Source organism: Siniperca chuatsi, linkage group LG19 (assembly GCF_020085105.1).
Source record: "Siniperca chuatsi isolate FFG_IHB_CAS linkage group LG19, ASM2008510v1, whole genome shotgun sequence".
Taxonomy (NCBI): domain Eukaryota; kingdom Metazoa; phylum Chordata; class Actinopteri; order Centrarchiformes; family Sinipercidae; genus Siniperca; species Siniperca chuatsi.
In genome coordinates, this window is record NC_058060.1 from 8775924 (window position 1) to 9019716 (window position 243793).

At 39.7% G+C, this 243793-nt stretch overlaps 7 protein-coding genes and 4 long non-coding RNA genes across 21 annotated transcripts in view; 5 read left to right on the forward strand and 6 right to left on the reverse strand.

The window, feature by feature from the left end:
• The window catches only part of LOC122866800 (NEDD4-like E3 ubiquitin-protein ligase WWP1), a 32936-nt gene extending 1911 nt beyond the window's left edge, over positions 1–31025 (reverse strand). The window contains exons 1-25 of one of the 2 annotated variants that reach the window (XM_044176936.1): positions 30832–31025; positions 23471–23527; positions 23068–23159; positions 22687–22825; positions 20107–20231; positions 19533–19685; positions 19204–19276; positions 16173–16354; positions 14432–14855; positions 13961–14056; positions 11501–11675; positions 9127–9181; positions 8577–8661; positions 5758–5886; positions 5521–5593; positions 5355–5426; positions 5053–5141; positions 4718–4877; positions 4133–4266; positions 2799–2939; positions 2561–2681; positions 2135–2239; positions 1737–1833; positions 1520–1592; positions 1–1219 (exon numbers count right to left, since the gene is read on the reverse strand). The exon at positions 1–1219 is cut by the window's left edge and continues 1911 nt beyond it. In XM_044176936.1, coding sequence (XP_044032871.1) covers positions 1120–1219; positions 1520–1592; positions 1737–1833; positions 2135–2239; positions 2561–2681; positions 2799–2939; positions 4133–4266; positions 4718–4877; positions 5053–5141; positions 5355–5426; positions 5521–5593; positions 5758–5886; positions 8577–8661; positions 9127–9181; positions 11501–11675; positions 13961–14056; positions 14432–14855; positions 16173–16354; positions 19204–19276; positions 19533–19685; positions 20107–20231; positions 22687–22825; positions 23068–23137 — 2871 coding nt within the window. In that variant the 5' untranslated portion in view covers positions 23138–23159; positions 23471–23527; positions 30832–31025 and the 3' untranslated portion in view covers positions 1–1119. Of the gene's footprint in view, positions 1220–1519; positions 1593–1736; positions 1834–2134; positions 2240–2560; positions 2682–2798; positions 2940–4132; positions 4267–4717; positions 4878–5052; positions 5142–5354; positions 5427–5520; positions 5594–5757; positions 5887–8576; positions 8662–9126; positions 9182–11500; positions 11676–13960; positions 14057–14431; positions 14856–16172; positions 16355–19203; positions 19277–19532; positions 19686–20106; positions 20232–22686; positions 22826–23067; positions 23160–23470; positions 23528–30831 lie in introns of those variants that run through there. The other variant, XM_044176937.1, reaches the window with a different exon arrangement.
• A 3161-nt stretch (positions 31026–34186) lies between these two features.
• Positions 34187–37566, reverse strand: LOC122866804. The gene is made up of 3 exons (XR_006375812.1): positions 37357–37566; positions 34440–34497; positions 34187–34311 (listed from the first exon to the last, which is right to left on the reverse strand). It is a non-coding gene; the product is annotated as an uncharacterized LOC122866804 (long non-coding RNA).
• A 5709-nt stretch (positions 37567–43275) lies between these two features.
• On the reverse strand, positions 43276–49500 carry LOC122866805 (agouti-related protein-like). The gene is made up of 3 exons (XM_044176946.1): positions 49166–49500; positions 45694–45770; positions 43276–45338 (listed from the first exon to the last, which is right to left on the reverse strand). The coding sequence occupies exons 1-3, from the start codon at positions 49296–49298 to the stop codon at positions 45129–45131; spliced, it is 420 nt and encodes a 139-aa protein (XP_044032881.1). The 5' UTR covers positions 49299–49500; the 3' UTR covers positions 43276–45128.
• Positions 49501–50958: 1458 nt separating this feature from the next.
• On the forward strand, positions 50959–54739 carry LOC122866806. Its single transcript, XR_006375813.1, has 2 exons — positions 50959–51115; positions 54119–54739. It is a non-coding gene; the product is annotated as an uncharacterized LOC122866806 (long non-coding RNA).
• A 28416-nt stretch (positions 54740–83155) lies between these two features.
• On the reverse strand, positions 83156–83650 carry LOC122867014. The gene is made up of 3 exons (XR_006375845.1): positions 83583–83650; positions 83323–83428; positions 83156–83232 (listed from the first exon to the last, which is right to left on the reverse strand). It is a non-coding gene; the product is annotated as an uncharacterized LOC122867014 (long non-coding RNA).
• A 15219-nt stretch (positions 83651–98869) lies between these two features.
• snx16 (sorting nexin 16) lies at positions 98870–113535 on the reverse strand. 6 transcript variants are annotated; one of them, XM_044177364.1, is made up of 9 exons: positions 113397–113533; positions 112027–112079; positions 111365–111903; positions 111035–111121; positions 107445–107593; positions 107024–107093; positions 105837–105973; positions 105458–105580; positions 98870–100840 (listed from the first exon to the last, which is right to left on the reverse strand). In XM_044177364.1, exons 3-9 carry the CDS (start codon positions 111773–111775, stop codon positions 100723–100725), a joined length of 1095 nt encoding a protein of 364 aa, XP_044033299.1. In that variant the 5' UTR covers positions 111776–111903; positions 112027–112079; positions 113397–113533; the 3' UTR covers positions 98870–100722. The 6 variants fall into 6 exon arrangements, with proteins under 6 accessions (XP_044033299.1, XP_044033298.1, XP_044033303.1 ...); XM_044177368.1 differs by lacking the exon at positions 112027–112079 and adding an exon at positions 103239–103273 and having other exon boundaries at positions 100702–100840; positions 113397–113535; XM_044177366.1 differs by lacking the exon at positions 112027–112079 and adding an exon at positions 103239–103276 and having other exon boundaries at positions 100702–100840; positions 113397–113535.
• LOC122867036 (leukocyte elastase inhibitor-like) lies at positions 112235–122368 on the forward strand. Of its 4 annotated transcripts, none has more exons than XM_044177359.1 (11): positions 112235–113408; positions 113558–113590; positions 115015–115194; positions 116711–116872; positions 117613–117753; positions 118849–118966; positions 119415–119557; positions 120370–120447; positions 120770–120859; positions 120945–121125; positions 121562–122368. In XM_044177359.1, the coding sequence occupies exons 1-11, from the start codon at positions 113373–113375 to the stop codon at positions 121783–121785; spliced, it is 1386 nt and encodes a 461-aa protein (XP_044033294.1). In that variant the 5' UTR covers positions 112235–113372; the 3' UTR covers positions 121786–122368. The 4 variants fall into 4 exon arrangements, with proteins under 4 accessions (XP_044033294.1, XP_044033297.1, XP_044033296.1 ...); XM_044177362.1 differs by having other exon boundaries at positions 112486–112937; positions 113538–113590; positions 115013–115194; XM_044177361.1 differs by having other exon boundaries at positions 113397–113590; positions 115013–115194.
• A 9198-nt stretch (positions 122369–131566) lies between these two features.
• On the forward strand, positions 131567–153725 carry LOC122867077. The gene is given in 20 exon segments (XM_044177444.1): positions 131567–131759; positions 133258–133439; positions 134405–134545; positions 134805–134922; positions 135323–135465; positions 138488–138565; positions 140293–140382; positions 140531–140711; positions 141372–141598; positions 143674–143842; positions 144619–144800; positions 148308–148373; positions 148376–148429; positions 149657–149797; positions 150053–150170; positions 150544–150686; positions 151792–151869; positions 152201–152290; positions 152389–152569; positions 152691–153725. Coding segments are annotated over 20 exon segments (2652 nt in total). The 5' UTR covers positions 131567–131716; the 3' UTR covers positions 152918–153725.
• A 1420-nt stretch (positions 153726–155145) lies between these two features.
• On the forward strand, positions 155146–160138 carry pigm (phosphatidylinositol glycan anchor biosynthesis, class M). Its single transcript, XM_044177370.1, has 8 exons — positions 155146–155561; positions 156239–156412; positions 156578–156698; positions 156844–157093; positions 158174–158277; positions 158557–158711; positions 159222–159323; positions 159899–160138. The coding sequence occupies exons 1-8, from the start codon at positions 155391–155393 to the stop codon at positions 160064–160066; spliced, it is 1245 nt and encodes a 414-aa protein (XP_044033305.1). The 5' UTR covers positions 155146–155390; the 3' UTR covers positions 160067–160138.
• A 9279-nt stretch (positions 160139–169417) lies between these two features.
• Positions 169418–240199, reverse strand: ahrra (aryl-hydrocarbon receptor repressor a). Of its 2 annotated transcripts, XM_044177371.1 has the most exons (9): positions 239870–240199; positions 239337–239429; positions 236829–237010; positions 186405–186523; positions 180947–181036; positions 177255–177399; positions 176508–176641; positions 175402–175610; positions 169418–172946 (listed from the first exon to the last, which is right to left on the reverse strand). In XM_044177371.1, exons 2-9 carry the CDS (start codon positions 239396–239398, stop codon positions 171800–171802), a joined length of 2088 nt encoding a protein of 695 aa, XP_044033306.1. In that variant the 5' UTR covers positions 239399–239429; positions 239870–240199; the 3' UTR covers positions 169418–171799. The 2 variants fall into 2 exon arrangements, with proteins under 2 accessions (XP_044033306.1, XP_044033307.1); XM_044177372.1 differs by lacking the exons at positions 239337–239429; positions 239870–240199 and adding an exon at positions 208481–208546 and having other exon boundaries at positions 236829–236939.
• On the forward strand, positions 190219–196097 carry LOC122867040. Its single transcript, XR_006375855.1, has 2 exons — positions 190219–190744; positions 190928–196097. It is a non-coding gene; the product is annotated as an uncharacterized LOC122867040 (long non-coding RNA).
• Positions 240200–243793: the final 3594 nt, after the last annotated feature.

The window sequence follows — 243793 nt, forward strand, 5'->3', positions numbered from 1 at the left end:
GCTTCGGTTGTAATTAGTTAATGGTTGGTAACAAGTGAGAAGCTGACAACAGCTTCTTTTAGTACATGGAGGAATGTACTGAAAAGAGTACATTCATATGAATGAGATGTCCTTTGGACCTTATTACAACAAAAGATGACCAAATATCATATGCTATCTTGTTACAGTGATTATATTCATGGCTAGATGCACTGTAGGGGTATTTGTCTATTGTGATACGTATAAACGAGGGGTAAATGTGAATAAAGTAAATGTGATCTTCATGTTAGCAAATAAGCATAATCATGTCTGATGCTCACCGACACTCACACAATTCACTCTTTTACTTCAATTTAGAGGATTTTCCTTCAGTCGCCATATTCCTTTTGATTTTTGATATAGTTCTTTCTTTCTCCTTTCTTTGCGAACATCTTTTTTCCTAAATCATGTCTTTATCCAAACAGGAGGATCCAATGATGCTTCTTACTCTGGGCTGGTATCCAGAATCTCAGCTTCAGACCAGTCCATCCTGAACACTTTGCCTTTTTGAAGATAATGGTAAAAAAAATAAAATAAAACCCTCATTAAGAGACAGATCGTCCATGCTAAAAAGGTCTTTGTGTGTGTATGTATGGTGGTAGATGGTGCTCACAGCAGTCTTCCCATCTTCAGAGGCAGCCATGCAAGCACACAAAAATTGCAACAATTATCGGGGAGGGTGGGGTGTTCAGGCACCAGACCCCAAAACTACTCTTACTTTAGAAGCTCTATAGAACTAGAGCTTTAAAAGAACATTGCGCTTCAACTATAAAATTCCTCTCAAAAAGACCTTTAGTCTCTTTTAAAAAGCCAGTCCGCAGTGGGGAGGAAATAAAAAAAAAATCCATGATTTCTGTTTTTAAACAGAGGAGCAAAGAATTGCTGAAATGCTTGCATATTTCATGATGGGGTATCATATAATATATAAGGGCTGGGGAACAGGATTGCGGCAAAAATGATGCTGCAAATTAAGATTTGGTTTAAAATGACAAAATAGCTTATATACATTGGTGGTTTTCTTGTGCAATTTTTTTTGTTTGTTTTACTTGGCTGAATAAACAGCGATGGGGGAGGGGGAAAAATACAAGAGGACTCCTCCCTCTATTCTTGGCCAAAGCCTTCTGTTTCCTCAATGGCAAAGAGCAGCTTTTCTTTCAGCTGTTCGAAGCTCTTGTAAGGAGGCAAGTCCAGACGGTTAAAACTGAAAAGACAAAGAGAGAGGACCAAAGGTGTAACAGTGTTCCCATACACTGATTACATGTAATCCCAGGGATATTAACAGTTTTCTAAGTAAATAGTGGCTGCTGCGATGCACTTTTCTGGCAAACTCACTGTACCTGTGTCATACTATTAAGTCAATTTGTTATTATTTATTTATATCATAATTAACTACACATTTTTGTAAATCCCTGTGAATCGTAATATACTGGAACAACATCTGGGCAAAACTATGTGAGAGAGGAATGAACCCTATAAATAAGAAGTAGAGCACTCCACTCACCATGTGTGGCTCCGAGGAAGCCATGTGTCCTTTCCCACCTTCTCAATGCAGAACTTCTGGGGCCCATTACTTCCTGCAAAGCAAAGATGAAGGGTGAGAAGATTGTAAAAAAAAAAAAAAAAAATTACAAATGTGTATAGTATGTATCTGTAGCTCTTGGTGTCTGAATGGTTATGTAGTAAATGTGTTACTCTTTGTGTGTCAGTCTATCACTGACCCATGAGTTCAGCGAAACCGCCCAGAGGAAGCCTGCAGGTTCCAGTGACAAACTGCATGAGCCGCAGTCGCACTTCGTTGTCCACTTCTTTCACCAGCTGCAGGGGAGTTAGTGACAACACACACACACACACACACACACTCAGTGACCACAAACTACTGAGTAGACAGACTATTCATCAACCATCAGATGATATGACACATTTCAAATGCACATTGAAAAGGAGTAACATGAACTCAAAAGAAATGTCATCTGTAAGCTTTGCATTTCTGTCAGTAACTATTATTGTGCAGCACCTTGTGGAACACATGGAATATTCTGCTCCTTTCCATTATAAAACAATAGAGGTTAAGGAATATAGAAACAAGGTGTGGGTTTGTGTGTGTATGTGACTGTACCTGCCAGAACCAGATGATCTGTTTGCTGTTCCTTGTGTAGTGACGATACACCGTGTTCCTCTGCCAGTCCTGCAGGTCGACCTCCTGCATGCCACACAGCATCACCTGGATCAAACACACACATACAAGTACATAAATGACACGCAGAACACAGAGCACATTAACCGAAGAAGTAGAGGGATAGCAGCATTGGGGAATTCTCACACAAGAAGAGAGTAAAGAGAAAAGAATGATTTTCTACACACATCCATATTATTTCATCTTATTTAAGCAATGATTAATTAATCAGATTGGTTAATGGGCGAAAGGCTCTGTGGAGTGAGGTAGGTTATTAGGATTAAAATAAACACACATTAGAACATGACAACAGAGGCCATTAACAGCACTAAATAGGACAGTGCACTACCAGCAGTAGGTGCTGCTCACCTCAAGCTCCTTTTCATCGAAGTACTGGAGCCACTGAAGTGGAACCACCTCGTTGAAGCCGTCTAGGAAAGCTTTGGTCTGACCTTCTACCCCGCGGGAGAACCTCCACTCTGCCATTAGACTGCAAGCCAGACAGCAAAAATGTACTTTATGAGTTTTAAAAAAACATATTTACCCAAAATGATATTCAGAGGTCAGATATTGTTGCTGTTATGATAAAACAGTGGTTATACTGAACCTGATATACTCCTCCTTGTTCTCCTCAGTGACTAGAACATTGGTGCCGTCAGGTTTCAGGTCATGAGAAGTGATCTTTCCCAGGATCTCCATGTCCACTGAGAAGTACATCTCCAGACCACACTCTTCAATGTTGTTGTCCCTGTGGAAAGATGAGATTGTGCCGCTGTCACAGCATAATCGAGGGCGAACAGCTCATTGTTGCAAGAGGGAAATATAATTCAATTAAAGATATCTATGTTTCCATCCATAAGCATAAAATCTGACTGCCTTGTTAAGGTACGCAATCACTGGCTGAGTCTGATATTTCACAATAGCATTATATTTTTCCACATATGTATGTGTTATTTGAGTAAAAATTCAAATAAAAATGCAATAATTCAATTTACATTTTAATTTTCACATACTCATATGGGCGTTCTATGTTCTATATTAAAATGAAAATGGAAATGCTGTTTGACATTTAATTTTCAAAGTCATACCCGCTTTACAGTGGACAATATTCAAATGTTAATTCAAATTTGAAAATTTAAATCCAATATAAACAATGTAACCTGATTTTCCATTTATGCAAGCAATATTTAAGTCACCATTAAAATGCAATTTTCTAACAATTTGAAAATGATAACGGCACTTAACATTTCTTTTTCAAAGATGACGTACAGTGCAGAATATTCAAATGCAATAAGCGAAACAGTGCCCCCAGTCTATTTTCATGTCACCATGATCTTTTGGTGTCAAAATGAAAATGCAATCTGTCAGCCCTCTAATCAAGGTGGGTCTTGAAAACAATACTTTGGGTTTGTTATTGTGCTTTACCAGTGCTAAGCGGACCCAAAAAGGAAAAATCAAAAAGTTAATTTCTGTGACTGTCATACTGCGCTTCACTGTCCCCTTTTATCTTCTCAAGTGATCACACATAGCTCAGGAAGAAATACTGTAGTTGGTAATAATAAATAATATTAGTTGAAACTGCAAGTGGAGCAGAGCGAGACCAACCTTTTTAGGTGATCTCTGTGCACTTGTTTGGCAACCACCAGAGTTCAAAAGCATTTACATCTAAATATCTAAAAGCATCTAAATACACCGAACCAATAGTGCGGACACACAAGAGTGGGGTCAAGGGACCTAGGGAGATTATCCAAGCAAAGAAGAACAGGGGAAGTCAATAGATAATCTATTTAAGAATGCCCATAATGGCTCTTTAATCAAAGGCACCACTCAGAGTAAAGTGCTGTGATATTAAGAGCTATCTAATACAAAAAACGGGCTTTTCACTCTCAAATGCTCTCTACTGTCACAAGAATACACATGTAGACCGAAAACACAAATTACCTGATCCATATAAGTGAGTTGTAGAATTCTGGGTCGATGGACTCCAGGTCTTTCAGTATTAGCTTCTTGTTCAGCATGCGTTTGTAGAAAGGCAGAGAGAAGCCTGTGTCGATGAACTTGCCGTGGAAAAGTGCCTGCAGCAAGAGATAAATTAAAAAAGTGATTTTTTTTTTTTACTGTGCTGATCAATCTGAAAATATGGTATCTATGGTGGTATATCGATCACATGACAGATCAACGTATTGTATATAAGGAAACCGGAAACAGCCTCAGACACCGCCCTGATGAAGGCAAGATAGCTGAAAACGTTTAGTGAATACAGCGTGGTGTACTGGAGAAGAGTTGTGCGACATTCTGAAAATATGAACACATACAGATTGTGCAGAGTCTCAAAGTGCATTTGTGTTTGTAACAAAATAAAATACCAACTTTTTTGTTTTGACACGACACATTTATTAATTAATGTTTGGACATTTTAGTCTACATATTTGCGTAAAAATGTCAGCCTGTTTCACGTCTTGTGTTTGCGTAGGTGTTAGTGTTATCAAGATTGTTTGCATGTGTGTGGGCAGCATGTGAACTTGCCATTGCAATGAAGCGGCCAATGAAGCAGAAGTAAGAGAGGTGGTCTGGGTTGATAGCCGAGGCCGGGTTGATCTGCAGACAGTAGTTGCTCTTGCCGGCGTACTCAAACAGACAGTACATGGGGTTCAGCACTTCATGGGACAACAAGAAGAACCACTCTCTGCAAAGTGACGTGTGGGACAAAAAGACATAGGAAAGACAGAGGACAGGAGAGAGAGGACAAAGATAAATGAGTATATGTGGTTGGATAAATTAGAATAGAAATGGGGAAGGAAATGAAAGGAGGAAAAGCTAGTTTGCACTAAAAAAATATTTATATGTATTGTCTATATTACCGGGCTAAGCCACCATAGTCTAGACCCTCCTCGCCTCTGAAGATGACATAGAGTCTCCTCCTCAAATCGTAAGGCTTCAGGGCCATAATCTAATAAACAGAGAAAACACACACAAGTTCAGCTAAAACACAACATCAGCAAGTGACAGAGGCACAACTGGCATTCATTTTTTTTAATGTATAGTAGAGGAAAACTCGGCTGTGTAGGCTGTGATGCATCCCTGCACTTGAAATTCATTACTGTATGTGCTGTATAACATTAGTTTAAACTGAAACCGGACAGTGGTAGGGAGACCCTCTTACTTGCTGGAAAGAGTCTTCAAACAACGTCTGTCTGGATACGGTGATCTTCACATGGCTAGGGAGAGCATTGGACTGAGGAAAGACAGGGCAAAACATTAATGTATTTGGGAATGGGGTGCTGAGAACACAAAATAGAGTGATGGAGTAAGAGAAAGAGAACACGTACCTGGCACAAGTAGCGAAAATGGGCAAGCTTCCAACGGAAACTGCGCTCATAAGCAATCTGAGGGCCTTTGGTACTGAGAGGAACAAAAAGATTTAAAGGTTAAAACATCACAAGTTATAAGCTGATGGCTGCAGTTCTTCAGACTGCTGACAAAACAGCTTCTGGGATGGCCTCCGGTAATATGTAATTTAATGTAGTACATGTGAACAAGTAAATTATTTAAAAATGTGTTCTTACACAGAGGACTTTCCAGTACGGGGGTCGCTGAAAGTGGTGGTTCGGGTGTTGTGATCCACAAAGTAGCGAACACCTTCCCTTGTGTACCGGATTTCCCAGCCTTCAGGCAGAGGATCCTCATTCTGTAGCCTGCACACACGGACCAATTATATACATGGACTGATAAAGGTGGAAAATGTAAGCTATGTACAAGGACAAGACCTAAATCCAAAACACTTAAACAATATTTGATTGCAACACAACGCTGGGAAAACTCAACTCCACATTGACCTTTGAAACATTGCAACAGATTTACCCCATACTTGTTTTTTGTCTAACTATAGCTGCTCCAAAATCTCGACAGGGCAGGGACACTTCCAGCAACATCAAACATTAGTGAAAAATTTTACATGTTAACAATACCCTCAGGGTAATATGTGAAAATAACATAATGTTAATATTTCCTTAAAAGTGAATGTTGGCAAACCCTAAACAATTTAATGGATTGCTGAACAAGCTTTATCTTATGGTATTTCAGTGTATGATGTATTGCCTTAAAGAGAAGGTGATATATTTTTGAAAATTCTGCTTGAAAAATGGGGGTCATATCATATTTGACAATTTCCATGGTGGACCAACTTTTATAGGCTGTACAACATGCAAGGTCTGAACTGCAATATTGGTTACAACCAAGGTTAAATATTCTTATAATCGCATTGTACAACAAGCTGTTTTCTAAAACAAATTCAACAACAGGTTAACTGTGCTATGACGGCTAAAAGATGGTGGGATCATTTCTGGTACTGATGGATCTATTTGAACTGATGAATTAGTTCAAATTGCTTTGATGATTATAGCTTGTTCTTTCCCTGTAGATTTGTCATATTATGTTCATTTTGCAATGAATTCTAAGCAACAGTGAATAGTGAACACTCACATACTGCACATGCCCCCTCTACGTGGTAAAAACAATAGGAAACTGGAATAGAGGTTAAAGGAAAAAAACAACCTTAAGTTTTTGCCACTACAAGAATTTTTCTAAATGTGCAGACAGTCTGGAGTCCAAAAAGTTATTCTGTTGCAGTGATCAGCATATCTTGTTCTTGTAGATGAAATGTTACCATACATCATGGTGTGTTCAATTAACTCACTTTACAAAGGGACTTGTGTGTCGCAGTTGTGTTATTTACATGTAATCTACCATTTCTAACGATGTTCAAATGTATTCTTAATAAGCGTGGTGGAAGATAAACAGGCCTCCCGGGGCACGGCTGAGGATGATAAAACTCTCAAACTCAAGCAACAAACAGATTTATCTATATGCCGGCAAGACACAAGTACAGATAGATCATACTGCAAGTTTTGTGTGTGTGTTGTGTGTGTTAAGTGTTTCTTACATTAGGGCACAGACCAGCCCAATGACAGTAACTTTTTAAACTTTTAACCGGTGCCGCTGATAACGGGAATACACGCACTCAAAAGCCGCCTCGGGGGGGGGGGGCCCCGGTAGCTCACCTAGTAGAGCGCGTACCACAAGGCTGAGTCCTTATCGTCCTTGTTCGAATCCGACCTGGGCACATAGCTGCATATCATCCTCCCTCTCTCTCCCCTGCCTTTCCTGTCTTCCTCTAGTGTCTCTATCACAAATAATGAATTGGAAACGGCAACAAAAACCTAAAAAAAATAAAAAATAAAATAAAAATCGCCTTGCGTAACTGAATACCTGCCGCTAGCATCCAGGCGACATCACCTGTGACAGTAGCCGCGTCGCGTGCATGTTTACAGGTAGGTGATATGCAGACTCTGCATGCACAGCGATCAGTTCGCTATGTGGTGAAGCGGTGCACTTGATCAGTTTATCCAATAACCAAAACAGGCAGTGCTCATTTTCAGGTTGTGGTAGGCGACTAGTGGGGCCTGCTTTGGTTGTTTGATAAATTGATAAAGTGCACCCCTTCACCAGAGCACACTGGGAACTGATCAAACTCTGTGTATCCAAGAACCCTTAATTCAGACTAAAGTATGTGATATCAGACGGACTTTTCTTGTAGATTAGTCATGGAAAATGAGAACCTTGTGAGTTTTCCTCTTATATCAAGCAGCCAAAAAGTTGTAGCATGAGGTGTTTGAGTTAATTTGCCTTCATTGAGATCACGCGTCCTGCAATGTGACTACAGCACATGCACACATCGCGATGTCGATGCTAAAATCAGACATCATGCAGCACTACTTTGAGGTTTATTTGCCTAGTGCAAAGGCTTGTATATCCCCAAGTGAAGAGCAGTGATATTTTATGCATCAGTGATTTCTGTTGCGTAAACACTTTTCAAGAAAGTAGACTGAGATTTCAGCCAATACACCGTACATACAGAATATAATTTGTGCACCTTCTAAGGAAGCCCAGCTATTATGGTATAAGTAAGAACATCCTAGAACTGGTTAACACTGGTCTAAGCGGGAACAAATATTCTATTCTGGCACACTATTTTGAGTGACTGCAAACAAGGCCAATAAAATCACTGGTAAACCACAGAGAGAGCTATGCAATATCAATGTGGTGCAGGACAGGAAAATGCCCATTAACTCCTAGATGACCTTTCACATTAAAAATTATGATCTTTAAAATATCCTTAATTATAAATTCTATCTTCCTGTTAAATTTCATTAGATTAACAATAGCTTAGCCACCTTACAGCACTCACACAGGCTTCTGTGAGTTATGGTGTACAATATATCTTGTGCATTTCATATGTACTTTCTAAGTTGAACATAGTGAGGCCATATGTGAAAAATACAGTTTCCATTTTTTTCTATTGTGGTTTTTCTGGCACTGAGCTCACCCTTGGGTTCGGGGGTCTTCCCACTGCGTTGTCTTGGTGTTATGGTTGACAAAGTACACTCTGTCATTGGAGTCCACACGCCTCTCTAAAGTTGATAAAAACAGACAGGAATCTGTAGCTTAATAGACAGAATGGACAGTTGGCCCCACAATGTGGCAAGACGTCAGATTATCACCAGTGTTCATGCTATAAACATAGACTTATTCGACTAGCTGTCATCAGTGATCTTTGTGAACAGCGAGTAGTGATAGAAGGAAGAATTTCATGGGGAGGAGGTTGAGAGGAGAGTCAAGATAGTGGAGGCAACAAAACAATTTGGATACATACAGAATAATCTTAATATAACTTAAAAAGCATCACAAAGTATTTGTACTTTCGTATTAACACCCATTTTTGCACGAAAATAGGTACAATGTATATTGAAACATTTCTGTGTTTTTCCTATCAGCAAGAGCTGCCGATGTACATCCATTTTCCATTTAAAGTACAGTACATACTGATACCAAGTGGAAAATATGTACAGCATTTAGAATAAAGAATGTGAACTCACCCCAACCAGGAGGTAGCGGGCCAAGAGGATCATTCTCAGCAGACATCATGGATGCCTGAAAACGAGGGATGCACACATAGACATCCATTTAGAAAAACACAAGGAAGACACTAATATGGTCAAAAATATTCCAAATATGCAGGATATTAAAAAAAACATTCAAAAAGAAATTAAGCAAAAAATATATAACAGGGATCAGGAAAGATTCCAAATGAAAACAAAATGAGAAACACTCAAAAGACGGAGTTTTGCTATGTTGCTGGCAAGAGGGCCTCTATGACTGTTTACTGCTCAGTACTTCCTGACTGTCTGTCTTTTGATTTGTGTTGTAAGCTAATCACAATCAATGAAGATGAAATCAATGCTGAGATCAAAGACCCTCAACAAAGATAACCAGATTAGGGCAGAGGCCGGGGCGTGCATATTTTAAATTCTGACAAGGTAAAGTTCTCACCTTTAGGCTAAATGAGTTGAGCTGTGTACTGAGTGAGTGGGGTTGCAAGACAAATGCACCCAGAGAAAGAAATGAGATTCATTAGGCGAAGGATGGAAAGGACATAAGTTTTGGGTGACATAATTTATAACTACCTTTAGAAGCTGGGCTATGATGTCTAAGCGCATCATGATGACAAGATTGACAATGACTTGTTTACCATATGCCAATAGGGGTGAGAAAATAATACTGTTCATTTTTCTTTGATATACTCTGTACTTAAAATTAAGGCTAATCATTTTCAAAGCATGCTGTAGTGTTTTGGAGTTCTGACTTTTTACCACCTTCAGTGCAGTCACTGGATTCCATTCATTTCACTATGGTATGAAAATCAACTTGCAATGACTTGTAACTTGCTTGAGAGTTAAGTATCACAGTAAGTGTCATTTCTGCTTTCACTGTTGTCAAAGTCGCATTGATGTAGTTGCATTGTGCACGGTGGTAATACAGCTTTAAGTGCAGTGTTTCCCCATACATTCATTTATCTGTGTGCACAAATGCGGTCCTGCGCTCATTCGAGCCTCCCTACGCAGTTGCAAATGCTCAACACTTGCTCGCTCGTAAAGCTGATTTTTGAGGTGGGGGATGAAATAGACCAGCATTTCCCAAACCTCTTATCCTGCATGTTTTAGATCTCCCCCTGCTCCAACACAGCTGATTTAAATGATCAACTCGTTATGAACTCCTGAAGCTGCTTGATAACAAGCCGATCATTGGTACCAACTGTGCTAGCTTGTCAGGAAGGGGGCTACATTTATGCGAGGGAAAAGGGGACCTTTGACCTCTCACCTCAAGACATCCTATTGAAAATGGGTTCTATGGGTACCCACAAGTCTCCCCTTTACAGACATGCCCACTTTATGTTACGTTATTTTTGCCTATTCTAAAAATGGTGTACTTGAATATTTCTGCACACTGGGGTCCCTATATTGTAAGTACTCGCCATCCAATTGCCAAATGCAATTCTTATAGCAATCTCCAAATGTCAAACATTTTTGATAACAAATAACCAATATATAGCATGCATTTTTCTGTGGTGTTCCTCAAGGTCTTGGTGTCTTAATGTGGTATTTTGGATGGATTCTGACCATTTTTATCAGTTTGAGTGGTCAGAAACAGCCCTCATACACTCTAAAATTTAAATAGGCACCTAATCAAAACACATTGTATATTACAGATAGACTAGAAAAACTTGACACACAGTGCTGAGCTCAAATTAATCTTCAGGTTCCCAGCTTTCAGAGGATGTATACCACTTCTATGTGGCATATACTGTTGCCCTGCTACCTCCCCCTAAAGATCCCCTGCCCCACACTAAAAAAGACAATGGGTCTATGGTAGGGAGGGGTGGAGTGGAAGAGGTTAAAGGGCTGAATATGCAAATAATGGGTTTCTTTAAATTCTCTAAAAAGACAATGGAGCCATTTCAGACCTCTAGATAATGGTAGAAGGGTTCTGGACTGCTACAATACCTGCAATATCTGAGCCATTACAGACTGCAAAGAAAAGGCAAAGGGATCACTGACATTACTAAGGCTGTACCGAATGTCTTTTTTTTTTGTGTGCTATTAAAGTCTTTGAATGAAGCTTCAAATGTCTCTCGTCATATTTTATGACGTCAACACCCCAGAATTTTCACCAACCAGGGAATGACCATGTTACCTGATTATTAGTATGTGGAATGTTAGTATGTACAGCATCATGTGAGTGGTATTCCACAGTAAAACTTAAATTAAAAAGTAAGAATGTTGACAAACTGAATTATTAGGCAGGAAAACTGAATCCGCATCACATGCATTTCACAGGTGTAAAAAAAATTGTTTTTAAGGGGGTTATGGGGACAAGAGGATGGAGGAAGGGTGGGAGTGGGAATTGTCTTACAGAGTAGAGGTATCTCTGGTTAAACTGGTGCATAGCTCCCTGCAGCTGGCTGCGTTGGCTCTGCCACTGCTCAAAATTGCGGACTGATTCCATAGTGGGACGCTGCCACGTGGTGGTGCGGGTGTTGTGGTCCACATAATAGATCCTGCCCCGGTCATCCACTCGGCGCTCCCAACTGGCAGAGTGAAGGAGATGGACAGTACAATAAGCAAACAAGAAACGTCCAAGATACACTTCACAGGTTCTCAGAATGAGATTTAAATAAAAGATCATTTTATTAATTCAATGGGGCTTTACTGGCATGGGAAACAGACGTTTACATCGCCAAAGCAAGTGTGAAATAAAACGTGTACATAAACAGAATATATATATATATATATATATATATATATAAAATATATATATATAAATATATATATATATATATATATATATATATATATATATATATATATATATATATATATATATATATATATATATATATATATATATATATATATATATATATATATATATATATATATATATATATATATATATATATATATATATATATATATATATATATATATATATATATATATATATATATATATATACACACACACACACACACACACACACACACACACAGTTAAGTAAAAGTACATATTGGGCAGCAATATATGCCCTGTCTCCTTCTCCTAGGAGTATTTTTAATTTTGAGAGCTCATTTAGCTCTTTGAAATCTGAGATTACAGAGCTGAACTTGTTAAAGTAAATGTTCCTTATTTCATTGAATGTTTTACATTTTAGGAGGAAGTGCATCTCTGTCTCAACCTCACCTATCAAACAGTGACCACATATTCTATTTTCTTTTAGTTGCCATGATTTTTGTGTCTTCCTTTTTCAATTGCCAGTTTGTGGTCACTGAGTCTGTACTTGGTTAGGATCTGTCTCTGCTTTCCATCTGACAGTAGAGAGATATTCTGCCAATTCATAATCTCTTTTTAGGGCCAGATAACATTCTGATCTACTTTGGCTTTTAGTTTCTTCTTTCCGATGTTCCAAATAGGTTTCTTTACATTGCGTTATAATTTGGTTTACTCTGGTGTTTGGAAAGCAGTGTTATTGTGAGACAGAACATTGTCCAGTCTGCAACTGTTAATATCCCCCAAGATAAACACCGGAGCTCTGGAATACTTAGGCAATATAGCGTTAGCATCCTTGGCTACCAGCTCTGCTGCCCATTTGATTTTTACTCAAGGTGGAGTGTTCGTCAAAGAAATCTAGTATTCTTTTATTTAGAATACTACAGAATCATTTATCTACTGCTGACACAGATGCAACGGTAGTTACTAAGGTCTGATTTGTCCCCCATATTTATGAAAGTGGGAAATGAGCCCTTTGCACCAGATGTCAGGAAAACATCCTGAATACGATATTGAACAACTTCAACAGTCCACCCTGCATCTGCATTTGAGCATTTCGTTTTTAATGCTGTCTGGACCACAAGCTTTCCTTGGAGAGATTTTGTCTGTGTGGTCAATTCTTCCCAAGTCATTGGGAAATGAAGGGGGTTATGGTTGTCTATAATTGTTTCTTCTAATGTTTAGCATTTTTCTTTTATAATGCATTGATCTGAATTAATTAGATTTATTGGTATGTCTTTGTACAGATTTTCAAAATGTGGTCTCCAGATGTCACCATTTTGGATGGGCAGTGCTTGGGATTGCTTTGTGTTGCAGTTGTTCCACATATCCCAGAATTGATTTTGATTAATGGCGTTCTCAATATCTTCAAGTTTCATGTTGGTATAATTTTGTTTTTTCCCCCTAATTTTACATCTATATTTGTTCAAAATTTCATTATACCTAATGTGTATGGCTGGGTTGTTTGGTTGGCGATGTTTTTCATTTGCATTTTATTGATACCTGAAACTGACGTAAAGGCAATAGGCAGCCTGAAGAAACTTCTTACAACTGAACACCATTCATTCTTGTTCTATAAGTGTAAATGATCAACGAATCCGTTTGATCATGCGTTTCCAGACATTAGCTCTCACTGAAACTGACCTAATCACAAGTTAAACTTACCTCAAACAAACTTTGAACATAACCTACACCTTTGTTTTTTGTCGGGAGACTTGGCATGAGTGGAATAATATACCATGAGGTGTCTTGATGTAGAATAGAAAATAACCAACTTAGTAGAGAAAACACCAAGCTGCTTTTCTTTTTGTTATATTCACATACACATAAATACAAGCAAGAAATTAATCTAACAACACCATTGGTCTACAATGTTATGTTCAGTTGCAGACACAGTTGAAAGCCATCAGGTGTAAACAGGATGCTATGGAGACTTATGTATGAAAGCCAAAAAGCCACTGCTACTGGACAGATGAAACTGGTAAAATGAATATTCCATGTCTGAAAGAGGTTGAAAACAGGAAGTGAGCAAAAGAGAGACTCTCACCCTGGTGGCAGTGGCTGTGGTCTTTCCCATGTAGTAGTCCTGGTGTTGTGGTCTACATAGTACGTTCTCCCATGTGGGTCTTTTCTCTGCTCCCACCTTAAAGAAACACCAATTTACAACAATTTGAAAATAATAATAAAAAAATAAATCAGGCTGAAAACAAAAAACTTCATAAGGTTGTGCAAGAGGACAGAGATGGATAGAAATAAAATGCAGAAAATGTAGTTAATTAATTAGCTAATAATTTAGTTACATGATTTTGAAATATGAGGTGTGTGAGATTCAAGGAGACAGATTTTGGCTGGAGTATTACTTTAAGGTTGCACCCTCTTATTTACTGGCATACTTCACAATATTTTTTAAAATAAATTATATATATATTTATTTTATTTTTTTCAAAATACAGTAAATACCTCATAATATAATAATAGCTGCAGAAAATTTGCAGAAAAAGTTGGTGGTGGGTTTTACCCTGGTGGTAGAGGATCTGAGGCTCCAGCATTGGGGACCTGCTGCCTGGGCTTGGCCCCATCTGTTGTTACAGTTGCACTGTTACTACTGCTACCACCATCACCTCCTGAAGCATTTGCTTCTCCCAGTGCTGGGGTGGAAGAGGACGATGATGAGGAGGTTGTGATGGTGGTGGCCCCAAGTGCTGGGGAGGTGAATGTGGAGGAAGCAGCAGCAGCAGCGCCATCAGTAGGCTTAGCAGCAGAAGAGGAGGCTGGAGCCTGCATGGATGTTGGCAGGGGTTGAGATGTGCTATTTGGTGCTGTGTCAGGGTCTGGCAGGGTGGCATCTTGATTGCAGTCCTCACGGTTATCTGCAGGGGGCAGCACATCATCTGTTGGAGCAGATGATGGCCCGAGAGGAGCATCACAGGACTCCCCATTGACTACAGGCAAGTCAGAGAAAGACAATGGTGCTGTTAACATGCATGGTCTCAACACTTCCTCCATTGATGACTTGATGTCAGTGATGTCTCAGGAAAAGAATTGCCTTTTAAATGACTGATGGTATAACAAGTGCCCATTAGTCTAGTAATCTAGGAATCTACATACATATATAGTATATGCATCAATTTATAGCAACTGGCTGATCACCAAGTGTCTCTGTTAATGTAAACAACTTAAATCAAAACACTGACTAACAACTATGGCTCGGTCTCCCCTGCACCAAGAGTCAGAACTCTACACTTCTTTGTTGCTGCTTTTTCTGCCCGAGTGGGTGCTTAGTAGGGCTGTTGCTTTTTATTTGGAATTCAAACTATATATAAGGAAATGGGAAAAACTTAAATATTCCTAAATATATCATGGAACCAAACCATCTGAGAAGTTATGTGTGGAAGTGTTTTGGACTTGACATCATAGATGGATAAAGATAAGGCTGTTTGCTGCCTTTTAAAAATGCAACAGTAACATTCATACAACAATTCTGAAGTCACCTGTGAGCTTGTCACAGGCAGTGGAGGCACAACAAATAAGGGAAACCATTCTTATGATAAGGGTACATGGGCAGGATTTTAATTAATTCGAACAAATAGCGTTAGTTCTAATTCGTTTTAACTGAATTTTTTTTAAGTGACTAACTAAAGTGTACTAGTAAAGAATTAATCTTCTCACATCAACCTCAGCTCAGTGTAGTCAATGTGCTATTGGTGCCCTGCCTACCCTCCACAGTATAATGCATTCCTTTTCTTTCCTTTTATCTCTCCAGGGAGTTTTCGACAGAGGTGCTGACAGCAGCAGAGATTACAGGCCTCACTTAATGAAAATGAACCTACTGATCTTCTCTATTGTTCACTAGGACCAAGTGAACCATGAAGACCTTACACTTAAAGTGGCCTGACCCCAGCCCAGGCTACACAATGAACACCTGCTGGAAAGATGCACATTTATAATTGAGGTGGTCGGGTAATAATTTGCATTATTCTATCTTTTACATAAGCCTATAGTTTATCTAATATATTAAGTTAATATGTTGTCCAACTCTCAAGTGAATTATATCCAACGACATTGCAACTCATAGGGTTACGGCCATAAATGAGAAAAACACATCCGAATAACACACATCTTGGGAGACTGCAGGGTTTTGTAGCACTGAAAAGGCTGGAAACATCATGACAAACCTGGGAAGCTAGGGATTCTATTTTAAACCTTTCAAGGTACCGTAATTCACACATTGTGAAATGCAAACTAAGGATCAAGCTCACCGGTCCTACTCTCTGTGTCACTGTCTGAGGGTTGGTGAACTGGGGTAGAGTCGGGTGTGGTGTCTCCATTGACGACATGACTAAGGGCAGGGCTGCAGGAGCTGGAAGGCACCTGGCCATCCACACCGTTGGAGGCTGAACAGAAACCTGACCTCGGGCCGAAGTCTGTACCATTCACTGAGCTTTAGGAGAAAACACACAAGGAGTTAAAATATGAATCTGGGAAGGGGACACAACAATTCCCTCACTAATCCTGACAAATTATATACTTATATAATACATAAAATAAAATAAAAAAGACAAGATATCATTCATACGTATACATTTATACTAAAACTAAAAGAAGTAAATTCTAAGAACAAATAACTACTGACCAAAAACAGCCTTATAATAAATTCTATTTACACGGCTTAGTGAGGGTGAGCTAAATGTGTGCTACTTCCACTGTGTGTGCGGGAGTCAGATAAAAGACTCTGACTTGTGACATTGAGACTATTGTCTTGTAGGGGCAAGGACAGGACATAATAGGATGACACTGTGACGTAAAGGGCAGAGCTGAAGAGGCCCTTTTGTGAGCCGGCAGAGTTCAGTCGTGCCACAGAAGTGCCCACACTAAGACCAATGCAAAATCTGCCATACGACTCAAGTCTAGGCTTTGTCTAGGCAAGAGGTGGGTTGCCAACCAGCAATAAGAAAAACATCAGAACAACAAGCCAGCAACCAAGAAGAAGAAAAAGACAGAAAAGGTTCAACTCCAATGAATGTTTATTTTACTAATCAGCTTACTTACTATAATGTGATGCCAGCTAATTTCCCACCATATATTTCCCAGTATAAATTTTAATGTATAGCCCAGCAGAGGCTGGCAATAATTTCAGTGATGGTTATTTGTTAATTTGTGTCTATTATAATACTTTATTTTTATCATTATACTGATGTTTCAATATTTATAGGTTAACTACAAATACTAAGCCACAAATACTAAGGTAACTGGACTTCCTGTTTTAGAAAGAGAGAAAATGAATTAAAGAGACAAAATAGACAAGCAATTACTGAAATTATGTATAAGTAGGAACACACACAGTTTGAACCAAATACAACATCATACTCCTGTGGCCAGCATGGAGGCCAGTATCAAGTGTTTTGACTGGCTGTGAAAACTGGCACCTCTGGCTCCACAGAAAGGGTCTCCCTACTTGGCAGAAGGAAATGCCACAAAGCAAAGCAGAGTAAAAAGAAAAATATAAGAGAAATCAAGGCACAGGCAAGGTGAGTAAGGCTCAGGAAAAAAAAGATTTCAGAAGAGAAAAATAAATAAAAGGGAGGTAGGTTAAAAGAGGTGAATAGAAAAGAGAAGAGCGGCAATGGAGTGGAGACTGCCAGAAAACACCCAAGCATAACAGTGATGTAAGACCACGAAGGACAACAAGTTAAGAGAAAGAGAGACACAAATGGAAAGACGTAGGGAAGAGGGTTCCCCAAACATTGGGTCCAAGCTAAATAGCCGACTACTCACCTGTTTGGTCGGCTTTTATATGCTGCAAGTGAAGTCACATTTTGGGGAAGGACCAAGGAGGCCAAAGCAGAGTTCAGACCAAAACTAGCACTGCATTAAAAATGCAGAGGGGATAAACACATCCACAATTGTACCTACAATTTTCAAGGCTAATCAGAGCCAACACCTGCACAGCAGTTTATACCCTTGCAAGGCAGGATTTAACAACTCTGGAAAGTTATCACGCCATCAATAATTTTCTCCTCTGCCTCCAGAATTGTAACATTAGAATTAGCACAGTACATGCTCCAAATCCCTGGTTTGAAGCAAGCCCCCAGGAAGTGCGTCAGGCTTTGAAGCCAATTTGATGAAGTCGAACTTTTTTGGCTTCATGCGCCACTGAGCAACTTTCATAGGAATGAACGTGGCCCCGCCTTCGACGATGTATCCAGTTCTCTTTATATAGCCATGGTTTTAAGTGGGCAGTGCACCAATCACAATATAGCAACCTTTGACTAAAAAAGTGATGATAGTTGTGGGGTTGTTTGCTTATGCTGCCAGCACTGTCAGTCTAATCTGACCAAACCACACAGTCCTGGTCGAGCAGATTAGCTGAGTTTCTTAGTGTTAAAGGTCCCGTGTGTAGGATTTAGTGGCATCTAATGGTGAAATTGCAGATTGCAACTATTTGAATACCCCTCGCATCACCCTCCCCGTGTAGAAGAAACTATGGTGGCTGCGAAACATGCGAAAAACGCGAACAGCTCTATCTAGAGACATATGTTATTTTAAATGTCTTGTTTTCATAAAACACATGTTTAACATTTCATTCTTTAGATAACAACGATACCAGCACCACAAATATTCCTCAGCTGGCTTCCTTTCCTATCTGGCTGAGTATTCAAACATTTTGGGAACACCCAGGAAGGGGGAACTCTACTAAGTTTTACATATACCCCTGTTTGTGTCTTGCAGTCCTCTCAGAAACTGCAATGCAGAGAGGAGCCAGGCAGCCCCAACCCCCACCAACCTCCCATCTGTAGCGATGAGCAGACGTGCTTCCTTTGTGGCTTTCCAATAAAAACCTGTTAGCCTCACTGAAGGGCACTTCAGTGTGACAGATAATAGAAATTGGTACCAGAACTTAAATCAGGATAGCCAAGGGGATAGCCAGGACTGAGAAAAAGCAAGACACAAAACAGACAAGACACAGACCTCTCTGAGGTAAAAATAAATAAATAAATAATATATAAAAAGTATTTTTCACATGAGCTAGCGCAAGAGTATAGAATATGAGTATCAAAAGTAATGTAAAATATTCCTTCATGTGTTCTTACAGGGCACATTGGGGAGGGGGGAAACCATGCTAACATGACTCTTTGCGGCCCGTTAGCATTCCTTTACTTGAGGATAAGCATGCTTGGCCAACAACCATTTTAGGAAAAGTGAAGTAGACATAATCTTCTTCCTCATGAAATATGTGGAACAACATAAAATGCCCCATAATTGCTGGTTCATTTAGTTAGTTTAATTTACCTGTTGGCAGCCCTTGAGGAAGAGGAAGATGAGTCTCCATTTTCATGGATGGCATCGCCATTCTGTTGGAATTCTGGAAAGGATTGGAGAAAACAATGTTACCCTTCAGATATTACGCACAAGTGTCTATTTAGTAAATTAATTCAAACAAGATGAATTGGTAAGTGTTTGATTGTACAAGGATTAGGAGATGGTGTACCAGTGTTTCCTGAGTACATGTATTTGTATGCATGTTTTTGTGGCATTGATTGTTATTCACCAGTACACATGGTAATTAAAATTGGCAAGCCCACTATCACCCACCCCTAACATATATATACTCAGCTCACTGGTGCCATTTGCTGTGTTGCCATTGGTAAGCGGGGCTAGTTCCTCCTGGTCAGTGACAGTCAGTCCATCTAGGTAGACAGTCAGCTCCCCTGTGGGTACCAGAGCTCCCTTCTGCTCCACGTTCAGTTTCAGCACCTCCTTCACATTCTCCACTGTAGAGCCAAAGCAGATGGTGTGGGAAGAGGCATTACAATAGAGCAACATAAAAAAAGAAGAAGCTTAATTTATAATGTTCACATTAGAGAAAAATACATGTTAATCTGCAGTGTGGGATATCAGGCAACCTCAGCAACAAGCTTGTTGTCTTGGTGATTCTGATTAACACAAACTTTAATGATCCCTATTATAAATCAAGAGATGATCAGAGATAATGGTATGTATGTAGCAAAAAGACAGGAAAAGTTCAGAATACATGATACTGATGTTGGCTATAGTATAGTACCTTCATGATCTGCTGTTTTCTGGTACTGTAGTAACTGTGCCACAACTGTATTTGTTAAATAATGAACACATGCTACTCTACATCTTGTATTTTAATATGGTTGTGTATGTGTGATGTAGCTTAAATCATACATTTTCTGTCATGCTGCTCCAAGGCTTGAATTAGGTCTAGCGTAGCTTTGCCCAACAGAGCGTCTGCCTTCAGGGTGTGGTGACTCCATACTTTGAAATCCACCTGTGTGTGCGGTGTTACATTCCTAGAAGGTCAGGAACACACACACAAAATTGCTTACTTCTTACTCTAGAAAGAAAGGGGAACTTCAAACTATGTGAGCTGGTTTAGAAGCCAGTTTCACTGCATATAACATGTAATTCTTTAAAACAACTTTTAACACAAATCACACAAATTTACAACGTCATGAGAAGAAAGTCAACAGACACAGTCAAATAATAGCATTGCTAAAGCATAGACTGGCTCATCATGTTCCTTTTTCTGCTGTAGTAATATACAAAGAAAAACAAAATCACATATCTGTGTTACAAACAGTTTAGCAGTATTTAGCACCAGTGTACTCGATCAGTAGTAATTTTTTTTACCCTTTTTTTAATAAATCCAGGATGGATTCACTAAACACAAAGGCTCTTTTTTTTTTGCAACACTCTGCTTTAAACTAGTATATGGCTGGACCAACTGTCAATGTGCTGTATTGTGACCAAATTGTTGGATAGTCAGATAGTTTGTTCTTAATGTGTACTGATGTACAATATTAAAACAATTTTTTAAAATGTTATAAATGCAGTTGCACGAACAATACTTCCACTCATATCTTAAGATGTTTGATTTGAAGAGAACTTATTCTAATTATAACTATTCTAATTATCTATTAACTCCCCCTGCTCTTTCATTAATTTCTATCTGCAGGATGTCTCTTGTTTTTAATATGACTCACTCTGTATTGAGTGTTTTGTCAGAGTGATTGTTATTTGGGGTGCTTTAACTGGGTGCTTTCCCTCATGGGAGAGCTGTTTTCTCTCCTACTCTGCTCTATGCTGGACTGTCACAGTGCATAACTGCCGTCTCTTTTTCTCATAGCATTAGGTTTTATGTTGTTTTACAGTTTCATTGTACGGTCTCTGTGTCATCTGTGTGCATATGATACTGTGATGTGCCATTGTGCTGTGACGCATTGGCGAGTTATGGACTGGTTATTGACTTCTTGTGAAGTGGCCGTGTTTGAGTTTGTGGACAGACCCAGTGGCATGGACCATCCTGCTTCGCCATTATCCCACTTTCTATAGCCTTAGAGGGTGAAGCTTCTACAAACTGGACGTTATTTATGTACCGTAACTCCAGATTCTCTGAGTATAGGCACAGCCCTCTAAGCTGTGGCCCCCACTGGTTGCTTTAACTAAATGAAGAAAACGCTGTTTTTGGGAACCAATTGTCTGGTCTGCACTAACAAGGGATGAACCCACTAGCGATAGCCTCAGAGGGCTGCGAATATACTTATAGCATCTGGAGTTACGGTAGGTAAAATCACATTTGCGCCTATTTATTTTGAAAGTGCAACGGCCAATGGGGGAAACTCCAACACTTGACCAACCAATGGTGTAACTTCATCACTCACTCAGTCAGTCAGTGACAGACTTTAGTGGCCTCGCTTTGCTGCAGTCCAGCCAAAAATGTTGTGGAAAGCAAAGAGCAAGACATGAGGTGACATGTACATTTAACAAAACACACCATTCACCACCACCCCCTTTCAGCATCTGCTCCCCCTTAGAAAAAAAAGCAACAAAGAAAATTATTATTTAGATGCTTCTAATTCTTCAAGTTTCTCTATTTTTCAACATCTGCTTGCCCTCAAAACATCTCACAAGAGTAACTTGTCCTCGCTGCTTCCTTGTGTTTTCTGTCCTTACACAAAATGAACACTACACAGCACAGTCATTGTATTCACGGTTGAGCACATCGGCCTAAAGAGAAATATCTAGGATTATAGCCCAAACACCATGTGTAGGACTCTACACATGGTGATGATACAAATTATACAAAGAGCTCTTTGTGTTGTCGTACAGCATTTTCCCTTGTTCAAATAATTATCAGATGAGCCACCTGAGGGTTTTTTGTCATTATATTTTGAATTTCCGTGGAATAAGGTTTTTTATTTTTTTTTAATACATGCTTCATGAACCTTATGTTTCCTACATAAGGTATAAACTGTCAGACAGAGATAGACCCCCAATTCCTGCACCAGCCAGCGTACTAAAAGGCCTCCTACAAAGGAGGACGGAACTGTTGCTCTATCTTTGTCTCTCAACAGCTTTTTCTATAAGCTTGGGCCATTTGGAGATCAACATAGGCTCTCTCTAGGAACATTCTGTTTAGGGGGAGTATGAGAAGACAGATATTTGTGGTAGTCTCAATTCAGAAATCTTCAGCCTCTGTCTCTCATTTTATCTTTTCCAAATAATAAAGTGACTGGGGATTCATGAGTTGTCCTTCAACACTCATTTATGAAGCACACTGTGAACATGAATTTGTGTGGTGTACAGAGCTTCACTTAATACACATATCATGCACACAGATGTTAAAGAAGGAAAAAGGGAGAGAGAAGACCAAAAAAAACTGGCATTAAGGTAAAGAAATAACATGCTATGACACACATAGACAAAGACTGTTAGATACACAGGAGGCAAATTGTTGCTCCTTACAGAGTGAGCCTCTCATCCCATTTAGGACTGGAGGAGCTGTGCGACTTCACTGTGCGGCGCGACTCCCCCTCCGCTGTCACCTCCACATAAATGGCAGTCCCAAACAGACTCTTCTTCCTCTTGATTTTGGCACAGGAAACTGGCAGTGGGTACATATAGGAAGGGAAATTTTTTACTTTCACATTTGACATTTTCAGCATAAAGTTGACACTCTTATTCAGATATTCAGATTGTAATATTGTGATATATTATTGATCCTTAAGGGAAAAACCTCTTTTCACACAGTGCTTCATTGTGAGCTCTCTCAGGGAGTGACAGGGTCTAGACCCTGAGGCCACCCTGCCACTCCCAAATATTATAGTCTACTGTTTATGGACTCACCAATGGCATGGAGCTGTGATGTTCCTCTTTGGTTATGGCTAGACTCTGCTCTAGATAAGGCCGTGGCCATGTCATACACCACAGTGGGAAACCTTACAAAACCATACACACACACAGACAAACAAAGCAAACATCAAACACACAAGACATACAGTATACCCAGTAAAGTCACAAATAAGAAACAGGTGAACTCAGCAGGGTTACAATAAAAATACAGCTGAGCTAAGTCATAGAAGCTGCTTCAGCATATTCTGAACATTTTGCTGAGGTTTGTGGTCAAGGTCCTTCCAGCTCTTAGCTGTTAATATTTAGTGTAAAATTACTTTATTTACTTAATGTTGTAACTGTTTCCCATATTATAATTCTACATAGACATAATGCTTGAAAAACAATCAATACTCACAAATGGTGTGTGCTGCTAGACCCTCAGGTTCAGCCCACTCCGTGTCCCATGGTTTCTCTGAAACAGAAAAGAGCAAATTTTTAGGACAAGGCTGCAAACAATGCTGCAAACTGCAGCAGTTCCAAGTCTAACATAGAGCGAAAATTGTTTCACACATACTAAATGTTGTGTTCTCTAATAATAAATAGGACATTCTGTGAAAATCCCCTGTTGCTTTGCTTTTTTCATTGTCACACAATAACATTAGATCTAGTGGTATGTTCTATAGTTGCACAATTGGCTAAAGCCTCACTCCAACTGATCACTAATCACACCTACAAATGTTTGATTGTTGTTTTAGCAGTGGGCTAACTTCTCCTTTCACAGCAAAAACCGACTTTTTCCTTTCAGTGAAATTATTATTGTGCAGTGATTACATTTTATTGTGTCTCTACTGTATTTGTAAAGGCCAACTACACTTGTGAGCACTAGCTTCAGTCTACCATACTGTGAATAATATACAACAAATTCCTACTTCTTGGTTCCAATTCAGAACTGGTTTGTGATACCTATCACTATTCCTCCGATATGTCCCTTTGGTATTTATAAAGCAACCACATAACATGTTGTTTGCTACATCCTGGTTCTACTTTGACTTATTATGGACACAGAATTTTTGCAATGTGAAGCATAATTACGTATAATAAACAGTTCAAGGATTGTTAGCTTTGTTATCACTTTTCAGCTAGTGATTTAGATAACTGGGTTAAACTGAACCTGTTAAAAAAAAACCTGTCACCTGATCACTCATACTGCAGTGTGCCATGTTCTGTTGTAAGGCTGTAAAGCTCTGTCTTGGAGTTTACCATCATCTATACAGTGCAGTTTCTGAGCAGAATGTTACAATGGGGTCTGGCTTCTTTTCACCACCTTAGTGCCACCTAACCTTAGTTCTTCTGATATTAATACCACAATTCTGGCATGCTTAGGCCCTTTCAGACATGCACTTTAATCCGTAAATGTGCTGGCAATTTTACGTGTCGACTTGAGGTTTACTTTTCTGTAAAAGACACGGTGGCAATCTGACTAGGTAAGACGAAGTAACATTTCCATTAGATGACCTACATAGATCAAGCATGAATTGAATGCAGTCACGTTAATGTAAACACTACAGCAAGCACAAATTTAAATACACAGGTAGAATTTTTTTTAAATTTATTACATTTTCTAAATGTAATTTTATATTATTAGTATTTAATAATATGCAATAGTGTGCCAATTTTATATTGTAGAAGATATTTTCTTTTCTCATCACGAGGCTAAAAACTTCACATCAAATTGACCGAAACAAATGCTGTGTGCTGTCAGATGATTTTTTTTCCCTTGTAGTACTTGGTGGAGTACTAAATGTTGACTTTCATTCAGGCTCAGTGTTAACAGTATGAATAGAATTATTATACTACATTATCATACTATACTGTACTATTATTATCATTATTATGATATACACAATCATCTCGGAACCCATCGGCTATCGTCTGCAGGCGATTTAGCCTCTTGGGGCAACAGCCAATGTTTCGGGGCTTCAGGTGTAGCCAGCGGATATCCGGATAACGGATATCCAGAAGTAACTACACCCACTGCTTCCTGAGCCTATACCAAGGTTCCAATTAGGATCATGCGTTTTTTGATATGATTAAATGATCATAGCACAAGGTTGACACATAGGTTGGTTGATCACCCAACACAGACCTCAAGTTGGAGCAGGCAGCTTTTAAGCAGCTTAGGCAGAACCCAATTAAGAAGATAGGGACAGTCCGTGCAAGAATTAACTGATCAGTGTGCAAGGTACAGGGCAGATGCAGACACTTTATTGCCTGTTATCTTGCCACTCTCAAAGTTTCATACCAAGTGAGTGCACTAGTAATCTGCTAGGTTAATTAGCCATTTAAAACCTCTGAGCCCAAGTTATAGTTCCCCTCCAGACAAGTATGTACTCTGCTATGATTAATATTTTGTTTAACATGGCTATCCCACATAAAAAGTACAAAAAAAAAAAAGATCTGAAAAGGGGAAAACTCTTTCTCCCTCACTGAGAAATTCTGGATCTCTGAATGCCTCGCCCACCACCGTTGCGGGTTAGGTTGACCGGTGCGAGCATGGATGTGGGTGAGAGACATACATCCATGGTGAGAGAGCGGTGTGCGTCGAGATGGCTAGAGTTACAGGAAACATAATTCAGCCATACATGTTTGAGCCTCAGTCAGACTCAGATGAGTCAATTGTGCACCAAAATCTATTATCTGTTTATGTTGTTCGTTAGCTTGTTAGCTAGTAACTGGCAGTGGCTGACACAGCGTTAGGGGTTGTGAAAGATACAATAAATATAAATATCTCTTACTCTTATAGTGTGTTCACATTGTTATTACGTAATGTTAGTAGATAGTGGAAGGAAGCTCCAGGGTCCAGTTTACATCCAAGAACTGCACACTCTACCCTGATTGCTGTCAAAACTTTCACTAAGCTAACTTAGTGCAAACTCTCACTCTCTGTACTGAGAAGTCTGCTCTGTGCTGGAGGTTTCAGGTTTCTTTGTTGGTAGCATTGCGATTGACTTTCAAATTTGTGATGTACCAAATCTCTCTTGCCCAGAGTATGTTTGAATCTCAGATTTTAGTAAAGCTAAAAAGGAATATGAAAATACCTCTCTAGTGACAAACTTTGCACAGAAACAAGTCAGTTAAGTGAAGGTCTGACATTTTAGGGGAAATAAACATAAGAGTACTTTAAAGTTTACCTTATTTTTTTGAATGTAACAATTATACTAAAGGTCAAAACCTCTTTCAAAGTCTCCCAGACCCGTACATAACATAAAACATGTCAATTTTATCTAAATGTTTCAAAAGTAAATCATTTCCAGTTTTGGAGTTTATTTAAAAACAAAACTGTCACGTTCAATAAGCTGAAATCGAATACATACTATAATTATCAAAGAACATAATATAATAAATATAAGCAAAGGGCTATTCATAGTGTTAAAAAAGACAAAACAAAAAACATCCCATATCCTTTTTGAAAAATAGCTACATACAAAAAAATATAAAGCTTAACCTGTAACAAACACTGAAACTTTGTTGACTTGACATGCCAACTATGCTACCATAAAATTTTGATTTCTAATATACAGTAGCTATGGGGAGACAAAATGAGGGACCCACAGAGCAATAAAATCAATCACTGAGCAAAACAACCGATCCTGAGAATAAGGAATAGGTTGACACTGCTTAACAGCCTTCAATACAGAGTAGGCAGGTGACAGCCAGAACAGAAAAAAATGGGATAAATGATGGGAATGAGAGTCCAGCAGTCATCTGCCATCAATCTCAAGGGTCTTACCAAATGAATAATGAAAACAATTATTAGCCAGGCAATAGACTTGCCTCAAATCCCCCTGGTACAGCTTATATGGACTGACTGACACATGGATCACATCACACATGGTTTTATATGCTATAGGAAATATTCTACACCATACTGTGCTGTAAAATGACAATAAATTAACCTTGAACCCTTGATATAAAGGCATATTAGATTTTTTAGCTGTTGAAAATACCTAATTTAAATGGATGACACTAATCCTGTAACTGGGATGAACAAATACCAGTCAGTAGCATTTAAATGAAAAATGCATCCCACCTGGGAACTGCCCAGAACTAGTTATTGGTGTGTTTTTTTTTACCGTCAGTCATAACTCAAACAGATCTGTATGAGTTGTAGATAAGATAGATAGATGATAATAGTCAAGTTTAAAAATGGCTGACGGCTTGCAGACAATGAACAGTAGTCAAATTCTCCTAGTTAAATTTCTCTTAGCAGAGATTTGCCAATTTTGTTAATTAATACAAAGAATCAGGTTCAGAATGAAACATTACTGAGTAAAAGTTGGTACACCTTAACTTTTATTTACACCATAAGTTTATTTTGAATACCTACTGCATGTTATTAGTTTTTCTGTTACACAAATGGGAATCTTTTAATGAGGTAAAAAAAATTCAAAACTTAAATGGATGGGGATATATTCAAATCATAGACTGTATGAAATATGGACATAGTCTCTGTGACGTCACCCATAGGTTTCTAAGCTCAGTGTGGTGCCTCCAGCCGACACGATCTTGGCAGTGCCTGACTGCTCCGGCTACCGACTAATCCAAAAATGGCTGTGGAGCGTCGATGGAGCTGAGGCGGGCCGAATGAAGCCTGGTTGCTGAAACCAGCCACCTGTGATGGCAGCCACCCGTCATGTCCTTAATTCTACATAACTTTAAGCCCTAATATAATTTAAACAGGTGAGTTACATAAATAACTTGTTTTACTTACTTATTAAATGTAACAGTATTTCTATTAAGCCTGGAGGTCTGAGTTAAAGATTCACTTTTGAAGGGGATGCCTCATGAAGAATGCAGTAGCACTGAAAAACACAGTGGCTCAGTGATTAGCAGCGTGTTTTCCAACAAGAAGGGTCCAATCAATTCCTGGCCCTCGCACTTTCCAACTCAGGTTTTTATGCTCAGCCTGTGTCAGTCTGGATTTCCTTTGGGTGCTCCAAAGTATTCTGACAATCAACATACAAGTCAGGTGCACTGCAGACTAGGAACGTCCTATTCAAGTTTTTTTCCCCTTTGATGCCAATATAATATTCACATTTTCTTTCACACTTAAAGAGCTAAAACCTCCACACTTTAAGCACATTAAAACCAATCTAAGTAAAATATACTTGACAATTGAGTAGCTCTGATTCAAGAAAAACAGACTGCAGCACAGCTCTCCCTTGGCTTTCTAAAGTGTCTTACAACGATTTGTGAATATAGTTCATTTTGTAAATATCTATCTGGCAGATTAGCTTGGGGCATCCCTATTGAAGTCATTAAAATTGCCTTAAGCATGAATGTGGATTCCAAATGACTAGCAGACTCTGAGGCATAATTTAATGAAGAGAGTTATGATTGAAAATATATGTATTGAAACAAGAAAAGTTTGGCTAAGCAAGTGTAAACTTGGTCTCCTCTTCTCAAATGCCTTGTGAAGACAACCGGCAGTGTACAGAAATGGGATGTGACAAATTGATGTATGAAAGACTTCGGGACACTTAACCACTGTCAGCACATTAGTCACACACAACAACTCACTGCAAAAGGTAGTATCCATTAAGCAATATAGAGAATACACTTTAAAATGCACTGCCTCATACAGCCTCAGTCAGCTGGGGGAAAAACAACAACAACAACTAAGTAACTAGTAAGTAGTTTGTTTTTAACTTTGTTCCACTCAACTCTTAAAACCCTGGCAAAACCAGGATGTTGGAATGGCTACGCATCAGTGTCGACTTAAAATTATGTTAGATTCAGGCCGATACGTTGGTCTCTAGTGATTGGGAAAATCAAATCCCCCTCCCCCACAAAAATCGGTTAGAGTGGAGGCAATGTTAGACTGAAGATGGAAATGGAGTGTAACGAGTTGACAATTCTGTCTGAAATCAAGCTACTAGAACCCTGCTTACTGCTAGACAATACACTTTATATTTTGTGGTGCATATGCGTTTGTATGTCTGCATAAATGCCAAAGCTTCTTTAGGGAAGGTTGTTGACAGACCTTGGAAACTGGGCTCATACGAGGAGAAGTTCTCTAATTTCACATACATAACAATTTACACACCAACATGGATGCTCAAGCCCACATACACAGTATCAGAGTTGCCTGCACTGAAGTACACTGGGCAGACCATTATGTCAGGGTAAAGGTTAAGTGAATAACAAACTTTAACCTGTCTCTCCTTTATCTGAACAAGAATTGGGAGCTGTTAAATTCTCACAACTTTTTTTTCTGTTGGCATGACACACTAATTTCACACAGTGGCGACAGGCTACAAATCCTACTTTCCCCACAGCTGCTTTCTTGCTTTTCAAAGGTCAACGTGTGAGAGAGAGATAGAGAGAAAGATTGAGCGACAACGCAAACAAGTATATTTCAGAGCCAGACTGCAAAAGCTGCTGCTCAAGTGACAGCTTCCTTTAAGTAATTCCCTCCCATTGTGGCACTAATATATATATGTGACAGGCAGAGATGCCAAACCACTGTTCATAGCTGAGATAGAGCAGGATGCACACTAATGGTCCTGAAATACAACAGCCAATTGTAGGGAAAACCTTCATTAGCCACTGAAACAAATAAAGTCATGTTAGACCATTTCCACAGAAGGGGAATGGAAGACAACTGGGGCCTAACCGTTATTGATAGGGATTCCCATCAGGTAGTAGCTGAGCCCAAATTGAACGTTAGCTAGTTTTTAGTAAAGGGGCGCTACTGAAATGTTGTAGCAATGCTGTATTAAATAGCAGTGTGCCTCATGTCAGGCCTGTGTTTACCTGTCTTAAGTCAGGTACTGTGCATGACCAAAGAAACACCGTATAGACAACAACTGTCCGCACCTTTAAAAATTAGAGGTAACCAATGTTTTGTTTGTTTTTTTACAGATTACAAAGTTCAGGAAACAAAACCATGAATTATTGGATAATGAAGGAGCAGATTGCTAACACTTTAAAACCTTCCGTAAACCATACGCTAACAACACCTTAGTGATAGTTCAAACGCAAACACTTATAACACAAAAACTCTGTTATGGTTAATGAACATTGGCTAACTTTGGATAATCTACTGTCATGCTAACGTTAGCTCACAAAGTAATAGTAACTTAAGAGGCAACCATTGGCCTTAGGCAATTAATCTCCTTAATCTGAGCCAATGTTTGGTAATCATATATTTGCACCAGACATATCACATAGGTACAGTATCAGTCAAAAAAGGCTTGCTAACGACATGTAGCCATGTATCGTACTGGCACTAGTCTGCAACGGAAAGCTAAAGTCAGCTAGCTAGCTAGCAATAAACTAGCCAGCTAGCCACAGACAAAATATCCCAATTTTAGTCTTATTTGTCGGAGTAACTATCTTAACGCTAGCTGACTATCCTTCTAACTACCGTTATGATATCTAACTGGCTAGCCAGATGGTAATGTCGTCACGCAATTTAAACACTCAATGTGTTCAATCTTTAGCTGTACAACTTGCAGTAGTGCAGACACGGCTAGTTCAGCGAGCTAACGTTACAAACTTAGCCAAGTTAGCTATTAACGTTCTCCATTTGCTGCCAGCTAGCCGGCTGGCTAACTAATTTACTTAGCAGCTTTGCTAGTTGTCCGCCATCACAGTGCTAATCAAACTATTTGGTTAGATGTGGAAGACAGATCTGTCAAGAATGGATTACAAGATATTAACGTTACGAGAAAGTCGTTCGTGGTTTAAGTTACATAAGCAGCTGTGTTTTACCTTCTCCGTCAATCCACTCCTTTCCTACTCTCTGTGTCTCTGCGGTTCTCTAACGTTACGGTTGTTGGTAAAATGCCCAACCGTACAGGCCCCACAGTCTGCTACGGTTCTCTTGCCATCTCTTTGCAAAAGCCTCCAACCAGCAAAACACACGGGCGACAGGCGCGCCACCCCAAATATTGCTGTGTAATAACACGGGACACGAGTTAACCCTTTGAGTCAATACCTTAGATATATGTGATAACGTTAATGTTGTTGTTGCACAACCTCGATACCCAGACGATTTGATGGATGGTTAGACCAGACCATATGTACTTTTCCTGTGCATATGATCTATAAGTATAATTTAAATATGCATAATGTATATAGTTTTTTTTAAGTGCACAAACCAAGACACCCTAGTCTTGTCTACTTGTCGAAGTGAACGCGAGCACATAATTCCTGTATTTTATGTGAATTCTAACTTTGTTTATATAAATATTTCTCAAATGTCTCTTATTTTTATTTATTTATTATTTTATTCTCATATTGGACCAATTTCCGTTTTTTGATTACTACTGCAGCAATGTTGCTCATCTTAGTCATCCTGAAAGGTCTGTTTCATTTTACTTCACAAATGGTGAGGGTTTATGTTTGTACAGTATGCTACAGTGGTTCTTAACCTGGGGGTCAGGACCCAGAGGGCTTCCAAGATAAATCTGACGGGTCACAAGACGATAAAAGAAAGAAAACAAACATAAGTGTGTTTATTTTTTCAGACTTTTTTCTAATTTTTGTATTTTTAATTGTGAAATACTGCATATTTTTTACCTCTTCTGGAACTGCTCACAACACAAAGGCGAAGATCACCTGGGGTGAGGGGTCACAAGTAGATATTGATTTATTTTAAGGGGTCACAAGCCAATAATATAAACAGTAAGCCACAAGTTGCTCTATACCCATTTGTTTTGTACATTTCCCTGTTTGTTTCTGCAAAGACCCAATTTGGCCACATGGATTAATAAAGGTTTATCTTCAAATGCATTTATCTAGTAAATATTGCAGAATGACATGTATTTACATTGCTATTCTTACACCACATTTTTTAAAGGTGCACTCCACACATAAACATTTTTGCACTTCTGGCCCCAGCTGGTGTAATTTGTTTTCACTTGTGGGCACTAGCTGCTCTTTTTGGCTGTTTTAGAGGCTGCTGTTGTGATCTGGCATATGTCAGTTCATGATTCTCACACCATGTGTGAGCTTGGCATATTGAAACTAATTCCCTGAGTAAACAAGTTTGACATTTATCAGGTTTGAGGTTTGAAATCCAGACTTTACAGTGAAGTTCATACATTAGTCTGGCAAGTACTGGACCACAACACCAGATCAGGTCATAACTGATGGGTCTTAACTCACTGACATCTTGTGTCTATAAAGATTCTGTCTATTGAATAAATAATCCATCTGTAAATCTTGACTGAGAATTTTGACTGTGGTTGAGAGCACACTTGTAGAGACCAAAGAATGAAACCAGACTGGAAGAAAGGGGAGGGAAGGCCCAATTATACACTATACTCCATTTTCTTTCATTCTTCCCCTTTTAGTAACAGTGTAGTGTGACAGCTCAGATATAATTTGATATTCCAGCTCTTTAGTAACACATATTTCTTACTATAATCACATTCCATTGAGTGTAAATGCATCCAGATATTTCTTCAGCCATTTATATAGAAATAGAGTCACTGTCTGTGAATCAAAGGACATACGCGCTAATTAGCAGGGGTGACAAATTTAAATTAAAAGTATTAGCAAACCCAATACAATAGTCACTTTATACCATTGGTTTTTAATTCACTTTCAAGACAACAAACAGCAGATGATTTCATAAGTCCCTGCTTTCTTTGTATGGAGTATTGATATATTATGGGACAATATGTACATTTCATTTTCTCCATATCTACCCCACCTCTCATCTAACCTCTACAACTGAACTACTGATGTCTACTCTCACCATATATCTTTTAACTTCATATATACTGGCCCAAATCCATGTGAAATTAATTATTAAGCAGTGTCTTACAACATCAGAACAGCGTTTGTACAGGCTGTGCAGCCAGGAAAGTGTGTTTTAAAAGCCAATAATAATTGTTAACTCAATAATATTGATCAGCAATTATATTAAACCTGAGTACACATAGTATTATTGATTATTGTTTTGTGCAGTAGGGCAGTAAAAATCTTAATTATTGCTGGTGCAAAACCAAGGTGATCAAATCTGTAATTCATGTCATATTCGCATTTGTTTGGGGGATTTTTTTTTATACTTGAATATCTATATTCTAATATTCTTAACTTAAAAACTTTGATACAAGTAGGCAGACATTTTGACATGTAATTGCAGGAAAAGCACAGGTCTAATTGATACCATTGTTGATGGCTGCATTTCATGTAGGAGTGATAGTTTTCAGGGCCCCGGTATTGTGCATGCTGGCTCACTGGCATGGCAATTAAATTGAATTGAGCTATTGTTATTGTTATTAGACAGGCTACACTTATTGGTGCCTATTATTGTACACATATAGTAATTATGGAGGGGCTAGTGTTCAGTGACTTTCTGATAAACAATATGTTGAAGAGAGGCTGAAAAGAAGTCAGACAGGCCATTTTTTATTTGTCATCTTGAGTTTTTTTGTCCACATCACACTTCACATTACAATTGATCACATTTGAGGCTTAAGTCATATGGGTCCTAAAGAAGGCAACCCTCTTGCAAATCTTTCATATTTCAAATTGTATGACTGCTGTTACTGCTGCTAGTGTGTGTGTGTGTGTGTGTGTGTGTGTGTGTGTGTGTGTGTGTGTGTGTGTGCGCAGACCAGCAGAGGACACCAAAGCACACTTACATTTAAGGACTACATAATAATACAAAATCCAGAGAAATAATTTAGTTGGGCATCATGCTAAATTCTGCCAGAATAGAATTAAATATGCATAAGAAACAGCTTTTTTAGTTTCTGTTTTGTTTATCCCATACCTTTACTGTTAAGTTCACATGTGGAGTTATTAAATTATGGATATATATATATATATATATATATATATATATATATACAGTGGTGTGAAAAAGTGTTTGCCCCCTTCCTGATTTTTTATTTTTTTGCCACATTTAAATGTTTCAGATCATCGAACAAATTTAAATATTAATCAAAGATAACACAAGTAAACACAAAATGCAGTTTTTAAATGAAGGTTGTTATTATTAAGGGAAAACAAAATCCAAACCTACATGGCCCTGTGAGAAAAAGTGATTGCCGCCTAAACCTAATAACTAGTTGGGCCACCCTTAGCAGCAACAACTGCAATCAAGCGTTTGCGATAGCTTGCAATGAGTCTTTTACAGCGCTGTGGAGGAATTTTGGCCCACTCATCATTGCGGAATTGTTGTAATTCAGCCACATTGGAGGGTTTTTGATTGCCATGAAGATCTTGTCTTTCTCACTTCAAATCAAAAGTAGAAAAGTTATTTTTACCTTTTGAAAAACAAATCAAAATATCTTCATAGATCGATCAACTGGTTCATTTACTCTTCAAATTCTTCTTTCAACAAAAATTTGTTGTTCTCTCACCTTTCCTCTAACTGGCCAATGTTTTTTTCCTGACGTCTGCCAAGACCTTTACTGTGGCCTGTTAGAAGTACCATAATTCAGCCATTAGTGTACTTGTTCTTCATTTGATCTATATATGAAGACATTTTGGCACCTGAACTTGCACCTGCCTGCAGACATGATCCTCATTACTTCATTATCCTTTTTACTGTTTATACTGTAGACCTGCACAGTAGCCTAGTCATTTACCACACTGTGTATCCTGTCTCCTAGTCGTAGCGTTGCAGCCCTTTTGTTCTGCCTGAATCTGCCTGCCTGCAATTGTTATTTTGAACTATGCTAGTTTTTTTGCTTTTTCCTGCCTGCCTTAACCTTTTACCTGTTTAACCTGTTGGTGTCCTATGTTATGTCTGCTGACAACGCAGCATTTTTCAGTTTCCCGCTTTTGTCTCAATTCCCTTCCTTCTTACTGTCTGTCCCTCTTACATTCTGTACATTTCTGTCTATCTTACTTTCCTTACTTCTTTCCTTGTTTTTTCCATTCTTCTTTCTAGCTTCCACCCTCTCCTCTTTGTTCTTTATCTCTATTTTTACTTTTCCCTTTCTACTTCCCTTTTCCTTCTAATTTATTTTATTCCCCCCCAGTTCTCTGTGCTTTTCCCCTTGTCTTTTGCCGTTGTTTCTCCCTACCTTTCCTTCACTCTTCATGTCCTTCCCTCCTCTCTCCCTTTTTTCTTCTGCCCCTCCTTTCCATCTACCTCTTACCATTTTTTCATTTTATATCCTTTCTGCTCCCTATAGAAAACTCACTGACAATACAGATTTAGTGCATCAAATTTGTTTACAATGTATGCCATGTACCAGGCAGGACCAATCTGACCTGAAACCAAGTTTTTCTCAAAGCAAACTGACAATTCAGTTCTTGCGATGGGTAAGTAGTTCCAGAGGATACAATCTCTCTTTTCTACCTTTAAGTAGTGGTGTAAAAGTGAGGAAAAAAAGTTATGACAAGTTGGTGTAAATATTGATATCAAGATATCTAATATAGTTGTTATTGTTTATATTGAGTATTTTTTCTGTTTTAGTTACAAAGATACTATTTTTAAATGTTCTTAAAATGTACAAATATGTAAACTAGGCTAGACAATATACATATCTACCAGGTTTAATATGAACCACCAATAATGTATTTCTTTGCTATACTCAAGAAATAGTAAAAAAAAAAGTATTTTCATGGATATAAGTTGAAACTGCTGTTGACCTCTCACAGAATCACATTTGGGATGTATTTCTATCCTGTCAGAAGACTATTTCACAATCCTGTCCAGCTGGGTGCCATCATCAAAGATGACTGGGACCCACCGTTCCTTAAAAGTAACGTGGGGTTGCTCCTCACCTGAGACAATCTCCTGAAAAGTATGAATTAAATAAACTAAAATCTTAAGAATTATTCAGTTGTGCCTCCTTTTCTGGAATAACAAGGCCACAGTGGTGGGCCCAACCTTGTCTCTAAAACACCTATCTCCTACTCAGCCTACTCCATCAGTTCCAGTGACAGCAAGAGAACAGAATTCCCCCAACGGTGGCTTGCTCTCCACAGTGGACAAGTGTGGCCATTATACAGTACTTTGGTATCAAAGGCTATGTAAAGGCTAGGTAAAGGGTTATGGCAGGCAGGCAAAAAGCTAAAAAAAAAAAAACAATCATAGTTCAAAATCACAATGGCAGGCAGGCAGGCAGATTCAGGAAAAACAAAAGGGCTGCTACGACTAGGAGACATAATACACAATGTGGCAAATGACTAGGTCCAATGTGAAATCCCCCTTTTTTCATTTTTACAAATACAATAAATGTTTCACAAATCTGAAAGTAAATAATCTTCAGCCTCTGTGGGATAATGTAGACCAGATTTGACAAGTGTACCTATAGAGGTTTTTGTTCTGGACCTGGTCCAATGTGATCTAGATGTGAAAAAAATAGTGAAATCGCCCTTTTTTGCATTTTCACAAATAGGCTACAATAAAGGTTATACAAATTTGAAAGTGGGTTTCACACAGCATTAAGGCTTTACCTAAAACAGTCTAACACGCGTTTACAACAGTAAGAGGTGCAAAAAACGGAGGATCGGTCGCTCAGCAATGTTAACTTGAATTTCCCTTAACTTTCCCCTTAACTGCCGAATGGAAGCTGCGAATGGGAAGCTAACTTCAGCGTATTCGAAATCGACTCTTGTTGATTTCGCCAAAGACCTAAATTCACAGGCATTTTGCGCTTGGAGTTAATTTTAGACCATGCCTACAGCATTCAATAAATCAATATGTAATACCTTCCCAAACAGAATTTAAGACTATTTAATACTTTTTAAGGCATTTTATTAGTAAATGTGAATGTAAGATATTCGCGGCCACCCTGAGAACAATGCTGATGGGAAAGCCGCGGCCATATTGAAATCATGTTGATTGTATTATTATTAGTGTACTTTATTTTTAATTCAACCTTCACTTTTTATCATGTTCACTCATTCCTCTCATTATCAACACACCAAAATCACCTAACCCTTTATACAGCACATACTGTATAACCTGCCTTGCCCTCCCTGTCTTCCATAGACACCTCCACCTAATCTGAGCTCTGGTGTGAAAGCAGAGTCTAGTTATCCACCCGCGGTGTGTGAGTCTAACGTTTAAGTAAACTAGCAGCTTTTCATACATTGTTGACGAACACTTGCTTCTGTTTAAGGTGGACTCGTTTTAAAGTTACATAAGTTAATAGAAAAATCATGCTGTTTTACAACCACCTTAAATATTTTTCTCTTTTGGAAATATGTGACGGGCTGGTGCATATTTCGCTCGTCAACGTTAGCCTAACATAAACAGGTCTATACAAAAAAATTGATTATCCTGGGCTAAATTATTGAATATTCTAATCAACAACTCACATTTCCGTTCTTTTTTTTCATCTCCCCAACACAGAAAGACATTCAATTTAACTGCTGCTGTAGGTATTTCATTTTTATGAACTGCCGCTTGCTCAGTCAGTGAGCAATTTTTCAAGTGCGCATGCGTGGGATACCTTCGCTTCCACAGCTGGTCCACAGATGCCAAAATGTACTGTAGAACCGCGCAGGCAGACTGTCTGCGTCCTCTACTCATCCGTGGACATTTATATCGTTATAATATTGTTTTATTATATATAGGGTAAATCAGAGCCAAATCAGCAGCTCAATTCACATTCTCAGCTAGAATCTGACGGCTGGCCAAACAGTAGCGCATTAAGCACGATTTTTGTGGTTAAAAAAAAAAATTTAAAGTAGGGGGGACACGTGACTCCTTAACTCTGCTCACATTCAGGTTCCCAACAGGAAAAGAAGGTGCCACCATCAGTCCAAACTTTGCCTACCATTATGGAACTCTTATGTTATGTTCATGGGACAACACTGACTCTGAGGATCTGAGATTATGAGTCCTTATTAAATCAAGTATGTCATGTCAACACTGCCCTCATCACTGACTTGTCAGAGACACCAGGTAGATAAAAAAAAATCCCTGTCATAATATAAGGTGGACATACACCATGCAGTGCCATGCCATATTGAGAATGTTTAATGCTGTACGCATGCAATCCACGGTGCAAAAACGCTCAACATTTTTACAAACAGTGCAAGCCCCCAAAATGTATTAACTTAGCTCCAATGTAATAAGGATCATGCCAGACATTAATGAAATACAGACATAAAATAAATAAAGACATAAAAAGGGTACATCCAATGAGAAAAAAATAATTAATAAGCCATTTGGAGAGGTTTTACTAGGCCAGGCTCTTATGATGAGGTGTTTTTCAAGCATTGGATCCCAGACAGGAACATCAGAATCATCTGTAGCCAACATATGGTGGACAGAATGACAAAACCACCCATACAATGTAATGCAATCCAACAGCCATGCAGTAAAAACTTTGTGAAAGTTATAATGTTTTAGTTGAGGATTGCATTATAGAAGGTATGCATTGACGTCACTTGTTTTTACGACATCAGCCCCATCACCAACACTGAGTGGCAAAACAAACTCATGTACGCTGCTATAAATGGAGTGACAGCTGCCACACTTTAAGGAAAACAAATGGGTATCTTGAAAAAGGAAAGACCATTGAAATTTACATTGATTCAAGAGATTTACTTGACAGTCAGTGGCCTTTTGAGTTGTGTGACGCACAGTATATGTAGCTTTACACCAGGGAAGTAACATTACACTAAACAAAGCCAGAAAGCACATAGGCAGCCTGGTCCTTTTTTAAAGCAGGATTTGTCAGAGTGATCAAAATCACATGGACATCAAATGATATTTGGCTAGCTGGTTAAGGATAAACGTACATACAGTAAGACTGTTATTCACGTCGGCGGTAACGACTCCCCATTACGCCAATCGGAGGTCACTAAAGTTAATGTTGAGTCGGTGTATACATATGCAAAGACAATGTCGGACTCCATAGATTTCTCTGAGCCCCTGCCAAACCTGACCAGTGATGACATGTTAAGCCGCATGTCTTCGTTCCGCCGCTGGCTGTCGAGGTGGTGTCCAGCAAACGATGTGGGCTTTGTAGATAACTGGCGGACTTTCTGGGGAAGACCTGGTCTGATTAGGAGAGACGGAGTTATACATAAAAACCTAAACTACAACGCTGAAATAGCACAAAAAATAGGATAATTAAATGTGGATTCTTAAACATCAGATCTCAGATTTAATATCAGAGTATCATATTGACTTATTTTGTCTTACTGAAACCTGGCTGGGTCATGAAGAATATATTAGCCTAAATGAATCCACTCCGCCCAGTCATATTAATAGCCTACTCATATTCCTCAACGCACTGGCCGAGGAGGTGGAGCTGCAGCTATCTTCGACTCAAGCCTATTAATCAACCCTAAACCTAAACTAAGTTATAACTCATTCGAAAGCCTTATTCTTACTCTTTCACACCCAACCTGGAAAACAGGACAGCCAGTTCTATTTGTTATAGTGTACCGCGCTCCTGGTCCTTATTCTGAATTTTTATCTGAATTCTCAGAGTTTTTATCAAGTTTAGTCCTTAAAACAGATAAAGTAATTATTGTAGGTGATTTTAATATTCTTGTGGACGTTGATAATGATAGTTTATCTCATTATTAGATTCGATTGGCTTTTGTCAGAGTGTACATGAAGCCACTCACTGTTTTAACCACACCCTCGACCTTGTTTTGGTATATGGCATTGAAATTGAACATTTAATAGTCTTTCCACAGAATCCTTCTTTATTGGACCATAACTTAATAACTCACTGCTAACTACACTCGATTCTATTGATCCTCTAAAAAAGAAGATAATAAAACAAAGAATGTTAGCTCCATGGTATAACCCCCAAACCCGCAAATTAAAGCAAACATCATGAAAACTTGAAAGGAAATGGCGTTCCAACAACCTGGAAGAATCTCGTTTAATCTGGAAAGATAGTCTTAAAACATACAGGAAGGCGCCTGTAATTCCAGAGCAGCTTACTACTCATCATTAATAGAGGAAAATAAAAACAACACCAGGTTTCTTTTCAGCACTGTAGCCAGGCTGACAGAGAGTCATAGCTCTATTGAACCATGTATTCCTATAGCGTTCAGTATGAACGACTTCATGAGTTTCTTCAGTAATAAAATTTTAACTATTAGAGAAAAAATTCATCAAGTCCTGCCTTCAACCGGTACTGACTTCAAACACAGGAATCTTAGAAACAACTGTAAAACCTGATATATATTTTGACTGCTTTGCTCCTATCAACCTTCTTCAACATTTACTAATAAAATGCCTTCAACTAACTAGCACCTCTTTACTGGATATGATCAATCTGTCTTTATTAACAGGCTATGTACCACAATCCTTTAAAGTAGCTGTAATTAAACCACTTCTTAAAAAGCCCACTCTTGATTCAGGGGTTTTAGGGGTTTTCTAACCTTCCCTTGCTCTAAGATCAGATCAGTTCTGTGTCTTTCTAAATAACAATAGTTTATTTGAGGATTTTCAGTCAGGATTTAGAGTGCATCATAGCACAGAGACAGCACTGGTGAAAATTACAAATGACCTTTTAATTGCATCAGACAATGGACTTGTCTCTGTACTTGTCTTGTTAGATCTTAGTGCTGCGTTCGACACCATTGACCATCACATCCTATTACAGAGACAGGAACATGTAATTGGCATTAAAGGAGCCGCACTAAGCTGGTTTAAATCCTATCTATCAGATCAATCTCATTTTGTACATGTTAACGGTGAGTCCTCCGTGCACGCCAAAGTTAGTCACGGAGTTCCACAAGGTTCTGTGTTTGGACCGATTCTATTCACCTTATATATGCTTCCTCTAGGCAATATTATTAGGAAACACTCCATAAACTTTCATTGTTATGCAGATGATACCCAATTATATCTATCGATCAAGCCAGATGAAACTAACCAGTTAGCTAAACTTCAAGCATGCCTTAAGGACATAAAGACCTGGATGACCTGCAATTTTCTGATGTTAAACTCAGACAAAACTGAAGTTATTGTACTTGGCCCCAAACACCTCTGAGACACATTATCTAAAGATAGAGTTACTCTAGATGGAATTGCCCTGGCCTCCAGCGCCACCATAAGGAACCTTAGAGTTATCTTTGATCAGGATTTATCCTTTAACTCCCACATGAAACAAACTTCAAGGACTGCCTTTTTTCACCTATGTAACATTGCAAAAATCAGGCACATCCTGTCTCAAAATGATGATGCCGAAACATTTGTGCATGCATTTGTTACTTCTAGGTTGGACTATTGTAATTCCTTATTATCAGGCTGCCCGAATAAGTCCCTTAAGACTCTCCAGTTGATCTCCTTCTCTCCCTCTCCATCTGTATGCATTTTTATCCCATTATTGCATGTTACTAACTCAACATCTTCTCTCTTCCGTAGTTTTGTGCTTTCTCGTTTCTCTCCTCTCTCCTTCTGTCGATTTCAGCAGGTATTTCTGCCTCCGGAGCTGCAGAGTCTGGATCTGTGGTTGTGGGCCACTTGATGCCCCTGTGTTCCTGCGCGACAACTGCTACTACTGACATTATTTTTCTTGTAGCTGTCATTCCTATTGTTATTCATTTATTAATATTAACACTACAATTACATTTCTACTATTTAAAAAAAATGTAGGTGGTATTTGTATTGTGCCTCCTTCTTGTTGGGTCTGTAAATAATGTTATAAAGAGTACGGTCTAGACCTGCTCTATAGGAAGTTCAATGAAATAACCTCTGTTATTAATTGGCACTATATAAATAAAATTGAATTGAATATTCTGATTGTCTGTGGACAGGGTTGTTAAGATATTTTGATTTCATTATATGTTTCATTCAAGAAATCATGTGTCTGATCAGTTAATGTTACACAGACCCATATCGCTTCATATTGCACCTCTAGCCCTTGGCACATTATGCCATACATATTTGCACATCCATTTTAGCAGTGTTTTCTTAATGTATTTTTAAATGTGAATGGATGGTAGATGTTGTGCCTGTTTGCCAGTAGTTTGTTTGCAGAGCCTTGGCAACCTTGCATACATCACACAGATCATGTGTATACCCCTTACTGTTACGGACAGACAGGCAGGAGACACCGATATGGAAACAGATGGGTATTAATTGTGTTTCAGCCAGAGCAGACAGGTAAGCAGGTAAGCTCACAACTTAGTCGATGAGGTACAGAGATGGGGAAACCCGCTGAAGTAGACTGGAGTGGATACCACGCTGGAGTAGGATGGAGTGGGAAACACGCTGGAGCAGGATGGAGTGGAAAACACGCTGGAGTAGGAACACGCTGGAGTGGCATGTAAGAATCGTGAAGAATCCCGTGTGGAGTCCTTAGTACAATGAGGTCGGACAACTGGCTGAGGTGAGTAATGAGCTTTTAACCTGGCTGTGATTAGGTGGTGATGGGGAGCAGGAGTGTTATAGGGAGCTGGTGTGTGTGATTAACTGATGGTGGAGCCTGGCGTATCTGTGACATTACCCCCCCTCCACGGCCGAGGACCCCGCTGACGTGGTGGTCGTCTTCTTCCATGGGGAGCAGGTTGATCCGGGCGGACGGCCGGGGGTTGGGCATGTGTGGAGCTGGGGACCTTGGGTGGATGACCTGGGGCCTGGACAGGTATGGAGCTGGGAGCCTCGGACGGACACCCCGGGGGCTGGACATGTGTGGATCTGGGAGCCTCGGGCGGTCGTCCTGGGGGCTGGACATGTGTGGAGCTCACATCATGAGGTCCGTGACAAAGATCAAAACCATCTGGAGGCCTGGCGGAATGCTGGCGGCGAAGACTGAGGGTCCCTGGAGACCGTCGGCGAAGACGGAGACCCTTTCTGTATTTGAAACTCAGCTAACCTACACTTAATAGGTAAAGGAATTAAATATGAGGCTTGTGGAATGTGTGGATGAAGCATGTCATCTTGGTATTTGGCGAATCTGCAAACATCACGTGTGGAGCATGTGAAATCTGTGGTGACAGTGATTCTTCAAAAAGAAATGGAAAAGAAAGGAAAATGAATGAGCCTAAAAGGGAAGTTATCTGCAGTAAGCATATGATACAAAAACAACGTCTGGCTGCATTTGGTTCCACACATCGCCTTCCCATGATGTCTTCCCTTCAGTAAGCCCCCTAGTGATGACATTTGTGACATACAAGACGTTAGCCCACCAGTTCATCAGCCAGCTGAGGAGGAAGGGCAGGGGATCAGCTGAAGATGAAACTGAATCACTGACAACCATGTGTTGCCTTCACAAATTGTCCTCAGTTTGAGCAGATAATGTGATGACTTGAGTGGCATTCAATTAAATTTATTTCAATTTATTTATTTATATAGTGCCAATTCATAACAGAAGTTATCTCATTGCATGTGCTCTAAATGTTACAGGTTATAAGTTAATACACCACCAATGCCGTATATCACAATGTAATGGCAGCAGAAAATTCACAAGCTTTAACTTTTAACTCAGGGGATCTATTTGGTAATTAAAAACAACATTTATGCAGTGTTACTAACATTGTGCACAGGACAACAAAAAAACAAACAATACTGGTGCTTGACTCATGATTCAAGAACAGTGATGTTTAAGATATCATGTCTATCATGTTAACATACACATAAACTACTATACCTAGTGGATGACAGCATACAGTATAACAGTAAAAGGAGAATGTATGAAATTAGCCCAGATAGACAGTGTTATCGTACGTGAAGCAGCATGTGTGTGTAACGTGTGTTTATCTGTAGTAGACTGTAGACTGAAAAGTCAAAAACATATTCACAAACATACATGCTGAAGCTCAAGAAAATGCTACAATTACTGGAAATCTTTTTAAATTGTAACATTAAAAGCTCTCCCACAGACCTCTCTTTGGGAAATGGAGAGGACATGCAGACATGTATGGTAGGAACTAATACATTCATGTAGGCACCAATCCAGACCTTGCCTTATTAGGAGGACTAAAAAAATAAATAAAATAATTGTTTATACATTTTATTTGGCTAGTGATTTGGCTTTAATTCTAAAAATTTAAATCTCCCTAATTCCTAAAATCTTTGTTTGGATATACAGTGTGAAAGATGAGAAACTGCATGTTTATCTGTTGCAATGATTTTTGCCTTCCACTGACTCCAACTTTCATTTCTGACACAAGAGTTAGTGATCCCTCCTGCCTTAAAACAGGGTACGTGGTATTTTCATAAATTAATAGTTTGATATTTATGGTTGAATATAGTATGAATATATTTATCTATGGGGTACAAACGACACATTGTGGAGGGCTGCACTTTCTTGGCACCTGTTTGATTGTGTCCGGCGCCTCCTTTACCACTATCAAAATCTGTAAATATATTTTGTTTAATATTTAATGTTATCTGTTCTGTCATTCTTTTATTTTCCTTTGAAGTTACTCGTAAATCGTTATGTTTGCCTCAGCAATAAGGAGGAAACTGGTAAAGTTGTTTCAGTAGATCAACAAGGTGCCGATAATAGCACTGTATGCTGGCAAGTGGTTTAATGCTTTTTGGTGTCTAAATACTTTGGCATATGATTACTGTAAGCCCCACAGCTAAGCAAGTGGGTGTTTGTGCTGTGAAATAGTGAAATGAGTATGGCTGGCTAAATTAGGGCGTGCTGTGTAGGTGCGGCGCTGTCCATAGTACTGAAACGGAGCGGAGGAGATCGACATACAGACAGACAGACAGAACACGTCACTTAGTTCAGTTTCTTATTAGCCTGCTTGCTTTTCGTGGTTGTAAATAGAACTTTCGACCCTAATTCTATTTTCTCCCCATTGTAGCAATCCACAGGCAGACGGGAGAGAGAGAGAGTTGCAAACCCTAAACAGCTGTTTCTACACGCCTCCCCCTGCTGATTTTGAGTGATTATTGTGAATGCTCTGATTAATAAATGGAAATAAATGATGCTTTCTTTGTAATGACAATTTTGTTTACTTTTAACAGGTAACACCTTTTTTGATGCTTGTTCTGTGACTTTTTCTCTCCCCCAGACCCGCTGGAACAGCACCCTCTACAAATTAACCACTGGCTATAACATAATTCAGGCAGCTTGGGTGATGGCATCTCTGTTCGTGGGCCTGTAGTGTGTGTTTGAGTTTATTTTCGTGTCTCAGTTTCTGTGTGTTGGTGTTCTTTATGTTTTCTTCTTGTGTAATGAGTTTGTCCTCCAGCAGAAGCAGATTGCATTGAAGAAGCGGCAGTGGCATGAGGCAGATGGGTCACAGCAGCCAGACTGGGGAAAACAGCTTTGTGTAAGCTGAGAGCAGTTGGGCTTCACAGGTTTGGGTGCCACTTTAGAAGGAGGGTGAAGGTCATTTGGAGGAACAGGGACCTCTTTGGGCTTCTGGAAGATGGAGAGAACGGAAAGAGGGAGACAGAGTAGGTGAATGTGGGAGCATCAAAATCAAATTATGTTACAGTAATATTCCCTCACCTTCTTTTGATGTCTAAAAAGGCTCAGAGCTGAAACACCAACACATTTATTGAAGGGCGAACTACTTATTGTGAAGCCGTTTTTTGCTTTGTGCAAATGAACAACTATGTCCCAAAGCTGTGAAGCCATGAATGAAGACTTTTATTTTAAGTTGTGATGTATCAGATGTGTGGCTTTGTGCCCTAATACAAACCAAAGGGCAGAAATCACAAAAGAGAAAAGTCTATGCTCATTGTGACTGGAATATAAATCACACACATCTTACCGGCACATGAATCCTTTGTCGTTCATACTGTCCTCTCCTCGCAAACAGTGGTCTCTGTCTGCCTTGGTTCAAAGACCCTGTTGAAACAACGTCGACACTATTTGTTATCATCCGTTTTTATGAAAAGAAAAAAAACTGGAAATCTTGTTGTTTAACAACACTTAAAACTGTTCTGTAGTAGTTTTTCCAGAATTCCCAAAGAGTCGTCTAACTCTAATATAAAATAATACAATGTAAACACAATTATATATTATTGAATTATTATTACTAATGCAATTACATATAAGCAGCATTTTAATGTTGCAGCTGGTCGAGATGGAGCAAACGCTAACTACTTCTTATAGTGTTTGGTATTTTAATCAGTGGTAATGCATCATATTTTATAAAGATATATCATTTGTATGTAAAATCTTAAAGGCCCTGCTTGCCCATAGTCCACCCGCACAGGTGTTTTCACTTATGTTGCCTTATTAGCGCTGTGCTTGATTGACGTCTTCCTCACCATTCTGTTGATGTTGTTGTACCTGTTGGGGCGGGGCAACTTACCCAGTTATCATTCTTAATGCATATAGTTTGGTGAAATCACATAATTCGCAGCATAGCTCCACCCATCTTACACCTGACTAGAGGTCTAGTCAGGCAGAGTGATTGAAAACACCTGTGTGGGTGAGCAGAGCCTATAATTTCCAAAGTAACTAGTAACTATAGCTGTCAAGTAAATGTAGTGAAGTATAAGTATAAAGTAGCATCAACTGGAAATACTCAGGTACAGTACAAGTACCTCAAAATTGTACTTAAGTACAGTAGTTGAGAAAATATACTTAGTTTCCACCACTGCTTGAATGTAATGGTAATACATGAGATGCACAACCTGGAGCTAGGTCACCATATGCAGCTGTTGACTACTAATTAGTCTGTATAGCATCATCATAATATATTGTAAATATCTACTAATCACTAGAAAACAAAGCTTGTGATGTCACGATCATAATATTTTTTTCTGTAATGAAAAGACAACAAAACAAATAATTTCAACGTAAGCCTCCTCAGCTTTCTGTCACTTCCTTCTCTGTCCACCAGATGTCCTCAGTGAAATCCCCTAAGGAGCCTATTCATTCCTGCTACAGCCAACAGCTGCAATCTCATCTTCTAATTAGTCCCTAAGTTTATACTGTATATAGGCTACTGTGCTGTATATATGGTTTTACTGTAAGTGTATAGTAAACAGTACTTTTGGCATGTAATGCATATATACTTTGTCTTTCCTGAAACTCAAATAATCCTCATCTTTATACCAAATTGATGTTTGTCACATGAGATAGTGCAGATGTAAACTATCTTTGATTGTTCAAAAGATTGGCATGTTCTTTCCTGTTAAATGATTGGCATAATTAAAAAAACGTGTAGAAACCCAAGCCCCATGACACATAGTTCAGATTTTACTGAAAAAATGAATTAAAGCAGCTTAATTCATAATACACAATTATGAACTATGAAATTATACTTAATACAGAGCAAACTATTTCAGCCTGTAACAACCTATAGTACTTCTTTTGAAGAGGTTAACCCAAACACCAACAACAAATGGCAACCATATGGAGACTGAGAAGATAATGAATGTGGCCATAGGTGGCCAACTCTAGAAAGGTAAGGCGCCTGGAGGCCTCTTGTCTGGCTTCACCATTAAATCCAAATTTACTGCATAGTCACATTGATGTTTGATGGATTAATGCCAGTAAAATGGTTTAACCACCACATTAAGACATTAAACCTGGATTTAAAAATTGTTCAGCTAGCAGGAAAGGTTGGATTTAAGTAGGATTATGAAGCAGTTTTGCGCAAAGATTTTTTTTAATGGCCAAGTGTGTCCTCATGTTGATATATGCTGCGCTATGTGATGCCAGCTGTGCTGCGCTATGTGGAGCAGAGGGCCTCCCGCTACCAGATCATGTTGTGCCAATCAAACAGGTTTCCCTTTAAATGGAAAATTATTGGAGCCGCTTTAATTACTGTCACTGTAATCCTATAAGCGCATACTTCAGCAGTTAAAAGTAAGAGTTAGAACTTAGCTAAAATTATGCAAACATAAATCTGGACGTGTATACAACTGTCTTGGCAATTAAAGTTATATCACTTGAATACTAAAAACCAATAAACTATAAACACTTAGTAAACCTGACAAGTGATACAACAGAGAGTCAGACTCCCATGCTACAGCCTGAGTATTCCAGTCATGCTGTTTTCTATCCAAACTCAGTATATCACATGTATTATCTCATAACTTTTTGTATAGATGAGTTGATTTTTTTATGTACCAATCAGCCCCTGCAGCGTTAAAGTATGTGGAAATGAAGTGTAGAATAAGTATATAGGGTAGTGGCCTAAATTGAAACATTTATTGCATTGAGTGTGTAGAATAATGTATCCAGTGCCACTTTGTATAGGGGTATGGGCATCTGTGACAGCCAACGTTTTGCCTATGGAAGCTCCAGTTGAAGAATTATGACTTGTCAAAGATTAGCAACAGATCACCTTACAGTCAGCAAGGTGCCACTTGTCTATGCGCACACATAGACATGCAAAATATAGACTGCACTGGGTGACAATTCAATATTATTATCACATCACATTGTGCCAAATCACACATTGTGTCTCTCATAAAGGCCTATCTAATTTCTCTTAAGTCTCATACAATTATCATATCTGTCACAGTGTGAGATCCTAAAAATGAGGCTAACTACTGCCCTGCAACTCCACCCCAAGTTCAACCTCAGGATACAGAGACCTACATTCACATTTATTATGTTTTATGTTTTGGCAAGACAACAAGATCAATTCAGCTTCAATTTTGACGACAGAGTACATTTGAAAGTATCCTAATTTAATGTTCAGCCTGATATCCATCCGTTTGAATTCCTCTAGTCATATTCTGAGAGATTGTAGTCCCTTTAAACTCTTTAAATTGCAGCCACTTTAATTTGCACTCCCGTTTTGCAAGAAATTGACTTTGGACAACTCACCTACAGTACAGCTGCATCACATAAACAGGTAAACAACACAGAAAATAACGTATATTATGTATAATTAACAGAGACCTATTATAACCTTATTTTGGCACATTAAAGTCCATAGTAATATCGTATTTAATAGTTTGTTGTGCAGTGCTTTTATTCCTATTTTTTTCTATAGAAATATGTATTGTCCCATTTTATATCACTTTAATGTTTTGATGTAAGCTGTAGGATTGTCTAACTATTATTTTTTAACGACAATTATTGTATGTGGCTACTGCGTTGTAAGTTCATAGTGACTTTTATTAGGCGCCATTATCATTATTACAGTTTAGTGTACGTTACTTTTCATTATTGATTGTAAAAACGTTTGCTTTTATTATCTGACAATAACAACAGTGACTCAACAAACTGTAGAAACGGCGGGGCCATTCAAACAACAGAGCAGCCCACGCACTCACCTGTGCTCTGAGGCCCTTGGGCCGTGCTGTCTGACAAATTGCAGTGGGCGGCTTGAGGACCGTTGCGGGTTAGTAGTCCAGCACTGATAAAGGCCAAATGCAGAATGCACAACCACAAGACTGCCAACTTCATCCTGACTGTGACCAGCTGCCCCTCTTCCGATGCCACAGTGAAGTCCAGAGGGGGAAAACTGCGCGTTGAGTTGCCAGCTGTAGTTAATCCAACTTGTTATTTTGACTTCTTGTCCTTTGTCTCTGTTTCTCACTCCTCTCCGACTTAAGCTGCGTTTCATTGGCAGTTCCACCTCCCCTCATTCACTTACCCTCAGCCCTTGGTATTAGGCCTACGTAACAGCATACGTCGCACGGAGGCCGCTTGGAGAGCAGAGGGAAAATGGGCGGGGGAGCAGCGGGGGATTTAAATGGAATGCACTTGCTCTTGTAGTCAGTAGTGACGATGGATCGTCGGCCAGATATGTGTGCAGTGCTGTATTGTGTCTTGCAGAAAGGCCTACTGCACAGTAACCACCGATGCGTTTCAATGAGGCGACGGCATTTCGTTCGGATGATTGCTTTACGTCAGCATTAAAGTAGGCTTGCAAATTTCAGAAAGGTCTTAGAAGAGCAGCATAAATTCCGTAGCCTACATTACAATATTGGGAATAGTTCTATTGGGAAAAACTAACTCGTTGACGACATAGTGGGAATGAGGAGAAACTGCAGTGGTTGATCTGCAGCGCTGAGGAAATAAACTGGGGAAAAACTTGGCTTTTACTACATTTTGTATTCCTAACAAAATCAAAGATTCATTTCAAAATTGTACATCCAGTAAATTCTATAATCTTCAGATATTTGGATAGTTTGTGGACATGCTGATGAAACATCTATCCATATATTCTTTCAGTGTAAAACAACGAAATTTGGGTCGGATTTAAATGTTCATGTTTTCAATACCACTAATGTTACTCACTGTGTTACTCTTAAATATGTCATTTGTTATGACCATATGAGTAGGCTACAACAACTATGTTCATTTTATTTTGTTATGAAAATTCTTTATTCAGAAACAGACGTTTCTCTACAGGATTGATGCTGCTTTTATAAGCTCACAAGAGAGATGTCGGACATTTAGGCCTAATACCAAGGGCTGAGGGTAAGGGAATGAGAAACTCCAAATGAAACGCAGCATCATACTGAGTGGTTACTGAGTACTGAATCATTACTTATTACCTGTCCATTAGTAAAACCTTTCAGCAGTAAGCAAGGTTGTTGATGGAAGTCTTTATGTTGGACTCACAGAAGACAATCCACAAATATGTTGCGTAATACAAATATTTCACTAGCCACAAACTTATATTTAAAAAAATGTGTGTTGTTTAAAAGTCATATCCACGAAAATATGGAGCGATTTGAAAATACATGCAACTTACTCTGTAAAAACGTATTTTAATTTCACATAAAAATGTTAACGTTCACAATTGTAAATAGTTCACCACAAAAACACACGTAACGAGATATATACGCATTTGTGGATCTATTTGTACACGTGACACGGGTTTTTGCACGTTTGTAGATTGCTTCCTGTCAGCTTGCGGGCCACGTGACATTTGTGACCTCTACCAAAACCAGTTTGAGCATTAAAGGTTACTTTACTTTGTTTTGTGCAAAGAACAGAGGACCCTGTGCAAAAACGCAAAAAAAAAAAAAAAAAAAAAAAGCTTTCCAACTTGTGTTGGTTTGCATTCCTGATGTATCTCTGCAAGTGATTCAATGCTGTTTCTGTGACAGAACCGCAGACTCTGTTTGCAGCATTTCAGTCACCTTCTTGTTTCTTGTTTGTGTCAAGCCAGGAACCAGGGAGAGGACCGAAACAGAGCAGATTCAGTTAAACAGTTTTAATGAAAAGAACAAGGCTAACTCGGGTTACAGGCAGACAGTGGTCACAACCAGGTAAGCAGTCAAAAAAAAAAAAAAAAAAAAGGCAAGAAGTCCAACAGGGAGCCGGCAAAAACCAAAATCCAAAAGTCCTTAAACGAAGGTACACCAGAAACAGAGAATGAATCCAAGAAACACAGAACACACAGTGTCAGTTTCACATGGGTTGAATGTTAAGCTGAAATCGACAAACAGCAGTCTGTTGCAGGTGTTGTTTTTGTCAAGGTGACACTGAGGTGATTATCAAAATGATCAAAAACACTAAGAACGGCAAATACTATCAACAACTATCTGTGAAAGGTGAAGCAACTCATTTAAGGACGGAAAAAGCACTGTAAGGTGATCGCTAAGGTTGGAGGCGCAGGTAACGTTGACAGGAAGTAAACAGACGTGCAGTTCGTGTCACACTCCACTGTGCAAGTAGGACATCACCGTAAACACCACACCTGTCTTCTCTGTGCGGCAGCAGCAGCGGAAGACTCCGCTCCTGCGCTGTCGGAAGCCACGGAAACGGACGGTCAATCGGCTCCACATGATGCTTGTCAAAGGCTCTAACACTAACAGATGTCATGCTATTGTTACCCTAGCCAAAAGCTAACATTAGCTACATGCTGATGCTAACCGCTAATGGTGTAGAATCGTGGTGTTCGTAAGGCTAAATCGATCGTACGAAATGATAACGTGTTAATGTCGCCGCAGTGAGACAAAACCTAATGTTTGTTTATTTAATTTTTTTTCCAATGTGTTTTTCAGATGGAATAAATAAATAGTTGTGAAACTAAATGTGTGTATAGTGGCGGTTTTTGTATCTGAAAACAATGAAAAAAACCTCCACACACTGTTTTGCTTACTGCTGAAATGTTTAACTAATGGACGGGTGACAATTAAGTAATGATTCAGTACTCAGTAACCACTCAGTATGATGCGTCACTTTACCTGAAGGGACACAGAAAGACTAAGTAATGTAAGGTAATTATGACGCAATGAGGGACTAGTTAGTAACCACTCAGTATGATGCACCGACAGTAATTAGTAATAAATGAGTCGTGAGAACCGGATGGTTCAGAGTTAATCTGACTCATGAAAAAAATGGTCAGTATGTCGATTTACAGATATGTATGAAGTAGTTACCCGATGATTCATTAATAAAGTATCTCCTAGTCAGTAAATCATCATTATCTATAAATTAACTATATAGCCTTCCATTCTGTGTTATTCACTACTTATTAACAATTCATTAATTATCAGTTCGTTCCTGATTCATTCACTCGTTCCTAAGTAACTACTCACAATTTTGTGTACCTTATTGTAAAGTGTTACCGGTTTTTCAATCAATACGTATTGCAATGCCAACATGTCGTCTATATAGTTTTATAATTATTGCTCCTTCCATGTTTTTTTTTTTTTTTTTTTTTTTAATGCCGCCGGGTTTCCCCTGGTAATCCCGTTTTTAACGTCACAATGCTATGAACTGTGGGTTATTCCCTCCCAGGCTGCCAGGGGAAGCTTAGCGGCACTGCATGCCTCTCAGCAGTAGAAACAACAGTGACCGTCATAGTTTTAGTCTGGATTTCACACTTGACACAGACAGATGACATATTTTTATTTATTTTCAACATTTTATTCCATTTTATTTTTTTTTCCAAGCAGGTTATCTATAGATAGACAATACTGATTGCATACTTTATATTGCAACTACAATATTATAAAACAATATATTAATTAACCAATAGCTGTATTTGTATTCATGCTGCATTCATGGGAATATATATATAATATAATATATATAAGTGTACCTTTTGACAAGAAAATATGAAAGTTTATAAAAACGAAAGATTATAATTCAAATTTCACGGCTTTATTCCAAGTTTCAGTAATAATATTATAGTGACACCATGCATACAATAAAATATGAGTAGTATATAAGGGGGACCTTTTTCGTGCACGCGCATGGGACTAATGACCTTCACATGCACACACATGACATGGTATAACTACATAGCGTCATTGTGGGGGCAGATCATATACTAAACAGCGACTGTGGTACGACGGCTGCTACATTTGACCGAGATTTTTGTATTGATTCTGGATGACAGCTGTATCTCTATTGAGTGACTGATTTGCCGTGCTCCTTTTCCATTTTGCACTGATTGTGTCAACATCACGGCCATGGAGAATACAGGTAATCATTCAGGGGTCTTGACTCCAAAACGACGTATAACTCTTGCTGATGCTGAAAGAATCAAAAATCAGAAAGAAAAAGTCCTCTCCTACAAACCTGACTGGTTTTCTGGATCAAAAGGCGTGGGCTTTTTGGAAGATTTTAGGGTATCGGGATACTTGTTTGACCAAGGAACAGTCTATCTTTACACAAGATGATGAAATGTTCCTTTGTGGAACTACACCACACATTTGTTTTTTTGCCAGGGACTAAGATCATTTCAGAAACAAAATTTGTAAAGAGCTAAGTAAATCAAAATGGGTGTACATAGCACAATGGGATGGATCTGTGTCTGGAGAGACTTATTGTGTAGAAACAGACCTTGAGGTCTACATCTTTTTCAGACCATGCGTGGATAACTCTGTTATTCAGAAGGCTCAGAGGGGCACCCCTGATGCAGATAAACTCTACCCCATTACATCTAAAGAATTGACGTGGTTTATCACTGGTTTTGTAGTCCACTGGAGTGATTGGGGGAGAACGCTTGATGTTTTCTCATGTATTGATACATTATTTAGATGGTATAAGACTTACAAGCGCTATGAAGGTCTCAAAAGAAAACTTTTTGACACTCTGATAAATGAGCAGACTCCAGAGGCTAAGGACAACAAACCGGAGCGGGCAGACCCCGGCATATGCGTACCTTTGCCCAGACCAGCACGGCCTGATGAGCTCAAATATTTCAAACCTCTCTTGTTTACAGGGCTGTTCTAAACATTTGTGCAGAAGGATATGCAAAAAAAAAAGTAAATGTTGAATATTTTGATTATTCTAAATTTAGCATATGTTTTGTACAGGTGTGAGGCCTTATGTCTGGTGTGATGTGCCACCAACTCACTACATGCCTGGATGATGGCAGCGATAACTCCTGGGTGGATGACATATGTACTGGATTGTCTTGGGATCGTATTGCTGTCTACGTACAACATTTGAGACATTGCTGCAGATGCTTTGCAGAAATGGTTGATGAACCCGTTTCTCATTGCAACACTAAAGCAGATAACTACAGTGGATAATAGGCTGAATACTGTAGTTAAGGATTCTCTCAACATTTGCACGTATATCTACTGCCATGTATAAGATGCTTTGGGATGCTGTTAATAATGCAGTATGTGACACTGATAGATTACTATGGTGTCCTAGATTTAAAAAGCAGACTGAATGTCTTAGACAAGTGATAGAGGATTGGCATGCTATGGTATAACTGATTGCAGATAAATATGCAGATGTGAAATCTACTCTAGTCAAGTATTTTCCTTTGAATGATAATGAATTCCACATGGGTCATGTGTTTTCTTTTTGTACTTTTAGAACTGATCTGTGTGTGTTGATGTTAAACAGAAAGCAGCATGTGGATGTTGATAATATAATGCAATGTTTAGTAGAATCTTTGCTCAGTAAAAATACAAATGCCTGTATTGATTTTTTTGAAAAGTGTATACTTGTAAATATCATTGTCTGGTAAGACAAGGCTGTTGATGTTGTAAACATGCCTTGGAAATAAGTGTGTTTATTTTTATGACAACAGCCATGGATAACATTATGAAAAATATATACTATGCGCCAGAAAATGCAGGGAGATATGGGGGTAAACAAAAACTTAAATAGTCTTCACAGAACGGCTCCTGTACATTTTAAGATAAATAAAGTGTTAGTGAATATAGATTGGCAGTTCCAGCTAGATCTAGTGGACATGTCAGCTTATTCTTCAGAAAATGATGGGGTACTTTTTTTTTATAACATGTATAGACGTGTTTTCAAAATACACATGGGCTCAGTGCTTGAAAAATAAAAGTGGTAGATGTGTCTCAGCAGCCTTTAAAGATGTTTTAGATGAAGGTAGAATACCCCATAAAATACAAACAGACAAAAGAAAGACATTCTTAAACAAAGAGTTTGAAACATTAATCAAAAATAATTAAATGAATAGAATTATTCACTTTAACACATCAAATGAGACTAAGGCCTCTATTGTTGAATGTTTCAATAGGACTCTGAAATCTAAAATGTGGCGTTATTTAACAGCCATTCATTTTAAACGTTATGTAGACATTTTGCAAGACGTAGTCAGCTCATACATGTGAGTTATCATCGTAGTATTAAAATCAAACCATGTGAGGTAACAAAAGACAACAAGCACGTTGTTTTTAACAACACATATATAAAACATAAGACAAAGGAGTAATTCATTTTAAATATAAAGTCGGTGATACGGTGAGAACTTCAAAATTAAGAGGACCTTTTTAACAAGGGTTATGAGCAAAATTTTGCTGATGAATATTAAACTGTAATGGAATGTGTACTGCTGAGTCCCCATTTATAGGTTAAAAGATTATGATGATGAGGTATTACAGGGGACCTTCTATGAACCAGAATTGCTAAAAGTTATTGTGGATAAAGCCAAAACATTTAAAATAGAAAAGATCTTATCTAGAAAGAGAAGACATGGTCGGAAAATGGTACTAGTCAAATGGGTGGGATGGCCAGATACATTTAACTCTTGGATTTCAGAAAAACAGATCATTCAGTTACCGTAGGGTTTTTCAAGTGTACTACGTACTGAGACTACTGTCTGACATGGATGGGGAGGGTTTTCTTGTTACATTACCTAGCAATTCTTCTACATTATTTTACCCCAACAACACAATAACAAATTTCAGAACAAAGCTACCCAAACCTTTTCAGTTTAAAGTACCTTATGAAGTGGGATTAACAGAAATTCAATATCCAAAAACTTGGACAAACTTTTCACCAAAAGATGCAGATTTTGTTGTGCGTGACAAAAAAATCAAACAAGCGGGCCTTTTTCATCTTTTCCGATATTACAGACTATAGGACACAGTCATGTACCTCTTTTAAGAATCGTACATATCGAAGGACCAAACAATCATATGATCACAAGGATGTACGACAGACCTCACTATCTTAGGCTCTGTAAAACACACACTCATAGCATCGAAATATCTCTCAAGACAGATCAGAATCAACATATTCCTCTTACATATGGAAAAGTAATAATAAAACTACACTTCCGACCCGCAAAACATCACTTTTAGACAAGAAGTGACCATGTATCAACCGCATATGCACAATACGGACAAATACATTGTGTACTATACAGCGCAAGTGGGTGGTGATTTACCAGGACACGGTGGCCTTGGTTCTCAATATGGGGCTGGTCTTGGGGGTGTTTTTCATGGCTTGTTTGGACTTGCATTTCCCCTGCTCAAGAAAGGATTTACCATCGCAGCACTGCATTTAAAGACAGCAGCTAAAAACATTGTTTCTGATGTTTTTAACCAACGTCATGAGTCACAGCAACAAACAGCAAGAGGGGTCAGGAATAATGGCAATATCACATCGACCAATAAAACGTCTGCCTGGACAAAGGGGGGAGTTCCCAACCAAAGAGGCGTCGCCGAATATTAAATAAGAAGAGCGATACTGAGACAAGAAAAAATACACAAGCAAGGAGAAGCGAGTAGGCAAAACATTGTAAGACGAGATATATTCTAGCAGGAATGGCTTTGGTACATAATATGTCAAAAGAATGTGTTAAATCGGAATTAGATCTGTTTATGGTGCCTTTGACACAAACAAGTATCGAAAAATGTGCCTACATCGAAATCCCCCCTCTAGCAGCCATTTCGGACTCTGCGCTGATAGAACTTTTTGTCCCGGCAAACATCGAGGACTATCTGGATGTGAACAATACGTTTCTATATACCATATTTTCTATATATTTGGTGTTAAGATCACCAAAGCTAACGGGGGAAATCGGAAGTGGGATTTATCAACTACCCGGGTTGTACAATATTTTCACAAGTGGACATTTTGCCGAGGGAATAGGCTCATAACACAGTTGTCAAACACCTATCCTTATCGATGTATTATAGAATGTCTTTCAAATTATGAAAAGGATACTCTGCAGACGCAGTTTGGATCTGGACTATTCTGCATGGATACTGAAGGACATATGGAGGATGTGACAGCTGGAGGAGCTAACGAAGGACTTGTCGAGAGAATGGAGTACACAGAAGGAGGCCGCGTGTTAGAGTTAATTGCTCCTTTACATTCTGATTTGTTTTGTCAAGACAAGTTAATGAGAAACGGTGTTGATATTAAGATCAAATTTATAAGAGCTAAAAATGAATTTTGTTTAATGCGCAACACTGTAGATGACTATCGAGTCAATATTCTGTAAGCCTGTTTGTTAAGAATGTCACAGTATCTCCTGCTGTTAAATTAGCTCATGGCAAGGCTCTAATGGACAGCAATGTGAAATACCCTATTGACAGAGTATGTCTCAAAAATCTTTGCATTTCTACGGGAACTCGAGTTTGTAATCAAGAAAATTTATTCATGGGACAGATACCTAAATTTATTGTCGTAGAATTTGTAGATCATGAAGCGTTTACAGGTAATTATGCCCGTAACCCGTACACATTTAATCATTATGATATTGAGTTTTTATGTTTATATGTTGATGGACAGCAATACCCCTCAAAGCCTTTTCAACCTAATTTTGCTAGGAGTAATGCCATTAGGGAATATCATCAATTATATTCAACAACTGGAAAGTATCTTAAAAACAACGCTGTATCCATTACCCGTGATGAATTTTGTAGAGGATATAGTTTGTTTTGCTTTAACTTGTCTTGTGACGAAGGCTGCGGTGATCACATCATAAAAAATGGTCATGTCAGATTAGAGGTTCATTTTAGAAATCCTCTTCAGTGAACAATAAATGCAGTTATCTTTGCTACATTTGATTCTATAATTGACATATCGTCAAGACGTCAAGTTCTCATTGACTTTTTCCAATTTTAAATAACTGTTGTGGGAGAAAAAACCTTCAGCTGGGTCAGATGTCTTCAGGTCCTCTCACATGCTGTTTAACTCTTCTTCAATAAAACACTTGAGTCGAAAAGAGTCCAGTGCAATATAGATTTTACTGTAATATCAAAACAAAGTACACGTAAAACCGAGTTGGTTCATGAAGCAACTGAACAGGCTCAGTTGTACATTCACTTATATTTTCAAAACATGCTCCTGGGTGGGTTGTTAGGATGTTCCCTATTGGTCCATAATCAAAACAGGGAAATCACTGATTAGTCATGAATTATTGTTCCATTACGCTTTTACCCGCATGATGGTTCCATTACACAAGGAAACTTCTGATTAAAGACATGAAACATGATTACCTCAACTGTCCTTGAATAAATTGGAAAGAAAAGGATAAGGTTGTTTTTGAGAAACTAAAGCCGGAGAGATATGACTCCTGGGAAGAGCGTCTTTTCTGTCTTGTAATTAGAAAAATTAGAAAGAGTTTATCACAAAACTTCCCAGGCTCTGTTCAACGAAATACAAACTTTCATGTGTTGTTTCTGGATCATAAATTCAATGTTTCTTTCATTAAAACGGAGCACATCATAATTCTGCAATAAACGAGCACCCTCCGACCTTTGGTAAAACACATCAAAGCCCACAGCAGCTGGTACTACGTGTGTACAGAGAGCATGCACATTTTCTTTTCTCAGCTCTCATGTATGTCCATCAACTGTAGACACTTATTATAATCTATAGAACGTTCACAAATATATAAAAATAAAGGCTTTGTTACAACACTATATGTGTTAATTAGGAAACATATTACTTAAGGTTACTTAAGAGTGAGCTAATTCATGCACTAGGAACACAGGGAAGGGGAAGGTCACTCTGCCCTGTGAGCTTCAGAGTGTATACACAATTAGGAGTGCCATCGCACGGGAGAGGCAGAGAGCTTCTTCATACAATGGGCACCCTTCCACGGGAATGTAGGTGCAGTACAAGCAGGCCGGTGCTTTCACCTAGCAACACAACCTGAATGATTATTAAACTTGATTGTCTATACATGCCTGTATTAAGGAAAATATTTTCCACGCTGTAATACGAATACAATAGAATTGTCAGAAATTGGTGGAACAAAGTATTTTTTTAGGGGTATTTGCCAGCAAATTATTAAAAAGAGACTCTGTCATGCTAGTGATAAATATGGATCCTTCTTACTTGAGTGGCTAGCATTGGGTCGCTATTTACATCAATAAGCAGGGTATGGGACTATTCTTTGACAGTTTTTGGAACCCGCCTACATACTCACATTTTCCAGAATCATTTTCTGGCTTCCTTAATATAAATTGTGAGTCTATGCAACATTCTGTAAAACAGGTACAAGATGTGTTTTCTGCCAGGTCAACATTGTATGTTTTTTCTTTATCATATGGATAAAGGGTTATCTTATGATGATCTAATGATGAAATATAGTAATAATTTGTATGAAAATGATTTTATGGTTTGTAAATTTGTGAAAAAAATACACCCCTCAATTGCATTAAAAATACATTTAAAAAAATATTTTTAGATGTGTTCAATCAGAGGATTCTTTTAAACATGTGTAAAGTAACATTATATGTAGTGTGTATCATAGCGTATACCGCATAATTATCGAAAACATGTTAAATAAAATATAAATATATACATGTACAATAAGTTTTGCTACTGCCTTGTAGATCTAAATAAACGGCTCTACAATGATTAGATTTTTCTCTTGACTTGATGATTTGGTACAGCTGATAAAGGTACGTTCAGCATAGCCAATGATTGTAAGTATTCGTTCCATCCTGTAGGCCGGTGACTGTCGGGCACATTGTGAGCAGCAGTCACATTTCTTATCATACACGTGCAAGCCTTTCATAATATTTACATTAAATAGAAATTCTCCTTATTTAGTCCATGAAGTAATGTTCTTTGAGGCTAACATTTTGTCCATATATATTGTGCCTTATTCTTGCTGTTTTTTGGAATGGTTTTTTTTTAATTTCCTCAATCATAGTCTTTTCTTTCTTGACCATCCATGTTAGCCTGTTCTGAACCATGAACATCCTCATCGATTGGGATAAACAAAGTTAGGGTATTCTGAGCCCATTCTCCCTGCTTTACCATTGTGAGAAATCTCTGCAAGGGGATGGAATATTTCATAAGCTTTTTCATGAATATCTTCAGTTTTCTGCTCCAAAATGCCTTTAATAGCATGATCCAATTCATTTTACACGGTCTCTCGAATAGACTCGTGCAGGTTGTCTTCTTGAAAGATCAAGTTGTTGTTCATTTTTTTGAGCATACCCCATAGGCTTCTAATTCTGTCTTGAAGCAATAAGAGTCAATATAAATCAGAATCTGAATCAGAATCAGAAATACTTTATTGATCCCCGAGGGGATGCTCTTTTGTTACAGCTGCTCCCTATCATGTCAGTGCACAGAGGGATAGAAGTTCTGAGCAAATCAGTATATAATACACTATAATACAGGCAAGATAAATTAAGTACCAAGTGGGTATAAGTATAAAGTGGATTTACTGGTTGATGAAAAGTATGTACGGTATAATAATACAATGTAAAAATATAGGTAATAAGTAATAGTGCATGAACTGTCAAGTTAAGTGTAGCTTATTAAGATGATTATGAGATGGTAGATATTGCACAGCAGTAATAGAAGTATAAATAAATATCAATAAATAGGGAATTTTAAACTGAAAACAGAGTATATTGCACAGCAGTATTAAACACAGAATATTGCACAATTATTGTGTTAATGATCAATGTCCAGTTTAATGACTTATGGTCATATAGACTAACACTTAGAGGGAGGAGTTAAAGAGTTTGAAGGCCACAGGCAGGAATGACATCCTGTGGCGCTCTGTGGTGCTTCTTGGGGGGGATGAGTCTTCCGCTGAAGGTACTCTTTTGTTTGACCAGCACGTCATGGAGTACAGCAATACTCAGGAGAGGCAAGCGAAATCCTCCCGACTGGTTAATCAACTTATTTTTTTTCTTTGATACACACACTTGGAGATGCTCCATGCAAAATCTTCAATAAAGACAAGTTTCTTCTGATACGTTCTGACATGATTTTATTTCTTCTTAGACATATACACACCAGGCAGGTCAAAAAGCAGATCAGTTCTGAGCCGGAGATGATCGGGTGTCTTGGCTTTATAAGTCAAGACACCCGATCATTATTATCAGTCAATAGAAACCCGAAAGGAACACTTGTAGCATCATCAAAACACTCCAGAAAAATGCACATTGCTCAGGAAACATATGCCTTGCCATTAGCATGACTTGGTATTTGTCTCAGGGTTTTTGATTCAAAACAAGATAATTTGTGTTTAGATGAATTGTCCTGCTGGCTTTACCTTGTAAAAACAAATTTTGTACCAAATATAAACTCAAGTTTCTATGATGCACATACTTTGTAAATACATTTTGCACCTCAACATTATCATTACTAGCTGCAGTCATTTAATCATCAATAATCAACAAATTGTTTTTATTTATAGGTAACAATGCATCATCACATAAAGGCAAACCTTGAATAAAATTCACATTTCTAATTTTTAACAAATCGTCATACAATGGCTGTCAGCATGAATAAATATATACAATGATTTAAATACATTTTTGATCAGTTTACAGCATTTTCAATCAACATCTTTACAAAATAAGTCTTTCCACTATTTGACACCCCTGATAAAATTAGACTAAATGGATGCTGTAGTTTAAAATCAAAATCAACATGCTCTCTACCACCCATTTTAATAGCCGTAGGGTAAGGTTGTCAGATCAGAGAAGACATGACATTTGGTGTACACCACTTGAAACCTTGAAACAGTTTTTTTTTTAGCTCAAATGCCTTTTTATTCCTCACTATTGTGTCTGATATCGTCACTATATTTTGCGTCAAAATTCGCAAACTCATTCACAAGATTCACTAGGGTATCGCGTGTGACCATGGCCGCATTGCGTGCATTCAGAGTGATTCCTTTTCATTTTAACTGTCTTGTTGTTCAGAGTATGATAAGCATAACATTTTGGACCACCAGACACAAATTCTACAATGTAATCATCACCTCTGGTGTCTCCATTAATTTCATCAGTTTGGTCCCAAAAAAGGGGCCTGTCTCTGGGACCCAATCGCCATCCATTGCCATAAAAACAACACTGTTTGTGTCAGAATAGATGCATCTCTCCCCTAGCTTGTCCATCAAATCATAAAGCATAAGTCTTGCATGAGCTGTCATAAAGGCTCCAACAAATATGTCTATGTTTTTAATTTGCAGCGGCGGGTGGCTGCCCACCCTGAGTCTTGTTCTGCCCGAGGTTTCTGCCTCTTAAAGGAAGTTTTTCCTTGCCACTGTCGCCAAGTGCTTGCTCATGGTGGGATTTGTTGGGTCTCTGTAAATAATAGAGTTCGGTCTAGACCGGCTCTTTATGAAAAGTGCAATGAGATAACTTCTGTTATGAATTGGCGCTATATAAATAAAATTTAATTGAATTTTAGCAGCCTGTGCCATTCTGTATCTCCACTGAACAAGAGCAACATCAGATACAAATGCAAACTGACATCATACTGATTGCTAAACATGTAGCGGGCAAATTGCTCAGGGTCTGTCACTAGTTAGTATGTAGCCTGGTTTTCATGCATCGAAAAACGACCCCACAAAGAGTTTGTTGCACAGAGAGCAACAGTTTGTTGACAGCTATTTTTTCTGGATTTAGCCGAATGCCCTCTTTATCATAATAGTCCTGTATGTATTTTGCTTTGGATTCTTCATCTTTTGCAAAACTAGGATAACCTGAAGCCTCCTGTTTTCACGGTGGGAAGTTATTTTTTTAATTAAAAAAATTATTATTATTTTTTTTATATACATACTCTTTGAACAGATCATCGCGCTTCTCTGCAAAATGCCAAACCTCATCAATCTTGGTTACACCATAACCGTTCTCAACAGCCTTTTGCAGTTCTAAGCTGACCCAAGTTCCCGAGAGGGCTCTCTCAGGAGCTGTGTGGTCTTGTTTTGAACAAGACCAGTGCAGAGGCACATGATTTACACAAAGGAAACATTTTCAAAGTTGCAGAAGATTACTTTAGGATGTCCATACGCTTGAAACTCAGCCTGGAAATCAATCACCCTGTGACGCACTGTATTGTACCACCGCATGAAAGTTGCCCCGTCTTTGTCAGTCATATCCATAAAAATATGGATCTGGATACGGACCCACATAGTTAGCATTCTCAGCTGTGTTGAATAGGTGTGGGTAATAACCTTTTTTGGCATCTTCAAACCCTAGCGCTTCAGAAGCTCTCGACAAATGCATTGGAAGGAAACTGAAAGAATGGAACCACTTGTTTTTATATGTCGTCGCGCAATAACATGACTTTGCTACAGTGCATAATTAGTCTTGGGGTGATCCCCTGGTCGGCGAAGTATTCCAGGATGATGTAATTATCAAATCCTGACACATTGTGCGCCATGAACGTGTAGTTTTTGTACTTTTGCTCCACGAAGACATCGACGCAATTTTCATCAGAGGCACACCAGACTTGGTTTTCAAAATCAATCACGCAGACAAAAATGGCTTTGTGTTTTTTGTTATGTGTTCACGTTTCAAAGTCATAAAAGACATTTAGTCTGGAGCGGTGACGATTTTTCTGGTTGAATGAGACACTGATGTTCTACGTCTGATTTTAACAGATCTCCGCAATGACCACGTTTACCTTTTTGGCATTTATGTCCCACTGCATTTTCGTTGTAACTGATTGCATACAGAAGACCACAATATTTCATATTATATGTTTGGTTTCTGTCACGTTTTTGTGTCTGTTAAAACAAGACACTGATCTGCAAATGCGCCGACAATCTGGGCACCTTATGTTTTTCAAATCCTGCTGCTTATGACACTCTTCAGAGAGACATACATTGCAAAAATATTTGCATTTGTGGTAAGCAGGGCTTTTATAACCCTCGTAACGGGATTTACACACATCCACATCACTTCCAAAAAAATCCTGTTTTGTATCATGTAATAATGGTCCTCGTACAGATAAAGCCATACAGTGTTGTGGAAAATATTTTCCTTGATATAGACAATCAAGTTCAATAATCATTCAGGTTGTGTTGCTAAGTGAAAGCACCGGCCTGCTTGTTCGGCACCTACACTCCTGAGGAAGGGTCCAAAAATCCAGGCGGGGTCCAAGCAAATGCAGAAATAAATCCAGGAGAAACTCAGGATACAAGGCTGGGACACCTGACATTTAAACCATATGCCACTGCTGATGCAAATAATAATGACAATGAACTGACATTGAACAAAGGAAAAGGCGGGGCCAACAATCTAAACTGGAGAGAAAGCAAAAAAAGACAGGAAGTAAAACTACAAGACACACGAGGAGAGGAGAACACTACAAAATAAAACAGGAGACAGGACAAAACCCCAAAACTATGACATTCCCATGCTCCTAATTGTGTATACACTCTGAAGCTCACAGGGCAGAGTGACCTTCCCCTTCCCTGTGTTCCTAGTGCATGAATTAGCTCACTCTTTGGTCGCAAGTAATATGTTACCTGATTAACACATATAGTGTTGTAACAAAGCCTTTATTTTGATATATTTTAGAACATACTATAGATTATAATAAGTGTCTACAGATGATGGACATACATGAGAGTTGTGAGAAGAAAATGTGCATGCTCTCTGTACACACGTAGTACCAACTGCTGTGGGCTTTGATGTGTTTTACCAAAGGTCGGAGAGTGCTCGTTTATTGCAGAATTATGATGTGCTCCATTTTCGGATCCTCCTGCTTTAGTTTCTCAAAAACAACCGTATCCTTATCTTTATCCAATTTCTTCAAGGTCAATTAAACAGTGTGTGAGACGACCTGAAGACATCTGGCCCAGTTGAAGGTTTTTTCTCCCACAGTGTCTTCCTGGGGTTGCTCTCGGGTCTGGTACAGTATCAATTTTTTAGTTCCGTGATTGTGATGAAAAACAAGAATCTTAACATGCCGTTCAAATTTTGACTCATCTGCTAGCGAGACTTTGTGGGTCGAACTAAATGCTGCATCTGCTTGGATGTTTTGCACGTGTTCTTGAATTTCATTTTCAGGCATGTCGGGGTTTTGTAGCGTGCTAAACACATGGTGAAATTATTGTCTGTGTTTGGAGGGGCATAGAGACAACGTGCAACATGCTCTTTACTTTTGAATTATCTGATCATAAGCTATGCTCCCTAATTTGCATCTCACACCTCTTTGTGGGTATCACCAGCATTTAACATCGCGCACACGTCGCTGGACATTGATGGACCTCTCATTTAAAACGTCGTCTGGCGCAGCCGGTTTTGATGAAAAATCGACAATTTCTGTTAAATGATGTTTTAGTACATCCAAATCTGTTTTCATATTATTCATCTTGATACTAGACAAGTTTAAAGGACGACTAATATCGACACCGTTAAACTTTCTTCTCTCTGTGATGTTAAAATTGCACATCCCGACCTCCTGTCTTATGCGTTCAGTTAGTTCAGCACTATACTGCTTGCATTGTTTTTGCTGTATGTTATTACATTCCATTTGAGCTGTTTTGGATTTGGGGTCTGGCTGTTTGTATTGTCTTTGTGGTTCTGTGCTACCCTCCGTTTGATCTGTTTGTGAGCCATTGTCTGGTTCGATAAATTCTGAGGCATCTCTTTTTAGTATACCCATTTTTTGCAATAGCTCAAGACTCTGAGCAGGTGTCATTTCTACATCCACATCTAATGTGTCAAATATCAGTTTCCAATGTGGCTGATGCTTCATATTCTTCAAGCCATTTCTCTTCACTGTCTGAATCTGTATCACTAATATAGCAATCGATTTCATTCTCTATATCTTAAAGCCTCTCGAACTGCGATGATTCGTGATCATAATCACAACCAATCTCATCATCACTGATTACAGTAGCGCAATTGATTTGCGTAAGCATTTACGACTCTTGATCGAACATTACAAATAAAATAAGCGATATCAGACACAACTTTTACACTGTTTTTAGATCTAACTTTTCAAGAATTAGACCAATTTTTGTGTTCATCAGGCCTATATCCCTTCTAAGATAAGAAATCTCTTTTCTAATTTTATTGCATGTTCTTGCCTTTTTTAAAGCTAACAACGCTTTTGTTATTCTACACACCTGTAGCTGTGCCTTGCTACACCTTACCAACCCTTGGTGTTCTTTTTGTGAATATGTGTAAATCTTATTTTGAAGCGGCTGTTTGCGGCTTGAACTTTGTACCAATGGTGTGATGCTTTGTTTCTTACTATGTGATGATGTCTGTGGCTCATCCAGTGGAAAACTGCTTTCGTCCCAACGCTGGATCTGGGCGTCCGTCCAGTCCAGTAACTCTGAAGGCTCTTCAGATGCAGAGGTAGAAGACTTGGGGCTAGTATTAATGCGCCCTCTCTCAGGTTCGGGGTGTCCGGAATTCCAATAGGTTGTTCAGAAGGTCCTGGTACTGCTGTATCAGTGATCCACATGGTCTGGGATGATGGACCTGGAATTGCTTGCAGGGTTTTTGTCTGTTGAAATTCCTGTGTGCCTCTGTTTAAACATATAGAAAACAATCAGATACCTACACAAGTTTAATATCTTGAACAGTATATTATTTGAACAAACAATTTACATTGTACATATTTGAATACAGAATACTGACCCAAGTCCTGAGTATCATATATCACAATCAGTGTCTCGACTTCCTCTGACGCCTGTTGTTCAATAGGCCTTGTCATTGGAGTATCTGGGACACAATTAGGGCCTGTTTTGACCATATAAAACACATACATACATACACAAGTTAAATCAAGAACAATATGTTATTTGAACAGTCAATTTACATTATACATATTTGAATACAGAATACTCACCCAAATCTTGGGAATCATATATCACAATGGGCTACACATCTTCTGGTTTCTGATATTCAATAGGCCTTGCCACTGGTCTATCTGAGGCACCAATAGTAACTGTTCTGATCATATAAAAACACACACACACACACACACACACACACAGACATTTACACGAGTTAAATTGTGAAAAACAATGATATTTAAAATCATTTCAAGTATACCATTTTGGATCCAGACTACTGACCTCTACTCTGGGGGTTTTCAGTCGGATATTTCTTCTTTGTCTCTACCAACCAATGAGTATATGCCGCCACTTCTTTGGGGCATCAAATAAATGGTGTTCCTCTAGAGATCTCAACATATATCAAGTTATTTAAAAATCAATATATCAGGTCAGTTTAAAAGAATCATGAATAGCGTAGCGCAGCGTGGACAGGGCCAACGAACTTAATCTGTTCTTTAACAGATTCGACACACCGGCTCCTGCTCATCCCCCCTCTAACTCAGCTGCTGTCTGCCCTCAAGCTCCTCTGAGTACTCTGCTCCCCCCTCCCCATCAGGCTAACGGCCCTCTCCAGACCGACGACTCCCCCCCTCCCTCACCTGTAACTTCTGCTGTGTGCCTGACTGCTGACCAGGTGAGAGGACAGCTGATGAGGCTCCACTCAAACAAGGCTGCAGGCCTCGATGGCGTTAGCCCCGGGGTGCTAAAAGCCTGTGCCCCCCAGCTTTGTGGAGTCCTTCAGCATGTCTTCAACCTGAGCCTGAGTCTTCAAAGGGTCCCCATTCTGTGGAAGACATCTTGCCTCGTTCCTGTGCCGAAGACGCCACGCCCCAGTGGTTCCAAGGACTACAGACCGGTGGCACTGACCTCCCACATAATGAAGACCCTGGAGAGACTAGTGCTGGAACAGCTGCGGCCCATGGTCAGACCCCTCCTGGACCCCCTTCAGTTCGCCTACCAGCCCCGGCTGGGAGTTGAGGACGCCATCATCTACCTGCTTAACCGCATCCACACCCACCTGGACAGGCCGGCAAGCACGGTGAGGATCATGTTTTTTGACTTCTCCAGTGCTTTCAACACCATCCGGCCTGCCCTGCTGGGGGAGAAGCTGGCAGCGATGCAGGTGGATGCCCCCCTTGGGTCCTGGATTGTGGACTACCTGACTGGCAGACCACAGCACGTACGCCTGCAGCACTGTGTGTCAGACAGTGTGGTCAGCAATAATGGGGCCCCTCAGGGGACCGTCCTCTCTCCCTTCCTCTTCACCATCTACACCACAGACTTCAGCTACCACACAGAGTCCTGCCACCTTCAGAAGTTTTCTGATGACTCTGCTGTGGTGGGATGTATCAGCGGTGGTGATGAGACGGAGTACAGGGCTGTGGTGGGTAACTTTGTTTCATGGTGCGAGCAGAACCATCTGCAGCTCAATGCGACAAAGTCAAAGGAGCTGGTTGTAGATCTACGGAGGGCCAAGACACCAGTGACCCCGGTTTCCATCCAGGGGGTCAGTGTGGACATTGTGGAGGACTACAAGTACCTGGGAGTACACATGGACAATAAACTGGACTGGACCAAGAACACTCAGGATGTTTATAGGAAGGGCCTGAGCCGCCTCTATTTTCTGAGGAGGCTGACGTCCTTCAACATCTGCCGGACGATGCTGAAGATGTTCTATGAGTCTGTGGTGGCCAGTGCTATCCTGTATGCTGTTGCATGCTGGGGCAGCAAGCTGAAGGTAGCGGACGCCAACAGACTCAATAAACTGATCCGTAAGGCCAGTGACATTGTGGGGGTCGAGCTGGACTCTCTGGCGGTGGTGTCAGAGGGGAGGATGCTGGCCAAACTACATGCCATCTTGGACAGTGTCTCCCACCCACTCCATGACGTGCTGATCAAACAAATGAGTACCTTCAGCGGAAGACTCATCCCACCAAAAAGCACCACAGAGCGCCACAGGAAGTCATTCCTGCCTGTGGCCATCAAACTATTTAACTCCTCCCTCTAAGGGTTAGTCTGTTTGACCCTAGGTCACTAAACTGGACATTGAGCATTACATCTCCGCCATTATTAATAATAATTGTGCAATATTCTGTGTACTACTTCCGTGCAATATTAGTTTTCCCTTGTTAGTTTTTTCTTATTTATTGCTACTGATACTATATACCTCAATTACTCTTCGACAGTACATGCACCTCCGCTTATTAATATTATTTATTACATAAGGAGTTACATTGTATTTTAGACTGTACTTTCATCATCAACCAGTAAACCCACTTGGTACTCGACACTTAGTTTATCTTATACTTATACCGACATGATACTTAATTTATTTCTGACCTGTTTTATAGTGTTTATAGTGTATCATATCGTTTTCTAGTACTTTCTCCTGTGTGCACTGACGTAAAGACGAGCTACTGTAACAAAGAGTTTCCCTACGGGGATCAATAAAGTATTTCTGATTCTGATTCTGATTCTGATATTCGTGGCAGACAAATGCAGTATCATGTGTGCGTGTAAAACATATCACATCCCCTACCTGAGAAATATGTCCTCTTTCTTGATCCATTGCTTGAATTTCGCCGTCCCTGGGACTCTGCCGTGCAATCCAGTGCTGTTTGCAAAATACTTGTATATTTTAAGAATAAAAAAATATATCAGATAAAAAGAAACTATAAAATTTTGACAACAGCGCCAATTCACAACAGAAGTTAACTCATTGCACATGCGTCACGTGCTCTTCCGAAAAATGTCCCCCTGATATACTAATAATATGTTTAATCAAACATTCTTCAACAAACACAGACAAACACAGATGTTTGTTTGGTGTGCCATGGCTGTCTGTTCTTGTTTGGAATTGTTTGGAGATGTTTGGTCACACATAGTATGCGTATCCAGTATTAGCTGTAAACTCACTGGACCAGCTGTGTATTTGTTGTCGTTGTTGTAATCCATTTTGCCACACCCATGCGCAAGACCCACATTAAACGTAAATTTTCACCACTTCTGAATTTTGTGCAAAGATTGGTGAGTTTTTGAGCACCTTTAGCCCCTCAAAAAATGCGATTAATTTAGAGGAATAATAATAATAATAATTCCTTGCATTTCAATAGGGTCTTCACAGTGGTCGCTGCTCCGGCCCTAAGAATGCCTTGAATTTCAATAGAGCCTTTGCCGCCTGTTGGCGCCCTAATAATATTCACTTTCCATGCTGATAAAGCAAATCAATTTTCGAAGGCAGCAGCTTGGCTTTAATTTAAGCTTTACAGTGAACTCTTACATAACTGTAATTGATGGTGGGAGGGATGCTTAGCCAATAGTTCATCAAAACATGTATACTGCTTTACTTCAGGGCTTTCTCACTTGCTTCCTGTGTTACCCCTGTTGATGCAAAGAGGAAGGAAGCCAGTTGTAACTGCTCACCCAGGGCCAATGAAACTACTAGTTGATTTGATTAATAAATTGTTTTAGATTTTGATTACACACTTTAGAATATGCCATTAAGAGTAAGGGCTTCTTACTCACAACATATTTCACCAGCTGATTAGGAACAGATGACATTGACAGATGGTGTGTTAAACCCATATAGATGCATTGTCTGAGACTACATCTGTAAGAACTGCAATTTCAGTCTCATGTTTGATTTGGGATGTGATAAGAGATACTAGAGTGGCATCTAATTTCCATATGTTTCTTACAACCACACCAAAATCTTTGACTTGTTAAGCAGTCTTTTAAAAATTTCCCTCTTTTTTTTTTTTACTTTTTTTCACACTGAATACTAAAAATAAATAAGGAGATTTCGTGGGTTCGACGGACCGACCAACATCACACAATCTCTCTGGGTGGAGTCTGCATGTCCTCCCGTGCGTGGGTTCTCTCCGGGTTCTCCGGCTTCCTCCCACCGTCCAAAGACATGCATGTGTAGGTTAATTGATAACTCTAAATTGCCCGTATTGAATGAATGTGTGAGTGAATGGTTGTCTGTCCTTGTCTGTGTCTGTGTTCGCCCTGCGACGAGTTGGCCACTGTCCAGGGTGTGCCCTGCCTAAGGCCCGAAGTCACTGGGATAGGCTCCAGTCACCCGCGATTTCTAACGGGGACCAAGCGGTAGAAAATGGATGGATGGATGGATGGATGGAATACTAACCCTTTCTTACAGTAGTCATTTTTACAAAAAATGATTAGTGATTTAAGAATGATGGCTTTGTTCACTTTTGCTGTGCCAATACTCAATGCCTGTGAGCCAGCATGTACAATACAGGGACCTTGGTACCAGAACATGTGAATGAAGTATAGACATTTTTAATGTTTCAGTCAGATCTGTGTTTGATAAGTCAATATATATTAACTGAAAAAGGTCTATATGCTATGAGAAAGGTTATGCAACAGACTTGCTCCTAGCAGGTCATGGTCTAAAAGTGATAAAGTATTCAAACTACAGTACATGGGCTAATGAGTTAAAAATGGAAAGGACTATAATGGAAGCAACACTTGTCGGGGCTAGGTGGTAAAATCATTCATGAATCTAACAAAAACCCCAGTCAGCATGATTTAGTACAACAGAAAAATGCAGGTAAGGATTTTCAGCCAAGGGTTTCAAACAAACATGAAGGAGGTACCATGGGGACCTGTAACATAGCAAAGAATAAAAAACAGCACCACTCTTACTTTTATGTGCCCAGTTCCATTACATTTGATGTATCATAGCTCTCAGCAGAAACTGTAAAAAAAGCCACCTGTGGGAGAATTTAGGGGTGACTACAGGGTTCATGGGTGTAATAGAATTATGACACTTTGACTAAAGTATGGTTTCACAAAGGAGGCCTCAGGCCCTGTGATTGTGTTGTTTTGGGTTATGGGGCACTAGGTGTTCCTAACATAAGACAGAAGTGTCCCAGATGTCTTTGTTCTTCTTACACTGATAACTTGGGTCGGAGACAGTCTCTTTGTCTCATCTTTAGATGATGTAACCTATAAACCACCACCCACCTTTCTGCTATAAAAGTGTACTGTACCTTTTGGATGTAAACTAAGTATTGTGTTGGCTGTGCCCATGTGTTCATGCTGCTCCAATACTTCTCTGTTGACAGATCTGTTTGCAATAAATCCATATATTCATGTAACGACAACTGGGGCTCCTAGAGTTATTCTTTTATTCAATTGAGAACATCTCTTCAGTACCAGTTTTTCTTCAGGACCACCTTACTTGACTCTGTCAAGCCAAATTTGACCACAATGAGTAGGCCTATCCTAAAAATGTCCTAAATGTGCCAGTATGAGAGCTACTTGCCCCAACTTTGGGCAACATCATTGGGTCATAGTGGGAAAAGCACAGGTGTTACTAATAACATGAACAATGGCTCACTGTCCCAGCAAGCCATGACAGTGACAGTAAGCCAACATGCAGCTAGTAGTCAAAATGTCTGTAACACTTTATAATACGGCTTGCAACGTACAGCGTAATTCTTCCCAGTTTGCAGTGTAATTTTTTGTACTAATGTTCTACCAGTACAGTACATACCGATAAATACATGTAGGAACAATGGAACAAGATGTGAGGATGTAACAATCTGGGAACTTAAAAAGAATTTATACTGTAGGTATTTTTTAAACTAACAGGGACCTGTTCGAATATCATGGGGTTCAGTATGACTTACTGAACAACAATATGGCATTTGGAAAGATTGGTTCAGTTTGATTGCATGAGTTTGCATGTTCTTCCTGTGCCTGCGTGGGTTTTCTCCGGGTGCTCCGGCTTCCTCCCATAATCCAAAAACATGCATGTTGGGTTAAAAAAAGCATGAATGGTTGTCTATCTCTATGTGTCAGCCCTCTGATTGACTGGTGACCTGTCCAGGGTGTAGCCCGCCTCCTGCCCAGTGTCAGCTAGGATCCGCTCCTGTCCCATGTGACTCCCAAAAGGAAGTGTGTACAGTATGTGGACTGACACTGTTGTTACACAGGGTGCTGTTAATTTTTTTGTTATGGAGTACAGTAAGTACATGATGAGGTAAATACAGCTGAACTGAAAACCAGGCAGTTGTAGACCTGTGTGTGGCTCTCAAGGTTGGTCATGCTCTACTGCAATGAGTCATCCCTCACTTACTTTTGTGCTTAGCTCTTTGACAACTGATGACTAATATTTTCTACACTGCCCACTGATGGGCTCTATAGGCATGCATCCACACCCTTTTTAGCCATGCTAGCTACATGGCTCTATGAATGGCAGTGTCAGTTTGTCCACTTTGGTCCTAACTCAAATATCTAAAACAGTATTAAGTGGATTGCCATGAAATTTTGTACAGACATTTATGGTCACCAGAGGATGAATCCTACTGCCATTGGTGATCCCCTGACTTTACCTCTAGTTCCACCATGGATACATGGGTACAGACATTCATGTTCTCCTCAAGATGTAATTACTTGTGATTCCCTGACATTTCATCTAGCGCCATCATCAGGTCAAAATTTTAATTTGTCCAATACTTTGATTTATGACCAAATACCTGCAAAAACTATTGAAATTCCCATTAACCTAAGCTGTACTTTGTGTTTAGTGCTAATTAGCAAATGTTAGCATGCTAAGAACGTAGTATGTTTCCAGTTTTTATGCTAAGCTAAGCTATCCAGACAGACGTGAGAGTGGTGTGGATTTTATCATCTAACTCTCTGCAAGAAAACTGAATATATGTATTACCCAAAATGTTGAACTATTACTTTAATGTTATACCAATGTTTTAGGATAAGACGGTACAGTCCCTCATTCGTCCAGGAGTGTTCTATCGTAGAAAAGGTTTCAGTCGTAGTCATCTGGACACTGTTTTCAGAATCAAGACGTTTCGGCTCCCGGATGTTTTAGGATGTAATAATTGGCCTGGCCTTAGCAACACTGCAACACTGGCTGTAGTAGCGGCATTGAAGCCAAGACAGGAATGACAGTTTCATTCAAAATAAGTTGCTTTGATCTTCATGAGATTTGGGTGGCTCATTGCTCTCATCATAAAGAACACATTTCAGTTTCCTTTGAGAGAGTTTTCCCAACAGGATTTCCTGCACCAATTTAAATTTTTCAAACACGCTTGAGGCCTTTAGGATGCTGAAAAAGTCTCGAAACTTTGCACTCAGACTCGAACTGGTAAATACTTCACTTTGAGTTCACTTTTGGGCTTGGGGGTGGCACATCGGCTCTATAGCGCCCCCTAATGATAGTGAAAGACATACGAAACTTGGCACATGCATCAGAAGGGGTATGTTTAGTTTTCTGGTAGAGTCTTGGGCTTGGGTGTGGCAAAATGGCTCAATAGCACCCCCTACAGAATTTCAACGAAGCATCCCTCACGGTACATTTCACCTAGATGTGAGAAATGTGGGAAACAGATGTATCATCTCTAGACTTTAAAAAAAGCCTCTTGGAGCAGGACAGGAAGTCAGCCATTTTGAATTTAACATACCATTTTTCACGATTTACAGACTCTGTTCTTAAGTCTTCCTGGAGAATTAATTGGATTAACTTCAAATTAGGGCAGTGCTATCTAAAGACCTTTGCGATGCTAAATTGTGAAGCTTTTTAGGTTTCCTCAAACAGCATTGCTGTGGCAATGCGGTGAAGTTTGGCGAATTTTAGCAATTTTTTGATATTGAACTGCTCCTAGAGAATTAATCCGATTGACTTCAGATTTGGGCAGTGTAATCTAAAGACCGTTGTGATGCTATGATGCAAAGCTTTTTATGTTTTCTCAAGAGCTGGTGCTGTGGTGATGTGGCGAATTCTGGGTTCCAAAATTAGTAACAGTGCTACTTTGTTCCAAAATTAGCAACGGTGCTTCTTTGTTTCAAAATTAGTGACTGTGACTATCTCAGCTCCACATCATCAGATCTTTTCCAAATTTCAGATGCTTGATAAGAGTCCTGGGCTGAGGACATTTAAAGGCTAATTTGGACTTTTATTGTGTAATCTACACTTGATATATGGCAACACTGTGTGTGATTAGTGCATGTCCTCTAGCGCCACATAGTGGACGCAGAAAGTGATATTTCACGCAGTGCCAGAGCGGTGTCAGCTGGCCTCCGGTCAAAAGACCGCGGCTGTCAGTCCCCCCCGAGGCGAGCGTGGAGGCGAGGGCCTGTTCAACGCTGCTTGCAGCTTTAATTATTGTTGTTGGTGTATTTTCACTTTGACCTTTTCTGGCGGAATACAGACCAAGAATTATTTACTTCCCAAGTTCCCACTTATGTGATGTCTCTTGCAAATTACAGAATTCCTTTATCATCGTCACCAATGACCTGTTTCTGATAGCAACATATGCGATCCATCTACTTGAAAGATTAACAAACATAACATTTTATTAGTTTGTTCCACCACCTGGCCTTATCTAATCCTCCCTTTTTACTGCATGAGTCACATGCATACATTTGGACATTTGAGGAACTCTCATTTATTGTTGTTTGCAAATAAAAAAACAAAAAAGAACTTTAATACCCTTAGGGAAATTGAGTAAAAACTGTTAGCAGAGAGGGATTTCAATCCATATTTGGGGTTTCAGACCCTGTGTGCTTCTGTTGCATTCCTCAGGGCTCAAAGGGACACACTGAAGAGAAACACAAGAATTAAGGAAAAAAATAGCTGCCTTTTTTGATTCTTGCTTTGTAAAGATTATGTTATATTTCATGGTACTTCCCTTTTTATCACAAATAAAGTTTGACGTGAAAATTATGTTCCGTTAATCAGTAGATTAATATACAGTAATCATATGTTGTTGTATAGTTATTGTATACACTAATGGTGTACTAGCACATAATGTAATATATATACTAGTAGTGTACTTTAATCAAACTGATCCAAATCAGACTTCAATGTCACAAAATCTTATAAAAATAATAACTTTATTTATATAGCACTTTTCAAAAGACAGTTACAAAGTGCTTCATAAAAGACATAAAATCAACTCATGCAAAGTGTAATAAAACACAAATAATCAAAAAGGAGCAATTTAACAAATGAAATTTAAAAAAACAAATGCAGTGAAAGCACAGAATAAAATGATTTAAGGAAATGCAATTCTAAAATAATGTGCTTAAAAGCTAACTTGCCTGATCTCCTCTGGCAGGTTGTTCCAGAGTCGATCGCCCTGACTGCAAAAGAAGTCTCCTCTGGTTTTCAGCATCGATTTGGGAATTGCTAATAGAGACCCACTAGGATCTTAGGCCGCACTTATATGAGGTTAGCAAGTCAAATATATAGTCAGTAGCCAGTCCCATATATACCTTTATAGGTGATCATTCAAATTTTAAAATCTACTCAGGCAACGTACAGGCAACCAGTGTAGAGATGCCAAAATTAGAGTTATAAGCAATTTTCTATTGGATATTGTGAGTAGTCTTGCTGCGGCATTCTGAACCAGCTGAATTTTGGATAGTTTATCTTGACTCAGGAGTATAGAGAGTTACAGTAATCTAATCAGAATGTAATACAAGCATGGATTATAGTTTCCAAGTGCTCTAAAGATAAGAAAGATCAAATTTTATCAAAGATGCAGGAAGCAGGATTGGACAACCAGGTTCACTTGGCGATCTAAGTGTGAAGAAATTTGACTAACTGAGGAGTCTGAACCTATGATAATAACTTCTGATTTATTGGAGTTTAACTAAAGGAAGTTTTGACCAGTTTTTAAGTTCTGTAAAACAGACCTGTAGTTTGCTTAGTTCTGAGAATCATTTTGGATAAAAATGGAAACTGACATGATGCTTTTGAAGTATCTGACCTGATGGTAACATTTAGATGGAGAATAGTAAAGAGCAGAGGAATGATCCCTGTGGTACTCCATGCGTGAAATGGTTAGGGGAGGATTTACTGCCCCCTAGTCACACAACTGTTTTCACAATCAAACTTAAAAGACTTCTCTCTAAGAGAAACCGCCAGCAGGAAAGATAATTCTGGATTGTCGATTCTGACAAGTAACATTGCTAATACTGAGTGACACAAGTGATATTGGTATCAGTGACATTCCACTGTATCTTAATGATGTATTGCATATGGTGATGATAAACCGGTGTGCATCAGGTATGTAATTGCAGGGTTGAGTAACAGCCATCTGGTCACCACATGGTACAATATTTCACAGAGCGCAACACTACTGAGGACACAAAACTTCTAAAGTGAATCTCGCTTTTTTGGCAGAAGTGGAAAAGACACCACACATCTTACAGACAGTATCGCCACATCGACTGAGAGCTGATCAATTCTGATCGGAAGTAAGATCACCCATCCTTGGTTTGCTTGCTGTATGAGTGTTCAGGACATCAGCAACTCCACCTGCAGAAAATCAGACATCCTCTTGGCCTTACACACACACACACACCCTCCTACTGTATGTCACATAATAGAGATTCTATACACACATACTTATAGTACATGTTTAGCCAGTACACATACAACACTTTCATTCATATTCATTGACTGACATGAGTTTCTCATAAACATGTTAAAGCAATCCTCCCAACACTTCAAGGCTTATATTACATAATGTTTCATATTCCTGTGTAATGTATTTATGCTGACTTGTAAGGCAAGGCAAGTTTATTTATATAGCACATTTCATACACAAAGGCAGTTCAAAGTGCTTTACATAAAGCATAAAAAACACATGATAAATAAGACAATTTATATTTTTAAGAGAATAAATAATAGTAGAAATACGGTAGATTTAAAAGATTTAAGAAGTGTAAAAGTATAAAAATGTAACATCTTTAAATGACCCTGTGAAAGGCAGTGGCAAACAGAAAAGTTTTAAGCCTCAATTTAAAAGAACACAGGTTTGGGTTAGACCTTACGAAGACCTCAAGTATTCTGTGGTGTAAACTGAAAGCTGCTTCTTCTTATGTTTGGTTGTGACCCTGGGGACAGTGAGAAAACCTGTCCCAGATTATTTAAGCGCTCTGGATGGCTCATAGCAGAGCAGCAAAACTAATATGTATTTTGATCCCAAACCATTCAGTACTTTGTAGGTCAAGTCAAGTCAATTATATTTACATAGCCCAAAATCACAAATCACAAATTTGCCTCAAGAGGCTTTACAATCTGTACAGCATACGGCACCCTCTGTCCTTAGACCCTTGATTCGGATAAAGAAAAACTCCCCCCAAAATGATGACAAAGTTATGAATAGATGGTAACATATATGAAAAATGGAACCGGGAAGACGTCGAGCAACTTCAGGTGTCATCAAACGTAAGTCAACAATAGTATTTTGAAATATTTTGATTCTTTGCAGAGACCAATAAAGACACTCTTCCAATAATCAAGTCTACCAAAAACAAGAGCATGAACTTGAAGTTTCTCTAAGTCTTGTTGAGACATGAGTCCTTTAAGTCTTTGTGGTGATAGTAGGCTGATTTTGTAATTCTGTTGATGTGATTATTGAAATTCAGATCTGAGTCCAGAACTACACCAAGATTTCTGACTTGGTTTGAAGTCTTAAACATTAGGGCTTTCAGATGACCACTGACATTCGATCGTTCTTTTTTGGCACCAAAAATAATTGTTTCAGTTTTATCCTTATTTAATTGGAGAAAATTCTGGCACATCCAATCACTGATTTGTTCAATGCACTTATTAAGTGACTGTATCGGTCCCTAATCATCTGGATTTATTGTCGATCCAGCAGTACTAATACAGAGACTTTACTATTCTCTGTATTTAAATAGATGTCGTTTAAGACTTTCATGAGAGCAGTCTCAGTGCTGTGGTGTGGTCGAAATCCAGATTGAAGAACATCAAAACAATTGTTTAGTGCCAAGAAGGTGTTGAGCCGAATAAACCATTTTTCAATGAAAAGGGAGGTTTGATTTGGGCCTTAAATACTGCATTATTGAGGTGTTTAAATTGTTCTTTTTTAAAAGAGGCTTGCTCACTGCTGTTTTCAGTGTTTTGGAGAAATAGCCCGAGAGAAGAGAGGTATTGACTATTACCATCGATCTTCTCATTGATCTTCTCAAAAAAAAAAGATGTTTTATGAGTCTGTGGTGGCCAGTGCTATCCTGCATGCTGTTGCATGCTGGGGCAGCAGGTTGAGGGTAGCGGACGCTAACAGACTCAACAAACTGATCCGTAAGGCCAGTGACATTGTGGGGGTGGAGCTGGACTCTCTGGCGGTGGTGTCAGAGAGGAGGATGCTGGCCAAACTACATGCCATCTTGGACAGTGTCTCCCACCCGCTCCATGACGTGCTGGTCAAACAAAGGAGTACCTTCAGTGGAAGACTCATTAGCATTTATTTTAAGATGATTTTATGCTAAAAAGGGAGGAATTGTAATGGCAAGAACAAACAGACTCTCTGATATAATAACATACAGATGTTATTATAATTGTTTGGCGTCAATACTTCATTTGTGTATGATTGTTTGGTGTGCGAGATGAGAACAGTACACTGATAATGATGACATGGAACTACAAACATCCTAGCGACTGTTATGTCCAGACTTCAGGGACACTCTTCTCCCCGGGTTGAGGAGCCTGACCCTAAAGACTGGATAAATAACTGATGCTCTTTTTCCTCTGTACTCATTCAGAGCAGATTATACTGATGTATGTTTTGCTGCTGTGAGTCCATCTGCAGATGCTTGAAGTAAACCTACAGAAAGATAAGTGATTGCCTTGAGTGTTTCTTTATTCCGAAGAAATTGCCACTACACCCCCCAAACGCACCACAGAGTGCCACAGGAAGTCATTCCTGCCTGTGGAATTCACACTCTTTAACTCCTCCCTCTAAGTGTTAGTCTGTATGACCCTAAGTCATTAAACTGGACATTGATCATTACATCTCTGCAATACTTGAGACAATTGTGCAATATTCTGTGTTAATACTCCTGTGCAATATACTCTTTTCAGTTTAAAATTCCCTATTTATTGATATTGATATTTATTCATACCTCTATTACTGCTGTGCAATATCCTCCGTCTCATTATAATCTTAATAAGCTACACTTAACTTGGCAGTTCATGCACTATTACTGTATACCATATTATTATCATCAACTGGTAAACCCACTTTGTACTTCACACTTATTTTATTTTATACTTATACCCACTTGGTACTTAATTTATTTTCTGACCTGTATTATATATATATATATATATATAGATATACTTTTTTTTGCTTAGTACTTCTACTCCTGTGTGCACTGTCGTGATAGTGAGCTGCTATAGCAAAAGAGTTTCCCCTCGGGGATCAATAAAGTATTTCTGATTCTGATTCTGATTCTGATTTAACTCTAAGTGAATAAGCATATTTCCCAGATGTATAACTATTCTTTTAATAAAATGAAAAATAAAACCCAAATCACAGGTCTGCCTGTCTGTTGGCCTGCGTAATATCTCTTTACCTGACTTTTTTTGTCTTCCTTTACAGCTCCAATTCCCAGTTGTGTCCCTGGAAGTCCCAAGACTCTGTGGTAAGTTTGTTTTATTACTTACCAAGCACTATGTCTATGTTGAACAATTCAAAATTAGGTTTGGGCCAAGCTGCATAGAGAGAGTGGGCCCTTTCTCAAATATGTCTTGTGCAAGTTTCTCTTGTTATGTTTCAGACTGAAGATGGCTTAGAGAGGCAAGCCTTACAGTTGCTAATCTAAAAGCATTAGGCTAGTGTGTATGAGAAATATGGAATGGTATGCAAAATCCACACTTACCCTCAACAACTGATTGATTGCTGACTAGCTTTTTAAAGCTTCTTCTGAGCCCTCGGCCCTCAAAGCCAAAACTTGTCGCCATACAATCTTTTGTAGGGACATTCTCAGAAACAAAGGTGAGAGACAATAATTAACAGATGCTTTTAATTGTTATACTAAAATACTAAAAGGTTTGTTGTTGTTGTACATAGTGGCCCTCTTTACATTAGGCTTTCACAAGGGACGTGAAACACATTTTCAGGATAGTATTTGGCAAGTACTTCACACACTGAAGTTGCATTCATCAGTGTAAGACTGCTGTGTCTGTTGAAAAGAATCAGGTCATTTACTTTACATGTTATGTTGTTTTTACTGAGTTGTTACAGAGAAAGTGCGAACAAGTGTGTTGGACTGTGTCTGTATGAATGTAGTTTAAAAAAAGAGATGCAGACTCTAAAGTGTTAAGTTTTTTTGTGCATCTTTGTTTTTTCTTAGGCACAATGAGCGATATTTAGGGCAGGTGGTCCATATTAGGGGAAGAACAGATACAGAAATACTTTCAAGAGGCAGCAGCAATGAGAGCACAAGGGCAGGCAGAGGACCTTAGCCCTGAGACGAGGGAGCTCAGAATTAAAAAGTATCAGAAGCAGCTGAAGTTAGAGGTTTGGAAAGAAGCTACATTAGTGGTATCATTATAGTATTAAATGTAAGAATGATTGACATTAAAGTGATGTGAGCAGAACATTGTGACAGACAACTGGAGTGTTTATATTTAGATTCTTTCATCATTTCAAATGAATTAATCCCAAATAAATATTCCAGCTGATTTTTTTTTTTACACGTAGGGTATGCTACATTAAGTCATCAGATGATTTGCATACTCAAAGCATGTAATCCGAATGTATGTAATGAGCAATTATTAAACATGAGAAGGCAAGCATAAGAGGTGCTTAATCGCAACATCTACTCTACATGAAAGAATATGCTCAGTTTGAGCACATGTAGTCTGTAAAAAAATAAAAAATAATAAAAAGTAGTTGGGTCAAATGTTTAAAGGGCTATCAGCATCAAATATTCTCACACTGAAGAGAGTGTCAAAGGCTTATACCACCCCTCTCAAACTAAATTCCTACTGGTTGGGCTAGTCTATTCAGATCAAGGTGGTCAATTAATGCATTAGTAGTCAGATATGGCTATAACTCCCAATTATTAGTGGAATATTAACCTGCACGTAAACACAACTAATGCATAGGTAATGTAATCTCCCTCAGCACTTACTTCTCAACATATTTTCACCTGTGACAACACTGTTTTCACAGATATTGCCTAGCCCTGTTCTGAGTTGTTTCTTCAGTGTATCTTGGATTTTTAAATGTAGGTTTTGTCTATTTTTTGTATAATCCATTATTATTTTTGTTGTCGTCTTGTGTAGCTAAATATTTGTGAAGTTGTCCAAGCTTGAGGCTTTGGTTGTGGAAACGACCATTTTGTTATCTGACCGCCAAAAGTCCAGCTTAGAGGTGTATGTGTAGGATCTGTTTAGCCAAAAATATAGCAGCATATTTTCTGACACTTTTTTAGCCCAATGTAAAGAAATTGCTTAGACTTGTATCTTGATAACCTGATATGCCTCCATGAATCAGTGGCATTATTATCGAATAAATAAATTATTCATCTAATGTGCCCACCAACCATAAGATTATGACACCTTAACAAAATGACATGTTTGTAGCCTGTACACTGGCTATCAACAGGAGGGGAAATTCAGAATTGTCAAACTGTGTAAAGTTGTGTAATGTGTGCATGCATGTGTGTGCCCGTGTCTTTACTGGTACTGGAGGCCCTGGTGAATCAAAGCATGACCAGAAAAGTTGCTGGTTATGCTGCTGGATGTAACTGGTCATTCGACCTCATTAAACAGCACATTTGACCACAATACACATTATTGTATGATGCAAATATTTTGACCAAATCATCACCTTTGTGTCATTTTTATTTTTTAAAGATATATTTCTTTGGCATTTCTGCTTTATTTGGATAGAGACAGGTGGAGAGAGATAGGAAAGGCAGGGGAGAGAGGGGATGACATGCAGCAAAGGGCCCTGGCCTGGAATCGAACCCCGGCTGCTGCGGTAAGGACTCAGCCTTTACACGTGGTACGCGCTCCACCAGGTTTCTTCTTGCAATCGTAATACATTTTGAGTGCCTACAACTCGCTACAACTGGCATTGCTTAAAAACCAGTTGAAGTAAAACTTCTGTTCTGAGAAGTCTGCCATTGACATTTGACACAGAGAGAGAAGCTCGTTTGTTTAATGTTTTTACTCCAATATAAAGGTGACCATGAATATATGGTCACCTTTATTTTGGAGTGAAACCTTTTATTTGAAAGCTTAGCATGTATAATTTAAGAAAGAAAAGTGTGCCAAAGTTGTGTTAGAAGTTATATATTAATTCACTCATTTTGTTCCAGCTGTGAAGACAAAAAACAAAAAACACTGATTACAGTCACAGCCATGACCTTCTGCTGTGATTAAATTTATACTTAAAAATATATACTTACATCATTCTTCAGTTTGTTTCTCCAATTTCTTAATTTTTAGCTTTTTGTCCAGTTTCTGGCTTTTAGTGTCAATGAACAGATGCCGCTTGTATATTGAATGGACATCCTGTGAAAGAGAAAATGTGTCAAATAGTAGTTGATTATGTAGTTGATAACAGCAATATGAAGAGTTACTCACTTCAGTCACTACAGCAAGGTGAATGGTTATACATCATTTGTAGAATGCAGACACATCCAAAACATTTCACATATGGTCTTACTCTTCATCTGTGACTGTAGACAGTCTCCTCATCAAGAGCCCGAGGCTGATGCCATCTCCCTGCAAATAGAACACTGCAGTTGATAAAGCAAAAGAAGAAATAATTGCTTATGATGCAGTGTTTTAACAAAAGACCTACTCACACATGGGTCAGGTAAGCCTTGGGCATCTTGAGTTGGGGGATCTAGCAGACATATAGTGTCTGCCACTCACTGAAAGATATAGGCCTACCGTCATTACCATTGAGAGAGAAGACTTTGGAGTGGCCTAATCAAAGTCTTGACCTAAATCCTATTGAGATGCTGTGGCATGACCTTAAAAAGGCAGTTCATGCTCGAAAACCACCCAATGTGGCTGAATTACAACAATTCTGCAATGATGAGTGGGCCAAAATTCCTCCACAGCGCTGTAAAAGACTCATTGCAAGCTATCGCAATCGCTTGATTGGAGTTATTGATGCTAAGGGTGGCCCAACCAGTTATTAGGTTTAGGGGGCAATCACCTTTTCACACAGGGCCATGTAGGTTTGGATTTTGATTTCCCTTAATAATAACAACCTTCATTTAAAAACTGCATTTTGTGTTTACTTGTATTATCTTTGACTAATATTTAAATTTGTTTGATGATCTGAAACATTTAAGTGTGACAAACATGCAAAAAAATAAGAAATCAGGAAGGGGGCAAACACTTTTCACACCACTGTAGGTCAGAGAGGCTTCACACACCACACAGAATTAGGCTAATTAACAGTAAATGCATTATAGTTACTGTATGTCAGTTGTCCTGAGTTAGCCTACACCATATTTTTAAACATCTGATACTATCTAGCCTGCTGATAATATAGCCACAGTTGTACTGTAGGCTAGTGATCTGAGTGTTCAATTATTAACAAATGTAAATAAAACAATAAGTAGGCTTGTAAAACTTTTAGTCTGTCTGCAATTTTTTTGCCAAGCCATTTCCCTCACCTTGGTAATTGCCGCAGTATTGTCCTTTCCTCGTATGGTTCCATCAGCAGGGTTTTTTCCGCTGCTGAAAGGAACACCGCTCTCATCTTTCCCTTTCCATGTGCACGCTCAATGCCATATTATTCAAGTCTGGCTTGAATTAAAGTTGACTAGACAGGGCTGAATTGTGTTAGTGGAACGGCTTGAGCCTTAAGTCAAAGTCAACGTTAATTCAAACCGGGCTTTTTCAGTTAAGCTCAAATTTTATTAGCTGCGTTGATGGAATACCCCCCTGGGCAAGATTGGCAGCAGCACAGATAAAAACAAAGTAGTTAGAACATATACGGGAATAGAAGCATAGACTAACAAAGGATAAAAATCCACTAGACAGCTGAGAAAGTTTTTAATAAAAAACAGGGACATTCCAACAAATCAGCCTCCAATTTTTTTGTTTTGGATTTAAAACCATTTAAGGAGATGAACTTGCTAAATTTGAAGTCTTTCAGGAGCAGATTCCAGACAGAAGGTGTCGAAAACATAAACACCCTTTTTCCAAGCTCTGTACATTTGGGAACAAAAACATAAAAACATCTTGAGAGCGCAAAGAGAATTATACACTAGTTTTCTTTGAAATACAAACACAGATATAGGAGGGGAGTGTGCCAAGAATTGCTTTATAAATGAATATGTACCAGTGTACAAGCCCAAGAGTGGCTACAGCAGGCCAACCTACCTGACTGTATACATCACAGTGGTGAGTTAAGGCTTTACAGTTAGTAATAAATAATACACTTGAATCTGTTTGAGAAGTTCAGCTCTGTACATCTTGACAGATAGTGAAGTTATATTTGCTACTGTCCTATGAAATATTCAAACTGTGGGGCTCAGTGGGGCGTTTAGCTGTTTGGATTGGACCTTGTGCCTTAATCATTACTTCTGCCAAAGATCAGAGTCTTAGTCTGATAATTATTTATAGTAAAATTAATATCAGAAATCAAAATGACTGACCTTAACTCAGATTAATTCAATAATGTAATATTAAAGATAACTAATCTAAAAACTATGCATTAAAAGGCTTCTGTTAATTTGTTTTTCATGAAGGGATATGACATTTTAAAACATTTTAAACATTTAAGCACACACCATATTACGTTTACATACAATAAACATTTTTTACCACAAACAATATGTCAGGAACCCTTCTTTGACCTGCCTGTGTCTTCTGATGCAGCGTCAGCTCTGGTAAATTGACGTGCAATACCCCAATTTTAAATTTGCAACAGTTATAATAATAACAATAACAATAACAATAACAATAATAATAATAATAACCAACTTTGTTTGTATAGCACCTTTCATACAAGAAATGCAGCGCAAAGTGCTTTACAACAAAGAAAATTACATGCACCAAGTGCTTCACATGAACAAAAAACAGGGATAGAATGCCATCATTAATGGAAAATAAGATGGAAAATAAAACCTCTTGATAATAACAGTAAAAATAAAATAAAAATAAAGTTAAGCATATCTCATGCAAAGATGCAGGCCAAAGTGCTTCACAAGACATATCAATAATAAACAACAAATTGAAAGAAGAAAGAAAAACAGTTTGATAAATGATACTAGCAACATCAACCCATATTAAAAGCAAAGTTAAACAGATCTTTTTAATACCAAGGGAGTTTGCTGTCCTGAGATCCAAGGGGAGGATGTTCCATAGTTTAGGGCCATAAAAACAGAAAGCAGCCTCACCAGATTTCTTGTGGGACACTTTAGGACCTTCTAAAAGAAAAGCAGTGGAAGATATGAGGGTTCTTGTTGGAACATAATATGAGAGGCAGTTGCTAATGTATGAGGACGCTAGATTATGTAATGCTTTGTAGATAAGTAGAAGGACTTTAAAATCAGTTCAGTGCAGTGATGCGAGCAGAGGGGTGATCTCTTTTTTGTATTGGTCAAAATTGTATATAAAGGCAGTTTATGCAGCTGTAACTGAATAAGCTGCCTTTGAGAAATTGCTTTGAATATGTTGATTTCACCTAACTGGCTTCACCTCCAAAATATGGTATGATATATAATATTCCTTCGGTAGATGAAGGCAATTTGTGCTGCGTTTGCCACATCCATTTTGATGACAAGAAGAACGCTACAAAGAAGTTGCTTTCATACCAATCATAGAAACACGCTGCATGTAGGTTTAAAAGCAACATATGCCTTCACTACCAGTGTCCAAACATCCATCAATGTTAGGAAACATGTAGTTTATATTTTGAGCTGTCTGTTTTTACTGCCAACTTTAAGACGAAAACTGAAATTTCAGTTCACCGTAATTAAGAAGCCTGTCTGATTTACCATGAATTGGGAGTTATTCAACTTTATGTAATAAGAACCTGGACCAGTGTTAAGTTTGTTTTTTGAAAATCAGATGGGCCACTTGATGAGAATGGACTGAGACATCTCCACATGGGGCATCTGCTTTTGCCTACAGAGGGATTCAGCTTTGTCACAACAACAAACTACATCTGTTGTCTGATTTTGCTAAGCGCTGACTAAGCCATAAGTGACATGTTCAATTTTGATTTGCTTGAATGTAGAGTTACAGTCTCACGATATGATAAGATACACAATGAGATTCATGATTCAATAATGTAACATAACTCCCCTCCACAGTTCAGATTGGAAAAAGTTCCTTGTTGGATTGTCACTGGTAGGTCTTTAGCTAAATGAATATTGAAAATATGGTTTATGTCAGAGCAGTAGTTAAACTTTAGCATACAGTTGAAGACAAATCATATTGTTAAGCCTAAGGTCATGGTAAAGAAACAGGAAAGCTTACTTTTGGGATAATGTAGATACTATGATATACCTGGAGGATGCATGCGCCACAAATTCACTGCAGGGCTACATATTAAAACTTCAATATTTTCAGCAAAGTGCTTTTGCTGCCCATAAAACAGTATAATCCAACATCCAAAACGCAAATCGTGTAGGAGGGCAGGTACCGTACCACATCAGAAGTCCCTGTGTTACTATGTAGTTTAATGTTATGGCCATCACTTTGATTTCTCATTCAATTCTGAGAGTTTTGTCGTCCTTTTCTGTTGGCCTGTGTCACGTCACGTGACTCAAGGCAGACAAATATATACAGACACATACATATAAAGGTGTAATATGTGGACCCAAATGCAGACGACCAGGAAGCGTATGAGGATGAAGTAGCCAGATGGCTACATTGTTTATTGGGGTGAAGTGGCTTACAGACATGTACAGGCGGACAGACCGGTAGGCAGACAGGCAACAAACAGGTAACAGGCAAATAGGCAGATACAGTTCCAGGGAAAATGAGTTACCGGCTGTAGTGGTGGAACCAAGGAAATGAGTCCAATGAGGCTAAACAAATCCAATAGGGAGCAGGCAAAGTACAAAGTCCAGAATCCAGACACAGTCCAAGAGAGACAAAGAATCAAAACAGAACTCACAGTACGAATGCCGAGGAACTGGGCATAGGAACAAGGTACAACGAAAAGCGCACCAAACGGCAACACACACACACAAGACAGGAACAACAATGATCTGACACTGAACAAAGAAAGAGACCCGGACTAAATACCCTAGGGGAGATGAGACAACGAGACACAGGTGCAAACAATCAAGGAGAGGCCAACACTCAAAACTGGAGGGAAAGTAAACAAAGATGGGAAGTAAAACCACAAGACACACAAGGGAAGGAGAATACTACAAAATAAAACAAATGAAAAACCCTCAAACTATAACATAAACGGGATGAAGACGAGGTTATTAAACTGGACTTTACATTTCACGTCCCTCATTTAATCCCTGCACCTGTCATGTTCATATATATCATCAAACTTTATATTGTGCATTGCATTCAACCTCCACTGTTACATAATGTAATTATTTATGCACATTTAGTCACATTTCATTTTTGCTCTTGTCACCTTCATATATTTCATACACTTAATTTCTTTGTCCATAGCACAGTCCATATTTCCTTTGTCAAGTCAATATATCATTTCAAGTTTTGTGTCCCATTTCAAAACTATTACTGTTACATTCTGTAAATAGATTTCAAATTTCAATTGAATTTTAATATTACTTTGTTTATTTTATTATTATTATTGCTTTTGTCCTTTTATTTAATTCTTCTTTGTTGCATTTTTTGATGCAAATGCCAAAACACATTCTTTGTGTGCTTGCATTGGCTAATAAAACAGATTCTGATTGAATGGGCTGTGTCATGCTGAAATTAAATCACAAAACCAAGAATAATAAAGATACAAAAAATCTCCAGGGTTGTGTAAATAGTGAATGCATCAGTATTTGATGACTTGTGAATGAGAACGGGTTGATCTTTTCAGCCATAATCCAAACACTTCTGGCCTGCCTCCAAATGCGCCTAGATTGTCAACAGTATTGTACAATAATCTCTGCAGGTCACTCATTTTGGTCACTATTTTCACTAAAAAAGAAAAAACAAACAAAAAGCTTCATTTTATATATTGGGGCTTCAAAATCCTCTCTGAAACTAAACCTGGGATGGTTTGTGTCGATGAAATGAGAAAATTAAAGATTTGTCGTAAAGCTTAAACAAAAACATTGTTGGAAAGGGCTCGCCCGGTAGATTAACATATATCAGTATGAAGATCCTTTGAGGCTCCTGCTTTGAAATACTGACCTTTGACCCTTTACCTCGGTGCATGTCTGAAGGCTTGACTTCAGCTATCATATAGTCAACAACTGGGGGTAGGGTTGCCAACTTTCTGAAATAAATACTACAGTTTAATTTTCTGTTGAAGGCACTCACGTAGTGAACCCACTTATTTTAGATGTTTTATAAATCAAGTGTGTCTTAAGATAAGTTAGGCATGGATGATTGCCAACAAAAGAACGACAGCTGTTTCTACGCGACTCCCCCTGCAACTGTGTTTGTGTAGTGGAACATAACATGACAGACAGGCTGAGGGATAACATAGCAGGAGGGTTTCCTAACATCTCATATAAATCGCCCTGTCTAACCTGAAATATTTTTCTCCCATAGCCTCGCACTAAACTGATTCTCAAAAATACGGAACAAAGTGCGTCCCTTATCAGTTCAATACAGAACCCGATTCTGCATTTTACGGGATTTAAAATATTTGTATATAATGTAATATGGGTAAATTATTGTTAAAATTAATTTTCACTCATTTAGCAATTAGATATTTAAAATCAGATTACATAAATGTGTTTACAATCCCCTTAAACTCTCCAGTGTACTCTCAAATTCAGTATTTACAACTTCCATTTCTAGGAAAAACACTAATATTTTCTATAAACTACAATTCCCTTGAACCGCTGATATATATCAGCACCACAGTTCTCCTAAAAAAGATATATCTACTAAATATAATAAATATCTAGCGCAGCTAAACTAGTATTTACACTGCACCTAGATGATCTATGTTAAGAAAAAGTAAAAATGTTGGTTTATTTCAGATATTTTAGCCAAAACAGGAGTTGAACATCCCATGGTTTACAGCCAATGGGATAGAGAAAAAAGTTGTTCATCTACACAGACCTGGACAAGGGAGAATTTCATGCCAAAAACGTCTATATAAAAACCTATGTAGCACACTATGTCTGGCCAATTATGACTGTAAAATCATAAGTACTTTAAGTAATTTCTCAAGTGTGCTGTGAATAAGTGTGAATAACTGCCGTGACAATGGCAGAAAATGGCTGTAAGTCATTGTAGGAAAGCGGTATTGTAGAGTCAATGCACCAGTAATTTCATTTTCATTTTTATAAACTGAAATAGAGTAGCAGTAACCTTCATTTACAATAGAAAACCTATTGAGGGCAAGCCCTCTTTTTCAAATGTGTCCTTTTTTTTTTTTTTTTTTTTACAAACAGATACAAGAATATGGTTAGTGTTAATTGTAAGGTTATTCATAACACCAAAGCTAGCTATACCTTGAGTACTACAAGGCTTTAGAAAGTCACTGAGACAACAACTTCTACAAAAACAGTGTTTAAAAAACCAACCAAGTTTTTTGGTTTAGATTGACAGGACTTTGTTGCTGCTAGACTAATCAACTGATCAGCAACACAGCATCAATTAGATCCTGACCAGTTACAAAGAAAACACACACACACAGAGAACATAAACTGTCTGAGTTTGCTGAATTTTTGTTAGCACTGAATTAAGGATTCATTTTGAATGACAAACAGCAAAAACATAAAAACTTGCTCAAATTAACCATTAAAAATCAGGAAGCAGCAAAGCAGCCCTGCTCATGAGTGCTTACAGTCTTAGTTGCTATTGTCATCCTCATCCTACTCATCATCACCGTATATCAGTGTCTGTATGCTTGACATGGGGAGGGCCTGAGACAGGCAGGGGTTATCTGGGGTGACATAACCATGCGTTACAGTCTGGTAGATGTTGAAACATCATCAGTGGCATGACGTTGCATGTTTCCAGCTGTTTGAGCCTTTGAACCGGGCTGCTCTGTGTCACTGAGGGCAGAGCACAGACAGAAAGGCATCCTTTTGATGGAGGTGGTCAGTTACAGTTCTCATTTTCTGGTAAAGCATGAGCTAGTCAAATTACATGTCACAACCTTTCGCTGCATGGGGCCCATGTCACATGTAACTCAGTTGCCCGAGTTTTCATATGTAAGGCATCAATCCCTCGTCTTTTCAGACTCCTCAAAACTCCATCATCTTCAATCTGGAGAGTGCTATGTCATGTTACCAGGTGGTTTCTAAAATGATTGGCAGGTAGTTGCCAGGTGGTTAGTAAGTGGTTGGCAGGTGGTTATTGCGTGATAACAGACAGATACTGCTTACTTACTCTGTTTCATCCTCCATTTATGACTTATAAGTAAAGCACAAGAATTCAGTAGTTACAAACCTGAAAGCATCACTGTGGTACACCTGACTGAACACTGCATATGTTATAAGGGAGGACTTGGTGGTAACTGATTATTAATCACATCATATTCAATTACTGCAGCATTATAGCAACTCTTCATTTATAGCAACATCATTGTGACAGTTTCCTTGTACTTCATTACTGTACATGGAGCTGTAAGTGTAACATATTTGCAAAATTCTTTGTTAATAATATTTGTGACCTTATTACAATATTCAAGACATTCACGCATTCACTTTGGCTGCTTACTTATTGGTTTTGGTTTCTGTTGGGCTCCATCTCCCTTTTCTTCCATATCTTCATATGTCGCTCAGAAACCAACACTAAACAACAAAAATAACTGGAAACACGACAAAAAGGGGGAGGCACGTTAAATAATTTTTCAAGCACTGGGAAGGGACTTATGTTTTTTATGTTGGCAATAGGGGAGGGACATACAACTATAAATATGTTTTCTTTTTAAAATATGTGTTTTACCGCTATATGGTGATGGGACTCGCTAAACTTGGTTTTCTACCATAACCACCCATTGGACACGATGCAAGCATGTCAATAGTTAGTCCCATATCTGTGATATTAGATTTGCAACTTGCCCCTGTGTTTGTAACTGAAGGTTTTGGGGCAGTAGGTGGCAGCATAAGACACAACACATCCAGGTTAATTTTAAGTTACTTTCTTGTAATATAAAGTTTATATGAAACATGGATATACATTTACAGCATGGTTCAGACTCTCCTGAATGGTGGACTATCTTGCTCGGGTCATTTCTTGGGGTGGGTCAAGATAAAAAAAAAACAAAAAGGAGATGTGTGATTTCTGATTGAACACAGTATGATATAACTTTGAGTTAATGCGTCAAAGTCTTTTATCAAAAGAATAATTCAGTTTTACACAGGAGTTTAAAAATTTACTCACATGCAAATGTGAGGCAACAACACAGGGAATGTCATAGACAACTCGCAGGCGTATGTCCTTGTCCTCACATCTTCAGAGAAGCTCATCAATGGCATACAGGGGATAGGCTAATCTATTTCAACATGTGAATGATGAAACACTTTGAGGAAAAGTGAACAATAATTATCCAGACAATATCCAGCATCAAATTCAATTTTCATTCTATACCTAAATACTCAATAAGAGCACTCATTTTAGTAATATTTTGGAATCGCACATACACATACCATGAGGTTCATATCTGGAGATTGAAAATTTATGGCTTATGTTAGGGTCATGCTTCAAAGCATTTTATGAATAGGGACAATCAAATAGGGGAATTATCATTGGAAAACTGGGCCAAAAGTCATAGATGTCACTACTGTGTCATAGACTTGCCATTCTCTTAGGCTCATGATGACAAACATCAGGGGCATTTCATGACAACAAGAGGCTCCAAACACTCCTGTAACAAGCTTCTTTTCTCGCTTTTGTGACCTCAGCAGTTACTATGTTCCTTAAGATTTAAGAAAAATGTAGATAATTCTGGGAGGAATTATGGTCTTTTTCTATGAGTTAAATAAACACAAGTTAAAGTATTCTGCAACTATGATTAACCTTGTGAGCCATCATGATGTGATAGGTATTACTGTACATCCTTTTCAGCAACAAACATGCAGGTCCCATGAAACAGCTCAAACACACTTGTCCCTGAGCTTTGCTTCCTCACAAGGCCAAAGTTGGCATCCAGTGTCATTATTATATGTCCAGCTGCCTGGGAAACTAACATTTAGCGTAACCCTGGTTTTGTATCTGGTGCTACAAAAGGGTTTAGGTTAGCAAAAACCAGGGAATAAATTATGTACTTACAAATTCTCAAAACAAAGATACACAATGTCCCGCATTCATACAGCCTTCATAAATGCAGAGCAGGTGGATACACTTATACTATTTTATTATAATACTTTATACAATAATGAACTGATTTTGCAGATATCAATTCAGTTCCATCATTTCATGGAAACTGCAATTATGAGCAAACAAGAAACCATGCTGGAACTAGAACCAACTTTTGGACATGCTGGGTAAACATCTACCATACTTCTTTATCTGAAGTGGTGATGCCTAAACTGGGATATGGATTATCCCACCAGGGCTTGGTAGAGTGTGTTAATGTCGTAATGCACGATCCGAGAAGCCAAAAATGCAGAACACAATGAGATTGTTAGTGGTAAGTCAGTATATATTTTAACAGTAGGAGATGACTGGAGATAGCACTTCTCCAGAGTGGTAGAACCGGCGCCGTCTTACCCAGAGGAAGTAGTAAGTCCGGTCCCAGGCTGACGGTGAAGATCCAGGAACGGAGTCTGGGGAGGTGCGTTCCGGCCTGGCTTGTGTAGGGCAATGTGTAGGCCTGGCAGCGGATCCACAGAGTGGAGTAGACCATATCCGAGTGGTAGTGGCTCGTGAGGTGTAGCTGGCAGAGCCGAGGAGACAGCTGGCAGGGATAGCGTGGCAGGTGAGACAGGCAAACAGGTTGGCAGAGATCCGTGAAGAGACCATGACTGCGATCACCGCCGAGGGGTAGTTCTGTGGCAGAAGCGAACCAAAGTCACAAAATGATACAACTACAATAGTACTTTGCTTGGTCAAGAGGAGAGCTGTTACGTAGATACAAGTGTATGTTGATCTGGTGTTGGTAGAGCCAGGTATTTATGCTGTGGAGACTAATGAGTAATTTGCGTCAGGTGTGCTGTGATCAGCAGCAGGTGGGAGACCAGAGAGCCAGACCAGAAGACACACACACACACCTCAAGATAAACAGAGGACACACAAGGAGAGAAAAGTACATCAGAGCATGCAGGGGTTGTACAGGCATGGTGGCTGACTATGACAGCACCCCCCCCCCCTTAACAGGAGTATCCTGGTGACCCTCCGGGCTTATCCAGATGGGATTGTTGGAACTCCCTCACCAGCCATGGATTGAGGATGCGGAAGCGTGGGACCCAGGAACGCTCCTCCGGGCCATATCCCTCTCAGTCCACCAGATACTGGAAGCCCCTTCCCCGTCAGTGCACGTCCATCAGCCGCCTGACGGAGTAGGCAGGATGGTTATCAATGACCCGGGTTGGTGGAGGGGAGTCGAAAGGAGGGCACAGAGTGCTGGAGGAGACTGGTTTCAATTGTGAAACATGAAAAGTGGGGTGAACTCTCATAGAGCTGGGTAGTTTGAGCCTAACAGCAGAGGGATTGATGATATGTTCAATGATGAAGGGACCAATGTAGCGGGGAGAGAATTTTAGAGTTGGTTGGTCGGGGGATGTTTTTGAAAGATAACCAAACTTTCTGACCTGGTTTGTATAGTGGTGCAGGAATCCTGTTCTTGTCTGCTGACCGGAGAAGTGCTGCTCGGGTCTCCCTCCAAATCTTATGGCAGTGGCGGAGGTGGTGTTGCACTGAGGGAACTGCAAGCTCACTCTCTTAGGATGGAAAAAGAGGAGGCTGGTACCCTAACGAGGACTCAAAGGGAGAGAGAGAAGCAGCACAGGTAAGTGAATTGTGTGCATACTCAACCCAGGGAAGTTGAGAGCTCCAGGAGGAAGGGTTGGTGGCAGCCACACAGCGAAGGGCTGCTTCGAGGTCCTGGTTGGCCCTCTCAGTCTGGCCGTTGGACTGGGGATGGAATCCGGATGGAGAGGCTGACGGTTGCTCCCAGGGCTAGGCAGAATGCTTTTCAGACCTGAGAGATGAATAGGGGACCCCGGTCAGAGACTATGTCGAGCGGAAAAACCTGTTGGACCAGGATTTCCGCCGTTTCTAGGGCTGAGGGAAGTTTGGGGAGCACTACAAAATGAACTGCTTTGGAGAACCGATCTACACTGGTGAGGATGGTGGTGTTACCTTGAGAGGGAGGTAATCCGGTAACAAAGTCCAGTGCTATGTGGGACCATGGGCGACTGGCGATGAGGAGTGGTCGTAGCAACCCAGCTGGTGGCCAATGAGAGGTTTTACCTCAAGCATAGATTGCACATGCGGCCACAAAGGCCCGGGTATCCAACTCCATGGTAGCCCACCAAAAATGTCGTCTAAGCAGGAGAGTGTCCGAGTCATGCCTGGGTGTCAGGCGAAACTGAATAAAGGACAAACGGGTGATTAGGGGGACCGTTTCCGGGATCGGGTTGGCCTCCCTAACTACGGACTCGACCTCCCATGTCAAAGCGGCTACCACACAGGTGGAAGGGATGATGTCGGGTCCGGGGTTGTTTTCCAGGGAGTGGTCCGTCCACACAATAAAAGGTTGCTCTGCTCCTTCCAGCCAGTGCCGCCACTCCTCAATGCCAATTTCAGAGCCAGGAGTTCCCTGTTCCCGATGTCGTAGTTCCGCTCAGCGGGGGTGAGGCGTCGGGAGAAGAAGGCACAAGGATGGAGTCTCTGGTCGGTGCTGGAATAATGCGAGAGCACGGCCCTGACTCCGATGTCCGAGGCATCCACCTCCACCGTGAACTGTCATGTGGGATCAGGTTGAATCAGGATGGGGGCTGAGGTAAAGAGGGCTTTTTGTTTTGCCAGGGCAGTGTCTGCTTCGGCGTTCCAGGAGTAGGGGATCTTGGAAGAGGTGAGTTTAGTAAGCGGAGCTTCCACACGGCTGTAATCCCTGATGAACTTCCAATACAAACTGGCAAACCCTAGGAAACGCTGTAGCTGCTTGCGAGTAGCAGGCGTCAGCCATTTCAAGACAGCTTTAATCTTGGCCGGATCCATCCTTACTTGTCCGCTCTCAAGGATGTACCTGAGGAAGCTCACTGAACTGGTGTGGAACTCGCACTTTTCGGCCTTAAGAGTTTGTTCTCCAGGAGTTGTTGAAGAACCTGACGGACATGGGCAATGTGGCTGGCTCGGTCTTGTGAGAAGATGAGGCTATCGTCTAAGTAGACGAAAACAAATAGGTTCAGAAAGTCTCTCAGTAAGTCATTGACCAGTGCCTGAAAAACAGCTGGGGCGTTCGTTAGTCCGAAAGGCATGACTAGATATTCAAAGTGGCCCAGAGGGGTGTTAAAGGCAGTTTTCCATTCGTCTCCTTCCCGTAGCCGGACCAAGTGATAGGCGTTCCGGAGCTTAGTGAAGATAGTGGCACCGTGAAGAGTGGGTCCATGTTGGCCAGATCGTTCTATCGTAATGCACGATCTGAGAAGCCAAAAATGCAGAACACACAAAAAAAAATGGAGTGGAGTAGACCAGATCTGAGTGGAAGTGGCTCGTGAGGTGTAGCTGGCAGGGATAGCGTGGCAGGTGAGACAGGCAAACAGGTTGGCAGAGATCCGTGAAGAGACCGTGACTGTGTTCACCGCTGAGGGGTAGTTCTGTGGCAGAAGCAAACCAACGTCACAAATGAGACAACTACAATAGTACTTTGCTTGGTCAAGAAGAGAGCCATTTCGTAGATGTCATACAAGTGTACAGAGATGCTCTGACACTGGTACTGTGGTAGAGCCAGGTATTTATGCTGTGGAGACTGATGAGTAATTGGTGTCAGGTGTGCCGGTGATCAGCAGCAGGTGGGAGACCAGGGAGCCAGACCAGAAGACACACACACACACACACACACACACACACACACACACACATCTCGAGACAAACAGAGGACACACAAGACACACAAGGAGAGGAAAGCATACCAGAGCATGCAGGGGTTGTACAGGCATGGTGGCTGACTATGACAGTTAACCTATGGTATAAGCAGCAGTCACTGAAAACATTACTGTTTCATATACTTAGATCTCCCACATGCAGGGCTTTCCTCAAGGATATGGAGTAGCCAGCCAATGGGGTTGTTAGTTTTGGCCATAAAAGCCCAAATTTTGTGGCCTCTGGCACATTTTCATGCCACTACAGCAGATGGGGGGAAAGAGAAAGTGCGGCAGCAGCATGACTGAGGCCGGGTCAGAAAGTAACAGAGCTTGGACCAAAAGTGCCTTTGAATGCTCTTAATTATTTTTTTTTTTGCTGTTCTCACTTATTTTTTCTAATAAAACAAATCTGTGTGCCACAAATTGATAGGCCTAATAACTATACATTATTTCAGTGTTTAGTAATTGCCCTAAAAATCAGTTCAATTGGCAAAAATAGGCTACCTTCTAAAAAATAATAAAAATTAAGGCACAAGGGAGCCCTCACCCTCCCCTCAGTCAGCAAACTCACTATTATCCCCGCTGTCACTATCCAGGGCTGTCAAATCGGGACATCAGCTGGTCTCATCTATCCAATAGCACAGTGACAGAACTTCATTGCCAACCTATCATTCTACTACCATCGGTTTAAATCATGATTCTCTCTCTGCTTTCAGCACGTTCATGAAATGTTACGCGCCCCTCCACCTCCCCATTTCCGCTCAGTCATTCGCAGATCCTCCAGCTTATCACCTCATCAACCTCTCAGCCTTCATTCAGCCTCAGCAGAGTCTTCAGCCACCACCACCAGTGTCTGGACTCCACGGGGGAGGGGGGGGCCTTTCCTGGCTTTTTAGTATGTGGTTGTGCCGCATGTCAGTGTGTCAGTGAAAATAACTGAGAAACAGCTCTCAGGTTTTCCATTTGTAATTTTATTGCCATGAGAAAAATGAAAAAAGATGAGAAGCTGAAGTATTAATACACTAATGTAAGTAATGCAAAGGTAACAGTTTGTTTCTCTTTTTCCCTTAACAGCATATCTGCAAACTATCCATACTGCAGTGTGAATGTGACTGGTCTAATGTGTCCTCTGGATCGTTTTGGGAAACTCAACAGTGGACATGCCATCTGTGTCACATTACTCAGAGTTGACTACATTTATACGAGAAGTTGTAAACCAGAATGGGATATACACATACCTCCCTTCAAAGACTAATAAATAGCTGTCACGGTTACAAAGTAAACACGTGGCAATATCTCATGTCTCCTAAACAGCTAGCTATAAAGCACTCTGAGGGCACGCAATGTTGCACAAGCATCTAAATGTGTTATGTTGATAATGTCAAAAAAAATTTTAATGTCTTCTTTTCAATACATCTGGTCCTGGATCTGTATTATAATACACAGTGATAAGCATTAATACTGATTGGCTGTTAAATAATAATACAAAAATAGCAAGGATGAAATGAATGAGCCTACTAAGTTATAGCAATAGCTATATTTATCATAATACTGTAGTGCCACATTTTGAAGCATTACTTTATGTGGATGTGTTCATTCAAAATGGCAGAAAATCTGTTTTGGAAGGATTGGCGTAACCTACAGTATATTTGCTTCTTTTTTAAACAAGGAATCCAGAAAATAAGAATTTTGCATTTACACCTCAAGGTTCAAGTTATCTGACGAAACAAAAGTGCTGTAAATGACAGTTTAGTGGTGCTACTACTGTGAATCTGCACTAAAAGCTAGAGATGTTAAGTTGTATTTTTGGGGAAAAGAAAAGATACTATTATGGTAAAGAAAGGATTTTTCCGTGGTAAGAATTTATTACATTTTGAAAGCATCACACTTTTAAAATGGGCCATACTGTAACTAGCCCACATCATCTCAACAGACTTATCAGATCTGATATATTTATTTCAGCCAAGCACAAACTACTGATACCATCTGATTTCATGAAAGCAGAGACTATAAATGTGAGGAAACAGGAAACATACATGTGTATTCAATATATCATTCCACATTTAATTGTGTGAATTAAATATTTCTTTCTGATAAACAGCTCTGTTATAGTATGTGTAACAGTATCTACATTATGCATTTCAGACCAGATTTCGCAGTGAATTATCCCTTTAAATCCAGGACATTAATAGTGATAAATGTTATTTATATACATCTTTTATAGTGCAACTATAGATGTATATGTGAACTAAGACTTTGTATTAATTCATGTAATATTACAAAAACATCATCATTTCAGTCTATTCCAAGCAACGACATATACATGAGTGTCATTTAAAACATTATTTCCATCAGAGGAACATAGTGGAATTGTTTCATGTCCTACACAAATCTGTAAAGCTTTTTAAACACATCAAAAGAAAAGTTACGTGAAAGATGTTCAAGGCACTTAGAATTATGCATGTAGGGAACAGAAGAACATTAACAAAACTCCATATACATTAATCACATATTAACACATCAGATCCAGGTGGGAATCAAAACAGATTCAGTGATTGAAAAGGCACGTTTCTGTCTCAAACAAATGAAGTAATAAAAACCATATCCTAGCAAACATTATGTGTTGCCATTCATCCATAAAGTGCATCACATGACATTTCCAAATTCTCATTTTCCCCCCCTGCTTTCAGAACTGAGTCTCTCAGGTCATAACGACTGGGTTTCTTTCAGGTAAATTAGCACCACTGTGATATTATGGGGGGCTTCTTTCTGCATTCTTTGACTGTAGCTGAGGTTCAACTTGGTTTACCACAAATGACATATGGCACTAAAAACACAAGGGAATGTAGGCTTTTAGATGCTAAGTTTAACTGAAAGTGAAAACACAATTTCTCAAGTAAGGTCTGTAGCCTCAATGACAGTCAATGGCAGTACAAAGCAATGACATGGAAGTACCTGCAAACAGAAAGTTTTCAATCCTCTGTGATACCCACCTGGTTACCAATGCTTATCCTGAGACATTTCATTTGTCCAGACTTTTTTCTTATTTCTATAGCCACATGGGAGCATTGTTTCTCTAGTTTGAGAACAGGGCCTCTTGTCACAAGTAAGGAGCCATAAGGCAATGCACATCTGAAGAGAATATTGAGATGATAATTCAGGTTTTCTGTAGATTGTCACAGTTGTGAAAGTCATCAAACCACCCAGTGGTGCGAGTCTTCAAGTTGTCTTATTTTTTTGGTCAAGAAGCCAAACTTTGGCCTTGTGACCGCAGGATCAAATTGATCCAATCTGACGGCCAGGGTAGGAGGTTCAACAGTGAACAGTGAAGACTGCACAAGGTCTTCAGAAAGAAGTCTTCTGTAGGTGCCAGATAAAATATCCAATGAACCATTGTATAGGGGGAAATATAAGTGAAACAGGCTGTTGCAGTATAAAACTGATCCCTATAAAACCTATACACAGATCTTGAGATATAGGCTGCGTCAGATCCAACTCCAAGACTGGAAGGTGAAACAGCGGCTACAATCTGGAAGGTGAAATGGGGAATTGTGATGGGAGGAGGTAAAGGAAGGGACAAAATGAGGGCAGAATAAACAAAGGGTATGGAATAGCACTCAAACATAAGGAACGTGGAGTGGTCTAGTAGGGGAGGAGGAGGGAGCAAAAGGTGAAGAGGAGGACCAGTGTTCGTTGTTAGTGTTCCAGCTTCTGTTGGTAAAGCTGAGTGAGCTGGATGACCGGAGGAGAGGCGCTGAGTGACGGTCCACACCAACAGGCAGAGGTTCGCACCGGTTGGACCTCACACCTGCCGCTAGAGAGGGGGAGGTGACAGCAGAGGAAATACCTTCAGCATTTGACTCATTCAACTAAATGCAATGTGAGAAGTGTACACCTCAGACAACATAAAGCCAGACAGACTGAGGGGATCCAAGAAGTACAGTAGAGGAGAGATGCTAATATAGCCCAATGTGTGAGCCTCCTTGTGGGAGGAGACAGATACTGCACGACATGTTGTTAATGCCACAACACCAAGTTACAGTTATAGGGCCACTGAAAACACAGCAGGAAAACAGGTTTTACCTCTGACTCTCTCCCATCTCGCACTGCATGACAGATAATGGAGAAAGGTATCAGGGCCTTTTACTGCTGGTCTAAACCCTCAACTATAACATACACACACAATATATTGTACACAGCACCAGGAATCCACACAATTTGTGACTAGTTGAGATACAAATCTAGGTATTCATTACTATAAGCTAGAAGACAAGAAGTTCTGAGCTCTTGCTATAAAACATCAGAAAAATCAAATGTCCATTTGTTGAATAAATTACTACCTGAAATTCTTTTTTTTTTTAGATTTAGTACTATGGATGATTTTGCCAGAGTAGTTTTCAGTCTTTCAAACAGTTTATATATCTATTGCTGTGACCCAAACCTGTTTTACACAGGCTTATTTAACAACAGGACTTTCCCTGTGTGTCAACACACCAGATGGAGAGAGGAAGGAGGAAGACCTGAAATGCAGAACAACCTACAATGCCCACATAGTGAGCACACATCACCATGTGAAAGAGAGGCACTAACAGCATGTGTTAGTCACATATGATGCAGGGGAGCAGTGTGGCACAGCCAAAAGAGTCACAGAGCACAGAACATTTGCAGTACAATGAATACACACCACGGTTGGGGACAAATCATTTTCAGGTTAATCAATTCAAAAAGGGTTAGTAATACTCAATACTTAATTTCACTTGAGTGTCTATTATTTGGCCAGGTGTTGTGACACCTTGCTATCAAAATTCATTTTGGGGACCTGCAACCCTGTTCTTATAAATAACAATTACTCTCAAGCCTCTGGAGTTGAAACAGCTAAACAGCTGGGTTTGTGTCCATTAGGCCACCCTAGTTTAAGGATGGGTGGGACTTTGTGTAAGAGAAGTTACAATCTCAGCAATTTTCCAGAATTAGGTACACTGAAAGTGAACTGACCCCAACCTTGATAAACATCCTGACTGCAAGCACTTAAAAGATTTTTTTTTTTTTTTTAAGTAAATCTTAATACAATACTCACATGTTATACATATGGCCAAGTATGGACAGGAGGAACAATTACAGCAACAATTTACTGTACATATAGCATGTGAGTATTGTTTTAAGATGGACTTGGAAATAATATGAACTAATTCTTTAACACCCTGATACCACAAAACAGGAAACCTCCAGTTTAGTACAGTAGGTAACAGTGAGATACATGTAACTGAGAAGAAGAATCTGAAAAGACAGTATGCCACAGGGTTACGCCGGGGACACACAGGAGGGCCTGGCTGTTCAGACCAGAAGCGCATTTCACCGCGCCGGTCAACAAGCGATTCTGCTCCTCTGCTCTTTTCTAATCACAATAAAAAGCTGATTTTTATAATAACCTCATGAATTTATAACTGAAAGCTTTGTGTTTCTGCGGGGCGTCGCGTCTTCTGCAACAATGTCGTTAAAAGGATTGCCTTGTGTGATGATCTACGGGGAGGGGCACACACACACACACGGAAATGACAGCTAATTTTTTTTTAAAACTTACAACTAAGACAATTCTATACATGTCAGTGTCTCAGTGTCAGTGTATTCAGATTAAACTAGGTACTTCCACTGCATGCATGCCAGGTCAACGGTATAAACATAGTAACACATTTCTGACCTGCTAAGAGTACCTCTGCTGCTTCAACAGAATTTGCCTGGTGTTTCCTTTGTCTTAGTTGTAAATTTAAAAAAATTTATTCTGTCATTTCCATGTGTGTGTGTGTGTGTGTGTGTGTGTGTGTGTAAGCAGCCTAGGAAGTAACTGATACAATTGCACACACAAACTGCTCGTCTCTCCCACTCTCTGTTTAGAGACAACTGACAAATATGTGGAATAAGTAAGTCATTTAAAATACACAATCACAAACAGCAGTGACACTATTTCTAATAAATATAGTGGATGGGCAGATCTTGACATTTTATCGTTTGGGGGGGGCATGGGATATTATTTGTCAGAATCAGATCATTGCTGCTGAGCATGAGGAGATTGCGGCACACTCTGTCTGAACAGCCCAACTGGTTAACATGGGCGTTGAAAGGAAGCGGGCAGCGCTTTGGGGCGCTTCAAGCTGCTTCTGCCTCCTGTGTCCCCCCGGCGTTAGCCTGTTGAGCTGGTATGTGAAGTACCTCACATGTTATGGGGCTCTTTTTTCAGATTGGGGCAGCACTGCTGGGAAATATAAGGGCAAAAAAACACAAGAAGGGAAGGGAAAACATTTTAAAAAGCAAACTAAACAGGTGTGACTAAAAATAATAACAGTAATCATCCTTCACAATTCAGAGACTGATTTGTTTATCCAGACATGTGCTCAAGTCCAAAAGTCTGGCTCTCAGTTCAGCCTGGAATTCATTAAAGGAAACTTTGGATTAAACAAACTAAACTTTGACATTAGGAAGCCGGTAACATAATCCCACCCAATATCCAGCAAATAGGATCAATTGCTGGAAAAGAACACTTATATCTGGGCATCATGTGGAGATAGAGATGCTATGCTATTGAATATGCTGTCAATGGGTAATAAAAGACATATACACAATACAGTAACTTTTAGAATGTCTCAGTACTGTCTGTAGTAATTGGGGGTATTTTACTAATAAGTACTTTTGCCGTAGAGTGGCAGAATCATCTATGTGACATTGGATCTACATAATCCATGTTCTTATTAGGGTAAATAGTAAAAGTAGCCTATGAGGGATACATCTGAACGCCTAAAGGAGCAGTGTGTAGGATTCAGTGGCATCTAGTGGTGAAATTGCACTTTGCAACCATTTGAATACTGCTCGCCTCACACTCCCCTTCCAAGTGTGTAGGAGAAACTATGGTGGCTGCGAAAATCACTAAAGGCCCTATCTACTGTAGAAACATGGCGGAGCGACATGGCAGCCTCCATGGAAGGGGACCCCCTATCACTGTAGATATAAACGGCTCATTCTAAGATAATGAAAACACAACAATTCTTATTTTCAGGTGATAATATGCTAATGAAAACACACACATATACATATATATATATATATATATATATATATATATATATATATATATATATATATATATATATATATATATATATATATATATATATATATAACTATCTTGCATTTGCATGTTTGTCTAAGGTGGTTAGTATTTATAACATGTCAGATTTTTGCATTAGTCTTGTGCCTGTTTGACATCAATAATTACCTCCTATGTCATTTGATTAGGTAGTAGAGGCTGAGGCAGGAAAAGCCCACACTGCACAGGTCCTATCAAACCAAGTTCACTGCGGTAGAGTCATTGAGCCATGGTCTTATTTACCTCAACTGAAGAGAGATCCAGGCCTTCATTTCCCCTTGCTTTACATTTGTATAGGTGATCGTAAGAAGCCTCCAGGTTTTTCAATCTGCTCCCATTTGCCATGTTAATCTTCCGTTGATGCAAAGTCAACACATCCTCCATCTATTTCACATTAAGAGCTTCCAGCCCTTTACCCTTTACTTCAGTGAAAGGTTTACTTGGGAAATAACTAAAGGGATTGTGGAGTTTTATTAGAAGCAGCTGGCCACAAGGAAGACCAAGAAAAACAAGTGCAAGACACTCATCAGAATTTAATTTGCTCTGAGAACCTCAGAGAGTGCTGAACATGGGATGACTATGTTAATGTACTGATGATGTTGATGATGATGATGATATTAATACCGTGGAATACTGCATAGTGCTGAATTTACCACGTGAGATGGCTACTGTTTGAGACCAGGCACGGTATCATCATAATCACTGTAGTTAGTGTTTGTGTGTAAAATGGAAGAAAATAGTCTTGAAACCTAAGAAGACGCTTCAGGCCGCGGTTAGTGAAATGTGAGCCATTATGCGGCCTTTGAAGACAGCTGCATTGATCAAAATAGAAGTGTATCTGTTTCGTCAGATGCATGTGAGACGGATGACTAAAAAAAAGGGTAAAAATGCCTCTAATTAGACAGCCTTTTAAGCTGACAGGAGGAAGCAAAGCTCTCAGCGCATGAATGCTCCTCAAGATGATCCATGTGCAGCATTCCATGTTCACCACTTAACCTTGTCCTTGACCCCTGAGCCACTTCCTAAAAGCATTAGAAATGTAATTTTGGGTTCTAGTTTCGTGGCAGCAAAAACACCAAATGGGACATTTTTTTGGTCTCATTTGCACTGTGTAAAATAGAGCCAATTGTAAGAGTGGGAAGGGTGTAGTGAGATTTAAGGAGATTAAATACTTACTAATTAAACATGTGGCTGTGCGAGTTGTGTTTGTTCTCTGCATTTGTGGTGTTTGTTGGTGCATGTGCTCCTTCATCTTATTCACTACCGTGTCTGGTGTTTGTGTGTGTTTTTTACCCAGTGTCGTCAGGCATGTCCTGATCAGCCTCTGCAGCAGACGACTCCACATCTGCGTCTGCACTGCTTTCACTACCCTGAGCTGACAGACCACACGGAGACTCTGGGCTCACACACTCACCACTGGTACAGATAGACACAGACAAACACACACAACCAGGCAGTTCTTATTGAGTTATTGACTACATTTAATGCTATTTTAGCACTGAGAACTTGTGTGTGGACCTCAGTTACTACAGTCATTTCTGTCCTGCCTAAGACGAAGGACATGGTGTGAACCAGATGTGACTTGCATGTATATAATTTGTATGTTACATGTGTGTCTAACCCTTATTTTCATACGTTGTATTTATGTGTGTGTTTGTGCCTGTCTACTGACTTGATATGCTTCTCCAGTAGCAGGATGGCCTGCTCCCTCTCCTCCAGTCTCCTCTTCAGGGAGGCGATCTCCTTCTGCTTTTCAAGCAGCTCCTTCTGGAGACGATAGTTGCTCTCCTCCAGAGTCTCACAGAACGCCTGGAAAACAGAAGAAAACAGGGTGAACATTTCTGAATGCAGGAACCTTGAACAAGTACGCCTACATACAGTTATGGGCTGTGTTAAATCTATAATTAAACTGTTTACAGGTTTGGCGTGTCTGCCTGAAAAAACATGTCCAGGTCAAGTTAAGTAAGCGCTATAGGGGTAAGTGAAACTTGTGACATGTTTATTGCCTGCTGTAATGAGAGTGAGTTCCTGCCCCTCACACCAAATGCCATCAAGCTACTTCATATCCCTGTAAAATGCAGGACTGGGTATCATTTTAAATGTTTAAATACAGTGCCCATATGATACCTGAGATTGGTAGTGACTTGAAAATGATACCTTCTTCTACCATATTTTATTTTGCTAAGTATAAACACTTCTTAAAAGCAAAACAGAACTACAAAAACACAAGACCAGTAACAGCGTATTATTTTTCACACAATTTTACCTTTCTTTTTCACCAAGCTTCCAACTTATATGTATTTTTCCTGTTTTATGAACTAGGGCTGGCTTTTTTAAATATCTGTAATATCAGCTAAATTGATGTATTTAGCTGGCTAAATACCTGTATGTTGCTGTTAAGCCTTTAAGCCCTCTGTTGACACATCCTTGATTACAATGGTTCCGCTAAAAACTGGTAGCACCAGTGCTAGATAGCACCAAGGTTTCAAGAATCTTGAACGGAACCGGTTCAAGAACCGGAGCTAATTTGGTGGAAAAACACTGTGTGTGTATATATGTATGCTTCTGTGTTGTACTGGCTGTGAAAACTCCCTCTGGGACAATAAATCTAATCAAAATTTTAAAATTGTGGTGACGTAAAATTTTGTGGCCCTGATGCAGCAGCGGCAGACTTAGTAAATATGTGAATTTTACTTGACAAAGTTTTCTATACTTCCTGCTATGGACAAAATTTGGTTGGTTCTCAAAGCTACTGTATTAATGTTCAATACCCAGCCCTACTAAAATGACAAGAATCCTCTGCACAAACAAATGTACAGTACATGAGCACACATACTTCACATGTACATGCACACTTACTCTGCTCTCCTCCAGACTATCAAAAGGCCCAGGTGGGTCATCCAGACACAGAAACTCTCTCACTGCCAGGCTGTCAAGAAGAACAAATGGTGTGACATGAATGTTTGTGTGTGTGTGCATGTTTGTTGTTTTTGCACCGACCAGTATGCTCAGTAACACATTCAAAAAATACTTGCGTAAAAGCCTGACAGTGGTATCTGTTATCTATTTGTATATGTATCTGTAGCACTGACATGGCCAACACACATCACTGCATTACACAAAACCGTTTGGCATTTTTGTTAAGTATTTTGCTGATAGTTGTGACATTTAAGTTTGAATGCTTCATAATTAAAAGCAGGAATTATCAGGTGACCACTTTAGAAAAAGGCTAAATAACTCCATTTAAACATAAAAAACAGTGCAAAATCATGTCACATACCAGTTGGCAATGTCCTTGTGTGCAACCAGGTTTTGCAAAAAGGCCTGTAGTCCCAACTGTCTGTCTTCCAGGAAGTCACTGTCATAGTTGTCTTTGAACCACCGCTTAGGAGGCAGCGAGAGGCGGAAGCCTGGGAACATCTCCTTCAGCTTGAACACACAAACACACACACAAACACAGACACAGAGTGAGGGATGAGTATCACATGATTTCTCCTACATACGGTTACAGCAGTTACAGTACGAGGTTATTGACTTGCATGGACATAACGCAGAGACAAAAGTGGCAAAGTTAGTGACACTAGAGACAGACTAGAGAAATAGTACATGCTGCTGCTCCCTGAAGCACTCACACTCTGCTTCTGCATTACATGCTCTGATTAAATAAGTAATGAAGCAAGTCAGGACATAAGTCTGCTGTCCTCCAATCTATATCCCTTACTAAATAACCACCTTGTAAGGCTGTCACTAATAAACACAGATTTGATACAAATTTTAATTTTAAGGTCACATTCTTTTATTTTTTCTGCATTAAAAATATGATCATATATTTAAAATTACACATTAGCTCAGTTTGGCTAGAAAAAAATTCTATTGTGCGAAAATGAGCTTCAAAACATTATGTTAACAGGAAACATGGGGTGAGACGGTCTGCTTTTATCATTAAGTTGAATTCCTTTATTAAGTCTGCATATGTTCATAGTGTTGTGTATGACAAACTGCACTGTGCCGATGCTGGACTGATGTGTTTTTGCCGCCAATACCAATAACAATATTTGAAAGTTAAAAAAAAATCTGAAAACAATAAATTGGCCGTTATACATTTTTTACATAAATAAATAAACATTTTGATAGGGATGCCTTAAATTGATGTAACTAACAGTTGTAACCAAAATATATACAGAGCAGCACATTTACATTTGAAAAATGCACTTCAGTTCTCTCTGGTGGACAAAACTATAATGGCAACACTGTTTCCATTACCTCAAGCTTGCAGATATTTTGCTGGTTCTTTAACCATTTAACATTGCAAAAAATCCGATCTATTTTAAATCTTACTGATGCAGAAACAGTTTTACATGCTTTTATCTCCTCACTCCTCGATTATTGTAACAGCCTGTTCACTTGTTTTAATCAAAAAACTTTGACACGACTGCAGACTGTACAGACCCCAGCTGCTTGGCTGTTAACCAGGACCAAGAGGTACGATCACATCACACCTGTTTCAGCCTGTTTACATTGGTTCCCTGTTTGTTTTAGGATTGATTTTAAGATCTTGATTAGTTTTAAGGCTCTCCATGTCCTGGCTCCAGACTATATTTTAGACCTTGTAATCCCTTATGAACCTTCACGTACTTTGAGATCTTCGGACAGGGGTCTTCTGTCTGTTCCTGAGTCCAGGATGAAAACTAAGGGGGACAGAGCTTTTGCCATCAGGGCCCCAAGGCTCTGGAACAACTTGCCCGAAGAAATTAGGTTGTCTGAGTCAGTGTTTTCCTTTAAGTCTCTTCTCAAAACACATTTTTATCGAAAAGCATATCCTGATCTTACCTGAACTGGCTGTTTATTTTATTGCTTTTGTGTATTTTATTTTATATTTCATCATTCACTGTGGTATTTTATTTCTCTTGTTGTGAAGCACTTTGTACTTTGTTTTGACAAGTGCTCTATAAATAAAGTTTTATTAATATTATTATTAACCCTGAGCCCCAGGCTGCCATTCTGGGTTTGCTTTGTTTCACTTGGTGCGTGTCTCTGCCACTTCTGTCTTTTTCCCATCGAATAGATGAGTGCAGACAGTACTCAACAGCAATTAAGAAGTATAGAAAGCTGCGTTTCAGTATCTAACACAGCAGGAGGAGTAATCGCATTCTTACACCAAAATATTAAGAAAATAATTGCGTAGCAACAAGCGTCATGGCTCTGGAGAATCCTGAAGTAAATTGCATTATTATGGTATTCTCTCCTGACAAACTGTTCCCACCCTCACAGGAGCTGAGAAACAAAACGTACCTCTATTGATAAGCCTTGTATCACCCCCAGTCTCATTCTGAGATATGACTGACAGGAGGACCTGCGCTTACATGCGAAACAAGACATCTTCTTAAGTTGCACTCTGGTCGCCACCATAGCTGCTCAGTGGGGAGGTGGAAGTGTTTGAGATGACAACTCAGGTGCTTGAAGTTTACAATATCTAGAATACAGTAGGTATTTGGCCAGATTTTTGGCATAACTATGACAGTTTGGAACACACTGAGCATATGAACAGACAGCAGAGAAGTGGATTATGTTGCAGGAGTGGTTGGAGATGTTTCTATAGATGTTCTGACATGAAAACTTGTCACTATACCATTATAAATTAACTCAATCCAAAATGACCAGTCGCTGATAATATCAAGAACTACTGTAGGTAGTCACTTTTAGTTTATATCATTGTGTGCATTTCAAGAGGTATTAGAAAATATTGCCAAATACCTTTGTTGCATAAACTTACTGACCTGCTGTTTGCCTCATTTGTGACTGAAGTCTACTGTTCATTGTCCTGTGCTGACTGCCTCTACTGGAGCCTGGAGTTTGCTCAGCAGGAGGTGGGTTGGTGTGTGTGCATGTATGCACACCTCCTTGTTATGACACTTGATAGCCTGAGCTACGTGCATAAACATAGGGTGGGACAATGCTCCGGGGTATTTTTATTTATTTTTTAACTCTGTGTTGAAAACCTGATCATCTATTGACTGTGCTAGGTATTTATGCTGCCGTTTACTACAATTACATGTGCATGTTTGGCTTGTCTGTAAGGTTCATACGCAGCAGGCAAGTCCTCTTAAATAACTGTAACTTCATTGCTTTTTGCAAATACTTCTTGATAGTTACACATAGGAATATCATCCAAATGTTTGTGCTTATGTGCCACAGTGGTTAAAAATGCACCTGATGTTGAAACATTTCCAACCTGTTAAATGTATGACCAAAGAGGCCTTTATAATTACAGTACACGCATGGCAAAAGAATATCCAGCATTCCGTGAAGATTACAGCTGCCTCTGTGGAAAAGCCACGGGAATGGAGGAAAGGATGTCCACACCCCTCCTCTGTCCTCCCTCTCCTTGTTGAATGTAGGGTGTTCCCATCTCCTGTGTCGCCATTCTCCTTGCCTGGGGTTACTGTGTCTGAATTAGTAAATTGTTCATCGTAGTAATAGATTTAATCAATATTTTGCAGGCCTACAGTGATTGCTGCAGCTTTCTAACCATCATCTTTTTTCTTGTAGGTTATTTGTTCTCATACAGTGTCATCACATGGCTTAATATTTTTCCCTTCTGAATTCTGTGACCAGACTGTCTTTTCCAGAAACCACGAGAGACCTGTTCCCCTAGTTGGCCCAGGCCTGTTGGCTATTTGGGAACAGAAGACTTCTTTGTGTAGCGCTAATCCCTTCCACAGTGCACTCAAAAACAAAAGAAAGCATGCTGAAAGCACTACATTGATAGCCAAAAACAGTGGCTGCAAACATGGAGGATGATCACAAAATAAAGCTTCAGATAGGATGCACAAACACAAACATATGTACAGACAACACACATAAACACACCTTGTCGTTGAGTCTTGAGAAGTCTGTGTACCTTCTAAAAACAACCCAGCTCTCATCTGGAGTCTTCCTGACCAGGACCTTAAATACCTGCAGCAGATGATAAGACAACATACACACACACGCAATCTTAGAGCCCTGTTTACGACTGCAAAAGTGTGGAGTTGTTGCTTTTTGCCAGGTGGACTCTACCGACTTAACTTGTGTCAAACATGATGCTTACAACCAAGTATCACATGAAACAACATACTAAAGCTTAAGAGTTGTGCCACAGATACTACACAAGTTCCAAAAGGTCATGATGTCATATAAGCCGACTTTCTGGTTTCATACCGTGAACTTGGCCCTTTCCTCCATGACCTCATACCCTAGCAAAGTGGGAGTAATAGGCCTCTCCTCATCTTGCTGGCTCCCAGCAGGATCTGATATGGAGCGGGGGCAGCTGGAGTACTCTATGGAGGGCTCCAGAGTCCCGTTCACCCTGGCCTGTATCACAGTGCTCTGGAGGGGTGGTGGTGGTGGTGGTGTCCTGCTCCGGCTACCTCTGTCCGCGCAGCGGGATTGGCGTTGGGAACCTAATCCTCCACATCCTCTTCCGTGGTCCTCCCTGGTGATAGAGGGCGAGGACAAGCTGTTGGAGACGCTGCCTAGTGATGAAGCTCGCTGTGGCCGTCTGAGCTTGCTGCTACCCCCTGACCAGGCTCTGTCCAGGGGCACAGGGACAGGCACAAAGGGCGATGCCATCTTCCTGCCCTGCCACTGCAGCAGTCAACAAGGTTCCTAACACTGACGCTGACCTTGCCTTGCTTCAGTCCTGCTGTGTGATGAAGTGAGTAACGCTCACCCTGAGGGGCTGACGAAGACTGAGCACTCTGTACAAAAAAAAAAGACAAGAATAATTTGTTATGTACATTGTACTTATGATCAAAACTGACAATAAGCTTCCCTAAATACAGACTGCAAAAATGGGATCCTCAGAATTCCCTTAAACTTACACCAATGAAGCAGAATCTGTCAGCGAACATTATCCTGAAATAGGGGTACCAGACTGTGAGGGCAGATGAATTATTTACATGAGCCACATGTCATTCATGATTTATGGATTTGTGCATTATGTGTAAAATTCACGATGGAAAAAGCCTACAAACACCATCTTGTCAATTGGTTAGCTTTCCCTATTCCAACTGAAGTCTGACCTGTCCCAGTGAATGCTGCAAAAAGGAATGAGGCATGATGCTTTGATTTGAGATAAAGAAAGAGAAACCTGCATGTTGGTTTTCATGGCAGAAACCAATTTCTGTTCAAACTGAAGGACTGGCAGCTGTGTAGCTGGCAGTACGTGTTCACATTAATTCAGCATCAGTGGAGCTTATAGAAGCCAGTTCTGCGCTTCTGTATGACTAGAAACGTAAAACCCTAACAACAGGCTAATAATACACATTTTATTGTGTGTATAGAAAGTTACACATTTCAATGTCATATCAAGGCCAGGACAAGAGAAAAATAACAATAACAACAACAATAACACCACCACCACCACCACAAGTACGAAGAGGGTGTAAAGGAAAGAGTTAACAAATGACAGACTTCGTTTATTGCTCATGCTGCCCACTGACTCGTACAGCTATTTTGGTGCGCTTGAGAAACATGACGAAAAGAGCTGTGACTACGTTAGAGCCAACATGACAACAAAACACTAGCTTCCTAATATTCTGCTTCATCCTTTTAAGTCACGTTTTTTTTTTTAAGTCAAGTGGTTAACGATGTAGCTTGCGTTTTACTGAACAGTACGAACTCTATTAACAAAATTGGGCAGTGTAGTTAACCTAGCTAGTGTAACGTTACCCTGCTTCTTGATTCAGGCAGAAATGGTAGCTACAATGGCTATCACTTTATAGTAAAACAGGTAATATTGTAAATTACTGTTATAGGAAGTAACCACCAGGTAACGCAGTTAAAAAAATCATCATTTTAGAGTCACTGCTACAGCTAACGTTAGCTAGGTTAGTTAACGTTACGGTTGCTTAACGTTACTATTCACAACAGTCCAACTAAAGCATGCAAACTGCAACTCTTATTGAAATAAGAGCTGCATATAATATTAGATTCATGCCGAATCGGGTCGCAGCTATAGTTCGTCAAAGTTAGTTTATTTTCTTTCAGGTAACTTATTTTGCCAATAATAAATAAGGCAACGCTTAACCGACACGTTTCTGAACGGCGTTTAGCGTATCCTCTTATCTATCTGAAAGACCCTGGGATACAAGGCTATATCACCTTACCTTCACGTTAGCTAGTAAGCTAGGACGGGCAGCCTATGTGGACAAAGCTAAGATGACGCATGATGAAGAGGACTTTTGCTTACCGTAGAAGACCAGTATCCTTCCCCTTCAAAAAACAATTTTGTTATAACGCTAACGTTACACATAAAGCCCGATGTCTGATTGTACTGTTGCTGTTTATCCACTGCACTATCTCCTCTCCTCCCCTGTCCTGTTCATGTTAGCTCACTTGAATTCAATTCAGACCACGACCGCTGCAGTGCTTCAAGATAACCAGGTGAGGGCGCTGTAACACATAATATTGTACAACAGTAGTTGTAACTTCTAGGCAAAAGGATTGGTGGTGGCTGTCAGTGCATCCCATGGCTGGTCAGCACATGCTCAGGCTGCACAACATGCAGTGTCAGTTCTTGGTCATCTTCATTCTTTATAGCCTACTGGCAGTTATTAAAAAACTTGTAGAGAAATTATGCGAGTATCTGTATATAGTGTAGAATAGCTCCTGTTATGTGAAGTAGCCCTGCATTGATTACATAACTTATATGCTCTGTTAAAACGATTGTCTTTAAAAGGTGTATAAACTAAATCTGGTTTGAATTGCTTGATATATTTCTTGATTCACAGTGCCCTCATAAATGTGAAAATCCCATTTGTACACTGATGTTTATGAAGATTACTGCTTAAGCAACTGTAGCCTGCACTTTGTCTTTATTTCAGCATCCATCCATTCATCAATACCTTTTCTGTATCAGTTTATTCTAAATGTATTGTTATGTGGGGTGTCTGTAGTTAGCAGACTCTTACAAAGCGCACCCATTGGTACAAGACATGTATCCAAACCATAATATGGGTGGGTGTGTCTTTCACTGATGGGTGTGATTTCTAGATACTTTCTCAAGCTGTGGCAAAGACCTGCTTAAGCTTGGGTGTGTCAGAGTGTAAAATAACACAGCGAAGTCTCCCTTTAACTGAATCTTTCTGGAACACTTGCTGACTTGAAGAAGAGTGTATGTCAGTAAGTACAGGATGTGCCTTATTGTCACTTGATTTTGATGATAAGAGTGAGCGTCAGCCAGGCTTTGCGCATCTGACAGTTCTTGATTTATGTTCTCTTTTATGCTCAACAGTCATTGCGTAGTGATGAGCAATATCTATGTGATTTTACTGAGTTTGGTGACATTTAACTTTTGTTTAAGAAGATTTAGACTTATCAGCAAGTGTAAAAATTATGGCGAAGGGAAAATGGGGATTTGTCTACACACGTCGGGGAAGGGATAGTGTTACTGGAGGACACTGCTAAGTTGTAAAAGAGAACACCAATGTAGAGGAGTATTCTAAAGGTTTGCACAAGCTGCTTGAATTTTAAAACTTAAAAATGTTTAATAGTTGGCAAATTAAACCAAGAGGCCAAAGACTTGGACTTCATAAAAACAATAATATACATTTAGTAGTTTCTCTGAAACACTTATATGGTCCTTGAGCATCCTCATAAAAGGTGCAAGAATGCAGACAAAGAAACATTCTCACCTCCACTTGAGAATGGAAAAGAGACTGATTCCTACCAATTGTAACTTTTTTAAAGCTATTTACGTATCACATTATCAGGGAAACCTACAGTATCTTGTCCAAACAGGAGAGTGCAACTTATCAGATACACGGATGTGCTACAGTTTATAAAGCAATGTTTTCTTTGTATTAGAGAAAATGGCGACATCAACCCCTCTATCCAAGGCCAACAGCACCTTCTCTCTGGCTTTGTTCAAAAAGCTGAGTGATGACGACAAGACCGCAAATATCTTCTACTCTCCTTTTAGCATCTCTTCAGCCCTGGCTATGGTGATGCTGGGGGCCAGGGGCAACACAGCCACACAGATGTCAGAGGTACAATACACACACACACACACACACACATACATATACACACACACACACACACTTAAACACACACTGTGAAAATTAACAGTACAAAGGTTACAGTTCTCATGTTAACACACTCATTTGGACCAAGTGTTTATACATGCATGCATTCATCATGCTATCACATTTCGCCACCATATTGATTGCATCACAAGAAAAAGAAAAAGGCGTGGGTTCAGGTTTCAAGTTCTGTCATGTGCACAGTTTTTCTTATGTATTCCTAACACAGAATGGTACTGGAGATGACAGGAGGGGTTTAGTCAGAATTTTCACTTGAAAAACCTAACTGTCTGGCAGAATGAGGTGTGGCAGGAGAAAGTGTCTGCACAGGCATTAATTACTCATTCTGCCTCCCAGCATCAGCAAAAACAGGCAGAGGAGGAGTTAAATTCCTCTGTAAGCAGTAGACCACAAAAATGATCCACACTGTAAAGCGGCGAAGCCAAAATGGGAGTGATACGGTCCTGTCTTAAGTGAATTTCAGTGGTGGAAAGTCTATAAGTACATTTAATCAAGTACTGTACTTAAGCACTCATTTTCGAGGTACTTGTACTTTATTAGAGAATTTCAATTTTCTGCTATTTTATACCTCTACTCCACTCCATTTCAGAGGCAAATATTGTACTTTTTACTACATTTAGTTGTAGCTGTAGTTGCCAGTTTACTTTGATGCACAGGTTAACCACAGGTTAGCTCCACCTTGACCCTCTACAATATTGCTTACATGTTAATGCATCAGTAATAACAATCAAATGGTATAATATACATTATAACACTGGACCATTTTTTTGCATGATGAGTACTTTGAACCTTTGAGTTCATTTTGCTGTTAATTGTTCTGTTCTTCTACTTTAGTAACATTTTTAATGCGTGAATTTAACTTAATTTTTACCGAATGGAATTGCTACTTTTACTTACGTAAAGGATTTGAATACTTCTTTCACCACTGAGTGAGTTTGACAACTTGCAGCTACTGCCCAGACTGGAATGACCCCAGAGTGAAACTGTGCTGTTACAGCAATGTACTATGCAAATCACAAAACCAATCTAATGTCGATGGAGCAACAGTTGCCTTTCAGCCAGAAATTGCGCAGAGCCAAAGCGAGGGGAAGCTTCACAGTTTCAATAGGAGTGTTAGTAGATGTTTTAAAGTAGGCATTGACAGTCTCTGATGAACTTTCATTGGAATTTTACTTGAAAGTCATTCTGACATTGTAGGTTAACAAAAGAGTTGTGGTGAGGAAAACATGAATGTACATGCATGGCTTGGTGTCTATGTGTGATTTAACATGAGGCTTCCGTTCACTGGCCAGTTACCAGAGAGTGCAGTTGCAATGCTTAAGTTTTGGTTAACCTGTGCATCAATCTGCCCTGCACACACACACACACACACACACACACACACACACACACACACACTATCAATGTTGAACTTAACAATGATCCTAATGATAAAAGAAACTACTATTTGCACCCCCAGGTCCTCTGCTTCACTGAGGCAGAGCAACCGAAGGTGGCAGGAACACAGCAGATGCAAACCCAGTCGCCAGTGCAGTCGCAGATGCAGTCGCAGATGCAGACGCGGAAGCAGATGCGGGCGCAGATACAGCAGTCCAGCAGACTGCCACAGTATCTGCTCAAGGTGGTAACAAAGCCAAAATTAAAGGAATGATTAATGATTAGGCTGGGTGAGGATTTCACATTTAACTTCCCACTGCTTTGCTTGCTAATTTCCAATATCTTGCAGCATCTTTTCAAACTGAATTTGGAAATATGAAGTGTAACGCAAAGCTTAAAACAGCAGAACAAGCAGATTTATGCAGCAGATGAAAAATGTCTTACAAAAACCCACCATCCTAATGAAAATGACAACATAATGGTGGACAAGTGGTGGGTAATGGTTTGTGTAGATGCTTTTGAAAAAGCTTTCCCATGGGTTATTTTATATTAATGTTAATAATTTGACGAAAACTATGACACCAAAATCATCCATATTATGTCACTATCACAGGGCAACATTTTATGCTAATACATTAGCACTGACACATTGAGTAGCCTTAATAGAAGGCCAATACAGTAGCATTATCCAAAAAGAAAAGATGTATTAATTAACTCACTGTAACCAATGTAAGCTTTAAAGCTGCTAAAACTTTTTAATTTTCTCCCTTGATAATGGTTACCTCAACACAATGTATGCAAAACTGTAGCATGGAACACTGGGGTTAATGATGATTTTGGTGTCTATTCTCATAATTTAACAGGTAAGCCGATCACAAGGCCAATGATCCATATTAACATAATACAAAGTTGTCTTTAATCTGTCTTTTATCTGTCGCGGCAGTATGTCTTTGTAACACGCAGGTCTTCTCTGGCTGTTTGCAGTGCCTGAAACCGCAGAATGGTCAAGATGATGTCCACACAAGCTTTGCCAAACTGCTGAGCGAGCTCAACAAGGCAGACGCTCTGTATTCCCTCAGCCTTGCCAACAGGCTGTATGGGGAGCAGTCCTACCAGTTTGTTGAGGTGTGTGTATGTGAGCCTGTTGTGCTCAGCATGACTGAATTAATTGGTGAGGGAGTGAACTGCAGCCCTGAAATATAGTTATGTGGATAAATGCCTTGCAATTTGGCCTTAAGCTCAAACCTGTAAATGTGCAGACTTATTCCCAGTTAGCTGAACCCTGGCCTTCTCAAGGTTCTACACATCCATTTGTATACTAAGAGACAACATGTACACTGTTGAAAAAGTCTATTGGTGTAAATTTCAAGTAAAATAATAGTTCAAAAATAATAATAACAGTAATTTTATTTGTCTAGCATTTTTCAAGCGAGGAGCACAAAGTGTTTTCCAGCGCAGGGTAAAATGAAACGCAACAAAAATAAGATTCAGGTTACTATAAGAACAACAGCATAAAAAGAGTTAAAAAAAAGAAAAAACAGCTAGTGAATAGTTAATACATGACAATACAAATACAATACGATACAATACAATACAAATTACTTTACCTAAAAAAGAACCAGTAAGGTTTAGGCTACCAACAGATGAATTCAACCAAAAAGCTTTGGAACCAGAAAACTTGCATTAATTAGGACATCTAGACATTTGGATTTAAGAAATTAATACAATGTTGATCAATTTGATAAATGACAGGTAAACTATCTAAATCTAAATAAATATATTACTTGACTGAGTTTATTTGAACTATTAGAACTATTCATACAATGCCATAGTTATAGTGGTGAATCTGTTGGATTTCTGTTGGCTTTAGAGTTTCATTTCAGTATTAAAGTGCGTACAGTTTGTTTTAGTTATGTGATGTTCCTCATTAAATCAAATCCTGCTATGCAGTTGCAGTAAAAAAAGAAGTGCTGCCTGTATTGCTGAACCAGCTAACTGTAGGAGGCAGTTAGATGATTCATCATACTGAACGACTGCTTTCAGCTCTCATGTTGCCTTTATTTCAATTTGAATATTTTATTTCAAACTGAAAACTGTCAACAACAAATGGAACTTGTGCAAATGAAACAGTATTCCTTGAAGTCTCTCTTGCTTGTGAATTGGTTAATGTGAGTATTTAATTGTGGTGTGAGTATTCAAATGTGCTGTTTCTGATTCCAGGATTTCTTAGCAGAAACCAGAAAACACTACAACGCTGAGCTGGAGTCTGTGGACTTCAAAACCAACGCAGAGGCGGCCAGGGTCGACATCAATAGCTGGGTGGAGAAGCAGACGCAAGGTAAATCACATTTACATACACACAGTCATCAGTGCATTACAGAGATGAGACTTGCCATTAGATCTACAGGGCTCTGGTGCAACCTGCTCAAGGAAATTAAACAGGCAAGCTCTTAATCACAATTTTATTAGACATTATTTTAAACCAACCTTTACTTTATGTTTTGTATCCTTTTATACGTTTTTTTATAATTGTTTTTTCCCCTCTTTTTTAATTTCAACTTGATTTTTTCCATTTTCTCTCCCTTTGGACTTCTTTTCTGATTTTATATTTGAGCGCTCTGTAACTTGTTTTTTGTGCATCTCGAGTTCTTCCTCTTCTAGTAATGTTAGTACTTCTAGTAGAATAAGAAATCTACTTTTCCTGAGTTTTGTATGAAAATATTGCTAGAGCCTGTGTCCGTGTCTCTGTCTTAATGATGACGGCTTTGCTCGTTACTGTTCACCAGGTAAAATCAAGGACCTGCTGGTCCCGGATGTGCTGGATCACATGACCAGACTGGTGCTGGTCAATGCCATCTACTTCAAAGGCAACTGGAGCAAACAGTTCAAGGAGGATTTGACTGTTGATGCTCAGTTTAGAATAAACAAGGTAACACTGCACAAAGAGAGCACTGGATGGAGAAACACTGAGGAACAAAAGCAGCATTCTGGGTTCATGAAATGCTTTTGCATGATAGTACACAGTTTACCTGAGGTCTGTAAAACTGTAGCTGGCATGTGCATGGCACTGTGATAGTAGACCATTACAAAGCTGTGTTGATTAAGCTGGATGGAAATTTACAGCTTGAAAGTGATACTTACCATTATGTCGTATCATGTTTGTAGTTTGATCTGCCGTATCTCACAATTGAATCTAATCTAATCTAACCTCACAGTGCAACAAAGTCAGGTAAAAGTGGTGTGCAAACAGCAGCAGACTAGAAAAGCCAGTTTTAGTCTTCCCTGAAGAAGAATTTGTTTGAGGACAATGCCAATGTTCCCATTGGTCATGGAATTTCTGGAATATCCTGGAACGATATGTTAGAGTTGTTTCAGACAGGGAAAGTCAGGGAATTTGATTAATTCAGGAAAAAAGAAAAAATGCAAAATGCAAAAAATTGCATTGCCCCCCCCCGCAAAATGTTTCACCAGGATGAAAAATGTTAAGAGATCAGGCTTCCATCATAATAATAGTGTTTATCTGCTCCCTAGCGAGAAAAACAGAAATATGCTGATTAACTCAGGTCATATGTATTGTACATCATAAGTCGGACCTATGATAGGTAGAATTAAACCATGCAACATGGACACATGCGCAGAAAACAGAATTATCCAAAAAGCCAAGCATGTATTACAGTTTTAGGGAGTGTGAGCTTTGAGGGAATAAAGAAAAGTGCTTGTTCTGTTTGCTGTTGTCTTTAGAATGACACTAAGCCGGTGAAGATTATGAGCCAGAAAAGTGAATTCTCTCTCAACTCCATTCCTGAGGCCAACTGCCAGGTAATGTCCATGTTCTTCAGCAGTATAGTTTTGCCCATGCTTGTTTGTCTGTCATGCAATTTGATATTTCAATAATTTGTGAACCGATTTCAATGAAATATGGTGGACAGATTCATCATGATCCACAGAACAATTGGTTCCATTTTGGTGATGATTGAATACATGAGATTTATGATTTTTAAAATCATTTCCATAGCCCGAACTATGAAACTAATAGAGGGCGGGACTTTTTTTCCCCCCAAATACCAACCTGTTTTTCAGGATAAGGAAATCAGATTCTCTTTAAATGAAATGAAATTAAAAACAGAATGTTTCTGGACAGATCCTAGAGATGCCCTATAAAGGGAAGGACCTCAGCATGCTAATTTTCCTGCCCAATGAGATAGAGGATGACACCACAGGCTTGGAGAAGGTAGGACACATATGTATACACATAGAGTAAACAAATGCACAATTCTAAACAGACAGACTAATGACTGATATTATATCCACACTAGCTGGAAAGGGAGCTGACCTATGAGAAATTTGTGGAGTGGACTCGTCCAGACATGATGGGTCAAACTGAGGTTGAGGTGAAGCTGCCTCGATTCAAGATGGAGGAGAAGTATGACTTGAAAGATGTCCTGACCAGCATGGGCATGGTGGACGCTTTTGATGTCACAATGAGTGACTTCTCTGGTGAGACATATGCCATCACTGTATAATCTGAAGGATTATTTTAAGAGTAAAACATAACTGAACAGACAAAAGAGCACCACTTCCCGTACAGTAATCTTGAAGAATCTAGAAAAAAAGATACTACAGTACACCGCACTAAATTAATTAGAGATTCCTAAGAAGTGCAGTGCAAAAACACTCACTGCTACAGCAGAGACAAAGAAAAACATTACTGATTTGGAAATAAATAAACATTATCTATCACCAGGACTGCTAAGAAAACAGAAATATACAGAAATGTCATTAAATGTGTCTTTCAAAACATCCAAAAAGTTGCACTTGAAATCTAAACAACCATGACGAAAACATGACATCAGTTATGCAAAACACAAGGCAGCCTGCATTACTGATTTAGTATGCGTGGTAAAACAATGGACTCTCTCTCCTCTGCTGACAGGCATTTCTCCGGAAAAGGACCTGGTACTGTCAAAGGTCATCCACAAGGCTGTTGTGGAGGTCAACGAGGAGGGAACTGAGGCTGCTGCTGCCACTGCTGTCATCATGACGGAAAGCCTTATGATCCCTGCCACCTTCATTGCAGACCACCCCTTCCTCTTCTTCATCCGACATAACCCCACCAAGAGCATTCTCTTTGCCGGCCGATACTGCTCCCCTGAGTAAGCACTGCTGTGTGTTCTGTAGACACGGATGGGTTGTGAGACAATAAAAGGCCTTTCACCCCTCCTACATAAGAGCAAGAGCCACAGATTCAAAGAGACATCTTTTTAGTTGTTTTTTTGTCTCTTTGGTTGTTTTGTGTCTCTTTATGGTTGTTTTGTTCATTTTGTGTCTATTTGTAGTTGTTTTGCTTCTCATTTTGGTTGTTTTGCATCTCATTTTGGTCATTGTGTCCATTTTGTGTCTATTTGTAGTTTTTACAATACAATTCAAGATGTTCTCCTCTTAATCCAGAGAAAATTAAAATCTGACATATGTTTGATGAACTGAGTAAACCAAAGAGTATAATATAATAGAAGCACATAGCCTTTTTCCAAATCTGTATGTCATGTTTAAACACTGAATTACAATACGTACTTTATTATGACTGTTCAAAACATAATTTACCAGCCTAACATATAGCATATGCATATACTGAACATGAAGTAAAGAAAGATGAGTTTACATTAGGGTGTTACTGTTGCCATTGAATGCAGACTGTTTCCTTTGCCTTAACAAATAGAATAAAGAGTGGGGTATGAATCAATGTTAGTCATATTTTTGTTTCATTTAATAAATCCTTTTTTTACTGATGTAACCGCCCGGCAGATTAAATATACACATCCACTTCAGTTTATTCAATTAATTGGCTAGTCAAGACCAGAAATAAAAACCGCAGGGAGGTCCTATTTCCTCACAGCAGAATGGGGCGGGGTCGGATAAAAGGCGGGGTTGGATGTCCGACCAACAAGAAGCTTCCAGGACATTGTAATAAAGTTCTGTACATTAACGTAAAATAAGAAATTTCAGATATATAGACAATATGTTCAATACTTATTTTACCCACTGTGTGTGTATATATATATATACACACAGTGGGTAAAATAAGTATTGAACATGTCACCATTTTTCTCAGTAAATATATTTCTAAAGGTGCTATTGACATGAAATTTTCACCAGATGTTGGTAACAACTCATGAAATCCACACATGCAAAGAAATCAAACCATATATGTCCATAAATTAAGTTATGTATAATAATGTTAAATGACATTTTTTAAATATATATATATATGTAGTAGCTCAGTGTTCCAACATCCACAAACGGCAACTGCTATCACAACTTGAGATTGACGAGGTACAACACAAATGCTACAGCAAGGGGGAGCCAGGAGGCCAGGTCAGAGGGGAGCTAACGGCGGCTCCCCAACCGGAGATTGGGTACAAAGCCCCAATAAGTGCAATCACGCTGAACGAGGCAGCGACTGACCTGAAAGATAAGATCATGGCGAGAATGAATGCAAGGCAACCCCGACGTCAGTTACAACGGCTAAGTGAAGTACCATCAGAAAGTCTCCTAGAAGATGTGAATGCAGCATTAAGTGCGATCCCTACCACAACCATCACCGAAACCAATGAGCTGATATACACTTCAGCAGCAGTGATCCTCGAGATGCTTGGCTATAAGAGCAACCATGGGAGCCATGAGAAACAATACCCACCATGGAAATGAAGGCTGGAGGCTAAAATCGAGGAGGCACGGAGAGAAGTGAGCCAACTGACAGAGGCCCAGAGAGTTGCAATGAAAAAACAAGTACCCAAGAGGTACAACCAGATGCCCATACCTGAAGCACTCGAAACTGCTAAACAAAGGCTCCAAGCCTTGGCCAGCCGCCTAAAGAGGTACACGAGAGATAATGAAGCCAGAAGAATAAACCGGCTGTTCGCAACTCAACCTGCGAAAGTGTACACTCAATGGCAGGGTAATAACAGCAGAGTAGACCCACCAAGACTGGAAACTGAACAGTACTGGAAAAGTATATGGGAGAGGGAGGCATCACACAACAACGATGCACAGTGGCTGGTGGCTCTGAGAGAGGACCCCAGCAACCTCCCTGAACAGAATCCAGTTACCATCACAGTGGCAGACTTCCAAGAAAGAGTCTGAAATAACTGAACATCACCGGGCCCTGACAGGATCCACACCGACTGGCTAAAGAAGCTCACTGCACTCCACGAGCGCCTAGCAGCACAAATGAACCAGCTGCTAAGGGATGGGACGCACCCTGAATGGCTTATCGAAGGGCGTACAATCTTGATCCTGAAGGATCCCTCAAAGGGTACAGTCCCATCCAACTATCGGCCAATAACCTGTCTCTCCACAACATGGAAGCTCATGTCAGGCATCATCGTGGCTAAGATAAGTGGGCACATGGATCAATACATGAGCAAATCACAGAAGGGCATCGGCAAAGAAACCAGAGGAGCCAAACACCAACTCCTGGTTGACAGAACAGTCATCCAAGACTGCAGAACCTGACACACCAACCTGTGCACTGCCTGAATTGATTACAAGAAAGCATATGACTCAATGCCACACATATGGATCACTGAATGCTTGGAGAGCATCATCAACAGGACTCTAAGAGACTTCATTGCAAACTCGATGAGGCTGTGGAAAACCACCTTTGAGGCCAATGGCAAGCCACTTGCACAAGTGTCCATCAAATGTGGCATATACCAAGGAGATGCTCTGTCCCCACTGCTGTTCTGCATAGGTCTGAACCCCCTCAGCCAAATAATCAACAAGACTGGCTATGGATACCGACTCAGGAATGGGGCCACCATCAGTCACCTCCTCTACATGGGTGACATCAAGCTAAACGCTAAGAGCGAGCGGGACATCGACTCACTGATCCACACCACCAGGATCTACAGCACCGACATTGGGATGTCATTCGGGCTTGAGTAGTGTAGTCGAATGGTGACATAGAGAGGGAAGGTAGTCCACACAGAAGGGGTCTCACTCCCAGAAGGAACAATAGCAGACATTGAGGATGGTTACAAGTACCTTGGAATACCACAGGCAAATGGCAACCTCGAAGAGGTAACAAGGAAAACAGCAACTGCCAAATACCTCCAATGAGTAAGGCAAGTCCTAAGAAGTCAGCTCAATGGCAAGAACAAGTCCCAGGCAATAAACAGCTACGCCCTGCCAGTGATCAGATTCCCTGCAGGAATAATAAGGTTGCCAAAGGAAGAGATACAGACCACAGATGTTAAGACACGAAAGCTCCACACCATGCATGGAGGGTTCCATCCCAAATCCAGCACCCTGAGACTGTACGCTAGCAGAAGGGAAGGAAGGGCCGTGGGCTAGTGAGTGTGAGAGCCACTATCCAGGATGAAACATCCAAGATCCACAAGTACATCAAAGATAAGGCCCCAACAGATGACGTTCTCAGTGAATGTCTCAGGCAATGGGGAACAGAGGAAGAGGTGCTGGAGGAGGGACCATCATGGGAGGACAAACCCCTACATGGGATGTACCACCGGAACGTAACTGAAGTGGCTGATATCAAGAAATCCTACCAATGGCTAGAGCGGGCTGGACTGAAGGACACAGGAGCAGGCCCTGAGCACCAGAGCAATATAGGCCCAGATCTACCACACCAGACAAGACCCAAGGTGTAGGCTGTGCAAAGAGGCCCCTGAGACAATCCAGCACATAACGGTAGGGTGTAAGATGCTGGCAGGGAAAGCATAAATGGAGTGCCATAACCAAGTGGCTGGCATAGTGTACAGGAACATCTGCACAGAGTATGGACTGGAAACCCTGAGGTCAAAGTGGGAAACACCTCCAAAGGTGTTAGAGAATGACCGAGCCAAGATCCTGTGGGACTGACAGAATGGTAATGGCAACCCAACCAGACATCGTGGTGGTGGACAAACAGCAGAGGAAAGCCGTTGTGGCAATGCCAAGTGATGGCAACATCAGGAAAAAGGAACATGAGAAACTAGAGAAATACCAAAGGCTCAGAGAAGAGCTGGAGAAGGCTTGGAAGGTGAAGGCGACAGTGGTGCCTGTGGTCATCGGAGCACTCAGGGCAGTGACCCACAAACTGGAGGAGTGGCTACAGCAGATCCCTGGAAGAACACCAGACATCTCAGTCCAGAAAAGTACAGTACTAGGAACATACTACTAGCATTTAAAATAAATTATAATAATTTATATCTACATTATATGGACAGTATATGATGTATGTGCATAGTATACCAAATTGCACATGTGGTATAAAAAGGTATATTTAAAATATATTTATGCATTTATATAGTGGAAAGTACATATTTGTATTAGTACTTCTTGCAGTCGTCCAGCAGATGGTGATGTTTGTCTCATTAGGATATCATACCCCCCGCCCATCGGATGTCCAGCCTCGCCTATATCTGACCCAGCCTCGCCTATATCTGACCCAGCCCCATTCCGCGTGCTGCAACCAGGGGTCATAGGGATTTCCGCTTTCCTTGTCGACAATGGCGGGAAGAGACACGAGCATGGACAACTTGTGGGTTTAAATAGTTCTTTTACCCCATGTTCAGGGAAAGGTTTGTATTTTTATCGGTTGTTAGTAGTTAATGTTTATATGTCTGGGCGCAAGATGAAACATTTTTGGAGGAGAGAGGCAAACGTACGTGGTCATTATGAAAATGGGAAGCACTTGACGGAGAAAAAAATATGAGTAGAGATTTAAGGGTGATTTCATGGAATATTAATGGAGCTCAGAATCCCGTTAAGCTGAAGAAGTGTTTGCTCTATCTCAAATCACGGCAGGTAGATGTCTCGAAATTCCCAAATTTAATCAGACTTTAATCAGATTCTGGATGCTATATACATCAGCTTTTAAAGGACCTGGGCCTGGTAAATGTCTAGGCGGACAAATCCCCAAAAAAGACAATATACCTTCTACTCACATAACCATAATACACATTCCAGACTAATTTTTAGTATCCAAAAGTATGATCAAGTCTGTTGTGCATAGTAGAATAGGGGTCACAGCACTAATGAGCCAAGCTACAGTGAAGCTGTGCCTAACAACGGAGACTCAAAGGGTGAGGAGTAGTAGGTGGAGACTTAACACCTCTTTATTTCAAGACCCAACATTTACACAGTTATTATCTGGAAAATCGTAGAAAAGGTTTCAGTCGTAGTCATCTGGACACTGTTTTCAGAATCAAGACGTTTCGGCTCCCATCCGAAATCGTTCTCAATTGTGAAAAAAAAAATAAAAATTTTCACAATTGAGAATGACTTCCGGATGGGAGCCGAAACGTCTTGATTCTGAAAACAGTGTCCAGATGACTACGACTGAAACCTTTTCTACGATAGAACACTCCTGGACGAATGAGGGACTACACCGTCGTATTATCTGGAAAACTTCTACAATTTTTCAAAATAAGATGGGGTGTTCTGAAAGGATAGGTACTGTCTGGGAGGCCTCCAAGGCAAAATCATAGCCCATACATCAAGGCTGAAGAAGCAAATAATCAGTTATTGGAAATTAAGTTAAAGCAAAAGGAAATAACTTTATTTGAAAAGTATAGTGAGACCTTGTGAAATATATATGTGACATTAAATAAATGAGATGTATAATAAGAAACTCTGGACGCTCCAGGGGGATAAAGTTAGGAAAGCTATTAAATTGATGAAGTCAGAAAAGGCACCCGGGTTAGATGGCTTCCCAGTAGAATATTATGAGAACTACATTGATATTCTGACACCTATACTAACAAAGGTATGCTCTGAGGCTATATTAATGGGTGAATTACCCAGTACGTTCAATCATGCAATAATTTCAGTGATCCTCAAAAAAAGGAAAGGACCCACTTGATCAAACCAGCTATAGGCCTATCAGTTTAGCAGGGGTGAATTACAAGATACTAACTAAAGTATTGGCTATGCGTCTAGAGCATATCCTGCCGGACATTACACATCTAGATCAGGTTGGATTTATATGTGGAAGGTCATCCTCTGATAACCTGAGAAGATTGCTTCACTTGATGTGGCTAAGCATGGAGGACGACACTCCCTAGATGTGGAGAAGGCTTTCAACCGGGTGGAGTGGGGATTTTTGTTGCATACTATGAAAATTTTTGGTTCTGCAGTTGGGTTCTTAAATTGGATTAAAGTGATATGTGCAGACCCACAGGCATCAGTCCTTACAAATGGGTTAATATCATCCTCCTTTAAGCTGTCACAAGGTGCAAAGCAGGGAGACCTGCTCTCTCCATTGTTGTTTACATTATATTTCTTGAACCACTTGCAGTGGCTATTAGAGCAGATCCAAGGATTGGTGGGATTAGAGCTGGAGGAAAAGACCACAAGCTGTTCCTTTATGCAAATGACATCTTGTGGCTATCCACAGACCCTGCCTCTATATTGTTAGGTATATTCAAAACATATTCATAACATATTCAAAGATATCACGTTACAAAATTAATTGGCGGATGGATAAGAATATTAAAAAAGTTAGTGATTTGTATAGAGCAAGCATTTTTCAATCCTTTCAAGAACTTAAAGATGATTTTGGTTTGGCGGACAAGAGGGAGTTTTGGAGGTATCTACAAATAAGGAGCTGCATATAGAGTCTGGGGGGTTATACTAAGTGATAAGGAGAACAAACTATCATATTTTAATTTGACTAGGAATGCACAATCAGCTGCAGTCTTTTAGAAAATGATGGCAAACAGTCTGTACGTTAACTCTGAAAATCTAAGGAAATATGGGAAAGAGATCTGAACTCAAACATAGACGCGGATAAGTGGAAAAACATAGTAGCAGGTCAGATGTGGTCAGATAGAGACGCAGTGGGCAAATTTACACATTACAAAATCATCCACAGATATTATTATACAACAGTTAAACTTCAAAAAACTGGGACTCACTGATGATAATTATTGTTGGAGGTGTAAAACTGAAACAGGTACTTTTCTTCATTTCATGTTCTTTTGTTTCTCCATTTTGGAAACAAGTAATTAAAGGTATCGGTGAGTGGTTGCACAGGTCATTGCCAGAATCTCCCCAGCTTTGCTTACTAGGAGACTTGTCTCTCCTGCCACCGGGTATATCCAAACACAATTTTGGACTTGCACTGGCAGGCTTTATTGCCGCTTCAAGGATTGTTCTCTGCCATTGGAAGAGCCAGATAAAACCAGGACTTGCTAAATGGTTAAAATTGGTGACAGACATTGCCTCTTTTGAAGCCCTAATCGCAAGGACTAATAATTACCAAGAAATGTTTTATGAAGTTTGGTCCAAGTTTGTTTTTCTACTTATTTTCCACTGATTTACTTTAGCAACTTGTCCTGTGTGTCATTATGTTTGTTTATATTGACAAAAGTTAATAAAAACTTTAATTATAATAGCTCTACAGGACTGTTTTGAGCGCACAGACTGGCACATGTTCAGAGAGGCCACCGACCAGGAGAACCACATCAATCTTGAGGAATATACATCATCAGTGACATCATACATCAGCAAATGTGTTGATCATGTGGTGATCACAAGGACAATAAAATCATTCCCCAACCAGAAAGCCTGGATGAATGGAGCGGTGAGGGCTCTATACAGAGCCAAAAAACATCCCTGGCCGTGTACTACGAACATGTGCCAGTCAGCTAGTCGACTGCAACCCCCCGACATGGAGACAACTCTGTTGTGAAGAAGCGGATGACACCACCATCATCGGCCGGATTTCAAACAACGACGAGACTTCATATCAGGAGGAAATCACCATTTTTGCAGGGTGGTGCACAGAGAACAACCTACTGCTCAACGTCAGCAAAACTAAGGAGCTGATTCTAGATTTTTGGAAAAAGGAGGCAAAAACACACCCCTGTTTACATCAGTGGAGTTGAAGTGGAGCAGGTGAACAGTTTTAGGTACCATGGTCATCTCACATCTCCACCTTGGTAAAGAAGGCTCAGAAACGACTGTATTTCTTAAGAAAATGTAAAAAGCCAAATTCCTGTGCCAAGTTCTTGTTAACTTTTACAGAGGAGCAATAGAAAGCATCCTGACTGGAAACATCACAGACTGGCATGGGATGTGCACGGCCCAGGACCAGGCCCAGGAGGGCTACCCATCTACCAAGCATCAGTGATATCGGTGAGGTGATGTGCTTGCACAGAGCCCAAAGGATACTAAAAGGACAGCACCCACCCAAGCCATAGCCTGCTCACCCTGCTGCCGTCTGGCAAGATTACAGAAGCATCCGCTGCCGTACCACCAGACTACAGAGCAGCTTCTTCCCTCAGGCTGTGAGACTCCTTAATTTATCCTCAGCACGCCACCATGTAATATAATTTTATCTCTATAGCTTATTATTATTCATCATTTACTGTATATAATTTTTGCATTTAATACCTGTTTCTGTGAGTAGCATAAAGGCAGTCTCGTTTCACACTTGTTTTATTTTCCAATACAATCAACATACACACATTCTTACATGGCTATGTGGTGTATTATTGTGCAGATAACAATAACACAAGTAAATAAATAGCCTAAGTAATCATCAGTGTTGGTGAAGCTACTTTGAAAGCATAGTTTTGCAAGCTACCAATTTCTTCACACTGGAAGAAGTGAAACTACAGCAAAACTACTGTGGAAGAATTCCTTCAGGTCAAATTTTGTGGCTGGTTCAGATGAGTTTTATTTACTGCGCAGTGGAGACAGAAGTTCACAACAAGGCTGTAGAATTCTCTCTGAAGATCGACATTCAGAGCAAGGTTTTATACTGTTACAACAAGGGTAGTCTGAAACAATAGCTTGTGGGCTGGATTAATCAAGAGGTCTGAAAAACAACAAAATGTGAATATAGCTTAGGAAATCCCAGACAGGCTATTTAACAATACAATCTGATTCAATCTGTTAGTGACCATTTGGCTAATCCTTTCAACACCTATGACAATGTAATATCTCTTTGGGGGTGTTTGACAAATTTATTTCTCATGCAAATTCAAGAAAGCTTCTCCATTACTTCCTTCTTCCTGGATGACTGAGTTTATACACAGTGATGTATGTCTGTATGGCAATGGAAATAGCCATCTGTCTCAAGACCCCAATGATAAACAAATGAATGAAAGTCTACTTCCGCACTACCATAGGGAGAAATCTAGTTTGGTTAACTAAAGCTACTTGGAAAAAAATAGCTCAAACTACTTTGGAAACCCCCCCCAAAAACAATCAACTTGACAATGTACATACAAATATAATACAAAATAGTCACATGTCAGCAAAAAAAATGCCACTCAGATGAGTTTATTGCAAAAAGTGCCCACTTGTTCACAGGTAATACATAAAACAAAACAAAAAACAACAACCCATTACTCATGGGAAAGTGCAGGATGTCAGCTTTGAATTACAGTAGAGAAGCAATGGTAGAATAAAATAAAACGCATTCCTTTCCTTTTATGGCCTCAACGTGTTTGTAGTTTCAGTGGTTAACCACAGAAAAAATGGCAAAAATGTATTTTATCTACTTGAATCACTATGCAAATGTGAAATGCTACTGCAAAATGTAGTAACAAATAACACTGATACATACATTTCAAGATTTAAAAGGAATATTAAATGGTGATTAAAATCAACAACAGTAATAATACTACTAATAATCGGCAATGGTAAACAGTTTACATAGTTACAATTACAATTCTTGTAGCTATATGTAAGCCTTTTATAGGCCTGTAAGAGATCTATCTATCTATCTATCTATCTATCTATCTATCTATCTATCTATCTATCTATCTATATCTATGAAAGATACTGTAAGGTTTGGAAATTGTTAAATAGGGGAAAAGGGGTTCTGTGGACATTCGTACCAGTCGGTTTGACAGGTGATACAGCTGTGCATCACGTCATAAGTAATTGACGTCGCTTAACTGACGCTATGGAACCAAGGATTTCTCATTTGGCAGCTTCGGCTCCTCCGTCCTCGCCATGGCAGCATATTTAGAACCAAGCTTCTCTTCCTCGAATCTCTCTCTCACATCCTCGCTGGGAGGAGTTAAGACGCGAGGAAAGGAAACGAGTGAGGGAGGCGAGGATACACGTTAGCATAATGAAAAGCATCCGTGATATCCCCTGCACGTTCTCTGGTCTAGGTATGTGCAGTTGTACTATGACGCAGCTGTTTTTTTTTTTTTTTTTTGTTCATTAAGGTCGCTAAGTTTTAAATACATTAACTGTGTGTGGGTTAACCACTCTGTAACTTGAATATTATGACCAGGATATAGGTCACAAGGCTTGGAGGTTTTCATCTTGGGGCTGAGCTATTCCCTGCTAACTATTGACTGGGAGAATAGAGATTTTCACTGTTGCGTTGCCCTGCCCATCTTAGCTGACTCTCTATTATTACTGCTCTGCTTTATCGCTTGTATACTTTGCTTACCTGAGTACTAAGTTCTTCCTAGCTATGCTGCGTTTGTGTTTATTATTTTAGACTGCTTGTAGTCCTGAAGGTTTTATCTGGAGTATTTTAATATGGATTTATTCACCGAGTATTTCTCCTGGTTGAATATTTTCTGTATCATTTTGTTTACTAACATTTTAGAACGACTACGAACTTAAATGCGTTGTTTGCATAAACTGTAATTGTATCTTTGTAGGGAGTGGTCGCAGCTGTGTTTGCACAGGGGCCTGCTGTGTAGCAGTCTCGGTTATTTTATTTTTCTTTGCGCACATTCACCTTAACTGTGCCCTCGTGCGTTTCTTATCTGCTAAATTTATTGCAGTGCTTGTCTGTTTCACTGTCATTATTTTCTCACTGATTTAAAATAAATTGTCCTCTGACTTGTGACCAGCTCACGTCTCTGTCTCTATTTGTGGACTTGCCTGTGCTGATGGGAACCCTCTTGTTTTGAGGCTGAGAAATTAAATGAGAAATTGAGTCTGAACTTATTGTATTTAATGAGTGTATTCTTTGGGTGGAAGTCCTGTGTGGCATAGTTGGTAATTTGGCCTGTAACAAGACGAGCCCAATTCTGGTTCAGTCACTATTACAGAATTGACTGTAAATAAACAGATCTGATACAGTCACTACAAAATTAATAAAATTGGCAGCAAAAACGACACAGGAAGTGAACTTTAAAAAAAAAAAAATAGACCAATACAGAGCTTTTGATCTTGCTTGCTGCAGTGACATGACAACTCAAGCTCATTGGCCAAAGCTTTTTGGGCATGTCAGCTAGTGAATAAAACAGGTGGCTGAAACCGAAATCTACTGTAGGCTACCTTTGTCAGGAAGGATTCTGATCACTTGAGGACCATCAGCAAAGTGTCTGTCAGTAAGTAGAGAATGTGGGTTTTCTTTTTATTTTATTTAAGTACTAATAGAGGCATAATGGAGAATCTTTGTTTTTTTAATGTTAATATTCCAAGGAGAGGGTGAGATTCAGATACAGGTTAACATCTGTTAACCTGTTTATATTTTTATGATCCTTACTGTTGACCTGTTTATAGTTTTGGCATTGTGTATATTTGGATTTGCACCTTCTTCATATATTTAATATTTGTACTGCAAATGTTGCACAACAGTTTCCCTCGATAAGTTCTATCTTATAATGTAATGGTTCGTGATCTGCCCTCCTTTCTTTGTATCAGACACAATGGCATCATCATCACCTCTATCCAAGGCCAACACCACCTTCTCTCTGGCTTTGTTCAAAAAGCTGAGTGAGAAGGACAAGACTGCGAATGTCTTCTACTCCCCTTTTAGCATCTCTTCAGCCCTGGCTATGGTGATGCTGGGGGCCAGGGGCAACACAGCCACACAGATGTCAGAGGTACAATACACACACACACTTAAACACACACTGTGAAAATTAACAGTACAAAAGTTACAGTTCTCATGTTAACACACCCATTTGGACCAAAGTGTTTATGCATACATGCATGCATGCATGCCTTCATCATGCTATTGCATTTTGCCACCATATTGATTGCATCACAAGAAAAAGAAAAAAGGCGTGGGTTCAGGTTTCAAGTTCTGTCACGGGCACAGTTTTCTTATGTATTCCTAACAAAATGATACTGGAGATAACAGGAGGGGTTTGGTCGGAATTTTCACTGGAAAACTTGAACCTAACTGTCTGGCAGAATGAGGTGTGGCAGGAGAAAGGGCCTGCACAGACATTCATTACATTTATATTACTTTTCAGGATCAGATCCTTTACACACAAAACATGTGATGAGCTTATAAAATATTCATTTTCTGGGGGCAAGGGGAAACACAGCCATTCAGATGTCAGCGGTACAACACACACACACAAGATCTGCAGTTCACTGGTTCACATGCCTACACTATTTGCTGTATGGCTAATGCACTGACCTTACTTCAAGTTATATTAATTTTCCTTGATAAAGACTAGATTCTGTATGATATGATTTTGGCAGCTGTACAGTTAGAGGACACTGTTTAGAGAATGTTTAATGTGAAAATGTATCTTAAACTATAAAAGTGATGGGGACAAAAATAGGATTTTGGAAAGTAAGGGGGACATGAACCTCACACACTCAATCCCCATTGGAAATTACGCTTCACCTAAAACTATAGATAGTATGCTGCTGATTTTACTTTAGCATAAAACAGTTAACAGGTCAATCTCTCAGAAAGTTATTTTCTTATTAAAATATTTATTAAAGTCTAAGGTTCTACAAAGTTAATATAACAACCTTATATTTACTTGTTCCAAATTAATTAAAATTTTCTCAATGCATCTCTAACACCACTTGTCTACTTTGTCCACAGTGCCTGAAAACCCAGGATTGTCAGGATGATGTCCACGTTAGGTTTGCCCAACTGCTGAGCGAGCTTAACAAGCCAGGTGCTCCTTATGCCCTCAGTGTTGCCAACAGACTGTACGGGGAGCAGTCCCACCTATTTGTTGAGGTGTGTGTGTGTATCTTCATGTGTATATGCGGGTGTGTTTACATTTTGTTGGGCTGGAGTGAATGAGAGGCACAGATAGGAATATTAAACTGAATGGGTAAGTGAGTGAACAGCAGGCCAGCATACAAGGAAGTAAAGCAACAATGATAAAAAAAAATATGGATGGATGGGTGTAATATATTTTAATTCCACAGACTGAATGAATCAATGAGATGATTTAGTTAGTGTGAATCCATAAATGTATTGTTTATGGTTCCAGGATTTCTTAACACAAACCAGGACACACTACAATGCAGAGCTGGAATCTGTGGACTTCAAAACCGGCTCAGAGGCAGCCAGGCTCAACATCAACAGCTGGGTGGACAAGCAGACACAAGGTGCATCACACACACTAACATACACTCTATCAGTTCATTGTATGACACCCTCCATCCCATGGAGAAATGATGACATATTTCTTCAGATGTTTGAAAAAGTGATGGACTCCAGATTTATTCAAGAACCCGCTATGTTTCAAAGGTCTGTTTATACAGAAAGTGTGTGGGAGTTCATCACTTTTTCATTAAACTTTTCCTACATACCTGTGTGGTAACTATAAATTTGTCTTGCTGACGTTTGATATAACTACATCCTGTGTATGGAAAACACAGCTATTAAGCTTTTTATTTATAATTACTAATGTTTGCTTAAGATGTTCTTGATTTTTGGATGTCTATTGCTGTGGTCTCTGTGGCATTGCTTCACACTGGGTCCATGTGGTTTCAATATTGTCACCAGGTAAAATCAAAGATGTGGTGGCCAAATACATGGTGAACGAGATGACCAGGCTGGTGCTGGTCAATGCCATCTACTTCAAAGGCACCTGGAATGAACCGTTCTTGGGAAATCGCACTTATGATGATCATTTTAGACTCAACAAGGTAAAACTGTGCAAAAACTATATGGTAGCATGTACAGTAACTAAGGTCTAATAACTGGCATGTGCAGGCCTCTGGTACAGTGCAGGATACAACAGTGTTGTAGTCAAGACCACCTAAACTGAGACTAAGTCATAACCAAGACCAGAGTGTATCGAGACTGAGATGAGACCAAGATTTTGAGGAGTTGAGACCAAGTCAAGACACTGCATTAGCTAGCGTTACATCCCTCAATATAGTTAACTACTGCGCACCGGTAGTTATGTATAGCTAATATTCGCTAAATCTCTTTGGGTGAGGGGTGAAGAGATTTCTGAAGAGTTTTGTTGCAGAGGCAGATTGCCAACATTAGCTAGCTAGCTTTGCTAGCGTCACTTACACTTAGCTCACCTTTCTTTATACTTCTTTTCAAATTCAATTCAATTTATTTATATAGCACCAATTCATAACAAAAGTTATCTCATTGCACTTGTCCTATAGAGCTGGTCTAGACTGTACTCTTTATAATATTATTTACAGAGACCCAACAGTTCCCACCATGAGCAAGCACTTGGTGAAAGTGGCAAGGAAAAACTTCCTTTTAAGAGGCAGAAACCTTGAGCAGAACCAGACTCAGGGTGGGCAGCCATCTGCTGCTGCCGGTTGGGTTGAGAGAGAGAGAGAGAGAGAGAGAGAAAGAATACAGTAGCACAATGCAAATTCCACACTGAATTTTTGAATAATAATAATGTAATGGTAATATTAATATTCATAAATTAATAATAGGAATAATAATGATATTAATAATAATAATTGTAGTAGCAGTTGTGGTTCAGTAGGAGGCCCGCAATCATAGATCCAGACTCTGCTGCTCTAGAGGCAGAAATACCTGCTGAAAGCGACAGAAGGAGAGAAATGAGAAAGCACAAAACTACTGTAGAGAGAAGATGTCGAGTGAATAACATGCATTAATGGGATAAGCATGCGTACAGAGATGGAGGAGGAGAGAGGTGCATCATGGGAAGTCTCCCGACAGTCTAGGCCTATAGCAGCATAACTAAGGGATGGTTCAGGACACACCTGAGCCAGCCCTAGCTATAAGCTTTATCAAAGACGAAAGTCTTAAGCCTACTCTTAAATGTGGAGATGGTGTCTGCTTCCCAAACCCAAACTGGGATCTGATTCCATAGGAGAGGAGCTTGATAGCAGGGACTTATTAAGGCAGACTGATAATAAGGAATTGCAATAATCCAGTCTAGAAGTAACAAATGCATGGACTAGTTTTTCTGCATCATTTTGAGACAGCAATGTTACCTAGGTCAAAAAAGGCAGTCCTTGAAGTTTGTTTCATGTGAGAGTTAAAGAACAAATCCTGATCAAAGATAACTCAGAGGTTCCTTACGGTGGTGCTGGAGGCCAGGGCAATGCCATCTAGAGTAACTAAATCTTTTAGATAATGTGTCTCAGAGGTATTTGGGGCCATGTACAATAACTTCAGTTTTGTCAGAGTTTAACATCAGAAAATTGCAGCTCATCCAGGTTTTTATGTCCTTAAGGCATGCTTGAAGTTTAGCTAACTGATTAGTTTCATCTGGCTTGATTGATAGATATAATTGGGTATCATCTGCATAACAATGAAAGTTTATGGAGTGTTTCCTAATAATATTGCCTAAAGGAAGCATATATAAGATGAATAGAATTGGTCCAAGCACCGAACCTTGTGGAACTCTGTAACTAACTTTGGCGTGCACGGAGGATTCGTCATTAACATGTACAAACTGAGATTGATCTGATAATTATGATTTAAACCAGCTTAGTGCGGTTCCTTTAATGCCAATTAAACGTTCCAGTCTCTGTAATAGGATGTGATGGTCAATGGTGTCGAATGCAGCACTAACATTTAACAAGACAAGTCCATTGTCTGATGCAATTAAGTTAAAGTGCCGATAAAACTTTGACGTGGTTCCAGCTGTCTCAGTAAGCGTTGCATTGCAGAATTTACATACTGCTGTGTGTTTTCTTTTGGATGCTGCTTTGTGGTTTAGGTAGCCAAATTTTTTACATAAGATTTGGCTGACATCTCCTCCCAGACAGCCATAGCTTCTTCTCCTGTCTCCCACATTCACTTTCTTGGAGTGTGTGTGAAGGGGGGCAGGGAGGCAACAGCCATTAACAGTAACAAAAATTTTAAAATAGAAATTCGTCAAGTTATTGGTTGCTTCTGAAGCAGGAAGTTTAACATCCAGTCACAGTAACGATGTTAACAAATAAATCAGACAATGCACAGGCAATTTAGTGATGTCCCTACAGTTGTGGTCTTGACTGGTCTTGAAATAAAATCCTCTTTGTCTGAGACCGAGACAAGCCTGAGTAAAAATTAGTTACGTGTCAGTTGCGAACGAGTCGGCTCTCTTTTAAGTGAACGGTGGGAGCTGGCTCCCGTCAGAGCAGATTTCTTTTTTTGTCAGAAGACAGAATAATATGATGATCCTTTAACATATTGTTAAATACAATCCAGAAACAACTGACTTTGGTAATAACATGATGAGACTTTTGTATGTTGCAGTACTTTCCAGCATGCAGGATCCTTTCATTTCTGACATATTTGCACAGTGTGTACAGTATCTGCATTGATCATAAGTTGCTTTGGTCCAATGAAGATGAACTCATGAGTCTTTCATTTGGTGTAGGTGGACACATGGTGGTTAGTTATAAAGAAATCAGTATTTCTTGAGAACGTACACATAGGTTGAGTCTGTGTAGTGGAACTGCCGATCTGACAGTTCCTTTTTTTCTGAAAATAATAAACTAACCTTAAAAACATTAAATTGATCGACTTTCGTTAATAGAGTAATGAAAAGTGCATCTGGCTTTGAACTGGTCAACAAAACTTAAAGCTGCATTAAATGATTTTTAACCTGTAGGGACTCTGACCCAACATAAACTCAAGAACAACTCTTGATACTGCATCGGCATATCAGTGTATCATTACCAGTCAGCTAACACATAATGACTAAAGAGTACTTCTTCTGTTTGTTCTTTTCAGAATGACACTAAGCCAGTAAAGATGATGAAACAGACCACCTACTTTCCTCTTGTCTTCATTCCTGAAGCCAACTGCCAGGTAATCAAGCAATTGATTAGTCAGTCAATATGTCAATCAGTTAATTAATCCGATTTCATGGAGAGATTGACTGTTATTCGAGGAACAATTGACTAAATTGATAATTGACAAAATTTTCATAAGTTGGTTGAAAACTGTCTCCAGTCAACCTTTTACAGGTACTGTGTGGAGTTTTTTACATGCATTAATCGCTTTTTATTGCTAATGTGTTAACCAACTTTCTTGGTTGCCTATAACAGCCCCCGAGTTCCTTGCCTCTCTTCAGCTTCCTTACAGCGCCAACAGTGTGCAACAATAGCTAACGTTAGCTTAGAAATGGAGTCTGTTAAAGTCAAAAAACGGCCGGCACCCACCCATTAAAGCTACAGTACGTTAGCTTGGAAAATAGCCAAATGGGACACTGAATTTGATGAATTTATTGTTTTTCAAACCACAAATGTAAGTATTGGGTTGGATAAACGATAAATGCCGCCGGAGCGGAATGTTTCTGGAGGCCGGGACTCACCGGTTACTGTACAAAAACACAACTTTAGAATTTTATTCACTGATTTTATTGAAACTGGATCATATTTTATGGAGAAAATATTTTCTGGTTTTCCCTCTGATGTTCTCCGGCTGCTCTGCCTCAACTCTCTGTGATTTACGGTGATTTCGGTGGTTTCCTGATGGACTGATAGCTTTACTTGTTGCTAAAGTAACCGCTAGCTGCTCAGTTAGCCATGCAGCTAGTGGTCATATTAGCTGACTCTGCCTGGACTGGGAGATCGGAGCACCGGGGGAATAGCAGGGAATGCTGGCGGGGAATCTATTAAGTCCCCAGAGTCAGAGTCCTGATTGGAGCTGCTGTAAATCACCTCTGTACTGTATTCCCTGTTGTCAAACTGGCCCCCATCGGTCACAGGCTGTGTTCAGCTGGCCCGTGTTCACTGTTTTGGGCAATGCCCAGGATCCACGCTCGTGCCTACGGAGTGCGAGCACGAGCAACAGGACGGTAACTGCAGTTCACTTAACGGCCACTGGTGTCATAAATAACAAGGATTTTCTGAAAACTCCACACAGTAATGTTAAAGTGAATGTTAATGTGAATGTTTGCTTCACTTTTACAAGAGAAATGCATTTAAGGATGAGGAATAACTGACAAGTTTGGCAAACATAACACTATCCCAGTGGATGTTCCAATCCTGAACAGGTTTTTTGTCTAACACAACCTGTAACCCCAAATAATAATAATAGCTAGCTAATGATATGCCCCTTGGCTTTGGAAATGTAAGTTAACACTGTAGTAAGCTAGCGGGCATGTTAACGTCAGCTTAAATTAGAGCACATAAACATAAAGTTTAATTCATTCCTTAATTTTTGCTTGTGTTTTTGATTTTGGAAACACACCACCCTGCAAACTCTTTCGAGAGCCCCATGCACACAGTTTTCCTATGTGGAGGAACCCAAAGCTTGACAAGCCTGCTGTGCCTAGTTATGGTTGCTAGGCTTTGATTAGATAATTGCTGTTTAGTGAACGGTCAGATGTTTTTACAAAAGGAATTAGCCATAACTATGAAACTGACAGAAGGAAAGACTTTAGTCCAAATCAAGTAACCAGTCTCTCACACACTTATACAGTGATGTGTTAATGGTTTTGCTATTTGCATGTAATCTCCTAAGCCATCTTTGCTCAATCAAAAAAGTCAGACCAGTATTTGCTGTAATGTTTGAAACCCTCTGTTGGACAGATCCTTGAGATACCTTACAAAGGGAAGGAGCTCAGCATGCTCATCTTTTTACCTGAGGAGATAGAGGATGATACAACAGGCCTAGAGAAGGTAGGACACATTACACACACACACACACACACACACACACACACACACACACACACACACACACACACACACACACACACACACACACACACACACACACAAATATGCAGTTTGACACATCTAAATGTTGATATTGTATTCACCCCAGCTGGAGAAGCAGCTGACCTATGAGAAATTTGTGGAGTGGACTGGTCCAGGCAAGATGAGTAAGGTTGAGGTTGCGGTGAGCCTGCCTCGATTCAAGATGGAGGAGACGTATGACCTGAACGATGTCCTGAAAAGCATGGGCATGGTGGATGCCTTTGATGACAAAAAGAGTGACTTCTCTGGTGAGACATATGGATGGGCCACTTCAGATATACAGTATATTCTGCAGTGTTACCTTTGGCAGCTATTTTAGATTTAGTCTTGATGAAAATGCTTATTAGTTTTAGTCACATTTTTAGTTGACGAAAAGTCAGTACATTTTAGTCATAGTGTTTTCTCTTTTTAAACTAAACTCAATTCATTACCATTAAAATCACACTGAAACAATTAGGTGCCAGGTGTCTAAACGAGCTGTACCGGCTAATAACTGATAACTTCCTTCATTACCCACCAGGTGGCTCTCGGGTTTCTGCAAGGGCAAACAACAGCCTAACTATAGCTCTCTGGAGCATTTCCACAATTTTTTCGATTTTGGAAATGGGCCCTGGGTTCCCTACTCCACTCCTTCGAAACTTTGTACATCATTGGAGTCAATATGAAAAACCAGTTGTCTGGTATCTCATCCATTAGCAGGTTGTTTGGGTGACCTCATCAGGCTCTCAACGATAAATGCTCTCAGGGTTAATTATGGAGACAAACCTTTCCATAAGGTTGTAAATCAAGAAAGAAGAAAAACACTGACAAATACGCTCAGTCTCCACTGGTAATCCAAAACACATGAAACTAAACACATGAAAGTGCAGTATTATGTTGGCTTACTTTATTTTTCTCTTCTGGGACAGGCATGTCTGAGACCAAAGGCCTGACACTGTCAAAAGTCGCCCACAAGGCTTTTGTGGAGGTGAATGAGGAGGGAACCGAGGCTGCTGCTGGCACTTCTTGCTACTTTGAGCTGATGTGTGCTAAGCTCAATTTAGCCCATTTCAAGGCAGACCACCCCTTCCTCTTCTTCATCCGACATAACACCACCATGAGCATTCTCTTTGCCGGCCGATTCTGCTCCCCTGTGTAAGCACTGTGTCCTTTTAGAGCAGTGTGACTCAAGAGGTGAAGAGTACTACAGTAAAAGTTTTATGGCTTATAGTCACTGCTCTAGAGTGTTTGCATAGCACCTCTGCATTGCCCTAGCTAAAAATCATTTTCCATCTGAGTTACACCTAAATTCCCATCCTGTGTTTTCAAGACCACAATTTTGTAGGAAAGTCTTAAAGTGAAAACTGGTTCTACTCACTGTACCCTCACATTTACATCCAGAACTACAAAACTGGAAGTGTCCTAATTGTTGGCAAGAGTCTGTGGCTTGCAAGTGTGCTTGTGCGCAATCCCAAATTCTAATAAGTGATTTTCCTGATGCTTATATGTATTTTGTTGTCATTGAGTATGAAAATCACTGTGTATCCATGTGCTATCTCAGACAAATCTATTCAGCTGTTGTATCTACACATCACACTAAGTAAAATTAGGCTTTGAAATGTAATTTTACTATACGAGTGTGTTGAGCATGGACTAATAAAATAAGTTTGTCAGCTAATGAATCCAAAGTATTGTGACAGTATGTATCCTTATGCCTGTATAAATGGATTAAATGGGTGTGGTTTGAAAACACTGCCTTGGTTTTGTTTAATTTTTACAATTCCTTGTGTTGCAGTACATTTTGTGCTCAATTCCCTCAGGCTTCGTGTTGTAGCCATCCAACATTTCCTCAGGTTGGAACCAGTACGGCCAGTAGAGGATGCTGCTGCCTACATGATGATTCTACATGTGTTTGTGATGAGTTCGCCACAAATACATAGAGTATACAGCTCTTTTATCAGAATCCCACCGTGGATGAAGACCCAGCTCCATGGTCAATCTCAACATGAAATTTGATGGAAATCTCAACATAGATTTTAAGTAAATATTCTGCTGACAGAAAGATAAACAAACTAGTTAGGTGAATTGTTGGCTGGTCATTTAATAATTTATATTGACTAACTGATCAATTCTTTGATTACCTGACAGTTGGCTTCAGGAATGAAGGCAAGAGGAAAATAAATCTTCTGCTTCATCGTCTTCACTGGCTTAGTGTCATTCGGTGTGTGTGTGTTAAATACTGTATAAGGCTGCATTGAGTCATACTGTGGATACTAACAATGGTTCGATCACTGAGTAGCTGCAGGAAAGTGAAACATTAAGTAAACCAAAGAGACCCAGATATTTGTCATAGGAGTTGGTGGATCAAACCAGACATAAAATGCTGGTAAATATTCAATTTCCAAATCAAGCATACATCATAAACTGATATGCCGATGCAGTATCAAGAATTGTTGAGTTTATTTGGGGTCTCTGTCCCTCCCTACTGGTTAAAAACCATTTAATGCAGCTTTAAGTTTAGTCGACCAGTTCAAAGTCAGATGCACCTTTCATTACTCTATTAACGAAAGGCATTCATCATTTTTTAACAGTGGATTGTTTGTCATAAAACAAAGAAATTTCAGTTCCACTACACAGCCTCAGCCTATGTGGACTTAATCAAAAAAAAAAATATGGACTGGGGTTTCCTCTGAAATGAACTCAGCGAATAGAAATTTCCGATCCATTTTACACTAATAGCGTCTGAAGAAAGAGATTTCGACACATCCATCGATCTTCCCGGCAACATCAATGATCAGTGATGACGTGTTTCTAACGTAGTTAAAGAAGTCTGCACAATCGAAATCTCAGCCCTCTTTTCTCAACATACTGTAATGAGGTTTGAACATCATAGGACATCATTTATGTCACAGTGTTTTTAGGTTTATACCCTGGGAATGAGACATTCACAGAGAAAGGATTGTTGTTGAAGAAAAGAAAACTGAATAAGACTTCACCACAATGATATTTTATTTGCAGAATTAAGGTGAATTAGTTTCCAACAAGTGCTCGCCCAGTCTGTTGCAGCATAGAAGTAGAATAATAAAACTGCCTGGAAATAAGTATAAGTCATTTTGACACAAACACTGCTTTGCTTTAAGCCACAAAACTATGACACAGACCATATATGTATCATTACAGTAATAATAACCGTTTGTGCGCTAACCTGAAAAAAAAGCGAGTAAAATCTAGTTTGATCCGTTCGGCTTCTGTACAATGACATGGGAGAATGCGGAAGCTCATCTGATAGTTTTCGGGGCGTGTCAGTTTGTAAATAATAAAACAGATGCTTTAAAGAAGAAGTCTCCCTGTGACGGAAAGACTCCTGATCATTTGAGGACTGCAAGAAAAGTGTCTGTCAGTAAGTAGCCTGGAGGATGAGTCCCGTTTAGTTTGTGACAATGGGATCTGATTATAGTTTGATGGTTTGTAGACAGTTGGTGTAACAGCAGTAACTTGATTCAGCCTATAAGCACATTGATTCTTAAATCAATTTTACATGACAGGTTAAACGGGACAGGCATTATGTTACGTGAAAAGTCCAAGTATGACAGTTGTTGAACCTGGTTGACTCATTGTCTGGAGTTATGTATAGAGTATAGTAAATTTGGAAGTATAATGTAGGCCTATAGCTACTTAATGTAGAAGAGTTGGTAGTTACCTTGCGATATTAACCCTTTAAGATATTTTTCCTACCATATTCCATTGAAAAATTTGGAAGTTCAATACTTTCTTGAATGTATGATGTTTTGTAAATATATTTACAATCTGCTGGTAAATATGCATACACACCACCAAGGATGCATTATAATTTCAATAACCACTACTTTACTTTGTTATTACTAATAAGGTTATGGTAGGTGAACCAATTGTTTAAAAAAATATATTGAATTAACTACGCTTGGTCTATTTAATGTTTGCTGAACTAAAGACTGAGTCTTACCGGTTTAGAAATTGCCTTAATATATCATCTATCAGGTATTTATATTCAGAGACAATCAATGTAATTGTAAATTAACTAACTTTTAAGTGGAGTTTAGCTCAACGAGAGAGTGCGATATAATAAGATAAAGAAATAAAAGCATTATTTTAAGCTTGTAATGTAATAATGAATGCTCTGCCCTCCCTTCTTTGTAGACACAATGGCATCACCAACCCCTCTGTCCAAGGCCAACACCACCTTCTCTCTGGCTTTGCTCAAAAAGTTGGGGGATGTGGACAAGACCGCAAATGTCTTCTACTCTCCTTTTAGCATCTCTTCAGCCCTGGCTATGGTGATGCTGGGGGCCAGGGGCAACACAGCCACACAGATGTCAGAGGTAACTAACACACACACACACACACATCAGCTGTCTTTGTGAAAAGTAACAGATTAACATAAATGGCGTTGCAAGTTGGTGCACCTGTTTCAGCTTGATTTTGTGAAGCTTACAATCTTGTATTTTTATAAAACGGTATTATTGCTTTGTCCATCTGGTGGACAGAATGATGCAGATTTTGTACTATAAAATGCACTCCCATTAAAACACCACCACAAACTGTGTCTTTTGAAATGACCATAAAGTTAACCCAGCACCTCTCTGAGACAGTTTCAAGCAACACTGAAGATAGTGGGTTAGGAATAAAGGCCAGCGTGAAGTACTGCAGGTGTGTAATCCCTCATTCTGTATGAATCACCGGTTTTGTATTTCATCATCAGCAAAATTGACAAAGAACTCTTGTATTCAGACTTTGACTAGGTTTTATTGGGGGCGGCTCTGTGTTCTGTTACTATAGGAACATAATACATAAAGTGGAAGTGGAAGGGCAATAAAGAGCTTGGTAAAGTAATCTGTACACCTTATCAGTTCCCATTATATTGTGCAGCAGACATGTCCACTCGTCTGGCTGCCTGGGTGTCATAAGTGAGTCGTTCTCAAAGTTAAGTCACTGATTAAATGCCAGCTGGAAGAATATTTGCAGTCCTCTATAGTTAAACTCATTGCTAATTATTCCCAATTAGACAATAAACAGTACTGACTATTATAATTACAGCTTTCCCTCTTACTATGCTCCCATATACGATGTAGATACAGTAGCTGTAGAATTGATACCTAAGTTATTAAACAATATAGGGATCCTTAAGAAAAAGCATTGCCCAATCTTAATGTATGTCTATACAGTGGTTTTGGGACATGAAAATAATCATGCATATACAGAAATATACTTTATTTAATGCAATAAGGGACTGATCTATCCATTTACACCTTGAGGGGAATAAACCCCTCCAGACTTTTCAGGAGGTACTTCATTTTAAAGCTTTTGAACAAGATACACAGAGTCAATAAGGTTCAGATTAAAGATCAAATTATTGCTAGAATAAGAGTCAGACAACAGACGTTGATGTTAAGTTTAGAAAGTCTTCAGTGAAATCACTCTCCAGTTTTCTCAGTCTGTATGCTCAGTAGAGGTAGTTGCAATGTAGGTGGAAGTTAACATGTGTGAACCAGAACATTTGTGACATTTTTCTAAATGATTGCTAAAGCAAAGCCACACCCAACTGAGTCACGCTAGTGGAAGCTGAGTATGTGGGAGGGGCTGGGGTCCACCCTAAATCCACCATTCCTTAGGAAACAACTCCAGTCATTTGGAATGATAATGTTCTGGAAGATAACTGATTTATAAGACAGTGATTACAACATACCTTTTTAAAGCAATCATTTGAAGAGCAAGGTCCCAGTCAGTAGTGATACGGTAGTTCACTGCACATGTGCAGGCTGATTTTCTTTGTGAAGCTTTATGTGGATACACAAGTGCAATAAAATAGCAGATAACAGTATTTTCTGTATTTTGTCCTTTTTGTGCCCTTCTGTCATCTATTGCAATAAGAGTAGGATTATTACCTGGCTCTTTGACAGGGTCAAGGACAAAGTTGGTGTTTAATATATAGCGGCATGCAGTGTCTTTCATGAGAGAGTCACTGTTCAGAGCAAGGAGCTGTGACATAACCTGTTTTGAATTCATTAGTCTTGTGTATAAAGGGTTAGCAACCTGCACCTGAGCTGCAACAAGTACCAAAGTACCTATTGACACTGGTATTAACACTGTCAATACCAGTGTCAATAAGGAGGTTAAAGGGTTTTAAAGTTGAGTCTTTGATAAACTTACCTTGTCACCAGACACATGATGTTTCTTGTAACTTACACAATAAGAGAGACACACCCAATTACATCAGCATTATCACCAAGACATCAATCCAACTGATTTATTGCATTTTTCTCTAATTGTGTGGGTTAAACAAAACAAGGTGATCCTGCCTGTGTCATGAGTTGTGATGATAAAACTGTGTGTGCATGCATGACTTTGTGAGTAAGAGAGAGTGGGTGTGTGAATGTGCATGCATAAAAGAGAGCAGAGGTGACAGTATCATGGGGCTGCTGTGAGGATTTAGCAGCCATTTACCAGAGAGTCCAGTTGTATGAACTCATTTCTACTTATGGTAACTTGTTCATTGGCCAGCTGGCCAGCATTTGCTCTACAAATACTGCAGTCTGCTGATGGGAATAAGAAATGTATGGGTCAGCAATGGCATCACCCGAATTTGTGAGAACTTCTCATTACCCATTAACTTAACCATTAAAAAAAAAAAAAAAGTGCATACACTGGCACCTGCAAAAAAACCCCCATTATTTCTCAGTCAGTGGGCTTGAACATATCGCCTATACAAAAAAGAACATGAGAATCTTAGGTTGAAAATCAATAAAAATATATTGGTAGGTCAGTGACAGTTACGTTATTTAAATAAGATTATCTAAAAATATTTCTGAAATATAACTTAAGATTTACAATTAAGATGTCTTGTTAAATTAGTCTAAACAAGTGGTTCCCAGCCTTTCTCTGATGTCTCCCCACAGCCCTGCCATGTTCCAAATGTGTTGATTTGAATTTATTTTAAACTCATGTTATTTAAAACTATTCATTATATAAAAGTGGATATTGGTTCAACATTTTTGTTCATACAATTGAGCTGTCAATGTTTAGGTCAGTTTGGTCAAGTTTGCATTTGTACTTCTACCACCTGGAGTGGCAGGAGCTGGACGTTTCACCCATTTATCCATTGCTGTTAGCTAGCTGTTTAGATGTCTCTGCTCGCTTGCTGACTACTTTTCACGCACTCCCAATCGCAACATGTAGCGTTGAGGTGTTACAACTGACTCAAAATGTGGATTTTAAAAAAACTCAAATCGTAATCTCTGTTTTGTCAAATTAGTTAAGCTACTCCAATCTACTACAATTTTTCCAAGTACCACCTTTGGCTCAGCTGACGCACCTTTCCTAAGACACACTGGTTGGCTCAGGAACGTTTTAAAGAGCCACTTACCAGCAGCCGAAAATCTTCAGCACCTCCACTCACCATCACACAGAGAGACAATGTGACGGCCGTGACTGAAAATGCCAATGATGCAGTTACTCTCACCAATTCTCTAGTTAATATAATTCAGCAAATGTATGTAGGACTGTGTAAAACCCATGTATTCTGATATAATATGGAACTACAATCACCATCTCTCTATTTCTTTGTGCTGGAGAGGGGTTTATTTCACAACTCCATAAAAGTGTTTTATTGAACAAAAATATGATTTTACTCACTTCTCTCTGATCAGCTGTTTGACTTGGCATAGTTTTTGATCCATCTTCCCAGTCTAAGGGTAATGTACTGTATAAGGCCTGTGGATTCCAACTCAACCCGCACATCACTGGCAGGGTGATATTCTAACTTCCTGTACACAACCAGAGACACATGATGTCTAACTTAACCGTGAACACTACCAATTGCACCCCTATAGGTCCTCAGGTTCACTAAGGCAGGGAAGCCAAGGCATGCAAGAGCACCGCAGATGCAAATGCAGATGCAGAGCAGCAGCAGCAGCAGCAGGACCAGTCCAGACTGCCACCATGTCTGCTGAAGGTGGTAACAAAGCCAACAGTACAGGAGTGATAAACTAACTGAGGGGCATTTTACTAACTGTCTGGGTGGTGTCGTGTGGTGAGGGGATTCTTGGAGACAAAGAGCCAATGGTTCCTGAGAGAATTTCACGCTTGTTTCCCCTCTGCTTTACTTGCTGATCTCCTATCTGCTGCTGTCCTGAACTGAATTTGGAAGAAAAACAGCAATGCAAAGGAGAATGTAGTCCTGGCTTTTCTTTTTATGGTTTCTTCCTGGTGGGCTTTTTATCTCCTATAAGCAGCTGCTGGAAACCGCAGTGTGATTAGACTGTCAAAAGTGTGAAATTATGACAACAGAATGCATTAGGAAAACAGAGTACACACAAATAGTTTCCTTTTGTATCTATGCCGTATACTAGGGTATTACTCTGATGGTGGTTTATGTCTTGCTGATTTGAATGCAAATCTGCCCAAACATACCATCCTGAATTCTTGGATCTGAAAAGATGGACATTTGTTTTTGAAGATAACCACTGAAACAACAACATGGTGGAGGGATGGCGTCTGTCGTCATGTGACTGTTTCTGGAAAGGCTCGTCAAAGCTTGGGCAGGCATTTCCATGGGTTCTTTAAAGTCAGAGTTAAAGGTGTTAAAAGCATTCCCTCTGCTTTTTCCATGCCAGTTTTATTTTATTTTAGTTTGCCTTTTGCCATATTTTTCACTTTGTGTTGGGATGTTGTGCATTAACATTGGCATGTAAATGATTTAGCTTTGTTCTCAGATACAGTACGTAGAGAACGAATTACTGAAAGCCTTCACAAAAAAATGTGTCTAATTTATCACCTTATCCATTAAGTAATGATAAAAATCCAAGTCATTTTATTTCTTCCCAGTAAATCATTATGGCCCAATCTATCTGTTTTGTACTAGGCTCAATGCTGATTCCATTCGCATATCTAATTTTAGATAACTTTGAGTTTTTGTTTTCATGACCAATTGATTTACAAGAGAGAGATTTACAACCAAATATATCAGGCTTATTTTTGAGCGACTCTAGTTACCCAACATCATTCAACAGACTGTATGCAAATGCACAGTATGGAGCACCAAAGTCAATAGTGTTATTTTGTCTATAGTCTCATCACTTAATAGGCAAGATGACCACCAGGCCAGTCTAATACACTGTTTATAATAGGGTGGTCTGTCACTCAGTGCATCTCTAACACCACTTGTCTACTTTGTCCACAGTCCCTGAAAACCCAGGATTGTCAGGATGATGTCCACGTTAGCTTTGCCCAACTGCTGAGCGAGCTCAACAAGGCAGGCGCTCCGTATGCCCTCAGTGTTGCCAACAGACTGTACGGGGAGCAGTCCTACCAGTTTGTTGAGGTGTGTGTATGCATCTTCATGAGTAGGTGTGGTTTTGATTATATACACGAGTTGTTAGGCTGGAGTGAATGAGAGGCGCACACGAGGGATCTTAAAGCTGTGGAAGGAGGAATGACGAGTGAGGGAGTGGACAGCTGTGATTGTGAAAATACTATTCTGGCTGTAATGACTTTTAATTCCACAAACTAAGTTAAGCAAAGAGATTATTTTTGTTTGGGTGATCAGAACCGGTAAATATGTTGTTGATGGTTCCAGGATTTCTTAGGAAAAACCAAGAAGCACTACAACGCAGAGCTGGAGTCTGTGGACTTCATAACCAGCTCAGAGACAGCCAGGGTCCACATCAACAGCTGGGTGGAGAAGCAGACACAAGGTGGAACATGCACACTAACATACACACTTATCAGTATGTTAACAGACCTGCATGTACCGTTTATTCAATGCAATTGTAATGAAGAACTGACGCCACATTAATGTTAATCACAGTCTTGTGTCAGTCTTATTTTTGCATGCAGAAATAGCTAGATTTCCAGACTGACAAAATTGCACATTGACATGCAAACTTACATGGTCTTACAATGCCATGAGTTTAACAGCTTTCACTATTGTGGTGCGAGAGGGAGCAGAATTGATTTCAGCTAGAAAGGCTGAGTGCTACTTCCAAGACTCCTGTGTTCTAATAAACAGGATTTAATGCTTTCAGTTGTGTGACATTGCTTCACATATGTATCAATTTTGTTTACCAGGTAAAATTAAGGACGTGCTGGCCGAGGGTGTGGTAGACAGCATGACCAGGCTGGTGCTGGTCAATGCCATCTACTTCAAAGGCACTTGGAACAAGCAGTTTCAGGAGAGTTCCACACGTGATGCCAAGTTTAGACTCAACAAGGTAACACAGCTCAAAGAAAACATTCAATGGACTAACACTGACTGACAAAAGTCAGTAAATAAGGTTTTTTTTATTGGATGGTAGCATTTACCATTCAGGCCATTGACACTTATGAAAAGAATTCGACATCAGGGCCATGGCAAGAAGCCTGGCCATAACAGGAAATGGTGGATATTAGGGTCAGGAGAAGGTGAAATCTGATTAATAAAAGGTCATTTGTCTGACGTTTTTGTATTGCATATTAGTCAAGACCAGAAGGAAGCGTTTCCCAATGGCTTTTTTAAACATCTGAGTGTTAATCATGGGACGCTATGCTCCAGTAAAAAGGAAATTATCATGATTCCATTTGGTGTAGGGAAGATGGCTTTTCTTAGACCACGTGGTGTTTTGTAAGAAAATGTTTGTTGCTTAAGTAAGTACAGAGTTTGAGCCTGTAGCCACACCTACGTAGCAGTACCACCTGATCTGATTAGATATTGCTTTGTTCAGTGACAAATAGTTCACCAAAGTAAATCATGTGAAGACGTTGGACTTTCCTCAGAGTGATAAAAAATGATTCGGCTTTAAACTGGTCAACAAAACGTTGGAGCTGCATTAAGTGGGTGACAGAAACACTGAAAAAGAAACTCAACAGCAAGCCATGATACTTTGTCAACTAGCATGTTAGCAAACAACTGGCAACGTGCACACTAGAGGATGTAGGGCAACATGGCCGTCCCATGAGAGAGGTTTACTCACCACTTGATGAATGTAAGTCCAGGTTTGACTGATGTTTTGTCCCTGGTTTGGTTCTACAATCATCTGGGTCTGGCTCAAAAGTCACTTGTTTCTGCTCTCCACTGTTTCTCACTAAGCGGAGAGTCTACAATTGGCTTTTGTGAGTTTGGGAGTGCCTGCCCCCCTAATATGAACTGTGGTTATTATTTTCAGTGAGATCAGCAGGACCAGCAATCCTTTTACAAAGTCATTTTAATTCACGTTAACATCCAAAATATACTGTAGCTTAATGCAGCTTTAAATATGCTGTAGAAGTAGCATATTAAACAGTAACTTAATACTAGGCTTTCTCTTTAAGCTTGCATTTTTTTCTGTTTGCTGTTTTCAGAATGACACGAAGCCAGTGAAGATGATGCACCAGAAAACTAAGTTCCCTTTCACCTACATCCCCGAAATCAACTGCCAGGTAACCAAGCAATTCAGTTAATTCGATTCCAACTGTTAACTGGTCAGGCAACACTGAACCAATCATTTATTACCTTTGTTAATGAGATAAAGCAGCAGATTTCCATAGAAATGTGAATAGTGAATGAAAGTGACAAATTCAAAGAAGAATTAATGAGATTTTGGTTATGATCCAGCTTTTTAAAATTGTTTTACCATAACTTTGAAACTAACTACCTAACAAGGGTTTTGTTTGTTGCATGTAATCCCATAATCTATCCTGTTAATACACAAAAATAACCAAACGGAGCAGAATATATTTGCTGTAATGTTTGAAACCCTCTGTTGGACAGATCCTAGAGATGCCTTACAAAGGAAAGGAGCTCAGCATGCTAATCTTTCTACCCAATGAATTAAACGACGGTACCACAGGTCTGGAGAAGGTAGGACACACACACACACACACACACACACACCTGCACACATAAAGAAACCCACAAGATGCAGACAAACTAATAACTGATTTTGTGTCCACCCCCAGCTGGAGAAGGAGCTGACCTATGAGAACTTTGTGGAGTGGACTCGTCCAGACATGATGGATAATGTTGAGGTCCAGGTGGAGCTGCCTCGGTTCAAGATGGAGGAGAACTATGACATGAAGAATGTCCTGGTCAGCATGGGCATGGTGGATGCCTTCGACATGGTAGCGAGTGACTTCTCCGGTAGGACATGTGCCTGGACCAGATCAGATATAGTCGGAATTTAACGAACAGGCATCTGAAACCTGAACTGAAAAAGCATTATATATGTTTAAAATATTTCTTTCCCTCTCTTCTGTGACAGGCATGTCTCCCGCCAACGACCTGGTACTGTCAAAGGTCATCCACAAGGCTTTCGTGGAGGTCAACGAGGAGGGAACTGAGGCCGCTGCTGCCACTGCTGCCATCATGATGCTGCGCTGTGCCATGCGTCCAGCTGCCTTCATCGCAGACCACCCCTTCCTCTTCTTCATCCGACATAACCCCTCCATGAGCATTCTCTTCGCTGGCCGATACTGCTCCCCCGAGTGAGCACTACTTGTTCAGAGCAATGTTGTTTCTCGACTGGAGGGGGGTTACAATACATCTACTATTGCAACAGTATAAAATGTTATTTGGTATTACTCAAAGATTTTGAGAATCACAGCTCTAGAGTTTCCTTTAGCTAATCACACCCTTAGTTCCCATCCTATATTTTTCATTGTTGGATTTTATAAACTGCGGCTTCTTGTCTGCATCACTTCTGACATGAGCGATTCTGTGTTTATCCTGTGCCTTCCTGAACATTAGGTTCTTGCACTGTTTATCTTTTGCACCTAATCTCATTCTTAGCATCTGGTTTACTTTGTCTGTAATGTGTGTATGGCCCTGTTTGCTGCACACTCACACCCTACCTTAGTTTAGCTATACCATTAAAGTCTAGTTTATTTAATCTTATACCTTACACCCTTTGAAAGAATTATTCTTTACCACAATGTCTATTGTGCCTCTTCAACAGCTAGCACAGACGTCAACTGTGCTTTAATACCAAATGAAGGTGTGACAGTTGCAAGATTCTCTGCACTTTTTCTACAGAACATGCAATTTCATTGTTTTATATATATTCAGTTAGCCAAAGAGAATAATGTGATGAAATCACATTGTCAGATAGACATGTCCTTGGTGATTTGTAATCAAGCAAAGCGCAGTTACCGGTATATGCAATTGTGCCATTATGCATATAACAAATATAGACTATAAAGAACAAGAGCTTACATGAAGGTTTGAACTGGCACTGAGTCCTGGTCATTTTCATGCATCCTTGTGCTTTTACTGATAGAATAAAAGTGTGTGGTTCGCATATATTGTATGTCACCTTTTTTTTATTAAGTTCCCTTTATTGACATTTTCTCAGATCTGGTTCAACCACGTGTAATAAGATGGATTACCTGCAGGTTGATCATTAATTGTGGAAGTGTTAATACTACACTAGTTGTCTATGAGAGATCTTAGAACATCATAGTACTTACTGTTAATGTTTAACGTAAACTAACAGTAGTTATAAGTACAGTATATGACATTATATTATTATTACTACAGGCTTTTCTTCCCTGAGAGCGCAAGATTAAAACATGTTCTTTAAAAAGCAACAACAGTGACCCCCAAGACCGGGGCTGTTCCACTATTCAAGCATGAAGGTCTAATAATAATAATCTTAATAATGTTTAAGTGGATTAAATGTGCCTGCAAATGTCTTATCTCACCAGTGTAGAATCTGCCTGCAAAATATTTTGCAGGTGGAAACGGGGGACGAAATAATGCAGGCTTGCTGTTTTGGACATACGTTTGAACTCTACATAGCAGATAACCAGAAATATATGCTACATATTAAAGAAGTGGAACATGTATGGTGTGTTAAATATAACACAAAGGGAGAGCAGTGATTTGTCGTTGTCGGTACCTATTTTTTTTACAGTCTATGGTCAGCACACAAAGGGATCACATACTGTATGTGCTTTTTCACAGCGAGGACTTAATTAAAGTCTTACTCCACCAGCACAGTGGGCGGTGCTAATGCATCTATTTATATACAGTCTGTGGTTGTTGTCCTGAGTGGAAGTCCAAAAGAAGAGAATGTTCTGATAGGCACTTCCAGCAGACCAGATGTCTTAATAGAGATACAGCAAACACTATATAGAATTCAAATGATGGGGCTAAGTATGACATTTGTATGGATACCAGTACACATAGGAATCAAAGGAAATGAAATAGCTGACAAGTGTGCAAAGGAAGCCACAAAAACGAATCACACTGACATTACAGTACCCCTTAGTAAAACGGAAATGAAGACCAATTAAGCATAAGTTGAAAGAAAGGTGGCAGAAGCAGTGGGAAGAAGAGAGAACAGGGATTTGGTTATACAACATTCAAAGAAAAGTAGGTATGATTAAAAAAAAACGGGGAGAACCAGGAAAGAGGAAACAATAATATCCAGGCTACGTTTTGGCCATACAGGATTAAACAGTACATTATTTAAAATGGGAAAACATAATACAGGAACATGCGCATTCTGTGATCAAGAAGAAAGTGTAGACACTGAACCTTAAAGAAAAAAAGATGAGGTTTGATTTACATCATATTTTACAAAGAAGTTCTAGAGAGAAGTGTTGTCTATTTCATAAATAGTGAATGTACAGTTAGAGTCCTGATCCACACTCCATTCCAGTTGGTGGCGGTAATGCACCATAACATTGATTGCCAACAGCCATAAAACTTTACGAAGAAGAAAGGCACTTCCGGATAACTTCCTAGTTGTCATGTTTGAAGTATGGCTATTTAAAAACGAGTCGCTTATTAACTAAACATGACGTTAATATTACCAGAAATCTTTGTACGTTAAAGGCAAGCTGAGATGGCCACGGAGAAACGGACAGTTTGGCTAACGTATTCCAGCTCAAAGACGACAAACTAGCTAACTTTGCTCGCAGTGCTGCCTGCTAATCTGGTTTTCCTTGCTTGGTTGCTGATGGAGAGGCTAATAACCAAGCTCACAGAAAAGCATGTCCTTTTCACGGCTTCCTTCGCTATACGACTGGCCTTGGTGGCTTATGGAGACTACCAGGATAGGACTATGGTGGTGAAGTACACTGACATTGACTACCATGTGTTCACAGATGCTGCAAGATTCATTACTGAGGTAAAAGCAGTCCTATAACTTCTCTGACTGACGTAACGTTAAAGTAGCCAGATAAAGCGGTCAGGTGTCTGAATATATCTTCTAATGTAACGCTAGGTCAACAATGAAAAAGACCAGTGATGGAAAGTAAATTACTTGGGTATTAATTAGTACTATACTTTTAGTACTAGTACAATTTTGAGGTACTTGTGCTTTATTTGATTGTTTGCCATAAAAATGCTAACGTAATGCTGTGCTAGCACTACCTTTCAACACTTCTAACAAAACTTCAACACATTAAAAAATATATATATATTTTAGAGAGAAACATTATTAGTTTTTACTCCACTACATATATTTATCAGCCATATAGTTACTGTTTTCCTTTCAGATTAATATTTTACGCAAAACTTATGATCAGTTCATAAGATATGATGCATTGTTACAGATTAAACATACAACACAACATTATACTGTATGACGCAGTTAAAATTAGCTCCACCTCGACCAGCTACAACATTAGTTGTAAGTACAGCTTATTGCATGTTGGTGCATCAATAATAATGATCCAATAATATGATAATATAACACTGACAGGGGCCATTCTGCATAATGAGTACTTTTTACTTTTGATACTTTTTGTTCCCAATACTTCTGTACTGTACTACATCATTTCATTGTGGGAACATCTTGCACAGGGGGAGTCCCCGTACAACAGATCAACCTACCGCTACACCCCTCTCCTAGCCTGGCTGCTCACTCCTAACATCTACCTCAGCATGGTGTTTGGCAAGATCCTCTTCATTGTTTGTGATGTGCTGTCAGGACTGCTCATCTACAGAATCCTCCGCCTGAGAGGTCTGGGCTCTGAGGTATGTTTTAAGACAGATTTTATCACTCTGATCCTGTTGACCAGAAATCCTTTATTAGCTCTTTATTACCTCATTACTTTTGTCCTGTAAAACAACAGAGTTTAGAGGCTTCTTGGAAATGCATAGTGCAGATAAAGCTGTGTTTTGGGGGGGATTTATGTTCAGACTGCACGTCGTGTTTGTTCTTTGTGGCTCCTCAACCCACTGCCCATGGGAGTATCCAGCCGAGGGAATGCTGAGTCAATCCTGGCAGCCCTGGTGCTGGGGACATTACTCTGTATGGAAGGTAAGGGTCCAGGTGTTTTGTGTGTGTGTGTGTCAATATTGTGACATACTAGCTCTGTAAAATAATGTAGATATTGCTGATTTTGTGATGTAATGTAGACACACAGCTCCTCTGCTAATACTTTTTAACTTTTTTTTTCTTCTAGCCAAGCGTCTGATGTGGGCAGCCATACTCTATGGTCTCTCTGTCCATATGAAGATTTACCCCATTACTTATGCTCTGCCCATCGCTCTGACCCTGCGCACGCTAGAAACCAGATCAGAGGAGGACAAAAAGGGGTGGAAGTGGAGGAGGCTCATTGGGTTTATGGGAAGCTTCCTCAACCGAGAGCTGTTCCTCTTTGCAGGCGTGGCCGGAGGAGTCTTCTGTATGCTTACAGCACTCTTCTATTACATGTGAGGTGAACAAAGAAATTACACACAAACACATAGTAAAAGGTTTCCAATTCCTGTCATTTTTTGACTCTGCATAGCAAGTATTATATATTGCAGTTAGTGTTTAACCCTACCCAGCTAGTTTTGTGCGTGGATTAAGATTTCCGCAAAATGCTGACATGTCCTGGTTCTGTTGTTCAAGTGGAAAAAGTCCAGCTGCTAACACATGGTGTGGATATTCCTTCTTGATTTAAATAGCTAAAAAAAAACAGATGTTCAAATTAGGGATGCATCGGTATATTGGCCAAACATCGGTATCGGCCGATATTCGCCTTGTTGACTGTTATCGGCCTATCAGCAAATAGGATGACATTCACCGATGGCAGTGGCCGATGTTTATCTGTTGTGTTGCATCAATTTTGCACTGGCTAAATTCTGTGTTGGTTATTTGTATTTGTTGTATAGCAGGCTAAAAAGGCTTTTAAAGCAGTTATTTTTCATAAAAAGAATATTTTTCATGTGAAAGAACGTTATATTAAAAGTTGGTTCATACATTTTTGCGATTGAATTTATGCCCATTCACAGATAGTGTAATGAAGGGCTGAATGACTTTAAAACAGTTCAGTTATATGTTTATAATGTTCTTTGTTTCCCTGGCACAAAAGGGGGAGTAAATGACAGCAAAAACAAAATAACCAACAACAAAAAAACCTCTGCATCTGCCATTGGCCAACTTGTTATTTTAAACATCAGTATCGTCCCAGAATTACATAAACGGTCCGTCCCTAGTCCAAAGGCTACTTTGAATATGATTGGCTATTGCTTGGGAACAGTGAAATCTGGTTCTTAGAATAAAGTTAAGTACTTTGTTAGACTGAATATTTGAGATACATTTAAACTCTGTTCCCCTAAAGTCTACTGATGTTAAAAAACATGGAGCCAGGTGCTTGAAATGTCTGATTTTAAGTATTTTTGATCTGAAGTATGATTGAACTTAATATTAGTCGCTACACATTGTGCTTTACCTGATGAAACACGCTAACTTCTAATAACTTTGAAAGGAAATGCTCAAATCATGTGACTCCTCTCCTGTATTGTCAGGTATGGTTGGGAGTTCCTTCATGAGACCTACTTGTACCATCTGACCAGAAGGGACATCAGACACAACTTCTCTCCATACTTCTATATGCTCTACCTCACCGCAGGTATTCACCCATCCAGCCATTTGTAGCCTCCTAGTGTGACACCATGCTACAGTCAGAACTACAGGACAAAGACCAGCATACATTTCTAGCTCATGTGCAGAGGTACATTGCTTCTGGTCACCAGTGATGGAGTCCTTGTTTATTAAATCAGTTATAATGTTGGAAGTAAGTTTATTAGGTATTTTCCTTGCTTCTCTGTGTTAATAGCCAGTGTAAACTTACAGGAGGGATGCAGCTTTCTATGCCTGGTCAAAATGATTTTGTCTTTTGTTGGTGCAGACAGCAGGTGGAGCCAGTGGCTTGGTCTGGCAGCATTCCTGCCACAGCTCATCCTGCTGTTGGTAGCGTCATGGGCCTTTCACTCTGACCTGGCCCTCTGCTGTTTCCTGCACACTGCAATCTTCGTCTCTTTCAACAAAGTCTGCACTTCACAGGTACATAAACCACCATCAGCAAAAAGAGTCGAAGTAGAGATCAGGTGATGCATTGTCTTGCAGTTTTTATCAGCTACAGTTGTGCTCAAGAGAATATTTGGCCCATCATTTTTTCACTTTCCCTTGTCAATCATCCAAATTACGTTCAGGATTGAGATGAGCTGTATAAAACGGGATGCTTGTTTTGTTGAATAGGATCCAATTAGGAAGAGATACTGTATATCTGTAGTTTATATCTCAGGGTCATTAGTGTTACTTCTTAGTGTTACTTTGTGAAAAAGGGAGATTTTCATTTGAGTACCCCACCCATATTCTGGCAGCTGGTTTGGGTATTAGAACTGGCTGCCACCCATCAGAAGTTAATTTGTTATGCCCTCCAGCGTACCCTCCAGCCACACTCAATGTGAATATTAATGTAGTGTAAAATATCATGTGTATAATAATATTATCTAACGTTAGCTCACACCCTTCACATAGCCTTTAACAATGTTGCTTGTTATCCTTTCGTAGTACTTCCTGTGGTACCTGTGTCTTCTTCCTCTAGTCATCCCTCACCTGAGCCTGTCACTGAAACAGGGAGTGGGACTGCTGCTCCTCTGGTTTGCTGGACAGGTAATTCAGTTTATCACATTTTGAGTTACATTTAAATGTGACATCAGATATGCACCTTGTTAACAAGATCTTAATATCAAAACAAAATCACATTAATTATACAACCTTTAAAATGGTGCATCTTAAAGGACCAGTGTGTAAGATTTAGGGGGAGCTATTGGCAGAAATGGAATATAATATTCATAAGTATGTTTTCATTAGTGTATAATCACCTGAAGAAATGAATGGTTGTGTTTTCATTACCTTAGAATGAGCCCTTTATATCTACAGAGGGAGCGGGTCCCCTTCCATTGAGTCCGCCATGTTTCTACAGTAGCCCAGAACGGACAAACCAAAAACTGGCTCTAGAGAGGGCCTTTCGCTTTTTTCGCGAGTTTCGTGGCCACCGTATGTTTTCCTACACGCCACTAAATCCTTATACACTGGTCAATGGTCTTTTTGTTCACCTGTAAAGATTCTTATATTCACAACATTAAAACAGAAGTCTAACTGAACTTGTTTTGAAATGTTTTGAATGAAGTAACTAAGATTGACCTTGGTATGAAAAAAGTATTGTATTTTCTCTCCACTATCAGGGTATCTGGTTGGGCCCAGCGTACTTCCTGGAGTTTGAAGGCTGCGACACCTTCTTGTTGATCTGGCTTGCTGGTTTGCTCTTCTTGATCATCAACTCCTCCATCTTGATTCAGATTGTAGCCCATTACAAACCAGCACAAACTCCAAAGAGACTGAAGGTTGAATGACATTCAGTCATTTTAAGATGATGATGATGACTATGGATGCATGTTAAAAAATAAATTGTGTATTTTGTTAAATCTAGGTCTCCCTAGTAATTAATTACATTCGCATGTAACCTAAATTATTTTTTTGTACAAAGCAGATTCAAACAGTACCAAAGCCACAGTTGGGTCTTTAGTCATTCTGAGTTAAACCCATTGATTAAATGCTTTCCACTGCAGGCCAAAACACTTAAATCCTCAGTGACTCACATATGGCAGAAAACTGCTGTTGCACTGCTTTCTCTGGGTTGAAACTTTGAAGTCTGTTACACCTGTGTCCATGCCACACAGATGTTTTCCATTTGTCCATTTGCTGTCAAGGGCAAAATACCTGCTGTAGATCAGAGATCACACACAGTTCCCCCCCAGTTTTAACAACCATGATGTTAAACAGCTCTGGACCAAACTGTTTAACACCCATCTTGAAGATGGGAAGCACAAAATCATTCCAGAGAGAGAAATAGTCAGATTGTGTATAGCTAGGCATCGTTCAGCCCTCAGTCTGAGTGCCATTCAACATTTTTATGTTATGCTTCCTTCCAAAACCTGAAGTAGGGATTGGGATCCACCATTCAGACATACCTTAAATCATGTCATGTTTGTGACCTGACCAGTATGAATAGATTATGAATACTGTAAAGTATTATGCTCATTGCTCTGGTAAATCAATCACATTATGTTGAATCACTGTGAAGAAATGTTGAATTCAACACTCACTGATACAAAGAGCTGCTCTCTATTTATTATAGGAAGAGAATAGGAATAGATAATTCAACATTTTATCCAAAATGTTGAATGTTAGTTTAATATGATCACACAGACATCCAATAATGTAGAATGTTTTAAACATTTGAATAGCTTTAATAGCTTGTGGATTTGACTGTCTGTTGTTAACCCTTCACTGTTACACAGACAAATATTTGACACACATTGCAGATTCTAGTGATGAGTAAGAGGGAAGAAATGTTGGCAGTTGGGTAAAGTAATGCTTGTGGGTTAGGGTTAAGTTTTTATACTATTGTAAATCATCACTGTGGTCCAATAATTAATACAATGAAATAGAAAAACTAAAAGCATGCCTGAAAATGTCATTGGCAACTGGAGAACTACTCTAAAAAATATTATGTATTTGGCTACAGTGTGGAACTAATGAATATTGATTACTTTAAACTAGATTGTGATTACAGAGCAGGATATTATCTACTGTCCAGCTCAAGTAAGTACGGATACAGAATCATGCTGTTCTGTAGCAGCTGCTTCCACGCTTTTCTATGTAAATTTTAGCCATGGTTTCAAAGTTCATTCCATGAGATGTGATTTTAAAAAGACTAGACTCTTCCTCAGCTGCAGTGTGCAGTTGTGACCAGTAGGGAGAAGCATTGGCCAGCAGAAGACACAGCTTGAGCTTCTATCCTCTTATAACCCTCACAGATTAATCAGTCAACTGGAGCATGAATACAACCCAATACAAACAGTGCTGGCAGCGGCTCCATAATCTCACTGTACTCCCCCCCCTAATCTCGCATGGAAATTATTAGAGCGTTCACTTTAGTCCTGTTGGTTCTGAGCATGTTTGCTGGCACTTCCCCCACGGGATTGATTGTGGGAGTGCATAATAATAATAATAATAATGATGTGGGGATGCATACGTGGTTTGTGAAAAAAAAAAACTTATACACAGTAGTTAGGGTTGAGCGGCTTTCCTCAGACATTTTTATAAAGCACTTTGTGTATCTGTGTAAGGGAAAGAGCTTGCTTGCTTGTGTGTTGCATATGTGTATGACTCACGGTCAGCTGCGGCCTGCATATCTAGTTTATGAATCACCAGGTTGCACTCAGTAACCTTTCAACTGGCTAGTTGCCCCTGGGCACATATATAAATCATTTCATTTTAACACTGCATCTCACTGAATACCATCACATTCAGCAGTTTATTTTTGAAATCCCTGGGACTGAAAAATAACTATGAATGTTGTCTCTTCAATTCCTTCATTTCATCTTTTTTTTTTTTTTTTTTAGAGCAGTCAATTCCAACCAGGGATACTTGTACACCAGGTATCTCTGCAGTGGACAAAATAGAAATTGCAGTTCTTATAATACTTAATATACACATTCTAAATCAATATAATAATATTCAATATCCACATATTGAAGTCAGCTGTAACACCTGAACATGTAGAGATTGACAGTGCTTGAAAAGTAGTTAGTTAGCAAGCTAGCAGAGAAGCCGAAACAGTTAGCTAAAAGTAATGGATAAATGATTCAAATAAATAGCTAAAAGTAATGGATAAACATTTCAAAAAGTTAGGTAAATGTACTGTATATTGGGTAAATAATTAAAGTAGTTAGCTAAAAGTAGGGTGATACAGTTAAAAAAACCTAAGTGTTGGAAAACTGGATTTATCCCTATGTTCCCAGGGTCAAAGGGCTTAAGTAAAGGCTATCTTCGCAGTTCAAATTACAAAAGAACGAAGGGAGATGGACATTTCAAATGCTGTTTGAATGGTAAAAATCCGTTCAGCCACTGTGGAGATATCACTGTCTAAAGTCAAGAAAACTGTCTTGTCCGCAAATTTGAGGGTGTAGACTTCAAGGAGTATAACCAGTTGCCTGTAAGCTGTAGGTGGGTGATATATTGACCCAGGGAAACATACAGTGAACATTTGACCTAGGGAAAAAAACATTGCTGAGAACATAAAACCCTTTGAAAGGTCTCCTTAATGTGTCATAAGAGGATATTGAGCTGTGAAACATAGGACCCACGGGAGCATATGCTCCTGGAAAAATGGTGAAAAAACTAAAAGTACTAGATAAATGGTTGAAATAGCTTATTCATAAAGTTATGAATAACTGTTGGAATAAATAGCTAAAAGTCATGGGTAAATGGTTGAAACGTCCAGCTTTCAGGTGGTGGTAGTACAAATAAAAACATTGACAGTTCAGTTATATGAAAGACTTGTTGTAAGAATCCACTTTTATATAATCAGTAGTTTTAAATAACATCCAATTCAAAATCATTTCAAATGAATATATTTGGAATATGACGGGTGGTTTGAAGGGGTACGAGAGTTCTGACAGGGCTGTGGGGATACATCAGACAACAAAGGTTGGAAACTACTGTTTTAGAGGAATTGATACCAGGCAAGGTGCTTGTGGGGGTTATGGGCGGGGATTGTGTGACTGTCTTCCATATGCTTAGTAGGGTGAGTGTACATATGCATGATAATGTGCATGCATATGTGTATGTACATGCGTGTCTGTGACATACCCTCAAGGATTCTCCTCATATGGGGAGAGGAGATGAGGACATTGTTGTGTCTATGTATGCACTGGTGCATCTGCTGATATGAGTGTGTATTAGTGTGCGTGTGCGTTTGTGTGAGAAAGACACAGAGTGGGTCTGACCAATTAGGGCCAACGGTGTGCAGAGCAGCAAAGAGTTGGGTATGAATGGTCATGCAACCTTGCATGGTATAGGGTTTTAGGTCTGTGTTTGTACACAAACACACACATACTCTCCCCCTCACAGATACAGCTGTCAACAAGCATTAAACACTTTGCTTACACTACAGTTGCCCTAAGCGTTCACTCCTCTCTCTTGATTGGATGTGCTCTTTTCATTGTTTTCACCCCCTTCCTAAGCTAACTTCCCTTTTCTCACCTCTCTCTCTCTCTCTGTGTCTCTGTCTCGTTCTTTGTCATTCTCACCCTTTCCCCTCCCTGTACAGAACAAGTGTCATACAGATGGCGTGATGGAAGGTTGCGTGCATGCTGACGAATATGAAACATTTAAAGTCAGCCTCAGCCTTTGGGGAAAAGTGAGATAGAGACACTACATACTGTTTCGCATGAGTTAGTTGTTACTCAAGAGAGCTGTGTGTGTGTAAGTAAGAGAGAGAGAGACACACACACACAATTGCATATGTATTTCATGTTATAGCGCTTGATCAGAAAAGTATTATATATACGCTTCTCCTTTGTTCAGACTCCATACAACAATACACTTAGTGGTGTGCAAGTCTAGTTAGCAAAACAGAAAGTACTTCATCCTGTAAAAAATAACAGTTCTGTTACAGAAAACTTAAGTTCCTTTAGAAAGCATTTTCATGGCCAGAGTTATTAAACTCTGCAATGCTGCCCTTGGGTTATTCATGGATTATTACTATATGAATCAGAATGAGTTATGAACATCATTTAGCTTTTGCTATTCCTCCTCTACTGTATTTTCCTACTCCTTGCCAACTGCCACGTAATGAATCTCATTAATGTTCTGGCAGTTACACCTAACCTGTCACAACCACTCATACAGTACTGTATGCAAACTTTGCATGCAAAGGGAAATCCTTATAACCTCCCTGTTACAATGTGATACATGTTAAGTCCCTGTTCAAGTGAAGGCCCAAACAAATGAATGCAGTGATTCATCTCAGGACTGCAACTGGGGGAGGAAGTAGGATCTTAATTAGATAGTGCATGTGTTAAGCCAAGAGGAAGACAACAGTTCTTCTGTACAACTGTCTGGGTCTACATGGATGTACTAAATATCAATGCTGACAGTCATGCCTATGGCCATTGTATAACTTACAGTGAATCAGCAGAACATACAGTTCACCAGAGGAATTAACAAGGTTGTCCACAATTGTTGGAAATCTAGTAGAGGCTATTTTAGCCACAGTAGTTCTATTATATTTAAAATCTATATTTTTTGAGAGAATTGTTAAAAGTTTTAAACACATTATATTTACATGAAATTACAGGTATTCAGGTATCCTTTTCTCGGGTTTTGCATGTTGTATTGCTTCCCTTTACATTATTTTAAAGAGGATAACAATAAAAGGAATCAAAAAGCCAAATTCCTTTTTTTAAAAGTGTATACTGCCAAACAAATGTGAACCTGTACTATATCTGAATGTTGGTCCTGGAACTTACATTTTGAATTACATAGTGGATATTATTTATATACTAGAAAAATTGCATTCCTGCTGAAAATGCGTGGGAATGCTGAAAGCTGAAATTATTTTGCAAAACACTGTTGAAAAGAAGTCTGAAATGAAATGCCTTGAATCTTAAAGCTCAAATGCATTGCAATGCAAGTACTACTACTAAACACTGCAGTACTAAAGACTGTAGTAGTAGTAGTAAAGACTGTAGAAGTAGTAGTAGTAGTTGTAGTAGTAGTAGTAGAAGACTGCAGTACTAAAGACTGTAGTAGTAGTAGTAGTAGTTGTGGTAGTAGTGAAGACTGTAGTACTAGTAGTTGTAAAGAGTGTAGTAGTAATAGTTGGAGTAGTAAAAACAATAGTAGTAGTACTAAAGATTGTAGTAGTAGGTCTAGTAAAGACTCTAGTAGTAGTAGTGGTAGTAATGGAAAAAAACTGCAAAAGATATCAAAAAGCTGAATACAAGTTTAATAGTTGAAAGTCTTGTGACCAGTTTAAAGTTTAAGTGGAGTCTGTAGCTGAAAGTATGCAGAACTAGTAGCATTTCAAAGTGGAGTAAGTTTGAAGAGGATTTGAAGATTGCTCCACTGAATTACATAATTAATACTAATTATGTATGAAAAATATGGATATTTTAAAGTTTGTTGAAAAAGCTAAAGCTAAACTGATTTGTTGGCTTTAAAATTCCAATGTATGTATGTATGAAATATGTGGAACACCATAAGGTTTGAATGGAGTTTTGTTCAAAAAGTATGAATGAAAAGATAAGGTAGAAAATAGTTGAATCATACCCTCAATGTCATTAAAGAGCTGAACATTTTGAGAGAGAGACAAACAGACAGACAAGAGGTGAGAGACAGACAGTGAGAGAGCCTTTCTACAATCTTAATCAACTTACCATTGACTCAGGTCAGTGGAAAACTGAGGCATGTCTTGTGCAGGCTAACATAGGTTGGTAAGTTATTATGAAAATAATTATAAAGATCACCATCACACCATCATATTTGATCAAATCAAAATTTCTATATTTTCAAATTAGCTGAGCTGCACAATTTTTCCACGTACCCCCTGGTAACTGCAGAAGTACCCCTGGTCTGGAATCACTGGCTTTCAGGACCAAAGGTAGAAAATAGCTGCATCAATGCATAAATGTCATTAAAGAGCTGAACATTTAGATATTTGAATGGTTTCTATAGCTAAATGGATGCATGTGTGTGTGTGTGTCACACTGCACTAAATACCTAAATGCTATATGATATGTTTACATACTGTACTCTTTAACATGTAGGAGCTCACAGGTCACAGGCTAAAAACTCCCATCATCTCTGTATTTGAGGTTCATAGACCAAACATACGCACGCACGTGCACGCACGCACGCACGCACGCACACACACACACGTGGCACTGGTTGCTATGGTGATTGTGGCACCCTGAGGGAGTGGAGGGGGGAGGGGCAGACAAATTCTGGTCTCTGTTAATATGCAAGTCCATACGGCAGTTGGCTGGCACTGCTGTCACTCTGAAACTGACTGTGGCAACTGTGTGAGTTTATTTGACTCCATAGTTACATGTCTGCGACAATTTTCCTACATTTTGATATAAAAATTATGCATGAAGAGTGAAAATTGTGAGAATGAATGAAGAGAAGAGTTTAAAAAAAAAAGTACAGATCCTTTGCACTCTGACAGTTGGGTCCCTCACTCTAGCTCTGAGCATTTCACCCAATACACACTCATTTTAAACGCAGAAAAGGACTGAAAATGTCATGAATTTTGAACTGTGATTGTGTAAAAAGTATGAAAGATAAAAAGGCATGCTGGATTAATGTGAGAAAGTGAAAGTGAATGTTCTAAAGTTTGAATGGAGTTTCTATGTGAATGTATGTATTAGTGGGAAGAGCTTGAAGATGAGTGAGTTTGACTTTTCTTATTGACTGCCATTGTAACTTTACTTCAAACAAAGTTGAATATTTTGAAGAGTTGTAACAGGATTTCAAATAAATTGAATAATACCCAGAATGTACAGAAAATTTTGATGTTTGAATGGAGTTTCTAGCTGAAAGTATGAATGAATAGATAAGAGTTGAAAAAGTGAGTAAATGTGGAAGTTTTGAACATTCTGTCCATTCGTTTGTCCTGGAAAACCTTGAATATTTTGGAAAGTATGAAAGATACGAATGAGAAAAGTAATAGCACACCATTCCTAATTGAGCTGAATATTTTAATGTTTGAATGAAGTTTCTATGTTGAAAAATGTGCAAGTAGTTAGGTTGCAAAAAAGTGGGCAGAATAATAATAATAATAATAATAATAATTCTAACAGTAAATCATTTTTTTGTAGAAGAACATAGGTTGTGAATGCTTATAGTGCTTAATATAGCATTCCCACTAAACAGAGTCAGAGATGTGAAGATCGTAACAGGATTTCTCTTAATTTCATTAGTAGTCTGTTTCATAACAAACTGAATGTGGCTATCTGGTACTTACTCGATATACAAGCATGCAGACACACACACTTGCACACATGCACATACACACTCTCAATCATCCCAATAAGTAAAATCCCCACACTAACTGATCCTTGTGTCTCCTGTAATTCCATATAAGCTATACTGTGGTGAAACAAACACAAGCTTCTGGGAGGGATTAGAGAGAGGAATGATGATAGCTGTGGAATCAGTGCGAGAGGCGCCGGTAGATGAATGCTTGCTGCGCATCATCAACGTCCCTGGTTTGATTCTGGCTGGGGACCTTTGATGGATGTCATACTCCTCTCTCCCCCTTTGTTCCCTGTCTGCATCTTCACTATCAACTTAAATGCCAAAAAAGTAATCTTAATCTTAAAAAAAAACAAAAAAAAAACATGGTGGCCCATTAACTCCAATGAATGCTGCTTGCTGGACATGTGCAAAAAAAATGTTTCTCTAACTTCCGATCCATGCCTATAAAATATGCATGTCATTGTCTTTCTGTGGCTCTACCTGGCCAAAGCCCCACACAATTGAATGATGATGAATAATATCTTAATATCACTCTCGGCATCTTTTAAATATATACTGGACCCAATAGCTTGAGTTGTGATAAATCAAAGAGCAATTATTTAATATGTGTGACCCTCAGGAATTGTGTTTCTTAGTTTTACAGTTTCTTTTGTATTAAAGCAAAAAAAATCACCCAGTCCCAGGGTGTCATATAACTTGCGGTTTTGAATGTGGCCACCATGCCAAATAGTGCTGCAACAACAGAGCACTATCCCTGCAGTAGCTATTCCTGTGGTGTAAATTCGGTCTTTCTCTAAATGCATAGTTTCCATGTTCCAGTGTTGTAATTGTTTAACTGTTAGTCACTCACTGTTTGGTAGACTGCATTTGCTCTGTTCCCAAACCCATATTTTGTGTCCTATTGCCTGCAACCACATGACCCTGGAAGTTTCTTTTGATCTAATTTACATATTATATAAGCAAATTAGATGCCAGCTAGAGTTTAGAAATGGAAAACTTGTATTTCACATTATTACTGTGTAGAAAAATGACCTTATTGGACCCTGATTCCTGATTGAATGAACCACAGCTTTTTTGGTCACATCTCTTTCTCTTCTTGTCCCCTGCCTCTTTTCTTGCCCTCTACCTCTCTGTGGATGCCAACATTCCCCTGGCTTTAGCCCTTGTCCCAGACAGTGGTGAGAGACTGGTGTTACGTTTCCCAGATCGTGTGAAGGAGCTGTCATGCCAACTTTACAGCACATTAATCATACAGGCAATGTGGTTAGGGATACTCTGTATTTTGCTCTGCTGAGTATTTATTATTAATAGAGACACAAATCTGAAGGATGAGACCACATTTGATATACGTGAAAAATTCAAAAGCTACTAAAGAGACAAGGGCGTTAACTGAGCAATAGAATTTGGCCATTTTTCATTCCCGAAAATGTTTCTGAGAGCAGGAAACCATTAGATAGTAGAGTGACCATGTTGTGCATAATTTCACATTATTTGATTTGAGCTCTATGATATTCATGTGACATTGTTAAAATTGACTCTGGTGTATCTAATGTGTTTTTATACATGACAAGGTCCTTTGAACTGGACTGCAAGATCTGCATTAGTCAGAAAGCCACACACTACATGTTTCATTTTGCTTTCACTCAGTTATTGCAAATTTTAAATGATTAATAGAAATGTTTGTCATTTACAGCTGTGTAATATTCATATTCTAAGTAACTAATTGTCTGTAATCTGTCTGTTATTGTGGATATGTTTTTTGTGACAGTCCAGAATGCCATCACATGTGACATGTTACTCGCCCACCAAGCTGGAAGTCATTTGCTGCCTTGTTATTATGTGCCTAATGGCAAAAGAACAACACTTCACACAGATTTTCCATATAAAGAAAAGTATTTTAATCGATAAGTCCCATTTGCAAAAACACATAGAAACATTGGAAGACACTGCATATGTACACTGTGTTCGCTACCTTGCAGCTACCTCCTCCATGAGACAAGTATGATAGTCTTTTTAACAATTATCAAAATTATAGCAAGAAAAAAAAGTGAAACAGAAAAGCCTTCAAAACTGTAGTTTTTAAATTATGCACTTTTGCCTTACAATAAATACGAATCATCAAACATTAATTGAAATGAACACACACAAAGAGAAAAAGACAAATTCAAAACAGTGACACCATGTACAGTTGTGCGTGTCGACTCAAAAACTTGTCTGGCTAGGATGAACTTCAACTGAACTACTCCCAGTAGTGCAATTTAGAAACTACCACGGTAGCTTCACAGAACTGAGACTCTGACATTGAATCAATTTGGTGCTTTTAATAACTTTGTGCAAAAATACTGATTGTGAAGACAATGTCTGATGTTTTCGGACTGAAAAGACAACATGAAAAGTGTATATTAATTTCAAAGGAAAAGTGTGTTATCTGCCGTGAGATAGGCTGTATCGAAATCCTGATCTTGCCATGAAAACTAATTCGCACTGTACAACATTAGCTTTGACATAAAATAACATTTGACATAAATTAATATTATTTGTATGTTCAATAGGAGTTTCATGACTTAATATTACAAAATTACTGTGCATATTGAAAGAAGAATCAACATTGAACCTTTTAACAATAGACTGCCTTCTTTACCTTCAGTTCAAACACTTCTACTTTGTCCAAACAAATTTTCAACTAATAATTAATATAGTCATTTAATCAGTGCAGACTATCTTTCTTAGGTCCAAGTTCATCTTAGGTTGCAATTTAAAGGGCAATTCTAGTGTGATCTCAGTTTAGTTGTTTTCACTTTTCATGTAAATAATGCTGTTAAATGCTAATTGTGACTTAATTTTAAATGGGCTTTGCCATCACCCTCCTTATGCTTTTTATTGTGCACCCTGAATTTCACTTTTCCTTTTATCCCTTCCACAAGGAGGTCAGAGCCAAGGAGCACGGACAGAGCGGCACCTGCAGAACTTGTTAGTAATGAGTACCTTGCTCAAGGACCCTTCAGCAGGACACATGCTTGAACCGATGGTTTGTGGTTAAGGGTTTGTTTCTCTTACTGTGCCCCCTTATATAATGTTCTTATGTGTATAATCAGGCTGTTTATACTTAAAGCTTTGGCCATACTGATAGTTTTTACATGTTTTGGTCCATTAACTACAAATTGCATATACTTTACATTACTGTCAAGTTTTCCAAAGGATTCTGCATTTGCAAGGAGAAATCATAAAAATAAAAACCAAAAAAAAAAACCCAAAATGGTCCTTAATGGTGAATTCACGGATGCTCTAACAAAAGCATTGCATTGTAAAGCTATGCTCTTGGAAAATCTAATTCAGAACACAAACAGTGAGTAAACAGGGATGTTGTGAAAAAGATAATGTGAATTTGGTTGTGTCATGCATTAAACACTGCTTTTCCGCAGCTGCCCAGTATTAGATATCAGAGTCCTTGACTGCATGAATGATGTGTGTTTTCAAAACAGACCCTGGTTGCAAATGTGTTATCTTGCTATGTAACTTTGACCAAACTATTTTTTACTGCAAATGATTAAGTTTCAAGTCTCTCTGAAATGTATAGAAACCAGTAGTTTCCATCATACATCAGTGGAGGCAGCAATGAAAAAGGTAGCGATTTATAGTTAAAGCATTACAACATGGAAAACCACCAAGGCAGATTATCTTTTACGTTGTTATCACTGACTCCTAAGTGTGCTCTCATAATCAGCCATCTCCCTCGATAAGACGAGCAGCAGGTGTAAGTCATCTCCTGTATACAAAGTTTTTTTTTTTTTTTTTAAAAAGTCTCTTTTTACAGCAAAATCTTTTCCACAAAAGCCACGCGTACACAACACATAAAACAAAATGAAACTGTGTTTCTAGACATCATTTGTCTCATTGTCACTAAATCCAAAAGTGCTTGGAACCAACTACAAAATGTATTCCTTAAAAATTAAATCATCTATCCATAAACTGGATTAAAAGTATTACTTTTGATTGTCACAACACTAACACTAGAACCTGAGCCTTGTTTGTGACCTCTTCATCAAATAGAAGAAGTAATTTAAATGTTGACATCCTGGGAATCCTTGTAATCAAAGACTGTAATGCTGGTGCATGTGGCACAATACAAAGTACTTTAATGCACATTGACTGTTTGTGTGTGTGTGTGTGTGTGTGTGTGTGTGTGTGTGTGTGTGTGTGTGTGTGGTGGGGTTTGGGGACAGGATTATCTGCTGATGTGTTTGCACCAATCACTCTTACGGCATATAAATGTAGGGACTGGACTTGTGGGGCCCTGTGCTCATCACACATGGCATAACGTTCCTTTGACCAACCATCATGGACTGGCTTATGTCATGACCGCTCTCGGGCCACGGTGGGGAGTCCATGGGCTCTCGCTTGATCGAATGGATCAGGCCATGACCTTTGAACTCATAAGTGCCATGCTTGTTGTAGTCCGGGTGCATGTAGGCCTTGTGAGGGTCCTGTGGATAGACGTGTGAGTCCATGAGGCTGACAGACTGGTTGCTGCATAGAGAGTCCGAGTGAGAGAGTCTCTGAGGACTAAACTGGGTGTTGTCATTGTTTTTGCCAAAGGCTTTGTCACACTTTAACAGACGTCCGGGTGTGTTCCCGCTGTTGTTGACTGCATAGTTCTGATAGTTGCCATTGTTGTATGGTGGGCTGATTCCTGCTTTCCCTCGCTGACAGGGCGAGTACTGCGGATCATAATAATCTGCCTCTGACTTGAGATGGAGGCCTGAGCTCTGGTCGTATACCCCGTTACCATAGCGACGGTCGATGGTTTCCGGGTCGCAGCAAGCCCAGGGTCGCCCGTAGGCATCGCAGCCGTTCTCAGAGTCTGAGTCGTGCTCCACCTTGATGGGTGCCATCTCGGGCATCAGATGGCCATCGTAGCATTCTCCGTAGCCGGTCTCGCTCTTCACCAGGTCCACGCAGTAGGCATCTGGGTCTGTGGGAATCTGGACGTTCCCGTAGAGTTTAGAGACAAACACCTCGCCACCTCTGCCGCTGTGGCAGCTGGGGGAAAGGCGGTATGGCTTCCCGTACTGGCCAGCCTTGTTCAAGCGGTTAGAAGGGATGTAGCCGACACCCTGGCCCGCTCTGAGGGGACCTGAGTTCGGTCGCAGAGGCCAGCTGCCGCCCAGGCCTGGGCTGACACCTTTATGGGGAGCCATGGAGGACTTGCAGTAGTTGAGGGGCTCCTCCTGGTTGTAGTAACCATCAGGGCGGTACTTGAGGTTGTCTTTGGAGAGCGGGGTCCAGGGAGTGTGGTGACCTCGCTGGGTAGCGCCAGGAGTGGGACAGGAGAGGAGAAGAGGGTCTGCAATGTCACCCATTCCTCCACTGAAGGAGTGCCTCCGGAGGTGTTCCCCTCGCTCACTGTGAGGGAGAGGTGAAAAGTGGGGTGGGGAGAAAAAGGAGAATGAGATCATTAGTCACGAAACAAGAAGACGGATCAATCAGTGCAGATTATACAAAGTTTCTGTAGTTCTTGAGGACATTCAAGAAGAGGTGGTCTCTTAAAAATACCATTGGTCCACTCAGACAGCCATTAGGGAATGTCAACAAACAGTTTTTTTCTACTGATTGATGAATGACTCAAAGCACAAACATCTAGATTTGGTTCACTTAAGTTCATGAGAGAATCATTCCAAATGTGACTCATCTTTTCCGGGATTCATCGCATCTGAAAATTGAGAACAGAGTCAACATCCAGGACCCAAAGATCAATGATGGCCAGCACTCAGAGTTTAAAGGCAGTACAATGCAGAATATCTTCGTTTCCTCTGAAATCACTGCAGTTGTGTTTCAGCCTTTGGCTTGTTTGAGTGTGTGACAATCTTTTTGAACTGTATTTTCTGATCTCCTGATTTGAGGTGATTCATTTACCATTGAATTTGTTGCACTGTGAATGTCAAGATTAATCGAGAATGCTCAGTGATTAAGACCCAATAACACACTCATTTTCTAATCATACAGTGCATATGTTGATTAATATGTAAGTGGAAGCGTTCAATAAGGATAACACCAGGAAGGGCTTGAGGTTATTAAACATGAAGCTAGACTGTACTTTACACACTTACACATGAAAAAATAATATGAACTGAGTCCAATTTCACCAACTAGACTGAGCTGAATTCAGTTCTTTAAACCAGAATAAATCCCTCCAAAAAGTGTTTAATTAACTTTGTTAGTAATGAGAAATCCATCACTGGTGTCAACTAATGTTGGATTATTATTATTATTTTAACAGAAGAATGTTTCAAAAACTGCAAAACCATATTTTTCTGGAATTTGATTGAACCTATTCCTGAGATAATCAAGCTTAGCCAATGTTATTTATTCACAAATGCATTTTCATCACTATATATTGCATATACTGTATTTTCCTTATATTAACTTTTGGCTATAATGACAAAGGTTACTTTAAAACATGTTTTATTTCCCTGTTCCACCACTTTGACTGTCTTTTGCTTCTCTCTACTTTCTCAACTGGATATTTAAACACTATAATGATAAGATCACAGCAGCTAAGCTGTAGAGTGGTATTATTAGATTAGAGTAGTACTGGAGTAGAGATCTGGAAGTCAGTGTCTTTAAAGTACTGTATGTTCTACGGTAACATCTATCATCACTAAAATCACTTTCATGATGTAAAGAGCTTTGATGATCTAAAGTCATATGCGGCATACATGTAGGTGGAGAAACTAAGTAATAATAGCTCTTGTTGGATCCTGACAGCACATGGGAGGTATTTTGTGTCAACAACATTACATATGTAAATATACACGTTGCATTATATGAAAAGATGTACTTCATATTAGCTAACCTGCAGTACTTTTCCTTCAAATCAGGTGCCATGTATTTTGTACATGGCAGTATTTTCATACTGGAGACTCAACCCTATAAGCTTCATGGCCTCCTAATCCAACCAGCCAACATTCTGGCCACTTATAAGTAATTGGTATAAACAATATCCATGTTGCTCAGGATGATGCTGAGAATGACTGAACAGCAGAGGGGGTGGTAGGGCTCTGCTCGCTGACTATAGCTCAACTCTTGGCCTCTCAGCCTCCCAAAGATGTTAATGATGCATGAAGCACAGAGGGCCTTATCCAAGCTGAGACATGTATTTGCTCCTAATTGGCCACAGGTAAGGCATCCAGCACTCGCTTGGTTTGGTGCCAGAGCCTGCTGGGTGAGGAAAGGACTTATGTTTGTGCTGGCAACTGGGTCTCAGGGTAAATGCTTGTGTGTTCATAAAGCTGTTGCTGGGCAATAAGCTGGTATATCTAGAAAATAAACTCAAAAATGAATAAATAACACACAAGGACTGATGCCCATGTACTTTTTCATCACTCTAACACTGTTTTGAATGTGTTTTTCTGTGTCCTTGCCTCATGGATCTTAGTCACGGTAGTCACTAAGTATGTTTTTAAACTGTACTATACCAAAGTAAACATGTGGTCCCTTATGAATTATGAGGGCATCTCTGGGCTGACCAGTGACAATGTGCATCATAACTCATAACTGATAATGTAGCGGCTGTGGCCTTTCAAAGTTTAACATGTTCTCCCCCATCAGGCAAATCAGTGTTATCTCTAGAGGCCATAACAAGGTGCCAAAATGCATCAAACCTCAAGTTTGGACCAATGGTGTCTGAGACATCAAGTTTGTGTTAAAAAGCTTGACCTTTAATTACAGTATAGCACCCCCATTAAAACAATTAGTGGATTTAAACTACGACACAGCGTGAATATACATCATCCCTCACTCCAACTTTAGTTAAAGTTGCATGGAGGTTGCTCATGTTTGACGTTTCATTCCCTCTTACCCATGCTCCAGTGCAGCGATAATCCCTCCTCCTCCTCCCTTGTTTTTTCCCCGCATTAACATGTTCTTCATTTTCATCTCAGTGATGGAGGGCAGTAGGAGGGGTACACCTATGCAGAATAGAGCCAGCTGGGGAGGCATCAGAGCCCCGGAGGCCGATTTCTTTTTCTGACCGTGGAGGAACTTCAGCCGTCCCTGGAACTGCATAGTCTGGGAGAGAAGAGAGGAAGAACTGACTAATTGGAGATAGTTTACCAGGTTAACCATCTTAGTTTAGCCTGTTAGCATGCTACCATTAGCTAATTAGCACTAAACACAAAGTATAGTTGAGATTGATGGGAATTTTATTAGTTGTTGAGATGTTTCAGCCTGGACCAAAGTGGTAGACCAACCGACCAACATCACCATCCATGAAGCCACACCGCCACTGTGGCTAGCAGGTATGCTCAATACCTTTATTCTTTTAACAGGGAAGGAAGATTCTCTGACCTTTTTATTTGCTAGCAGAATGAGTACTGTGTATTACATTACAATTTTTGTGTCTTTACTGCAATTATGTTGACTGATGAGGAAAGCATCTCACCAATATTTGCTCACTACTTGGCTACAAGTGCTTCCAGTATCTGTCAGAAAATTGCCATCTAGAATTTCTGTTGTGCAGCCAACTACATGGCAACCAGAGCAGACTTGGTGACAGTGAACTCTACTGACCCTGATGAAATGGTCCAAACCCATATTCTTGTTCCTCTGTCATCAAGGCCTCTAGGCTTTTCCACTGCTGTTCTCCAAACCACTCTAGTCACAGCCATGAGGGATGAACTAGGCTTCTATTCTGCTGCTGTGTCCAGGCACCCAATTACCACATAATGCTTTGCAATATACTATAAATAACTGTCCACACTACAATTAAAAATGAAGTTTTGCTGTATCAAAGGGGTCATAATATTTTTTATAGGCCTGGGTTTTCTCCCAGAAAGTGGGCAACATTTACTCCATGCTTAATGTTCATTGCAATATTCTGCACTTTTCTGTTTTGTGTAAACTTTAATGCATTGAAAACTGAAGTTACTGTTCACTTAAGCTGGCAGTTAGGTTCAGACCACGCACCAAGAATCCAGAGGTGCTGTCCAAAAGGCATCGGACTCTGGCAATGAAGCATCTGTTGAGAAAGCAGGAGAGCTCAGGAGGAATTCCCCCCGCCTCCGGAGAATGGAACAGGCTGTTCACTACAAAGTCCTCACCTGAGATGTAATAAAGAAAGTCGGAGGAGAAGAAAAATATTTTAGTTTGAACTGCAATTTGTGTGGCAAACCTACAATGTGTAAAAGTCAGGGGGAAAAAAGAACACAAAGAGCAATCAATAAAACTTTAGATTTATTATGAAATGTTATGAAATGTAGGGTCACTTTTCAAAAAATAATATTGGTTGGTCATTGGTTTGCAAATGATGATCTAATGATGTCTTTGTATTTTAGAGGTGGATGTACTGTATGTAGCTTTTATGAAATGATATGATTAAACTGATGTTCAAAGAAGTGATCTGACAGGATATATTCTGATTTAAGTGGGCAGAAATTTAGGTGCATCTCTTTTAATTTGAACATTTATCTGAAAATGTCTGGCAGTGTGTCAGTCACTCTTCTGATGACATTCTGTAGATCTGCCTAAAAAGTAACCAGCAGAACTTCAAAATTGAATTGTGATTAAAATATGTAAAAAAATAAAAATAAAAAAAATAAAAACAAAATCCCCCCAAAAATAAAAATCTGTAATCACCACCATATCCCCTTTAACTTTTAACCAAGCAGTTTGCCCAAGGAAATTGGTTCCTCCGTTTCCCAGTAAGCTACCCACCACTCCCTGCAGCTAGCTGGTTATCCTGATGTGCTGACGTCCCCTGGTGCTGCGGAGGACACATGGCCCAGTGGAGCTGGCGTCTGAACTCCTGACGGTCGTCTATGTGAATGTAGTCAAACACATTCTGGTGCATCACGTCAGTCTGTGGGGAAAATTGAATGGATTTTGTTAAGTTTGTCGAGGAAATTTGTTGAATAAAATACTTATTAAAACATGTAGTCATAACATGTTCTAGTTTTAAGCTAGTGTTTTTAATCATCACGTCTCCTGAAAGTCTTAAGAAACATGAGCCTGTGTGTTCACAGCACCATCCACAGAGTGTTTTGCTGCTGTCAGTGCAGCTGGTAGCTGCAGTTGGGGGGGGGGGGTTCCTGTCTTTGCTGCTCAGCTACACTCAGTCTGCCTCAGGATTCCCAGTGAGCGTGCTAACTTCCCCCATTACACACACAAGGACCATACTGTACACACAAAGTCAATGGAAGTCACAGAAACATACATGCACACTTGTATAGATATATGTCGGCACATACACACAAGCAGGAGCATTTACCCAGTACAGTAACAGTCTAAGGGTAGCTTTAGGGCCAGTGAGGGCAGCTGTGTTTGTCAAACATCGCGTGACACCGGCTCTCGAACAGCAGTCCAGACCAGCTTACCCTCCCCATCCACACACACACACACACACACACACACACACACACACACACACACACACAGATACATAGAGTGAGCCGGGTTCCAGCCCACTCTCGTCATGCCTCTCTCTCTTTTCCAGCAATAGCTTTGCTTTCTGTCATTCCATGACAGATTCCTCACTAAAATGTTCAACCTTCTCCTCTTCCCTCTCTCCCTCCTCCCTGCGCTCTCTCCCTAATTTCCACACTGGTGGCACGCGAGAGTTTTTGATCGCCTGCCTCTGAAAACACAATCTGTTCCCACCGTCTTCGGCGGGCGCTTCGTCCTGTGGTTTGGTTCTCTACCGGCAGTCAGGCAGACAGACGGATCGAGTGACTATTGTTTATGTTTCTCGTAAAAAACACAGGGAGGAAAAGAAGAGGGAAAAAAATGGAGAATAAGTGATATTTTCGCTGACCTTCAAAGGCTAACTGCTCCAGTAACAAATGGGATCAAAGGCCAGTGGAGGTTTTCTGCTCTTCTCCGGGGCTTTCTTGTGGTGCTACTTAGTGAAGCATACTCTTTTCCTTTTTTTCCTGTGGTATATTAAGGATAAGTGTCCTTCTGACTACAATTGTGGGCTCAAAATTATGTGACATGTTGTCAAGGCTTTAGAGGCAAACTATGTGACTTAAAAACAACCAATAGCTCCTTTGCGAGAATTGAACATGTGGGAAAGGCTAAGAGAATGTTTTGATGACAGTTTCTGAAATAAAACATGATGATCTGTGAGTACTTTAAGAAAGATTTTAATTTGTTTATGTACTGCAAGGACAAGGACTGTTCACTGTCAACAACACATTCATTCTTAGGTTTCTCATATACAGCAGAACGGTATGTATTAAAGTCACCTGTATTTTGGTTCTTAGTTCTTAGCATTGACAAGACTGACGAGTACAGAGAGCTACATTATTTGAATTTGGAGTTGATCTTGTGTATAGATAAATAGTGATTTTCTGCCTCTGGTGATCACACATCACCCTATCACACAAAAATGCTTTGGCTGCTTTGCATGCTGGGATTCCCTGTCCCTTTCTCTTGAGCAAGTGTGTTTTTGCATTTGTCAAATTAAAAATATTGATGTGGAACGATTGGCGTCATGAATAGGTCATGTCTTACAAACTGTCACTGCCATACAGTACACAAAGGACCTGTTGTGGTGGTATTGGCATGAGTTGGTGAATTCAAATTTTGTCAAGTCAATTTTTTTTTTTTTGCTTTCCATCCAACTTTCCATCAGACAGCATGAAATATGGCAAACTGTCCTAAACCTAAAAGTGTCAAACTTTTGCAACAGTTCACTTGTTCATTTGCATGCAAACATAAACCATATCTGGTCTTTTTAAGCCACACTAGCTGCATGGCTCTAGGGACGGCAATGTCGGTCTATTTGTCGGTCCGCCACTTGATGGTCCAGCCTGACATATCTCAGCAACTGTTGGATGGATTGCCATGTAGTTTTGTACGGACATACATGGTCTTGTTTATATGAAGTATATTTAAAGGTGTTCTTTCTTTGTTTACATCCAACATTGCATCAGACAGCATGACATGTGACAAAACATAAGCTGACACATGAAAACTGATTTGCTTAATGCTAAATGTGTTAACGTTTTGCAACAAGTTTGCTCATTTGTTCCTCATTTGAATGGAAATATATGGAAATACAAGACATCCCACATTAAAAACGGACCCACTAACACAATGCACACATTTTATGCACCTTAGAGTTTTAATTTCCTTTGTCTGTCTCTATTGGCTCCCATGCCACCCTGCACACACACCCATGTGCACACAGACACACACTGTGGCAGGATCTTTCAGACCGCTTTGGTTTTCATGTCGATTTCATGGCGCTGGGTTACTGCTCCCGTCTGCTTGTAAGCCAAGTGGGAGCGCTGTAGCAGAAGAATTTCTACCCCAAAGTGTCAGTGTGCTGTGTGCTGTGTGTGTGTGCATGTGCGTGTGTAAGCAGACATGAGGGCAAAGGAGGGATCTTAACAGTGAAAAGCACTTTATTCATGGTTTTGAAGGAGAGGGATGATTTCAGCATCGCAGGACGGGCGAGCCCATGTTGATATCATCCATAAGTAATGACTGGCTGGGTATAGCCTCCGGAGAGGAAGAAAGCTAAACCGTTGGTGACTTGTTAGTGCCCGCACACACGCAGACACACACACACACACACACACACACACACACACACACACACACACACACACATGCAGACATGCACACACACACAGACACCCACAGAGTGTATCTCAGGGTGAAACGGAGGTCTTCACCTTCCTATGGCCTCTTAGCTGTGACTAAGTGGGTTCACTCTTGCCTCTAGATAGAGTTATCAGGCAGCAGGGAGGCAGACTGAAAAACTCTGGCTTATTAGCCGTAAGATGAAAAGTAAAGAAAGTAGAAAGGGATGGATGGAAGAGAACAGAAAGGATCGGCTGAGGGTGAACTTGCTGAATAATGGCAGAGACCTCTGACACTTGCTGAGAGGGGCTGTGTGAGAGGCTACCAGGGCAGCTTCATTAGCTTACCTGTGAAAGAGGGATATCAATAGGCGTTGGGCTCACTAATTAACATGTTATGTCTCATTTGTTCAATCTGTACAAAAACTGAAGTGCAAAAGCAACAAGACCCCACCAAGAAATTGCTGAACATTAACATTGTTTTTGCGTTTTTTTTTTTCTCGTGTTTGCTGTCAGGTGCCTAAATTCCTGAAATAGTTTTATGGATTCAGGTTACCTTAGCCTCAGGCAGGAGGCCATTGGACGGCTGACAATTTGTCAAAAACATGATAAGTTGGGCGAGTAATGTGACCAGCTGAGATGAGGGAGGAAATAACACCCCTCCTTTTTCAGAGAAATGTTGCGCATTGTGGCTTGAAAGCTGACACTGCCAACTATTCTGTCTGTTGATATGTTCATCAGACAGTATTATACCTTCATTATACAGCATGTTACTCACAGCATTGTACATCTGAAATATAACTGAGATGTTCAACTTACCTGATGAAATCCCAGATAGTCCACAATAGTTGACGAGGCATAAAAGACCATCCCATCGCCGCTCACCACCAAGGCAAAGCCTGTCAGAGACTACACACACACACACACACACACACACACACACAGACAGAAATAAGCTGTGACTCAGGGCAGCTCATGCAGCAAATAAACTCAAGTGCAGCAAATACATAATTGACAAACACAAACAACTGTATTTAATCGGCGCCATCTTTGCAAAGCTAACTTTAGATGGCATGATTGCACCCAGCGGAAACACAGTGCAACACAGTGAAATGGTTTTATTTGCGACCCAACTGTGGTTACAGTCATCACTGTACAATTATTTTTTTAAGTTTGAGACAAAACGCAGCCAGAATTTGACTCTAGCCAGACTTTTTATAGCACAATGTTCAATTTATATCATTCTTTCCATAATTCTCAGAACAGCAAATAACAGTAAAAATGGAACAAAAGATAGAATAATATAACACTGAAGAGGGAATGAAAGACAGATGGTTATGCAACTGAGTCGGCCAAATAAAACTTGCTGATTTGCAACGCAAAATATTGCTTTTGAAAGACTTTTTAGAATATTTTCTGGTGGAATTAGATTCATGGTATTTTTAAAGTAGTTAACTTGAGGATGACACACACGCCATTTGCTCGCTTTTAAACTTCTAAGTTTCTAAATTACTTTCATAAGTTAGAATTTTTGATAATTAAGTCTGTTTGACTGGTAACATGCTTTGATTTGTGACACCAAACACATTGATTAAAAGCAGAGAAACTCCAGACACAAACAATCTCGTTCCCACTTTCCCTCTTTACACACACCCGTGTACACGAGAGGGAATAATGTGTTTGGCCAGCACAGCTTACAGAGACAAGTGTTGATTAAAAAGAACATTTAAATAAATACATAACTGGCTTCAGTCAAATCAGGAGGGATGGACAGATGGAGATGGAAGTAGTGTGTGGGAGAAAAATGAAAACACAGGAAAGGGACGTGGAAGAGGGGGAGAGGTCTTCCAGTGTATGTGTGTGTGTGTGTGTGTGTGTGTGTGTGTGTGTGTGTGTGTGTGTGTGTGTGTGTGTGTGTGTGCGCGCGCACAGCTGTGATAGCGTGACAACTGCAAGGCTACTTGACTTGCGTGACTGCTGCTGCCAGAGTCTGTCACCTCTATTTTACTGCGAGACTATACAGGTCTTCCCTGGTGTGTGTGTGTGTGTGTGTGTGTGTGTGTGTGTGTGTGTGTTTCATGTGGTATATATCCATGCGGCCTCTAAATTTACACTCACACTCATTTTTCCTCTATGTCTCCCTCTTTCACTTTCTCCCAGCTGTGATCTGATTGTCTTAGCGAGCAGTGTAATGTCACGGTGTGGTTAAGGTGGAGCATGTGCAGACACATGCTCCACCTTAACCACATAATGCACTCTGATACCAGTCTGTGAACAGAGCAACATGTCCAACATGTCCAAACCCACAGGTATCTGAGTCATACTGTGACAAAGCAACACTGTGACAGGAACATATCTAGACTATGACATGACAATATGTGAATAACATATATGATGAGGAGGGAAGAAGCAGAGATCGTAAGATGACTCAGGTGCTTGGTGGTGTAGATGCTGATGATGTTTGACAAGTTTAACTGGCACCCCCCCCCACACACAGCTTTCTCCAGCAAGCACTCAAAAATAAATGGTGCCACCACTTTAGTGAGAAATAACACATACATGAATGCATATCTGCTTTGCAAACAGTCCCTTTTCCTGATTTGGAACCTGACTCAGCAAGATTTGGACATCAAAGATCTGTGTGCGTCAGAGCACCTTTTGGACTGCTCTAAAGCTTTTGAAATGAAGATAAGGTAATGTGGGATCAATATAGCTTAGTATAGTTTCCAATATACTTAATATATTGGTCACATGGGGCTGTGCAAACATCTGGTAACAGCATGTCTGGGCCAAATCTAATATATTTATGAAAACAGTGAATTTTGTCCAAATCCAACCTGTCAGTGTTGAAAATATAAAAATGTCTGGTTTTTAGATCAAGAATTTGACTATCTGGGATCTTTACTGTATTGAAACCATGTGTCTAGGGAAAGATAAGGTGTTTAGGCGGTGTAGCGTTTTGCTGTGTGATGAAGTCCAAAGCTGTGATTGCTTTATTTATCTAATTAATTCATATACAGTATAGTGCACTAAAAATATATGTCCAGTTACAGAGTTTGTCTTCAACAAGCAGTTGAAATGTAAAGCTTCTTGCATATAAAGCTCTCATAAATGTCTCAGTGATCTGGGGTTTGGAAAACCTGTCCAAACAATGGACATGAAAACGACCTGAATATACTTGTTGCCTTTAGGAGGTCCTACAAGGCCATAAAAAGGCCAACATTTACATGTTGAGTTAATTTAGGTTTATTTAGCCAGTTCACCTTTTTCCATTCCACATTAAATTTCTGCAACCCATTTTCTTTTTAAAGGACTTTGACATTTTTATTCTTTTGGAACAAATAGGCCTTGGACTTCTGGCCTGTAAGAGTGTGTGCAGGCAAAAACAGTATATTTTGTAGGCTGATTGCTGTAATTGGCTTTGCAAAACGGAATGCTTGGCAAATATATTATAGATTAATACAGTGCGTTTATTTTGCACATGTCCAAAACCATTATGGACACACCCATCATTTATGTTAGAATAAGACAGTCCATTTACAATTTATTTCACGGATACAGAGCTGGGAAGAAAAAGTAGCAAAATGCCTATACAACTATAATGACTATTATTCTGTTTGCTTTATAAAAACTAGCAAACTAACCTAAACAAAACTAAAAACCAAGAGAGAGACCTTTATATCTCTATTATGAAGTAGGAAAAGAGTAATAATAGAAAGAAAGAAAGAAATACTGTATTGATATTGGCTGCACTGTGCTGCATGCTGTTTTTTGTATGTTTTCTCCATTCACATTTTCCTTAGTTCCTTGCATACTAAAGCCTTTAGGTAATGGAAACAGGCACCTGCTGCTGGCCTGCTCTGCTACATATCTGCAACTACGACGCCCCCGGCTCCCATAACCGCCCCTGGGAGACTAAAAGCTTTGACTTACAAATCTTAAGAGGCGCTTTGCACGCAGAGCCCAAAATAAAATATTGGTTTACTGGATTTGGAAGCAAGGGAGGGGAGGGGAAGAGGTGGTGGTGGTGGTGGGGCAGCCTTGTCTCATTGTTTCGACAGGGTTTCTTTGGTTTTCCTTCTGTCTAGCTGTCAGAGTGAGATGAAAGCAGTGATGATGAGGTCATGACAAACATGGAAACCTTCTGTCACTGGGAACACACCCACATCCTACACACACACATACTAAGGTTAGAATAATATAGGATTCTGATATATTAAGTAATATTTGGAAAAATGTTGGATATCAGCCAACGAGTGAAGCCACAGTCACACAAAAGAAACACATTACAGTACAAAATCACAAGTTTAGTTTTTAGCCACGCTAGGTGTGTGGCTCTAGGGATGGCAGTATGGTGTACTTTGTGTTAAGTACTAATTAGGATTTGTTAACATGCTAAACTAAGATGGTGAACATGATAGCATCCTCCTTAACATGATCATGTTATCATTAGACGGTGTAGTCCCTCATTCCCTCATCCCTCATGTTATAATTAGCCAATTTCCATCCAAATGTAGGGCAAATTTTAACCGAATTTCCAGAAAATTTGCAAAACAAAATGCAAAAAGAATGCTTGTTTCCATCCACTATTGTTATGCGAATATTAGGAATAGGTTCATTGAGATAAACAGTTAAACAGGAAAAAGTTGGTGGTGCTAACAACAAGATGACATTGTTAAAAAAGCACCAGTCAAGCCTCAAATGAATGAAAATGATGTTGAAAATTTGATGGAAATATGGCATTTCTATTTTTTTCATGTATTCATTTGCGTCTTACCTGCCTCTGTCCTAATCAGTAATTTGAGTCTTATTTATTTTATTTTTAATACACCAACTTTTCCAACTCAGCCAAACATAAAAACATTTTAAGGTTTTTTATGCAAAAATTGAAAACGTGCATAAAATCAGGTGGTTGGAAACGCACTTACTGTCACTGTGGACGATAGCACTCAAAGCACTGCTGTGCAGTCTCGCAGAGCCGCTAGCGTGGCTGTGGACTCGTAGTCCATATTGAAACCATATATTCAAACACTTGTACACACACACATGCGAACACACACACACAATGCATAGACAAACACACAAACATGCACACATGTACAAAGACATGCAATCCCAGCATACGTGCACAAATGCACACATACATTTGGTATTTGTCTCTTCTCTCTCTTGGGATCCCATCACCGTTAACAGCTAAGGCACAGTTTGCTATGAGGCCCCGGTGCAGGTTGAGTCACGCAACGGGAGGCAGCACATCACCACGGTCAATCTATCCTATTGTTTACCACCCCATTGAGACAACCTAACACGTTAACAGAAGCATCAGTGGATAAGCTCAGCTCTGTGTGTGTGCGTGCGTGCACACAGTTGTTGGACGATGATCAGTGTCATAATTTGTTGGTTGACAGATAGCCATTAGGATATTGAGAGTGTAGCAATGATCTGATGCTCTCACAGTTCCCATGTAGTGCTGCTGTACAGTTTGTGTCTGATTATGACATCCTGTCTACTCCGATGCCTTCAACAGAAACATTTGCCTTTCTAGAAATTTAACAATCTTCACAAGTTTAGTGTAAAATATATTCCAAATATGCATTATGTGTATTTGTGCGTTATTGGTCATAGCCAAGTACAACTGGGTGTGCTAATATGTCAAAGTAACAATAAATTACTTGTCATACTCTGAAATATATGCACTTATAATTAAGCTACGGTTAAAATCCGAGTCTTAGGTCAACTGACAAAAAACAAATCTTCTATTTGCTCTGATTACTGCTGACATATTTGGTGTGTTCTTCTCACTCTCCTCTGCTCACATTCTCACACGACCACATGCATTTAGACAGAGATGCGCACACGCACACACACACACACACACACACACACACACACGCATACACTTGACTGGCTGCTCAAGCCTCCAGCGTGTGTGAGTCCCCACCTCCTTCATCAGCTCTGACACTCCCATCTTACCCTTATGTCACGCAACACCATGGCTCCTCAAAGGAGGTCAGGGCAAAGGGCGAAGGGAACACACGCATAGACACACACAAAAAAAAAAACTCCCTCCCCCCTTCCCAAATCACACTCACTCACTCAGACACAAATGGTCTCCTGTACAACCAAAAAGGCAATGATATGATAGAAGTATAGTGAAAACTGACATTATTAAAACAGCTTTAGGACAGTGTTTGCATACACACAATACGTCCTTTCCCCTTTCTTACATGAACAGGGATTGCGCACACACAGAAATATTCCACAACAGGTTTCTTACTTCCAGGAGGAGGCTGCTTTCATTGACCGTGGTGCCCAGTGGAAGGCTCTCTTTCCTGGGTTCAGGGTTAGAGGATGCTGTGCTGATGATGTGCTTCCTGGAGGTCTTCTCTTGGTTCGCTATAAAAAAGAAAAAGAAAAGGGTAAATGGATTGGAACACTGGGCTAATTGTGTTAAAATCATAAACTAATAGCAACCTGTGGCTTTAAGGATGTAATAAACACCTCACATAGTTCAAATTCTTGACTTTAGTATATTGGACTGCTGCACACTCAGCATACAGAACATATACTACAAGTGTCAACACAGGAAATGTTGAGAACAACTCTATTTTCCAAAGTCTGCTTACCAACTCTCCCACAACCTCTGTGATATGGCAGTGAGAGAGTTGGACCGGCACTCAGACATATGGCGGACACATTAACTGTATCAGTCTCCTTTTGCACTGCACTAACGCCGGGTATTAGTCTGTGTGGTGGGCCTGTCTTACAAGACTAAACAGTGGAGGATTTCAGGACTTTACAGGATTCTTCTCACACGATATAGCCACATGCAAAGCTCACTGGTACACCCAGAGTGAGGTAGAAGACATCATTTAGCGCATTTGGGACATCTATGTTTTTGATCGACCAGTTCACGCCACTCAACAATCAACCAAAGAAGGAAACATGTAGATGTTCATGCAGCAAAGGCTTGTGCACACATATTATCAAATCTACTAATAATATTGTTCAAGACGTTCCCCGAATCCAGTGTAACATTTGTTGGAGTTTTCAATTGATTTAAAACGATGTGAAAAGTGAATAGGAGATTACTTGTTAAAATTGACTTATTTGCACTGCAACAAGGGTCTGCAACGTCTTCATTCATAAAATTCTGTAAATTGCTGAAGTGTTCCTTGAGAAAACAGTGAAAGCTTTCCAGTTCCAGCGCTGCTGTTCTCTAGCTGAGCCTCACCTCTGACTTCTTTGTGGAGCGAGCCAACACAAAAGACAATTTCGCCTATGAATCTCAAAGTAGGGTCCTCTGAAGAACACTTCCTTTTGCTATATTTCAGGCCAACAAAAAGGATCCCACTTGGACAATGTCGAGAGAGTGGCAATTCTAACCTTAGTTTTCACTCTCACCACTGTAATCTCTTCACATACTGTACTGCAATTCAGGACAATGTCAGCCTATGTGTTCATCACTCTCCTGCTCCTCTGTGCTAGCTGAGTAGAAATACCTATCAAAGTAATAAAAATATCACAAGTAATTCACACACCATTTACCACTATACACTATGTTCGTTCGGAGTACTGCCTACTTACTACCATGCCCGAGTCTGTATATATGCAATTAGCCTATACGACTGTGGCGTGCAGAACTGTCACATGTGCATCGGTGACGTGTGTTGCGTGTTGGAGGCATGTTTGCGTGTTTCTCTTATGGGTGTGCTGTCAGGGGGCATGTGGCTCACTCTAAGAGATCAGCCCTACGCTACGTCACTCATTGTAGCAGGCCCAGATTAGTCACGCAACACACACACACACACACATACACACCATAGCTTCATTATGAAAAAATATATAAATATATATGTGTGTATCTTCTGATGCCGCGTATAGTCCCCACCCCCACAACTAACCACATTACGGCTTCCATTCCTCCCCCTTTAACCTTCTACCATCTCCTGTCCTCTGTTCATCCCTCCCCCCATCAACCCTTCTTCTACCCTCCTCCTCCTCATCTCTCCATCCTTTCTTTGTTCAACTCGGAATTGCAGGCGATCAACAGCCGATTTCGTGATGCTGCAAGAGTTTCCCTTCTCTTAATTCCACTCTGAAACATGCAAAGCTAATGCACCTTTTTTTTTAATCCATACATTTTGTCTGGATCTTTTTTTTCCCGCGTTTAATCATTTATTCCCCCAACAGCAGGGTTATTCAAGGTATGAGTGAAAATAAAGGCTTTAATGTGTGTGTCTGCTGCTGAAAATCAGGTTAAACGCTGATGACTGCATTGACAGGCAGCTTCGTAAACTCATAAATGCCAGTAATAACGTTAAGTATTTTGTCATCACCTCCGCTAGGTGCAAACACACACAAACAAACAGACTCAGACAGCCACACACACACACACAAAACCATTCTCTTCAGTCATCGCAAAATCATCCAACCAGTGGAAACTAGTGCAGAGGGAAATTAATCTAATAAGCCTCTTTATTTTCCTCCTTCAACTCCTCATGTATTTTTGTTTTCTCTCTTACGGCAGCTTTTGGAGAGGATGCAGCGTCAGGAAAGACAAACATATGGGATGATTAATTATCGGCACCGGCACTTCCTCTGCCAACAATACGGGCTTTATTCATCATCACTCGTGTCTTCGGGTTTGCTTTTCTTTGCCTCTATTTTCTCCCTCTCTGGTCTAAAAAGGAAAACAGAGTAGGTAATGATGAGGCATTTATGTGCTCTGTGTGAGGACAGGGTGTTAAGTAAAAAGTGACAAGTAGCGGGATGTAGATGCTGCCAAAGGGTGAGGCTGAAAGCGTATGGCTCCTTTGGTCGACCAGGTCTGTCTTTCCACTTCCACTGAGTACACAAAATATTAGGACCACCTGCCAAATATTAAGTGACAGTATGCCTCAAATTGCACAATTGAAGTCACAATTGTCTCAGGACTTCAATTGGCTAAGAGAACACCTTTGATGAACGACTATAGAGCCCATAATGACATCAGATAATGATTTGTTGAAATAAAATGATAATCTGATATTACGAAAGGGAATATGATGGCAAGAAATGGGAGAAGTGCGACAAAAAAGATCTGTAAAAACTGGTTGTAAAATGTGATAAGATTTATGAGTAATTGCTCTAGACTGCTGTGTGCCAAAATAATTATTTCTAGTGCTCCTAGCAGCTAAATTTGTCCCTCTTCTACAAAATGTTCACTGCTGCTTGTTGGAATGAGCACATAAGAAAAAAGGAGAATGTGATTATATGTGTGTGTGAGTTTAGGACACAGTCCCTATCAATCAGGTATTAATTTCTGCAACCCCTAGGGGGTGAGATGAGTTTGGCCATGTAGCATACGGGTGTGTACAGCACAGTCTGGGCGTGTTTTTTCTGCTTTCAACACCATCTCCTCTAAAGCCACTTCCTCCCACACTACCAATAACAGCTGAAAAAGAGAAATATGAAGAGAAAACAGAGAAGAGAAAGAAGAAACCTTCAGAAACAGAGATGTCTCTGTGGGCCCACTGTGTCACTGACATGCTTTTATTCCAGGGATAAAGGAGATAAAACACAAAGAAATGTCTCACAAAATGATGAAAAATGCAGAGATGAATATTTCAATACAATCCTGTACATTAGAGCATTAGATTCAAAGATGGCACGGCATGACATGATTTTGAAGATCGCTGCTGAAGAGTGTTGCATGACTCAAAGCGTTTCACAAATCGTGAGTACAAGACTAGCATGCATTTTGAACTGAATGGTAGGTAATACTCCAGGACCATTCTTACTGCATGGTTTTAACCTGGGACTTAACAGCCTACACTCATGCTACTCCAAATCAAGTCAAACAGGTGGTGTGTGGCTGAAATTAAACTGAATTCTGTTTGAGGTTATAAATAAGTAATTTCAGTTAGTGAAGTAGTGAAAAGTTAGTACATTTACTCAAGTACTGTACTTGAGAGTTATTTGACAGCTATAGTTACTAGTGATTTTATAAATTTATTAGATTTTAAATACAAAACATTGGATGAGATTAAAAAATATGATGCGCTGTTAAAATAAAAAGGCAGTTAAAATTAGTGCCACCTTGACCAACTACAACAGTAAATTGCTACTTACACATGAATGCATTAGTAATCCAATACTATAATATGTAATAGTTAAATAACACTTTCAGGGGCCAGTTTTCTGCATTATTAGTACTTTTACTTTTGATACTTTAAGTACATTTTGCTGATAAAACTTCCATAGTTTTACTTAAGTGAGTATTTTAGAGCAGGATTCACACATGCTTTGGCATCTGTTTGATGCCAATAAAGAACAATTAAATTGACTACTTTCTCCACCACTGGTAAGAAGTTATTTCGTCCAAACTTAGGAGAAATGTAATTTTCTGACAGAGGGTTGATGTTTTTCAAATGTCTTAAATATCAGAGTGACACCCAAACACATCTGTGTTATCTCTCTGTGTTCAGACTCTTTGTCTCCCTGATTTCAGCAGCATGGGTGCCATCTTTTGGCAGCTGATCCTCTGCTGTGTGTTTGGCTTGAAAAGAAGAGCTCTGGACCTGAACATGCGAACGCTGTGCAGCACAGCAGTCCCTCCCCTCTCACAAGGCTTGCGTGAGTAGAGAAAACTGTGTGTGTGTGTGCCTCTGTGTGTGTTGAGGTTGGGTTGGCTTACAGCCACTTCCTTTGCCTATTCCCGCCCCCTTCCCTCAGCACTCTTCTTCTCTCGCTCTCTCTCCCTCTCTCTCTCTCACTCTCTCTGTCTCTCTGTCTCTCTCTCTGTCTCTCGCTCCGCAGGCACAGGAAATCCACAGCAGAGAGCAACACCAACACAGAGAGAGAAAGAGAGGGAGAGAGAGAGGGAAGCTGGCTGATCAAGGGCTGGTTGTCACGCGAGCGAGCCGTCTGTCAATCTCCCCCCCACTTCCTCCTGACAGGGTGCTGGAGGCCGGCCAAGGCCTTGCGTGCAAGCCGGCGAGCCACATTAGCCCATAAAGAATTTCATAATAGCAACAGCTGTTAAATATTGATGACTGCTGGCAAGCGCTCAATGGTGCTCCGCAAAAAGGTTAAGCCTGCACTGTAATGGAAGCTAATACTTCATTATGCCACAGATCAAATGTCGGGATCTCGCCCTGTCCAAATCCAACCCTTACATTTCAACTTTTTTCTTGTTTTTGTAATGTGGTAAAGAGAAAAAAAGATTAACTGAAAGAAAGTTTTTGGCATTTTCCGAACTTTCTGAAGACAAACAGGAGCTATTTCCACTTGTTTAATTCTGTTCCAGCTGATAGACATTTACAGTATGCATTATGGTTCCATCTTCAGCCATCCTTGATATTAATGTTAACGTTGTATTGAGGTCTATAATCTTTCCGATATTGCTTTGGATGAGAATGTTTTGTGTCCACTGTGACATACAAGATTACATTTGAAGGGAATAGACTGCAAGGATTTAGAGCAATTCCCTTTGTCTGCTAACAAAACAACATCTGCAAAAAGTACTTTTCTTGGAGGCAGGGCAGGAATCACAAATATTCATCTTTCAGAGGAGATTATAACGTGAGTGAGTGATTTTTGTGGGGAGTGTGGATGTGGAGCTGCTGGGGGAAGTCTATGAAGAAGGAAAAAACTTGATTCCTGAATAGAACATAAACAAAGGCCTTGGTTGTGCGCCTAGATACTGAAGTGAAGGGGAAGTGATATTATGACAAAGCAAATTGGATCACACAGACTGGAGGTCGGGATGTAAACTCAATTGTTTCCACTTCTCTGTTTTGGTTGGCAAGGAGACGCACAAGTCACCACGTTGTACAGGAGTGATGCATCTTGACACATGAGCCCTTGGGCAAAACAGACTTGTATGGCAACTACTCTACAGCGTGTATACTGCTACTGTATGTGGCTTGACTACACAGTGCATCATAAAATTGGTGCCATGCACTCTCCACATACACACACATTGTCTATTATAGCAATCATAATATAAAAAGTCGTCTAATTGCTGCTATAAATAGAGAACATGACTGATTGTGGTGCACATGTTTTATGTGAGCATGATGTTTGTCTGCTGAGAAAATAGTTTTTCTGATGAACCCATTGAAAGAGCGACACACATGCAGATCCAGCTAAAAGGCTGTCTAAACACTCCTAAATTTGGCATGGGAAAATTAACCACAACATAAGGCCAACGTGGCGCAATATTTATACAGACAATTAGAAAAACTAACAGAATGTAAATGGATGGAGGCCCAAGGAGAAGCGTGAAATGATGTTCTCTCCGCACACACACACACACACACACACACACACAGGCTGCATTCAAGTATGTGTTGCGTGAGATGAGCCAGTTATGCAGGAAAGCTTTTAATTTGACTGTACCCAAATGAATGCAACAGTGTATTTTCTAATTGAAGACAACAAGACGCTCGAGTTTTCCTGCCGTTGCTGGGGATCTGACATGTTCCACCAGCCAAACGTTGACCCTGGCCCTCACTCTGCTCAGCAAGGGCCAACTCAGGATACAAATTCCCTCATGAGTCACATATATCTCAGCAATAACCCTGCCTTCAGGCTGAAAGACAACACACGTGTACACACTGAAGCTTGCATGTATAGTTTGCATTTGCAGAAGCAAACACGGGGAGTCAAGGGGAAACTCCATTGTTGGGCCTATTCTCCACTCTCTTCAGCATCTCTCTTTTACTTCTATATTTATCTCAATCTTCCTCTGATAGGCTCATTCAAATAGTGGCATAATTAATTTCCTTTTGGCAGACCTCAGTGTCCATACATACTTTTATCTAGCCTTGCCGAGGGTACACTTTCTACTAGCACTTTCTAGCACAAAAAGCAAAACACATTTTTTGATTGTTGGCGTATAGTGATATATAGTGATTTTTTTTTATGCTCAGCCAACTGTAAAATTAATAGTAAGAATGGACACATTTCTACTGTCAAAAAAATAATTAAATAATGGAATCTTTCTGCCATGTGAGCAGAGGAGTGCAACATTCACATCTGAGATACAGTGCATTACAGTAAGAGACATCAGCTCCTGCATGCATGCATGTGTTTGCGTGGTTACTTTATAAATAGCTTATCCTTGGATTCCTGTTTTGATGAGGATTGGCTTGTTGCTCTCTCAAGGAGCTGGTGGTTAATAAAAGCTGCATTCAGGAACCCCACCTGGCCACAATAAAGCACAAGCCTTCTATTTCGGTACACACACAATCTCCATTTTCACAAGCAGTCTGTGATTCAAGAGCTCGAAATTAACGTACAGCGTGTCCTCTTAAACTGTAACGTTTAAGTGCACATTTTTCTGCTGTAAAGCCCATCTCAGTGAGTTTAATTATAGATACATTTGAAATGAAAACCTCTCTTTGCTTTATAAACAAACAAGAAGCTCAGAAACAGATGTGCCATGAGAGGTGAATTTAATGTTTTAAATTAATGAAATATGATTGGAAGTGCAGGGGGGAAAGAGAGGGATGAAGAGGGAGAGTGAAAGACTGACAGGGGATAAATTATCTTTTGGTTCCTCATAACTTGAGTTATTTAGGGCCAGGCTTGGGTCCAAAAAGTCTAAAGCAAATTCACTTAATCAAAATCTAGACTCAAACAAATATATTGCAAAGCACAGGACCGTTGGCTCACAATGTATAGAATAAACAACCATAAAGTGTTTATTATATATAGCTCTCATTTCACTCAGTCGTCCTGTGCTATTTACCACTGCCAGTTTTTCATCTGAAAACACACCAGTGCTTTTGACTCTCCTGCTTATTCATACTGAAAAAGGAAATGTTTAACCAACTCAGGGAATAATTATTAGTTATTTTACCCCTGTATTTTAGTCTCGCTGCATTCCTGCATGAGAGGGGCGGAGGACAAAAGACAGAGAGTAGAGCGGGGGTTACAGTCTACAGTACCACATGCACCTCCACTTAAGCAAAATGCTGGTTCCTTGTGTTGCATGCCAACTAGTGTCACTAACATTATTCAAAATAACAGGGAGAGAGAAGTACAACAAGTCTTAGATTATCCCTCTCGTATTCTGCTACCCGTTGGCCAGTAAAAAGCAATCATCTCCTGTTTTGTCGTCACTGTAAACAGAACATTCAACAGGTTTCTGTGGTAGGGAACCACACCTTTTATGAAAAGCTGATTTCATCAGTGATCCCGTTTTTTCTTTTTTTTTTTCTCTTTTTTTTATCCATACAGCCTCTCCATAACAAGAGGGTAATCTGTTAAAAAGATTATGGTGCCGTTTCGGCCCATTGAGGCAAATAATAATGGGCAGATGGTCCCTCAGGCTGAATCCATACGAGAGGGAAACTGCACTAATGCTGCTGCAGCACGCAATGCTAAACAAATGCTAACCACTGAGACGGGGTGGAAAGAGAACTTTACGACTTCAACAAGCTGTATTCATTTGCTGAGCTTTTTTTCAAGGAGGCATCATTTTAGTGCAGGAAAAGTGAGTACAAAGAGGCTGACTAAATGTACGAATGAGTAAAGTTGTACTGAGTTCAATGGATGAGTTGGCAATGCAGCGGCAGCATGCAGGCTAAACATGAAACAAGAGTACAGTATCGAAGTACATTTACAGTACTTTGCTGAACTCTGCTGATCCCAAAACAATATATTAACATACATACTGTATGTGTATGCAGTATGTCCCTCGCAGAATCCACAACAAAACACTACACACACGTACAAACACACAGGAAGGCCCACCAATGTGTAATTAAATGGGTGTGAGGTGGTTAGTGTGTCAGGGGTTGAGGAGGATCAAGTGATAGCCATGATGCTGATCATGCTTTATGCATGAAAGCCATTAACTTGTCAGTCAGTATAACACTATCAGAGGTGTTATGTATCCACTGTGCCTCAGTGTGTGTGTGTGTGTGTGTGTGTGTGTGTGTGTGTGCCTGTGTGACCAGGACCAATCTGTGAAGCAGGTAATCTAGAGGAATAACATAATGCAGTATTTAAGGTCTCGCTCTCCTTCTTTCTCTCAACATGCATTTACTGTTGTTACCCCACCACAGCCCTTCATAGTATTAAAAGCATCTCTTTCATTACAAAAAGTCCATCCAATTTTATCTCATATTTCCAAATTCTGGCAAAACAATTTACTGCATCACTTAAATGAGTTATTTCATGCAATGTTATCCTTTATATATTAAAAAAAAAAACGGGATTTCGGTACTGAGCATGAGACTTTTAAAGACAGACCCTGTTTGTAGTGAAAGACCTAACAGTTTTAGCCTGATTTGATTTTTACCTAGCATCACCTGTCAGCTTCACTTTATCAAGAGTGACGAGTCTCCTGCGTTTCACACCAACATCGCACAACACTTTGGCCTCTGACAGAGCTAATTCATTAAGCGACATGCTAACCCAACAGTAATCTGATTATCTTTTTCCTAACACCTCGTCCCTGTGTTGCAGGGTATTAGTCTCGGGCAGCAGGCAAACACTGGAGAAGCAACATCCCTGAGGCATCTCAGCTGCTTTGAAATCCAAACCTCAAATATGATGTCTGTGAAATTACCAAGTTAGTGATAAAACCCAGCTTAAGAATTAAAAAAATAGGCCAAAAGGTTGTGAAAGTGAGGACAAAAAAAAACATGTCTTGGTACCTTGAAATCATCATTTCACCAGTGTTTCACCAGGAGAATCATGGTACTTAACAGTGTGCTGTAAGACTCTAAATTATGCAAAATGTTTTTGTATGGATGTGTTTCCAGTGTGCCAAATTGATGGCAAGCTTTTATTACAAAATCATATATCTGTTTTTTGCTCTTTTAGAACAGGTGGAAGTAACCTTCACTCAAATCCATGTTACCATAAAGAACTTAATTAACTTCATTAATCTAGTTTGGAGTGGAGGGTTCTAATGGTGTTTCTGAAGCTTTTCCACCCTGAAAACAACAAAAATTCTAAATGAAACACTGAATACATATACCTTTACTAATACATAATAGACACAGTAATGGTCAAAGTACTGAACACTGAGACAACATATTGGCTACTGGCAGCTTAAATCCAACAACAATAATATCAGCTTTCCAAAAACCCTGGTTTTTGCTCTGGGAGGACAGGTGAAAAGACGTGAGGTGAGCACAGCAAGATATCCCTTGGCAGGTCTGGACATATCGTGACCGTCCACTTCACACTCTCCCATCTGTGCCCCTTGCATGTCATCACAAGACTCTAATCCAAGTTTATACCAACAGTGTTTGCTCCGATCACTTCATTGGGCTCAAGGAGGGAGAACATATACCCTCTGTGCTAACGGCCAGCAGGCGATATGTGTGTTTGTGTATGTGTGTGTGAGTGAGTGAAGGATATGGGGGGAAGCTTGCTAAAAGAGGCAAAGTCAGGAGAGAGTCACGCATGGCAGGGCTTTGCTGTAGATGCCATTCTGTCGCCACTCTACTTCCCGGCATCTGGTGTTAGCGTGATGCTACGAGTGTATATATGTATGTGTGTGTTATGTTTAATTCCCAACCAACTGAAGAGATTTTCAGAGTGTAAACAAACACAGACTTGTCTGCCCTTTCCAAACAGGCTGTTGCTCTGAATAGGAACACTATTTTTCTCACCGTACATGCAAAGCTCCTAACTGTAGCAAACTCTATCATGTTCCTTTCGGGGGTTAGGTAGTGTTGACTTGAACAGCTTTGTCAAATCTGAGAAAATAACCCAGATGATGTCATAGTGATGTCATCTGGGTTATCTCAGCTTGGGCTTGGAGGCAACAAATATATAACACAAAGCCTGTGTAACAAGATGAAGGTGAAGATTTGGACATTTACTAGACAAGGAGGATTGAAGAAAAAGATGCTAATAATTGCTATATGGGAAATGTAGGATCCAGTGTTTTGAAACTCCACTCATATTAGGGACTAAAAGTCAGGATATCTTGGTCTTTGCTGCACCAATTTAGACTGTTTTTCTTTAATTGTGTCTCTTGTGAGTGCCCTGACATTATGGAAGTGCAATACCAAATCAGTGGAGTACCCTTTTAGTAGGGAGTTATTTGACACTATGAGGCTTGTAAAAGTCTCAAATTTACATTAAAAATCAGCTGCACAAGACATTAGTTTTTTGGCCAATTTTAAGCAAACAAAACAAATCAGTCACTGTCAAACCAGACCCTCTGCCATCGCATAATAGTTATTTAGTGTACTAATACCCTGAAGTTTGGCAGGTTTAAAGAAGTTATTAAAATAAACTATTCCTCCAGCCTTTGAGCTGCTAGGTCTACAGGTTTCCTACTACATTACTTAATACAATGTATGCGGAAGTGTTACTGTAGCAAGCTGTGTGAAAACTGGGGTAAGGTCAGTTATGCAATAGAGAGAGCTAGGGCTAAGGCTAAGGTTAGGGGTAAGCGAAGGATTTTAGTCAAAGGAAGTATTGACAAAAATCTAAGTACAGTAAAACAAAAATGTTTCTGTGCCTGAATGTGTGAGTGGTTTTGTGAGTCTATATTTGTGTCAATGGGTAGGTCACGCTTTAGTTTTTGCTCTTTGCATGTGAGTATGCATATGACACAGTAATTGTTTGTGTGCTTATGTGCGTTTCACCCTGGTGACCGACATTGGGTTAAATCTCCTTGCCCCCTAAAATGAGACTCTGCTTCCCACGGAAGCAAAGTCGGAAGCAGTGGTCAGTGAGTGTGTGTGCTTGTGTGTGTGTATTTGATCAAGGAAAAAGAGGGACTGTTTTGGACAGCTAGACAGAGTACAGTAGGGCACAGTAGGGTCAGCAGACAGAATTGAGTGTTTTTGTCAACTGACCCAAAAGCTTCTGTGTCCCTGAATCACATACAGACACAAACACGGAACTGTATGCTCATTGGCTTGAACTTACTACACAGCTTTCAGTCTAAAAAACATTTCTGACCTGGAACCTGGAGCTGGGTACCAATATTTTGTCCAAATATATACATTATCTTTGGCCACTTTCATGGAGAATAAAGTGGTTCTTTCAGAAATCAATTCCATTATAGGAAAATAAAACTCTCCAGAGAAACCGAGGATCATCATATAAATGTTCCTACCTCTTTTCATGTCTGAATGTTGCAGGATAATGGCATGTGACAAAAAATCCCAGACTGGATTTTAACCTTGGACATTTAGGGTAAATGGCATGTACTGTATGTTAGCTAACTTAGCAGAAACAGTTAAGGTTCACTAATTTCCCATGGATAGCTGGGATAGAACTGAGCTATAGATCTGTTTAGATGCTAAATTGTGCCTTTATGTTCTCATACTTTGTAGACATACGAAGATGGTAAAGAGCAACACTGCAATGCTGAGGCAAGGGATAAATGTGGAAAAAGTTTCAGAGCAAATAGCACAGGCTAATTTGATTTATGTAAATAGTAGGTAACATCCAGTCATTATATGATTTGATTTGTTAAGATTTATGTTACTTATAAAGACAGATGCTTACAAAAATCCTGGATGAAATGCAAGATGAGATCATGTGCATCTGATATTTGTTTTCAAGCTGGAGATAGAAATGTAATCAAACAGAAATGCATCTGTCAAAGAATTAAAAACCAACAATGGTCAGGGCATAGAGTCCTGACATGACTTCTGGAAAGAAGAACAAAGGGAATTCCAAAGGTCTAAGTCTTTGAAGGGGAAATGCTAAGGACACAATGGGAACTCTTATACAGTAAATGCTTAAGCTGAACATCAGGACCTAACGCCTGGCACGCTTCTCAAACTACCCTTGCAATTATCGCCTCCACACTAATGAACCTCACATTACACCGTGTGTCAGTAAACCACCATTTGGGCTCAGCAGCATATAAACTTCCACTTCGGCTCTTCTGTGTCGCCCTGCAGCTGAGACCTGTGGGCAACACAGCTGGACCAGGGCCCATATCCTCCTATCTGTAACTCCAGTTCTGGCTATTTCCATGCTGTCACTTAATTTGAAGGGTTACTGTGCATCTGAGGAATTCTCTTCAACCTCCTGGATGTGATAAAGTCTTCATAAGTACCCTGAGATGAAACTAAAATCAAGGCATTTTATCTTTGCTCCTGATAAGGTTAAATTTTGGAAATATAAGGTATAAGGTTTATTCAACAGTGCTACTTCTACTTCACTACTTGCTATCATCTACTCATGAACATATTTTGTGATCCTGTGTCCATCCAGAAAGGAGAAGTAGCTCTACGACTCGTGCACCTAATAAAGTGCCATCTACTTCAAACTTCTACTGTGTGAGATGTAACATGGAAGCTTTTATGAGACAAAATGCTTTTGGAAACATGCTGAGGTCTTATGGTTTTAAACCCAGACTCAGAAACTGAACTAACTGCTTTGTCCGTTGAGAGCTCCAAAGTCAACTCCAGTATCGTGGCTTGGTGTAACCGAATATTTAACTGTTGCATCGTCATAAATCACATAGGCTATTATAACTCTGTTCTTGCTGGGAGAAATCTTTAAATAAATGAAAGATTTTAAATTATTTTTGAAATGATGACTTAATATTTTTTTTCTTTCATAAACACAGTATGTGATTTCAAGTCAGAGAAACCGCAACTGAGACACCTCAAACCAAACATGTCAGAAGTAGAAGTGAGGAACATGTGTTTCCAAAGCAGTTTATCTGGAGCTGCACTGCACTGTACCGTATGTCACTATGCAGGCCAGTCCTCCAGTATATTCAGCTTGAAGCTGAAGTTTGATTTATGAGCTGGACCACAGAAATTCCTCTGCAATAGCTTCAGGATGTCTCTGGAATAAGAGCAAAATCTCTGATTTGGGAAAGTATTAACAGCTCAAAACACTGCAGTGTCACTGTGACCAACTCACGCGAGGCAATGCATGCCTCTTTTCCTCTCTATTGCATAAGGACTTTGTAAATTGTGTTAGCTAAAAGTAATGGATAAATGGTTGAAACTGTTAGCTAAAAATAATGGATAAATGGTTGAAAAAATAGCTAAAAGTAATGGATAAACAGTCGACTGTTAGCGAAAAGTAAACAGTTGGAAAGTTAGCTAAAAGTAAAGGATAAACAGTTGAAACTGTTAGCTAAAAGTAATGGATAAATGGTTGAAATAGTTAGCTAAAAGCAATGGAAAAAGTTGTGAATGAAGGGGTACTTGAGATTAGCTGTGACAGGGCTGTGGGAGCACATCAGACAAAAACGTTTGGAACCACTGTTTTTGCCCCTCTCACTGAGAAACACAGGAAAATGAGAAAGAGAGTTACAGCACTGTTGCAGTTTAGATAAATTGTCACACATCATTCCAGATTCTGATCCACTTACAGTTAAGAATGCACACACACACACACACACACACACACACAAACTTGCATATAAACACAATGCAAGCATGAGCTCATTTACAATTTAGTCATTTAGGGATATGGTGTCTTTGCCCAAGGACAATTCAACAGGACACATAGTTGCTGCAGGGTTTGGACCGTCCATTTGGGGGCCAGTCTCCCATTACACAGACTCTGCGCACACACACAAAATAAACACTTCAAATACCCACATCCTCCTCACCCAACAACAGTACTGCAACTGTTTCTCATGTGACAGAAGGGGGGTGAGCTGCTGAGCTGAGGGAGTGGCGGGGGATAGCGTGCGAAGACCTAATACAATGTTTCAACCCCAGATGGGTCACATCAGTAGCCCGCATCAACAAATTTGGCCCTGCCAAGTTTACACGCTTTACATGTCAAAAGGGACGACACAGGGAAAAGAGAGAAACCTGTTTCTTCTTTCTCCCCCCCATGCTTCTTTTTATTGCCTGCCACAGCTTATAATTATTAATTACTGTGACTGGTTTTTCCATTGTGGAGGAGAAGAGAAGAGAAGAGAAGAGAAGAGAAGAGAAGAGAAGAGAAGAGAAGAGAAGAGAAGAGAAGAGAAGAGAAGAGAAGAGAAGAGAAGAGAAGAGAAGTGAAAAAAGGATGTTAAGGACTACAAGGACAGAAAGTCAGAGTGGAACCCAGTAGGATGAATGCAGAAAATAACAGAGAGCTGGTTCCTGATATTAGGGCATTTCATGGAAAATTAGTAGGAAAATGTTAAATGCAATAGATGTTAGGGGTCACAGCAGGAAGTGCTCAGAAAAAGCTCTGCAGTCAGCCGATCCATTTCCACACTGACACCAGTGATTATTACCAGCACTGTAAAGCCATTTAGGACTGGCAAAACACTTTTGTCTCTGTCCAAAGTGGTTAGGATGAGCTGGGAGAACACCTGGTGTGTAACTTTAGACAGAGGGCTTCCTAGCATGTTCACAGTAGGGATGTTTAAATAAGGCCGATGATATCACTGTCTCTGGAGAAATAAAGCTTGAGATAACAAAGTTACAGCATCCTGCACCAAATTATCAGTGACAAATCACACACATGCATGCTCACATTTGCACAAACCCACACAGGACTTGACATACCAATGCATAAGAGATCTCTGTCTCTCACACACATACACACAGATAGAGCTCTACCATTCTCTTCCCATAACAGTGTGTGGTCTAGTCATTCAGGCTTTGTTTCCACTGTGGCCTCTCATCTTTAAATAGCCTGCTACAATCTGTCCGTTCACGCACAGACACATCTAGTTTCAGACCAAATTTTATAGAGCACTGTGCAGAGCAGACGGGAAGATCTGAGCCCAGCTCTGTTTCAGGGTTGCACACATGATGATGGAGGCTTAACATCGGTGGAAAAGGAGCTCACTCCTGGAGAGTAATTTATATTTTCTAGTGTGGAAGTGAATTTAAATAGCACACTGTTTTCTAAAAGATCAACCGCAATTTACTGAATGATCACAAAATGATAGTGTCAGGATGATAAAGCAAAACTGCCTGGCAGCTTTCTGCTTTTTCTGCACAGAATAATGCTTTTAATTGATGCTACTCGATGTTACTCATGAACTTGTTTATGGACAAACCCTTGAATTTGAACTTAAGGGTGTCTCAATATGATGTTGCAATTCAAGCATTAATTCCTATGCTACTGACTAAAACTCTGACTAACAAAAAAGAGGTGGGAGGAAAAAAGAATGGAGTCCCCTTTGCACAATAAAAAAAAGGCCAAAAGAGAGGAAAAGATAAAGAGAAGCTAGGGTGGGAACCGTCATAAAATGAACAGAGAATGAGATTCAAAGTCTTTTTCCCACCGGACAATAAAACATGAAAAAGTATGTGTTAGAAGGAAGGAGAAATCCTTTGTGGCTCCACTGTACTGTGAAGGAGAGTCAGAGAGAGCTCCAGATGTGTCTCAAACATGCCTCAAGTTTCATTGTGATACTTAGTGGGTCTTTGTGAAGCGGACCCAGGGTTTGTATTAAACCTTATCCAGTCTGGCCAATGTTCACGCAGATCCAGATGGGTAGCATGTGAGAGATAGTTTTGACCTTAAAGGTCCAGTGTGTAGGATTTAGTGGCATCTAGTGGTGAAATTGCAGATGGCAACCATTTGAATACCGCTTGCCTCACCCTCCCCTTCCAAGCGTGTAGGAGACACTATGCAGAACTTGCGAAAAACACAAAAGGCCCTATCTAGAGCCAGTGTTTGGTTTGTCCATTCTGAGCTACTATTGTAGAAAAGGTTTCAGTCGTAGTCATCTGGACACTGTTTTCAGAATCAAGACGTTTCGGCTCCCATCCTGAAGTCATTCTCAATTGTGAAAAAATGGACCGGGAACTCGGTCCATTTTTTCATGACTACGACTGAAACCTTTTCTACGATAGAACACTCCTGGACGAATGAGGGACTACACCGTCTTATTCTGAGCTACTATAGAAACATGGTGGTGCAACATGGCGACCTCCGTGGAAGGGGACCCGCTCCCTCTGTCAAGGGTTCATTCTAAGGTAATGAAAACACAACAATTCTTATTTTCAGGTGATTATACACTATTGAAAACATACATAAATATTATATTCCATTTCTTCCAATAGCTCCTCCCAAATCTTACACACTGGACCATTATTATACAGTTATCTTTTGTACATTGTACACACCACCCACCAAATTACTTAGTAATTTTGATTTATTATATAGCTACCAACAAGATGATGAACACTATTCCACTGAACCACCACCACTGTCTAGAGTGAGCCATCTAAAATGCTTTGAGCTGTGTAATTTTGCACTTAACTGCACTTGTTTTTGGGTTGCCTGTAGGTATGAACGCTCATAAGAAAAAATATCTAAAGCAGGTGTATTTATTTGCTATATGATCGTGCTGTTTAGGTACCTGTGTAATTGAGGAAAAAACTGTTCCAGCAGATGCAAAGGATATTGTAACACATCTTCCTCATTTCAACACTTCCCCGCTGTGAAAGTCAGCGCCTGACATCACCTCTCCTTTCCTGTCTCCCCCTCCTCTTCACCTTGCTCGACGATCACAGCTTTTCCCCGTCTAAACATTTAGTCTCATTATGCCACAATAGAGAAATTCCCCTCCAATCACCAGTGGTGAATCACTGAGGCAGGGGAGAGGTCAGGAAAGGGGTAAAGAAAGAAAGACAAAGTGATTAGACCATTAAACAATGTAAATAATCCCAGAAATTCTTATGTGAATTCTATATGCCGAATAAAAAAATAAATCAAATTTGAATAAATTACTCTCCATCCCTTAGACCTCTGGTGAAAGTATACCTTGAATCAAGACAGAAACTACAGTTGTTGATAGTGTTGAAGATTTCAACCGTGCTTTGGGATTTAAATGAAAGACAGAGAATAATGACATGACATAACGACTGCCCAGTATCAACTAAGACTTCATTTATTGTTGCTCTGGAAGCTAATTTATTTAGATTTATATCTAGCTAATTCTTTCTCTTATATGTCAAATATTTGCTTAAAAGAGCTTGATAGTTGGATGGATACATTATACTATACTACACTATACTGTTATAGTTGAGATGCCATAGTTGGCTGTCTATGCCTGAAATTAATAATTTCTTGACTCCAAGCCAAACAAGCTGGTTGATATGCTGCCAACTGGAACCTAAACTGTTATGCTTCTGGCTTCTTTCATGTAGTAAATTTAGTAAACACTAACTTAAATCACATATGAAACAAGTGTACATTTTTAATCTGGCACGCATTTCACACGGCATCATTAACGTCAGTGTTTTTTTAGAGGAGCAAAATAAAAAGCTCTTTGACAAACAGAGAAGGAAACACTTTGCTTCTGATTGCCTCTTCCAGGTGCAGATGGTTTGTGTGTTCGTTCTGTGGAATGACTGTCTTTGTGTGTGATCTCATCTGACCAGTGTCAGGTATGACAGCTCTGCATTCTGAAGGTGTTTGGAACACACACACTGTGCACCAACTACATCAGTGTTTTGTATCAAAGTGTGTGTATGAGTGCCATCTTTGTGAGTGATTTCACCTGATCAGTATTAGCTATGTCAGCACTATATCCTAAAGGTGTGTGTGTGTGTGTGTATGTGTGTGTGTGCCTATATGGGAGGGAGAGAGCTGGGATTCCCTAAAGTGTATTCAGTAAATCCTCAACCGGCACGGATTCCCAGGAAAAAAAAAAAGTTCCAGCAAATGCAGGGTGGGACTCCCGAGCTAAACCACGCCTCCGCACACATACACACACTCCTATATACTCACAGACACACATACAGTAGACAACAGCTCGTAACAGACGCCAGTGTAACGGTTAGGTGCAAGGCTTAAGCTGGTGTCGTGGGAGGGTTAATGGATTTTAACCATTTATTCACATGTCATCCCCATTAAATCCATAGCTGCTCCTTCCGTGACCAAGTGAGACCTCTTATCTCTATAACAGCCCTTGTCTGGTTAACCTCAACCCTGCTTTCTCTCCACGGTGTGTGTTAGTGGAAATGCATATCGCCTGTATGCACGCTGCAGCACTCGTGGAAGCACAGAATGATACTTATCTAATGTAAATATGAAAGCAATGCTCCAATATACCTGCCGTTACAAAGAATACCTTTGGATTAATCCTCAATGTGTTTGTGATTTTGTCATGGCTGTAACACCTTAGGACAAATGCGGTTTCAAAGGTTTGGCTGATGTTGAGGAGGTTTTGGGTGCAGTGTGGGTGGTCAGTCCACAACAGAGCCGAGCGCTGACAAGAAAAACCAGCTGAACTGTGTGTGTGTGTGTGTGTGTGTGTGCACGCGAGAGTGTGTCATGGTGGTGGATGTGTGTTTGGTGGGGGCTGCAGGGTGAGAGTGCAGCCTATTATGGTCGACTGTACCAAAAACATGTCATCGCTGAGAAATGGTTGGTTCTCCACCTCCAAACTATTTTCAGTGAAATAACACTTTTCATTTTGAACAGCATATTCTACTGTAAAAGCGCAGATAAACAAAGTCTGTTTCCTCCTTGGATTGTTGAAATATTCTCGGTGAAGATGGATTTTCTATTTGTTAAAATCTAAATCCCAGCTGAGAGTCAGTTTTTGGTAGGAATGGTCCTCTGCAGCTATATGGATGGATTATTTGGCATCAAGGTGATCTACTGTATAGAAGAACCATCTTTCAAGTTAGCTAACAAATTTTGCTATCCTCATTGTGATCTGGCAAGTCTCAGCACAAGCATTATTTCACATACATTGCACAATAGAAGACTGACAGTACTTTCTACTACATCTAGAAGAACTCATCCTATACCAAATTAGACAAATGCACCACTTGCTGGGCCATCATTGGTCTTCAGGTTGTAAATCTCGACAAACATTGCAGCTGTTCTGGAAACAAGTCTTTAAATGTCAACATATTACTTCTGTCATGTCTGAAATGCTGTGGTCGAACATTTTATTTTGGGACGGGTCAGTTGGACCGACTGATGCCAGCCCTCTGGGAAACATTATGCCTGATCTCTTTTTTATAAGACCTGGAGAAGAGCTCCGTAACAGCGACATGGCATTTTTAGTGATGCTGATTCAGTCCCGACGTCATCTGTCATTTAATGTACGCATTGAAACAGCTTGTCAGTGAATCGCGTGAAAACCTCCAGAATAAAAGCCCTTCTGTTGTAAGGTAGTTGTGTTACAAACCAGAGAGCTGCACACATGTAACTTGGCATTCTGTATGCTCAATGAATAATAGCACAACAACTCCATAATCTGGATATATAATATAGTGGACATACTCCCTCATTTTATCTACTCAGTAACAGGTAGAAGAGATAAGGAGGTCCAGGAAGGGTGTCTCTGGACAGATTTACAACCTTCTGTGGCAGTTTTTTTGCTCTGCAGTTTACAGCCAAAGTGAAACATCTCAGAACTGTTTAGTTTATCAGTTTGACTGATTCGTTAAACAGTTAGTGTCTGGAAATGAACGCTATTAAAGAAAAAGAAATTATGCCATTTAAAGCAAACCTGCCTCATTTTAGTGTGCGCATACAAGTGTACAGTGCATACGCGCTAATACATGTCCATGAGTGTAGCCTTGATGTGTAAACCTGACACCATTACAACATGTGATGCACACCACCTGTGCAAACAGCACTACAAAGACTTCCCTGTTTTCATGGACTGGTCCTTTAATTAGCCTTTAATTTAACAAACAGGAGCAGAGAAGGGAGATTAACTGTATGAATTACTGGAAAATTACTTTTCCCTACGTCAACCAGTCAGCAGTCATTTTCAACGGTGTGATCAGCAGTTATGAGAACGGCATAAATTATAATGCAGGATCTTTTAATAAAAATAAAAGGATATTTACATGAAGATAAATAAGTTAAAGCTGTTAGGTAAGGTGGCTGTCAGTACACACACACACACACACACACACACACACACACACACACACACACACCTCTATAACCCAAAATACTTCATGATTTACAAACATCTGAGAAGTTATGCAGTGTTCAAACATGTGGCCGGTATTGAAAACAAACCATGGCACGCAACGGCAGCGAGGTCATTTTACACACTGGAGAGTCTTGCTGCTCTGCTCTCTCTTCAGTCTCCCTCTTCTCCTTCTGAATCTCTCTCAACCTGCTCTCTCTCTCTCTCTTATTCCCAAATGACCACTTGTGCAGCTCACAGGGAAAGCGATCAGACATTATTAGCTCAGCAACATGCCTCTGAGTTTTTCCTGACATAAGTTGAGGCCTTAAATAGACTTAACACTGCAGCAGCGACACGCAATGTCTTCTACTTTTAGAGCCATTGATGAAAATATGAGCAATCCGCAAGCACGTTGGAATGAATGGGAAAAGGGAACAGAAAATGACAATGTCACAAAATTAAATGGCGCCAGTCGTGATGATGATTTGATGATCTGAGAGAACTGAACTAAAGCGTGTACTCAATGGTTGATAAGAAACATGTGATGCTTCGTTGAGTTACTGTATGCTGTGTAATTTTCATGCAATCGCTAACACACTGGAGCGGCAGGAAGCCAGACAGAGGGTTATCTTGAGATTTTATAATCACCGATACACATCACCCTCAATAACCATTGCTTTTTCACACAGAGACAACAGTTTCTCTTTTAGTCCAAAATAATCTTAAAACATGCATAAATCCCCAAAATAGGCTAATTGTGGCATTGTTGACCAATAAGATGCCAAAATGCATCTCATTTAGGCACCAAGCACTGTTAAAAAGCCAGTTTGTAAGAGGGTGCTGTGTGGAGAACCTGGCACAAAGAGCCCAAAAGGGTTGATGTAGAGTTTATCCACCTTTCTGGTCTGATATAAGTGTTTATTGAGTAAAATATAAAGATCACTGAATGGAGGTCATATGGAAATGCTTTACATTTTTCTATAAAGTACATGGAGAATAAAAAATATAGCAAATGGATGATGGAGAAAAAAGAAGTGTGAGACACAGTTTAAAACCCAAGACTCCTCCACTTGTTTTCCATGTCCTGTCCTGTCTTTACAGGCAGATACAAGCTGCATTTGATGGGAAATTTGAGAACTGATTCAGCAGGTGATCTGAATCTAATCTGATTTACTCAATTTTTTTTTTTTTGTTTGTTACAAGATTAGAGTTAGCAGACGTAAATTAAATAAAAGCAACATGTGTGGATCCATTGTTCTGTGTTCGTTTGTGTGTGTGTGTGTGTGTGTGTGTGTTGCACGTGTGTATATGTAGGCAGCATCCTGTGGAGAACGAGAGGGAAACCGTACCATTGTGTTGGTGTGTGTAGACACCTCCTTCCTACCTCCTGCCTAACCAACACTGAAACGGACGCACAACAATAGAAAGTGGGTTTTTCTTTTGAACCTCTACACTACCTTTCGAAGGTCTATGCTTTGTGATACTGCTAGATCTGTATCACCGTATCACCAAAATACAAGGCAAGGATTATTCACTTTGGGGATAATAAAAAAAAAAGCAACCTGATTCCTTGATTCCTTTCTTCCTCCAATCTTGATTCCTTTTAGCACATGTTCAGCAGCATCCAGCTATATCAAAGAAGTAAGAATCATGTTTGTCATGTTGTTGAGATTTAGAATAACATTTTTCTAAAACCGTAAATACAGTATCCTCGTCCTCCCATCCCTTTTGTGAAATATTTCTGCTTTGTTAGTTAGCATTTTAGCAGTTTTTAAAACTTAGGGAAAAAAATACATTACATTTTAAACACATTTGGAAAATGTCGAGGGGTGCAGTAGAAGGGGTATTTTAGTTTATCTGACAGGGCTGTGGGGGCACATCATCAAAAAGTTTGGGAACCACTGATTTAGATGATATTAATATTAGTAGTAAAAGTAATAGTTATTGCCTATGTGTGAAGTTGTCTTTTGCAATCTGGATTTGTTGCTTTATAGCATCCAGTCTCTGAGGCTGCAGCAGTTTCACAACAACTTCGGACCCATGTGCAGGGATCAAAAGCCAGGTGTTCCTAATGTTAAATGGTGAATATTTTACTGTGGAACCAGATTTGTCTCATGTGACTTTCATATGTATTCTCCTGCACAATCCAAGGAGAAAATTTACAAAAGGTGCAACTTTATCAGGTCTGGTCACCAGATCCACTTACTGTCATGCAAGACATGGAACACAAGAATCCTCTTTGAATCCAGCATAAGTGGGGTATCGAACATCCTCTAGTGTGCCTCTATATACATAACAAATGACACACCATTAAATTCACATTTACCCACATTCCAACTGGATGCAACAGCTGTGTGGGGAATGAATTACTACATGTAGTACTAGTACAAAGGATGGAGAGATGGAGGGGAGGATACACATATAGAGGGAGAGGTGGATTGGCACGGGTTGCCTGTAATGTATTGCTTCCACACGATGTCCTGCATGCTCAAAACAAGCAATAATTGGCCTTGATCACGCTCAGCCATTGAAATGTACAGTAAAAGTGACAGCCAGTGGAAAGAGAGGATGGGAAGGGAGGGGCAGATGGTAAGGCATTGTGACAGAGTGATTTTGCAGAAGAGGATGAACTGTAAATATTGACCCTGGAGTGGAGGGCAAACTGTGTGCGCAATATTGTGTGTGTGATATCGTCTCCCTGCTGGTGTAGGGAGACGATATCACACACACAGGTCAAGTTCTTCACTGGTCTGGAAAATGCAGTAGCTATGAATCTTATTGAGAAGAAATAAGCATCACGCTGGTTTTAGGATCGCTACAATGGTTACGTGTCTAGTTTTAGAACAGATTTTAAGATTTTCCTGCAAACTTTACAGACATGGAAGATTCAGTAGAAACTCTTGAACCCAAAAAAGATTTAAAAAATTGAGGTAAAAATTGCGTGCTAGTAAATCAGCATGAACATTTTACCTTTTTCTTCCATTTCTGGTTTATGTTCAAGTTTATTGCTTTGTTGTACATTTCTTTTTACTCCTTCTCTTTATTGCTTATATTCTCAGATTGTTTGTTTTTTACATTTTGTCAGTAGGACATCATCTCCATGTGCTTGAAAAGTCTGAGGGACTGCAGTATTTTCATTACATCCTTGTTATATAGCTGTGTGAAATGTCTGTGGTAGAAACCTTTACCTGTAACAGACTGCTCCTCTTTTAGTTTTTCATTACCTTTGCACTCAGCATACACAGTATCTGTAGACATCATGTAAAGTATTTTATAAACTCTGCTTTTAGATAAATAAATCAATACTCATTATTATTAGAGACAAGGCTGAGGCACTATTGCAATGTACTCCTCTTTGGGATCTCTAACTTCGCCAAGTGGAGGAATCTCCAGAAGCTCACCCACCAGAACTCCCAAACTCCACAACCTCAAATCAGATGACTCCTTGACCCTTTGGACCCCATGACTAATCCTCATGGCAGATCGGGCCTTCAGCTCAACTATCCTCCAGCTTTGGAATGCACTTCCCCACCATCTACGAGCGCTACAAACTTTGAAAACTTCAAGACTTTTTGGATGGCCTCTGAAATGCTTTTACCGCCCTTGCTTCTTCTTCATGAGTTTTCGGTTGCTGCTGGGTTTAATGTACTGTTTGCTTTGCTTTTTAAATTGTAGCACTTTGCCTTTTGACGGAAAGTGTGTTAAAAATAAAACTATGATTATGATTATCATTATTAATATGTTAGCCGTAACAAATATTTTTTAAAGCAGTGAGCTATTATTGGTTATTATTTTTTTTATTTGCCAAGATACTCACAGCTGCCCAGGATTTAACAAGCACTAAGCTACTTTTCACCTTCTCTCACCTCATTATAGAGCACTTTCTGCAGTAACAGTGTTTGCTGAGAAGGGTTCATAAACAGGGTTTCCTGTTTTCACAGCAGATTCTGGGCTAGAGTGAGATTCTGGGCATATGTGTTTTTACTTAGGTAAAAATATATGATTACTAAGTCATTACTATCAGGTTGTTTTTTATCCAGAATTGAAAAATAAAAGCCCTAATTTCATATTGTAGTATGGCTGTTTTGTCTGTCATCATTTAAATTTTCACTGAAATTATTACACATTAAAGCACACCAGTAACATAAGGTTACACTAAGAGATATTTACAGTGCTGCTTCTCATTTGCACTCAACAAAATGCTGAAGTTGTAACCGTAACAAAGTAACCTGCACGCTACGTAATGCAAAATACATGTTTTTACACAGTCCAACTGTATTTTTATAATTACATGCAAGACCTGTATGTGGAGCCTCAGAGTGTGGGACAGAGCCTAAAAGCATGTATCTCACGGCCAAAAGCGTGAGAGTTGGCAACCCTGTCCATAACAAAGATCACAATTGTCATGACACAGACTCGTTCAACCCTTCTTCTCTCTTCTCTCCCTTTTTCTTCATCTCTCTCTCGGCCCTTGTCCTGGTGTGCCCTCCTTCCCTTCGTCATGCCGCTGTCCCTGTTGAGCGACTCATGCACGGATACAATGTGCTTCACTGTGCTCTTTGAAGGCTAGCATTACTGTTCACACGCAATCTGCACCGGGCACCGATATGTTTCTCCCTCTCTTTCATTTTTTGCTCTCTTCCATCTTTTATCCCTTCCTTATTATTCTTACCTCTTTTTCAAGACAGAGCTGGGGAAACTGGTACCAGTAAAATTTAAACTCACACTGACAGGTTGTACGGCAAATAGCTATTTTTACTCAAGTGAAGATATTACTTAATTCCCTTCATGTATGAAATTACATTCATCCTGTAATTATTTTTTTTGAAATTACTAAATGTTACTGTTACTGGGTTTTTTTTTCGGTTACATTTACAGATGCGCACATTCTCTGGCACATTTACATTTGTCCTGAAAGCTTGGTTAACAAAATATGCAGTGCGACAAAGAAAATGAACAGCTTCCATCTTTCTTTGATTACACAGTACATGTTTACAGCCTCTCTTGCTCACCAAGCAATGAGCAAAAACAGTCACTGGTCTCACCGCAATCACATTATGGAAACTAACCTGATGTTCTTCTAATTATTTCAAACGCAACGGAAACATAAAACACATTACGTCACTCTGTATTTAGGAAAAGTTGAACCTTTAATGAACCTGATATAGGTTGAATCCCAATTATATGTTATAGCCATTAAATGTACATTCATCTATCTAAAATGTTGATGACTGATGCCTTCCCTGGGGAAACTGGGTTACTCCAACAGCAAAATAATAATAGGGGAGAGTAAGGAAATAGGTATAACTAATGCCAATTTTTCAAAATAATCAAAACAACAATTTCAACTTTAAGTTCATTAAACAGAACTACACATGCATTAAAGTATTGATTCCAGCATTAAGCGGTAGTTTTTCATACAAAGAAGAAAATGCAACTATATAGCAATATGTCATTTAAGAGTATACTCCTTCCTATCTTCCATCCGTCTCCAATTGTTTCCATGTGGTCGGCCTCAGGAATCTCTCCTGGATTTTCAGAGAATGCCATTGCCGCAGTAGGAATATGATACCTGACTTTCTTTCTCCATCTCTCTCCTGTTTTTTCCCCTCTGAGTCTCAGTGACAAAAATATTCCCTTCCTCTCTTTTTTTTTTAATCTCTGACTTTTTGTATCGCTTCTGTCCAAGCACACTATCTATTTAGTGTCATTCCCTCATGGCTGTGTTAAAATGCTCTAAGTACAGTGCAGAGACACTGTCTCTACAGAACGGGGTAGACCAGAAGGTATGCGTGTGAGACTTAGTGTATGTGCAAATGAACTCATTTCTGCAGGGCTGGTCTCTCTCTTTTTCTCTAGCTTCTCTTTCATTCACTCACTCACTCACTCACTCTCACTCTCTCTCTGCTCGCTTCGACAGATCATTTTCATAACCACTTTTCTGAGGTCACAGCCTCGTCTGCAGTAGTCACGCAACCCCTCGCCTGCTCAGTCAGCTTTACATGCGCACACACACACACACACACACACACACACACACACACACACACACACACACACACACACACACACTACTACAGAAATACTACACTACACTGCATAAAAGCCTGTCTTAAAGGGACAGTGTGCGGCTCTCTCCCAGCAGCCACAACATGTTACAGACTCAGCTTTTAAAGGGTCAGCATGTCTATTTTTGGCTGTCTGTGCTCAAAGCATTCCTCCGCTGCTGGCAACACACATGCAACCTGTGGCTGCGGAGTGGAAATGCAACACCAGCTAAAGATGGTTTTCAGATTAAACCTCTGACTGTCATATTTTTTAATAATGATGTAATATTTTCTTTAGAACGCAGTTGTATACACGCCATGTTTTTATTTATTTTTTTTACTGAGCAGAAAACGCAGACAGTGAATTAATTACAGTGGTGATACGCCTGTTCTGGTAACATTCTGCAAAACAATCTCTTTATGTGGTTGATGCATACTTACAAAGCAATTGCTTTGCCTTTACCTCATAAACCACATGTGACTTAATGATGCCAGTACAGGTGAGAGTCAGTTCCACATCAGTGCATGCAAAGATCATTGAAGGGAGGACAGAACGATTTCTCCTTATCCCTGATGGTTTTTCTATGTGTAGGCATTACGTGTGTGTGTAACATGGTGATGGCCATGTGGAGCAGTTGAATTCTTTCAGCATCCAGAGGACAGAGCCTCACATTGTCCTGTCCTGACTGGGCCTATCCATCTTTCTTTCTCCTTCTCCCTGTCCTCTTGTTTCTGTCTCATGGCCTCTCCCAACACCTCTCTACCCTCTCATCACCTTTCTACCACCAGGATAGCCCAAGGAGGAATATACAGTAACTGGGGATGACAGGGAACCAGAGGAAGGGACAGTGGGCCGAGAGAAAGTGAGTGCCAGTGGTTTGAACAGGTTTAGGAAGACAGAGAAACAAAGGGATCATTCTTCGTCTGGTTTGTTGGACGTTTTTATATATGAAGAATGTGTCTAAGACCTGATACCAATATTAATTGACAGCAATGTTGAAAGATGTGCACAAAAAAAAAACATCACATCCTTTTTTGTACCTACAGTCCTCCTACTTGTTACAACATATTTATGGTTTCGTACACACTTTTGAGTTTCAACAAAATAGAGGCGTCGCCCCAAATACTCATTAAGATGGCACTTGTCTTTTCTTTCCATTGCTCAGTTTTGTTTTCCTCTAGCTCAGCCAAACTGCAAAAAATATGGCAGCTATGTCAGTTGTATTTGTACATACAAATACGTTACCTAGGGCTTCTTGTCATTTACAGCCAGCATTACACATCACTGGAAAATACAGTATGTTGGGAGACTTCATTTATACCTTTGAGACCGTCAATTTTGACGGCTGTTTCTAGCACATTTTTTTCAGCTGTAGCTAGCAAGCTAATTAAGCTAACATTAGCTTCATGAGTTGGTTGAAAACGCGTCTCTGGCTGACTTTTTGATGTTCAATGCTGATGGCTAGTTTTATAACAAGAACCCAGTAACGGGGCCTTAAAATATGCAGTTGATGGATACATACATGACAACTGTCAGGCTGTTATTTAATTTTAATATAACCCTGTTTAGCTACTTATCTTATGTGATGTTACTTGCAGATGCAATTTATTGCAAATTGCAAAAAAAATATTTATTGCAAATCTCACGCTTAATGCTTTATTGTTTATTACAATGTTACAAGAGAAAAGGCTGCATAACAAGGCTAATGTTAAAGGGTGTACAAAGGGTACAACCAAACATCAGTAGATTCACTGTCCACCATAATCCGAAGATTTAGAGAAGAGAACAGGTAATTACCTTTTTTTGACATTATAGTACAGTATGTAAATGTTGACAGCAATTACTGTATCACATACTATATACTGTACCACAGTATACTGTAAGTAAATCTATGTTTCAGTACATCACTGTACCAATATACTGTAGTATTGTAATGGAGAGTTGGTCTAACCGTTTGTAGGCCTAGTATTCCATGTATATTTTTTGTAACTCCATGTTCTCTTTTTGTAGAATTGAAAGACTGCCACATGGGCTTACTGTACACCAGTGGCAAACGCATAAGATTTCTGTTTTGTCTTTTTGTACAAGTGCTAAATGCACAAGTTTTTTTGGTTTTGCAACATGCATTTAGCCTACAGTGAACAATAAACATTTATTTCTCCAGCTTCATGTCCTGAGCATTGTGTTTTCTATTTTTCTACGTAGTGTTTAGTGACTGTTCAGTAGTGTTTTTAATTTTGATTGACTCGGGGCACGATTTGACAACATAGTTCAGTTTTGAGCACAGATTGAACTGTTTTGAGGTGAAAGTTTGGTTTTGCAAGAAGAGTCTGAGGTTTTGTGAATGTAGCTTGAAAATTGTGTTTTGTGTTCACAGTTTAGAGAAAAGGAGAGCAGCTTTCAAGAAATGTGTCAATTGAGAAAAACTGTAAATGCTATATTAAATTCCCCCAAATTCAATACAGCAGGACAGAACTGCTATCGGTAGCCTACAGGCAGTGTTGTGCAACTTCACACTTTACAAGGGCTAGCTCAAAGTTCAGTTCACACAGATTAAAATGAACTAACTCACGTTCATAGCTCACAATTTGAATTTTGAACTAAATTCACAGTGCCAAAAAATGAACTAGTTCACGTTTATTTCTTCTGGGGTTTTTTTTCCTTTACAAAATGCTGTGGGTTTGACTTGGGTGGGGGGAACTTTGCGGCTGTTGGCTCGTGGTCATACCCTTTAATGATTTCTTGTGATCATCATTCACTCGCAGATATTTCCCAAGACTGGTCGTACGCTTCAGCTCGATGTGTCGTTTCAAAATTCTGTGACCCATCAGATTCTGTGACCCAAAACCCTTGGAAGTAATGCTGGGTTAGGTTATTACTATAGGTAGTAAGCTAGCTGGACATGCTAAAGTTATACAAGCATATTCCCAAACAGTGTAAATGCATGAATGTACTACATATATGTACGAACAACAAACACAAACCTTGTTGATTTCAGATATTATTCTCTGCACTCTAGCTGTATAATCAAAGTTGACATTTTGACACTTACTCTACACAGAGTGGATAATAATTCTTTACACGCTGGAATGAGATTTTCCATTTCATCAAATCTCAGTTTGTGTTTTTTGTCATGACATCACCAGAAGGGGAGGGGAGGCCACAACACAGCCTCAATATGGCCTGGAAATTGACTGAGTATTTGACCAGGAGAGATTGCATGAGAAGGAGAAGGACTTGAAGTAGCAGGGAGGAGAGGCTTGCCAAGAGAAAAGGCTCAGGCCTGAAGGCTTTTGGCAGGTGTTTTGACTCTGTTATCCATCCAGCTGCTGATTAAAAACATGGGAGGTGTTACAAGAGAATCTATTAGTTGTACAGACAGGCTGTAATCTCTGTAATCTTCTGTCCTTTTACTAATTTCTAAGAACCCTGCAAATGTTGAAAAACACTTGTCTGACAAGTAGATAAATAGAGTCAACCATATGTAATCTTTCAACAAAATTAAGATCATTTTTCTGGAAAATCTGAATCATAGTTAATTGTCTACCAAAGCAGCCTCAGCCTCAGCAGTGATCATATGGCTCTGCCAGTCAAGTCTGAGAGCTTTCTACATGAATTGGTCCATGTGACATTTTAGATGCGGATGAATGGAGAATTGGTATCGTGATGGCCTAATGAATTATGCAAAAGAGTTTCTCTCCTTCTATTTTGTGCCTACTTTCTGCCTTTTGCAACCCCCATTCACCTCTCTAGAATACGGCACTGTGTTAAAATCATTCATGGTATTATCTCATAGCGTGACATGTTGACCTCATTGCAAGTGTCTTCTTGTGTAGTAGTTGCTATGCTTATTTACAGATTCATTTAACAAAATGTCATAGCTAATCTTTCACGGTCATATCCAGTGTTGGGGGTAACGCGTTACTTTGTAGCATTCGCACTGTTTCTGTTTCTTTCCAACTACTTGGAGGGTAGCTGCGTACTAGTGGAAGGTATCTAATCCTACGGTGGTGTCAGTGCTCATGAGTAGCTCAGCTAAGTTAGCGAGATGACAGAGAGGACAGCCTTTACGTCGTGGAAGTAAGTAAATAAGCATTGACCTAGTTAACTGGTTGCATGTTGAAACATGATATACTGTAAGCTATACAAGCCCGTGTTTTATTGTTTTCATAGAGGCAGCTGCGCCTAACAGTTTGCTGTCAGATCATTAGCAGCTAAAAGGCTGCACAGGTGCCACCTGTCAGGTACCCTCGGTTTCTATTTACTTTCATGTGCTTCAAATAATTCAACTTTTTTCATTGCAGTTGAACTGTATGAACTTGTTAGGGTATATGCATTGAGCCCCAGTACCCTCTTGATTTTATGTTTACTTCTAATCAAACATAATCAAGCTGTAAAGGGGATATTGCGTCTGTCATTCCTGTTATTGGCCGGCTACGCACCCTCTGGACAATATAACCAACATGCGCAAGGAATCGCAAAGGGGTTTTCATTTTTGGTAACGCAAAAGTACTCCAACAAGTTACTTTTCTCAGTAAGTAATGCTGTAATGTAACAAATTTAATGGCAGAAGTCTTGTAATGTAACAAGTTACTTTTAAAAGTAATGTTACCCAACACTGGTCATGTCTAAGTCGTGGTCAAGGGAAAGTGAGAATGGGAGCAGGATGACATGAAGTGGACAGGTGAGGAAAGTAAAGCAACAAAAATAAAGAATCAGCAGCCTCAGTCACTAAGATAAAAACAATGAAAAGTGAGTGAGAGAGAGAGTGGGAGGCAGGCTGAAGCCACACCTGTAGGCAGTCAGGTTGAGGTTGTCCAGGCCTCCAGGCCAAGGAGTGGTGGCACCACAAGGGAGGAGGGATTAAATGGAAGATTAACAAGCTCAGAGATGGCAAAACAAATTGTAAAAAATGCACAGCTGCCTCGACATCTGAATGGCAATGAAAGTAACAGACTAAGAGACACATGGATGTATGATAAAAGAGCCCAAATCATTTAAGGGAAATGAAACAAACTGGGGGTAAAGTTGTTCTCTATATGCAAGATTTAAAAAAGTGATTTGTTGTAGGTACACTGAAATTGATAAAGAAATGCTGATTCCTGTCAGGTTAATTTTCAATTACATTAATTAATGTGTTTAAACTTTATTTTTCCAGGTTTGTCCCACTGAGATTAGGAACCAGTTGTCAAAGTAAATCTGTCCTATAAAGCCGCAAACACAGGACAAATACAGAAGTGGCAGACCTGCAACGTCTATACTGCTGCTCTGTAGTGGAATCTATTTTGTTATTCTTTATTGACTCTCAAAAGAAAAATCATCATTATCAGTTTAAACTCAGTCGAGTTTATAACAATTTGTAACTTGACTTGTTTTCCACAAGATGCTACAGATAACTTTTATTCAGGCCAATGTGAAAGACAAAGGATTCAAATATGAACAGATGGTACGGATGATCTGTTAGCCTTTAAAGAGATCCATCAGCTCAAGCGAGAAACATTGACAGACACAGGACAATCAGTATTTGCTGCTTCTGTGTGTGCATGAGAGAGGGTATTTATAAAACTATCACCACATTATCATGCCTGAGACATTTGAGCGGGTGCGGCATCTTCATCCTTAACTCGTTTAGGACATATTGAGGTCATTTTCCCCGGGTTTACACAACATTGCGTGACAAGGGAAGGGTATCCGGTGGATCCAATTGCCCTCTGTGAGGGCGGCAGCGCCTCCATGAATGTGGCCTTTGAGTGGCGAGAGGCCAGTAGACATGCAGACAGCCTGTACTTACTGTATCTGGGAAATAGGCCTGATGCGACTTCAAACAGCCACAATGATGTTATTATGGTCCCCCCCCTCCTCCCTAAGCCTCCCCCCCCCCCTCTCTCCTTTCTGAGAACTTGTTGCTCATGAGTCACAAGGAAGGAGTCTCCAGCGACATGTTGTTTACCCTCACATTACTCATGGAAGGACGCCTGCTTCAATTTCAGTTAAAAAAAGATGTTTTTTTGTTATCAACCCCTCTAAGAGAGATTGAAGTTGAATTATCCAAAAGCTATGATTATCTCCATTTACTCTGTTGAAAATGAAGCTGGCGGAAGTGCTTTCACAACATTTATTTTATAGAGCTAAAGGATGACAAGAACATTGGATATCATACAGTCACTCTGTGGTTTTCTGAGGAGGGAAAACAAGAAATCATCCTTGTTTTTAAAGGTAAAAGAGGATAATTGTGTGGGGTGTAATGGAAAAGTACAAGAAAAGGTTCTGAAATTACTCTTCTAATAGCGTAATACGAAATAGACTGATATTACTTTTGAAGCGGTAACCTTACAGTAACTTTGCGCTTAACCTTGGGCAAACAGGCATTTCACAGTCCTTCATTCTAAACTGGATTATCCATATCTTTAAGCCACAATTTGCTGTTTTTCCCCAGAAAATCAAATAATGCTTTCAAGCAAACATTTGACAGGCGGTAATATGCAAGAAGTAGCAAAGTTCAACATCATCCCAAGCAAAAAGTCCCACCCAAAGTTTTTACAATATGCTGGTATAACACAGTAAAAATACATGTGAAAACAGCTTTTTTTGAACTTACATAAGACAGATATTGAAGTCCTGGTTTCACAAAATGATGCAGGTGGCAGCTATGGACGACAAGTGAATGTGACTCAGTTTTGATTTTGGTGCTATATTTACACAGGCTTTCAACATCGGTGCAGGCTGTCATATCAACATCTTTTCAGTGTCAGAATGTTTGCTGGGCCGGGCTAACTTTTGACAGTGAGAAAGTAGGTTAGACTTCAAAATGACAATTTTATCACATTTAATTTGTCTTGTGTGTTTTTTTTTTTTTTTAAGCAAATGGTGGTTATGGTATTTTTTCTGTTCCACATTAACACTATCACACTATCTTGACACTAGCGGTAGTTCTTTACAAAATATATACGGTATACATCTATTTCAAAACTGTTGAAAGTGAATTTAAAATAAAAATAATCTCATCCCATTAGCTGATTTATGAGAATCAATCCTATACTAAATGACAGGTTGAAATATATCTCTGGTTTTGTTTTTCGTGGTAAGTTGTAGTTCAAAGGCTTAAGATGTGAAAGCTTTATATTCCAGGCTGTACAATCAATATATAAACATGCCAAGACTCCACTCAGCTCCCTCTTTAATCTCCCTGTTCTCAAGCTAATTGTTATCCCACACTGTGAAAAGACTGTGGAAAAGCATTGGGATCCATTATAGGTCAAGAAATGCAGTGTTAGAAATCAAATATGATTGAAAAATTATGGGAGTGGTGTATGAAAAATAAACATGGGTGGAAGCCACTTCCAGCACTATATTTGACAAATGACACTGTATGAAAACAAGTATTAGACCGTCAATGCCCTGACTGGATAAATGTGGGTATATGTGTGAGTATGCGTGTGTGATGCATATTTAAAACATTTGCAATTTGATGATGAAAACAAACCCTGGCACATTAGTATGGAGAATTTCCCAGCTCCGCACGCAAACTTAGAGCAGGGGAGGGCCCCAGTGTGTGTGTGTGTGTGTGTGCGCGTGAACGTCTGTGTGTTGCTGCGGGGGACGCCGCCAGCTGTTTAAATTCAGTCTAACTCTCCCTGCAACATGCCAATTTAAACACGATCCTCAGGGACAGAAACAGAGTCTGACACTTTTCTTCACCACCTCTTTCTGTCATTTTCTCTCGTTCTCTACTTTTCTTTCTCTCTCCCTCCTTGTTCTTTATCCTATTGTCACAAATATCCAATATGTTGCCTCTGAGTTGACTTTAAATCAGAATTAAACAAACACCACAATATCTATCACTCAAGCCTACACAGTACTGTACACAGAGCTCACTTTGCTCGCTGCATTAGCCATGATGACCTCTTGCACCTGATATGATGATCTGACTCGATCCCTTTGCTCTCTGTCATGTACCATCTTTAAGAGGTCGTGCCATTGTGCCTGATGAATAGGTCATTAGATCAGTGCTGTGTTCGTCACTGAAAGGTCCTGAGGCTTGTTGCCTGTGGCTACATTTCTAATAAGCTCACACAAAGGAACCTCCGTGACAGACAACAGCCCTGCCATGATCCTTGCAGATCGATTAAAACTCTTGCTCATTTTTGGCAATAAAAGGGCTGAAATGCAAAGACTGAAAGCAGTTGAAATGGAAGTGCTGAAAGGAGTTTAGAGAATATAAGCTTAATGAAGTGCAATTGTACGTTTAGGAGTAAGCGCTGAGTGAAGTGTCAGTTAAAGTGAAAGTGCTGAAAGGAGTTGCAGTGTCAGTTGAAATGTAGGGGAAAATATGACTAGATGTGTCAGTTAAAGTTAAAGTCTGAAAAGAAATTAGTGCCAGCTCAAGTGTATAAATTGGAAGATTATGTCAGTTGAAGTGTCGGCTGAAGTGTAAGCAATGAAAGCTGTTGCAGTAAATATGCAAAAGATCTGAGACCTGCAAGGGTTAAAAGTGTAAGCACTGAAACAAGTTAAGATGTCTGTATAGTTGAGAGGAAAGAAACATTAAATAAAGTCTAGCAACAGCTTCTCACCAAAATTATTTAAAACCCACACTAGTGTAACTCTGATAGCCTTTAAAAGATGTGTATGATTCAATTATGGCTGCAGCAGGCAAGAGATTTGTATTTCACTTGATCATGTTAGGTAACCCCTGAGTTAATAACCTACAGCAGCAATATCTCTGACATATGTACTAATCTTTGCAATAGACTACTACAATGTATTTAATATGCCTGGTTTGGAAATGTCACTCTGATATTTGCTTTTAATAAAAGGAACGTGACAGTAGATTAGTATAATGCTTCATAATGGCATAGTTAAATTTCATATTTCCATGTTGTGTGATGAGCTTATTTCACCACATCCACACAATGCCATTAACAGCTAAAAAAAAACCCAACTCATCTCAAGAAAGAACTTTTAAAAATAGCATTCGTCCCCTCTATTATTCACTCACTACATCTTTTACTCTTTTCTCTTCCTTTTTTCAGTTGAAACAACAGTTCAAGCCACTCAGAAAGCCTCAGAGAGCTTTCACCATGAACTCCCCCAGTGGGTCTTTAGTGCTTGTGATGTTTGTGAAAACCTCCAGTGGGGGCCAGTGAACGAGCATGCAAACACACACACACACACACATACACACACAAAAAATGGAAAGATTGGCTGACAACCACACTGATCATCCAGGGAACTTTTATCAGGAAAACTTCCCTGGTTTTTCAGTAGAATTAACCAGTTTCAACACATTTATAAATAAAGGAAACGCTTCTAAAATGTGTGTCATGCGTAATGCTAAATCATCATTTCCCACTAGAGTTTTTCCTCATTGACTTTAACAGTGTGATGAAATTTGAAGTGAGGTTGATACATGAGGGATACAAGATTAAATCCCCTTTTGCAGTGCACATATGCACCTACATGCACACACACAAATAAATCCCAGTAAGCATTAGGGCCCCGTCGCGGCGCTGTTTACTCTTGAACACTTAAGATATACCTTCCTTTCTCCTGGCTAACAAATAATGCTTGGAGGGATGAAGGGCTGAGCCAAGCACAAGTCACGCAACTGCCTCTCTCTCTCTCTCTCTCTCTCTCTCTCTCTCTCTCTCTCTCTCTGTCAACCCCCACACACACACACACTCTACCCATCCTGACTCACTGGACACCTGGCTGCCTGGGTCAGACATTTGCGCCTGCAGAGCTGTTCCTCTTCAACAATCTGCCATGGACGCTGTCAAGTCAGAGACCATCCTGCTGCTGTTAAGTGATGTTTGGCTTCACTTTGTCTGTCTTTGTGGTGGCCCAGTAAAAGTGTATGTGTGATAAGGAAGAATTGTCTTCACCCTCTTTCCCTCTTGCTATACCCTCTGCTTGCGTCTCCCTCCATCCTAAAAATATTTTGTCAGGCTCACTCATTCGCTCATAATTCGGCAGAGAGCAGGAGTTCACTCAGAGTTCAGACTGCTCTGGGTGCAGCAAAGGCCTGCCAGCCAATAAAAAACACACAAACCCTTTTAAACACCCTCTTGCGTCACATTCTCTAGTCCACTTTAATTAGCCCTTACTAATGCACTTTCTCACTGAAATACATGTTTTTTACAGCAATATATTTTGGGTCAGTATCAGTTAAATTTGTATGGTGAATTTGCAACACACTGTCTGAGACTGAAAAAAGGAACTCCCCCCAAAAGCTTCTCCAAACAACCCTAACTTTATATGACATGACCTGAGGAACTATATTTACTCGGGCGAGTTACATGCTCTTGTTTTCCCATATCAAATGCTGATGAAAGGGGACCTCATCTGGCTGACGGTAGTTAGCGTATTGAGCTGTATCGGGTCAGATGCCACCTTTGGTTAGTGATCTTTCCAACCGCATGGAAACATATCGATTTACATTAGGGAACAACAGCAGGGTCCGGGCCTGGCCACTGTTGCACACTGAAGCATGCTACAATTAAGATAAACGGAGGTGACAGACAAAACAAACGGTCTGATGTACAGTACGCCCAGGCAGCCAGCATGCAGACACGACGACACGTAGTACACATGGAACTCGTGCCATGCGAGTAGCCGTCTTCAGAGAACAAACACGATCCTGATTCTCATCAGAAATATCGCTTAGAGAAAGCATGTGCTTCAGCCCCTTTGCATTCATTCCATCACTCAACTCAGTGTTGGTATTTAAACATACACTGAATGTATGCAGGTGAAAGTCATCATTTGTTAAGGATTTAGCACTTTTTTTTTGGCCAAGCTGACAGAGTCCAGTCAGAGTCCAGGATCATGATGCATGCAGATTGTGGTTCATAAACAGCAAAAGTTGAAGTTAATTTATGTCAGACAACAGTGTGGATGTGTGAATGTGACACAGACCACAGAACATTGTTTTTGTTGACACACTTTGTAATATTTAGTTATCACTTTCTTGTGATGTCTTCCTTTCACACAAATACTTTGCTGGGTAATGGATTGAGATGTCGTGCCAGAGAAGCAGTGTCACTGAGTTCATTCATCAGCCACTGTGAATAGCCTCTCCATTCGCTCGGTTTAGCCATCAACAGATCGCATTACTGACACCAGTGAGCTTTTCATGCGGCTGGCCATGTTAAATTGGTTGTGCTGTAGCTAATAGGCCTTGGGTGCTGACTGGGAGGAAACTGGTGGCCATTTGAGCAAGGATGACGGCCAACATTCAGTTCAGGGGAGTGAATCTTTGTCATGTCATCAATTAGTTCATTGTGTTTTGTCTCTTTAGCATGCAAACAGGGCAACAGAGGGACAAAGAAAAGCTTGACAATAAGAAAGTCTGATTCTTTGATTCTACTATTGATTTGGTTACTTCTACAATGCTAAATTCCAATCAAGGCCACATTTAGGACTTTTTCTTTGTTCATACGCATTCCAGCATTGTTGCAAAATGGATTCCATTTTCTCAAATTCAGTGATCCCACAATAAACTGTTGCAAAACTTTTTCCTAAACTCAGACAGCTTTTTCTGTGCAGAAGTGCCCACATGTCACAACAAATAAAACAAATGACTGTTCCGAGGCTTAATGAGTTATCAAATGGGCTTTCAACATGTGGCTTTGGGCAGTACTGAATCTCTAAGCCATATTGCATGTTTGCATGGAGATCAACAAAGTCTATTTGTTTGTTGTGTGGGGAGATGAATATAAATTGGCAATATGAAATTAGTTAATCTAAGCCAAAAGGGGTGTAGTTGGGGTTAAGCATGCTAGAGTGGCGTGCTTATAAAAATAGCACAGCTACACTGCAAACCAATACCAGAACAAATGTTTGTAGTAAGAAATATGTCTGCCAATAACATTATCATTCAAAAACTGTAGATCAACTGCAGTTTGCACACCATATGAACTTAAAATATACTTCAGAGCAGCATGTTAGATCTCTAATCAAATGCCATGATATTACAAACTATGTAAAACAGCAGCTGGGATTTATCTGCATGTTTGTAGCACCACTGCATGCTTCAAGTGCTTCCATAATGTAATTATCAACTTAAACTTCAGGGGCTTCGGTGCGCTTGTTGCTTCTCTCCTTGTCTCTTTTGTGCTCTCTGCAGGCAGAGCAGCGCGCTAGGCGGTAGCTGTGGCAGTAATTACACAAGACAGCTTCCAACAATAGTGTTGGGCCAACAAAGGCTTCTGCTCCCTCCGCATGAGTCCCGGCTGTCTATTCACACTCATTCAAACTCAAACACACACTCTACCCGTCTGTTCGCGCACACACACACACACTTGCACACAAACACACCTCCCATTGCTGCATGGCCGCCACTAGCTGTTACAGTTAGCATCTAAAGGGGTCCCCCTCGGGACTGATTTGAGTAATTCACTTATGGCCTTTTGTGATCCCAGGGGCCCCCCCAGGCCAACAGAGTCCAACTCCACTCAAGCGAGTTCAGTGTCTGTGGCACGAGAGGCCAGGCAGGGACAAAGCCAGTGTCATGCCTTTGATTCAAGCAACTAATGAGTTAGCTGTGAGGATCCTAAATGCATAAGGCGGCTTCTCCATTCATGGTTCTCAACACATACAAGGGATTAGCATGGCTGGCTTGTCGTACTAGTTAACAGCTATTGTGTGGCTGATTACTACAGAGGGGGCGAACACACATGCAAGGGAGTGGGAGAGTGAGCCGACATGCAACTAATGTGCAATTTAGCATGGAATGATTGGGCGAGTATTAACTATGTTAGCAGCAACAAAGGAAATATAACATTTTAATCGCAAATATATAAGCAACTAGTTCCAGTGTGAACAGCATGTGGGGAAATCACTGGGTCAAAATTGACCCACAGATTGGGTCAATATACTGTACAAAATACTGGGTTAACTTTACACAGTACCCATGGGTAGAAAACCATTGGGTCCCAATCAAACCTAATGCTAAAATGGTTATTTTGATCCAGTGTTAGACACACAGTTAGTGTTAGACAAACTGTCACAATTTACTGTAGAGAGCTAGAGTAGATTATAACAGTTTGCAACCATACTATATTTTAGTTTGGGTAAATAATCCCAATTTTAATTACACTAACACTGGGTCAAAACAACCCATTGTCTTGGGTTTGATTGTTGAGTGACTGAATGGTTTTTATATCCATGTATACTGGGTAAAGTTAACCCAGTATTGTACTATATTGCCCCAATCACTGGTGATTTTTAGTATGAAAATGGTCAAATTTAAAGATATGCAGTTTTTGCACAAAGAATTGTCTGCATCTTAAATTAAAAAAAAAAAAATCATTATAAGTATCCATATTACTATAGTGTATAAACCTATTTCTGTCTAACCCCATTCACAACAAATGACCAGGGTTTTTGCATGCCAAAATAAAGGAAAGGAATGATAAGACTGAGCACTGGCATTAGGTTAGTCATAACAGCGTGAACACGTTAACATTTACACTGGAAATGTATTAAGCGGCCATACATCTACCTTTGTATATAGAACTCGTAGCACGGAATTACAGACATTGCATGTGGAGGAAAGAGGAAGGAGAAAAGCCTGAGCACTGGCATTTAGCCTGATCACGCACTCTTCATGAAGCACATGGAGATGAGAGGTGATTTTCTTTCACAGAGGTCAGTGAAACAAACAGAAGGGCAGAACCCCATAGGGGGAAGAAGGGAATGGAGGACAAGGAGAGAGACAACAATGTTAGTCATGGTCAAAGAAAAAAAGAAAGAAGGAAGGGAAAAAAATGAAGAATGGTTAATAAATTAAATTAGATAGAAATGGGGTGACAGGGTGAATCTGTACCCTCATTTTAAAATGATAATCACACATAAGAGCACATTTTCTCTGCTTCAACAGCATACACGCACACGCACATACAGAGACATACACAGATCATTATCTCCCTGGATGCTCTTACATGAACAATACACATCGCTAGATCTTACAAGGGTTTAGTGATGTGAATCAGGATGAGAAGCTACATCAATCTAATGAGTTGTCAGAAGAAATCGTGAGAATGTGACCTGCTACCGGTAAGAGTGCTGGTTGCTCGAAAAAACATGAATGCTCAAATGCCACTTTTGTCCACAAAAATATGTCATTCATAGCATCACCTTTTATTACTTCTACTGTAAAAGTCTTTTAATATAACAGCTCCAGGTGAAGTGGAGATGTCGTGCCACCAACACCAGAACAGCACTGGCCAGTCTGCTTGTCCCAGTCTTCAGGCTTGTTGTGACATTTGACATTTAACTGATATGATGGGCTGATGGGTTGAAGTCATTGCATCCTTTGGGCTTTGATGCATTGTGTGATGGAGGACTCAAATGTGCAATCATCCGGCGCAACTAAGGGAACAAGAAATCAGCATGTAAGCATTGATTCACAGATCGTCGAGTTGATACTAATTACCCAAGAAGTTTAACTGGTTCCTAGTGATCTTATCTCCTAGCTCCTCTAACACTGTGATCAGTCAAACAACAGGGGCGAACGAAAATGTCAAAGAGTTTGGCCCTCGGTGAGTTTGAGTGTTCACTTCAAAAAAGGTATAGACAGATGGAACAAAAGTGTATAGTCACAACCTGAGAGCATATGATCCTAGTGCCACAGGTCAACCTGAATAGGTTCCTTGAAAGAACCCAAATTATTTTGATCATGAAATGGTCAGTGAACAACAGCAATGCTAGCGGCTCTGTGAGACTGTACTTAGGTACAGCTGGTGCTTTGAGCTAAATGCTAATATCAGCATCCTAACATGTTCACAATGATAATGCCAAGATGCTGATTCTAATCAGCTATAACCTTTACCACTTTAGCATGCTAACATTTGCTTATTACCGTTAAACACAAAGTACAGCTGAGGCTGATAAGAAAGTCGTTAGTCTTAGTCATTAGTATTGGACAAATAAATAGTTTAAGCTAATCATGGCACTAGAAAAAATGTCATGAGATCACTAAAGTCAGTTGCATTCATCCACTGGATACAATTAATTGCCATTAATGTCCAATGTACCAAATTTCATGGCAATCCATCCAATAGAGATATTTCAGTCTAGACCAAAGTGGTGGACCAACCAATCGAGCGAGAGAGGCCAACCGATCAGAGCCACACTAACAGTGTGAATAAATCTTTCTTCATTTCCAATTTTTTGTGGCATTTTAGTGTTTTGAGCATAAAAATACTAAGGGCACTTCAGCGTAATTGCATGGGTTTAAGTGTGAAACCTACATTCAACAAGTGGAGGGGAAAACAATCTGCGTCACAATATGCAACGAAGGGCTGAAGCTAACAAAATCAGAATCAGAAATACTTTATTGATTCCCGAGGGGAAACTCTTTTGTTACAGCAGCTCACTATCACGTCAGTGCACACAGGGATAGAAGTTCTAAGCAATCAGAATATAATACACTATAATACAGGCAAGATAAATTAAGTACAAAGTGGATATAAGTATAAATTAAAATAAGTGTAAAGTACAAAGTGGATTTACCGGTTGATGATAAGTATGTACGGTATAATAATACAATGTAATAATACAAGTAGTAAGTAATAGTGCATGAACTGTCAAGTTAAGTGTAGCTTATTAAAATGCCTGTAGCTAGCTAAAAACATTAGATTTCTGCATGTCAAAGGATTATAGTAGCACCCTATGTCTACCAGAGTGGAAAAGGTATTTTGACAAACTCACTATTGTTGGTCTATCTCAGTGTCCCTTCTCCTTACGTTGCTTTTCTTGGAGAAATGCTACTGTAGTTAGCTAAAGCATGTGCAAACATAATACTGCATAGCTTTGCAGTTTATCCACATTCCACTATAACACAAGTTGCATACTGTCACAATGCTTTAGCTTAACTTACACAAATATAGTTAGCCTAAAACTGACATTTGGATATTTGACCAGTGACAAAATGCTTGCTGCACACATAACGGAGTTTCTCATTCTTCCAGACTTTTGTCTTCTTAAAAGCTCAGCTCAGGTTCGGCAGCTTATAGAAACTTAGTTCTGGGATCTTTACCCTGTTGGTAGTGTATCCTACCACACAGCAGCTTTTAGGCATCTTTCTTTTTGTTTGCTAGCAGACCGAAGTGACAAGGAGGCACCTTCAAGTAATACAAAGTCAATGGAGAGCGAGGAATTGTTTTCTCCTCCGGTGTGGGCGGGACATAATTGCGCTTTGTCTCTATCTGAACATAGTCATGAAATCTATTCAAAAACTCGGTGTGAACTAATAAGTGTGCTAACTCTGCCCTCTGTCCAAACATGCACTGTACATAAAGATTTAAACAGTTAGGTTTACTGTGATGGACCTGTTTCCCAGCCCTCCACCCACGCTGGGCTAGGCTTCTTTCCAATGTAACACTGAGCAGGTATACTGTCAGTGGGTAAAGAAAATTAAACGAATAGTTGGACATGTTGGCAAGACATGACAGTAGTATTGATGTTCTCATCTAACTCTCAGCAACAAAGTGAATAAGCATATTTCCCAAAATGTCAAACTATTGCTTTAAGATGGCTGATTGAACTATGAGTTTAGGGTAATAACATGCATGGATCTGTACTGGAATAGACTTTATCTCCTTGCAACATCTAAGAATGTGAACAACTGTGGGTTGTAGTCAACGATTCACCGGAAATTACGAGAGCAAAAACACTTTGTTTCAAACACTCTTTGTTTCAAAAACTCAAAACAACAGTGAATTGACCACATCTTGACCTTTCTACTGCTAAACCTTTTCACTTCATTTATAGTCCATGCAGCTTGCTGATTTGTCTTGGCCTCTGCCCTACCGCCTTGTCTGCCTTTGGGTTGTATAGGGAAGGAAAAAATGCAGGGTCACTGAGAGTTTAGTAAACACAAAGTCAGTCTATAATGTGACCTGATACACATTTTCAGCCCTGAGCAAAGACTCCATTCAGAAACAGCTATCACACTGCAGCACATCCCTCCCTGGGAAATTGAATGGCCTGCACTTGTATTGACTCGATTTAGTACAGATTTGACATGAAAAGGATTAACCCAAATAATCAGGGAGAGGGGGGTTTACATCCATGAAATTCTCTTAAAATTTGTAGATGAGAGAATAAGGATCTAGACTGGTTGTTTTGTCTAGTTCCCTCCTTCCTCTATTGCATGATGGTGGTTTAGTTACAAAACCGTCTCCTGTCTGCTGGCTGACGTCACAAGTGGCGTATGCCTGGCGTGAGTCTGTTAGCTCTGTGGCCTTTCTCTTCCTCTTTTATTATAGCTCATCCAGCATTTAGAGGCAGACAACACACATACTGAAACTGGCTGGCACACGTTCGGAGCAACACAGATGCATAGCGCAGATCTAAACACTGATGGCTGTTGTATGGATTTGGTGTAGCAGTAAGTCGATCAGCATGTCAAGTTGCCAAACTTTGCATGGATAGGTATACTTGCACAGGAGTCTCTCATCACATTTGCGTCTGTCTGTGTGTTTGTTTTCCCATACCCTGTCAACGCCCTGACTGGACTGACAGCTATGAGGGAAGGTGGGGCTTTAATTGAGGGCTTCCAGAAACACACACTTATAAATACACCTCGCTAGGATGTGGATACGTTTACACCACAAGCATTTATATTTGGGCGTGATATTTGTTTTGGTGGTAACTTTGGGGGCTGTTATGATATATTGCAAGAGACTGGTGATTGATTTTCAGGGCTGATCAAAAAGTATTCCCGATGGTTTTCAGGTTGTTGATGTCTCACGGAGGGCAGTGTGCAGGTCTATTTTGAAAAAAAAAAACAGTGGAGGATCTCTCTGCATTGTGTTGAATAATGTGTGTGAATGTGTCCATTTATAAAGAAATGAAAATGGGAATGTTTGCCTTTGCAAAGTTTTTAAAGGATCTTAGAAAGACATGTTTTCAGTGTTTCTGTTGTAACTGGTTAGAGTAACAAGACTGACTGCAGAAACACATTCCATCAATTTTATTAAAAATGACCCCTAATGTGTCAAACATGTATATCAAATATCAAAGTCATCATCTTGGTAATCATCTTGATTGTCTCTCTAAAAGTTGATCATTAGCATTAGCAAAAACGTAAAAATAAAGTTTCTTTAGGGGCTTTCAGACAGCTTAAAGAAACCATAGAGATAATAAAAACACATTGGAGGTCAATAGTTGAGCAACTGGTTACATTTCAAAGTGTACATTACCCAAATTTTGACTGAAAGATAATCATTTTTGCAACTGACACATATGATCAGTTTTAGATAAAGTAGATGCAAATATTCCAAAGGAAGGCACAAACGTATGGTGACACAGCTGTCACTTGGGTTGAAAAGCCACTGCAAAATGATATCAGGCAGAAACAGTTAAAAGAATGCGCCTTGGCTTCTGCTCAATTAACCAGAAATGTCTAGTACAGAAGTACAATGGCAGGGTAAAACAGACAAAATACAGATGCCAAAAGCCAAACAAGAGGCATGAATGTTGATCTAAAATCAAATAAAATCTTCTGCCCATGAGGGTGAGGTACATTCACTTGTTTATAATGTAGTTTTTGTCTTGAAACAAGCAACAGTAAGGCAGCTTAATCCACAAGTATCAAAGCAACAGTGAATACAAGAAAACAGAAAAATATGCAGAAAAAAAGCTCTACTGCACAAGTCACATTTACTAACAAATACAGTCCACTTGTTTAAGGGGGATTCCGGTAGCATGTTGCAATTTGGTGATTTTAACGATTTGAAGTGCTGAGCAATACCACTGAAACTTGATGATGGTCACAGCACAGAGTCAAAGACAACAGACCTCTTTAAGGTATTCCAACTTTGCTCTAGTCTATATAGACACAACTTGGAATCCATCAAAAAAGAATAAAACATGCAAACAACAGAAAGCAATGTGGTTTGAAGGTCCACAAAAGCATATTCCTGTGAGTCAATACTGTGGGTGGAGAAGCTGGAGTGCTGGAAGAAATGAAGCATTCCTTGTATGTGATCCCGACAATGACGATGAGGAGGGAGAGAGATAGATACGGGCCATGAGAAAGACTTATGGATTAGTGCCAATGCTGCTTTTTTCCCACGTGTGATGGGAAATCTGAGCGCAGTGCCATGAGGGTCAAGACCTGAGATGGTGACAGGCGTCGTCAGAATAAGTCTCTGTCACACTTCATCGAAGAACCACAGTCAAAATAGCCACCATGGCAAGTACACAGTTACACACACACTTAGCAGACAAAGCCAACATTCATGTCAGGGTTTGATGTCTATATCCATGTCCATATGTTCCATGCTCTGTTCCAAAGACACAAGCTACAGGTACAGGTCTTACTTCAACAGTAGTTGTCTAAGGGAGTGTTATTGCCAGCTGAAACTTTTCCAGCTATTCTGGGGCTTTGAGCTTGTGATCCTCTGGTCACAAGCTTACATGCTTTGCAATCACCTTTTCTCACAGACTTCTTGTTTGAAAATGTTCTGCTATATTAGAAACACAGAGACTGGAAATGAGGTTGTGACAGAATGCGCAGTACCAACCAAGGATGTGGCCACATGCTTTACATTTATTGAGATACATACCATGCCAGCAGCTAATATTAATGCATTAGCATGAATTACGTCAACTGATATCAAGCCTGTAGCAGTGCAATACACTAACCTTATAAATAGGAGGGCAGGCTGAACATTAGGGAAGAGAATCTGTCCTTTATTATGTTGTCTCCAGGTCCTCTGCCTTATAACTCCCACCTGATTGTCATCACAAGCCCTGCTGACTCCTGCTCTTGTTGGAACTAGTTTCAATTCATATTAGTCCAGGAGAAAGGAGGAGGAAAGAAAGGACAGGTGATTGAAGAGAGTCGCTTGTCACATTTCCTTGATTCACATTCTGAATCAAAGTAATGACTCCTCATCGGATGCTTTATTTTATTTTATTAAATAAAAAGGGAATCTTCCCTTGAAGGTCTGTCTTTAATTATCTGATCCCTTCTGAAAGTATGGTCATAACCTGATTACATTTTCAAAACAAAGCAATATTCTAGTTTCAAATAATGAGATAAAACGCAGTGAAACACAGCATCAGAAGCAGACTCCAAAAAACCACACACACACACACACCTGAGGAGAATAAAGGCAATCGGGGCAGAAAGGAGGAGGGATAGTTAATCCTTAGGGTAAATATTTAACAAGCTCAGCAATTACAATGAGGGCAGAGACCTAACATGGAAGAGAAGGGAATTACAGCCTGCTGACTGTCAACACACACACGCACGCGCACACACACATTCACATGGACCTACTCGCTTGAGGAACTGCCTAAAAATGCTAAAAATATAGATATCCTGACCTAAAATAAAAATTTTACAAAAAACATGGGACAAAGAGTTCCACACAGCCTGTAGGCTATGAACTGATGATCTGGATTTTTGGATTATTATCATTATTTTTTAAGGGGTAAACCCCCCTGGACTGGCCCATTTTCACTGGCTCGGCATGCTTTACCTGTACCATGGCATACTTAAACGTGATTACGTGCATTTCCATTGTGTCCTCTCAACTGGAGATAACTGTGGCAGCAGAACCACTATACGCCTACACGTTAGTATATAGTCTACAATAAAGGACAAATGTTTCACCAGTGGGGCTGTCTATTTCAAAATATAATGTATAAAAAAATGGTTCTCAGCCTAGAATGGGAATTATATTTTCTTATATCCAAATATATTTCCATGTCAGGCATCCTTGTGAAAAAAAGATTTTTCTTGTACACCAGTGGATATTTGCACCCTGCAGACAGATTAAACAAAATTCTATAAAAAGGGAAATTTCATCAATCAATGTCAAAGTGCATCATTGTGCACAAATAGCCCTTTTTGTATTTATTTTTCTGCTTGGGAGGCATGTGAAATAGCACATGGAGTCATCTCGTGTCATATATCTGCATTGTGCCCGTAAAGACATCACCACTGAATCTCATGGAATATGATGAATGAGGGAAACAAGCCGAAGTGAATCTCTGTCTGATGTCGCTTTTTATGTAGTCATACATATATGGAGGTGTGCAGACACACACACCCTACTGATATATTTGCATACAGTGCATAGGTACACACTGTTCACTGTGCTCCACCCTTGAGCAGTCACGCAACAGAGACAAACGGTAGAATCTCGGTGTGCTTCCAAAACCACCTCTCTAAACCTTGTAACACACTGTACATGAGATTCCCATAACTATCTTATAATGGAGTAAATTCAGTCAATAAATCTATGTTTTGAAAAAACAAAACAAATGGTAAAGTCCAACCTGTAGCCAAATCCTGTACACACTTAATTACAACAAATTTCACTGGACATCAGTCATGACTTAGTAGCAACTTTACACAGTCCCCCCAGTGGACGAAAAGGAGAACTGCATCAGTATACGTAGAAAAATCTTCATTCTTCCTCTATAAAACAGTTTTTAAATGCAAACGAAACTTATCGTTGCAAGTTTTGTGGTTTTATAGCATGCTTGACTGACTGAATGAATGACTCACTGTTCAAAAGAGATGATTATGACTGTTATTCCAAAACCACAGGAAGGATGTGGATATGTACTTGCTGCTCATCTTAAATTTATCTGGAAAAGCTCTGGCCACAGTCCATGTTTAAATATCAGTGGAAAACTGCAACTATGAGAGACAAGTGAGATGACCAAAGAGAGGGAGGGCAGAGACTGCAGATGTATACAAAACCAATCTTAATCTCATTAGTGTAGCATCCAAAGACAGCTAAGCCAGTCACTACTGCCACTGATAACAAGGCATGTAGCAGAGGTGGAGCAAACAAATTGAGGCTTTGCCATTAATGCATGTTCAGAGAGTTCAGAATAGAAGATCCTAAAATAATTCAGGAAAAATGCCACCTTTACTGTGAATATTATTGCCTAAAAGCTTACTGTAACTTTGGAAGGTGAGCTCAGAAAGCTATTAGCACTGTCAGACAATGCACAAGCAATCTGACCCCTCACTTTCAACACACATTTCAACACTTTTAGCAGTTTCACACACGACTGGACCTTCTCCACTTCCCAATAAGGAGGGCCCTTTACAGGTCTCGCTTGGCACAGACACTCCTCAGCATCACTCTTCATTGAGGCAGCGGTTGCGGTCTTTATCTCTGCGTGATCCCTTATCCGCGAAAGGCACCTTTAATAAGTCTGATTATCACCCGTACTGCAACTTTGCGTGATGGCTAAGCTAAATGAGCATTTAGGGTAAAACAAGTGAGCGTGTGTGTAAAGTTGCATGACTCTGGCCAAAAGGATGCCAGCTGTTGGGTGCCATGCCAAACCGAGGCAGCGGATGATGGAGATTAAGGGTACTGCAAGGATCAGAGGAGGAGAAGGGGAAAGAGGAGAGGCTCATGTGTCGAGGAGGACATGGTTGCAAAACTTTCAGCTGGTCAGAACCTTACAAATCCCTTGCCAACTTCTCCAAGAAAACAGCTTTCGATGAGGACTTTCTTTCAGCCCCCAGGACTAGGAAGGCAGTGGGCCTCACAGGACCTCTCCACTGCTTCCTCTCCACTGCCCTCCCTTTACCCTGATCCCCCTTCTACTTTCTTACAAGCATTTTCCCTGGCAAGACAGGGAAGATGCTTATTCTTTGTGCCAGTAGGCACAGAGGCTGTGTTGATAAGGCAGCCGTCGAGGCCACCGGCAACGAAATACGTTCTGAAGCGGCCCATGAATATTTGAAGTGGATTGTGGAGGAGGAGAGGAAGAGAGGCTTTCAGTGGAGAGTGGGAGGGTGGGAAAATAAGAGTGGGCCTCAGTATACCTTTTAATTACATGTTACATGTGACAAGACACAAAGGAGTGGTAGGGATTTGGGGAGGGTGAATAGACAAACAATGCCTCATATCTACAGTGATGCTGTCACCGTCTTCAAATCATCATAAATAACCCTCACTAATTCAATAAAACTTCAATTATAAATCACATCCCAAAAGAAAGACGGCAACACAGGAGATTGGACAATGCAGGAAATACATTATCTGCAATTAATGGTGCACGACCACAAAAAATAGTGATCGAAAAAAGTGTTTCCTAAAAGACAACGCAGAAGAGTACGCCTCCTATAATGCACTGCTGTGCTGTTTCTGTGCACCTTGCAATCTCTCGTAGTATCTCTTATCTCAGTTCATGTCATGGAGCCTAGGGGGTTCTTACTCATGAGGCCTACAGAAAAAGTAGACTCTAAGAGATGACTATAACTTAAGGTGTCTCCCCTGATGCACTACTGACAAATGATAGAAAGAGTGCAGATCGAAGCAATACAGATTAATATACTGTGCATAATCTCTATTCTTTATCAGCCACTCAACTGTCTTTGACCATCACACACACCAGCCTGAATCCTGCACACCTAACAACATCATCAAGGGTTTGACTAATATAGTTTGGGGGTAAGCAAGATTTTTTTTTAGCTTGGCAATATTTTTGAAATGACAGAATATATTTAATGTGACAATATTGCAAAATAGTCTTTATGTTTCTTTTCTACTTAAACTTCTTGGGTTATGACGACTACAAATAAACATTACTACGACTACTAATAATGGAGATAATATAGATAGTTTTGCGTACTTATGTAGCATCATATCTTAGAATCAATTACAACATTCGCTACAGGCTTTCCATAGCCAACCAGCATATTAGCGGGTCAGTTTTATAACAAATATGTCTCAGAGGTGGACAGCATTGACCTATATGCCAATTTACAGCAGCAGATATCCCATTATCAACCCCATACATTGGTCTAACCCATATTAACTAAATAACTCATGAGCCAAATACCCCAGCCCCTCTTTGAACCTCCTTTACCTTGGAAGAAACTCTTGACGCGAAGGTAGGAAACTGCCAGGCGCAGCACGGACAGCTTGTCCAGCTTGGAGATGACATCCGGGGGGAACGGCAGCAGGCTGGCCAGCCGGTCCAGCTCAGCATTCAGCCTGTCTCTGTGCCGCTTGGACGGGTTGGTTTTCTCATTGGCAGAAGACGGCTTCCTGATGATGAGACAGACAGAAGGGAGAGAGAGAGAGAGAGAGAGAGCGATGGGGTTGAATGGGCATCAGGACGTGTGTGTGTGGATCGACTTGTTAGAATCAGAAGTCATGCATTCAGCAGTAAAATAAGAATCATTGTAGCTAAATGGCCCTAACTAAATCATGCAGGGAGGGGTTTTTTTTCCCCTCACTGCACACATATTTGACTACACTGACAACCACCTCAACAGGCAGTAAGTGACAGCAGCGCACGGAAAAGGATTTACTTGTTTAACTTCACTTGTTGGAGCCATGCTACTGTTAGTGGCAAAGTTAGTTTAAAACTCATCCACACTACATGACTCAGGCCTTTTTATAAAGCTTAGACGACCCCTAATGGTCTTGGTAAATTCTAAACTCTGACAGGTCCTGTATCTTAGCACAAAAACTTCCAAACACTCATTTCAACTCCGTTTCTGGGGGGGAAAAGTGGAGCAACGCCTGACCCACAAGACTGTTTATTGTGTGACTATTTCATCAGTGTGAAAAATAGGGCACCAAACTATTAAAGGAAGAATTGGTAGGATTTTATTTTTCAGAAATAGTTTCCAAATAGATATCTACACAGTTTTGCTTAATATTTGTTCCTCATTATAAAGATACAAACTACAGGATCATGTTTTGTCTGTCACCGCACCTTGCCAACCCAAGTAGAGACATATACCAAATAAATCCCACTCTGCACAAGTCCCTCTCTCTTTAAACTGTATTTCTTTTTGACTCAGCCTTTCCCAATAAACCGTGCACCACACTGATTTGTATTTCCTCCAATGACAAATGTCTTTAGTTGATGGTTAAATTTGTTTCTTCATAACAAGACAAAACAGATGAGTTCAGGATTTTGTCATTTCAAATTTCTCTCCCTGCAACATAACTTTCCACGCTGTCAGAAATCCTGTACATTTACCTTAAAGTAATATATCTGTATTTACTAAAATCCTCTGCGGTTGTTCCATCCGTCTTAGCAACTCCTGATTTTAAAGGTATCGGACATGTTGCACTATCGTTCTCAGTGCCGCAGAGAGTGTAAAATGCTCCTTAGGCGCAGAGTTTTTTGTGTATTTTAGTAAGGTGTACCACAGCTTTACCGGCTGAACTTAACATGATCCGCATATGTAATGGCCAGCTCCAATTTCCACAGCTGAGAGTTTCTGTTCATCTCCACGGAGACAAAATACTTTCACATGAATGCTTCAACTTTGTTTTATTCTGATGAGCCAACTGATAATCACATATTCTCCACAAAGTTACTACTGAAAACTATACTAAGGAATACATGCGAATGTCTGGATTTGATCGGATTGTTCAGCTCAGAGTTTACTTTACTTGTAAGTTCAACAATATTTAGGCCCTGAATTGTAATTCAAAGTCCTAAAATGTCTAGTGGCATAACAAGCAGACTGGCACTGGAAGAAGCACATTTCTGTCCAGTGCACATTCAGTGTTGATTTGATGCGGCAAAGATTTCCTTTCAGATCAGCAGCAAAGGCAGGGCAAAACATGAAAACTTCATAAATGCCACAGGCCTTGTTAAATTACCACTTCCCTCTTCAAAATCTTATATAACCTACATTCACTATTCATGACATCGGCTGACGAGTTTGTCTAAAAACAACTGTCCTCTACATCAGAAACTATGGACACCTAAAATGCCATAAACCAAACGCACACTTTGACTCCTCTGCCTGTGGGTAAAAACATGCAAAGCTAAAACAACAACAACTCGATACTCCACTCAACGTAACTCCACTGCCAGTGATAAGGGATCAAGAGGGAGGGAAATAAGCATAGGCCTAGAAACTTAGTTTACCCATCAGTCACCTTCCATTTCTGGCTATTTGGATACAAATCTTTAAGGCAGAAATTTGTAGCAAATATTAAGCTATAATGAGTGGTAAAAGGCTTACAATTAAATAACCACTTTATAATAGCCAATTGTTATATGTGCTATATTATCTAACATCCTATGATCACTAGTGTTAGACTGATCATGTTGATTGTAACATGTTATTCAGTGCTACATTTCTATTGAAACTGGCAGTCAATACCAACTGGAGCTTATACCGTTATTTTCACACCTTCAGGTTGCTGCCGCTCAGTAACTTCCTGATTCAATAGAATTTAGCTATTCTTTAATGTAGGCCACCGAAAAGGCTGGGAGTGAAGCACATTAGCAGGGGTAGTATAAAAAAACCAAAAAAAAAAAAAAAACATTTGTCAGCAAGCACTTTTAAAAAACAAAACAAAAACAAACAAACAAAACACATGCAACATATTCAGCCTTAACTGTTTTTGGACGGGCTTCCTCCTCTTTCTGCCCGCATACATGCAGTCTCCCGGAGGGATCATGATCTTGCGCTCCGTGGAGGTAACAGGTGCGCTGCGGGGGTGATCGAGAGGGAAGTTAACTTAAATATGGCTGGAGAGAGAAACGTAACACATGTAAGACGGTGAGCATTAAAACGTTGCACATTATGTCATTAAAAGTCAGCCCTTGGGGTGAAATATGCAGTAAATCCCTGCATCCCTGGAATTAAAGTAAAATAATCCTAATTAAGCTGTAGCCTAGTTCAAATGTAAAAAAAAAAAAAAAATGAGTCTGTGAATTAGCAAAGTATTGCGATTTATGGCATATGAAAGCTTAATAGCCTACTACCAATGCTAACAGTTACAAGATAAAATAACACACTGGAAAGGGCTACAACTTATCTAATCAATATTCTGAAAAGCACAGAAGTCATGCCGGATCCCTGAATATAAACTATGAAATAATAATGTTATTGCACTCAAACCCAAACGTCAAAAAATAAAAGCACTGACCCAAAATCCCGGCGGTTATCAGTTAATTCCAGTATAGTGTTGGTTGTTCACATTCACTTTAAGTGCAGAAAAGAGATGCGTCTCCCCGTGTGCACCGACGCGTTAATGCCAAATGATAAATCCAAGGGAAGTAAAATCAATCGGAGAGGTCCTGTGCGAGCTCCGAGCTGATGTTTTCATCAGCTTTACACTGCTCGGGGCAGATGTTGGCTGATGCTTTATACCCAATTGAGTCGCCTTCACTTCCTCGCGTTTCAGGTGGCGGATTCCTCTGAATGACATGTCGAGCTCTTCGCACGCAACTCTCTACCTCACAAACAGAGCGCAAGCGCACACACACACATGCACGCACACACACGCACACACACTCGAGGCTTAGCCTATGCTGCTTTCAGGTACTATCTGCTTATGGGAAGCACGACCTTTCCATTTTTTATATGGCTTATATATAGATATATTTGTGGCAATTGCTTTTATATAGCCTAGTAATAAAAACCTCATGCCTATTTTTTCTCGTTGTGGCTGTTATTCTTTTTTGCATACTTTGATAAGCACTCAGTCACATTAAAAAGTTGCGTGTCTCCAAGCATTTTCTCTTTATGCTGCGACTACAGCTTCTGTTTGGCTTAGGCTACTAAATTAGGCTAAACTGAAAAACGCCACTGACAATACCATATCATATTAGTGTGCTATCCGTATTAAGCTATATGTATTTTCGATTAAAATCATTTTTAATGCGTGATTAGTGTGTATATTTACGAGGAGTGCTTGAAAGTCGCAATGGCCCAAACCGACCCGAGCACGCAGCCGCGCGCAGCACACACATTTTCTGAGCAGCGCGAGGGGAGGGACCACATGCGAGGGGCAGCAGAGGCACAAATCTCCAGATTCACACCGAGGCTATCCGCGGTCGACGGCGGTCATGGACCGGAGGGTTTTACCACAGCGGCCCGTTAAAAACAAACACACATTTTACAACGAAACCTGCTGTACTTGAATGTAATACTGCGTTGGACGGGACTGTGCTTCTTATAACGAATAATGAATTCAGTGGATGTAGCTTTCGGAATCAAGTTGTCTGCCTGGGACAGATTTGGCAGCTGCGTCAAGCTCGGTACAGATGACAGGTTTATGCCGGAAATACGATGATTATTCCTTCAAAACAAAAGCATTAATGTCTCGCGGATCCAATAGCCTACTCAATGTAGTGGGGTTCCTCTGTAGAGTCCGTGGATTGAAATGTGACACCGCTGTGAGTGTAAAAGGACAAATCAAGGTCGTAGTCAACCTGTTTCTTGAAGTAATGTGTCATTTTTAACGTGGATAGGTTGGCGAAATGTTGCACTTTGTCTTTCTAATACATCACACAGCGTTTCACTTTATTATAAATTATTGAAACGCATTCCTTTGAGTAGTCTGAACTACCTGTAACCAGTCTCGATAGCTAAATCTTCGTGCATACCGTGTTACTTTGAATTGTATAACCGGAAGTGCTATTTCAATCTGGTTGACTTGACTGAGTTAAGTTTCGATTCCATTTCTGTAAAATATTGGATACCGAATTTAATTATTCATTGATTAATTAAGCAATAAGACACCAGGAGACAAGGTTGACTGTATATAGAAACGGGAGGCGTCTTGTAGGCTTGAGTTGTTGCAGTTAGCCTGAAATCATTGCATTGATTGTGAATTTGCATAGTAAAGGGGAAACCAAATGAAGACAATATTTTATTATTTTACTTTACTTTATATGTAAGTGGTCGAAGATAACAAAAGTTTCAAATGTGACGTATTCAGTCCCGATGTTTGGATGTTTGTTTTGTATTTTTTATATTTTATGTTTAAATATTTAAGTCTTATATTTGTATTTAATATTGCCGTTTCTAAAAGGTTGCCTCAGGCTGACTGCGGGCAAGCAGAATGTTTTTGAGAGCAACTGACAAACCCAGTTGCTGCAAAATGCAAGCCTGAGTGGTTGAGTGATCTTTGGATAAATGCAGGAATGCCCTCTGCAGCTACAAATGCCTGCAAAAGTAAATGGACAAGGAACAAAGGATACAGACTGTTTCTGGTATCAGAGAACAGCTTATGTCACGCCACGGCAGGATCCTTTCACCATGCTCACATGTATCCACACTAAAGACCTATGGTGTTGTAAATAAAGAATGCATGGGATGTCTAATTGGGTGTATTTAAAACGTAGATATATACAAAAATAAAACAAACTTGCCTGATCTAAAATGCTTTTCTGTGTAGTTTTTGTAAATGAATTAATTGTATCCTTTGACTTTTAAAAATGTTCATTGTTGTTTTCATAGTTGCTTGTAAAACTTTAACCTAAGAAAATGTGCCACTGTAATATGCCTGTGTCTAATTATTGAAACAACAGGAAATAATCTTAGAATACATGCACAGTATGTAGTTTGAATGGCAGTCTACTGTACTGCACCCTAGTGTACAAATTCATGCACTACAAAAGGTCAAGTATGCCCCTTGCGCACACATTGCTTATTGTGTATTTATGTGTACTAAATCATGCATGCTTATGGCTGAGATCCACTGTTCTTCTAAAGATGACATAGTAGGGGAGATGTGTGATGTGGTCACACATACAAATATAGAAATAAGAAAATACCCTTAAGGATGGTGGTGGTGGGGTTGATTGTTCCTACTCAATGGGAATTTCTCCCTTTGCTGAATGAGTTGCTTGATTTCCCAACAAAATGAATACACACACAAACATTAAATTACAAAAACAAAGGCAAACACATTGTGGCTGGTACAGCATCTCTTTAGAATAGAGCAAATAGAAAATAGAAACAAATGAGTAACATATACCTATAATAAGTTTAATAATATTATTATTATAACTTATATTAATACTACTGACAATAATTTCCAGGGTTGTGTGTTATTGTATTAGAAATTCAAATTCCGTTTTTAGAAAATGTTTTAATTAGTGTATATATCTGTAAAATCTTTATTTATAAAGATAGTAAGACAGTCAAGAGTCACGTGGCAAAGATGTGGTGTCGCTGTACCTTCTAAGGTTTAAGTAAACCAATAAGATTATTTCCCCAAATCATGCTGTTGTATCAAAGTGTCCAACAGGGGTGATGTTTTATTTGTTGTGACAGGTGGAGTTGGGGATCTGAAGAGGCCCTAAGGTCCTGTTAACACTGTCAGTGGCTGCCAATAGAGCTACAGGGAGCTTTGGTATCAATGCAAATCCACTGGCAACATTATCCAAGCTGCCTTCTAGATTAGCCCAGGCTTAAAGCTCTGCTAACGCTGCCGGGGGCAGACCTTAGCACGCAACCGTGTGTGTGTGTATGTGTGCTTCCAGCACGTGTGTGTATGTGGCCTAATACACATTTCAGAATAATGAGCACAGAGGCAAATGGGACTTACGGAAAGCCATCTGCCAGGTGCAAGAGTGTGGCTTTCATTGATTAGGATGTCTGTGTTAGCATCACCGTGGGATTTCAGGAGACGTGCAGAGCTGTGACATGACAAGTCTGATTCTAATGGACATTCATAATTGATGGGATGGTCAATATCGGCAAGACAACTTAAAACATAATTAACACACAGTATAGCTAACAATCTTGACCTTGTACACAAATAAGTGGATGTACATTAGTAACCTTGTGAATATGTGACAAAAAGATGGTGGAATTTAAGTTGTTGGTCTAAATTCTGTATATTTGTAATAATGGGTGGGGTCAACAGAGGTGATGGCCTCACTCACAGATGACCTTGAACTCAGGAAGCAAGAGGAGAGTTCAGAGTCTGACAAGTGTTGTTGCAAAGCAGGAATGATGTCAGGATGTGTGGAGCCAGAGTATAATCCATGACAGCAGAGCTGTTAATGGACAAGACCAGCTCAGGAGGTCACATGGGACGCATGTTCTGACCCTGAGA

Coding starts and splice junctions, on each gene's coding strand:
- LOC122866805 (XM_044176946.1), bottom strand. CDS start 49,298: ATGAAGTTGGCAGTCTTGTGGTTGTGCATTCTGCATTTGGCCTTTATC. Junction 45,771..49,165: donor CCAAGGGCCTCAGAGCACAG/GTGAGTGCGTGG, acceptor TTGTTTCAACAG/GGTCTTTGAACCAAGGCAGA. Junction 45,339..45,693: donor GACAAAGGATTCATGTGCCG/GTAAGATGTGTG, acceptor TCCATCTTCCAG/AAGCCCAAAGAGGTCCCTGT.
- snx16 (XM_044177363.1), bottom strand. CDS start 111,775: ATGGCATCGCCCTTTGTGCCTGTCCCTGTGCCCCTGGACAGAGCCTGG. Junction 111,122..111,364: donor AGGAAAGGGCCAAGTTCACG/GTATGAAACCAG, acceptor CATCTGCTGCAG/GTATTTAAGGTCCTGGTCAG. Junction 105,974..107,023: donor ATAGTCTGGAGGAGAGCAGA/GTAAGTGTGCAT, acceptor TCTGTTTTCCAG/GCGTTCTGTGAGACTCTGGA.
- LOC122867036 (XM_044177359.1), top strand. CDS start 113,373: ATGATGAAGAGGACTTTTGCTTACCGTAGAAGACCA. Junction 113,591..115,014: donor CAGTGCTTCAAGATAACCAG/GTGAGGGCGCTG, acceptor TTTGTATTAGAG/AAAATGGCGACATCAACCCC. Junction 117,754..118,848: donor AGTCCTACCAGTTTGTTGAG/GTGTGTGTATGT, acceptor TTCTGATTCCAG/GATTTCTTAGCAGAAACCAG.
- pigm (XM_044177370.1), top strand. CDS start 155,391: ATGGAGAGGCTAATAACCAAGCTCACAGAAAAGCATGTCCTTTTCACG. Junction 156,413..156,577: donor TGAGAGGTCTGGGCTCTGAG/GTATGTTTTAAG, acceptor ATTTATGTTCAG/ACTGCACGTCGTGTTTGTTC. Junction 158,278..158,556: donor TATGCTCTACCTCACCGCAG/GTATTCACCCAT, acceptor TTGTTGGTGCAG/ACAGCAGGTGGAGCCAGTGG.
- ahrra (XM_044177371.1), bottom strand. CDS start 239,398: ATGATCCCTCCGGGAGACTGCATGTATGCGGGCAGAAAGAGGAGGAAG. Junction 177,400..180,946: donor ACTATCTGGGATTTCATCAG/GTAAGTTGAACA, acceptor TTTTCCCCACAG/ACTGACGTGATGCACCAGAA. Junction 176,642..177,254: donor CCAGCTAGCTGCAGGGAGTG/GTGGGTAGCTTA, acceptor ATTACATCTCAG/GTGAGGACTTTGTAGTGAAC.